This window comes from Trichosurus vulpecula, chromosome 5 (assembly GCF_011100635.1).
Source record: "Trichosurus vulpecula isolate mTriVul1 chromosome 5, mTriVul1.pri, whole genome shotgun sequence".
Lineage (NCBI taxonomy): Eukaryota > Metazoa > Chordata > Mammalia > Diprotodontia > Phalangeridae > Trichosurus > Trichosurus vulpecula.
Window position 1 is genome coordinate 4,992,276 of NC_050577.1, and position 243,793 is coordinate 5,236,068.

A 243,793-nucleotide genomic window follows, 5' to 3' on the forward strand; every position below is an offset into this window, starting at 1 on the left:
CAGGGAGGGGAAGGACCTGCAGGCCATCAGCTCAAGGTCTCGCCAACACACATTCTACGCTTTGTGTCAATTCCATGGCATTCTCAGGCAGCTGCTATAATGCCACCTGTCCTGCTGGCAGCTACAAGGGCCCAGAATGCCTAATCCTGATTCCTCCACCATTCAGGTGTGATTTCTCTGACACATCTATGAGATGCAGAATAGAAACAGGTGGCTGAAAGCAGCTGCTGCAGTATGTCACTACGGAGGAGAGGCTCCTGACAGAGAAGCCTGCCCATAGCCCCCAGCTGCCCTTCTTGGAATAGTTTTTCTTTCCCCTTTGCCCCTGTGAAATACACACAGTGCCTCAGGAGTGGGCATAGAGCCAGGGGACCAGACAGGCACAGTGGAAGCAGCCAACGGTCTGCATGTGGGCTTCCAGCAGATCTTCATCAGATCGGATTCTTGGCCCAGAATTGTGAAATGACAGAATTGTCTTGAACCACTTTCCTGGGCTTTGGAGAGCTTGGCTTTCTTGCTCCAATTCCCAGGCAGATTAATGTCAAACGTGAAAGTGTCTTGGCCATAGAGCACAGTGGAGATGCTCCACTGCATGCAGATTAATGTTCTGTGATGCAAAGATAGTATGTTCCAGCCTCCTCCTCTTCTGACCCTCAGCAAAAAGGTGGAAACGGGCAGAGTTGTGGAAGAGAAGGTAGCGGCTAAGTGGAAGGGGCACAGGTACTCAGTGGTAACCCTAAATGATGAGTCAGCTCATCATGATTAATGCCACACTGACATCACTGTAGGAGAAATGTCTAATTGAATTCTATTTGTCAACCAACATTTATTAAACATGAATTCTGTGTGTCTGACACTGTGCTCAGTACTAGTAATGAATGCACAGACAAAGATGAAACTGTCTCTGCTGTCAAAGAGCTTCCACTCTACCAATGAGATGCAATGTGTATGTGGATAAGGATCAAGTCAGAGGTTCCATCCTCTGCAAGGTCTCACCACTCTGTTTAATTGCCTCTACCCAAATGATTTCATTATATGACACTCTCCCAAGGCATCATCACCATGTCCCCTTACAAGCAAACAGATTTGCAAGGCTCAAAACAAGAATAATAAACAAAGTTCAAATCAGAGCTCATAGAAAGTAGTAACACCCACTCAAATCACCCTTCCCTATAAATATGCCTGCTCAATCTCAGGACTCAGAAGAGTGTCCTTGGTAGGTCTGGAGCAGCAGCACTTTGGGGCTGGTCCTCCATTTAGGGGTTGCCCACCATAGCTCTTCTGCTTCTTCCTGTAGCTCTCATGTCTGGCCTCCTTCAAGAGATGCCACCAATTGTTGCTTTACAATACGCTACTTCTCTGTGCTGTTCTCCTCAGCCTCCATCAGATAGTGCCAACCTCCACCTGCCAGAGAAGTGCTACTTGTTGGGGAAGAAAAGTTTGTCATTCCTGATCCACAAAGTACGCAAAGGAGAGGGCAGATTACTGTATAGACCTGAAAGTCAAGAGGGAAGAGAGCTACAGGAAGAGGATGGGTTCACCCTGAATACTGAGAAAAGACCAGGGGACTGAATGCTTAATAAACCCTTTTAACCTGGGAGAGGGTAGATTTAGTCAACTGCTGGGGTCAGAAGCAAGAATTCAAGGTGTTAAGGAGTAAATGGATGGTGAGGAAGTAGAAGGAACAAATGTAGATAATTCTTTTAAGGACTGCGGCAGTAAAATGGAGGAGAGACATGAGGCCATTGCTTGAGGGAGAGCCACAGACAGTTGTTTTTTAAAGATAAGTGAATTCTAAGAATTTTTGTAGGAAACAAGGAATGAAGCAGTACATAAGGTAAGACCGAAGATGAGAGAGAAAGGATGATTGATTGATGTGGCAAACTAACTAACTCCTTGAGGAACCAGAAAGGACGGAAGGGTATTAGTGATGAGGTCGACCTTTGCAAGAAAGAGCTTCTGAGATTGGATCTAAAGAAAAAATATTGAGGAAAGACCTAGAGATACTTCAAGGTATGGAATAAGTCAAGGTCCTCCTTACAAATGGTCTTGAGCGCAGGTCATTTGCTTAGGCATGGCAGGGGAGGAGGCATCTTTGGGAAGTTGAGAGAGAAGATGATTTATAATAAGTCCTATGGGGAGTATGATGGAACATCAATCAGAAAAAAAAAAAGGATTGCCATTTAGCAGTGAGGGCACAGATGAAATTAAGTAACATATTTCTAGTGAATCCATTTGTCATGGTCATATGATTTTCTTTAGCAACTTATGAATATATAGAAAGAAGACCAGCAGTAGAGAATGACCCAGGACTAAGGATTAGCAAGCATGAAGGACAATGGGGCATGGAATTCAAGAAGGGAGAACAATTGAATACACAGTATATGACTATAATATATAATTATATGTCTGTATTACATATGTATATGTATGTATTACACATGCATATATGTGTGTATCTTATCTTTATATACATAACCAAAACAGCAGGGATATTCTCAAAGTCATGGTGAAGAGATTTAGGAGAAGTGATGTGGAGGATAAGATAGAAATACAAAGGAGAGAGGGGTGGAGTGACCAGAGAAAGGCATGGCTAAGGTCTGCAGGCAGAACAGCTTTGAGTGATAACAAAGTCTAAGAGGTAGTTCCATTAGAGTTAATATGGAGATCATAGCAGTTGAGAAAGCTGATAACTTGGGAAGCCAGAGTATTGAAACCATGAAGAATGAAGCTGGGACTGGCCAGTGTGGGGGGCTGGGGGTGAAGATGATAACTGATCCAAACACTAAACTTCTTGAGGAAGAAGGGAAAATAGCTTAGTAGGTAATATTGAGAAGGATCTGAGCAGGGTGTGACGGGAGTGACACATTAAGGTCCCAGCCTCATAAAGTATCACTCAACTTCTCATTGTTCTTGGCAACTCTAAGACTGTCAGTGTCAGAGAGGGTGGTAGGCAGAGTTTCCTTATCTGGGAGTTCCCTATGCCAGTGAAATCAAGTCTGGTCTTCATGACTAATCCTCCTTAACATTTAGGTGTAAGGTACTGCCCCTGTGATGTGTAGCAGCTCCATTTCTGAAAGGGGCTGAAAATGAGCTGTTGGGTAAAAAGAAAGGATTAACTCAACCCATAAAGACTCTAAGTACTATCCCTTTTACATATGAACAGTTTGGTGGCTAAAGAAGGGAGGGGGCCAAAACTGCTAAAAAAAATACTTGTGTGGGGGATTATAAGCTTTTAAAGGGGATTTAAATCTACTCCTCTCAGAACAAGATACATTTAACCTAAATAAATAAGAATGAAGTCAAGTAAGTGAATAGAATTTTACACAAGCTAGATATGATAGATATCTGGAGTGAAGTGAAAGCAAATAGGAAAAAAATACCTTTTTCTCAGCAGTTCATGGTATCTTGAAAAGGCTGACCACGTGTTAGGATGTAAAAATTTTATAGTTAAAAGCAGAAAAGCAGAAATATTAAAAGTATCTTTTCAGATCACAAGCAATAAAAGTTATTTTTAATAAGGAACCATGGAAACATACATTAAAAACTAACTGGAGGTTAAACAACCTAATCCTGAAGACTGAGTGAGTTAAAGAACAAATCATGGAAATTATCAATAATTTCATTAAAGAGAACGACGATAATGAGACAACATCAAAAACTATGGGGAACAGCAAGAGCAGTAATCAGAGGACATTTTCTATCTCCAAACGCTCACTTCAATAAAACAGAGAAAGAAAAGACTAATGAATCAGGTATGCAATTTAAAAAAACTAGAAAAAGAACAAACTAAACATCCTCAACTAAACACTAAACTAAAAACTTCAAAATTAAAGGTGAGATTAATATAATTGTAAAATACCATTGAATTAATAAATAAAACTGGGAGTTGGTTTTGTGAAAAAAAAACAATAAAATAGATAAACCACTGGTTAATTTGATTTTTAAAAAGAAGAAAGCCAAATCACTCATATTAAAAATGAAAAGGGTGAATATACCACTAGCAAAGATGAAATTAAAGCAATTATAAGGAGTTATTTTGCCCAACTATATGCCAACAAATTTAACAACTTAAGTGAAATGGAAGAATATTTACAAATACAAATTGCCTAGATTAGCAAAAGGGGAAATGAATATCGAAACAGACCTATTTTAGAAAAAGAAATTGAGCAGGCCATAAATGAGCTTCCTAAATAAAAAGCACAAGGACCAGACAGATTTACAACTGAATTCTATCAAACATTTAAAAATCAACTAATTCCAAAATTAAACAAATTCTTTTCTTGTAGGGCAAGATAAATTTCTACGCCCCATTGCCTGTGTATCTTATTTTCTACTTGCATGCAAAAACTTTTTTTTTGTTTTTAAACATCTGTTTTTAAAACTTTGAGTTCCAAATTCTCTCCCCTCTTCCCTTCCCACCCACCCTCCCTTAGAAGTCAAGCAATTCAACATAGGCCACATGCGTATCATTATGTAAAACCATTCCACAATACTCATGTTGTGAAAGACTAACTATATTTTGCTCCTTCCTAACCTATCCCCCTTTATTCAATTTTCTCCCTTGACCCTGTCCCTTTCCGAAAGTGTTTGCTTTTGATTACCTTCTCCCCCATCTGTCCTCCCTTCTATCATCCCCCCTTTTTTTTTTATCTTCTTCCTCCTTCTTTCCTGTGAGGTAAGACACCCAATTGAGTGTGTATGGTATTCCCTCCTCAGGTCAAATCTGATGAGAGCAAGATTCACTCATTCCCCCTCACCTGCCTTCTCTTCTCTTCCTACAGAACTGCTTTTTCTTGCCACTTTTATGCAAGATAATTTACTCCATTCTATCTCTCTCTTTCTCCCTCTCAATATATTCCTCTCTCATCCCTTAATTTGATTTTATTTCTTTTAGATATCATCCCTTCATCTTCAACTCACTCTGTGTCCTCTCTCTATATATATCTATATCTATATCTATATATATATATATATACACATACATAAACACATACATCCATATATATATATATGTATACATACACACACACACACACACACATATATATATATATGCATATTCCCTTCAGCTACCCTAATACTGAGGTCTCATGAATCATACACATCATCTTTACATGTAGGAATGTAAACAAAACAGTTCAACTTTAGTAAGTCCCTTGCAATTTGTTTTTCTTGATTACCTTTTCATGCTTCTCTTGATTCTTGTGTTTGAAAATCAAATTTTCTATTCAGCTCTGGTCTTTTCACTGAGAAAGCTTGAAAGTCCTCTATTTTATTGAAAATCCATATTTTGCCTTGGAGTATGATACTCAGTTTTGCTGGGTAGGTGATTCTTGGTGTTAATCCTAGCTCCACTGACCTCTGGAATATCGTATTCCAAGCCCTTCGATCTCTTAATGTAGAAGCTGCTAGATCTTGAATTATTCTGATTATGTTTCCACAATACTCAAATTGTTTCTTTCTGGCTGCTTGTAGTATTTTCTCCTTCATCTGGGAGCTCTGGAATTTGATGACAATATTCCTAGGAGATTTCTTTTTGGGATCTATTTGAGGAGGCGATCTGTGGATTCTTTCAATTTCTATTTTGCCCTGTGGCTCTAGGATATCAGGGCAGTTCTCCTTGATAATTTCTTGATGGGAGGGGAGTGGGGTGACAGAAGGGAGGGCTGATTTGGGAACAGGGAGCATCCTGGCTCCAAGGTGTCACTTCACAGAATGGCTCCTTACTTACAGCCCACTCCTTCCTTGATTCCTGTGCATCCAAAGCTTGTATATCCACATGGACCAAATGCATGGCAATTTTGTGCTATGACCTCCAGGCCAGTCATTCCAGAGTCATGGCATTCATCTTGGTTAAAAAAAAAAAGTAGGAAAATTGGGATTTCTGAGAACAAAGAGTCAGGAAATAATAGTCAAGTTTGGACCTCATGTACCTCAATAATTGCACCAAATGCCTCTGCTAATTGCCTGACAGCTTCTATACCTCACCTTTTTCAACAGGAAATGAAGCTTATCAGTCCTGGCTGCTCCTCATGAAAGGAAGGAGGTAGAAGGACCTGCCAGGGAGGTGGAGCCAAGAGCAACATCCAATCAGGAGGCTGGGAAATGCATCAGTCTTTGCCACCCTTCATCTCCCTCATATTTTGGCTCTCGACTTCTTAAACATCATGATGAAGAAGGGGCTCCTTTTCTCAGGGAATAGGAACTTACTTTCCTAAATGTGCTACTCACACTTGATTCTCTTTAGCCCCTGAATCTCTGTAGTTGGAACTCCATCAAAAGATAAATGTGGCAAATTTCCTTCTGAAGAGATCAGACAAAAGAAGTGCTAACAGATACCAATATCCCCTGGGAAGGAGGTGAGGATGTCTGCAAATTCTTATTAAGACCCATCCCATATTGTGTCTGTCTTGGAAAACAGAACAGCTTGAAGAAAGAAGCCAGTCTCAAGAAGGAGGCCATTGGATGCTGTAGCAACAATGGATGCCAGCCTCAGCTGACATGAGGAGAACATGAGTCTCCCTTCTGGTTGCCACCATTTCACAGCTGTGAATTTTACTCTATTAAAGGCATCAAACACTAAACTTGTCTCAAACACCAGTTATATTAGATTCTCTCTCTCTGCTTCTCTGTCTCCATCTCTCTCCTCTCTCTGTGTTTCTCCATGGTCTCTTTTCCCTCTCTTCTCTCTCTGTCTCACTGTCTCCTTTCTTTCTGTCTGTGTTTCTTTCCCACCCCCCCTCTCTCCCCCTCTCTCTCTCTCCCCCCTCCCCTCAGTCTCTCTGTGTGTGTGTCGCTCTCTCATAGACAGATACATTGGAGGACAGAATGACACATGGGGGAAAAAGCACTAGACTTTAGGGTTGGATGAGCTGGTTCCAAACCCAAACTCTATGACTGTGTGACCTTGTACAAGTCTTTTCCCAGTTCCCTCATCTATAAGTTGAACCAGATGCACCTAAGATTCCTTCTAAGTCTGACATTGTTGGGGGAGGGGAAGGGAGAGGGTCATGTCTACGCCTAAGTATATTTCAAAAGTGTGGGGTTTTTTTTTTAATACGGCCATGAATTCTAAAATTTAATACAAACCCTGTGTTCTGAGGCTATTCACTTCCCTTTGGGGCCTCTGGCCATGAGGCCATTTTCCCTAATATCAGTCTCAGTTTGATTCTTTAAACTTCGATTGACTGCCCTAGCCGTACCCTCTGGAAGCCAAGAGAATATGTCAAGCCTTTCTCTGGTCAGTAAATATCAAGTGCCAGGCACTGTGCTAAGTGCTAGGAATACAAGGACAGGTGGACCCCTCCCCCCGCCATCCCTGCGCTCAGGCGCTCATGGTCTATTGAGGAAGACCCCAGGCAAACTGTACAGAGGAGCCACAAGCAGAGTAAACTGCCGATAATCACCAAAGAGAAGACGCCTCTTCAATATGACGACCCCTCAAGGCCTTTCGTCAACCTGGCTGCCCAACCCTGTGCCCATCTCAGTTTGTCGATGTCCTCCCAGACTGCTAACACAACACTCAGGCGGCTCTGACGCGGCACAGGGTCAAGGGTAGTCTTATTTCTGGGAGCCCAGAATTGCCTCAGGGGCTTTGGCTGCCAAATCTCGGAGGACTCATGCTGAGCTTTCAAACCACCAACACCCTTTTTCCCCCAAAACAGCATCGTAGACTGTATTTACAACCCCCGCAGCCTTTTCTTGTGAACAGAGTAATTACTGGGTCGGACGTCTTCATCCAGAGGCAAAGCGGGTACTCATCCCGGGCTCTCAACGTCCTGCTCCGCAAAACCAAGCAGCATCCTTAGGACCCCTCCCAAGCCTCGCACCGTACGCTCAGCGCTCTGGAAGGAGGAGCCTCCAGAGCCTCTCTAGACCTTCTGTGTGCTGTTGAGGCTTCCGCTCTAGCCCAAACCCAAACCTTAATAATCAGTTATAGTAACAAGAACAGCCCCATTTAGACAGTGCTTTACAAACAGAAGCTCATTTTACCCTGACAACAACCCCACCAGTCATTATCCCCATTCCGCAGATGAGGGCACTGAGTCAGACAGAGCGTAAGTAACTTGCTCAGAATCACACCGCCAAAAAGTGTCGGGAATAAGATTCAGGTTGATTGAATGCAAATGTAAAGAAACAACTAAACCATTATCCTTGATACGTAGCTGCTGAGGTTGGACTAAACTAGGAAGCTCTCAGACTGCCTTCTTACCGTGAGTAACGGGGAAGGAGGAGAGAGGGGGCCCGTCTTCCTCGCAGCCGCCCCGGCGGTTCCGGCGTCTCGGTGTTCCCTGATGGGACTACGGCCACTTCCCTCAGCCCGGCCTCTCACATGCCTCTTGTCACAAGCCTAGGCTGGGATGTTTTCCCCAGGTGCAACAATCCCCTGTTTGTCATCCACTTTGTGAAGTGGATTTCTGGAGCATCGTTGTACGACTTGACGTTCATCCCGGTGAACTTGACCTGAAACAGGTTCCCACCGCCGGCTTGGGAAGGTCTTCTTGGCCCCGAGTGTTAGCCAGTGTCTCAGCTGTGTCATTTGGAAATGGGACGAGCATGACATCTCGGCGTTTATTCGTGCCAGTGGTAGAACTCTCAAAGAGGACAGGCACCACCCAACCCCCGGGGGCGCCCCTCTCCAGACAAGCCGCTGTTGCACCCACTACTCTTTCTCTGCTCCGTGAAATGAGTTCCGACTCTCAAGTCCATTTTTCCATCTTTTTCACAATAGCGTGTGATACTTTATCCGACAGGTTGCTAAATATTAGGTAAAATACATCAACAATATTTCCCTGACCTACCAGACAATTCTCTGTCTAAAACAGAAATGGAGCCTTTCCACCCATTAGGAAGAGATGGCACTGTGGATAGAATGTTGAGCCAGGACTCAAGGAAGACCTTAATTCAAGTTCAACCTCAGACCCTTCCTAGCTGTGTGACCCTGGGTAAATCACTGAACCTCTTTTTGCCTCAGTTTCCTCTTCTATAAAATGGGAATGAGAATACACCCACTCCTCAAAGGAGATCCTAATTGTAAAGCACCTACTAGGTGGTATCTAAATGTTAGCTACTGAAGCCAAGTGAGATAATGGCTTCCATGTCTTCATTCCAACCTTAAGTTTCTTCCCTGCACTGAAGCCCTTGGCGCCTCATTTACAGATTCAGGCCCTGCTTCCATCGTGGCTCTGCTTGATCTTTCAGGTGCCCCTGCCTCTCACCCAGTAGGCCTATGCGCCTGCTCATGGCCACACCTGCTGGCTGGATTGTGAATGTGGCTCTTTCCCGCCTGCTTATTCTCAAGAGGTGCCCTTGAGGATGGAGTGGGGCCAGCTGGGGGAACCCCTCACATCAATGCACTGCCCAGGTGACTTCTGCTAGGGAAGGGAAGAATCAGGGGAATGTCCACAGGCTGGGATACATGCCCTTCTGACCCCCCTCACCTCCTCCACAGGATGGATGGGCTCCTCTGTCCCCTCTGGGAACCAACTCCCCCCCTCCCCCCCGCAAAAGGGTAGGGGTGGAAACCGCAACTACCTGTCAAATGTAGGTTTGAACTGAGGATGGCTGAGGCCTCCCACAGAGAGCTTTCTGCCGCTCCAAGGACTCACTGTGTGACGGTCATCAGAGCAGCAGTCACCATCCTGGCCTTTCCTATTCCCCACCCCCAGCCTGTCCAGCCTGGGCTCCAGGGGCTCAAGACTATGCAAGAGCAGCAGTCAGGAACCCCAGCCTCTGCATAGGGCAGCTTCAACAGGGGAAGGAAGAGACCAGCTTACTCCCTTCAAGGATCCAGGATGTTGTCCAGGTAGGTTCTCCCCCCATTGGCACCGATAGCAACCCCTCTACAATTTCGAAGAAATTCGGGAGGCTTCTGTGACTGCTGCATCTCCCACCCCCCACCCCGCCTTCTTGTCACGTGTAGCTAGGCTGGTCCTCTGACAGCTTGTCTGCCAGGGCCTTTTTCCAAGCTTTTCCAGCTTTCAGATACTGGAAGGACTTTTTCTCCACTGGTGCAGCCAATAAAAAGGCCTCTACCCACAGAGGAGGAAGGCATCAGAGAAAGACAAAGGGGTGGGACATCTTAGCTTCCAGTTTAACAAAAAAAAAATCACTGCAAATGTTTAGGAAAAAAACATCTAGACCACAGGATGTATTGGGGCCCAGGAGGAAAGGGATCTGGACATAATAGATTCAAAGGACTGGACAGAGCAGGGAGAATTGAGACAATTAGCTGGACTTGAAGCATTTTATTTGCCTCAATTAAATGGCTATTTCAGTTGAAGATGTATTTATTTTGTCTGAATTGTCCAGATAATCATCTCCAATTCCCCACTGAAGGCAAACATTTATTCCTAATTTGGAGAGAGCCCCATGCCCAGCTCTTTGAAGGGCCCTGGTGAAATCTCTGCTCCAAGTGTCCAGCAAAACTACATCTAACAGCAGTCCCAGGCAAGTGAGCAACATGAAATGTGGCAGCCACTCGATGTGGCTACGTCACGTGGGGGGCTCACAGTCCACTTGTGACACTAGTTTCATGGTATTAAACAGGCCCCCAGGAAATCGAAAACAGCCAACTCTTAGTCCTGGAAGATTGGCCTGCGATATGCCACCTGACCCAGCTTGCATCAAAGCCAGTTGTGTGACAGCCTGAGAACTAGGAGAAATGAGGCCAGTCTGTGAAGAAGTGCAACTATTATAAATAGAACAGATAGGGTCGATTTAAGGGCAGGGGACTCCCCAGACAAGGTTAACCCCAATTCAAAGTGCCCTTTGGGTCTGCGCCTTCTGCAAAGCCTGACTCCCAAGCCCCCACCAGTGTGTTTACCTTACTAATCAGCCAGACAGCCCACCTCATTAGAGGCAAAAGCATTTAAGCTGGAAACCATTCCCCCCATAAACCTGGTGCATCTTCTCCCACAAAAACATACTCTATTCAGCAGGAGAAAAAATAGACAATAGGAACATATGTGGAACATATGCACACATGGGAAACGTGTGGGCAGGACACAGGCATAGGAGACATGCATGTCCGAGATCCAGGGGGCCAGTGCTCTCCCACACCCAGGGAACACTTGTGGAGGGACAAAGCTGATGTCATGGGGTCCCCAGTGGCTCCTGATGGTGACAGCTTCCTCCTGCCCCTGCTCTCTGCTCTGGCGATGGGCCAGCCCCTCTCCCAGATATGCTGACTCTACCTTGTTGCTCCCAGCTCCCCTCACTGGCAGCTTGGCAAGCTTGCTCTGTGGTTCCATGGTCTCTGTGGGCCCACGTCAGGTGTGGTTCTTCTGAGGGCATGACTATGGAGGGTCTCTGCTTCTAGCTGGGACCTTTACTTGGCTTCCTTAATGGGGTACTCTCTCTCACTCAGTGACCCGGTTCTGCTATGGCATTTTGGTTTAAAGCCCAAGACTTCTCCTTAAGTTCTGCTTCCCATGAGGAAGGTCTGTCCCTCACAGATTTGGCTAGAAATGGAGTTTTCTTTTCCCAGCCACCAAGCTCCTCAGATCACAGAGCAGCCCAAACTTATTGTTTGTTATATAGCCCTCAAGCATAAATGTGCTTTTCTCAGTTGTATTTCCAGTTCCCTGAGGACTGCATCAGTGAGCTCTCTCTTGATTAGCATCAGAAGACCTATGTGCCTCACTCTCTACTTTCCTTGTACTGCACCACTCTCAGTCATCACCTGCTATGATGGTGGTCTCGCAGCAAACTGCTTAAGGACCTTGGTGTCTGGAGTTCTTAGATTCTTGGTTCACTTATTACCTGTGTGATTCGGGTGTATCTGAACCTCAGTTTGTCCATCTGCAAATTAAGGCACTGGACAAAATGGCTTTTAAGGCCCCTTCCTGCTCTGCATCCAGGTTCTAGCAAGATTTGTAGTAATCTATATACATGATCTAAGGAACTTGACTGATAAAGAGTTTATTAATGGGAAAAAAAGAAGTCTTTACAGTCTGAGAACAGCTCCCCCTCAGCTCATCTGGAGCCCTTCCTCAGAATACTAAACTCCCAGATTTCAGCTCATTCTCCATATCACTACTTTGTGGACACAAATTCTCCTCCTTATGAGCAGTGACTGAGGCATCTCCCATAAAAGGCAGAAGAAACACAGCTACTCACTTGCAATACAGGCAGGGGGTTGAGCCCCCGTCCTCAGAACACAGATCTCTCCATGGCCTGGGGTGGTCAAAGGCTTTCCCTACTGGGAACCTGTGCCATCAGTCAAGTGACTGCACAAAGGACCCCAAATAGCTGTTTTTGTTGATCCTTTCATCAAAACTTAAAGAATTTCCCAGCAAAAATTTGAATGAAAAATACCATATATTTGTGAGCCAGTCAGAAAGAGAAAATTAATCGGCCATGATGGTAGCCAGAGCCCAAAATACAAGGGGCTGGAATGCAGCAGATGTCAAAGTAAGATAATTCCAAGCAGATCTGGGCCAGAATGATCAAGCCTGTGGTGATACATTGTGGATCAAAATTCTCTCAATTTTGCTCAGCTCTGCCATACTCAGATTATTTATGCCTTGTGAATGAAAAGTTGGGCTTTCTGACAGTTTATAGCAATAATGAAAATTAGAATAGTTTGTCACCAAGTCCTCTGTCCCAAATCTCCAGTGCCCTCAGAACTGTCCAAGGTACTAAATGTCTGTGTGTGTTTTGAGGTCAGAGTGTCCCTTTCATTTTGTATCTGTACCCCCAGCACTTTGGCCTCTGGGATAAATGCCAACTGACTTGATTGTACCTATTTAGTCAGCTCACTCTTTGAAAGTGCCCAAGCAGGCAGAGACATGGGAGGCAACTGGGGGTGCTGGCTCCACAGAGATTGTTCCTCCCTCCCCCTTTTGTGATTTAATAGAAATGCGCTACCTGAGATAGAGTCCAGTGGAGTGGAGACACCTCGTGAGTCTCTTTCTAAATGTGAGAAAATATGAGAGCTGTTCCCTATACATTTTATGAGTTGCTTGCTCTTTAGTATTTGGCAAGACAAATAGAATTACATACTGTGAGTGACTCGGAACAGAACTTCTCTATCAATCATCTCGCAGGCCGCGCTAACTCTGGAGGGCATTCAGGACATTGGGCTGTCTATGAATATTTCAGACAAGAAGGATCCCTGAAAGCTTCCTGATGGATTAATGCGGGAAAGTGGGACTTTGTCTTCTTTTATGGCTGTTTGCGAACGCTCCAGGGCCAGCCCATCAAGGAGAGAAGGGCCCCGAGGAAGCTCAGCTCTCTTCATCCCCAGCTCATGGGAAAGTAATGACAGAGAATGGATTAATATTGCATGCGCTCCCCAGCAGAAAATGAAATGGGGCGTGAGTTCCTCCACCTTTAAACTAGACAATAATTGGGAGAGAAAAGAAAATGGATGGCGGCCACTTAAGGGGAAACCACGGTAATGTCATCTTTCGGCTTCCTCCAATAGATTGGAAACATTAGCTTATTTACAACACAATCATACTGTCGGCCTCTTCTCTAGGAACCTTTCACTTATGAGGGTCTTCTCTCTGTGGTCCCCACTTGTTTTTAAATGAAACAGAATTCTTTGTCCTGACTAACTAGTTATCTGAAGGGAGGAATGAGACACAATACATTTCAATCAGCACCTCTAAATCATAAAAGGAGGGGGAAAACCAGGGGCCACATCTATAGGTATGAGGAGGGAAAGCCACAAGTCTCCAACTATGAGACCATAGGAGGCTCTGGAGACATGGAAGGGTCACTTAGTCAATCATCATTTATTAAGCACCTACTATGTGCCAGAAACTGCACCAGGCACTGAGGTAAAAAAATACAGTGAATGAAGCTTCCTTTTTACAAAGAGAGGATCAGGCCAAAAGGGTTGTTCACTGGTCACCTCCAGCACATTCTCCATGACAGCTTCTGTTGATCTGATGCCAGTTTCTCAACTCTGTTCATTTTCAGCACCTCTGCTTTCAGCACAGAAAGCCAAACACTCAGGATATTTGCAGGGTGAATCTGCTGGGGGTGGGGGGGGGCATATGGCAAAGAAGGCTGGTCTTGGCATGAGAAGACCAGGATCTGATGGTGTAGGGGTCTGACTGTGGGCAAGTCATCTGCCCCTCTGGCATAAACACACTTAACCCCACTAGGGCTCTCTGATGTCTGTGCTTTGTGGACCTTCCATTCCCTATCCTCTTATGAGCATTAAGGTTCTGAATTCTAGTTAGCAATGAACAATGTTGGCTTTCTTTTTCTATACATTTGAGAACCATCTGACAACTAGGGAGATGCATAAGGAAAGCTGTGGCCACCTACGTGGGGGCAGGGGATGTCTATGACAAATGCTGCCATCTTGAATCTCGGTCACTTGAGAAATGTCTGATTCAATCCCAACGGGCTAACATAGCTCATCTGAGGAAACCAAGCCCTGAAAAATGTCATTACTGCTTTTGAAGCTGACTCTCTTCTAGAGGCCAGTCATCAATTTCATTAAGTAACTTAATTCTCCTTTTAAATAACCTAATTCCAAGTATGTATAAGGTCAATTCCAGGGACTGGCTGAGCAAAGAGATCTCTCTCTCGCTGACTGGCTCAGTCCCAGGCTGTCTTCTACCCTCACTGTGTTGATAACCTATATTAAACTAAATTATATGGCAAAGTCTGGTGGTGTACAGTCTCTGGAAAGCACCTTGTGTTTTAATGGGGAGCCCCTTCATGACACCTGCCCATCTCCTAGGAGGATGAAGAAGATGTTCTGCAATCTTTATAGCTCCATGGAGAAGAGTGACACTGGTGCAAATGTAGTAAGGGAGGTCATGACTTCTGTGATTCTTCCCAAAGGAAGCTTATGAACCACAGACCACACACATGGTTCTCCCTCCTTTCTCCCCCAAAAGAGCTGGCTGCCTGAGAGCCAAGCAAGGCAGCCCACAGACTGTGACTCCAGCTGGCCAGAGTCACTCTCAGAGAATCTTTAACCCAACTAGATGCAGGCTCATGTGATTTGTTTTGGACCAACCCTTTGATATCCTCAGCAGGGGGACCTCCAGGTGTGGAAACTTATTCCATGGATGCAGGCAAGATGCTCATCTCTAACTTAGTCTTAGAGTTGCCCAAAATGCTGAAAAACTGGCAAGAGCCCAGTGATCATGCAATGAATGTGTCTCTCTGAGAGAGAACTCACATTTGCCAGTTTCCAAATGGGTCTTCCATCCACTCCCCATGCTGCCTTCACTAGCCCACCCAGAAACCACAAAAGAAGTGCCAATGCCTTACGAGTACCAGAGAAAAACAAAGTGACCCTTGTTGGACTGAAGAGTTGGGCATCCCCAGCATGCTGGGGCTGGCTTTCCTCATGACTTTGAGGAAGATCTTTAGTCTTCTCATTTTTAAAGACATTAAGTTCCAAAGGCTTAACTGAGCCTCTGGATAAATCCTCCATGTGAATCAAAGGACAAATGACCACTGGACAAAGGATTTAATTCAGTTAGACAGATGCTCATCAAACACCTGCTCTGTGGGAGGTCCTGTGCTAGGCACAGTGAGGAACACAAAGATGAGTGAGACAAGGGATTATAATCTGTTGGACCAGGAATCAGACACTATCTGTGTGACCTTGGGCAAGTCACTTATCTCTGTGTCTCAGTTTCCTCATCTGTACTATTGATTCCTGTGGTGCTGCATTGCCCTGAAACCTTCAGCTTTTTCAAATAAACTTGTCATGCCTCTCCATCATATGCTAGCAATGTGGACTTTTTTTAAACCAAGGGTAGGACTTGACATTCATCTGGATCAACTTTAACTTGATTTGGTTCCGCCCAATATTTATCCTGCCGAGATCTTTTTGGATGCTGCCAGTGACATCCATTGTGTTAGTGATGGCTTCCAGTTTTCTGTCATCTACAAAATGGATAATCCTTCTGTCCATGCCCTTATTCAAGTCACTGACAAAAATGCTCAAAGTCATAGGCTCAGTCACAGATTCAGGCATGGATTCTTGCAGTACTCAGGTATCTCCTTTTACAGAGGGGAAAACCAAGGCACTAAGAAAGGAAGTACATTGCCCAAAGTTACACAGGTAGTAAGTATCGAAGGTAAGATTTGAACCTGGTTCCTCTGATGCAGAAAGAAGAAGCAGATAGTGGCTGCCGAAATATTGATCCAGATAGAGCAGAAGACTGCCTGCATGGGAACTTTGGAAAGCTGAAAGCCCTGAGTTGCCTTGGAGCTGACTTCGGAGAGAGGATCGAAGTGGTGGAGAATCGCTTACATTCCAGAAGAAGCCAGGTGAGGCCAGCTGGAGTTGGAACCCAGGAGCTTGGAATTCAGCCCTGGGGCAAGATGGAAACTTTGCAGCAAGGCACTGAGTCTGCCTTTTTGGTCCCTTCAGCTTGGGCTGCTTGGGATCCAGGATGGATTTGTTTTTGTTGGGGTGAGAGAAGTGCCTTGGACCCCCCAGGAACCCCACCCCATTGGCTTTTATCGTCTAGTCACCCCTCAGGACTTGTAACTGGGGACTGGAACATAATGGGGAGAACAGACCCTAAAATAACTTTGGACTCTTTATTTGAAATTGAGACTTTGGGTGCCACTTGGAAGCCTGCAACAGCAGTTTGGGGAGGAGACATCCTAAAGAGAACTCTATTTGTTGGTTTGTTTGCTTTAGGACTTTACTAACTAAAGCATGCCTGTGATGGCAGAGTGCTGCTGAAGAAGTACTTTATTTGGACACTTTGTATTAGCTAAAGAGATTAACTTGCTTTGACCTAGGGGTGGAGTTTGGATTGTTAACAAGTATTTTGGGAATGATTGATTGAAGAGATTATCTTGCTGGGACCTAGGGGTGGTCACATTTGAATTGTAAAACAATATTTGGGAATGTCACTGAATGATATGTTTTGCTTTATTGTGAATGATATGTTTTAGTTTCCTTCATAATTGGATCACAATGTATGTTTTAGGATACATTACTGATTAGATTATGTATCCTAGAACAAGGGGTGGAGTGTGTTGGTAAGCAAAATGGGCTCCTTAGCACTTAGTTCAACAAGTGCCCTTGAATACTTTGGCTTTTGTTCCCTTTGAGTAATTCATTGAGCCTTACTAGGTGCTAAGCCCCAGGCCCAAACCCCTATTAGGTGTAAAACCTATGTGGGTGTGGATTGGCAACTAAGGTGGGGCTCAAGGTGGGGCTAACTCCAGGGAGGGCCTAGTTTACATGTCTGGGACAGCAGAGGCTTTTAGACCACGTGGGTTTAAGTCCGCCTCTTTGTGATGATTCTAGGTCACATGGGTGAGTCGCGTGTGTGACTCACCCCTGACCCTGAAAAATATATAAAACCAGGTGTTGGCTGTCTTTTCTTTGGAGCTCTTTGCCACAGCGGTGGTGGCGTGCATGACTCTGGACCAGCCCTTGTTCTGAGCTCCTGGGCTGAACCTGGATGTTGGTAACTATGGATCTGTATTTGGTCTGTCTGTTGATGTTTGTAATTTGTTTGTATTTTATTCTGAAGTTCAGGATGCTGGTTTTTTCCCCTGAACTAAGTGAATGATATTTGTGTGCTGAATTAAAGTAAGTTTGTCAACCCCTTCACCTTGCTTTCCTCAGTTAAGCAGATCAAAAGAACCTGTGCTTTCCCAGCATGCCGGCAGCTTTCTGAGTGCTGGCTGTGGGTGGATCTTACACCCCCACAGAAGCTGCTAGCTGGATTGTGGAAACACATAGCCAACTATCTTTCCATTGTACCTCACCAATTCTCCAAAGGGAAATGGAAGCTAGTCATATGGTGCTAGCCAACACCAAACAAGAAACAAAGGGTGAAGGCTCAGAGGCAGCCTGTCTGAGAGGGCAGTGCTGAGTGAATGAACAGCTTCTGTCTATAGCATTTCTTTGGAGCTCAAAAAGAGACTCAAGCAAAGATTCTGACCTCAAAGGCTACTGGAAATAGCATCTTGGGCAAAGAACAGATAGATAGCTTCTTTCCACATTTCTTGGGAACAGAGGAAAGGAAACCAGCTGGGGAAGCAGTCTCCTCTGACTGCTCCAGGCTGGAAGGGTAGGCAAAGGGCTTTGTTTTCAGAAGTTACTTGGTGTGTTGCCCGGTTCCAGCAGCTCTCCAATGGGAGCAGGTGCCCTAGCAGCACTTCTGTTATTTAAATGGGCAGGAATTTCCCAGAATTTCCTTTCATTTAGAGAAGCCAAAGGAAAGTGAAGAGGCCCCAACCATTTACAAAAGAAAACAAGACTAAGGTGAAGTGACTTCACTCCATCACTGTGGACGGGGCTGGCAGGAGCTGAAAGTCCCATGGCAGAGGAACGAGGACCTGACATTGTTCACGTGTTTATCTCTCTGGGATGACAGGGAAGGGCGAGGGGACGCAGGCCTGGGAAGAGGTGACTTCACCCCCAAATGCTTGCTCTAGACCATCATGGAGCTGGACAGTGCCCCTTTGCCAAGAGCCCTCAGGCGCCAGATCCTTCCATCAACATGGGGGGTAGTTGTTTCCTCTGGAACAAAGTGGCTATTTTAAAAAATTCGTTCCAGAACTGCAGTTTTCCTCTCCCAATACATATCAATACCTGCTCTGCAACATACAGTCTTAGTAACCATTTAACTGAGCAGCCTGAAGTTAAATGACTTCTAGAGTCACACAGCCACCATATGCCAAGAGGCAGAATTTGAACCCAGGACTTCTTTATTCTGGGGGGCAGCTAGGTGGCACAGTGGATATAGTGACAGGCCCAGAAGTCAAGAAGACCTGAGTTCTAATCTGGCCTCAGATGCTTACTAGCTATGTGACCCTGAGCAAATCACTTAACCCTATTGGCCTCAGTTTCCTCATTTGTAAAATGAGCTGGAGAAGGAAATGGCAAACTGCTCCAGTGTCCTGGCCAAGAAAACCCCAAATGGGGTTACAAAGAGTCGGAAATGACTGAACAAAATGACTGTACAATTTGATTCTAAGACAAGTTCTCGATTCACTGCTCTCCAAAGAACAATGTTGTATGTATGGAAATGGCCTGCTGAGACCACAGTAATCTAATCAAAGCATGTAATCTAGATGATCCAAAAGCATCTAAATAGCCCGGGTAGGGTTTTTTTTTTTTAAGCTGGGTTATTCCGGTCAGATCTTAAAATAACTGCTGATACACAGAGACTCCGTAAGTGAATGACTTTCCACCAGGTTTTGAGGAGTAGAACAACCCACAGAGAGATAGGGCATCCAGACCAGAGAAGCAAGGCAGCTCTCTGGCAGTGTGGATGAGGCCTGGACAGGCCTAGGAGGCCCTGGGAAGCCAGGGAACTTGTGAAGTCTCAGGAGAACAGATTCACCCAAAGGCAGAGATGGCATGGACAGAAGGTTTCAGTCATTCAGCCTCCCTTCAAAGTGGAACCACGCCATTGGAGGGCCTTTGCAAAGGTGCTTCGGACTGGAACTCATGAAGAAGAAACTCAGAGCTCTCTGGAGGTCTTAAAGATGAGAGTAGAGTCCATTATGTCCTGTAAGTCTTCAACCCTCCTAGGGAGGACGATTGTTGTGTCCTGGTCCCAGATAGTGACATCAGACTACAAACTGCCAGACAGTCTCACATGCACCTGATCAAATACTGCTGAATTATTTCTTATGCCTCAGTGGGCCCGGAGGGATAGCACTACCCATGTTTTCTTGGAACAGGGATTTCACAAGGTCTGCCTGGGAAGAATCAATGCCTTTCCTAATTTCATTGGCTCAGATAAAGTTGACTTAAGCCAGCTGCACCCATTGATAAGGTAACAGGGGGGGCAGTCAGAAATGGACCTTCCCTCTAATGCAGGTGTGTGTGTGTGTGTGTGTGTGTGTGTGTGTGTGTGTGTGTGGTGGGAGGGGAGGGTAGTGATCGGTAGATTTTACATTTACACACTCATTGAGTAATAGTGGCAAAGACTTAGGAACTGGCTCATTCAGTCATCATGAGGATCTGTGACTCCTAAGACAAAAACATCCCCTAGAATTCACTACTCATCTTGAAACAGGGCTAATTCCTGAAAGGAAACCATCAGTACAGCTCAGAAGACTTCAATCAAAGTTAGTAGGATTCAGGATCAGAGAACCTGGGTTCAAATCCTGGCTCAGATTCTGACTATCTGCATGACCTTGGGATCATCACTTGACTCTGAGCTTCATTTCCTCATCTTTTAAAGATGAGGGTACACTAAATGACCTCGGAGGTCCCTTCCACCTCTGAATCTATGATAATAATTGAGAAATAAGAAAAACCCACTTGTTTATACCAACACTGAGCTACTCGGAGAATCACGATTTTTGACACATTGGTGCTACCTTTCCGGATGCAAGATGTTGGCTTCCAAGTGTAAATGGGAAACGCAGGCTTATTTCCATAAATCCCAGCCAGCCGATGTCCTAAAACAGATTGCTTGACAACATTATGTAAAAGAGACAAAAGAGCACAGGCTCCATCAGTCTTGTCATCCTAAAGGTGTGAAATTGCTTCTCTGCCACTGGAGTTTGGGATTGTTAGGGATTTAAAAGATTCCAAAGTGTGCCCAGCTGAGACCCACCTCCTCTACTCACTGAGCTGGAGATAAGCAGGATTCCCAAGGAGAAAAAAGGGAGCAAGGCATGAGTTGTGCAACATACCGGTGCTTGTTCTTTTCTTTTTAAAGTTTGTTTTTAAATCCTTCTCCCTGCTAAGTTTCCTTACCCAGTGGTCCTGGTCCTTGGGCTTACCAAATGGTGTTGCTACGCCTGCTGCATACTATACGTGGTGCACCTGATCTGTTCCAGTCATCGACTTTTCTCGTTTTAAGCCGGCGATAACTGCATTAAGTCTGGTTTCTAGCTTTATTTTTTTTCGCTGCATGCCCAATTCATTGCTATGTTCTTTTTCTTTTTTCTGGATGAAAATATTTAAAGATTTAATTTTCTCCTAAGAACTGCTTTGGTTATATCCCTAAAATTTGGGGGCTGGCCCGTTGCTGTCATTTTCTTTTATAAATGTTCTACTAATTCTACGATTTGTTCTTTGATCTATGGATTATTTAGGATTCAACGCAATTCAATTCAGTAAACATTGATTAAGTACCTCCCATATGCCAAGCACTGTGCCTTAGCACTATGTGCTAAGCACGAGGGATACAAGTAAGAAAAAAACGGTCCTTGTACTGAAGGAGCTTACAGTCTAATAGAGGCAGAGAACACACAAAAGGAAGCTGAAAAGTGGAGGCGGGGTGGAAGTGGGGGACATCACCAGGAAGAAGGCTTTGGGAGCCTTCCAATCAGAGGGCAAAGACATGAGAGAGCTAAGAAGGTGGTGGTTGTTGGCCTTTGTGCTCAAAGGGGACCAAAGTGACATCACTAAGTCGGGGTCAAGGTACAGTGTGTCCAACTGTGGCTGATCAGACCAATATGAGCTTGGAATGCTCTACCACAGGTCGGGCACAAATAATCCATATGAGCATTTGGGGTGGATTCTCTAAATTTGTACATCTTGCATTTCTTTTGGGCTATTTCAATTCTGCTTTGCTCATACAGTGCAGCACCTTCTCTGATGTGGGCACACCATGCTCAGTGGTCCTGTGCCAATGTCTCCCATATCTCACAATCAATTCCAAAGTTCTTCAGAGAGAATGGGTCTTGAGTGTCCTTGTATCACTTCTTCTGACCTCCATGTGAGTGCTTGCCTTGTGTAAGTTCTCCATAAAATAGTCTTCTAGGCAAATGTATGTTTGGCATTTCAACAATGTGGCCAGTCCATGGGAGTTGCACTGTTGGCTGTAGAGTTTAAATGCTTGGCGGTTCAGCTCAAGAAAGGATCTCCCAGTTGGTTCATATTAAAATAAGAAATAAATCTTTACCAAAAAATTATCAAAATACAAAGAAAAATAGACTGAAAAACTTTGTGGCAATTATGACAAGGAAACTCTGACAAGGAATGATCTCTAAAATATATATATATATATATATATATATATATATACATATATATATATAAATATATATATATATATATACATATATATATATAAATATATATATATATGTGTGTGTGTGGATCTGTTAAAAATTTGTAATTATCACTCTCAGTATTCAGTGAAATTAAAGACACAAACAAAATTGTCATAAGGAAATAATTGTTTGATAAAATGTTCAACTTTACTAATAATCATAAAATGCAATTTAAAATAAATTTGAGGGACTACCTCACACCCATCGATGCTGGTGGAATTGTGGAAAAAGGTAGGTACAACTCCTGCATTATTGGTGGAATTGCAAACTGCTCATATTGTTTGTGGGAGCATCCTGGCTGGACACAAAAAAAATTACAAAAATACTCATCCTCAATAATCCCATTAGTGGGAATATGCCCCAACAGTGTTATCAAACACAACCAAAAAAGAACTATCCACCTATGAAAAGATGCTCTTAGCTCCTTGAAAACAGGGACTATCTCACTCTTTTTACTTGTGTCCTGAGCACCTAGTACAGTGTCTGGCCCATAGTAGGCAATTAATAAATGCTTGTTGATTGATCGATTAACAATTGATTTTTCTTTACAAACTGGAAGCAAACTGAAGGTCCGATGATAGGGGAACAGTTAAATAAATTGTAGTACATTAATGTAATGGGAAGGGAACATGCTTTATTAAGCACCTATTATGTGCCCGGCACTGCGCTATAATGCAGTTAAAACCAACAGGAATGAGGAGTTAAGGAATTTGCAGAGAACTTTCTGAAATAATGGAAAGCCAAGAAAACAGAAAGAATCGCGCAATGCACGCTACAGCTACCTAAGGGTTCAGAGGTAATGTGAATAAATGCAGAAAGACTTGCCAGGAGGGAGGGGCTGAAAGGGGAGAACCTGTGGGCAAGGAAACCCTCTGACCCAAGCAGATTGTCACTTGCTCTATAATTTAGATTAGCAAGCAGCCTGGAGCATGTGTCAGGGGCAGAACTTGAACCCAGGACTTTTTGACTCCCAGGCTAATTTTCTAGCCCAACTATGCATTGTTGCATAAAAATGACTTTATATAGATTGAAAATAATTTATTTAAAATTAAAAAGCAGCAAAGCAGATCAGAGTGGCTGAATTGGGGGGTTGAAATGAAGTTTATAATGAATCATTTAATTAACCAAAAATAATTCACTAAAATGATTTGGTAATTTAGAAAAAACTATTTTGCTGTGGTGTTTACTCACAAAATCCTCCCCACCCTAACCCCATACACACACACACACACACACACACACACACACACACACCCCATAACATACAGACATATAGACACACATTTTTGGTAAATACTTTCTGTCTAAAATAGCTGGAGGGAAATCATAGTGAAATAAAACAGTGAAATCATAGAGAAGTAGCTGGGTCTGACCACAGGAAGGCTCAGTGGCTAGTGCATTGGAGCACAGTTTCCCATTTCTCAGGAGCCTCAGAAGGCAAGAGCAGATGCTCTCCAAGTGAGAAGGGCAGTCAAAGAGCAGAAAGAGGGGGCCAAGGACTCTGCTGCCCAATAACCAGGCTTAATAATCAGGGCAATGAGGAGATGAGGGCTCAGGCATTCCACTGCTCTGGATCCTTCCTGCTAGCCTGAGCCTGTCAGAGTGGCCAAGTCCTGGATGGGCATCAGAATTCTGAATTGCTGTCCAGACTCTAGCGCTTATTACCTGTGTGACCTTGGACAAGGCTGTCTGAGGCTCCCTTTGCCCACAAGTTGTTCTAGCCAGCCTGGGAAGGTCTGCCAAGAGGTGGGGATAAGAACTGGGGAAGGAGAAGCAGGGAGAATGGATCAGGGCTGAGCACAGAAGGAGAAGAAATACTTCACTAACTATGAAAGCCACTCAGCTGTGATGTCCTACCTGTCAGTTCCCATGACAATGTCCCAGAGGCAGATGGATGGCACAAATGTGTCATTGTTAAACATGGTTACAGACTAGAAGGATGGAGGGCAGAACTTGCGGGGAGAATTGCTAAGGCGAGATCATTTTTTTTTAGACAGACTCATAGACTCACAGAATCTCCAAGCCGGCATCTAGAATGCTGATCCAAGTTTCCCAACAAAGAGTTTTCCCAATTCTTTTATCAATCAATCAACAAACATTTATTAAGCATCTACTATGTACCAGACACTGTGCTGAGTGCTTTAGTGAGCTCTGAAAACAAAGTGAGCAGATCTTGGTCACTGATAAATGATAGACTCTTCTGTCCATGCAACCAACTAAATACAGAGCTCAGGATGATTGTGGCTATACAAAGCAAGTCAGCTCCAAGGTTTGTTGGCCAACCAGAGATGGAGGCAGCCCCTCTGATTGAAGGAAATGCAAGGATTTCTATGACAAAAGTAGCATATTCCTCAAGGCCACTTAATCCACTCCGCCTACGTTTTCCTCATTCTTCACTGGGGGAGAGAGGTGATTGTGGCAGAGGATAATAAGACTGCCAGGTTGTATTGAGATAAGAAAGCCTCCAGGATGAGCCTGGCACAGGTGAGCCTGGTCTGTTTGTCTGTCATGCTAGCCTAGCTGAGCTTGGGGAGGGCCATTGCTGGAGAGAGGGATAAATGCTGGTTGCACGGGGAGGAGTGCTTTTTTGGCCACAACAACTCACAAGACCCCAGACAACCTCATGAAGGATGTGAGATTGACTTACACCCATGAAACCAGGATGAAGCTGGGGCCAGTCAAAGATGCATGCCCTCATGTGTCTGCACACCCTCAAGTGTTTTTGAGAAGCGTCTCCTACAATGCATTGAACATCCATACCAACAAGCGTAGAAGACAGCTGCCATTGGGCAGTTACAGCCAGTTTTATGTTCCACATCGTTGGCCTCTGTTTCCCTGTAATGCCTTACCGGTGCTATCTGGATGTTCTTTACAAATCATGCAAGAACTCCATCTTTCAAATGCACACACAAAAATTGATTCATTTCATATGAGAACTACACAGTTTAGGTCTAAATAACAAAGATGTAAAAACATGTTGACTAGCCCATTAGAGCTTAAATTGTTTGGATTAATACCTCCCACAACTATTCCTCATGGAGGCTCTGGAACATAACCCCATTGAAGATACATTTCTCTCCACTGCCAGGATGTTTCTGTTACTGCCTTTTAAGTGAGTGATTCTGTTTCTAAAAAATATGGGATCATCATTTGAGATAGTCAAAAGCAATGAAAGTATAGTGCCATTAAGTCCTGGTAACAGCTGTTTGATTCCTCTGGGTAATGGTCAAAAGTTCAGGAGAACATCTGCAAAGCCGGGCCAAGTCCAGTCTCATTTGCAGGCGGCCATTATGGCAGCGATGCCTTGAGCCAACTGATGACTTGGGCGGATGTGTAAAGAGCTCATAAGTCCTATGGAAAGACAAGGCTGAAAATGAGACTGTTCAGAAGGAAGTGGCCCTCATAAATGGAAGGCAGCTCTCCACTGCTACAGGCTGACATTACATCCATCAGGAAAATGAAACCGCTGTCTCGGAGAACAAAGATAAAACGTGAGGGCCTCGGTAATGGAAAAGAAAACTCAGGGCCGCTCCAGAGACCTCAAAATGGGAGACAGAGAGAGGGCTATGATGAGAAAGGGGGGAGCATTCATGTTCCTAAGGGATGCCAAGGCCACAGTCTGGACACCCCCCTCCGTCTTGTGCGACCAGTGCACTTCCTCCCCTTCTGGGGATGTGCCCAATGAGACATCCTGGGAGCTGCACAGGAGGACAGAGGGACAGGTCGGGCCTCCCACCTCCCAGGATCCTTCATACCAACCCCAGTCCTGGATTGGAGTCAGACCTCTGAATTCCAGTCCGGATTCTATCCCTTGTTTCCCATGTGGGCTTGGACAAGTCACACTGAGTGAGCCTGAGTCCCCTCATTAGCCAACTGGGCATAACGATGGTCGCTCTACCTCAGTCCTTGAAACCAGGGGACAACATCTATGAAGCACTCAGTGGGGACTTTCCACAAAGCCCCAGCATCCCCTTCAGGAAAGACAAGCACTGTTTATAACAAACCTTTGTGACTTTCCACATCCTTCCAGAGCAGGAAGGCGACAGACGGACCACATTCCTTCATTTGCCAAGGTGGTATTGCAAAGATACATGTGCAGAAACATCCAGTTAAAGGAGAATTAGTGTTGGTTCCCAACACACAGGCCCGCGCACATGCGCGCGCGGACACACACACACACACACACGCACACACGCGCACACACACACACACACACACTCTCCTGGGAGTAAGCAAGTAAGTGGTAATTAAGGTGATTTCTCTTGAAAGGCAGCATCTGCACTGCCCCAAGGCTGAGCAGGGACAATCATCTTCACCTTGAGCTGATGAGGGAGTCAGGAAGGATGGATGGTTTGGATGGCCAAGCAATAATGCGGTTACAGATGTCAGCCTCGGAGAGGATCAGGGGTGTTTGGAGCCTGACCTAGACCTAAGGCTGAATCCCCTCTACAAGATTCCCTCCATCCAGCCTCTTCTTACAGACCTGCACAGTCCAGGAGCCCACTACCTCTCAAGGCAGGCCACTCAACTCTTGCATGACTGTAAGGGTTAAGAAATTTCTCTTTATATTAAACCCAAATTTTTCTCTTTGAGACTTTAGCACTGTGCCCGTTGGGACCAAACAGAAGCATAATGATATAGTAGAGAGAGCACTAACTCAAGAGCCAAGGGATCTGGGTTCAAATCCTCCCTTGGACACTTTCTTTGCTGTCTTGAACAAGTCGGTGTGGTTGATCAGAACATCATTAAAATCTTACTAACTCTCCCAAGAAGGGACTAACTCTGCAGTGCCCATAAGCCGATGGAAGTCCTGGGATGCTGGGACAGTCTGCAGAGCACAGCGGCTGTAGTACGGTCTCCCCTCTTTTCTGAGGTTTCCATGTCACCTTCTTCTTATGTCGACATCCTATCACTTGGAGGTTGTAGACCTGTTGGGTTTTGTCGGGGGCGGGGGGAGGGTCAGTGCTCCTGACACTTTCTTGTGCAGCTTCTCAGTAGGATGCTGGGGCCAGCTGTACTGGTCTTGAGAGATAATTGTTAAATTTTCCACCTGAGCATTTACACCTAGAAATCAGTAAATGCTACAAACCCAGGCTTGATTTATTGTTCTGTCTAGACTTAAGAAAATAATAAGAAAAATGTTAATAGTGCAGATTAAACTTAAAAATGGGTCATGTGGACATCTTTTTTCCAGAGAACTGGTTGTTAGACATCTGCCAGCACACCCCTGCCTTGGGATGAACTCTTTCCTAGTTTCTCTGCATTTTTATAGGATTAGGTGTACTTCTTGCTACTTACAAGTGATGGAAGGCAGCTGGGTGGACCATCTTATCAGAGAATTTCCAGGCTTTATTCCATTCCAGTCTTTCACGCTTGAGCCTTTCCTTCCAGTCCCTGGGATGATAAAGGAGCAGAAAAACAAACTGTCCCTGCCCCACCACCGCCCCAACTTCAAGGACAAGGTGTTGTCCCTTCTTTGGTGTTAGGCTGCCAAGATGCTTTTACATTCTGGTAACTTAAATACTCTCCTCAAAATTGCTATTGGAATTCTTACTTCTTGTGATCTGATAAAAGACTCTCTATTTCCCATAAAGCTGTTTGCTCAAAGTCTTCGGCATCCTGAAGGGCAATCCATTGTTCTAATGCCCTGCATCCAGTGATTCATCATGTGGAGTGCACACCACTAATCACCCCCTCTCGTTTGCATCTGCCATCACTCTTCCCTTTTATTCTATCGGAACCCATCACAGCTCATTTATATTAAGTGTGACTTGGTTATAGAGAAGCCAACCTCAGATAACAGACCATGCCCAGTGCCTCCAAGCACCCCAGCCAGGGTAAGCTTCCAAAGCATGGCCACCAAGACTGTTCTGCAGATTTCCCAGGGACTATGTACAGAGAGGACTGGTGCATACAAAACATCAAAGGTTCGGATACATCTGGTGTGGGAACAAAAATATTCTTAACCAGGGAATTGCTCCTCTTTTAAAACTCTACTCTCCATTTCTGTGCTGAGCTAAGGAAGCTCTTAGATCCAGTACAGATATTGTTTTTTGAAGTGTAACATACTTGAGGAGACAAAGCAGCCCTTTCCGAGGGCAAAATAAGTCCCTGATAGAAAAAAAATCTATTAAAAAACTTTCAGGGGACAACCATGCAGTACTTTGACCATCAGCTATCTCCCATGGGACCATATTTTCATTGATCTGATGCTAAATAAGATTTGGGGTATCATCTCCCCCCACTTGGGGCAAAAATAAAGTGTATATAAGAAAAAGCAATAGATAAGAATTTGATTTTGTCACTTACAAGCCTTATTCCATAAGCTCTAAACAGAATAGAGCCCTAGTATTAAAGAATTTAAAGGTTTTTTTGGTTTTGGTACAGCAAATAAAATTCTCCAGACAGAGGTCGACTTCTCTATTTTTAAACCAGCACTGAATAGTTTTGATGATTAAAAGAAATCTGATAGACAAAACCAAATAAATAAACAATTCTGAAGTCTCACCTTACACCCAGCAAATCTGCAAAGATGACAAAAGACAATATGGAAACTGCCAGTGTTGGTCCAACCATTCTGGAAAACAATTTAGAATTCAGGAAGGACTACACAACACATTACTGGGTTTATACCCTAAGGAGGTCAAAACAAGAAACAACCAAGCAAAATACCGAAACATTCAGGGCAGCCCTTTTTGTAATGACAAAGAACAAAAAGGATGCCCATTGATTTGGGAATGACTGAACTAAACCCTAGTATATGAATAGGATGGAATATTATTGTGCTGGGAGAAAAGACCTAAGTGAGAAATTCAAAGAAGCATAGGGAGAATTGCAAGCAATGATTAGAGAGAACAGAACCAGAAATATAAATATATATATATATATATATATATGTATATACATATAATGACTGTTTTGGGGATATTTCAGTCGTGTCTGATTCTTTGTGTCCCTATTTGGGGTTTTCTTGGCAGAGCTACTAGAGTGGTTTGCCATTTCATTCTCCAGCTCATTTTACAGATGAGGAAACTGAGGCAGACAGGGTTAAGTGACTCGCCCAGGGTGACAAAGGGAGGAAATGTCTGAGGCCAGATTTGAACTTACAAAAACAAGTCTTCCTGATTCATAATGACTACAATCATACTAATGGAAAACTTTCAGGAAAGGAAGTTGCATTCTTATTCGTTTTAATGAGTAACCTTGATCCTGAAAACAGATAATGAAATAGAGTTTCCTCCTTTTAGCAAAGAGGTGGAGGACTATGATGGCAGAATGTTATCTACTTTATCAGCTAGTTACTATATCACTGGCATCAGTGTCTCTCTTCTCTGCCATTGGTTAAAGCCCCCACCAATTTTGCCTCCCCCATTTTAGATTAGCACCCCAGTTTCATTTAACGTCAGGTTAGCTTTATACAAATGGGTATTTACTGCAGAGATGTAGCAAGACCAAACATACAAACAGTTCCCCCAACAATTCTAGGATTTAATATCCTGACCCCACACACACACATGCACACGCACACACACCTCTGTCTCTGGGGAGAGAAAGGAGATTAACTCCAAAGGTGAGCTCAAAACTTCCTACATAGCATTACTCATGCCAAATTCAAGTCTAAAGCCAGTAGTGCTTTTTAGCATCATGGAACTTTGCTTTGCTAGTGGCCACAACACTGGGTCTGGATTCCTGCAGTCCCATATCCCCTTGGTCCAAGCTCCCAAGCTGGAGATTTCCCTTTCTGTACATACAATGGAGAAGAATGAAGGAAAACTCCCAAACCCTAGGCCTATTTCTTGGGACCCCATAGTCGGGGCTGGGGAATGAGGTGGCCCTCATGTCCTCCACCATATCCACATCATCCTTTAGTTCTTTACGCTCAGACACCAATGCAGGTAAAAGTCAGGACATTTTAAAGACCCTATGTAGCTAATTACACAGTCCACAGAAAAGGCTACTCCCAACCACAAGGTAGACAAACAAAGAATGTCCATGCACAGGATGGTCCTCCAGTCTCCAGAAAGCAGAGGAGCAGATCTCCAGGACCTTCCCCATGGATGAGGGTTCCATTTTAGGTCTTCTAAGCATCGGCCAAACCCCCAAGGAGTGGGGAGAGACTGAAAGAGAAAGAGAAGAGGGGAGGGAGACACAGAGAGAGACACTGAGAGTCAGAGGGAGAGACAAAGAGACAGAGGCTCAGAGAGGGTGGAGGTAGGAGAGAGGGAGGGAGGGGAAGAGAAGGAGAGAGAGAAATGGATGGAAGAAGAGGGAGAAGCAGAGAAAAAAGAGACAGACAGGGAGGGAGGGAAGATAATGCATAAAGAGGAGCTGGAAAGTGGGATGGGGGCATCGAGGGGGAAGATCATCCCTAGGGGGCAAGATGGCAAGTAAGCATGTGGAGAAGCCAGGAGACAAAGGTGAGGAGGGGGTGAAGCGAGTGTGGCTGGAGCCCCTCGTGAAATGCCAGCCCAATAAAACCCTGGAGTGGAGGAAAGTTTTGGCCAAGATGACCACCTGAATTCAGGTAGACCACATAGAGCTTATTCCCCTATTTGAGCAAAAACCTTAAATTTGTACCTGACTGAATAACACTGAAGAAATCCAATAAGAAGTGAGAGGTAGGCAGAATACTACAGGCAATAGGAAAGGGGACTGCCAGCAAAGCTCACACCAGTGGAAGAAGAAACCCTTTGCATCCCTCCAGCAAGACCAGAGATCCATATAGTTCACAGGGCTAGCTCTGCATCTGCAGGCAGCAAAAGATAAGGTTTTTCCTGACCCTAGGCTGGATTGCCTACTACAAGGCAGCATCACTCAGACCAGGACATCCCAGGCACATAGGGTCTCAAGTCCCCAGCTTTCTGTCCTGAGATGCCAGAGAGGGCCCCGGAGATCCAGTGTTCAGAACCCCAAAGACCTGGTCAGAGCCTTAGATCCCACACGTGGAGATCAGTGTGGGAATCAAGGGCAAAACCCAGCAAGGGTCACCATCCCCCCACCAAAAAAGAGAAGAGAATAAGTAGTTATATAGCACCTACTATGTGCCAGGCACTGAGCTAAGTGCTTTACAAATTTTATCTCATTTAATCCTTTAATTTAATCATTTAATTAAAAACATAGAAGAGAATGAAGTTGTGTTCTAGAATAAAGCCCTAATCCAAGAACTGAAGCTGGAAAGATGAGAAATCAATGAAGATATCAAACAATATCAAAAATTGTTACAAATCTAGAAATCCCCCAAAGAAGGAGAAAATAACTCCATAAGAACTATAAGCGGATACTCAAAGGAGAAAAATAAATTTCCAGATGCTTTGTATGAATACCTAGGAGAAATTAAGCAAAAATATAAATATAATAAAAGTTCTTGAGCAACAAATTGGAAGGAGAATTAATAGCTAATAAGAGACAATGGTCAACCTTTCCCAAGCAATCAATTCCCTGAAAACTAGAATAGACCAAATAGAAATCACTGACTTTGTGGAGCAACAATAAATGTGAAAACAATTCAAAAGGCTGAAAAAAATAGAACAAAATATGATATATCTGACATAAAAAATAGGAGACCTGGTAAACCTGGTAAATTGTGAATCCATGGACTCTTTAAAATCTTGATAAAAAAGAAATTCTAGATACTATATTTTAAGAAGTCATAGGTGAAAACTCCCCAGATCTATTAGAACCAGATGGTAAACTGAAGATGGAATCCATCAACAATCTCCTGAAAAAAATCTCCAAAAAGGAAAAGTCCCAGAAATGTCAGAGCTAAAATATGGACCTCTTATGTCAAAGAAAAAAATACCACAAACATCCAGAAAGAAACAATTTAAATACCAAGGTGCCATCATCAGGATCACAGAAGCAAATTTTAGCAGCTTCCACAATAAGTGAAAAGTGATCATGGAAAACAATATTCTGAAAGGCAAAAGATAGAGACTTACCATCAAAAATAACTTAGTCTGCAAAACTGTGTTTAGTCAGTGGGGTGTGGGGTGAGGGGGAATGCAAAAAGAAAGGGGAAGACCTTTCATAGAAAGGTGTTAATAGAGGTGTTAATAGGGAAGATGATACTGGGGAGGAAATGGTTGAAAGTAAAACAAATTTCTTGAGATTGAAGCAGAAGTTGAAAAAAAGAAAAGAAAAGAACTAGGACCTAAGAGGATGCTCCTCATTTGAGAAATGGCTAAACAAATTGTGGTATATGAAGGCAATTGAATATTTATTGCTCTGCAAGAAATGGCACTTTCAGAGAATCCTGGGTGGTATGGACTGACACAAAGTGAAGTAAGCAGAACCAGAAAAATAAATCTATACAGACACCAAGACTGTAAAAACAAACAACTTTGAAAGACTTAAGAATTCTGAGCAATGTAATCACCAACCATGTCTCCAGAGGACCTATGGTGAAGCACATTATCTACATCATGATGGAGAGGGGATAGACTCAAAGTACAGAAAAAGACATAATGTTTTTAGACATGGCCACTGGATAGATTTGTTTTGGTTGATGTTACAAGCATTTTTTTTCCTTTTGGATTATTTAATGGGGAATGTGTGGGACAACAACTAAACCCAAAATTAAACTCAGAGGCTTCTCAAGTAGAAAGTAGAAAGTAATTTTATTACATTCCCAGGGGAAAGGTCAGTCTCTGAACAGATGGACAATTGGTAGGGAGAGGCGGAGCCCAGAGGGCAGAAATTTAGCTTTATACCCTAAGGTAAACAACCTCCCCCTCCCTTTTACTCTCATTGGTAGAGTTCAGACTTACAATCCAAACACGGAAATCTACTACCCCCAGTACAATTTAGCCAATGACAAACTCTTTTATCCTAATTTGGTGAGGTTCCTGCTGACTGGGTTCAGGTTGCTCTAAGTCTCGGATTCCTACGGGTCAGGTGATTGGAAACTTAGGCCTAGCTGACAATCAGAAGCCCTGAGCCATGCTGAAAAGTCCCCACCCCCATTGATTCCGCTTAACTCACAGAAAGGCTGAGATCCAGATTCCATGAGAGGGCTTCACCATCCCACTCAGGAAGGATTTGGAGGTGGGCAAGAAACAAAGATTTAGCAATAGAAATGCTGGCACCCACCCCCCCAAAAAAGAGGGCTATTGAAGTATTTTGTAAAGCACATAGAAAGAAGTTCAGAAGGAAGCACAGATAAGCAGGGAATCTTTGAAAGTCACATGTGAAATTTAGTATAGACTTCTTTTTTTTTCTTTCAGAAGCTGGGTCTCCCTACCTCATCCAGGCTAGACTCGGAGAGGCCACTCATGGACCCAGTCCTGCTGCAGATCAAATAGCAGCTTTGCCTTGCTCTGTTTCCGCACCCGGGCTATTCACAACAGGAAGGCCATTCCTTCCTCTTAAAGCCTGTTTCAGTGGCCTTGACTGAGGGCCTCCACACCTTCGGCCCTTCTGTAGCTCAGAACTTCTAAGCTAAAGCAGTTCATCAGTTCACTTAGACTCCCTTGGAAGCAGGTATGCACAACCATACCATGGGATTTTTTTTTTAAAGCGAACAGTATAAAATGAAAACTCACAGCTTCGTGTATAATCTGCTTTTTGTTTTCTGATGAGTACATGGAGATAATCTCTTTTGGGTATTTAAGTTCAAAATAAAAAATAAAATTAAGTTCAAAAAACTTCTGGAGTGGAGGGGAGGCCTTGGATGGGAAGACTATATCTAGAAATGACTGTGATATGAAACAAAAGGTATCCATAATTATTTTAAATAAATATTTGTTGGGCTAATAAGCCAGAGGAGTGATACTAGAAAAAGAAAGATGGAGAAATCAAGACATACTGAGAAAGAGAAAGAGAGAGAGAGAGAGAGAGAGAGAGAGAGAGAGAGAGAGAGAGAGAGACATTAGTTAAATCCTTAGAAAATCCTTAGGCATATATGCTACCAAGTTAGGGTTCCTAAGTGCTCTGGGGACTCCCTTTATAGGATATAATATGTTATTAAAAAACACCAAAGATATCAGCAAAAAGTCACCTATTAACCATTTTCGAACCTTAGGCAGCAGGATATTTGCCATACATAATGGGAAAACCTAAATTTCTGAAAAACATTTAGTTTTTTTGAAAAAAAAATGTAGATTCTCTCTATCCTCAATGAGTTACTACAGTATACCCTTGACCAGCACCCATGCCTGCTTGACTACCAAGGCCAGAGCTTTCTAGACTAGCAGAATTATTCATTACTTCTGCATACCTGGATGTGTATGATACCCAAGCTCCTCCTATACATGGGCCCTCGAGACTCAAGGCCATTTTGTGGGTTAGTGTTGGCACCAAACCAGAACTTTCAGGTCCCTACCAAGGCATTTCATAACCAACTAGGGAAAGTGTTATTTAAAGCAAAAGGCAATTAGTCAAAGAGCACCAGGATCACAGAAGTGCCCTCTGACCAGTGGGGGAGGGGAACATGCCTAGAAATTCATGACCAGAGGCCCTGGGGCAGAGCCCACACCAAGGGAATGAACGTAGCCAAGCTCATGTGGAAGAAACCAGTGTGAAGGGGGAGTCCGTGGGGACCTTGTGTGGCCCAGGGATGTGAACGGCAGGAGGTCTCCAGCGCCCTTTGGAGCTACTGGTCTTGTGCTTTCTGCCCCATGCATGGCAGAGATGCTCTCTGTGGCTTTCTCTGGGAGTTTCCATCTTTCTTTGGGTGTCTTGGTGTCTGGACTGGCCTGCTGTGGCTCTTGGGGTTCATCTGTTCGTTTTTGGCTGGTCTGCAGCTTTACCCCCACAGGTGACCTGTCTAGGGTAGAGTCCCAGGGGCCATCTTTGTGGTTTTGTGAGGCAGACCTCACAATCACCCAGGCAATGAACTTGAGAGGCCCTTAGGGCCTTTCAACTCAGTGTTTGAAATGTTTTCCCTGCCCCACACCCCAGGCTTTTCCTGTCTGAGTGAGGAGATCACTTTCATATCTTCTCCATTCACCAGATGCCAATTATGGTACAGGACAACCACCAAGCTGCGAGGCCAGGACTGAAAGGCACTGGTGACCTTTGCCCCAATTCCCGTTTGTTCTCATTCCTGCCAGGACAAAATCCCCTCATGTATCTGTTGTGGACTCATTGATTTAGCACCAGAAGGGATCTTGGAGGGCAAGTTCAAGACATCCCCCTCCCTTTACAGGTGAAAAAAGTGAGGCTCAGAGACACAAAGGTCAGAAAAGTAATAGTCAAGAACAAGAATTGAAGCCCCTCTGGCTCTGACCCAGAAGCAGACATCTAGTCCTCTGATGCCAACTCTTCCCACTGAGCCACACAGAGTTACAGTAGATGCTCTTCCACAAAGGCTTGTGGGAGTGGTGTGAATTCATCAGAACAGATGGATTTGCCTCAGAAAACTGGATTATTGCAGAGAATCAATGAGAAATGGAGGAAATGAGAGCATATAGTTTTCAGCCCTTTATTCTGGCCCCAAAATCAAATGCCTTGGCAAATCCAATTAAGTGATTGGAATGTCTGCCTCTCAGTCTAAGAACAATGAGAAATTGCATCTCTCTTTTCTTCCAACCTTGGCTTTTTGGCAGGTCAATCAAGAAAACAAAGAGATTATTCCAGATCAAAGAGAAAAGTCCTAATTCCTTATAAGTGGTCTTGGCTGTCCCTTCCAATCAGTTAGTGCAGCCCATGTGGCTGATGGGGGAAAAGGGATTGGCAGCTCCTAAGAAAGAGCAGGCCAAGATCATTGGTTCTGCCAATGGACAACCATCATTAGGCCTTCAGTCCTCTCTGTCCCTCGAAAGTGAGAGGGCAAAGGTTAAAGTGATTGGCTCATCTAGGGCATTGCCCCTCTCCAGTTATGGGATTTAGTCTTCTGAGTTCTTTTCAAGAATCACCTGGAGAAAGGGCAATCGAAGGGATGCCCATCAGTCGGGGAATGGCTGAACAAGTTGTGCTATATGAATATAATGGAATACTAGGGTTCCATAAGAAATGATGAGCAGGTGGACTTCAGAAAAACCTGGAAAGATTTGCATGAACTGATGCTGAGTGAGGCGAGCAGAACCAGTAGAACACTGTACAGAGTAACAGCAACATTGTGTGATGACCAGCTTTCATAGACTTGGCTCTTATCAGCAATGCAATGAACTAAGACAATTCCAAAAGACTCATGATAGAAAATGCTATGCATATCCATGGGGATCCAACTATGGAGTCTGGATGCAGACCAAAGCATACTCTTTTCTCTCTCTTTTTTTCTTTCTTTTTTTCTTTCTCGTGGTTTTTCCCTTTGGTTCCAATTCTTCTCTCAACGTGACTACTGCGGAAATATGTTTAATATAATTGTACATATATAGCCTATGCCAGATTACACACCATCTTGGGGAGAGGGAGGGGAGAAAATTTATAGAAGTAAACGTTGAAAGCTAAAAATAAATAAAAATAGATTTTTAAATTTAATTTTTTTTTAAAAAAGAATCAACTGGCAACAGAATTCAGCAGTAATTCTTCCCTTCTACTCTCTGGCCATCACCTCTTCCCCAATGCCTGGCCACCCTAGAGGACCTTTTGCCCTGGGGCCCACTGGCGACTGACTCTTCCCAACCACTATTTCAAAAATACCCTAGACACCATGCTTCACTCCACTTTCTCCTCTTCAGCCTTTTTCCCCCTTGCCAACCACCAGGATACCAAGTGCATAACCTTTCTTCCACCCCACTCCTGGCCCTCCTTTCTGGTTGACCCACCCTTCATCTCATTTCATATCACAAAACAAAATGGTAAAATCTGCCACATCATAAAATAGAATAGCAGAGTCAGAAGAAAACTCAGAGAACGGTCCCTCTCCTTAACTCTCCCCCCTCCCCCAACAAATTTTGGAACAATGAACCAAATCAATTTTCTAGGATGTCAATCTACTCCTTTAGGGCCCCACTGACCACTCTTGTGACTTTCCAGTGGTGATTCCCTTCATATGTCCCCCAATAGATGAAAGGGACTCCCTTTGGTGTGGTATCTCCCTAGCTTAGAAATTGGTAAACAAGAAGTATTTAATAGATAGTTTTTCATTCATTCATAAAGGATGAGAGATGAAAGGGACCCTAAAAACCATCTAATCTAACCTTTTCATTGAACATATGAGGAAGCTGAGGCCCAAAGAGGAAGAGAGCCTTGACAAAGGTTACACAAAATGATTTTTTTCATGATCAATATAAACTCGTTTATTTAAATTAACAATAAAATAATAGAGTTTCCATTAAAAATAAAAAAAGACCAAAAGTCCTTCCCTTTTGGAAACACAATATAATACCTAGCCTCACACATGAGACCAAAGGCACATAGCTGGACCAGTTCCTTCTTGGTGCCAGAGTTAGGCCCCTCTCTCGAATGTCAGACATCACAGCCTTGGGCAAGAATGGTACCACAGCCTCCATGGCACTGTCTAGATATCAATGGGTATTTAGAACAGAGTCTGCAAAAGGAACCCCTGGACATGATTCAAATCCGTGTCTTTTGATGTATAGGTTCTTTCCTACACTATCCTGCCATTTGCTGAGCCTTGCCATAACAAACAATTACCACCTGCAGCATGAACCCTTGGTCTTAGTAGAAGTGACAAATATCCATAGATCTATGGACTCTCTTTTCCCCAGGAAGATACATTGGTAAGAAGTCTCACTAGAGAGAGGAGGACCATCATTGGCCAAGCAACAAAGCAAGACCTGTGGCCTTTGAGGACTGAACCTCAGACCTTGTCCTCCTTGACATGAGCTCTTGTCATATGCAATTCCCAGCCAACTTGCTTTGGTCCACTCGTGTTTTCACTAAGAGCTCTCCCTTCTAGCCATGTCACAGAACAGAAGTGTAGACTCAGAAGGAGATGTAGACAACATCTTGTCTGAGAAGCTAATGGACAGCCCAGGTCATTGGCATCTTCTTGACATCCCAAAAAAATAGGAAGATTTCCCCTCTCCCAGAGCAACAAGAGACAGACAGGCAGGCAGGAGTGGATAGGTTGGATTCACATGGATAGAGGCAACGTCAAGATTGACAAGATCACAGATCCATCAGAGACCTGAAGTCATCTGAGAAACACATCCACAGAACCTTAACCTGGGAAGCCCAGAACCTAGAGGCAACTCATCCAACCTGCTATCCACAGCAGGAATTGCTTCTCCAGCATCGTTGACCACTGATCATCCAGCTCCTACTGACCACCCCTCCAATTACACTGTATTTATTGATTTGGTTCACAGTTGGGTCCCCCAGTACTTTGTATGATCCAGCAAGTCAAGGATGGCTTTTCATTTTCTCTTTGTCTCTCTCTAGAGCGCCTTTCACAGAGAAAATGCTTAATGCATGCTGAGTGGAACTGTCTTCCAGTGGTGGGGAACTCATTGCTGTGCCAGGGAACTTGCCACATTCCCTCACAACTCTCATCTCAATTTGCTTAAGAGGAACTTGGGGCCTGGAGACTTTGCACAACTTGTCCAAAGCCACACAACTGAGCCAGGACTAGATCGTGAGTCTCCAGATGACCAGGATTCCTTCCACCACTGCCTTGAGAGAGGAGAAAGGTGGGATGCCGTGCCACCCTTTACTTTGGCATTATGTGGGTCAGTGCCTGCTGGCAGGGCCCTATGATAGGAACAGAACATCAGCTCCCAGCTCATCTAGGGCTCACATTGTTGTTATTTTTTTATCTTGAATTTCCTGGAGGGCCCTAGGGACAGGATCACCACACATTACTGTTTGTAACCGGGCTCCCATATTTGGAAAAAGATCAAGCCCAGAGGAATTTTCACTGAATGAAACAATAGGAAAAGTAATAAATGTCAGAATTTGAACCCAAGCTTCTGTCACCTGGTGCTCTATCATCAGACAAACAATAAATCCAGGGAGAGTTTATGCTTTTGCCACTTGACTTCTTAGTTTCTAGTTACATGACCATAAAGATGTGACCTGATAGCTGATTTCCTCAAAGACACCCTTGATTTGGTCATGGTCAACACAAAGGAAGAGGTGACAAAAATGGAAAAGAAAGTGTGTGGATTGGGGGCCATCTGCATCTTTGTGAGTCCCTTTTGTTGGCAAAAATAAATGTCATTTGTGCTCTGTTCCCTTCTTTTGGAACCATCTCCTCTTGAAATTGGATCCCTCTTCAATTGAGTCCTATTCAAAACAAAATTTAAATTGGGGAGGAAGAAGAACAAAGAATCAAGGGCACTATCTTTCCAGTCTCTGGTCTGGCCAGGTCACCAGGAACACGTTTAATGAGCCTGACCCTTGGAGGAGCAGAGACTCTAGGGATGAGATGGGGAGGCGCTCCTCTCTTCTCCAGCTGACATCATTCTTCCTGCTCCTCAGTATTGCCCAGGGAGATTAACACAGAACAAGTCCATTGTATCAAACGGCCATCCTGAAGATCAGGGCTTTTCACAAGAAACCTCTAATGCTTTGTGCCTTCTGTAATGTGCACAGCGCTCCAGGATAGATTTCAAGTCATCCTCAATTATTTTCAAAGGGGAGAAAAATGAAAAAAAAAGAAACAAAAAAACAGGTATCCATGCAAACAAAACGGTGAGTAGATAATGAAAAATCACCAAGGGAAAAGTCACTTGCTAACCCAGAGACCTTTCCCTCTAATTTCCATTCTGTAATCAGTTGTTAAAGTAAGATATCACTGTCCCTAACACACCCTTACCTCTATCTCCGCAGAAATGCTGCAAACCTCTGCTATCATCGGAAAGCAGTGGCTTTGAATGAACAAAGTTAATTTTTAGGGGAAGCTCGAGTCACAGAGAGAAATGATATTATTTCAGCTTGAAATTGATTTTGTGGGATGACAGTCCATTTTTATTTGCACACATTTTTTTTTCCTCACTGATTAAATAATTCCCCAAATCAGCTTGATTCTGTCACTCCTGTTTATAGCTGAGGGTAACAACAAAATGGTTTTGGGGCCAATTTACATATTAAGTAGAATGAAACACCTCATTCTGCATAAAGAAACAAACACCCAGTGTCTTTGCACGCACACTGGCTTGCAGGAGTTCTGCTAGCTGAGATTCTGCACAGAATCTGAATGTGCATTTTCACAGTCAAACACTGCTCAGAGTAGAAGGGAGGAAGAATGGGAGAGGAAGGCAGGAGGTTGGGGTGGGGGTGGGGGGTGAAGAGCGAGCATTTGTGGACAAGGAGGGAGCAAGGGACAATAACCTTGATTCAGGTTTCAGAAGGTTTTCACACAGTTCCATCAGAGGCTATTTAAAGGACAAAAAAAGCCCCCAATTCCAGTTATCATGGGTGTGGCCACTGAAAATCAATACAGAGGCGACAGCTACACTCAGGCATTTAGGAGTAAAAGAAACCCGCTCCCCCTGGTTGGCCAAGGTCCAGAGTTCAAAACCTCCTCTGGCACTTAATAATCTGAGTCTTTGCTCTTGAAAATGAATAGGATAACCTTGACTCTGCCTGCTTTGAAAGTGCTTTGTAAAGCTTTCAACCATGACATATATGGAAGGAATTGAATTGATATTGTCAAAGGAAGTTAATGATAGTTGAGATAAATCCCCAACCGTTGGAGGCTGGAGTCTATCCGTGTGACCTTGGCCAAGTCATCGAACATCTCTTAACCTGAGTTTTCATTTCCACAAGACGAGAGAGTTGGACTGGAGATGGCTATTTGTGGTCTCTTCTGGTCTTTGATCTGAGTTCCTATTCCAAATACCAGATATCTTGCCTAGTGCTATCATCAGAACCAGAAACTAGGAATAGATGGGCCGTTAGTCCAATGAATCATAACAGAATTTTTGGTTGTGTCTTTATGAGCCACCCCACCCCGCCAATAGTTCAAATTAAAAACAAAGAATGCATTCTTTTCTGTCTGCCATGACCCATCATGCTGGGGCCAGTTCCAAGGCCAGCTTCTCTGGGCACAGCCTCATGCCCTATTGCTGAGGGGGACAACCCCAAGAGGGTGACTAGCGGCAGAACCCAAGGCTCTGTTGCTGCGCCATTGGTCCTTCCTTACTCCAAACTTCTAAACAAGCAGGGGCCATTCTGCAGAGCATCCAGTGCGCTGAAGCCTCCAAGCCCAAGCCCAACGACCCAGAGAAGGTCACCCCGGAAGGTCAGTGAAGGGCCTTAAGGTCTTGTCACAGCAGGGTCTGCTGAAGGAGCCGGGCACATTTAGTCCGAAGAGGCATGAGACAATGTGCCTGAGTATTTGAAGGGCTGCTGCCTGGAGCGGGGGTTATCCTGGAACCCGAGCAGTAGGTGAAGGTTGTTGTTGTTCAGTTGTGCCCGACTCTGTGACCCCAGCTGGGGATTTCTTGGCCAAGATGCTGGAGGGGTTTGCCATGTCCTTCTCCCTGTCATTTTACAGATGAGGAAACTGAGGCAAACAGGGTGAGGTGACTGGCCCAGGGTCACACCACTAGTGTCTGAGGCCAGATTTAAATTCAGGTTTTCCTTACTCCAGGCCAGGCACTCTGTGCACTCTGGTGTCACCTAGCTGTCCCAATAGGTAGAAGTCACAGAGAATCCAATTTAGGCTGGATGTCAGGAAGAATTTCATAACAATTAGAACTGTCTAAAAGTGAGCAGGGCTGCCTCTGGAAGGAATGAGTTCCCTGTCACGGAAGGCCTGCAAGAAAAGCCTGGATGAGCACTTGTCCAGCATATGATATAGGGATCTATGTTGGGCTTTCATTAGACTTGATGCCATGGAGGGCCCTTTCAACTCAGACTCTGTAATTCCACTCCCTGCATTGACCAGTGCCCCTAGGTGGATGGGTACAGTCACAAAACCACGCCTGGGCTGCATTAAACTGTTTGGTTTTTTGGGGGTTTTTTTGCTGCCATGTGTTTTTTATTGCCCTAATAGAACACAAATTCCTTAAGTTCAGGAATTGTGTATTAGCTAGTCAATCCGCCCATAAGCATATATCAGGCATTTCCCATATTCTAGGCACTGTGTTAGGCATTTAAGTATACAAAATTCCAAAGGGACACAATCTCTGCTATCAAGGAATGTATACTCTACAGGAGCATACATGATTACATGTAGACAAGTACAGGAAGCATGGTGTCATGGATGGAGAGTCAAGAAGACCCACATTCAAGCCATGCCTCCGCCATATCCTGGCTATTGACCTGAGGCAAGTCCCTGAGCTCTAAGCGGTCACTCTCTAAGACTCTTAGTCAAAGGGCAAGTGCTGATGTGCCTTGGTAGAGCATTTCTTCATGAGGAGTTAGCAATATTGGTGACGTCAGAGGACCATGCCAATATACCTAAATACCTATATGCCCACATACACATATGCGTGAATACATACACACTTGTTAGTAATCCCTCTGCCTGCTACTTGATTCATCATATTTATTCTTGTCATCTGAATTATATGGTAATCCAAGAATATATTTGAATATCTTTTCATCAATTAATAAAATTTCTAACTCTTCCTAGTCAATCAGTTAGTTTAAAGTCCCCACCCCAGTTTATTAAATGTCATTTAATAATAAACTGGAGAACCGCTTTCCTCATAAATAGTAACTCATATCTCTCTAAATTTCAAAGTCCTGAGTCTCTGAAGATTAACTGAGCAGTGGTTATACAATATATTTAATTATTTAGTGGTTATACAATATATTTAAAATTTAATAAATGATAATACAAAGACATAAAGAACTATTGGCAATAATTTACCTGTTAAAAATATTTATAGCAGCTCTTTTGTGGTGGCTAAGAATTGGAAATCAAAGGGATGCCTATCATCTGGGGAATGGCTAAATAAGCTGTGGTATATGATTATAATGGAATATTATTGTGTTGTAAGAAATGACAAGCAGGATGACTTCAGAAAAGCCTGGAAAGACTTACATGAACTGATGCAAAGTGAAATGAGCAGAAACAGGAGAATGTTGTACACAGTAACAGTAATATTGTTCAATGAAGAACTATGAATGACTTAGCTATTCTCAGCAATATAGTGATCCAAAACAATCCCAAAGGACTAATGATGAAGCAGACTACCTCCGAAGAAAGAATTGATATTGATTGAATACAGACTGAAGCGTGCTATTTTTTCACTTTCTTTCTTTCATTTTTTTCTTTTATTTAAGTCTTCTTATACAAAATGACTAATATGGAAATGTTTTACATAACTGCACATGTGTAACCTATATCTAATTGCTTATTGTCTCAGGGATGGAGGAGGGGTGGGAGGAAGGAAAGAATTTGGAACTCAAAAATTTTAAAATGTTAAAAATATTTAAAAAATAATTTACCTGTTAGATCACCTCCAACCATCAGTGTCACTGCAAAAGATTTTTTAGTTCTGGAAATACAATCTCGCCCTTCCATTTTCTCAAGATATTGAGCAAAATCTCTCCTCAAGAATTTTCTTTATCCTTTTCACAAGATAATAGTTAGAACACTTCCATTGAAAAAACTCTCCATCTTCTTTCTCTTTATCTTCTCTGATTTCTCTCAAACTCTCTCCATTAATTCTTACTTCTCAGCTTCTTAAAAACTTCTAGTTCCAATTGCCACATCTTAAATATTCCATTTGGCTCTTAAAGCTACAGTAAGAGTAATGATAACCTCTCTGGGAAAGGCTTTTGAAGCAGATGTGATCTGAAGGAGATGACTCTTGAGATGAACCAAGAGGAGAGGCAGAGGTGAAGGTGGAAAGCATCCTGGGCATGGGGAACAGACACTCCTGAGTGTGGCGCTTCACACACAGTAGGTGTTTCATGAACAGCTGTTGACATGAAATGAAAGGCCACCTACCCAAAACACATCATAGCACAAGGGGTCTCTTGATTGGCTGCGTCGAGACACGACCTAGACCTCAAACTCTTCCAAACCACACTCTACCTTCACTCTTCTTGGTTCTCCCTGTGCTAAGAAGCAGATGACTTCAAAGCTCTGAGTTGATTGATTTGGTGTTCAGGGACAGACCTACTAGCATAAAAAAAAAATTACTTTCAGGTCTAGCTCTTCAGTATCTCCAAACCAACATGCCTCAGATTTCCTAGAGTTCGAGACCTGGGTCAGAAAAGACTTTTGAGAGTCCTATGAAACTTCACCCTGGGCTGTTGAACTTCAGCCTGGGAGATCTTTCTAGATCTTATGGTTAAGTTGAATTGGGTCAGCCTTGCTTTTTCAACTACAATTTTCCCAAATGAGAATTAATTACATATTGAACTCAAAGGAAGCCTAATTTTTCCTTAGGCAGGTAACCATCTGTACTCATCAGGAAGGCTGAAAAGAAACAAGATCCACTTCAAGGAGTCAGTGTTGCCTCGTACTAGGGACAGAAGTTAATTTTCTTGGGTCACTAGTCCAGGCTTGGAGAACACATTATCACTCCAGGAGAGACAACAAGTGACCCCTTAGACACCTTGTCAAAGCTAAGTATCTTATAAATATGCATTTGACCTAGGGAATAATCAGATTCAGATAAAAGCTATGGTTAGCTTGTAGTATTTTCAGAATTTTCCTTAATTCATTTTCGAGAGAGAATTGCTGCATAGGTTTTTTCCAAACAGTGAATTCTGGATGCTGCAAACCAGGCAATATTAGAAAGCAGGTGGTTCCTCTTTGGATTGCTCCCCTCTGCTCTCCACTCTTCCTCTTTCTCTTTCCCACCTTCTACTTTCATTCCCCAAAGCTCTGTCTTCAGCCTTCTTCCCTTTTCTCTCTGTACTCTCTTTTAATACCCTCCTTCATTCCCATGACTGTGACTCCAACCTTCATGGATCCCAAAATCCCATCTCCAGACTGACTTCTCCCCTGAACGAGGAAGGGAGCTTGTCATAGGTGGATAGAATTCTGGACCCGGAGTCAGGAAGACCTGAACTTGGATCCATTCTCAGACACTTAATCTTAAAAAAAACCTTAAAAGTTTTAATATTTAATAAGTTTTAAAACTGAAAGCCTGAACAAATCAATTAACCTTTCCGTTTCCTCAGCTGAAAAATCAGGCTGCTCCCCAAGGCTGTTGTGAGGATCCAATAGGAGACCCAGAACCTGCATTAGCCAGTTTGCAAACCTTAAAGCGCCGTGGAAATCCGAGCTGATAAGCTATGATGCCACATCTCTGACTGCTTGAGGGGACTGCCCACTTATAGCGCAGACGTCAGCTTCCCACACCAACCTGTCCATCTTCTTGAGTTCTGATGGTGATGGTTCCAACATTCTCTGTCACCGGAGCATGAAAACTTCCAGAAGAATGAGAGTTTGTAGGAGATCTTACAACCCAGCATCCCCTTCACAACCATCAACACAAATGCCAAGGGTCATTTTGGGGGAGGGGGAGGCAGAGGGGCAGAAGCATCATTGAAAAGCCCTAAAAGAAAACTACCTTGAAGAAAAAGAAAAGGAACAATGAAGAGTGAGTGAGATGAGTGAGCAAACATGAAATCTCAGACACGAGGAATAAGTATTCTAGATCAAAAACCACCAAAAGAGAAGGAGAAAACTGGATCAGGGTCCACAAGCTGGAGGAAGGGGCTCTGGGGAACCTTCAAAGGGCTCCAGGCCCAGCCTCCCCTGCCAATCTCGGTGGTCTGCAGGCCCTCCGTGTACTCTTTGGTCAGGCCAGAGGGAGCTAGAGACTTCCTCCTAGACTTCTCTCCCATCTCTGTCCTTTGGGCTAGACATTTTCATCTCTCAGAATCCCTAATCCTCCTCCAGGCACCACCTAAAGCCTTTCCCAATTTCCACATTACCAATGCCCCTAAATTCTATTGTATCTCCTCTGTAAATAACATTATAGGTCCAGGAGGCCTCCCCCGGCTAGACTGGAACCTCCTCGAGGGAAGTATGCCCAGCACCCAACAGGTGCCTGGCTCATGAGAAGCATTTAAGAAATACTTGGTGACTGATGACCTTGCCCTTCAGGGCTCCCCTCCCAGGGGCCAGAGATAACCTCCTATGCAGCTGGGAGCCTCTGATGTTTTCCCAGGCCTCCTTCGATCCTGCTCCTGCTCTGTCCCAGGGAGTCAGAGCCAATGAAGGTGATGGGGCATGAGCCTGGTATCCCTGCAATGCCAGCTAGGCCACAGCATGGAAACAGGGTAAGCAGGTGCTCTGCCTCCACGTGCTGTATCTCCTCCCTTCATCCTGGGCTCCTTCCAGAGCCCAGCAGCTCTGCCGCTAGCCACATAGCTCTTAGACTATTTGGGAAGCTGGGTAAGGGGGCACCTGGGGAGGTAGAGGGAAGTTGCCAGATTTTTCACATCCACTAACTAAGGGTCCCATACGGCCTCAGTACCTGTCCTCTGTACCCTCTTGGGGCTTCTGTCCTTGGGAAGGGGAGGCCTGGATGTGGCTACTGACCACATAGCCTCTGTATGGCTTGGGATGGGAACAGAGCTCCTGCTACCTGGGAGTCCTCTAAGGGGAAGGGAGTTTGTTTGCAAGGAGGCCACAGTAGAGAGGGTGGAGTGAAGAGAAGCCACAGCTTGGAGTCAGAAGGACCTGGTTTCCAACCCTGCTCTAGACACACGAGTGTCAACTGTTTGACCTTGGTTAGGTCACTTCACTCTGTGTTCACTCCCAGGGCCTTGGTGGTTCCCTTTCAAGATGGGCCACATGGCCTTCATGGATGCAGTCTGGCCCACTACATTCTCTGATCTTTTAGGAAGTACCTGCGCAGTGCCTGGCACACAGTAGGCACTTAATAAACGCTTGCTAAAAACTTCACGAGTGTGGTCTGCGTTAGGAAAACTACCAAGTGCAGTGGAGAGAAGACTAGAGTCTGAGCCAGAGCCCAGCCACCCCCATATATCTTATCATCACTAGAAATATTTTTCATTTTCTGGTTAACAAAGGACGAGAGGATTTTTTTTTTCCCTTGGTGGGGGGGGGGGATTAAAAATTCCAGTCTATGTCCCTGATAGGAAGGAAAAGAGTCTTCCTCTCTCCTAGCTCTCCCTCTTGCTCGGTCACACCACTGCCTTGGGATTTCATAGTTGTCCCTTTCCTCCTCTTAGTCTTCCTCCCTCCTCCCCACCCTCCTCCTTCATCACAGTGTTTCTTTGGGTTGTCTTTTGACAAAAGCAATCAGCTGGAATGTTTCCCTTTCAGCTTTGCAGAGCAGTATCTAATTCTCACTGCATGCTGATGGAGGGAAGCTGGGAGCGGGTGGCCTGGGCTTCGGGATCGATACAGGATAGGTGAACACTACTGAACACGGCTAGTCTCTGGTCCACCCCACCCTGCCTTGTCCTGTAGCAGGTCTGTTGGGGACCACCACCAGGCTCCAGTGACAGACACTCCACAGAAGCCAAGTCTGAACCAGGTACCTGATCACAGACCAAGACAGATCGATAACCCAAACCATCCTGGCTTCTGGAGCTTCTGGGAGGTGAGAAGCAGGTCGCTCGTTTTCTCCTGCAGAGTAATTTATTCTCATTATCCCACGGGTCTTTTGTTTCATTTATGTGATGTAAGGAAATCAAAATGAGGACACATTTCGTGCTTGCAGTGATTTTGCTTCCAATATGAAAAACAAGTCCACGAATTAATCAGAGGTGGCGAGAGGCAGCCGATGCTGCTGGTCCAAGGCGGATCTTGACCCGAAAGCTTCAGCAGGCTGTCCAGGGTCTTTTCCCGGAGTGATTCCCATTAAGAAATCTCATAGAAGACGTCTCCGTGCTAAAGACTCGTCAGTGAGTAGGCCTTCCTTCCAAGAGTTGATAGACGCAATAGGTGGTAACACTTTACTGTACTTATTTTAACAAACTATGGAGACTTTACTTCCCAATGCAAGATATTCATTCAAAATTCAGAGCCATATAAAAATGAAATGGTAACAACGTAGAGGAGCCCTTGCAGGGTGCAAGCGCTACCAAGACCACTGGAACTGGGGGGACTATGGGATGGACTCACCTCAGCCCAGCCCTTGAGACTGGAAGTTCAGGATACACCTCAGAGTGGCCTGGCACCAGGGGCATCAGTGACATGGTTCTGCTTCCATTGCCCCACCCCCGCCCCAAACAGAGCCCTCCCTAGCAATCGCTGCACCCAGGACAAGCAGCACAAAATGCATCCTCCGGGCACCTGGGACAGGATGCTGGTGGTAGTGGCAGCAGACACGAGCGGCTTGGGAGAGAACATTGGCCCTGGGGTCAGGATGACCTGATTGACCCTCCCTCAGTTACTGGCTAGCTGTGTGACCCACATGAAGGCATGCCACCTCCCGGTGCCTCAGTCTCCCCATCAGTGAAATGAGGCGGTTAGGCTCAATGATCTCTGAGACCTAAGTGCAGGGTCCTGTAATGCGGGTTCATTCTTAGCTCTGCTCCTTCCCATCTGTGTGATCTTGTGTCACTCACTCTTTGGGCCATTTCTTCAATACTACTAGCAGCTGGCGAGCTAGCTAACATCTACAGAGTACTTGCAGTATTGCAGTAAGTGCAGAATGCTTTACATTTGTTATTTCATTCAACCCCCATAGCCCTGGAAAGCAGAGGATACCACTATGGCCACTCCGCAGATGACACTCCTGAGGCCTTCTTGATTTCAAATCCAGCTCTAAAAAGAGGGGGTTGGGTCATGTGGCTTCCTATGAACCCCTCCCCACTCACCAAGTGATGTCTGTGCTTATGTGTGTAAAAATGTGTGAAGGCTTCCCCATCCCCTTCCACCGTGTCTGATTTTCCTTACCTGGTCTGTGCAGATTCTATCCCTCATCAGTCTCCAACTCAAAGTATTTTAAGAAAATAAGCATGAGGAATGAGGAATGGTCAGTGCCAGGGGAAGATCTACCCATTAGTGCCAACAGGGCATCCTTTTGTGCCACCTAGAGGAGGAAACCTTCCCCCTTGAGATCCAGCCCAGCCACCAGCCCTTCCCATGCACTCTATAGGTCTGGAATGTTTTAATATCCATCTTTCTAGGAAAAGTGTTCTGTGATTTGAAATCTGAGTAAATGAGAAGTGTCCTAGCAAAGGTTGACCAATGAAAGCATCTCTGACTTCCCCAATGTCTTTAACCATGCCTAGTCTGCCCTCTTGCCTCCCAATTAAGGAGGAAGGCCATTAACATGTTTAGAACACCAAACAGGCTAGGTGATCATCTGGGCACAACCAAAGAGGGGTCTCCCCACCCCCCGCCACAGACCCCCAAGCTGCTGACTTTGAAGACACTGACAATTCTGGGAAACCTCTGGAAAGCAGACCCTTTCTATACCTAGAAACAGGTTCAATCTATTCCAGACTTCCCCCTGCAAGATGCCCTCCATGCAAGCTACAGTGATAACCAACCACCCTGTCACGCAGAAAAGGCCAGGTAGGCAAACTTCCCTCTTCATGCCTTGGAAGGAGATGCCGCTGCCACGTTCTCTCTGCCAGGTGGTACAGGTAGGCAGCTCAGTCACCTTGTCTGCTCAAGGAAATCAACCAGGCTTGAGATAAAAGGTCATCTGATTAATTTTCTGATAGCTTGATAAGCTTTCGTCAAGAAAAGAAAAAAAAGGAATGAAATGTTGAGTTTACTACACGGGTGTTTCACAAGGTAATTTTTTGTGGAGGGTGGGAGTGAAGGAGGTGGAGTTCAGGGGTGCCAAGGGAGCCCGAGAATGAGAGTGGGCTAGCAAGGCCCTGCAGACATCTCAGGAATGCCCAAGCCTGCTGCCTGTGCACAGTGGAGTCTAGGGAGACTGATACGTGTTGAGGATGTGTATCACGTGCAGGTCACAGGTCTGTCTTGGCGGAGGCCCCTCTCTGACTATATTCAGACCTTTCTCCCCTCAGATGAATCTGAATGAAGAGGCAATGAACCAGAGATCAAGCTGCTTATGGAGCAGCTGACAGAACGTGTGAAGAAAACAAGCATTCCTTAAACACCTACTGCGTGTCATTCATTCAGTGCATAATGATGAAGTAAGTGCCTACTGTGTGCCAGGCACTGTGCTAGGTGAGAGGAAGAGAAAGCCACAGTGGCTCTAAGGTGCCTGGGACCAGCAGGTGCCCTTCATTCCATGGGTCCACAGACCCACAAATACACAAACAAAGGTGCTTTCCGTAGAGAGACGCCAGTCACTCAGCATTTGTTTAGTGCCTACTATATGACTGGCACCTGGTAGGCAATATTTCAAATGGATCTGGATGCTCTTGTGAGAAAAGACACAGACATTTTAAAGCATGACAGAATTCTGAGGGCTTTCTGGTTAACTTACATATATTTTTTTCTTCAACTAGCAGATGCTAATCATGATTATTCAAGTAGAGGGTCAGCTCCTTGAGAGTATGCCTGCCTTTCATTTTGTCTTTGCCTCTCTGGGGACCACACTTAGTAGGTGCTTGCTGAACCGCCAGGAAGCTGTCCGCTAATTTGATTTTTAAACTGTTTAGAGGAGCCTCATCCTGGACAAAGCTGTTGCCCGACGCCGGGTCATGGACCAATAGGGAAAGCTTTCCCAGAGCTTCCCTGTTGGTCATTCAGGCCATCGTTCCTTGACAGAACTTGGAGGAAACATAACTCACACGGCTTCTGGGCCAGATGGCTCACTGTTGAAGGGGTCTGCCCACTACACTCTTGAGTGCTGCCTGAACAGGATTAAAACATAATAGGAAATATCTAACATCATAAATAAAACACAAGAAGACCCAGACAACATTACATTTCAAATGAGGTCAGCGCATGGTCTGCAGGGATTCTTATGTACCCCACTGGGTGCCCCCATTTCTATCTGGGTTTGTTCTCCCTGCTCTATAGGCATTAAAGCCCATAGCTGTACCATCCAGACAGCACGGGGTTAGTGCAGAAATCTGCATTAGTATCAAAACCACAGCTCAAGTTTCACATCTTTATTCATCTGTTAAACTCAACATGATTTCATGCAACATGAGGGAATAATCAAGCATTCCCTAACTGTATGCAGAATTGTGCGGACGGCTTGTGGAAGACCTTTATTTTCAGCAGCTGAAAAGCATCATTTTCACTTAGAATTCTGGGCCTTCTTTTTTCAGTTTGCTGTAATCCACATTCACTGAGTAGAACTTGGAAAACAAGAAATAAAAACATGGGTTACATAGCTCTCAAGTCTCTCCAAAAATGACACAAATTCTGTAACTCCAATGCTCTGGTTCTCAAAGTGCAGTGTGGTCCAGGAACCGCTAGGGTCCCTGGGACCCTTTCAAGGGATCCCCAAGGTCAAGACTATTTTCAAAATTATACTAAGATGTTCTAATTTCTAATATGGCAACTATTGATAGACACAACCTGCATAAACAAAAGCTCTTTTGGGGATGCTTCAAAACTGTTAAGAGTATAAAGGGCTCCTGAGACCAAAGAGTTTCAGAGCTGCTGGTCTCCCATAATAAACAGTGGAGGGTTAGAATTCACATTTTTTTTAGTATCACTGGAAACAAGCTAGATGCTAAAAAAAAAAAAATAAAGGACAATCGTCTCTCTCATACATTTGTATAAAATTCCACTAATTTGAACTGGCCAATCTGAATCTAAAGATGTGTACATTATTTTAATGTAGAGAGATAAATAAAATGCACCTCTTGAACTTCAGAAACACAAACATTATCAAGGCAACAAATTATTGACCCAAGTCTTCAGGACCTGCATTAATGTACTGAGCTCATCAATTTTACTAGAAACGATACTTCAGGTCCTTAGCCATTGTCTGCTTACTCAAAGCAATTTCCACAAGTCTCCTAAAATTGTGCTCCCCATATGGAGTAAAACAACAGCTCTGCAAACTGAAGCTAGGACACAGGTTCAAATCCTGCCTCCCCAATGCCAGATGCTTTGGTTTCATCAGTGACAGAGTGTGTGTGTGTGTGGCCAGATCATCAAATGCCCCTGCCGATCATGACCGATGTGGCAAGGTTGTGGCTGCAGCCAGGCTGCCAGGGTAAGGGCTGCCCTGTGCAAACCTTTGGCACCCCCTTTCCCTTGGTCACATCCTCCATCTACAATATGGCACCTCATATTGTAGATGCCCCACTGAGCTTATTGACTTCAGCTCTGGTTTTCAAGACCCCAGGCAGAATCTCAGTCTGACAAACCTGGAAGTGTGAGGAGTCCTGGGCACTGCCGGCCACCACCACCTACACCAAAAGGGCATAAGGGCCCCCGGCCATGGCCACAGGTGTCAGAAAGGGGACCCCCCCTCCCCATGCCACACACTCTTTGCACACAAACAGTAGCCATAGGTAGGGGCTGCAAGTAATTGAATAAATGCTGTGAGCCTGGACTGAAATGCAATGATCCTTGGTCAAACCTCGTAACCCTTTCAGAAGACTGAGCACTCACTAGGCCAGATAAAGGCTACTCAATGACAAAGCTCCAGCCGGCATGAAATGCTATTCCCTGCTTCGTGAACTGGACAAGGAGGGAGGGAGGGAGAGAGGGAGGGAGATAAGGAGGGAGGTGGGCGGGAGAAGGGAGGAGGAGATAGTGTGAGGGAGGGGGAGGGGGGAGAGAGAGGGAGAGAGAGAAAGAAAGAGGAGCGAGCATGCACAAGTGTGTGTGTGCACTAACTGGTGATTTAGACAGTTTGCCGCCCTGTCACATCTGACATTACTCACAAACAGTCCTGAGCCCTTCAGGCCATTTCCATGTCCAAGGTACAGCCAGAGTTACAGTCATACCCCTGTTCTCTCTCACTACTGTAGTGATATTTTCATTTATACTAGATGTGTATGCCCACAGCCACCTGTCTTGGGTAGAGGCCTGTGGAGTGGAGGTTGTGGGCCCCTGACATCAATTCCTCAGCCCCAAAGCCCCTCATTTTCACTAAGGACTGTGATGGAATGGACCAGGACCAGTGGAAAAATCCATTAAATGAGTGAGCGCAGCAAAGGCTGACAGAGCCAAGTCTAATGAAGAGCCTCCTGGGTGCTGAAGGAGTCCTGCTCTTCCTGCTCAGTGTTTGGTTTCTTTAAATCCATTTCTGGGAGATGGATCTCCAATAAAACACAGCAGAAATGCCACAAGCTAGCTCTCCACTTTCTCCTTCTGCTCAGATGTATTAACATTATGATCAAATCAATTGGTTATTTGAAAAAAATGCCTTGATAACTGGAGCACTGTTGTAAGCATTCACTCGCCCTTCAGACACCAGAAGCAGTGGCCTTTCCTCCGAGAGCTCACTCCTTCTGAAGCCCAGGGGCTCGTCTCTGTAATTCCTAACAGTGTAGGTGCTCTCCATTTTACAGGGAGACCTACTGGTCCAGGATACCACCTCTACCCAACTGTCACTGACCAGCTCCATGAATGCTTTGCCTTTTTGAACGTTCTTCAAGCTGCTTTCTAAAGCCAAGTGCCGTCTGATTTTCAATGGCCTTGTTTTTCCGAACGTTTTCCTTATTACCACTTTCACAGCCCATGAAGTTTTAGGGACCATCTCCAAGTCTCTGCTGCAGAAGCAGATGAGGTGACAACCTTGGGTTCATCACTGCTTGGGAACAGCACAGAAGGTGTCTCCACATCATTTGAAAACAATCTCATTCCTTCCCCCCAGTTTGGTAAATATCTCATTCACAAAAAGAAAAAACAGCCCTGCAGGTTGCAGTGTCTCCTGTGAAGCTCTTGAACCAAGTCTGGCGGTAAAAAGGTCACCACAAAATTCTCCTTCCTTCCTGTCTGCAAGTGAAAACATCCCCAGTAAAATGACTGGAAACCAGCACTCAAATGTGTCTTGGTTTTTTAAAAAAGCTCCATTTGGCACAAACAACCCTGGAGCCTGCGGCGCCAACAGGACACCCGACAGTGTTGGAGGAGGCACGTACTTTACTCAGACAATCAGCTGTGCTCTGCATACAGAACTAGCTTTCCACCTTAGCCATGACTCTCATAGGTCACAACATTAGCAACTTAAGGATCAGGTATCTTCCTGATACAAACCAGAAGGGAGGTATAGAAATAAAGTGCAAGATTTAGACACCGCTTTATAATTGATAAGAAACTAATATAATTGGGGAGTTTGGAATTAGATTATCAACACTAAAATATCATCAAATCGCATTAAAATGTACTCCAAGGGACAACCTAAATTGTTCTGTTTTAACTAAATGTGCTTCTATCAAAGACTAGAGGACCTCAGGCAGGAAGTTCAGGGATTTCATTTTAACGGTACCTGATCTCAATTACAAAACTCCTACTAAGAGCAGAAAATGAAATAGCCTCTATCTCCTATCACTAAAACAAAAACAGAACAGCGCTCCCTGCTGCTTCTATTCTCAAAGCAGCAACGAGCTCGAGGGTAACCTGCTTTTGGATGACCTCAGACCCAAATGACAAGGCTGTCTCCTTGACACTTTGCCTCTACTGGGCATGTCCTGTCTCCCTCTCTGATCCTGGGCAGTCACAGCTTCTCTGGTCTGTAGAACAAAGCGAGTAGGACCAGCTCGACTCGGAAGGTCCCTTCTGTTCCTGTTCCCTGGCCCAGGACCCTAACCCCTGGGGCAGGGCCCCAACTCGAGATCCCAGGGATTCCAGTCCATTTGGAGCCGGGCGCTGATCATTGCTTTGTGCCAGTGGAGAAACCAGGGGATGCACTTCCCAGATGAAGCGCTTTTGCCCAATTCTAATTAAAAATATTTTAAATCTTCTGGAACAAAACAGACATTTATCTCTATTTCTCACCTGCTTTTCTACAAAGAAATCAGTCAAAAGGGAAACCGTCCCCGGGTAACGGTGTTTCTCCTCCTCATATGTACACACACACACACACACATACACATCCACGCATCTCAAGTACAAACTTTCCAGGACCAAGAAGGCGGCCTGGCCAAGCCGCGGCTCATCTCCTCTAGACAGGACGGCCCTGGGGGCAGCGTTTGGCCTTGACCACTTCCTGTCAGCCGGGTCCTTCCAGCAGGTGTCCATAAAGAATAATGTTGAATAAAAGGAGCTGCTCCGCACCGGGCTGGCTTCACAGACAGTCCCTCCATCCGGGTGACTCCCCCGCCCCAGCCCCAGCATGTCCAAACCGGATCCCTAAGTGCCCCCGGGGAGCAGTGCATGCAAACCCTCCCCCACGTCACTTCGACAGAAGCACTGGCTCCAAACTGACGACAGGATTTCACACGGCAGCCTGGCCGTGCCAGGGAACCTTAGCACAGAGCCGCCCTGCCCGGCCCCAGGGAAGGAGATGCTACTGAAGGACGCGCCTTCCTCCCGCCGCACTCACCTTGTACTGGTCGGTGGGGTTCATCTTGTTCCAAGGCTCTGGGTTATTCTTTCTGTCCCAGCTAACAAGAAAAGCGCATTAAAACACAAGAACGTGGTTAAACCCCGCGGTGCCTAGGGAAGGGACCAGACCCGCCAGAGCTAAGCTTGCCCGGGGGTTTCTCACCTTGCGCTGGTGCTTGCTGGAGCTTAGCACCCCCCGCCCCCCACCGTGATACTGAATAAGGATACAGAGATACCGCCCCCAGGGACCAGGGACTGGAAGGAAAGTGACAGAAGGAGCGGCGCTGACGGCTCCCTCCCCTGCCCCCCCCCCCCCGTGCCTGGGGGAGGGGCGCTCCCCCCCCCACCCGGGGAATGTGCACAGACACTCGGGAGTGCGGCTGTGCGGGGGTGGGCACCCCGCAGCACCAGGGGAGGGCCGGGCGTGGGGGCCACCCTGGAGTCCCTGCGCCGGAGGCACCCACCTGACATCGGGGTTGAAGAGGGCCAAGCGCATCACGTACAGCGTGGCCCCGGTGCCGCCCGCGCCGATGAACACGAACAGGGGGATGAGCTGCGGACACCGAGGGGAGAGGAAGAAGAGCCTGAGACCCTGCAGGCCCCCGGACACGGACCCCCGCGGGGGCTCTGAGGGGCACTTCACCGGGTGACCAATGACTGCCGGGCACACAGGGGACCTCACGTCCGTGACTCCGAGATGGGGGATCCTGCCTCGGGCGTGGTCCCCTCGCCTCCCGGCCTCAGTTTCCCCCTCTGTCCATCCGGCTCAGGAAGCCCCAACATCAAGATCGTGCCCGGGTTGGCGGGGGGGGGGGGGGGGGGGGGGGGGGGGGCACTGGGGGAACGGCTGAGCCAGGGGAGGGGGCGGGGCCCTCCAGGGCGGGGGTCAGCTTGCCCCAACAGGACAGGAGGTCAGGGGACACGGGGTCATTCCTGTCCTGGGGTCTGACCTCAGCTGCCCGAGTATGGCCTGGAAGACAGGCTGGCCCTTCGCCGGGAGGAAACTGATGCACCCCCACCTTACACAGGGGGAAAGTGAGGCACCCCCGCCTTACACAGGGGGAAACTGAGGCACCCCCGCCTTACACAGGGGGAAACAGACACCTGTCGTCTTAAGGAAAGGGAAAACGGAAGCACCCTCATTTTACAGGGAGGGAAACTGAGGCACCTGTTCTCCCACCGAAAGGCGGAGGCACCCGTCCTCCTAAGAGAAGAACGGAGGCCGGGGGAGGGGACCGCAGGTGCTGGAGCTACGGCTAGAGGGAGTGACCCGGCCCCGGAGTCCAGTCTACAGAATCGGAAACTGAGCCCGAGGGCGGGGCGGCGGCTGCCCCAAGGTCACGCGGGCGCGCCCCTCCCCCTCGCCGCCCCCCAAGGTCACGGGCCGCGCCCCCGGGACGCTCACGCTCGGGTGCTTCTTGGCCTGGCTGAAGATCATGCGGAACATGGCGGCGGCTGCGGGACTCGGCGGCTATGTTCCCTCGTTCGCTCGCTCGCGGCCCAATGTCACCGCAGAGCAGGAGGAAGAAGAGGACACCGGACGATACAGCGGGACGCACGCACACGCGCACGCGCAGCTCAAGGACCCCGGCGCGAGGACCTCGGCTGGGGCTGACTTCACCACTGCCTGCGCGCCGTGCCTCGCTTCCGAGACGCGACCCCCATCCCCGCCGCCCTCCCCGCTCTGGGTCGGCTTCTGCGCTCCCCCGGGCCGCCCCCCGTCCCTGGAGCCTCAGGGGCGAGGACAAGACCCAAACAGGCGCATGGTGGGCACCCCAGGGCAGAAAGGAGGGAGGGGGAGGGCGAGGCTGGGGCGCATGCGCACTGAGGGTGGCTGACGGCCGAGCGCGCGCCTCTAGAGAGGCACGTGCCCGGCGCGCGCACAGGCTGGAGCCCAAGCCAAGGTCTTACCGCAAGGGAAAGCTAGGCCGCAGCTGCTCTGTCCCTGGGGGTCTAAGCCGCCTGGCTGCCGGGCTGCAGCACCCGGAGCGGCTGGGCTGAGGCGGAAATGAGCCCTCCCACCATCCGTGCCCCCATGCATCCACGTCCCCAGGCATCCGTGCCCCTGTGCATCCATGTCTGCACCCCCCCCCCATAGTTTCATGTCCCCCCCATCCACGCAGGCATCCATCTTTCGTCCGTGCCCCCATGCATCTAGCCATCCGTCCCATCTCCGCACGTCCCACTCTGCTCCCAAACCACCCATGCTTCAGTCCACACGTGACCTCCATCCATGCACCCATCCCTCCACTGATGGTCGCCGTATATATCCCCCAGACCCACCTTCCCTCTCCATCATCTATGTGCACCATCCCTTCCGACTACTGCTGCTCCATCCCTGCCCAGATCCACCCGTTATATGTCCCCCAAAACGCCCCCACGGAAGGAGGATGGGGACACCTCTCACAATCAGAAGGGTACAAACCAGACAGAATAGAGATCCCTGGGGGTCCCGCTGATAAGAGCCAGGAGCTAGGACCCCACAGGAAAGGATTGTTGTTCCAACTTCCAGTTGTATATCTGAATAAGCACCCCCCCATAATAATAATAACCAGTATTTATATATGCTTTAAGGTCTGCAAAGGACTTCTCACACATAACCTCATTTGGGTTGGAGGGGCTCTTCTTTAGCGAGTTTTCCTGCCTGAAGGTCCAGCATTGCACTCACTGCCCCACCTAGCTGCCTAGCATCATAGGTCTGAAAGCCAGAACACAAGCCATTATCTTGTCCCGGGTCCTTGCCTGGAGACGACCTAAGAAAACGAGGCCTGGCAAAACCAAAGAGCTTGTTGAAGTCAGTGGACGCAGAGCTCCAAGATCCTTTGACTTCAAGTGCGTTTTCACTCTGTGGGGTTTACTTAGCAGACTGCCCAGCCCCGCCCTGGCACTCAGAAAAGATGCCCATGTTGAGTGGTGAGAGCTGCGGCTGCCTTCACCTTCACTTCCATTGGTTCATAGTCCCCATGGGAAGGAGGTAGGGCACAGAGTATGGTCCCCACTCAATAGGTGGTACAAGGTTGGGTACCGGACCCAGGAACTTCCATCAGTGAAGCTCTCCCTCCCAATGCAACTCAGCACCTTCTCTGCAGCCTCCATTCTCAGAAGTGCCTGGGGACACTCAAAAGCCAAGGATCCTCCAGCCGGTATGTGTCTAAGATGGATGTGGACCTTGTCTTCCTGGCTCCCAGGCTAACTGTCTGTATTCTGCCACAACATTTTGTGGGAATATAAAGAATGACAGTCCCTGCCTTCCAGGAGTCTATTTGGGAAGATGCAGCAAGCACATATAGCCAGACCAGACCTCCCCACCCCCCACCCTTGTATACAGCATTCCATCATCTCCAGCCTCCTTGGCTTTATCTACGTGGTCCCAGCTTCTGGAAAACAATGTTTCCACACATTGGTCCTTGGAATCTTGTGCATCCGCCAATAGGAATCCTTTCCAGGCCTTCCTTCCAACCAGCAGGGATTAATAATGCTCTACCCCCTCTCAAAATCCCTTCGAATTATCGTGTTAAATGCTGTATTTCCTTCTCTTCTGACAGTGCCAGTCTGAGCCAGAGATCAGACAGGCCTGCTATAGGGGCCCCAAAGGGTCCCATTAAAGTGTTTGGGGAGATGCAGTGATTACATATTGTATTGACTTTTGACAGTAATTTGATAAGTGAGCCATGGCGCGCTCTTACATCAGTGGTAGCTGAAGACAGCATCTTGGATCTTTTACTGTGTTTACATTGAGTCGCATTAAAAATTCTGGGAGAAAAGCTGACAACTAAAGTTATTTTTTGGATAAAAATAAATTATACCTTTTCTTGTTAATTAAAAAAAGATCTCCAATCTCTTATCTAAAGTTTGTTCTCCAGTATTGTGGCATTTAGCTAACCTCCATGTGATTGCACAAGAATGGAGAAGGGCAGATCATCTTGTTTCCCCAGCCGTGTCCTCTGCAAACTGGCTGACCTCTACCTCCCACGGAGCCAGGCCTGTTGCCCCTGGCCCCTGGGCTCAGAGAGGCCAGCTTTCACCTCATTTTGTCATCAGGCCCTCTTCCCTCCCTCTCCCAGACCCCTTCACTGGTTTCAGCTCCGGCTCCCTGTTATCTGGCATCTTCCTTGGGAATGAAGGAAGCATAACTAAATGTTTACATGCTTTTTCATCTGTTGTTTTCCTTCTATTGAAAAAAGTGGAGAAGAGAAGGGGTTTTCAGACTCTAGGCCATCAAAGTTGACTTTATTTCCTGGCAAGATTCTAGCACATCGTATTCAAGATGGTCAAGGAAGAGCCAGAGCCAGACAGGTGATCCCAGAGGCTTTACCTCTCAAAAACAGGTCGTGTCAGAACACGCTTCTGTCCTTTTCTTGTTGCTTATTAAGTTGGCCCACTGGAGGAATGCTGCGGATCTCGTTGACCAAGATTTTAGCCAAAGATTGATAAAGCCTCTCCTGCCGTTTTCTGTGGAAACACGGAGAGGCGTGGTGTCCGCCATCAGACAGCAGCTGCTTCAGTGGATGGGCCTAGAAACGGGTTAAAAGTCAGTGCCACAGAAAGCCCGGATGGCCCTGTACTGCCGGCTCATGGCAGAAATGGGGAATTTATCGCAGAAGAATGGTGGGGAAGGAGGTTGTTTTTTTTTTAACAACATGACTAATATGGAAATATGTTTTGCATGATTGCACCTGTATAACCTATGTCGAATTGCTTGCCTTCTCAATGAGGTGGGAGGGGAAGGAGAGAAAGAATATGGAATTCAAAATTTTAAAAAACTAATGTAAAAATTGTTTTCATGTGTAATTAGGGAAAAAATAAAACATCAAATAATTTTTTAAAAAGAAATGACATTAAATAAAAGGCCTGACCACCAGCTTTGCCCCTTCCACCCGGAGATCATGGGACTTTTATTCATCCCTCTGTGTTGTCTCCCCCATTAGCCTGTGAGCTACCCGAGGGCAGGTGCTGTCTGACTGCATGGTGTGTAACATAGTTGTTACATAGTTCACATGGTTGGATGTGTCAGGATCACAAAAGATTTCAAAAGGCAATAGGCTGAATATAAGGAGTGTAAGAGAGAGGTGGTAAGCCTTACTCTGGGCTTCCCAGGAACATGCTGGGGGAGGAGCTCTTAGAAAAAGACCAGGGGGAGGGCTGGCACAAGACCAGCAACTATTAGCCCATATGCCTAGTTTTTCTTATAGAGTGGTGTGTGTGTGTGTGTGTGTGTGTGTGTGTGTGTGTGTGTTGTACAGCCCTCTCTCACTCAACTATGAGTTGTGTCATCATCTCCCTGATGTCAGGATTCTCTTTGAAAACAAAGGACAAACTCCCAAGGTGGTTGCAAGGATCCCATGAGATCACATTTGGGACATACCTGACAAACCTGAAAGCGCTACAGAAGCACCCGTGACTGTCCTACATTTCTGGCCAGGGAATGAAGGAGTGAATGAAAAAGCATCGATCAGAAGGCTTGCCCTGCCCACAGCATCATGCTAAGTGCTAGGGTTACGCAACGTGCAGTCAGACAGCACCTGCCCTCGGGTAGCTCACAGGCTAATGGGGGAGACAACACAGAGGGATGAATAAAGGTCCCATGATCCTCTGGGTGGAAGGGGCAAAGCAGGTGATCAGGCCTCTTATTTAATGTCATTTCTTTTTAAAAAATTATTTGATGTTTTATTTCTTTCCCTAATTACACACAAAAACAATTTTTACATTAGTTTTTTTAAAATTTTGAATTCCAAATTCTTACTCTCCCTCTCCTCCCACCTCACTGAGAAGGCAAGCAATTCAACATAGGTTATACAGGTACAATCATGCAAAACATATTTCCATATTAGTCACGTTGTAAAAAAAAAAACATAGAACCTCCCTCCCCACCAAAAAAACAACCAAGAAAAATAAAAAAATGTTTCAAAACATGTTTCAATTTGCATTCACCATCAGTTCTTTCTCTGCAGATGGATAGCATTTTTCATCATGAGCCCTTCAGAATTGTCTTGGAACATTGTATTGCTGAGAAGAGCTAAAGCATTCACAGTTAGTGTTTCCACAATCTGGTTAGCAGCTTCTGTGGGGGTGTAAGATCCACCCACAGCCCCACCCGGAAAGCTGCCAACAGCACAGGGTCTTTTGATCTGCTTAACTAAGGAAAGCAAGGTGAAGGGGTTGACAAGCTTACTTTAATGCAGCATACAGACAGCATTCACTTAGTTCAGGGGAGGAGACCAGCACACTGAACTTCAGAGCAAAGTACAAACAAATTACAAACATCAACAGACAGACCAAGTACAGATTCATAGTTACCAACATCTAGGTTCAGCCCAGGAGCTCTTCCCCACAGCAGTGGTGACGCGTGTGACTCTGGGCCAGCCCTTGTTCTGAGCAGATCAAAAGAACCTGCGCTGTTGGCAGCTTTCCGGGTGGAGCTGTGGGTGGATCTTACACCCCCACAGAAGCTGCTAGCCGGATTGTGGAAACAGTTGGTCACCGTACAATATCGTCATTACTGTGTATGAAGTTCTCCTGATTCTGGAGAACTTTCCTGATTTCTTTCTGTATCAGTTCATGTAAGTCTTTCCAGGTTTTTCTGAGAGCATCCTGCTCATGGTTTTTTTTAATAGTACAATAGTATTCCATCACAATCATATACCACAATGTTCAGCCATTCCCCAATTGACAGGCATCCTCTCAATTTCCAATTCTTTGCCACCATGAAAAAAGCTGCTGTAAATATTTTTGTACACATAAGTCTTTTTCCTTTTCCTTTTTTTATCTCTTTGACATATTGTCCTAGTAGTGGTATTGCTGGGTCAGAGTATGCACAGTTGTATAGCCCTTTGGGCACAGTTCCAAATCACTTCGCAGAATGGTTGAAGCAGCTCACAACTCCACCAACAATGCTTTAGTGTCTCAATTTTCCTGCATCCCTCCCCCCAACATTTGTCATTTTCCTTTTCTGTCAGATTAGTTAATCTGATAGGTGCGCAGTGATACCTCAGGGGTGTTTTAATTTGCATTTTTCTAATCAATAGCGATTTAGAGTATTTTTCACGACGATAGATAGCTTTGATTTCTTCATCTGAAAACTACCTGTTCATATCCCTTAACCATTTATCAATTGAGAGATGTCTCTTTTTATAAATTTGACTCAATTCTCCAGTTATGATTATTAACTTTGTATTTCCCTCCATACTATTTTCCCCATTTATCCTTTTCTCTCTCTCTCTCTCTCTCTCTCTCTCTCTCTCTCTCTCTCTCTCAACCATGGATTTCAAGTAGTCCAGTAATTCTTAAATTATCTCTCCTTGATCTATTTTCCAAGTCAGTTATTTTTCCAATCAGATAGTTCACATTTCCTTCTATTTTTTCATTCTTTTGATTTTATCTTGATGTCTCATGGAATCATTAGCTCCCACTTGCCCAATTCTATTTTGTTAGGAATTACTTTCTTCAGTGAACTTTTGTACCTCCTTTTCCATTTGACTAATTCTACTTTTTAAGGATTTTTTTTCTTCAGTGAATTTTTGTATATCTTTTTCCATTTGCCTAATTCTGCTTTTTCAGGTGTTCTTTTCTTCAGTGAATTTTTGTGCCTCTTCCACAATTTGGGCTATCCTGTTTTTTAAGGTATTATTTTCTTCAGTATTTTTTTTGTGCCTCCTTGCTTTTGACTTACTTTTGACTTGCTTTTCATGATTTTCATGATTTTCTAGCTTCATTATCATTTCTTTTCCCATTTTTCCTCCACTTCTCTTATTAATGCTTAAAATATTTTTTGAGTTCTTCCATGGCCTGAGACCAATTCACATATTTCTTTGTGGCTTTGGATGTAGCTGTTTTAATTTTGTTGTCTTCTTCTGAGTTTGTGTTTTGATCATCCCTGCCACCATAATAACTTTCTATGGTCATGCTCTTTTTTTGTCATTTGCTCATTTTTCCAGCCAATTTCTTGACTTTTAACTTTATATGTTAAAGTTGTGCTCTGCTCCCAGGGTGGAGGGGGCGCTCCCCCAAGCTTCAGGTTTTTTTGTGCAGCTATTTTCAGAGATAATTCTGGAGGTCAGTAAGTTTTCAAGTCTACCAAGGTGTTGTGATCTAAGGAGAGGTGTATTTACTACTCTGCTGGCCTGTGCTCTGGTTGTTTTGTGACCACAAGCACTCTTTTCCACTGTAGAACTGTGACTAGGGTCCCTGCTCCCCTGCGACCTCAAGCTCTGGTGTTCTAGTGCTCCTTCTCATCCTGGGACCGAGACCCAGGACTGTGACCTGAATCTGCACATGGGCAATGCAAAAGAGTCCTGCCCCCGGTGCTAGCAAAAGGTCCCCTATATTCTCCTTCTGAACAGTTGTCCAACCCCCTTCTATCTGTGGGCTGAGAGGTCCAGAAGCTGCCAGTGCTGCCACTGATTCAGTAACCGCCAGGCTTGCTCCTTGTTTTCTGAGGTGTGGCCTGAGCTGGCATGTCCTGAGCTGGCGTGTCCTGAACTGCCATGGCCTAAGCTGGCACGGCCTGAACTGGCACCACCTGCATGCCACTCTCACCCCAGCGTGGAAGACTTTTCTCGCAACCCTCCTGAGTTGTCCTGGGCTGGAAGATTGTTTCATTCTGTCCTTTTGTGGGTTCTGCTGCTCCAGAATTTATTTTGAGGCATTAATTAAAGTTGTTTGGAGGGGAATTTGGTCAGGCAAGTATCTGCCCTTTCTCTGCCATCTTGGCTCCCCCACCAATGTAATTTCTATTGATTTTTTTTAAATCAATACTATCTGTATCTGGTTTTGTATCACCGGCTAATAGGGCTAAGGACTCTGGTGGCCAGAACTTCCCTTCCTGGGTCTTCGGTAGCCGTGGCTGCAGCCTGCACAGGAGCTGCATCTCCATGGAGCGACTTCCCAGGAGGATGCTGAGGACGCTGGAAGAGAAGCCTGGCTCTTTAGGCTCTTGGGCTCAGGTCCTAGGCTACGTCCTTCAGGGTCTGAGGGGAAAAGGGTGTCAAAGTGGTCGTGATTGACTTGCCAGGTGCATGTTGCCTTCTGTCTCCTGCTCAGGGAGCCCCGCTCCTTCAGCTGGACTGGCTCGTCTGCCCTAGGGGTAGCAGCTGGTTGCAGGAGGCGAGGATAGCTGGCTCCAGATGATGGAGATGAGGGCTGGGCTGGAAGTAGACCTGCTTATCTTCAGGGGATGGTCCTCCCAAGGTACCTGTGCCCATCTCCCTGAAGGTGATTCCTGGGACAATGTCAGCTTTGGAGGTCAACCTGAAAGTCACTTTGAGTTAAAGAGTTCAGTGACCTGACCTTCTAGAAGGAGCTGGAAAGTTCCTGAGCAGTGGGCCTTTTGGAGAGAGAGGCCACTCCCTTTTATGGCCTCTATCACTGGAGGAGCAAAGAAGGAGCACAGGTTTGTCACGAGAAAGCCAAGGTCGGCACTTCTAAGAGCTTCTGGGGAAAGCCAGGGCACAAGATGAATCCAGGAGGCTTGGGGGGCCATTGAAGGACCCTGTGGCACCATCAGGCTGTGGTCTGGCTGGAAACCTCAAATTGAGAGTTCTTCTAAGAGCAGATCCAATATGGTGGGATGAAGTTGGAAGGACTTCAGGCTCCTCCCGGAAAGATGAGGCCCACGGGTGGTGCTGGAGAATCCTGATGGTTAATTATGGCCTACTCTGAGTGCCTGCATCTTCGATATTTTCTTGGGATGTCCTATTCCTGATATGCCTTCTTCTTATTTTAACCTTGAATATATATATGAGAGCTAGAGACCCTGTTGGTTACATTCATAGCATCATAGATACAGAGCTGGAAAGAACCTAATCCCTTCATTTTACAAATAAGGAGACTAAGGCACAGACAGGTTACGAGACTCACCAGGATCCCATATAGCTAATGAGTTCAGAAGGCAGGATTTGAACTCAGGTCTTGTGGACTCCAAGTCCAATGTCCTATCTAATATAACATTCTGCTTCTGGGAACCCACACACGATCCATAAATAGGCTCTACTTGGAGATTTCCCAGAGTTAACTCTCGGTGAGGGCACAACTGGCCAAAGTGATATGAATACCTTTCAGCTTAGCCCTCAAAATCAGCCCTTTTCCATAAGCTCAGAGCTCAGGAGGCTCTCTGCCCTGGGTCACATGACCATTCCACTTGATTCTGTAAAAGTGTTCACTTTCTATGTTTATTTTCTTTTAACTGTTTCCAGTAAAGGAAAATCTATCATGGACATTTTCCTGAAAATATTTAAGGTTTTACTTTGCTTAATATAAATTGACAAAAAATGGCAAGCTGAGTTTTTTTCTTCAGCAGAAGGCTTTACCACTTTCTAAAACGATGCAGCTTTGAGGCATCCTGAAAGTTGGCTCTGCACGGAGCCATGGTGAGGAGAAGGACCGGGAGCGTCAGCAGCTGGGAGGATGGATGTGTACCCGGCATCACTTTCTGCTCGGCAGTGGGGTTGTGATCACGTCTCAGTGAAGTGGGAAGGCAGTCTTGAAGGAGGCATCTCCAAAGGTGCCAAGTCCCAGGAAAGCATGGTAGACGGCCGAAGACAGCCCCTCGGAGCAGCCTCCTTTTGCTCTTGGGAGCAAAAGACAGGAAGACTCTTGTTACCAACTTTGAAGGTGAAAGAGGCTTTCAGACCCAGAACAAACACATGACGCCTTCTGTTCCTTTCACTTGTCTAGTCATTTTGGGTAACAAATCACAAATAAACCTCTTTGGGTACTTAAACACTATTTCACTTAGCCCCACGGTCCTGAGAGATCGGCGCTTCTTGGATCTGTGATGTCCGGGCTCCTAGCTTGCTCATGGTTGCGGTACTTCAATGATCTTTGTTATTGCTTCTTGATGTTTTTAATTTTTTTCTCTGGGTGTGTTGTTTTTTCTATATGATGGCTTACATTTTCTTCTCCACCCCCCCAAGTTTTTTTACTTTAATATTTCTTATTTCCTTGTGGAGTCATTAATTTCTGCTTAGATTATTCCAATTTTCCAGGAAGGAAGGAAACAAGGGTTTACTAGGCACCTTCTGTGTGCCTGGCACTATGCCAAGTGCTTTACAAACATGTCATTTGACCTTCACATCAACTTTAGGAGGTGGGAGCTATCATTATCCCTATTTTACAGTTGAAGAAACTGAGGCAGGCAGCAGTAAAGTGACTTGGCCAGGGCCACCCAGCTAGTTTATGTCTGAGACAGGATTTGAATTCAAGCTCTTCCTGGCTCCAGGGCCAGAGCTCTGTGGACGGTGGAGGCCTCAAAGCATCTGTTGCTCAGGTAGGGTATTTCATGTGCTTAGTGTATTTTCTGTTCAAGTGTTTCCTCCATAGCTCTTATCTCTTTTCCAAGCATTTTCCCTAGTATTCTCATTTAATTCATATGATTATCTTTTAGCCTTTTTCTTAAGCTTGTCTCCTTGCAGCTGGGAATTCCAGTTGAACTTGTGTCCCAGCTGGGTTTTTCTTTGAGGCTTTGCTTGAAAAGGCTTTGGGGCCACTCCCTTATTCTGGGTTGGTGGCTTGGCATCTCTGTCCCCACGATGGCCATTGGGGCAAGGTTCTTTTTCCTGTTGACTTCTTGTCATGCTCTTACTTACCAATGGGGACTCTGGTCCAGCCTGGCTGTGGGCCCTTCTGGACCTTTGTCTTTTCTGGACTGTGGCCTTTCTTGGTCCTGCTCTGGGTGCCTTCTGGGCCCTTCCCTTTTCAGCTCCATGGTGGTCTTTAGACTGTAAGCACCCTGAGGGCAGGGACTGTCTTTCTTTTCTTAGTTGTATCTGCAGTGCCTAGCACAGTGACTGGCACATAGTAGGCACTTAATAAATGTTTTTTAGTGGAATTGAATTCCTGCTGCTGCTTTCTGTGGGTATTGAGGGCTGGCTGCGCTCTTCAGGAATCCCAGGAGAGACCCAGGCTGGGGATCTGCCCGTGCTCACAGTGGTGCTGAGCTCAGCTTGTGCTGGCCCCAGCCTCTTGTTAGAGTGCTAGCAGGCTCTACAGGTTCAGAGCAGCTGAACCCCAGGCCCCCTTGGGTCAGAGCTTCCTGCTCTGGTCACTCACCTGGCAACTCAGACTGGGCTGGAGGCCGGAGCCCAGACACAGCTTCTACTAATTCCTGTGCTGGTCCATGGCCTCAGGCTGGGCCTGGAGTCTGGAAGCCCCAAGTTCAAAGCTGGCTCTTCGACCCCAGAGCAAGTAGCTGGGTTTCAGCCTCCTCATGCATAAAACAGGGATGATATTAGCTCATTCCTCCCAGAGGGGTTGTAAGGATCAAACGAGATAATACTTGAAAAAAGCATTTAACACAGCTCCTGGCACAGGGCAGGCACCAGATCAATGCTTATTTCCTCCCACCCCCCCAGGCACAGGTCCCCTCCTCACTCCAAGTAGCTACCCTGGAGCATAGCCCTCTGATGTCGGCGTTTATATTAGCCTGACTGTACAGGTGCCTACAGCAGGTCCCTGTACACTCTTCAGCTGGCATGCTCTCTATCCAGGAGGCCACAGCGCCTCACTGTCCTCTGTGAGCGCCTCAAATACAGTTACCCATCCATTCTAAGCCAACACTTTGCTAGCCTCCTGGAATGAGATAAGCAGGACATGAAAGACACGTTCCTGCTCTTTCTCTGGGACATCTTCTCCAGGCTGTGCTCCAGTCCTGATGATGCCCAAATGCACCAGCTGGCCCTGGGAGCAGACAGCCGGGGCTTGGGCCCTGGGAAAGGAGGAGTCCATCCAGCCAGCCATCCTGTGCATACTTCTTCTTGTCACAGCTCCTGGATGGAGGTTGGCAGGGTGGGGGCTCTCTTCTAGGCTCCTTAGGGGAGCCCTTTGTGTTCTGCAAAGGGAAGACTTCTTGTCTGTTCTTTGCCATCGCTGATCTCAGGTTTTTGGGGTGCTGAAGGAGGGGAGCAGGGCTGTCCCTCTTCTTGGTGTGTGCCCACTTGAAGAATCTCTGCCCAGCACCTGACCTTCACCCCTGAAGAACCACTGGTGCCTTATGTTTTGGACATTTGGGACTTGGATGACCAGGGTCCCTGGACCTTACTGAGCCATACCAGAGTCTCCCTGGTGTCTCCCCCTCCCCCCTTCTCAGATACTGTGGGGAGGAGGGTATTAGTTTGGGGTGTCCCCAAGCGGGCACCTAGACCACCTGTGGGCTGGATGGGTGCAGTGGAACTGGGAGGAAACTGCTGGGCTGCCAGTACTAGATAAAAGCCTGGAGATGGGAAACCTGGTGTTGAAGCAGAAGGACCACTCCCCCATCCTTTTATTTTTATTTTTCCCATAGTTCCCAAACTCTCCTCTCAGAGGCTCGTTTCTCGATCTCCGAGGGCCTCTCGGGGCTTCGCAGGCCCAATCTCCTCGGGTCGCCTGGATCCGCGGGCTCACCATCCCATCCCGCAAGTCCCGCAGCTGAGCCGGCAAAGGAGAACAAAGGCTGGAGGCGGAGCGGGCGCGCTCCCGCCCCTCCGACCCCGCCCCTCCTCTCTGGCTCCTCCCCTCGCTCGCACCTCTCTTCCATGCCTAGCCTAGCGCTTTCCCGGCGCAGGCGTTCTCCCGCCCCTTTCTTCGGCTCCTCCCCTGCCTTGTTTCCCCGAGCCTCTGGCCTCGCCCCAAGCACAGGCGCAGTGCGACCCCTGGGCTGCTTCAGCTCCGCTCTCCTTTCCTTGTCTCCGCAGCAAGTCTCTCTTGCTCCGCCCCCTCCCCTAACCCCGCCTCTGGCGCAGGCGCACTCCCTTCCTCCCGCTGGGCCCGCCTCCAGCGCAGGCGCGCTTCTCTCCCACCCCACCGGCCCCGCCCCCAGGCGCAGGCGCACCTTGCTCCCTCGGCTCCTCCGGTCCCGCCCCCTGCCGGCTCGCGCTCGGTTCCCCGTCCTCGCGGCCGCCGTTCCTCTCCTGGGCCCCGCGCGGCGCGTCCCGCTGCTCGAGCGGCGCTTTGTGTGCGGGCGTCGGGGCGGGCCCGTGCCCTCGTGGGCCTCTTGCGGGCGTCCTCCCCGGGCGCGGAGACGGGCGCGCGCTGCGGCGGGCGGGGGCGCGGCGCGGGGCGGCCCGGAGTGGGCCGCGCGTGGGGACGGCCGGGCCGCCAGGGCCGGGCCTCCGCCGCCTCCTCCAGGGCCGCCACCCCCGCAGGCCCCCCGCGCGCCCCCCGGCCCCGCGCCCCGGACGCCGGCCCTAGTGAGTGCGGGGAGGGGGAGGGGCAGGGGCGGGGCCGTGGGCTCCGTGTGCTCCCTCCGTCCCGCGTGACGCCCCCTGTGTCTCTCTCCTGCAGTGGATCGCAGCTCCAAGCGGAGGCCCGTGAAGCCCCTGGCCGCGTCCCTGCTCGAGGCGCTCGACTATGACAGCTCCGATGACAGCGACTTTAAAGTGGGCGATGCTTCAGGTAACCCCCGGAGGACTGCCCCCTCCCCCGGCCTTTGCCCCCTACCCTCACCCGGGCCCCCCGCCAGGCGCGCCCTCCCCCGGGACCCCAGGCTGGGGAGCTCCAGGGGCAGTCCCTGCCCAGGGCGGGGCATCTACGTGATTGACAGATGGAGGAGACCCTCCCGGCCAGTCCAGGCCCCCAGGCCCCTGGTTTAGGGGTGCAGGGGTCGGGGTCCAGCCCGATCTGGGTGCGAGGGAGAGTTGAGTGGTCACTGCGGGACATCCACGCCTGCCATGGCCGCCCCAGGCCACTGGTCACTAGCCAAAGCGGCCAGGGCTTGCTGGGTGGGAGAGGGGGTGGAATGCCCCGCTGGTCCGGGAAGGCGGGTCTGGACGGACCCTCCCCCCCTCAGCTCCCTGGGCCCCGCTGGCCTGGAGCAGAAGCGGAGAGTCGTGGGCACATGCATCACATGCCAGCTGGGGCCGTGGGTGTGCGTCCTCAGGCTAGGGGAGAGATTTGTGCGTGTGCAAGGGACCCGCGTGCCTAAACCCGCGTTTACACACGGTGTTTGTGCACACAGAGCTCCTGCATAAATAGCCCTGAAGTGTTTCTCGCCTGCAGAGGATAAGGCTTGAGGTGATGAAATAAATCATACGGCCAGTGCTCTGCCTTGATCTCCTTCTTCAAGCTGTCCCCGTGTTTGCCTTGCCTTCCTTTCCCCCATCTCCTAGGAAAAGCTGTCCCAGCTTGTCTCCCCCCCTCCCCGTTCCCCCAGCTTCCGCACCTCTACAGTCACCAATGGACAGAAACCCTTCCCCATGTCACCTGTGATCTCCTGACTAAATCCAGCGGCCTGTTATCTGGCTTCTTTATTCTTGACCCTTCTGCTGAGCCTGGGACGCTGTGGACCACCCCCTCCTTGTAGCGGCTGTCCTCCTTCTGGTCTTCTGGACGTCGCTGTGTTCTCCTCCTCCCTTACTGACTGCCCCTTCTCATTCTCCTGTGTAGGGTCATCATCCATGGCCAGCCTCCTCTGTTCTGGGCTCTCTTTTTTTTCCACATTTTTCAGTGATCTCATCGGTTTTCATGCACTATGACCTTTGTGCAGACGAGTCTTAAATCTGCCTATCCAGTCATTTTCTCTCAAATGATGGTTCCACATGGAACATTTACTGAACGTCTCCACCAGCCGCCCCATGGGCATCTCAGACTGTTAGCGGCCAATAAAACAGACTGTTTTCCCACCCACACCTGCCCCTTCCCACTCCCCAACTTGGCTGGTTCTTCATTCAGTGTATCACCATCCTTTTGGTCACCCAGGCTTGCCAGCTCAGAGGGAGCCCTCGTCAAGCTCTGGGGCTTGTTCATTCCAACTCTCTCCCTCCCACCCCCTTCAGTTCATCCTCCACACAGTGGCTGCCATAGTGACCTTCCCAAACTGTGGGCCTCACAAGGTCACTTACCAGCTCAGCGAGTTCCCGTGGCTCTCTATTGCCTCTAGGATCAAGTACAAACTCCGGTCCTTCATGATCTGCCTTTAGCTGACCTTCCCAGGGTTGTTTCACCTTCCTCTCCTTGACACCTTCTGGGCTCCAGCGACACTTGCCCTTACTGTGTCCAGATTCCCTCTGGCTGTGCCCCATGCCTGCAACCCTTTCCCTTCTCACCTCGGTCTCATGCCATCCCTGAATTCTTCCAAGCTTACCTCAGTGCCGTCTCTTATGTGAGGCTTCTGATCCTCCCACTTGATGCTCCCAATTGCCAGGACCCTTCTAGCTGAAATTACTTTGTATCCAGGTTGTATTTGATTCTACGTGCACATTCAGACAGTAAGCATTTCTTGAGCGCCTACTATGTGCCAGGAGATTGATTGCATGAGCCCCTGATGGGCAGAGACCATTTTATGCCATTGCATCCCCAGTGCCTGGAACTTAAGTCAATCTTTAGTAAATATCTTCCACCCTAGTTTAAATCCTACCCCAAAAGTTATCTTAGGGAACTATTGGCCCTCTTAAAATATACATGCAAAATCATTAGACTAGATTGTCTCTTTTTCCTTTTTCTGTGTTTTTATGGATCACTCACTTCTGGGTGAATGGCTTTACATTCCTAATGACTGACCAGGAAAGTAAATTACAAAATCTATTTCTGCCCCGTTTTGTGAGGAAAGTACTCATAACGCACAAAAGTTTAGCCTCTAACAAGCTTGCAGATAAATGTTACTATTTATTCTGCTAGCCTGATGTTCCCCGTAGACTTGCTGATGAATGTCCCAGAACGGTTGTGAGGATCCTAGTGAGGTCCCGTCTGTCAGGTGCTGAGCACAGTGCCAGGCACTCAGTAGGGGCTGTAGAAATGCTTCCATCATCATCACCATCGTGGTCATTAGTAGTAGTCATCTTAGTATTAAAGTAGATTTAGACAAACACATTGAGAAAACCTTTCTTTGTGGTTACCTAGGTGGAGAATGTTGGAGACATTTGTATTGCTTAGGTTGAAAGTCACTGTATTCAAAATCTGAAATGGAGAAGCATGACTGAGGACTTGCATCCCCTTTGGATATGCGTTTGGTTTATTTGCCCGTAAAATAATTTGAGGACAGTCAGTCTTATGCTTTAGTGAGCACCTAAAATGTGCAAGCCACGCTTCCAGGCACAGGCACTATGCCCAGGGTGGTCCCTCCCTGGAAGCTGCTGCTCGTTGTCTAGTTGGGGAGATGAGAAGGGGTCTTCGAACCACAGCATATATTGGTGCCACAGGCAGATGACAGAAAGAGCTGCCAGGCCATAGATGACCATCTAATGAACTCACCTGGCCAGAGCCCTGAGCTTTTCACTGTATTCCACTGGTGGGAAAAGTCTGGGAAAGCTTAATTAGTTGGTCCGTGGATGGACAGATAAAGGGGCTGGGCTTCTCCTCTGAGGATAGTTGTGAAGATGGTCTGTTCAAAGGAGCAGGGCAGGCAGAAGAGGACTTGGTCGTGTGGAGGAAGCTCTGGGGCCTGGCATCAGCCTCCACGGAGGGCAGCTGTGGGAGGGTTCACGAAAAGCCTTTAGTACTTAATCTCCTGGGGGCAGAGCCCTGATGCAAAAAGTGTGGTGCCCAAGGGCAGTGATCTCTAAGCTCGTCCCATCCTCCAAGTCAGAGAAGAGTATGTGGGCAAGAGGATCTTTTCTGAGGAACATTCTTTCATGGGGAGCCTCCACGCCTCCAGTGGTCTAGGCTGGAGGCCATTAGGACTTATTAGTGGCAGTAGAAAGGGGCACATCTGGGGCACTGGCTGAACTTGGGGGAGAGGGAGGGAGGCCCCAGAGATCCGGTGTGCGGGGAGAAGAAGGTGGAGATGTCACGAATGACAAAGGGCAGAGCCTTCAGATCCAACATGATCATTAATTATTTTCAGCTTGGGAGAAGTTCCTGTGGGGAAAAGGATTGATTTGAATGACACTGTTGGTCAGTGTTGGCTGAATTGGTTTATAGATGGAGAGGCAGCCAGGTGACTCAGTGGGTTGAGCTCTTAGCTATGTCACTTTACCTCATCAGCCTCAGTTTCCTCAGCTATAAAATGGGGAGAATTAGATCGCTAATAAACTCCCAGGGTTATTGAGGGGATAAAATGAAATAATGTATAAAGTGTGTTGCAAACCATTAACCTTGCTACATAAATGCTAGCTAGCCCTAACATGTTAGCCACTGCCTATAAACATATATACTTACATGGATATCTGTTTGCTATTGGTATTATTATCAGCACCTTGAAGGAGTGCTTGGTGGTAGTTGACTGACTCCTCAACTATATATTTTTTTCGTTATGGAAATAGCAGTTTTGGGGAGATTCTTATTACTGAGAAAATCAGAATTCTTAAATATTTTCATTGGTTTCAAAGATATATTTTCTTTTAAGTGTGCTGTTTTAATTTATTTTCACCTGTTTATCCTAGACTTGTAATTACTCGACCAGATAAGTTGGAGTCATGTATTTGAAAGAGTGAGTCAAGTCCAAGCTGTTGTTTTTTTTTTTTTCCTTTTTGGCCTTGAGAGGCAGAGGGGTCACAAACACCCAGTTCTCTGAATTTGAGAACCAAGAACCATAATTACATCCACACATTCTTAGAGTTGGTAGTGATACGGTGATTTTTTTGCTTTGTTCTCTTCAAACATAGACTCGTGGAAAGCCAGTGGCCCTGTGTGCCCACATTGCATCTGTTCCATGGGACTTGATGACTGTACACGGCAGTAGGCCTGTGACCTTACAGAGCTGACCTTTGTCCTGAAGAATTTCTGTTGGGGTGGGGGGAGTTGGGGGGAGATAAGCTATTGCTTCCTTCCTGCCCTGGCCAGCCCAGCCATATCACACACGGTGTGGCTCTCTTTTCACCAAAAATACCTTCTCATTTGCCAGTATTAGGCTGGATTGCTGAGTGGAATCCTGAGCTGTGTCATTGCAGTATGACTTAAATTTGGAGAGCAACAGGACAGTGGATTTGGCTTTATAGGCAAGCTCGGTCTGCTCACAGGAGAGTTATCCCCACATAGAAGCTTCTACCTGCTCAAAACCATTTGAACCCCTTTTATTGACCAGTAGTCAAACCCGGTAACAGCCATTACTTAACCATTTAGCATTTACAAATTACTGAATATTAGCAACAGTAGCAAACCACAGCAAAGAAAAAGTCAGCTCCTTAAGAACTGCAGAATCACCTCTCTAATCCCACAGATGAGTTGGTTATGTAACTGAGGACCAGTGCATCTGTCGGAAGGTCATTCTTAAAAGTTACCTTTTTAAAAGGAACTGTGAAGCTGGCGAGGCAGCTGGTTAAGGGGAAAAGCTTCCTTTCCCTTCATCTCTCTGAGTAACCCTCACCTCCCAGGCAAGGCCCAGAAGGCAGAGTACACAAGACAGTCTTAATTGTGAAGACCATAGTTTTGATACATTTGTTTGACCTTTTCAATGAAAGTGGCTAGAATGCAATTTGGATAAGATGGAGCACTGTCAGAGTCGGGCTTCAAAGTGATTGTTACCAGTTATTTTTACAGTATTCATTTCCAGGAGCGCAGCTCGGGGATGCTAAAGGTTCCCATTCATAAGGGAGATAGATAATGTGGCCCTCTTTATCTTTGGGAATGGTTATAGATTGACAACGTGGATCACCTTTGGCTCTTTGGTGTTTGAGGCTGGCCTTGTGAGACTCTAAGTGGGAGGCGGTGGCAGCCCAGCTGCTCGGTGCCTGCAGTCCCTGGCTTGTCCTGAAGCTGCTTTGCCATCCCCTGAACTCAGCAGCGTTCCCTCTTCCATGCCAGGTCTAAGTGTGGAAGTTTGATGTCATTTTTAATGCATAGCAGTTCTTCTCCCTCTTGCCGCCTGCTGGTGTCTGCAGACCCAGGGCGGGTGAATTTTGTGGCAGTGGCGTGCTGTGTGGGGAGGGCCATGCCAGCCCCCAGGGTGCCTGGGATCCCGTTCTAGAAACGTTCTAGAACATGCAGCAGCCCTATGGAACTTTGTGCTTCCAGAGCCGCAGGTGCCGGAGGTTTTGGTGGCCCTTCCCTCTCTCTGCTTCTTGTTCCGTGTGGACTTTGGATCCATCTTGGTTCAGGAGCCAGTCACAGAAAGTCCTTAGAGATCCTCGTGTTCAGTGTCTTTTTTTTTCTTTACAGATGAGGAGCCTGAAGTCCCGAGTGGTTTAGTGACTTGCCTGAGGTCGCACAATAAGATGGAGGCTGAGCCAGGTCTACAACCCAGGCTTCTGACTCCTAACTTCCAGGCTGGGTTCCTGTTCATGGCCAGGCTGCTTGCAAAGGCCTGGGCAGTGAACAGAATGGATGGTTAGGAGCAGGCGGGACCGCTGAGGACTGCCTCCAAACCCCAGCTCTCACCTGCTTTTCACCTCTGCAGGGGACACGATTTAAGGCCATTTGCCAATTCAGGGTGTCCCCCTCCAGAGCCCTATGCGAGGGCCTCATCATGTTGTGGGAAGTGACCTTGGCTCCTAGAGGGCTTGGCAGCAGAGTGCAGATTCTGGTGGGTGTGATGGATGGGGCTGGGGGGTGAGGGGCCTGTTGGCCAAGGAGCCCCGGCTCAGCTCAGGGGGAAGAGGCCTAAGGCCAGAAAGTTGACTTCCAAGGGGATAAGCTGTCCGGCCAAAGATGGTGCACCCATCTGGTGGGGTTGGCAACTGTATGTGCTGTGGGGAGTGTTCCCCCGATAAAATAATAGATCACCAGAGGACCACCCTCCAGTCCCACAGCTGTCCTGCTTGGATGTTTAGCCACTTAGTAGCCCCTGAAGGGAATGGACCGCAGCGTCATCGGTAAGGTAATCTGGAGCTCACGGGGCCTTGGTGGCAGGTCTGGACTCCCTGTGCTTTCTAAGGCATCCAGGAGGATACATATAATCAGTGTGGCGGGGGTGAGTCCGAAGTGTTCTTTGGCCCTTGGCTCTGACGGCTAGGGCCTGCTTTCCAACTGGTTGCCATGAGAGAGAGAGAGAGAGAGCAACATAAGGAAATGTACTTTTGTGGCTGTTCTTTCTCATGTCTCTTTGTTCTGTGTAGATATTTCATTCATTATAAAGGCACGGCAGTGTCTAGAAAGAAGATGCAAGAAACTATGTTCATACTTAAAATTTTTTGGAAGACTCCATATTTACATGTATTTTTTGGTGTTGATGACCTCGAAGGTGCCCATAAATGGGCCGGAACCGTTTGGCCTCTCGGCGCTGTCTTCAGTGCATGCCACTGGGCAGGTTTTCTCTCATGTAGGGTCTGACAGGTTGGGGGTGTTGGTCATTTTCTTTTTTACTTAAAATGTGTCTAAATATCATTTTGCAAGTGGCTCATTTGTGTCAGCGTTGTGTGTATGTGTGTGTGTGTGTGTGTATGTGTGTGTGTGTGTGTGTATGTATATACATATGTGTGGTTTTTTTTTCTCATATTTTCAACAGATTCTGAAGGGAGTGGGAATGGAAGTGAAGACCCTTCGAAGGACAGTGGAGAAGGGTCCTGTAGTGACTCGGAAGAAAACGTCCTGGAGGAAGATCTTGCCGAAGAAGCGAAAGTCGAGGCAGAATTGCTGAAGAGCACCACGGTGGAGGAAGATGTTCCTGTGGCTGAGAAAGCCCCGGGGAAGATGGAGAAGAAGGAGGAGGAGAGTGAAGAAAAACCCAGAAAGAGAAAGGAGAAGGACAGAGCCTCAGGGTCTGAGGGGACCGCACCCCCTGCCGCCCCCGAAGAGCAGGCCAGTGAGCCCAAGAAGTGGAACCTGCGCAGGAACCGGCCCCTCCTTGACTTTGTGTCCATGGAGGAGCTCAACGACATGGATGACTACGACAGCGAGGATGATAACGACTGGCGGCCGACCGTGGCGCGCAGGAAGGGCAAGGCTGCCTCGCAGAGGGAGGGCAGCGACGGCGACCTCGAGGACGATGAGGACGACGGCAGCGGCAGCGACGAGGAGGACGACGAAGGCAATGATGAAGGCCACGGCAGCCCCGCCAGCGACGGGCCGGGCAAGAAGAGGAAGGGCCAGGCTCTCAGCAGGCACAGTGCCGACGACGAGGAGCTGACCAATGATAGCTTGACCCTTTCTCAGAGCAAGAGCAATGAGGTAGAGCATCCCGATTTCTGTGCTATCTATCTGTGTGTCGGGGGGACTGGTCACAGGAAGAGGCTTTCCCGGACAGCCGTGGGAGCCCCGAACAGCTGCAGCCCCTTCCTTGCTCCTGGGGGTCAGCAGAGCGGCCTGTTGTTGGGGCCCCCACCTCCCTGAGGACCAAGTAAGTCCTCTTGATAACCTGCCTGGCATGGTGCTTGAGGATGCTCTCTCCCCAGCCGCCCAGGTACCATTACTTTAAGGCAGACTCAGTAGATTAATGACTGCCTCTTCACACCCCTTTCCCCCAGGCTCTTTTGTTTTTAATTTGTTGAGCTTTATTTACAATCTGAATTCCCCTCTCTTTTAGAGCACTTACCTCCTGATTTCAAGCTCAGGTTTATGTAAACTAAAGGACGTGTCCTTAAATGACTCAGCTGCTTAAGTCTGGTCCCTTATATTTAGATGCCTCATAACGTAGTCATTCTTGCAAAGAAATGCCAACACCAGACACTTCCCTTCTGAATATTGTTACCGATTGGACAGACCTCCACTAGTCACCCAGTTGTTTCACGGGAGGTCCTTCTTCTGAAAGTTAGGGCTGTGCCTTGGGGCCGGATGTGCGACGGTCAAGAAAACGTCCTTCCAGTGCCTTGGCATGCTCAGTATCGGTGTGTGTGTCCGTGTACATGTTTATTTTTCTCAACAGAAAGATTGAGCTCAATGTCATGCCACATGTGGGTGTGCTTGCAACATCCCACTTAACTACAGATCAGTTAATAATAATATTATTAGGAGCATTTAATAGTAATATTATTAAGTAACTACCGAGTAGTTAAGTCCGCCATTGCTTCTGTTCACAGGTTTTTCAGTCACTCGACTAAAACCTTGATGTTCTTTTGTTTCTATCATTTCATTAAATTGGGTTAAACAAGTACAAAGAAGCACCCCTCCCCCTTGCTACTTCTGATGTTAATGCAACTTGCTGAATGTTTTTGGTGATCTTTCTGTTAGAGTGTGGAACCTCCTTGCTGCCCTCTCTGTTGCTGAGGAGAGGGTCTTTACTGTCTGAGGTGACAGAGGCGCTTACACTTGGACTTGGGTGATCCCACTGGGTCCGTGTGTGTCTCAAGGTTGGCAGCTTTCCCACAGTGCCCTTCCGCTGTCTTCTTCTTGTTAAGGAGAACTAGTTTTTAGGGACAGAGTATGGATGGTGTGTAGAGGCGTGGTCAGTTGTCAGCGCATAGTGGGGATGGTGTATAGAGGTGTGGTCAGTTGTCAGTGCAGCTGTTAGTGGCATATGCACACAGCATGCAGGCCTGGGAAGATTGACCTTTCTTAGCCAGCGCTAATGTCCTTTCTGAGCACACAGATAGGTAGCATGGGAAGCAGGACAAAGATGTAGATGGAGCCCAGGGACTGGGATGAGACAAGCCTGGGATGGATATTTCCTGTGTATAGTTTACAGAGAGCTAGCCATTAGTGATATCTCAGCCATAAACTGATACTTGAGAATCAAATGCCCTTGGAAGTCTTAACTCTTTTACAGGTTTCATGGGTTTAGAAGGGACAGTGAGAAACGCTGTGGCCTTCAGAAGGCCCACCTCTTCTTAATGGGCTGCAGAGAAAATGATAGCTTGGCTGCAAAATGTGCTCTGGTCCTACAGCTTTTAATTAGGAAGTTTTATCTTAACATAACCATTTCATTTTGTTCTCCTGCATGTGGAAATACAGACTGGTGCTTAACACCTTCTCGTATCTTAGAGAAGCTCTAACCACCGCTAAGGATAATTTTGACTCAGAAGTCTGTAGGCCTATTCTTTCTTAGCCCTATTTTATAGACCTTCCTGCTGACCTCCTCAGTTAATTTCTTTTGAATGTACTCCAGGTCATATTCAGATCCTGAGACCCCAAGTATAATTCGATTAAAAGAGAGAGTCAGCTTGTTTGTGCCTTCCTTCCATTTGCTAATCTTCTGTTTTTGCTCTCCTGGCTGTATGGAGGCAATCCAAGGGTAACCCTCCTCACTTTGGGCCTGAAATCGGCAGCTTAAGTTTCTGGGTGTCTGAAGTGGCTGCAGTGATGATGATCTGGTCATTGCATAGGTTCTTCTGTCCTGCTTGGGTCTTCTATTTATTTTTTTGGAGGGGGAGAGGCAAGGCAATTGGGGATAAGTGACTTGCCCGAGGTCACACAGCTAGTAAGTGTCAAGAGTCTGAGGCCAGGTTTGAACTCAGGTTCTCCTGACTCCAGGGCTGGTGCTCTATTCACTGTACCATCTAGCTGCCCCTGCTTGGGTCTTCTGCTATACCCATTGGGGTGTGACCTCTCATACTGAGTTCATATGGGGGCTGCCCAGTAGTTTTATAATTTTGCAGTTTCTTGAGGGGATTTTCTCTTTCCTCTAAGGGCAGTATGAGATGGGTAGCAATCTTAGTAGGATTTATACGCATTCGTATTGGTTCTCAAGTACAGCATAATCAGATATGCTTTCAAAAGGGTACCTAACCTCTTCAGGTGCTCTCTTTGTTTTTGGGCTCCATAGAAATTGAGTGAGAGTTTTGGGTTAGATTTGTGATTTCCGTTTTGAAGCTTTGAAGGTTGTCCCCTGCAGTGAGCTTTTGGTGATAGCAGCTTGGTATCCATAGTGACTGCTTCCCAGTCAAAGGTTTTCTCCACTTGAAGAATTCTATAATCAGAGTTTTAGGCAAGAGTTAGGGGATGACAGAAATCATTTTAGTGGGAACTTGATAGATACTATGTAGAGAAGAAAGTCTATATTGTGTAGTTTGGGTTTTTGTATTGTATGATTATTTCAGATTCTTGAGAATTTAATCTTCTTAGGAGCCAAGAGGAAGAAATATTGGCTTTAACATTTCTTGGCATATTTCTTTCTCCTCTTCAGGGTAACAGGATTATTTTAATTGCATTTTGTATAAATTGGTCCCAGATTTTCTTCCCTTGAATACACACACATATGATCTTTTGCACAGCTTGGCCTCTTTTATAGGATTTGTAATCCTCTGAAGAGAAGTTCATTCGGTGAACAAATAATGTGCTCTGCGTAGCCCGTAGAGAGGGAGGAGGCTGGAAATGATGAGCAGAGTGTTATAGATCAGTCCGTCAGTCAGCAGGCTTTTATTAAGCGCCTGCTGTGTGCCAGACACAGAAACGAAGCAGACCTTCCAAGTGATGTGTCCAAATAGAGGAGTACACAAAATAGAACATAGAGGGAAGGCATTTGGGGGCCAGTCAGGGTGGCTTTCTGGTGAAGGGAGCACTAGACAGGGACTCTGAAGGGCCTAGAGGACCCTAGATCTAGCAGTGGAAGGACCTCCGAGGCCATTTCAGAGTCTGCCCTCTCATTTTACAAACAGGGAGACTGAGGTCCAGGGAGCGTATAACTCTCCTGAGGCCTCTTGAGTTGAGCCGAGCTTTTTGAGATGGAGACCATGCATTCAGCAGGTTTTCTTTGTCCCCACTGACGTGACACATGCTTCAGGTTTCAGCGCAGGAATGGTTTTGTTAGAGGGCTGCTGCACTTGCAGTCTGAGAGTTGCCATTCTGGTCTTCCCTGTAGCTGGTGATGGCCCCTGCTGAGGCAGCCCCTTTTGGAGGACTTGCTGGCTTCTCTCGGCTAGAAGGGGATGTGCTATGTGGGATGATGATGAATCCCACCTAACAACATGGCTTCTTTTTTTTTTTTCAGGAAAGAAAAGAAATGGAGAAACAGGAAAATGGGTTTGTGGGAATAAGGAAAATTGATCGCCCCATCCCTGCCCACCCCCTCCAGCAAGTTGCTTTCCCAGCTGTTTCCTCTCTCAAAGCTTTCACTCTTCCTCCTATCATTCTTCCCTGCTGCCCTCATACATGCCCATAGTTCCCTGTCCTTAAAAATCCTTCTTTAGATCTATCATCCCTCATCCTGTTCTTCCCTTTCTTGGCCAGACTCCTAGGAGAAAAACTATTTCTACTTGCTGCCTTGACTGTGTCTTGTCTTGCTCCATCTCTTCCCTTTGTGGCTTAGCTTCTGAGCTGCTTCATCACTCAGCTGAAACTCTTCTCACCAGAGTGACCTCTGACCTCTTGGGGACCACAGTGGATGGCATTTTCTTGGGCCTCCCCTTCTCTCTACCTGCTGCATTTGAGCTCGTTGACCACTTTCTCTTCCTGGGTTCTCTTTCCTCTCTAGGTTTTCTCCACATTTCTCTCCTGGTTCCCCTCTCTTTGTCACCTCCTGTCACTCAAGTACCTGCTGCCCTCTCTCTTTCACTCCCGTCTCCCACGATGAAGTATCCTTCCTCCTGGCCAAGGTCAAACCCTCTGCCTGCACAAGGGATCCCATTCCGTCCCATCTCTTCCAGTAGATATCCTTCTCTGTTGTCCCCTCTCTGTGGACTCCTTCCCTACAGTTTGCAAACATGCCCATGTCTTCCCCAATCCTAAACATCTCCACTTGGTCCCTCCATTCCTACTGACTATTGTCCTGTGTCTCCTCCGTCCTTTGTGACTAAGCCGCTTCAGTCAGTGCCTCCACTTTCTCTCCTCTTACCCCCTTATGATCCAGCTTCTGAACTTCTCACTGCAGCCAAGCTGTGCTCTCCAGATTTACTGCTGATTTCTTAGTGGCCAGATCTGATGACCTTTTCTCAGTCCTCATTCTCCTTGACCTCTGCAGCCTCTGACACTCTTGATCCTCCAGTACTGTCTTTCCTCTAGGTTTCTGGGACATTACTTTCTCTTGGTTCTCCAGTCTTACACCTTACTGTCCTCACATATTCTGATCCACACCAGCCTCCTGGCTGTTCCATGAACAAGACTCTCCTACCTCTGGGCATTCTGTCTGGCTGTCCCCCAGGCCTGGAACCCTCTCCCTCTGCAACTCTGACTGCTGACCTCCCTGGCTTCCTTTAAGTCCCAGCTAAAATCCCCCCTTCTACAGGAAGCCTTCCACAAGTCCCCTTCGTTCCAGGGCCTTCCCTCTAAATATTTCTTGTTCATCCTGTAGCTTGCGTTGTATATATCTGTATGACTGTTGTCTCCCCTGTTAGATGGTGAGCTCTTTGAGGGCAGAGATTGTCTTTTGCCTTGTTTGTATCCACAGTGCTTGGCACACAGTATGTGCTTAATAAATGTTTATTGGTTGATTGCAGAGGTTGTTAAAGGTGCCATTTTAATCTACTGATTCCTCGAAAATTCACTGGTTTTGATGGGATTCTGCTGGAGGCTGTTGGTGCTTCCCAGATTATGTTAAGGTATCCTCTGGCTTATGTTTAAATTGTGAGCCCCCAAACCTGGGGCAGCATTCACAGAGTCCCAGATATTGGAGAGGACAGTGATGGTAGATGAGTACTGTTGACACTATATGCACTTTGAATTGTTCAAGTGTCTGACATAATCCTGTTTCCTTTGATCCTCACAACAGTTGTGTGAGGTCGGTAACACCTGCAGCCATTTCACAGGTGATGAAACCGAGGCCCAGAGAAGGTAAGTGATTTGCCCATGGTCACCCTAACACTGTGCTGAGCTCTTTACAGTTCTTCTCTCATTGGATCCTTAGGACTACCCTGGGAGGGCAGGGCACAGGCGAGGAAACTGAGGCAAACAGGTTAAGTGACTTGCTTAGGGTTACCCAACTGGTACATGTTTGAGGCCAGGGTGAGACTGCTGAGCTTCTCTGTTCCCAGTGCCTCATTCAAAAAGCTATGGCTGATACCTCCTGTTTTTCAAAGCCTAATTTCCCCCTTTTCCCCTCCCCCTCCCCTTCCTGTATAACAGAGAATTTTTTAGAAAGAAAAAAAGTGGAAGAATAGAAGAAATCCCATCAGTCCAAGCCCTGTCAATTCCTTCTCAGGGCCTCATTTTAAAGACTGGGGCCCGAGGCCCAGGAGGAGAAGTGGCTTGCTAGGAAGGTCTCCAGATTGTTAGTGCCTGAGCCAAGGCTGGAAGCTGGCTGCTCTGCTGCTCATCTCCCCACTCAGTGGGGCCGGGAGCATCCCAACCTGTTGGGAGTACACCTTGTTTCTCCCCTTGGACTCTTTGCATGTCGTGGTGAAAGGCTTGATGGTAAAGATGTGTTGTAATGATTGATGGTGGTTGGGAAGGCCTGGCACCTTTTTTCCATCTTAGTTTCTAAGGCCTGACAGTTCTGCTTTCCTTGGAGCATTCCTTGGCTGCTTCCCTTTGGCCGCATTGTCACTTCTCTGCCCCTTGGCCCAAGGCCTGCCTGGTCTGTCTGCAGTCAGACATTGCCATGAGCCTTCTAACCCAGATTAGCTCTTAGTGACGTGGCCAGGTCACTTTGTCTCCTTCCCTCTCATCTTCAGAGATGACCCTGCTCCAAGCGTAAATCAAGGGTGTACACAAAAATCCCTGCTCTGGCTGACAGCAAGGGTTAGTATGAATCCTGCCTCTGATGACTGACTTTCTTTGTGAGCCTCAGTTTCCTCATCTATAAAATGCAAGATTTAGATGAGATGAATCCAGCTCCAAATTGATATTCCCAGTGGGACGTTTTGGGGCACAGACTTAGTGGCTTTTGAAAGGCTCCTTTGAAATGGCTTTACGGAATTTGGGGATATACCAAGTAGTATGTAGCATAAGATTTACTGGACATTTGACCAGGAAAAGTTTGCTCATTTTATTTAGTTTTTATATATTTTTTTAAAGGAAAAAAGTACTTTCAGCAAACATAGACAACATCTTAAAAATAACTTAAGCCACGTGAGCTCCAAATCTGTCCTGTTCCAGTGAAATGAATATTACTTTTAATCTGTCCTTGGAGGCCTTAAAGGGTTAAATCCTCTGCAGCTGACCTTCCCTCACCTTCCCACCATGGTGTCCTTAGTATAGTGGTTCTTTAGACCCTTCTCATTCATTCTTGGATGCTGTCTTGGAAAGAACACTGGATTTTGAGACAGGAGAGCTGGGTTTGCAGCCCATCTCTGCTGCTTGCCACCTTTGTGACTTGGCCCTAGTCACTTTCTCCTCTGGGCCCCAGATTGCTTATGCTTTATAAAATGAGACCATCTTGGAGGTTCTTTCTAGGCCTACGTCATAGTCAATGCAGAATGCATCACTTTCCCTTGATCAGCTAACAGGCATGAAATATACAGGGCCTCCTTTCTAGTAGAGATTGTTCTCTTCTTTGTACCTGTAACCCTGGTGCCTGGTGCCTCAGAGAGAAGGTACTTTGTGAGTGCTTGTTGATTGGAGATACAAAGTACACCGTCATCTGTGTTGTCTTGGAATCAGTCTTTGCTTCATGTATGTATATCTTGGTTTCTACGTAGCAAAAATTGTGTCCTGTATTTCTTCTCCACTCCAAACAAGCACACTGTCTCTTTTTCTCTTCCTGTTTGTCTCTCTTGTCTCCCTCTCTGTCTCCCTCTTTCTCCCCTTCCAGCCCTTCTTTTACCCTCTGGTGTTCTCTCTCTCTCTCTCCCTCCCTCTCCCTCTCTTCCTCTCTCACTTTCTCTCACAGACACACACACACACACAGACACACACACACACACACACACACACCACACAGACACACATACGCACACGCGCGCGCGCGTGCGCGCGCTCGCACACTTGTTCTTTTAGTGATGGTCAAAGGAAATCTTTACCTTTTCTTTCTAGGAAGTTTCCTGGGTGTGGTTTTTGAATAACAAAGGAAGGTACTCCTTATGTGACCATGGGCATATTCCTTCAGCCTTCTTGGTGGTCAGTTTCCTCATCAGTAATAGAAGAGGTTTGGACTTGAAATCAGTCACTCAGTAAACATTTATTAAGGGTCTCTGGAGTGCCAGGTACTGTACCAAGTGAGCTGTAAGGTTGCTTCCAGTTCAGTGCCAGGCCTTCCTGCCTGCTTGGCCCTGAGAAGAGGTGAGGGGGGACTTCAAGAGGGCTGGAGGTAACCAGAGTGCAATATAGAACAGAAGGGATGAATAGCCCTTAGGGGAGAAAGCAAACCTCAGTTGAGAACAAAGACTGTATCTTTCTTTTTAAGAGATATAATAATAAAAAAATGTTTGAATATTTCAATTCTTAGGACTCGCTGATTCTTGAGAAGAGTCAAAACTGGAGTGCCCAGAAGATGGATCATATTTTGATTTGCTGTGTTTGTCTTGGCGATAACAGCGAGGACGCTGACGAGATAATCCAGTGTGACAACTGCGGCATTACCGTCCATGAAGGTAACTTGGTCTTTCGTTGCTCCTGCTTCTAAGGGCTGACGGCAGCTCCATTGGTGGGGCTAGCCTAAGTTACATTGTTTTCCCTTCTTATTCTTGGGAGTTTGGATTTATGCAATACATATTAAATATGTAACTTGGTGAGGAAAATAATTTTCTAGGTTACCGATCTGGAGATAAATTTCAAACTTGAAAAGTGAGAAAAAATATGACCTATTCAAATCATTTTTTTAAGCATGATTTTTAATGGTGACTTCCTTCACTAGACTTCTGGCTTCCAAAATCAACTCATAGAAGAAAATCTCACTGAATACTTTATTCAGTTGTTTTCAAATTTTTGTGACTCCATTTGGGGTTTTCTTGGCAGAGATACTGGAGTGGTTTGCCCTTTCTTTCTCCAGCTTATTTTACAGATGAGGAAACTGAGGCAAACAGGGTGAAGCGACTTGCCCAGGGTCACACAGCTAGTGAGTGTCTGAATCTGGATTTGAACTCAGGTGTTCTTGACTCTAGACCTGGCGTTCTATCTACTGCACCACCCAGCTGCTCTGTTGAATTCTTTTTTTTTTTAATTATAAATTATTTTTTAGTTTTAGTTTACAGCACTCATTTCCACAAATTTTGGGGTTCCAAATTTTCTCTCCTTCCCTCTCCTCCCTCTCTCCCCCCCGATGGCATGTAATCCAATGTAGGTTCTACATTTATCTTCACGTTGAACTTATTTACATAATAGTTCAGTTGTTAAGAAGAATTATAACCAATGGAACGAATCATGAGAAAGAAGAAACGAAACCAACAAAGAAGGAAAAAAAGGAGAGCAAATAGTCTGCCTCCATCTGCACTCAGACTCCATGATTCTTTCTCTGGCTGTGCAGAGCTTTTGCCATCATGAGTCTTTTGGAGCTTTGAACGTTGCATTGATGAGAGGAGCCAACCAAGTCTATCAAAGTTAGTCGTTACAGATACCGTGTTTCTGTACTTGTGCATGATGTTTTCCTGGTTCTGCTCCCCTTACTCAGCATCAGTTCATATAAGTCTTTCCAGGTTATCATGAAATCCGTCTGCTCCTCATTTCTTATAGCATGATAGTATTCCATTATATTCACATACTATAACTTGTTTAGCCATTCTCCAATTGATGGGCGTCCCCTTGATGTCCAATTCTTTGCCACCACAAAAAGAGCTGCTATAAATATTTTTCTACATACGGGTCCCTTTCCCACTTGTGTGATCTCTTTGGGATACAGCCCTAGGAGTGGTATTGCTGGGTCAAAGGGTATGCACATTTTTATAGCCCTTAGGGCGTAGTTCCAAATTGCTCTCCAGAATGGCTGGATCAGTTCACAACTCCACCAACAATGTAGCAATGTTCCAATTTTTCCACATCTTCTCTAGCATTTATGATTTTCCTCTTTTTTCATGTTAGCCAGTCTGACAGGGGAGAGATGTGGTACCTAAGAGTTGCTTTGATTTGCATTTCTCTAATCAGTAGCGATTTAGAGCATTTTTTCATATGCCTATAGATATCTTTAATTTTTTACTCTGAAAACTGCTTGTTCATATCCTTTGACCATTTCTCAATTGGGGAATGAATTGTATTCCTATAAATTTGACTCAGTTCCCTGTATATTTTAGGTATGAGGCCTTTATCAGAGACATTGGTTATAAAGATTCCCAATTTTCTGCTTCCCTCCCAATCTATGTTGCGTTGGCTTTGTTTGTACAAAAACTTTTCAATTTAACGTAAATCAAAATTATCCATTTTGCATTTTGTAATGCTCTCTATCTCTTGTTGGGTCATGAATTCTTCCCTTTCCCATAAATCTGACAGGCAAACTATTCCTTGCTCTCCCAAATTACTTATAGTATCAGCCTTTATTCCTAAATCATGAACCCATTTGACTTTATTTTGGTTTACAGTGTAAAATATTGGTCTGTGCCCAGTTTCTGCCATTTTCCAATTTTCCCAGCAGTTTTTGTGAAATAGTGAATTCTCAGCCCAGAAGCTGGATTCTTTGGGTTTATCAAAGAGTAGATGGCTATAGTCGTTGACTTCTCCATCTTGTGTACCTAACCTATTCCACTGATTCACTACTCTGTTTCTTGGCCAGTACCAAATAGTTTCAATGACTGCTGCTTTATAATACAGTTTAATATCTGGTATGGCTAGGCTACCTTCCCTAGCATTTCTTTTCATTAATTCCCTGGATATTCTGGACCTCTTGTTCTTCTAGATGAATTTTATTATTTTATCCAGGTCTGTAAAATAATTTTTTGGTAGCTTGATTGGTATGGCACTGAGTAAGTAAATTAATTTAGGCTAAATTGTCATTTTTATTATATTAGCTCAGCTTATCCATGAGCAATTGATGGTTTTTTAAATTTTTTTTGTGGGGGGGAAGGCAGGGCAATTGGAGTTAAGTGACTTCCCCAATCACACAGCTAGTAAGTGTATCAAGTGTCTGAGGTCACATTTGAACTTAGACCCTCCTGACTTCAGAGCTGGTGCTCTACTCACTGCGCCACCTCACTGCCCCTGAAACTGATGTTTTTCTATTTATTTAGATCTGACTTTATTTATGTGAAAAGTGTTTGGTAATTGTGTTCATATAGGCCCTGGATTTGTCTTGGCAGATAAACTCCCAAATATTTATAGTGTCTACAGTAACTTTGAATGGAATTTCTCTTTCTATCTCTTGCTGTTGGGCTTTGTTAGTAATATATATAGTAATGCTGAGGATTTATGTGGGTTTATTTTATATCCTGCAACTTTGTTAAAGTTTTTTATTATTCCAAGTAGTTTTTTACTTGATTCTCTAGGATTCTCTAAGTAAATCATCGTATTATCTGCGAAGTGGTAACTTAATTTCTTCTTTGCCTATTCTAATTCCTTCAATTTCTTTTTCTTCTCTTATTGCTACAGCTAACATTGAATAGTAGGGGTGATAATGGACATCCTTATTTCACCCCTGATCTTATTGGAAATGCATCTAACTTATCCCCATTACAAATAATGCTTGCTGATGTTTTTCCTGCTGAATTCTTAACCTAGCTCCAAAATCGTCTGTCTCTCTGCGTTTCAAGTTCATCACTTCTCTGACAGGAGATGAATGGCTTGTTTCATCTTCAGTCTTCTGGACTTACCTCATAGGATTCTTTTGAGGGTCAAATGAGATGATGTGTGTAATGTGTTATGCAAATGGCACATCTCATCGTTAATATTATACATTCTTAGCACTATTATTGTTTGAGAAGAGTGGTGAAATGTGTTGGAAAAATAGCCTGAGGATGAAGAAAATAAAGAGATTGAAGACTGTAGACTACACAGAAAGCTCACACTTAGGATTATACTTTGAGAAAAGTCAGGAAGTGCTGGATTTGGTGAGTGCCACTGTGTGCTTCAGTTTCCCTTCTGTGAAATGGGGAGTAATCACAGCACCTCCCTCCCAGGGTTGTGCGAGGATCCAGTGAGATCCTGTTTCTAAAGCACTTAGCACAGTACTTAGTACATAGTAGGCATTGTAGAAATATTAGTTAGCATCATCATCATCGTCGTTGTCGTCATCATCATCGTCATCATCATTATTTTGGAAACTGGCCCAGAGCACAGAAGGTGTAAAGTGACAGTAGCTGCATTCAAGCATAGAAAAGGCTGTAAGTTAGTGAGAAGGACTAGATGTGATCTGGGGACCTTTACAGGATCAAACTAAGATCAGCGAGTACAAGTTGGAAAGATTAGGCTTGACACAAGGACAAACTTCTTCACAGTTTGATGGTTTCCAAAAGTTCCTTGGGATACCGGTGGAGGTAGCAGGTTAAAGAAAAGGTGGATGTTTACTTGTTGATCGATAAGGTAGATAAAATATTTACTTACTGTGGGCCAGGAATTATGCTAAGTACTAGGAATACAAATATATGCCCCCCCACCCCCAAAGACAGTTCTTACCTTCAAAGAGTTTCTGTTGTTTCTTTTTCTTTTCTATTTTTATACATTCCTCCCTCCCTCCTGCCTTTCCTTTACCCATTGATTAGGCAAGCAATATAATACTCATTATACACATGAAGTCATACAAAACACGTTTCCATATTAGTCACATCGCAAAAATAAAAAAACAACCTAAGAAAAATAAAGTAAAAAAAGTCTGCTTCAGTTGGCGCTCAGAGTTCATCCATTGACTTTCTAGAGGTGGAAAGCATTTTTCATCCTGTGTTTTTGGAATTGCCTTTATCATGGTAGCTAAGTCATTCACTGTTGGTCATCATTTAATATTGCTCTTACTATGTACAGTGTTCTCCTGGCTCTGCTCAGTTCACTTGGCATCAGTGCATGTACACTTCCCCAGTGTTTCTGAAATCATCACTGCATCATTTCTTTTAGCACAATAGTATTCCGTTACCTTTATATGCCATATCTTGTTGAGCCGTTCCCCAGTGGGTGGACATCCCCTCAATCCCCATTCTTTGCCACCACAAAAAGAGCTGCTATAAATATGTACATCTGGTTCCTCCTCCCTTTTCTTGAATCTCTTTGGGATCCAGCCCTGGTAGTGGTATTGCTGGACCTAAGGGTACGCACTGTTTGATATCTCTTTGGACACAGTTCTGTACTATTCTCCAGACCAGTTCACAGCTCCATCAGCAGTATGTTAGTGTTCCTCGTTTTCCACCTTCCCTCCCACAGCTGTCATTTTCCTTTTCAGTCAGAGTAGCCAATCTGATGGGTCGGAGGTGGTACCTCAGTGTTGTTTTATTGCATTTCTCTAATCAGTAATGATCTGTAGCATTTTTTATGTGACTATTGATCACTTTGCTTTCTTCTGAAAACTGCCTGTTCATATTGTTTGATCACTAATCAACTGGGGAATGGCTCTTTTACAAATTTGGCTCAGTTCTCTATATGTTTGAGAAATGAGGCCTTTATCAGAGAAACTTGCTGTAAAAATTTTTTGGTTTCTTTGTTTCCTTCTAATTTTAACTGCATTGGTTTTATTTATGCAAAAAAACCTTTTAGTTTCATGTAATTAAAATGATCCATTTTACTTCCTGCGATCCTCACTATCTCTTGTTTGCTCATAAACTCTTAAACTCATAAACTCATCCACAGATCCTCATCCAAGGTACATTTTCCCATACTTTCCCAATCTGCTTATGTGTCACCTTTTATATCTAAATCATGTACCCATTTTGACCTTATCTTGCTGTGAGATGTTGGTCTGTGCCTAAGCTCCTCCAAACTTCCAAAAAGCTAGAGACTTTTTCCCCTGAAGGTTTGTATCTTTGAGTTTATCAAACACTAGATTACTATGGTCATTTGCTACTGTATACTGTGTACTTAAACTATTCCACAGATCCACCTCTCTATCTCTTAGATAATACCAGATTCTTTTCACGATTACTGTTTTGTAACATAGTTTGAAATCTGGTACTGCTAGGCCACCTTCCTTTACATTTTTTTCACTGATTTCCTTTATATTCTTGACCTTTTGTTCTTCCAGATGAATTTTATCATTATATTTTCTAGCTCTATAAAATAGTTCTTTGATAGTTTAATTGCTATGGCACTGAATAAGTAAATTAATTTAAGTAGAATTGTCTTTTTTATTAAGTTGGCTCATCCTACCCATGAACAGTGAATATTTCTCCAATTCGTTAAATCAGTATTTGTTTGAAAAACATTTTGTAATTGTGTTCCTATAGTCCCTGGGTATGTCTTTGCATGTAGACTTCCAAGTATTTTATGCTGTCTGTAGTTATTTTAAATGGAATTTCTCTTTCTATCTCTTCCTGATGGGTTTTGTTAGTAATATGTAGAAGAGCCAATGATTTGTGTGGCCTTACTTTATATCCTGCAACTTTGCTGAAGTTGTTAATTGTTTTCACTAATTTTTTAGTTGATTCTCTAGAGTTCTCCAAGTACCATCATATTATTTGCAAAGAATGATTGTTTTATTTTCTCATTGTCTATTTTTATTCCTTCAATTTAATTTTCTTATCTTATTGCTATAGCTAGCATTTCTAGAACAATATTGAATAATAATGGTGATAATGGACATTCTTGGTTCACCTCTGATTTTACTAGGAAAGCTTCTAGTTTATCCCAATTATACAAATGTTTTGATTTTGGCTTTAGAGAGATACTACTTATTATTTTAAGAAAGACTTCATTTATTCCTATGCTGTCTAGTGTTTTTTTTAAATTAATTTTAGTTTTCAACATTCATTTCCATAAGCTTTTGAGTTTTAAGTTTTCTCCCACTCTCTCCCCTCACCCATTTCCAAGACAGCATACAATCTGATAAAGGCTCTACATGAACATCCTCATTAAATATTTTCACATTAGTCCTGTTGTAAAGAAGAATTAGAATGAATGGGAGAAACCACGAGAAAGAAAAAAACAAAAGAAAAAGAGAGACCAAATAGCATGCTTCGATCTGCATTCAGACTCCACAGTTCTTTCTCTGGATGTGGATAGCATTTTTTGTCATGAGTCCTTTGCAATTGTCCTTATACCTTGCATTGCTGAGAAGAGTCAAGTCTATCAAAGTTAGTCATAACAGAATCAATATGCTGTGGTTGTTTACAGTGTTCTCCTGGTTCTGCTCACTTTACTCAGCATCAGTTCATATAAGTCTTTCCAGGTTTTTCTGAAGTTTGCCTGTTCCTCATTTCTTATAGCACAATATTCCATTACATTCATATACCACAACTTGTTCAGCCATTCCCCAGTTGATGGGCATTCCCTTGATTTCCAGTTCTGCTATAAATTTTTTTGTACATACGGATCCCTTTCCCACTTGTGTGATCTTTTTGGGATACAGCCCTAGGGTATTACTGGGTCAAAGGCTGTGCACATTTTTATAGCCCTTTGGGCATAGTTCCAGATTGTTTTCCAAAATGGTTGGATCAGTTCACAACTTCACCAACAATGCATTAGTGTTCCAATTTTCCCACATCTTCTCCAGCATTTATCATTTTCCTGTTTTGTCATGTTGGCCAATCTGTTAAGTGTGATATGGCACCTAAGAGTTGTTTTGATTTGCATTTCTCTAATCAGTAGAGATTTAGAGCATTTTTTCATATGATTGTAGATATCTTTAATTTCTTCCTCTGAAAACTGCTTGTTCATATCCTTTGACCATTTATCAACTGGGGAGTGACTTGTATTTTTATAAATTTGACTCAGTTCTCTATATATTTTAGAAATAAGGTGTTTATCAGTGTCTGGTATTTTTGAATAGGAATGGATATTGTCTTTTGTCAGAAGTTTTTTCTGCAACTGTTGTTATAATCACATGATTTTTGTTGTTTTTGTTAACAGTATGGTCTTTTATGCTGATAGTTTTCTTAATGTTGACCCAGCCCTGCATTCCTGGTATAAATCCCATCTGGTCATAGTGTAAGATCTTTTGATATATTGCTGTAATCTCCTTGCTACTATTTATTTAGAATTTTTGCATCAATATTCATCAAGGAACTTGGCCTATAGTTTGCTTTGTCTGTAGTAGTTGAGGACCAGGAGACAGGGAGAGAGAGAAGACAAGAGAAAGAACAGTTAAATATTTAAGGTTAGTAGCTAATGACTTAATGTAACTACATACTGAACTGTTCTTTCTCCCTGTCTCCTGGTTCTTGACTGCACACATTCTCAGTTCTTTTTCCTCCTAGAAAACCTTCATTTGCCCCTACTGCCATATAGTTTTCCTTCTCCTCATAGCCAAACTCCTAGAGAAATAAAAGTTCAGTACTTTTTCCTTCCTTTTCTTCCTTCTTTCTTTCCCACTCCCTTCTCGTTGGAGCTTCTCACTTTGCCACAAAACTGAAATAGCTCTCTTAAAGGTTACCAGTGACCACTTAATCGCTAAGCCTGATAACCTTTACTTTGAATTCTTTTTGCCTTCTCTAGTATTTGACACAAGTGATTATTTCCATCTCGTCGGTGGTGTCTCTTCCTTGGGTTTTCGTGGAGCTGCTTTCTTCTTGTTAGCCTTCTATCTTTGTGACCCTGGTTCTCCCCCAGGGCTTGGTCTCAAGCTCTTTTCTCTCTCTGCATTTTCTTTCCCTGAACTCATAAGCTCTCACCGATAAATACTTATTTCTATGCAGATGACTCCCGTATTTATAGATATAGCTGAATTTCATTTTGAATCCTAAACTGCCTTTTGGATATCTTGCACTGAATGTCCCAAGTCTTCTTATAATCAACACATGTAAAATGTCACTCATAAACTTTTCCCCCAAAGCTGCCCCTAGCACCTTCTTCTGTATTTCTTTTAAGGATGCCATCATGTTTGCAAGAGTTAGAACCACCCAGTCATCCTCAGCGCTTTCCTTTGCCTCCTCTCCCATATCTGGTTAGTTTCCATGTTGAGTAGAGTCTGCATCCCCAGCATCTCTCACCTTCATCCCCTTCTCTGCCTTCACTACTGCCCTCTTCATTCAGGCCTTCACTATCTCTTGCCTGGGAGGTTGCAGCAGCCTGCTAAGTGGACTTCTCTGTAGTCTCTCTCTTCGCGGAGCCTTTTCCAAGTGGCTGCCGAAATAACCTTCCTATAGCCCATGTTGGATGATCCTATTTCTCTGATGCCCTTTGCCTTTAATTTAGAGCACAAACTCTTTAAGTGGCATTTAGAGCCCTTCACTATGTGGCCTCCACCTAACTTTTCAGACGTAGTCCTCTTCACTTGCCATCCATTCCAGCCACTTACTGGTTTTGCACAGGTTTTCTCCTGAGCTTCATTTAGGAGTGAATTCGTGTGTGAAGCCATTTCTGATCCCCTTTTGATCCCCCACATTGCTGCTGCTTCACCTTCTGCTTCCTTGTGATGGTAGCATAGAAGCCTCTTGAGGACAGGGCCTGTTTAATTTTGTCTTCTTATGCCATCATCTGGCGGAACACTTTGTGTGTTGTTTGATTAGATCTTAGTTTTCTCATTTGTTAAATGAAGAGTTTGGTCTGGATCGCTAAGGTCCCTTCTGTATCAGTAAACTTGGACCCTGACAGGTGCTCTGGCCTGTGTTTTGCCCAGGGGGTGGAGCAGGGGCCTTTGCTTGGACTCTGTGAACTTAGCTTTCAGAAAGGTTTTGATCATTGATTTCTGCTGTAGTCCTTTGTGTTTTTAAAAACATTATTTTGAGAAGAGGTCTGTGGACTTCTCCAGGCATCCAAAGGTCTCTGTGACCCACAGAAGGCTGTGAGAACCCACGGTTTAGAGGGAACCTGCTTTTGGAAACATGTTGGGAGTGGTGGCAGAATGCAGATAAGTGAGGGCTGTGGGCCAGCAGGAGGTGACACATGGCAGCAAGACTGCATCTTTAGCAGTGTTCTGTTATCAGTGGGTCTGTTTTTCCATCACTTTCACTTCCGATAGATACCTCTTCCCTTCCTTCCCCTACTCAGGGAGCCAGCACAGAGACTGACTTTGTGGCTTTCCTCTTCCCTGTCAGATAAGGTTGGACATGCATGTTTTTCCATCCTTCTTTGGGGTCAAGCTCTTACCATTTTTTAACAGTGCAGTAGTCTTCCATGACATTCAGATTCCATCTTTTGTGCAGATATCCCTCTGTGGATTTCCCACTTCCTCATACTCTGCAGTTCTTGACTACTCCAAAAAGAGCTGCGACACATATTTTTTGTACTTGTTGGTCATTTTCCTCTTTCTCTGATGTACTTGTGATATAGGCCTCATATTGGCATTTCTTGGTCACAGGGTAATAGAAGTTTTGGGGCAGAGTTCCTCCTTGTTTTCCAGAATGGCTGGACCGGTTCACAGCTCCACCAACAAGTCATTCATATGTCCCTGTAACCTTTGTCATTTTCCTAAATCTCAGATCTGGCTCCCTGCCCCCTCTGCTCCCCACCACACACACACACACACACACACACACACACACACACACAGATGGACACAGATACACACAAAGACAGACACACAGGTACACATAGACATACACACAGACACGTAGACACACACAGAGGCATACACATAGACACAGAGATGGACACACACACACAGACACACACGCAGACATACACACAGGCACATAGACACACATGCACATACAGACACACAGACACGCACACACACAGACATACACACAGACACAGACACATAGACACGCACATAGACATACACACAGATACATAGACACACACAGGGACACAGACGGACACAGACATATACAGACACATACGCACATGCACGCACATACCGACACACACACAGACACGTAGACACACATGCAGGCATACACACAGACACACACAGATATACACAGACACACACACGCGCATACAGACATGCACACACGTGCGCACACACATACACAAACACACATAGACACAGACACACACACACACACACAGCCTTAGCCTTCACTTACCTGTAGGCTCAAATATAATTGGCTCTATTTATAGGTCCTTACTTTCCAGCCCCTTGCTGCCTCTGCAGCTTCTTTTTCTCCCCCTTCCTCTTTTCCATGTACTTTCAGATGCACACGTACAGTTCTCACCACTTCTTGCACATGTCTCCGTGCCACAGTGGTGGTGGCTGCCCCACATCCCTGGCAGGCACTCCCTGCTCATCTTACTCTTGGGGTAACTCCGTGGTTACCTTCAGGCCTCAGCCCAGAGACTGCCTTCTGCTGGAGGCATTTTCTGATCCCCCAAGGTGTTGGTGTCTCCCTCTAAGCTTAGCTCGTATATATTTTATTTTAATGTAGGTTTGTGTGTATGTGTATGTAGACATTGATGATGTTGTCTCTTCCATTAGACTGAGCTCCTGCAGAGTAGGGACTATTTTATATTTGTCTTTGTAGCCTTTGTTTCTTTCTCTTTTTTGCAGACAGTTGGGATGAAGTAGCTTGCCCAGGGTCACATAGCTAGTACATGTCTGAGGCCTCCTGATTCCTGGGCTGATGCTCTGCCTGCTTTCAACCTAACTGCTCCTAGCCTCAGTTTCTTTTTAAAGAAATGGTTGTTTAATAGAATACATATTGATTCACTCTCCTAAGGACAGCACAGTTTTAGACCTTCAGTGGGTGATACCACATTTCTCTAAGACTCAGCTCCTGCCCTCTTGGAGTTTATGCTTTAACAGGATGTGGTGGTGCACAGAGAACAGTGATGAATGAGGAGGACATGGGCATTTGTTTGTGGCAGACTGTCCTGGCACAAGCTGTTTAACGACTGTAGGTTTAGTGATTATAGGTCAGTGGAGAATAGAGTCTTGAAAAGGAGTGAAAATTTTTTCCTGTGCATCCTGCGGAAATGCCTGCTAGTTCAGAGATGGTTCAAGATCCTTTACACCATGGGAAAGCAATTTGGCTTTTTATAGGTTAAAGTTGTTACCTAAAAATAAAGCCAGCAGCTCCCATCTTATTATGCTGATTTTTTTAGTAAACTTCAAATTTGGGTATTATTAACTCTTCATAGGATCTTTGTGGTTTATGCATTTTCTAATGGCACTATACATACGTATGTATATTTGGGGAGGTGTATGTATATATATTGTTTTTGCATAAAGGAAGATACTCAGTTAAGCTGTAGTTTTATTTTCTTCTTAAATATAATTTACCAATTTTGAATTGATAGGGAATTGTTTTATGACAGGGAATCTGTTTTCATGGCTGCTTGAATTTGACTGTTGTGCCAGTGGGACTTGGTTGACTCTGAGAATATAGATTATTGTGAATTGTAGTGTAATCTGCAGCATTTCAATCATTCTTTGGTGCATTCATTATGTTATTTAAGCATCGAGCCGTCGTACTGAGTATTGCCAAGCTAAACTTGAATAGCATCATCACTTTTGCCCCAGGGAGACTTGGGGGTAAATTCGTCCTTCCCTTGGGAGTTACTTCCTATTCTGACAAGGTTTTGTTTTAGCTTCATCTTTTCCCTAGTCATTCTCTTCACTCTAATGCAGATGTTCTTAACCTGGGATCTGTGAATGTGTTTCAAGAACTGTTTGATCACTGTATTTCAGTAGCATTGGTATCCTTTGTAATCCTGTGTATTTTATTTTATTCATCTTGAGAAACACTGTTCTTGAAAAGAGCTGCAGAACTTTCATAGGAAGCCAAAAGAATCATGAATTAGAAAATTTGCTTTTAAGAACCAAAATTGCTCTCTCCAAAGTTACGGATGATCTCTTAATTTCTAAGTGCAGTGGCCTTTTCTCAGTCTTCTTCCTCCTTGACCTGTCACTGACCCTCATCTCCTGGATTTTCTCTTTCCTCTAGGTTTTCATTGCATCCCCTCTCCAGGTTCTTATCCCACCTGTCTGACCCTCCTCAGTCTCCTTTTCTGAACCTTCATCAAGGTGATTCTTGCTCAACATGGGGGTCCCGTGGGCTCAGTGCTGCCCCATCTTCCCTTCTGTCTCTGGACTATTTTACTTGGTGATCTCTTAAGGTCCTGTGGGTTCAGGCATCATCTCGGTGCTGATGATTCTCAGATCCGACTTCTCCTAACCTTTCTCTGACTTCCAGGCTCACTTCTCCAGCTCCTGTTGGACATCCAGAACTGAACGCCTCGTAGTCCTCTGAAACTCAGTGTGTCCAAAAATGAACTCTGTACCTTACCTCTGTGCCTCCCTTTTTAACTAGCTTCTTTATTGAGGTGAAGGGCACTGCTGCTCTGCCATTGGCCCTGGCCCGCAGCCTGGCTTCATCCTCAGTTCCTCCCTCTCACCCCTTCCATCCACATCCAGTTTATTGTCACTTCTTGGCTGACAGTTCTCATCTACACCCCATTTTCCCACTCACACAGCTGCTCCCCTGTTAGAGGCCCTCGTCAGGGCCTGCTCGGACTGTTGCTGCCCTTTCCTGTCTGCCCTCCCTTTGTCAGAATGAACTTCCCCAAAGTGCTAGCCTGATTGCGTCATCCCCTGTGGATCCAGGGTCCTCTGTGCAGCCCAGCCCTTCACCACCTGGCCCCTCTCTGCCTCCCCTCATTATCTCCACCACCCTTCCCCCCCACTCCCCATCACGTACTGGGGAATTCAGGGACTTGAGCCTCCTTGCTGTTCCTCTCCCCTCCAGGCAGTTGTGCTGCTGTTCCCCAGGCCTGAAAGCGCTCTCGTCTCTCTTGACTCTTTAGTTCCCTTTAAGTTTCGGGTCTCCTTCACTGCTGGGGTTTTCTCTCTGAGATTTCCTTCAGCTTTCTTTTATTTGGTAGAATGCACAGTCTTTGAGGGCAGGCATGCTTTTGCCTTTCTCTGTACCTTCTACAGAATAAGTGCTCGTCGACTTTCTGAGAACTCTGGCTCTAACATCACCTTTGATAGCTGGTCGACCATGGATGGGTGGGCTCCTAGTCAGGTATGTTGGAGCTGCCCAGCATGCAGTGACACCTCCCACTCTGACTGGACTGTCAGGTCTCCAGTGAGGCCACAGATAACCGCCTGGTATCCTTCCCCTTCGGGCTGAGCAAAGGCTTCGTTTCCTTGGGGTTGGTCTTTGGAGTTTCATGTTGGTCTAGTGTGTCTCCAGCTTTATCTTGGCCCCCTCCCTGATCCTGATGAGGTCAGAGGGTCAGAAAAGTCTGTCTCCTCATAGACCCGTGCATCAAACACTTGGCAACTTTGTTCAGAATATTTCTTTTTGGTTGGATATATTGTAGGCGGAACCACATGCATCAAATAATACCTACTTTCTGTCTGAGTGAATTTACATTGTGTATAATGAGCAGCAGCTAGAACTCTTGTAGTTAGAGCATCATGCTTCAAGTCTCTCCTCGGAGAAGAAGAGGTAAAAATTGCTGGCGTTTAGATAGCACGGTAAGCTTTGCAGAGTGCTCCACATGTATTCTTTCTTGTGAGGTAGGTGCCTTTATTATCCCCAATTTACAGATGAGAAAGCTGAGGCAGGCAGTCAGCTCCGTGACTTGTCCAGGGTCATACAGATAGCAAGTTTCTGAAACCAGATTCTACCTCGAGTCTTCCTGACTCCAGGTCCAGCTGTCTCCATGGTACCACACTGTGGCGTCCGTGGACTCTGGGACACTGGGCAGGTCATGGAACTTCTTGGCGCCAGTGCCCTTTGCTGTAAGATTGCGGTGCCCAGGCAGGTTGTCTGTATAGACCAGCGAAGGGCTTCCCATTGATGACATCCCAGATGTGCCCACCCATGCATTCAGCTGATGGGCGATTCCTGGCGGGTGCCTTTCCCCTGCCGTCCCTGCTTTTGCTTGGTGCTGTGCTTCTTTCCTCTGGCCGTGTCCTCTCTCTGCCTCTCCTGGCGTCTGCCTGCCAATCACTGACACAGACACTTCAGGTCTTGGACTCTTAGTCTGTGTTTGTTGCCAGGGCATTTATCACACATTGGAGATCTCTCGGCTTTGGCTGGGTGTGATGGTGGTTAGTTTGCACCCTTGCTCTCCTGTGGGGTGTGAAGGGGCGAGGGGTCTTCATTGTTGACTCTTGCTTTTTTGACAGCTGTGGTTTTGTGAAAGTGTTTCTCAGAGGTCAAGCTTGGCCAATAAATTAGGATCAGTTTAATGAAGGTGTGAAAATGGAAGCCCCTCCCGGTGGCTCATGACCTTCTGGACTTTGCCTCCTCCTGAGCCCTGGCCCCATCTGCCTCATCCTAGGATCAGTCCGCAGCTAGTCAGCTTTTTAGGGGGAGGCATGCAGAGAGGAGCTTCCTTGTGTGCATTACCTTGTATCTCGTGTTGCTTGGTTCTAGGCTGCTACGGCGTGGATGGGGAAAGCGATTCCATCATGAGCTCAGCTTCTGAAAACTCCACGGAGCCGTGGTTCTGCGACGCCTGTAAATGTGGGGTGTCACCCAGTTGTGAGCTGTGCCCGAACCAGGATGGGATCTTCAAGGAGACAGACGCTGGCAGGTCGGTGTGAGCGCTTGCCCCTCCCTCGCCTGCCTTGGGTTCCCAGGGTGGGGCAGGTTTGACACTTAGATTCTGTAGGAGGCCAGAGTGGTTTGTATCCTCACTGGCCTGGACATGCGCGTGGTCCTTTCTCTGCTGTTGATCTGAAAGTGCCGACCCTGACTGGAAGTGTGAGCTTCTGTGTCTCAGTGAGCCACCTTGTATGGGCATCAGGTGTTCCCAGGGTCGGGAGCCTTCACAGGCCATGGATCCTGCCCTTCCTGTAAGGAGCATTTGTAGCTTAGCAGCCATTTTTCTCATCCTTTCATCTCCTTTTGAGATCCCATCACTGGATTTTAGACACTGCTTTGTCTAGGGGTGCCTTTGGTCGAGAGAGGCCAGGACTGATTGGACCTTGGGCCAAAGCTGCGTCCATTCCCTCAGGGTGTCTTCCAAGGCCTAGCTGTAGCTCTGCTGGCTTCATGTTCTGCATAAATAACTCCTGAAAATACAGAGGAAACAGGAGCTGCCTGGGAGAACCTGCCTTGTCATTTACCTGGCTGCAGGGAATGAGGCATTTCTCTTGAAATCCTCCATTTCTGCTCATGCTGTGAGGCTGCAGACCATGCTGATGGTCACGTAGCTGATGAGCTATGTTTGGATGGAATTGGCGTCCTACCTTCTAGACTCCAGGCTCTTTCTGTGATTGTATATCTTTTTGGGGAGTTGTGCTACTTTTGCCCATTCTAGCAGTGAGTCAGTCAGCAAGCATTTTATTAGGCGTTGATTCTATCCTGGGTGCTAGGATACAGAGAAAGGCAAAATCCCCACATGGTCTTTGCCTACAAAGAGCTTCTCTTCTGAGGGGTGGGATGGGGTGGGGGTTGGGGCATCAGGCAAACAGCTAGGTGCAGACAAGCTGTGTGCAGGAGGAAACAAAAAAATGGCAGAAGGGCCCTGGCCTTCATGGGGGTAGGGGAAGGTGGGATTTAAGCTGAGTCATGAAGGAAGCCTAGGAAGCCAGGAGGTGGAGATGAGGAGGGAACATATTCTAGACAAGAGATGGCAGCCAGAGCAAATGCCTGGAATTGAAAGACGGAGTGTGTGCAAGAGCGGCCAGGGGGTGGGGGGCACTGGGCTGAAGAAGCGGTGTCAGGGAGTGAGGTGTGAGAACACTGAGAAGGGAAGGAAGGTCTGGGGACAAAGGGCTTTAGTTGCCCTTTTTATATTTGCTCCTGAAGGTGATAGGGAGCCACAGGAGATTACTGAGGAGGGAGAAATGATCAGGTCCCCCACTTTAGTGACTAAATGGAGGGTGGACTGGAGCGGGGGGAGACTTGAGGCAGGCAGGACACCCCCCCCCCCCAAGCTATTGCCATGGTCCAGGTGTGAGCTGATGAGAGTCTGCACCAGGGTGGGGGCAAAGTCAGAGGAGAGGAGGGGACTATTTTGCAGTCAGAGTTGTTGGCCGAAGATCCTGCAGAAATCCCTGGTCGTGATGTCTTTCAAAATTCCCTGCCCTCGAGAACTGTGAAGCCTAAGATACTTTGCATCGTAGCTTGAAATAGCGGATGAGCTAGGTGGGTAGGATCTGCTTCCCGGCCAGCCCCCTGAGGATTGCTACCATCTCTCCTTCTGCCTCTGACTCACTCTTCCTCATGTGCTGGGCCCCTGCTCTCCCAATGGGAGAGTATTCACCTTCATGGATGGCCCTCCACTCTCCGGCTCTCTTCTGCGGTGCCACCCCTCTGAACTACAGTGGTGAAATTCTCAGTACTGTTCCTGGCTAGGCTGTGCTTCTGGTTTGCCTTGGGGCTTCCCTCACTAGTCCTGGCCTCCCCAGCCCCTTACAGGTTGTGTGGCCCTATAAGAACATAGGCCCTTCAGCCAGGGGATGAGACTTCTTCTCACAGCACCTGGATTAGAACAGGGGCTTAATCAGTGTTTTTTCATTCCATCAGTCATGTAGAAAACAGTTTTTATTGTCTAAGCTGACTAGATTTCCTTCCCTTTTATGTTCTTGATGAGAACATGAATAGTTCACAGAAAATCATTGGATTGAATGGAAGAAAAGCACCATTCTGCCTGTCTCATTCAACATTAGTTCAGTTACAGTGTTCAAAGCTGTAATCCGGTGTTTCTCTTTGCTAGCTGGCTGCATCTCCCCCTCTTAGAGCTGTAGATTCTTGTGACTGAGCAGCACCAGCAGCAGCTTGGGGCTCTCACAGGTGGATGCCCATGGGCAGGGGGCAGGGGGCAGTATTGCCTCTTATTCTTTTATCACTGTTCTGTAGCTGGGAACCATAGGTGACCTCAGTGGCTTAATTTTTTTTAGCACAGTGTCTGGCACAGAGTAGGAGCTTAATAAATGCTTGTTCAGATTTAAACTATTCTTGTATTTCCTATTGAAATAAAATGGTGATTTCCTATTTGAAACTTTGGGCTCCAGTTGAATTAAAATGCATATGGATTTTAAAATAAATCCCTTTGCTAAATGAGCCCCTTGCTAGAATGTAAATTCTATCTCCTCTTTTTTTGTTTTGTTTTATATGGTTTTTTCCTGTTCTTTTCCTTAATCAACATCTGTCACCATAGCTCGAAGCAGAATGGATGGTGGAGTAACAAGGAGGATTATTCTTCTTTGATTACCCAATTTGTCTCAATTACAAGGTTCTAGAGCCCGTATGGCTTAGTAGATGAACATGCAAACATTGAGGCCTGGTAGTAATGAGAGCTGACGTCCCCTCCCCTGGGACCTTCCCTGCCTTGGGTGAGTTCTTTAATCAAGAACCCAACGCTTGTGCGCCATCCATTACAGTGTTAGCTTCAGGCTGTTGTACTTGTGTGACGTGGACACCGACGTTTTATGAAGGTCAGGAGGAAGCGGGCAGCCAGTGGTTAGGTTGATACCAGATAAAGTCCAGCAGCACAGCTGCTGCTGTCGCTGCTGTGGCCTTTAAAACTGCAGGACGAAGCAGGCCAATTAAATGGAGAGGCAGCTGCTTGTCGGAGATGCGTATCTCTAAATTGAACTCAGCAGGATGCGTTTGGGAGGTTATATTAGAGCAGCTATCCAGAAATCTCAAAAATAGAACCTTGGATTTTCCCAAGAAAAGGTAATTGTAAAGATGGCGACTGTTTTCCCCACTCGCCCCTTTAGAATGGTTGATTCCTTTCAACCCAGCATGTGGCGCAGAAGGCCCCCCTATAGAATTTCTAGCATCGTTGCTGGGCTGCAATAGCTTTTTATTAATATGGTCACGAGGCTAAGGACGCTGGGCACATGATGAGTATGTTTAACTTTCATAGTTGGTGATCTGTGAATATCTTCTGGCTTGAATGTGATTGAAGGGTACAGTCCTCAAAAAGTTAAATTAGAAACCCGCATTCACAAACACTTAAGTGTATTGTCATTCAGATTCAGTTCTCTCCTCTGAACCAGTCAGCACTTTGCTGAACCACCCCCTCCCTGCCAACCTCCCAGGGCCAGGAATTGTATCAGCAGCTGGTGTGCTGAGCCTGTCTTTGCTTTCTCTGTCTCTGCTCCTATGCTTTCCCACAAACCCTCCCTGCTAGACCTTGCTTTGCCTGTTCTGATGGAGTCCCTCCTTCCTTGTCTGTCTTGGGCATGCCATCTACACGTCCTGCTTGCCTCTCCCTTTCTTGTTTCCCCTTCTCATGCCCTAGCCTTAACTGCACATGATCTCAACTTCAGGATTCCACCAGCCAGGCGCTCTGTGAGGTACACAAGCAAGCCTCCATTGGACCTCCCCTGTGTTTTTCCATTGCCCTTTGGGTTGGGGCCATTTTTAGGGGGACAATGCAGCGGATTAGTCATTGGAATTTCATGGTTTCATTGGTATACTTCTGTGCTGTCAGGCAGACAGGACTATCAGATGCTGCTCTACAGTTTCTTGAATGCGTTCATACACGGTCTCTTTGTCTTGTGGAATCCTGGGCCTTCTCATTACCCATCTCTACCACTTGTGCAGCCCAGTAGTGGTGGGATTGATAATACTGTTGGGGCTGCTGAAAGCTTTGCATTCCTCATAGTGGCTGGACTTGGACTCAGATCCTCCTATGGGCATTTAGTAATTGAACCTCTGGAAACCTCTATAGGTCTTGGTTATTGATTAAACTATAGATTGGCTTTGATTTGCCTTGGAGGATAGTGTTCCCATGGGGAGGATCCTCAGTGTATTACCAGGGTCCTCTCATTTGGTCTTCATAACAACCATGAGAAGTATTACTGTACAGATAAGGATATTGGGGAAGAGAAGGCTTGCTTGTGGTCAGAACCCTGAGATGTCAGAGATGGAATTGGAATCCCAGGTCCCCCCACTGGCCAGATTTCACCCTCTTGTCTCTGGACATGGCTGCTTCTCATGGCAAACTCTAGGTAGTCCCTCATTCTGGCAGTGCCATTCCATGGGCATGTGTTGCAGTCTAGGCAGTGGGTCATTTATGTTATTTATTCTCTTAGTTCTTCTTGGGCAGCAATGGATCAGACTGTCCTTTGGGATACTGTCATGGATTTCCCTGACTCAGCCTTGTCATGATCTGGGCCTCTGCAGTTTACACACGGTCGTCAAGGACGAAGAGCATTTGGCGAATCTGACTATAAAAGTGGGGCTGACTTGCTCCTTTTCCCATTGGTTGGTTTTGGCTCGGCGGGATCTCGTTCCGGCGTCTTTGGAGGCTTCTGAACAGAAGCCCATATTCCCAACTCATGTTGGCCTTGTTTCTTGTCTCTGTCCGCCTCAGAGCTTACCCATGTGCTGGTGGTAGCAGTTTCCGGGCTCTTTTGCTCTTTTCCTTGTGACAGCAGTTGAACGTTTGTTAAACATCTAGGAAACGGTGAAGTTCCCTGTTTATGGCTTTGTCCAGACCTCGTGTTTCTTGATTGACAACTTTTGTGAACATGTGTCAGCCAGTTTGGCTTCTGCCAAGCCAGAGGTCAGAGCTTTGTGACATGACTGCTCTGTCTGTGGGAACATTTGTCTCCTTTAGTTCATTTTTTGTTTTAATTTAGTTTTTGACATGTTTGGTGATCCCCTCACTCTCTTCTTGATTCAGGCAGTTGAAAACAATATGCTTTTGACATGTTCTAAGCCTCTGAATAGTCTGTGTGCCTTGGGGTCTTTCAGTTTTGACTTCTCTCCATCCTCTTCCACGAGCATTATCACATAGTAGTAACAGTCTCATTGTATGAGTAAAGTCTTTGAAGGGTCTGTCATGAGGAACAAAACCCAGCCTCCAGCATGATACACTGGAAGGTCAAGGTCAGGGCTGCTAGCGTCTTCCCCTTTCAAGTGACCTTCCCCCTACTCTGTGTATCTTGGGTGTACCTAATTATTGACAAGTTGTCCTCCTGTTTGGAATATCTACTCCTTCAGGCTGTGGTCTGTTTATTCCTTTCTTCTTACCCGCATCCATTAGCACAGTGCCTGGTACACAGCACATCCTTAATCGACACTTGTTGACTGGTCAACAGACTTATTCTGTTGGTTGGCCAGTACCGTCTCCTCTAGCGGGTTCCAGTTTGTATGTATCCAGATATATGCATATAGCACATATAGCATATGTAATACTAGGCATACATATCTAGAGTGTCATGAAGAATATAAAAATGAGGAGGTGAAAAGCACTGCTTTTTAAAGTTATGGGTCACAACTTCTTACAACCTGGTTAGTCACTCTAAGAAGGACGCTGGTGATAAGTCAACAAGCATTTATAAAGTACCTACTATGTACCAGACATAGCGCAAAGTACTGGATGTATTATGAGAAACTTTGGAGAGACTTTGGGATGAAGCTCAGCACCATCAGGGTCTCCCATCACAGGGAGGCAGATCTGACTGCTCAGGCTGCCCTGAAAAGGAGGCTTATTTGAAGATGGAGTCACTTGGGTCAAGAGAAAAAAGTCACAGGGCCCTTCCCCTGTGCACTTACCGCTCTTAAGAAAGTCTTTGTTCCTGGAGCAGATGTTAGCTCTTACAATGGTGTTTTCTTGCTCAGGTTCATTCTTTGTGAGCTTTATGAGGGAGAATGACCAGAGTCCTGGTGGAGCCTGTGGTAATTGTCCAAAGAGAATGGGGCAGACTTTTTTTCCATCAGACCTGCTCTTTGCATTCCAGTCTGGAGAGTAGATGAGCAGGTCTGGTTCATTTGTCTGGTACTTGATACAGATATTACAGGTTGCGGTTGTCCATAGCTTCCCAAGTTTGAGTCCTGATCCCCGTCCTTCTCTTGAGCTGCTCTCCCACTTGTGCTTTGGAAGCACAAGATCCCGAAGTCTTGAGGGATGTTTTGAGACTGCCATCACCTGGTGAAGAGCACCTCGCCTTGGAAATGAGCCTCTGCAGTCTGCTTGGCTGGTTGGTTCTTGGAGGACAGACACATCACACCGCTCAAGGAGATCACTGGGTCCAATGGGCTGTAGACTTTGGTGACTTGGGGGGCATAGTTTGAAACTGCTTTCCAGAGAAGTCTGCCCACCAAGTTTCAATGGGCCTGTTTTCCTGCGGCTCCTCCAATATTTATCATTTCTCTTTTTTGCCAACTTTGCCAATCCGATAGATATGAGGTGGGACCTCGGATTTGTCCTTCCAGTCCAGGGTTTCTTAGCTTTTTGTTGTGGGCCTCATTGGCAGTCTGGTAAAGTTTGTAGGCCAGCTCCTTAGAAAAAAGTTTTTAAACGCATAAAATTACCAAGGAAACTAATTCTGTTGGAATAGCTGTGAAGATATTTTTTAGAACTGGTTTATAAGATCCCCTTTCTAATTATTAGTGATTTGGAGCATTTTTTTCTGCGTGGTAATTGATAACAAGGAGATGCCCGGGTCATGGCTTTTCCCCCAGCTCTGCCTGGCCTGTCTTTGTGTTAACAGCTCAGTTTCTTGAGCCTATCATTAGTCTTGACCACCTCCTCCCACAGTGCTCTCACTTCCATCTTTCCCTCCATTGATCCCCCCGCCCCCCCACGCTCAGATTTCCTCTCAGGAGAACCTCATCTCCACGTCCCCTCATCCTTCCACGCCTGCCTGCCTGCCTGCCTCAGGAGGAGCACAGCCGTGAGAGCATTAGCTGGGCCTGACTTGTTGGGTGTGAGCATTTACAGATCACACAGGTAGCCGCCCTTGGGGACGGAGGAGCTGCAGCTCTGGCTTATGTAGGCTGTGTCCTTAGGAGTTGTTATGATGGTGTTTAAGTGACTTTTTCCTTTAGTTTCCCTAGATAGCATTAATAACATGTAGGCGAAGGGGAGATCAAGACCACATCTGGATAGACCATACGCTCCTGGAGGGAGCCCTAGGACACATAGTAGGCTTGCTGATAACCTCGTCAATAAATGCTGTCATGTCTTCCCTTGTAGGTGGGTCCACATTGTCTGTGCCCTCTATGTCCCAGGAGTGGCTTTTGGTGATATTGACAAGCTGCGGCCTGTGACCCTTACAGAGATGAATTACTCTAAGTACGGGGCCAAGGTAAGATCAGAGTCTTCTAATGCTTTTTGTGAGATTTTCTAGTGCCCTTTTTGGGTGTATTTTGCATTTTATAAGTTTATTAATCATTATATGATGTTCTCTGGGTTTCAGATACAAATAGTGGACCTTAGCTGTGGGTGGGTTTGTCCTCCGAAGAGCTTGGGGGGCAATTCACTGCTGTAGACTTCTATTAGGTATCTGTTATGTGCCCTGTTTCCTGTGATCAACAGCACATTCTCTGCCCTCAAGAATCTTCCTCTCAAACAGCAGTGGTACATGGGAAACATGGTCGCAAGCATCAGCATGGCTGGATGAGCCTTGTCTCAGGTGTGGTGTTTAAGTGGGGAGTCCCTAGGCTCCTAGAGGGGGACAGATCTCCCTGGACACACTGAGGGCACACACTGTCTGTTTGCTCGTCTGCAGTGAACAGTCTAGCTCTTTCTGCCCAGGGCACTGAGGCCCTCACATTGCTGGCCAGTGCAGTCTTTGGTGTGGTGGGGCTGGGGAGAGGGACAACAATGAGAAGGATTCTGGTGTGATCGGGCAGGAGTAGGGAGGCCTTCAGGATCACTGCCGTCCAGCCAGGCCAGTATCCACATTTTCCTACAGTGTGCCCTGTACCTGCCTGACCCCTCAGCTTTGGAGAAACACCCAGACCACTCTTTGCTTCCTTTCTTCAGAGTCCAAGCACTCCCTCTGTCTCTCTGAGCCTTTGGCACGTCATAGCCTCTCTGGGACTCAGTTTCCTCCTCTGAGGCCCCTCCAGCCCTGAAGCTGTGATCCCTCCATCCTCTCTAGTTACATTTAGAGGGATTCTTGTCAGGAGAGATTGGGGTGACCCCCTCATCTTCTCAGGAGCACTTTCTTCCCCAGCTTTCAGTATTTGGGGGAATATTCTTTGTGATTTTGGGTCTCGAGCAGAAGCTGCCTCCCTCTGGGAAGCTGGGCTCTTTGTGTAAACAGACTCCATCCCAAAGGACATTTTTAAGCCTAGTGTTTAGAACCTCAGTGAACTTTCCCCACAGAATCCACATGAGGTGTAGGAATTGTATTCTAAGGGAAGTGCCCCAGATTGACTTACCTCCTCATCGTTATCAGCTGTGTTTCTTAGAGGATGTCACAGCTGATAAGTGTTCATTAAGAGCCTCCTGTGTGCAGCCCTTTCTCCAGAAGAGTCTTGGGGGGGAGGAATGGAGGAGGGCAAGCATCCTTTGTGCTCATGGACATGACAGTAGATGTTGACCTAGTTTAGGTCTAATTCAGGAGTCCTTGAGGGGTAAAGACCCCTCCTGTGGAGGAGAAGCTTGGCAGGGTGGTTATTGTCAGCTGTAATAAATGGGGAGCCCTTGATGCTCTCCCTCTGCCTGTCTGCTTGCTCTCTCCCTAGGATTGCTATGGTGGGACTTCAGGCCTCCATTTCTTGCTGTGCCTTGGGGCAGCTTACCCCTGTGTCCTGAGAATCACACTCATCTCCTGTGTTACCTGCTCCAGGAGGCCCTTCCAGGTCTAGGGCTCCCCTCCTTGTCACAGTGATTGGCACTTAGGTGGAGAGCATGGTGCTTAACTTCTATAGTCCCGTGATGCGCTTACGCACGTATTGCCTTCAAGGAGGCTTGGACTGTGGAGAGTGATGCATTGGCACAAAACACTTCCACATAGCTGCCATTCACTCTTCAGGCAGCATGGCCCAGCAGGGAGAGAGCCAGCCTCGAGGCCAACTAGACCGGGGTTCAGGTCCCTCCCAGGTTAAAATGGCCTTGGGAAATGTTGGGCAAAATAGGTTAGGAGCTCGTTGGTGGTTCCCCGAGTTGGTACATACTCACGAGAATTTTGCAGCACAGCCCTGAGGCTCTGCTTCTGCGTGACTTCAGCACTGCCACTCGAGGCTGTCCCAGGACTACGTACTTCAGATAGTGTCCATTGCCCTGGTAAATGAGTATTTCCTCACCTGGGAGTTCTCGGCACCATTGAAAGCACAGTCCCAAGCTCATCCCATTCCTCCACCTCACGATGTTTTTGTTGTAAGACCACTTCTTCCCTGTCCTTGTTTTGTTCACTGCTGTATTATTATTCGCAGGTCTGACCATATCAGCCTCTATTCAGTAAACTGCAGTGGCTCCCTGTCTCTTCCAGGACCAAATAGAAACCTCCCCTCTTCTTACATCTAAACCTCTCTCCTTTCCCTAAACTGTATTGTGCTCCTGGGGTACTGGCCTCCTGGCTGATCCTTGAACAGAGTCTTCCCCACCAGTGGTGTGCATTTTCTCTGGCTGTCCTCCAAGCCTGTATTGCTTTTCTTTCCTCCTGCTGACCCCTGGCTTGCCTTGAGATAAAACCTTCCCTTCTGCCAGAAGCATTTCCTGGTCTTCCTTAATGTGGGTGCCTCTCCTCTTGACTCATTCCAGTTTATCCCCGTTAGACTGTGAGCTCCTTGAGATAGGGGCTGTTTGTGCACAGTGCCTGGTCCATAGCAGGTGCTTATTGACTGACTGAATGACCATGTAGGGCACATGCCCTCTTAACTTTTCCCAATGCCTGTCCCTCCTGTGGGCCTTCTTGTATGCCCTTCTGATCTCTGCATGGCGGCTCTTGCTCACCAATCAGGGAGGGCTTTCTTCCTTCTCCCATCTTCCTAGAGGAGACTGCTTTTCATTGGTTGCCTTCCATGGCTCCAGGCTTCCTCTGCCCACATTTTATTTGTTTGAGCATCAAGAGTAGACCCCACCCCCTGCCTCTCTGTGCTTCTGGAGACAGAGGAGGGCCTATTTCCCAGGGTACGAGTGGTGTCCTGGGCTGGGACGATGCTTTTTGGTTGTTGTGGAAGCTCCATCATCCTCATCTGAAAGGAAGCATTACCCATGCACATACATCTCCGTTTTGTTTAAGCCGGAAAGATGGTGGGGGTGGGGGGTGGTGGTGACAGTCCCAGGAATGTTGTAGAGTGAGCAGTTTTCTTTTGGTTCCGGGTAGGAATGCAGCTTCTGCGAAGACCCCCGTTTTGCTAGAACTGGAGTGTGCATCAGCTGTGATGCAGGAATGTGCCGAGCCTATTTCCATGTCACCTGCGCCCAAAAGGAGGGTCTACTTTCTGAGGCCGCTGCTGAGGAGGTAAGCTCAGTCTGGCCCAGGGGGTGGTGGGAGCAATTCAGGTCTTTCTCATCATATCTGTCCCCAGGCCTCCATTTCATATCCCTGAGGTTGACAGGTTGGACTTGCTATAAGATTGCCCCTGGCAGACTCTGGAGTAGTGTTCAATGCAGTTTAAAAATTTATTAATTCAGTTTTTCTCTTTTTGTATTATTTTTTCCAAGGCATTTACATAAAACTTTCATTTGATATGAGAAACAGTATGGCATAATGGATAGGGATCCAGCCCCCCAAAACCCCACAGCTTTAATGAATAAAAGGCATTTAACAAGTACACAAAAAATAAACAAGAGAATGAACAAATGAAGGGAAAGGAACTGACAGACCTAGTGACACAGCTCAGTCAAGGCTATGGCCTAGTGAATGGAGTGCTGGATTTTCATTCATAAGGATCTGGCTCTGAATCCTGCCCCTGATAACTTAGCAGCTTCATGACTGTGAGCAGGCCCCTTAAACATCCTGAACGGTGGGGACAAAAATACCACAGCATGTATCTCATAGGGTTGTTGCATTTCTCACATGACATAATGATTATAAATCACTTTGCAAACCTCAGGAGCATGCCTTCAAGTCAGTTATGAGGGTGTAACTTGTTTCATTAATAGTTGGAATAAAAATAGATAGTTAAGGTTGATTTCATTCTCTAGGCAACATCAAGAGTAAGAAGAACAATTATTAATTAAAATTATACATTTTAATGGTCTGAATTCTCCTATTAGAAGAGAAAAGGTTACAGAATGGATCAAGAACGAACACCGATAAATATGGGTGCTTAAAAGAAGCACGTTGAATAAAAAAATAATGCAGTTAAAATGAGAGATTATTTAATAGTGTTAAAGGAAAAATAAATAATAAATGTACGCCAGTTCTCAAGTTGTATGCACCAAGCAGTTTAACATTGAAATTTATAAAGGAATTGTTAATGGGATTAGAAGAAGAAACAGATAAACAATGTTACAATAATACAGTTGGAAACTTTAGTATTCCATTATGAAAATATAAAATTAAAATAAAATAGATCATTAACAAAGAACTCACAGATTGATTGCTTATTGTACAGTTGAGATTAACATGGAAGAATGAAATGGGAGAAACAGAATACGTGGTTTTCTCCTACATAGAAATGTTCAACATTGAACACCTGCGAGGTCATAGGGAGTCAATTCCTTTGTCACTTTCAGAGGACAGATGTTCTCTATGCTGTCTTTTCAGATTACAGTATGTTAACATTAGGATGAAATTACAGTAACCTGACAAAACTGATAAAACTGGGAAAACTTAAAAATAATATTTAAAAAAGAATACATTGTAAAAGAAATAAGAAAAATGATAGAAATATTTAAGATAGAAACAACAATACCACATGTACAAATTTGTGATTTGTAGCCATAGCACACTAGAGAGGCAAATTTATATTTCCAAGTACTTCCATTAATGAGAGCAAGCAGGAAAAAACATGAATTAGGCTTGCACCTAAAGTGCAAACCAATAGTCTGAAAGAATATGGAAAAGAGTAATTATAAAGTTAAGACTAAAAATAAATAGAATGTAAAATGAAAGAATATTTGAGTTGAATTGATAAACCCAGAAGCTCATTTGAAAAAATGAATCAATAATACTAAAGGAGGAATACTACCCACAGCTATGTTCTGACAAATTAGATAAATTAGAACAAATAGGTGCTTATCTACAAAAGCATAATTTACCAAAACTGACACAATGGGAAATAATAATTTCTTCTTGGAGGAAGAAAAGTGGGTCATCAGAGAATTATCCCACACAAAGACACATGCCCCAGATGGATTAACGGATTAATGCTTTTGACCCTTCTGCAAACAAATAATCCCTGTGCTATGTAGAACATTCATTAATATGGAGAAAAATGGAATGTAACCCAGTATCTTTTCTGAAGCTGATGCCTTATGGATTTTAAAACATGACAAGGGTGACACCACAAAGACAATTACAGCCTCTTTCCCCCAATTAGTGTAGAATGAAAACTAAAGAAATAGCAGAACATATCAAAGCATTAAACACATTATTTGCCATGAACAAACAGGGCTTGACTCCATGTGGTATATTGTGTAAGCAAAAAACTCAAACCTCCTATGATTGAATCATAAAGTACAGAAGACATTTTTTTGATGGTACTTAATATTCATTCGTATTAAAATACTAAAAGAAACAGGACTAAAGTGGCACCTTTTCATCCCTTTTTGTGTCCTGGATTCTTTTGGTGGTCATTTTGGTGAATCCTCTGGATCCCTGCTCAGAGGAGTGTTTTCAGAGGCATAGAATAATGTACACGAGATTACACTGTAAACCAGTTATACTGAATTATGGTTATCAAAGCATTACAAGTTCCAAGTTGGAGGACACCAGGTTCAGAACCTTTGGAATAGAGGGGCTCTTTACCATGATCACAGGTACCTACCTGAAGCCAAGGGCCGGCCAGCATGCTGGCAGTGCAGAAACCTTAGAGGCATTCTTGTTGGAGGTGAGCAGCACAAGAGTGCCCCAGTCATTATTTTTATTTAACACAGCGTTAGAAGGTTGTGGCATTGCAGAAAACTAGGATGTTAATGTTGGAAACATAGGTCAAAATATGCTTATTTGCTGCTGATGTGATAATAACGCATCTAGAAAAATTCATTTATCTTCACCAGAAAATCAGTTGTGACAATAAATAAGATCAAAGGTCCAGGATTCAAGCTTCATCCAGAGAAAGCATTCGTTTTCTTTTTTTTTTTAATTTTTATTTATTTATGTGTTTTTAGTAAGATTTTTTATTTTTAGTTTACAACACTGAGTTCCGCGTGATTTTGAGTTCCAGGTTTTCTTCCCCTTCCCCTCCCCCCGACGGCATGGAATCCGATATATCTTCTACATATAACTTCACATTGAACTTATTTACACAATAGTCAAGTTGTAAAGAAGAATTATGACCAGTGGAATGGATGAGGAGAAAGAAGAAACAAAACCAAAAAAACCAGAACAAAAAAGAGAAAAAACAAACAAAAGAAAAAAAAGAAGGAGAGCAAACAGTTTGCCTCAATCTGCATTCAGACTCCATAGTTCTCTCTCTGGATGTAGATAGCTCTCTCCATCATGAGTCCTTTGGAGCTGTCTTTGAGCCTTGTGTTGCTGAGGAGAGTCAAGTCTATCAAAGTTGGTCCTCACAGAATCCATATATTTGTGGTTGTGTATATTGTTCTCCTGGTTCTGCTCCGCTCACTCAGCATTATAGTGTGTAGGTTTTTCAGATTATTATGAAGTCTGTCTGTTCATCATTTCTTATACCACAATAGTATTCCATTACCTTCATATACCACAGCTTGTTCAGCCATTCCCCAATTGATGGGTATCCCCTTGATTTCCAATTCTTTGCGACTAGAAAAAGAGCCGCTATAAATATTTTTGTACATGAGTCCTTTTCCCATTTGTATGATCTCTTTGGGATACAGCCCTAGAAGTGGTATTGCTGGGTCAAAGGGTATGCACATTTTTATAGCTCTTTGGGCATAGTTCCAAATTGCTCTCCAGAAAGGCTGGATCAGTTCACAACTCCACCAGCAATGCAAGTGTTCCAATTTTCCCACATCCTCTCCAGGATTTATCATTTTCCTGTTTTGTCATTTTAGCCAACCTGACAGGAGAGTACCTAAGAATTGTTTTGATTTGCATTTCTCTAATCAGTAGTGATTTCGAGCATTTTTTCATATACCTGTAGATATCTTTAATTTCTTCCTCTGAAAACTGCCTGTTCATATCCTTTGACCATTTCTCAATTGGGGAATGACTTGTATTCCTATAAATTTGACTCAGTTCCCTGTATATTTTAGAGATGAGGCCTTTATCAGAGACACTAGTTGTAAAGATTTTCTCCCAATTTTCTGCTTCCCTCCTAATCTTTGTTGCATTGGGTTTTTTTATACAAAAACTTTTCAATTTAACATAATCAAAATTATCCATTTTGTATTTTGTAATGCTCTCCATCTTTTGTTGTGTCATGAATTCTTTTCTTTTCCATAAATCTGATAGGTAAACTGTTCCTTGCTCTCCCAAATTACTTATAGTATCAGCCTTTATTCCTAAATCATGAACCCATTTTGACTTTGTTTTGGTATATGGTGTAAGATACTGGTCTATGCCCGGTTTTTGCCCTACCATTTTCCAATTTTCCCAGCAGTTTTTGTGAAATAGTGAATTCTCAGCCCAGAAGCTGCATTCTTTGGGTTTATCAAAGAGTAGGTGGCTATAGTCGTTGACTAATGCGTCTTGTGTACCTAAAGTATTCCACTGATACACGACTGTTTCTTAGCCAGTACCAGGTAGTTTTGATGACTGCTGCTTTATAGTATAGTTTAATATCTGGTATGGCTAGGCCACCTTCCCTAGCATTTCTTATCATTAATTCCCTAGGTATCCTAGGCCTCTTGTTCTTCCAGATGAATTTTGTTACTATTTTATTCAGCTAAGCATTTTTAGTCTTACTGCCTAGAAATAGGGTTCGGGAGATACCACTTAAACAACCCCTTCTTAGTATGCAGATCATCCTATCTTCATGATCTGGTGCTTCCCAAGGGAAAAGAATGCTGCTTTTGCCACCACCTTTCTCTGCCCTTTTAGGAAGAGATTAGTCCTTTTCCCTCCTCTCTGACTTCCCCTTTTCCCTGTATATGAAATCCCAAGGCTTTTTTCCTTGTCCTGCTGGCATCTTTGTTATAGGGTGTTTCCACATGCATGTGCCTTTCTCTTGTAATAAATCTTGTTGCAATGCGTGTCTCATGGACTTGTGATATTGTTTTTGGTTAACAATCCAGTGGACCATACTGGTCCAGGTCATCATCGAGGATGACTTGTGTGAAGGTGGCCCCAAGATTCCATCTACCAAGTACACGTGCATCCCAGGGAGGGGGGCAGCATAGGGAGCCAAGCAGCTGGCAGCCTTTTTGCTGCTGTCACTGGCCCCAAGCTCTCAAAGCCCTAGAGGTGGGCTGGCTTTCAAAGGTTTGGCTGTGTTCCCCATGGTGGGTTTTGGGGAGTTTTTAGGTAAGATTTACCCTCAATGAGAAGGCATGGATTGCGTGGTAGTGAGCATCATTGAAGGGATCTCAGATCCCAGAGACTTTCAGTAAATGGTAACTAAATTGAAATCCCAGCAGGAATTTTTCATGGGAAGGTAATTAAAAAAAATCATCCTTTTTTCACACATGTCTACATATACATATACATATATATATATACATATATATATATATATATATGTATTTCTTTTTAATTCTGCATGCCCAATCTTGTGAAATGGCTAGTTCTACAAACTCTAATTCCAAGATAGGATTTTTGTTATGATAGGATTTTATACTCAGTATTTCTGGTAGTAATTGGGCCATTGGCTTAGAAATGGAAATCACCAGGTGTTGAGGTTGGTATATCTTACCCCTCCCTAAAATCTGCTTCACTCTCTGTTGACGTTGCTGTTCAGCCAGCCTCTTGAGAATATCCTGACTCACCTTCCTAGTTGTTGAATTCCTCCCTACCCTTTAAAAGCCAAGTCAGGTGCCACATTCTCCACAGTGCCTGCCTTGAGGCATCAGCCTTTCCTCCCCTCCCCACACATTAGCGCATCTCCTGCCTTCATCAAGGCATGATACCTCAGTTTCCAAGGTTCCCATCGAATCCCCTTAGCAGACTGTAAATACCTTGAGGGCTGGGACGGTCTCAGTACCTCACATAGCAGGTACCAAAGAGATGCTTGCTCCTCTGTATTGGACTGTGATGGTGTTGGCTTACAGCAGCATGGGGCTGTGCCCACTTTGGTGACAGTGATTTTCTCACATGTTGTATTCCCAGTTTTACACTGTTCTCTGTATATGCAAGATTATCCATGTACTTGCTAGTTTCTTGGTGCCTGGGGATGGGCAGAGCATGAGACCATGTGGGACTAGCCCAGGACACACCTTTGGGGCTCTCACTCTCCCTGGTGTGGAGCCTGTTCTCATGCCTTGACAGGATGATGTCTTTTCCAACCTCTTGGGATGTTTTGAATCTGTGTGTGAAAGTAAATCATCAGGCCAACTTTCAAAGCAAGTCGTAGACCTTGATGGAGTGGTTTTTTGATGTGTGTTTCAGTAATGTCCTCCCTCTTTAATAATATTTGTGAAGTGCTTATCACAGTGGCTGACACAGAGCGAGTGCCTAATAAATGCTTATTCTTTCCCCCCAGCCTCCATTCCATCTGGTGTCAGGGCCACAGGAGCAGAAGGGGCTTCTTGGAGTCAGGTTGGACCTCCTGTTTCCTATCTGCCACTGAGGTGTTTCTTCCCATCTTCCCCTCCACATGTCAGCAGAGCTGGCTGTGCCATCTTCCTCAACCTTGTACTTGGGCGCAGGTAGTCTGGGCTGTGTATTTAGGCAGGCTTGGGCAGGCTGTTGGATGGGAGCCTTCAATGACCAGCTTTCCTCCCTCCCCAGTTGTTAGTGCCTAGTCTTATCGACTTAGATGAATCAGTTGGTGAACATTTGAGAAGTGTACTGTGTGCCAGGCACTGTGCTAATGCTTTGGGTATAGAAGGAGGCAAAACAGTCCCTGCGCTCAAGGAGGTCACAATATTATAGGGATTGCGTGTCACATTCAGAGAGAATGTTATCTGTCTTACTGCATAGAGGCTCTTAGGCTTTTTTCTTTGCCTCTCCAGCCCTTGGCACAGAGTCGGCACACAGTAGGTGGTTGATCAATGCTTGTCGATTGATCAGGATTCTCCTTGTCCCGTTATCTCTCCTTTTTCCATGGTAATTGCTGGTTTTGTTTTTTTTTTTCTAAGCAATAACACATTGCATGCTTTAGTTGGGTAAAGTTAATGCTGCCTTCCCCTTCTTGGTTTGTTGGAACCTCAGGTCACATCTATGTGAGGCAGGATCTTGGGAAGAAATTCTCTGCCCATGTAGCCGGCTCTTCATCTGCAGCAGAAGCATCGGGTGTTACTGACACCAGTCGGCCTAGGTCTGCCTGACTCCCAGGCTGGCCCGCTCCTCCCCGTGCTGTGTAACTTCTCCTTGAGATAATGTTCTTGTAACAAAATAGTCCTAAAGAACACGAGTCCTTCCTAGGTGTATCTGATGACCTGATTGAACCCGATTCTTCCCTGTGATTCTCATGGAAAGGCAAATTATTAATCGAGAGCAGGGTTAAGGAACAGTCGTTTGCCATCTTTTGGTACGTGGCTCTGGGGCCGTTTACAGTTAGGATGATGGATCTGTTCTAGTCTGATGTTGACTGGGCTGGGAGAAGGCGTTCTGTGGGTCAGTGGGCTCCGCTCCTTCAGGGTCTGTCAGGGGCTCGGCAGGTGATGGACAGGACAGTGAGGGCCAGGTCACAGTACACAGTTTCTTGGACCACATCCAGACTTCCTGCCCTACTAAGCGCTCTTGAGACATGATTCTTGTTCCCCAGACGGATGAACTTGCAGGAGCTTGTGGATTGGGCACTTGGAAAGCTGGTCTCCAGGCCTCTTCTCTAGTAGGGCCTTCTCTGGAGACTGGGACTAAGGCCTGGCTCAGGTGACCGAGGGGACCCTGATGTGTTCTTGCTGCTGCTGCTTCTTTGTCTTCCTTTACTACAGTCTCTTTTTTTCAGGGGTGTCATAAAAATCGAGAGATTCTTTGCACATCTGTGCATGTTCTTATACAATAAGCATTTAGGGCTTTTGATAAATCACTTAGGTTACCTTTTGTAGTGTCAACAGGCAGTCACAGCGTCGCGAGACTTGTGAAAACCAGATTAATTACAAGAGAAATGAACCTGCATGTGGAGCCCAAAGGGTTCCCAGGCTTTAACAAAGTTTACACTTTTATAATAGCAGTTCAAAGGGAGCCTGCGATATCGGGAAGGAGCATGACTTGGGAAGGGGAATGTGCTCAAAAAGGTGGGAAAGAAGATAAGAGCCCTTCCTCCAAGGCAGTGGTAAAAGCTGCCTTCGTTTCCCTTGGGAACCGCTAGACTATGAAGATCGGAGGGTGTGCTTATATCTGCAAAGAGCCCCAGCTGCACAAGCATTGTCCCAGCCTAGCACAGACCCAAGGACACGGGGAGTCCAGCTTGGGGTGCAAACAACAGATTATGTCAGCTCAGTGGGGCTTCGTCCTGGGTACCTTCAGTGCCTCCTGCATGGTCTGGAGTCCAGTGTTTCTGGAAAATATGGTGACTGAAGAAGACAAGTTCAGGGGACCCTTAATAGTAGTACTAAGTATTAAAATGAGGTTCTGCTTTATTTCAACCTGGTTATGCTTTCAGCTTTTACCTAATTAGCATATTTAATTAAAGCTGTTCTTTAATTAAGGCAATTTCTTTGTTATATCCCTATCTTTCAGTTTTGGTAATGTGTGGCACCCTAAAAAGGCTATTCTCTATAGACTGATTTATTAAATTGACTTTGTTAAGTTTTCAGAGCTGTTTCCTGTAGACGGTAAAAGAAAGACGGGATTAAAAAAGTCTCAGGGCCTCAAGTCTGTTTGAGTGGCAGCTTCCCAATCATTTCAGCACTTTGTAGCATGAATGGGTATATGGGGCTGTGTGCATTATGTTAACATAATGGTTTTTGTAGCCATTTGAGTCTCCTGAAGTGTGTTAAAGAAGGCATGCTTTTCAGATCTGCCAAGTATGTCAGGATTGTAAAGTTAACCAGTGCACAGGAGGCAGATCTTCAACGCTCTCAGCAGGCCGGAGTCACAGCTGGAATCTAGCACAAAGAAACAGCTGGGGAAAGAGTAGAGTTCTGAAGCTGGATTAAAAAAATCACCTTTCCCAGCCTGGAATCGAGGGGTGAGGATGTAGCTAGGTCAGCAATTTGTAGGAAAATAAGACCTGGGGTCTTAGTGGGTAGTTACTAATATTTTTTAAATCAACTTTGTAATTGATGATTTACCAATAATGTAAGAAGTGTTTAAGACAATTTCAGCTCAGTGGAAAGAGTAATTAGTTGCTACAGCAGATCGCTGATGGGTGATAATGGCAGTGGGCACCATCTGGTAGCTTTCTGTTTTATTTTATTTTTCCTTTTTAAAAATTTTTATTTTGTTATATATTTTTTTCACAACATGACTAATATGGAAATATGTTTTGCATTACTGCACATGTATAACCTATATCAAGTTGCTTGTATTCTTATTGAGAGGGTATGGGAGTGGGGGAAGGGAGAGAACTCAGAACTCAAAATTAAAAAAAAAAGACAAAGATTTTTATATGTAGTTGGAAAAAAATATTAAAAAAAAAAAGGCAGTTACTGATCTGCATCGGTAGAGGGCATCTCCTCGCCAGGAGTTCTCTATATCGGTGAAATCACAGAACCAACATTTTTTTAATGCATTAGTTACTTACATAAAAACAAATTTTACATATTGGTCCTTTGGACGAAAGGCTAATGCATTATGGTACACAGACCCCAAAAGAGATAGATGGCATTATTACATGTTCTTCTGGACAACTGATGTTGCCTGTCCAGGTCAGAAACCAATCCTGGCTGAACTAGCATATCTGCATGCAGTTGATCACATATGTTTGAAGGCAGTATCTTTACCAGAGGCACTTCAGGCACTGTAATGCCCCATTGGAAATGAAGTGTTTGAAGAAGAAACATCAGTCAAACTTTTTAAAAAAGAAAGATGTTCCATGTAACTGAATTTTCTGAAATTTAGTTTTTTTGTTTCATTTTAAGTTCTGAACTACCTCCATCCCTCCCTACCCTGCACTAGAGAAGGCCACATTTGATATAGATTTATAAATACATGTAAAACCATGCCATGCATACTTCTTTTTATCAGTTCTTTCTCTGGAGGTGGACAGTGTCTTCATTCATAGATCCTTTGTGGTTGATTTGAGTATTTATAATGCTCAGAATGACTTGGTTGTTCACAAGTTTTTCTCAAACAGTACTGATGTTACTGTATGCTGTACTTCCCTTCCCATGCCCATTTCGCTCTGCATTATTTTCTGCAAGTCTTCCCAGGTTTTCCTAAAATCAGTCAGCTCATCCTTTCTTACAGCACGGCAGCATCCCATCACAGTCACACACCACAGCTTGTTCAGTCATTGCCCCGTTGAGGGGCATCCTCCCAATTTCCACTTCTTCGCCACCACAGAGAGAGCTGCTATAAGTATTTTAGAACATAAAGGTTCTTTTTCTTTTTCCTGATCACCTTTGGAGACATACTAATAGTTTTGCTGAGTCAAAGGGAATATGCAGTTTTATAACACTTTGGCATAATTCCAGACTACTCTCCAAAATGGTTGGAGGTTCAGAAAAACTGGCCAACTCATCAACCAAACCTGATGCTCTCTGTCATGTTCCATCCCCATATCCTTCTTCTCATTCCTTCAGAGAAGAGAGGTCGCCTTGTGTCTCTCTGGAGTGGTGTGTGCCTGGGCATCACCATTTTACAGCATTCCATTTGGACTTTGCTGTTCTTTCCATTCATCTTGTCGTCCCCATATTGTAGATTATCCCCTTTGTCGCGCTTACTTTATTCTGCATCAGCTCATGCAAGTCTTCCCATCCTTCTCTGAATCCTTCACATTGTATGGTAATGTTTCCTTACATTCATGTGCCATGCTTTGTTCGATCATGCCCGTGTCAGTGGGCATCTCTTTGTTTGCAGCTGAGAAAGGATTTAGCTGAGTGGTTCAAGTGAGTTTGCATTGGAGGAGAAAAATGCTGATGTGAATTCAGCTGCTGTCATTTGCGAAAATCTCTGCTGATGTGCAGGTGCCGGTTTGTGATGACACACACTGTTGTCCACACCAGTCAGTAGATTGGGAATGGGGCCTGTGCAGGGCAGTATACCTGGTATCATATAAGTCAGAGCTTACGGTGACCTGGTGCTTCCTGTTTAGGTGATTAAGTTGTAGGAATCCATTTGAATTGTGATATAGTGGTCAATTTTGCTACAGGATGCTGCCTAGGAATTGTTTTGCATGTTTTTACATTTTAAAAGGCATTTTTATTGATGTGTTTTTTATAGTAACATTGTTTTCCCTGGGTTCTCTCCTTGTTCTCCCTCCCAGGAGCCTATCTCACATAACAAATAGCATTTTTTTAAGACAAAAGAAAAAGAAGGGGAGAAATCAGCAAAACTGATGAATACATTGAAAAAGTCCGAAAACATAAGTGATGTATAACACTTAGGGACCTCTCGCCTTTGCAGAGGGCAGGGGTGGGGATTTTCTTCTCATATCTACTTTTGGGCTGTATGCAGTACGTTTAAATTCTGTGCTGCTTTTTTTTTTAAACACAAAGAACAATTCACCAACAAATACTGGCTCAAAGCCTAATGGCTCAAAACACCATGTGGAACACTAAATGCTGTGCAAGAGACTAGCTCCTAGACTGGAATGTGGCATTAAGAGGAAGCAAGGCCAGGGCTGCTGGGATATCCCCAGGTGGTGCAGGCCAGTAGCCAGATGAGGGGGATGAAGGGCCAAGTGACTGTGGCCCATGACGGTCTCGGCAAGGCTTCATGGAATTAGGCCTTCCCCTCTAGTGGTGAGCTTAGGACAGGCAAACTAATTAATTTTAGTTTTGTGCTAGGCAAAATGTAATTAGGAAGGTAAATCTGCCGCTAGAATACCTTAATGCCTCCCAAAGCCATGTGGAAATTAGAAGATGTACACAAAGCCTTCTAAAGGCATGTGTGTGTGTGTGTGTGTGTGTGTGTGTGTGTGTTTCCCCGCATCTCTTCAGTAAATAGAAGCATTGAAATGATCCCAGAAAAAAAGAAAAGTAAATTCTTACTCTTTTCCCCATGCATCTAGTCAGCCTCCTCTGTTTAGAGCTGGTACCTAAGGGTGGGCCAAGGAGGCAGCCATTCATCCTGGAGCCTGCGAAGAGGCCCATTCACGGACACTTCTTAGTGTCCCTCTGTCTGAACGTTTCCTTCCCCACGGTGTTTGGGTGTTTATTTGTCAGGCAGTTGGTCGGGGTGCTTGGGGGGCACCCTTGTGAAGTGGGGCTGGGGGCACAGGGGTTTTCAGACCTTGTCTGGGGCACTGTGGGCTTCTTTGTGATCCTGCCTTGACTCCAGACCCTGCTTTGGTGGAGGAATTGGAGCCTCAGTCATCAACATTTCCAAAAGGATCCTTTTTGAGGGAGCCAATGGCTTGTGACGCTTTTTAATGAACGTTTGTGTGAAATTTGGAAGGAGTTGAGCGAGGCAGCCTGGCTTCTGGTGGGCAGCTTCATCAACCCTGTTACATTCTGAGCTTCCATGTACAGAGGAGTCTTTCCAGAGAAGGACTCTTTATGAAAAAGAAATTGGTACTCCACATAGCGGCTCTCTGCTCTGCACTGTTTGCTTTCCATTTAAGTTCTACTGGCAGCTTTCAAAGCCATCCTTATGGGTGCTTATTTTTTCCTTCTGGAAAAGCTTGGGTTCGAATCCTCTCCCACTGACATTGACCAGTTCTGTGACTTTGGGCAAGTCAGTGGCCCACTCTGAATCTCAGTTTTATCCTCTGTATAATGGAGATGATTCTCTGAAGAGATGGTTTGGAGACCCCAGTGAGACTGGGTGTAAATGCATCAGTCAACCCTGATGAGGTATGTAAATGTTGGTGCTTGCTTCCTATGATTAAGGCATAGGCCGACAGAGGTTTGTCCGCCTGCTTCCCTTCCCATGCCAAAGAAGCCATAGCTTCAGAATGTGTTTATTAAATGGTAATTTACATGTATTTGCATTTTGTTTTATATTACAGAAACATTACTTTTATAGATGTAAAATTTTTTGCTTTTCTAAAAGAAAATCTTATTGATGGAATTCATTGAAAGTCCAGTTATAAAATTGTAAAATTTCATAACTTATGTACTTATAGAGAGATTGATTCTAAAAAACTTATAAATAGTTGGAAAGTAACTTTCATTTGTATGTCTCTTTGTGGTTTTCAGAACATCTTTATTGACTTTCCTAAATTCATCCCAGCACCCTTCCGGCCTGTAGGACGGTGATTCCTCTCCTGGTTTGAGAGGTGGTGGGTAGATGAGACCCCTGAAGACATTTATCACATACCTCTCACACCTGGGTCTGAGTTTGCTGGACTTGAAATAACCTTTTTTCCCCACAGTGCTACGTTGCCTTTCTTACCTTTTAAATTAGATTTTTTTGGGGAAGAAAATTAACAAAACTCTATCTTCTCTGCCTACCATCTTGCCAAAACTTTTCTTAAGTTTCATCTATTTAGAGCTTTAAGATTTCATGTTTGATTTTCCGATCAGTTAAAATAATTTTCATTCTAAGTATTAATGAATATATACTGACATAGTAAAATAAAATAAATAAAATAAAAAAAAACTTTTCAGACTGAAACAAGTTTTTATCATGTAACATATAGTTGCAGGAGCAGGCATTTACATGATTTTGAAGTGTTACTGCCTTAGTCATTCTAGAAATAATTATTATTCTATAATAATAATCAGCAGAAAAATAAATTTTGTGTTAGCACATATAATAAAAATAGCTAGCATTTAGATGGCACTTTAAGGTTCACCAAGCACTTTCTATACATCCTTTCGTTTGGTCTTTGTGTTATCGTTTTGAGATGAACACCGTTAATTGTCTTCCTTTCTTTTCTGATATCAGGACATAGCCGACCCATTTTTTGCTTATTGCAAACAGCACGCAGACAGACTAGACAGAAAGTGGAAGAGGAAAAACTACTTGGCTCTGCAGTCTTACTGTAAGATGTCTTTGCAAGAGAGGGAGAAGCAGCTGTCCCCGGAGGCCCAGGTACCCTCTTCCCATCCTTCCAGTGCTCGACTTGATGCTTTTGAGCTGTTCCTGAGAGTGGAGGAGTGGCAGGCCTACAGAAGCATTTGGGTGGGCTCTTAGAGCCTCAAGCAGAGCAAAGATTGGTGGGGAAAGAAGGGTGTTTGAAATCCTTTGGTGCCATTTACTGGCTCCTCTCGCTTTTGAGGTTTTCAGATTAAACTTTCAGGAGGTTTTTATTCTCCCAGAAGGAGTGAAGCAGCACATAGCTGCCACCAGGGGGTGGTGGGTGTCTTGGCTCATGGGGCCATTTTTATCTTGAAAATAGATGTCCTTAGAATAGGAAGTGAGAACGACGTGGGTTCGAACTTGCCTTTTGATCTTGCCAGGACAGCACTCACTTGGGGCAAGGGAGCTGACTTAGTCTCCTGGCAGGGGGAGACCTGCTCTCAGTCAGACCCTGCATCACTGACACTGAGGTTTAGTTCAGCCTGTGGTGCAAGGGGTGGGACTCCCCATCGAAGACCAAAAGCATTTTGGTTCAGTGGAATACCCTATTCATTCTTCTTTGAGCTCTCCCGTGGCACCGTGGAGAACTTTATCCACTCGAGAGCCAAGGGAAGCCCTTGGGGCCTGAAAGTTCTGTGTACACATGTCTCACACACATGCACACATGCACATATATACACACACACGAATATTCTTATTCCAGTTACATTACCGTGTGTGAGATGTATATAAAGTAGTCTGTCGTTTTGGCTCTTCACTCAGTGAGCCTCCCCCACTGGCCTCCAGGGTATGTGGGAGTCATCTCGGCTCAGGTATCCGCACCTTGGCAGCAGCCCCTCCCCCATGGTGCACCTGTTTCCTGAGGGCAGAGGATGTCCCACCTTTCTCTTTGAGTGGTTCCAACACACAGTAGGTCGTTAATCAGCGTTGGCTGAATTTAATGAATCTCTGGATTCCATTTTAACGTCTTTTAAATATATTGATTATTACTTAAAACGTAGACTGACTTGAATGCATTTCCTTCCCAGGCCAGAATCAATGCTCGATTGCAGCAGTATCGGGCCAAGGCAGAACTGGCTCGTTCCACCAGGCCTCAGGCCTGGGTGCCGAGAGAAAAGCTGCCCCGGCCTCTGACCAGCAGCGCTTCGGCCATTCGTAAACTGATGCGCAAAGCCGAGCTCATGGGCATCAGCACGGATATCTTCCCTGTGGACACATCGGATACTAGCTCCAGCGTGGATGGACGGCGGAAGCACAAACAGCCAGCTCTGACTGCGGATTTTGTGAATTACTATTTTGGTCAGTATGGACAAGTTGCAGACACAGTGAGGTCTGATGATTCTTTTTCTCTAGTATTTCTTACGTGCTCTTCCAGGTCCACTAACCAGGCCCAAAATGTTCACTGTTACTGGTCCTTCTGCCTCCTTCATTAGCCTTAGATTTCCACTGGTCTGTCGTTAACCAGGACCTCAAATAGCACTGGTGTAAATGTCAGTCTGCTCTCTCAGGCCAGGGGAGAGCAGCTGATTTTGCTTTCTGTACAAATGGTTGACTTTTACATTTTATGAAGTAATGTGGTCTCTTTGATTTAAATAGAGAGAAACATGCGCATGATTCAGATTCAGGAAAATATGGCTGAGCAAAAAAACATCAAGGATAAGCTGGAAAATGAACAGGAAAAGCTGCACGTGGAGTATAATAAGGTGAGTGAAAACTGACCCCATACATGGGCAGTGAGGGCCACCACGGGGCCTGGAGCACGAGGCCTCAGGTCAGCAGGAGCTGAGTTCAAAAGTAGCCTTAGAGCCATGCAAGCCTTGGGACCTCCAGGCTGGTCACTCCCTCATCTGTAAACTGAGGGTAGTAGCAGCACCTGCATCCTCTCACGCCACTTGTGAGGGTCATTGAGGTCGTCTGCAGGAAGGGTCTGGATCACACACACACATCTGTACAGCCATGTTTCTACGAGCCGCGGCTTTCAGCGTGCCCTGGGTATATGAGGACTTTGGTTTCGTTTCCGTTTTCTTCTGGATTTGGAGGGAGTTCACACTTTAAACTTTCATTAGGAAAATACAGAAACGAGACACAACAAGAAAACTTTTATCATATTTTAACAGCATTTTAGAATAAGAGTAGAGAATTTTCTCTTTGATTTTAAACTTCTTTTAAGCCTGCAGGCAGCTTCCTATAGAGGCCCATGGGCTGGCCAGCGGGTGAGGAGGACCTGAGTGAAAGTCTGCCACTGGCACAGCTCCACTGTGAGAGCCTGGGCAGGCTCCTCTTTCTGCCAGGACTGCTCGCCTTATGCCAGTCACTCAGGCCCATCACTCCACCTGCCTCCATGGCTCCTCCCTCTCACCCTGCATGTTTCATTAATCCTTGCAGCCTCTGGTGCGTCTCCTTATCTCCACTCGCCTGGATGACACCCTAGTGCCAGGCATTATTATTATTATTATTATTTTTTCTGATGAGAGTTCTGACAGGTGCTCTCTTAGGTCCTTGGATAGCTGTATTGGTCTGTTCTCAATCATCTGTCATCTGAGTAACTGAAACTTTTTTTAAATGCAGCAGTCTCTGAACACCTATGAAGAATGTTCTGGTGACCTGGGGGGGTCTGAGAGACCTTTGGATTGGAGTCCACCTTATGTTCTAGAGCAGTGTGAGGTCCAGTGACCAGAAAGTTGGCCTGGGAGCTAGCCTGGCCTAGGGTCAGGTGCCTCGTCTCATACATGTTGGCTGGCAGGCCTGGGTCACTTGCTGAATTTCTTAGGGCTGGCAGGCTGTTCTTTTAGAAACCTGTAGACTGTAGCCTGCCCTGGTAGCTTTCCCTCCGCACCCTGGGAGAGCTCCCTGGGCCAGACCAGAAAGTAAAATGGCCACCAGCATGGTGAGGGTTGTCTGAGACACTGTGTGGGCAGCCATCTGCGGGGTATGGTGGTGGGGGGGGGGCACCTTCCTGTCCTTTCCATGACTTTTTCTCCCTTTCCTTTCATAAGCTGTGTGAATCCTTAGAAGAACTCCAGAACCTGAATGGAAAGCTCAGAAATGAAGGACAGGGGATCTGGGCCTTGCTGGGCAGAATCACCGGACAGGTGGGTCTCTGCCCTGCCATCCCCCTCTGATGTGCCCTAGCCTTTGTATGACTGCAGATGATGCTCCAGGAACCATCTCTGGTCCATCTGTCAGTTTGTGTTTGGTTGGGTCCAAGGGATGCTTCGGGGATAATGATTTCTGACTGAAGCGTATCGAGAGCTTGATAAGCCACCTCCTGGAAACCTGCAGCTTAATTTTGTTGTTGTAATAGCTGTTTGGTTTGCAAAACTCTTCCATTTGCACTCACTGATTGCCCTGTCACTCGTGATGAAGCCAGACCCAAAGCACAAGTTAATCGTGGTAAATTCTCTTGAATTCTCTCCTGCCCCTTCGGCAAGGCCAGACCCAGTGCCGCATGCTCTTTGGGGCCCTGTGGACAGGCAGGCTTTTCTCTTCACATGTTAGGGATGGGAGGGCAAAGCAGAAGAAAAATAAGTTGACTGTGCTGAAGGACGAGGCTGCTTCTTGTTTCAGGAAGGCAGAGTGCTTGTAATCATTGGCGCAGACATGCCTGTCTGGCTTGGCATTAGGAGCCATCGTGCTGGGAGGAAGTCTTGCAGAAGCGCCTCTTCTCAACTAGGGTTAGTGATGATCATGGTGGCTTGCAGCCCTCTGTCCCTGATCATTGGGACCAGGGCAGTGGCAGGACTTCAGGGAGGGCAGAGTCCATTATATAACTGAGATCAGTTATTTTAGCAAAGCATGTATTCAAGTTCGCTGTCATCGGGGCGGGGAGGCGGGGGGGGCGGGGTGCCGAGTCACCAGGCCCAAGGAGCAGTGGGGAGTGTAAGATATGCTCTTCTTCCCCAGCTGGGCTAGTACGGTGGGATTCAGAGACCTTGGTGTCTTCCCGTTGTTCCTTCTCCCTCCCGAGCCCTCTCTTTGCAGGGTCTGTGGAGGTAAAGACGCCTGTCCGGATCCCTCTCCCTGGGTTCTCTCTGTGGGAGCGCAGGAACCATTGCCAAAGGGGCCTCCATTTGCACCCATGGCTGTGATCTGAGGGAAGTCCAGGGAGGGTCTGGCCACCCTTGGGCAGAGCTTGGGCCAGTAAGATGGTCCTTTGGATTCGCCTCTGGAGCACCAGCCTAGTGCAGACAAATGACTTCTCTCTTCTTTTGTCAAGCAAAGGCAGGCCTTTCTTTCCATTCTTCCTTCTCCACCTTCCCCCGGGGAGTGGCCTTATCTGCCAGGGGCTCATTACTCAGGTGGCAAGAGGCCACCCTGAGCCCCAGGGTCCTGTCAGCAAGTGGCAGAAAGAAGCCAGCGCTGGACATCCGGGGGACGCTCGTAGCTGGTAGGCCAGCTAGCTGAGCAGTCTGCCCCTGGTCAGCGGGGGCACAGTCAGTGGCCTGTCACATGGTCCAAACCCTAAAAACTTCGTTGTTCACATCAATAGAAGTTGAACATACCGGCCATCTTACGAGCGCCCAAGGAGAGAAAGCCCAGCAAAAAGGAAGGCGGTGCCCAAAAGACCTCGACCTTGCCAGCTGTCCTTTATAGGTGAGTATTGATGATTGGGCAGGGCCATGGAGACATCCTGGTCCTGGCCAGCAACAGGGGCTGTGGGAGCGGGGGGCTGCCGCCCAAAGCACCTTTCATCCTCATGCCACTTTTTTCTGCGTGCACAGTCAGTGTGACTCTGCTCGATAGGTTTTTGTTCTCTGCTTCTTTGTTTGGCTTGTTCTATCATTCACTGCAGTGTGGCATTTAGTGCAGCAGAAGCTGCTCCCTGGCCCAGGGGAGGGAGACCAGGCCATGTGTGGGGGAAGCTGAGTCCCTGCTGCCATGCTGGGAGATGGCAGGCAGGGAAAGTGGCCTTCCTTGGAAGCCCAGTAGGACTGGTCCTATAGGCTGGGCCTCCTCAGAACTGATGGAGAGCCCTGCAGCTTCTGTATGTGCGGGAGGACCTTCAGCCACCTCCCTTTTGGAGCTAAGATAGTTATTGGAGAAACCTCAGCCATTGAGATAAAATGCTTTTTTGTCCGTTACATACACATTACTTGTTTTTCTATGAGCTTGGGTTACCATATTGGCAGCATAGCAGCTCCCTAATAGCAATGTAGGTGGGCAGCTTCTCTGCACCTTAGATTCTTAGATCTGGGAAGCTGAGTCACCTGCCCAGGCCCAGCTTTCCTACCTCTCGACCACCCTGCTCACATGGCTGTAAGAGTCGAAAAAAATCCCAGCTTCCTTTCTGCACACACTCATACACACCCACCCACACCAGCTTCAGTGAGTAATACCTTTGGTCTGATGAACTGCAGGTAGGATCCCGTTAGATCTCTGTTTATAATCACTTCCCCTTAAGGAATGTTTTGCATCTGTTTTGCAGGAGGGCAGTTTTGATGTCTGAGAGTCTTTGAAAACTTTACTTTTGCAATTTGTAATGACTGATTTATTTTCTAAACCCCAAAGTTTAATTTGGAAATGCTTTGTTTTTTACCTAAGCTATCTTGGGAGGACTCGTTAAAGAATGTATTTACATTTCGGACATTTGTGTTAGAACATTAAGTGAATTTTGTTTATATTTTAAGTTCTTTTATGTCAGTTTTGATTATTGTCTTTAGTTATCTGTGAATTATTTTTAGCATAAATTCCAGATAGTAAGATATTTGGGGAAAATTGCCCTTGGACACGGAAGGATTTCCTGAATGTTGTCCGTAAGAGAATTGAGTAGACCTTTCCATACCTTCCAGATTTCTTTTTCTTTTTCCTATTCCACACTACGAAGCCAGTCTAAGGCAAGGATGCATTTCCAACTCTGTAAGCCAAGTGGGATGGCTATTTATGCCCTTCTCAGAAGGATTTGAATATGATAGTTCCTTAGTGAAGCTTTTGAAATGGTCCTTGAAGACCCCATTGGTATTGAGAATTTGATGGTAATCACTACCTCCTAACACAAACATGAAGGGAATGTTTGTTGATTGTTTAAAAAAAAGAAAGCAATAAAAGTTGATCATTAAGGAAATGGTCTATAGAGGATTCTTTGTAACACTTTCCACTTTAGCATATGTTGAGAAATGATTTAATATCTTTGAGGAGGTGATTATTTTCATGCTTTTTTTCCTGCCTTTCTTCACAGTTGTGGGATTTGTAAGAAGAACCATGACCAACATCTGCTTTTATTGTGTGACACCTGTAAGCTGCATTATCATCTGGGCTGTCTGGATCCCCCTCTGACAAGGATGCCAAGAAAGACCAAAAACAGTTACTGGTGAGGACGGTTCTGGGCTCATCGCTCTGACTGCTTGGTTTGTTGTTCACACACCGGGAACAGGAGATGGTGACTTATGTAGTATATTAGAGTAGGTGTTGTCAGTACCATCACAGATGTTTCCTCTGGACGCGTTTACTCTGGCTCTGCCGATATGCACCTTCTCTAAGTACAGACGGCTTTTTGTTGTGGTTGTTCACTCGTTGCCTGACTCTTCCTGACTCCATTTGGGGTTTTCTCAGCAAAGATACTGTAGCACTTTGCCATTTCCTTCTCCGGCTCATTTTACAGATGAGGAAACTGAGGCAAACAGGGTTCAGTGACTTGCCCAGGGTCACCCAGCTAGGAAGTGCCTGAAGCCAGATTTGAACTCAGTAAGATGAGTCTTCGTGATTTGAGGCCGGCACTTCATCCACTGTGCTACCTAGCCACCCATGTCTAACTCTTTGCGACCTTGTGGACCAACTGTCCATGGGGTTTTCTCAGCAAGGATACTGGAAAGGTTTGCCGTTTCTTTCTCCAGTTTTATGCGGGCAGGGCTTAAGTGACTTGCCCAAGGTCACACAATTAGGAAGTGTATGAGGCCGGATTTGAGGGCAGGTCTTCCTGACTCCAGGCCCAGTGAGGCAGGTGCCAGATGCCCACAGCCACATAGGTGACTCAGCAGAGAGAGCCACAGGGTCTGGGGGCAGGAAGACCTGAGTTCAGATTTGGCCTCAGACACCTTTAGTTGTGTGACTTTGGGTAAATCAGTTCACTGCTGTCTCCATCAGCTTCCTCCTCTGTAAAATGGGGATCCTAACCACACGTCTTTCCAGGGTTGTTTGGAGGACCAAGTGAATTAACGTGTAAAGGGTTCTGCAAACCCTTCAGTGTTCTGTGAATGTTGGTGGTGAGGAATGATTGTTTTCCGGTGTCTCTGCCTTAGCAGTGAGAGAAACCCTAGGCCACCCATGAGGCAGCTGCACTGCACGCTGCCCCCTGATGATCAGAGGGTTGCACCTTTGAGGACTGCACGCTTCTGACATGTCCAGAGTTCAGGGGGAAGAGCTGTCAGCGTGCATGAGGTGGGGCCAGGAGCGCTGCTGGAGCTGGTGAATGCCATGAGGGATGGCTCAGGTCTGGAGCCTCGTGTCTCAGTGGGAAAATTAGGACCGAGTTGTCAGGCTCAGGGCTTCTGGAGCCGGGGGGGGGGGGGCCAGCAGAAAAACACTGGTCTTTTTTGATGTGCTTTACTCTGTGGGCGATTGGGTGAGTGAGGGGGGAGCTGTTTCAAAACCAGTGATGTGTATGTGTACACACGCACACGCACACGCACACGCACACGCACAGCTTTCTCTCTTGCTTTTTAACTCACTTTAGAAATGGGCTTGTCCCTCCTTGTAACTGTCTTGGGAAGCTCCCCTTGCCCTTTCTTAGAGTGAGTGTCCTTTGAACCTTTCCACATAGCTTTTCCTTTATCCTAAATAATTTGGATCCATTATCTTAAGTCAGCTTAGTAGAATTTTTTAACCTAGTCAGCTTTGAGAACAGAGATTTATATTTCTTTGATTTTTTTTAAGCTCTTCCTTAAAAAGTCTCTGTTAAGAAACTGATCAGATCTCAGTTGACTCCTTTGCCCATCATGCTTTTTTCCTTAAAGATTTTATGTAGTTATTTATGTAGTAATAGATTTATTAAGTGCTATTTGTCAACCCTAATAAGTCAGTCAACATTTTATAAGTAGGGCTAGAGAACTACAGTTCCTTCTGATGCAGATGTATTTAAATAATCCACTGAACGTTCCTAAAGTGGTACATAATTATTGCAAGTAATCAATTTCATGGACGTTTGTTAAGCTAGGAATGGTGTGGCCCAAAGGCCTGAGGATACAGCAGGGAACCAGGACTGACTATAGCACGCCCAGATGCATCCAGGAAGGATGTGAAAGTGTACACACGCTTTATTCCACAAGAAAGTAAGTGTTCCCTGCTACCGAGGAACACGTGCAAGGCTAGTGGGTGTAGAAGGAGCTTAGAGAACAGAATCCCCATTCCGCTGTGGTCAGTGCTCTGGTGAGGGAGGTCCTGCCCAGCCTGGACATCAGGGAGGCAGCCGAGAGCATGGTCCAGCTCAAGGGCCACCTTGTTCCTGCGTGTGCTGGGTCATGCTGCCCAGCAGTCAGTTCTTTCTTTTGAATTCCCAGAACACTCTGGGCTTTTTTTGTCAGAAGACCCTTCTCTCTTACTACTCGTTAAGTACCTACTGTGTGTCAGCCACCATGCTAAACATTGAGGATACAAGGAAAGACAAAAGATGGCCTCTTCCCTCAAGGAGGTCACCGTCTAAGCAGAGAGACATGTAGGAGAAACTGGGAGAATCAGCAGAAGTGAGGCCCTGGCAGGAACAGGGAGGAGAGACAGCTTCTTGATGAAGATCAGATTGTAGCTGTTACTTGAAGGGAATGAGGAGGCGGAGAGGAGGAGGGAGGATATCCTGGGCATGAGGGAAGAGCCAGGGAAAATGCCCAGAATCTAGAGATTGCCAAGATGGGATCAGCAACAGTGTTCAGGGCTGCAGAGGAGTCAGAGAGGCTGATGACTGAGAAAAACCCGCTCGATTCAGCCGAAGAGAGACATTAATAACTTTGGAGAGGGGAAGTTGAGGCCCCAGCGTAGACGGCCTCCTCCATCAAGGGCAGCAGAGAGAGGACAGTGGTGAGCGTGGATGGAGCGCCCAAGTGAGGCTGGTCTGTGGATGGGAGAGACGTGGCTTGTTTGTGAGCAGTGGCAAATGAGCCGCTGGGGAGGGAGGTTGAAGGGACATGGGGGACAGAGGGGGCCATGGAGGGACAATCTGCATTTGCTCTCCTCTCCTTGGAGGCTGCCCCAGGGCTCACACCAAGGGGATTTGTGGACTGAACAAACCCTTGAGTAAAATGAAGCCCATTTGGTAATGAGCACAGCCACCACTTAGTGTATCTGTGTTTGTATGGAATGCTTTGTCTTTGCTCACAGCTGGGCCCTCCCACAGGGTGGGCAGACCTGACCGTGTGTTTGTGTGACCACCTGGATGAAGCTGAAGGTCCATCAGAGCATTGGCATTGCTTGAGTTAGGCATTGGCATGGAGTTGGGGGCAGGGGCATGTGTGGGGCTTTTGCATGATGAAGAAATGCTGTGGCACACTAAAACCCCGACCCTGGCTCGGGCAGGAAGGAGCTGTTTGCAGGGGAGTTTTGAGAGATCATTCTCTTTCAGCTGTTTGCTTTCTTCTTTTTTTGTTTGGATAATGTTTTGTTTTTGTTACAAATATTTCTAGATCACTTCCACCTCGTGAGAGCTCTCTATTAACAGTGAAGCAGAACTCAGACTTGTAGTGACCTTCTCCAAAAATGCATGCGACCTTCCACATCTTTTTTTAAAAAAATTAATGGTAATCTGCATCCTCGTTTCTTACAGCACCATGGCGCTCCCACACAGTCATACACCAAAGCTTTTTTAGGCACTCCTGAATTGTCGGACGCCGCTTTGAAGGAAATATGGGTCACTTCTTACTCTGGGCATTAGGAAGTAAAGCAGGGATGGCAGTCTTGGGCCTTGTTCCTGGGGAGAAACCTTGTTGGGGAGGCGCCAGGCAGCAGCGTCCCTTGGGGCCATGATGGCTAAGCGGGTGTTTAGCTAGTGCAGGCCCATTGGCTAGTCGTCATTCTTTAAGTGTACTAATCTCACGCTTCAGGTGCCTTTGTGATTGGAAACTTGACTTTCTCTTTTAATTAGTTCAAGACTTCTGGAGGATACAGTTTTACCAGAGAAATTGAACTGTATTGATTGTATTCTTTCCAGCTCTGGGTGTGCCTTTGTGACTTCTTTTCAAGATAGTAGAAGCTATATAAAACAGACCTTTCTTTTAAAGGCCAGGATTAGCTGCTCTTAGTTGGTCCTCTCCTTAAAATGCTTGTCTTTTCCCTCCATTAACTCTTGCTTGAGATTGCATCATGAAGCTTGAGTAGATTGGCCCCCAAGAACTGAATCCATGCATCTGTTTCTGTGCTACCTAGAGAGGCCACACAGAGCCTCAGCCTTCTGTCTGTGAAATGAACCCAGTCTTGGGAGCTTTGTCCCACTGTCCTCTCTTTTCTGAGCCCACTGTTAGCCATGGCCACCCTACTCATTCATTCCCTGCTCTTCCTTCCCTCTGCCTGGTGGGTGTAGCCCCCAGCTTGTCCCCTGTCTCCTCTTTAGCTCAGTCCCTTGCTTGTGGGTGTGCTTCTTTGGTACTCATGGGCCTCTGCAGTCCTCTCTTTACAGCCCAGGGCCTGTCTCTGGGTGAACTTGTCACTTCCAGTGAGTTTGGAAGTGATGCCAAAATCTGTCTGCTGACCTTTAGTCAGCCACAGCTGAATGTGCAACACCCACCTCCACTGGGGCTTTCCATCACTGGGTCAAACCAGATAGCTTGTTTTCCCACCCCTGCCCAGGTTATCCTTCTTCTAGATGTCACCCTCAGGGCCACCTCTTCCCCACCCTTGTTTATTCCCTTCACTCTGTCCCCTCTTCCCCTTCCTTAGCCTTGTGTGGTTCACTTCCATGTCTCCCACACACCTGGCATCCTGGTTTAGGCTCTGCTAGTCAGTACCTTCTTTGGTGCCATCTCAGAGCCCAGATCTCAGCACCCCTAATGCCTGTGGGGTCCTTGGCTTCTGCTGCCTCAACATGAGGGCTCAGCACCCACAGCACCCTGTGTGCTTTATCCTGGCTCTGCTCTTTGGTCTGCTAAGTCCCTAACATGATGTGACTCCTGGGAATGATTCAGCTCAGCCTTATTGGGACGTGGGGGTTGGGCCTCAGAGAGCTAGAGAAGATGCTGGCCCTCTGACTGCTGACGGAGGCAGTCAGTGCCTCCACCTTTGGTTTGTAGCATGTGCAGCAGCCACATCCTGGTAAACCTTCTTGGCAGATGAGGGTAACCAGCGGGCCTCAGACCTGTTGGTGAGTTATGTGAATGTGAAAATATCCCCCAGCAGAGTGGGCAGATGACGATGTAGGGGGAAGTGCTTGGAGCTCGTCAGATTGTAGGCTCGGCGGAATGAGGGCAAAGGCTTGGATGGTTTGCTTTTTAGTCATTTTGAGGAAGAGTCGTCAGAGTAGTGATCGGATGGAAATTCGGGAGGTATCGGTCATGGGGAAGCTCTCCTTTGGCCTCTGTTCTCTTGGCCACAGAGGGTGGTCTCCAGGCTGATGGACAGTACACAGCAGTGGTCGGCTAGCTGCTGCAAGTCTGCTTCATCTGGGGCAGCTGGGTGGGGTAGTGCACAGAGCGTTGAGTCTAGAGTCAGGAAAACTGGAGTTCAGGTCTGGTCTCAGACACTCCTGAGCTGAATGACCCTGGGCAAGTCACTTCACCCCATTTGCCTCAGTTTCCTCATCTGTGAAATGAGCTGGAGAAAGAAATGGCCAACCGCTCCCAAAGCTTTGCCAAGAAAAGCCTGGATGGGGCCGCAGAGTCGGGCACAGTGGAATAGGCACCAGCTCATCTGTGTCTCAGTGCCTGGAGATCACTGTCAGATCACTGTCAGCTATAACTTCTGAGTCTCTGTCCGGTGATCTTTGAAAGATCATAATAGAGCGAGAAAGGCCTCAAGCCTGGGCAGCCAGGTAAGGAGGAGGTACTGGAGGGGGTGTTTGACCTGAAGTTTGAATCCTGTTTTAGACACTCAGTAGCTGGGTGTTTGGGGAGAAGTCACTTCTCCTCTCTGTGCCTCAGTTCCCTTTTCTGTGAAGTGAAAGGGGTTGGCCTCGATGACCTCCAAGGTCCCTGCCAGCTCTCAATCTAGGATCTTATGGGCTTCTCACCTCAGAAGCGCTAGTGTCCACTTTCCCAGAATGGGAAGCAAATAGAGACTGAGTAAATGAGCACTGGACAACTAGTGAGGGAAACGGCGATCCCAGAGAGCCAGCGTGTCTGTTTGTCAAGATAAGAGTCTGCTAGACTTAGCTTGTGTCCTTTATTACTTTGGTAGAAGCATTTGGGCTGTTCTTGTAGATGTGTAGGCCAAAGAAGTGATACAATTAGGTGGCTGTGGAGCAAGTTAAATGGGGAGACTTTTGAGGATTCCTCAGTGGTTCTGTGTTGGGCCCAGTGTTGGTTAACTGTTTTTTTTTTTTTTAATCAGTGACTTAGATAAGTGGCATGCCTATCAAGATTAGAGATACCATAAAGTTAGGGTGGATAGCTAACATGTGGCCTGCCTTAGGTTCCAAAAAGCTATTGACAGGCTGGAAGATTGGGCCAGATCTAGTAAGATTTAATACAACTGGGATCAATTTTACACTAATATTCAAAAAAATCAACTTCTGAAGCACAAGCTCTTGAAGGAGGAGATGTGACTGGATGGTAGTTTATTGGAAAAAAAGACCAGGTGATTCTAGTGGACCCCTTAAGGGTCAGCATGATGCTGACCTGATGAGACCACCACTCTTGGCTTCAGTTTTGGTTGCTATATTTTAGGAAGGACATTGTTGGCCTGAAAGCATAAACAGGAGAACCACTTGCCTATTAAATGGCCTTAAGATAATGTCACCAGACGACCTCCTGGTTATTGTGCCTGAGGAAAAAGTGACAGTGGGATGGGGTCTGTGATAGCCATCTTCAAATATTTCCTTAGAAGAGAGGATGGAGTTGTTGGGCTTGGTCCCAAACTGGATCCAAATGAGATCTGCCTCCAAATGTGACGAGATGCTGTCAGGAGAGCCTGCCTTCCTCGGCAGTAGGAGGACTTCCGGTGGGGCATATCGTAGAGAACCTGGTTCTTCAGCTGGGTTTTGGGGTCAGGCCTTGGAGGTCCCTTCCAAGTCTGGAAACTGACCAGTGGAATTAGATTATGTGTCAAGCCCTCTATCAATGGCATCTATTTAGATAGTTAATTATTTAGCTGATTGGATTTCCTGATAAATAGGAAATTCCTTTGAATTTCAATCCATGCTAAATTATTTCTAAAATTTTCTTGCTTTATTACGGTGGTACCGTGATAAAAATAATTTAATTTTGCTTTTATGATGGAGATTTTTAAAAAGCCTGCAGTTAGAACTGAACAGTACTATGACTAACAGTAACACCAAGATCACCCTGATGCCCTAGTGGGTCCAGCTGTGGTCGGGCCCAGCTCTTCCTGACATCCCCAGCTAAGAAATCTTCCTGAGAAGAGCTTTCTTATGGCCCTTTGTTCCTTTCTTTCAAAAGCTCTCTACAGAAAAACCACTTTTCATTAACTGGGGTCCAGTCATTTGGATTCTGATTAATCGGGGTCTAGCTGTTGCTTCATGCTTAGCAGAGGAGGTTTAAGGAGCTCTTTGCAATCCAAGGCATGTGTCAGACTGGAATTGTGAGTCCTTCGAACAGAGGGTGTCCTGAGCACCTGCGCACTCCCGCTCCATCCTGGGCTGAGGTTTCATCCCCAGTCTGTCCTGTGACAGGGCAGGTCATTTGTGTTTTGTCTCTCAGTTTTCTCTGTTGTTTAATGAAGAGCTTAGGTGTTTCCCAAGGCTGTCTCCAGCACCCATGTCTTTGTGCCCTTGTATTCAGACTGCTTCCCAGAAAACACTCTGTTTAGCTCTGTGCTCACAAAGCCTCTTAAGGCAGACTCGAAGGTATCCTTCCTAGCCCTTAGAGGTCACCAGGATGATCTGACTCCTCACAAACAACCCTGATGCCCTTTACTGAGTTATTCCCTGGAGCCTTCTCATTAGTGGACATGGAAGGTGAAGAAGGTATTGGGGCCTGTATTTCCTGAAGCTCTTGTCCAAGGTACAGGCCCCGAGAGTTTGTGAATCCTTTGTAACTGTCCACTCTGGTTATATAGAAAGGAAGGACAGTCACAGTCCTGAAATTTGGATGGACAAATCCTGCGATTCCATGCAGGGCTGAGGACTGCTATGAGCAAGTGCCCCAGAGTAAGGCTCTTTATCTCCTAAAATTTGTCATTATTCAGGTAAGAGGTAAAGGAAGGTTAAAAAAAGTGAATGAGTAAATAGTGGTCTAGCAAGGAATGCCAGTTGAAAAAGAAGATAAGGTCCATTAAAAATTAGAAGGGAGAAAGGGAACAGTACAGGAGTAGGGAACCTGCAGGCTCAAGGCCACATGTGGCACTCTAGGTCCTCAAGCACAGCCCTTTGACTGAGTCCAAGTTTTACAGAACAAATACTTTTATTGAGGGGATTTGTTCTGTGAAGTTTGGATTCAGTCAGTGGGCCACACTTGAGGATCTAGAGAGCCACATATGGCCTTGAGGCTGCAGGGTCCTCACCCCTGGTCTAGAAAGAACAGTGGTTGTATTGCTATTAAAAAAGAGAATCGCTTGTTAATCCTGGTAATTACTGTGGTCATGAACTCTGCTTTCCCCACATAGCACCACACAGACCACCAGGCTGGTTTCTAGCCCAGCCCTCATAGCTATCATCTGCCCCTATCAAGAAGGGACCAGCTTTCCGCATTAAGTGTCAGACAGCTGCCACCCCCAGGGCCGGCCAGCCAGCCTGGCTATAGCATCGGGGTACCCTGTAGGAGACAGGAGGCAGCATGCATCTGGCAAGTCAAACCCTCCCCCACCACCCTGAACCCTATCTGTTCTCAGACCCTGATAGAGACAGCCCAGGGCCCTGAGCCCAAGAGCCTTGAGAAGAGCAATGCTTCCAGCCCGGGCCCTCAACCTCCTGGGAAATGGCCTCCTTGGAGACAGAGCCTGGAAATTCCTGCAGGGCCTACAGCCAAATTTAGTGAAAACCCAGGAAAGAAAGTTCTGGCCACCACTGTCCTTGTCCCTGTCAGATGGTGATACAAATACAGAAATAGATAAGATTTTGTCAGTGGGAATGACATTAAAGAAGAGACATTACCATCTCCTTTGCCCTCGTGCCCTGATGACCATGGGACCTTTCTTTCTGATTTGAAGCTAAAACTTGCCAAGTGTGTTGTCTCTCTCATCAGAATGGGAGCTCTTTGTGAGCAGGGACTCTCTGACTTTCTTGTTTGTATCCCAAGTATTTAGCGCAAGGCTTTATACATAGTAATGCTTAATAATTACTTCATATATTCATTCATTTATTTTTTTTTTTTGTAGTGGGGGAAGGCACTTGCCCAAGGTCACACAGCTAGCTAGTAAGTGTGTCAGTTTGAATTTGAACTGAGGTCCTTCCAACTCCAGGGCCAGTGCTCGACTCACTGCACTATCTAGCTGCCCTATTCATTCGTTTAATCCACAGTTGATCCTTTATATCCCTGGCAGTTGCTGTGGGGGTTGGCTGATGGCATTAGAGACACACTGCGCATATTTAGTGAGTTGGGCTGAGACTTGAGCAAGTTGAATGGATGGCCTTTGCAGAATACCTAGCTTCTGGCTTTTGAATCCCAGGATTCCACTGGTGTTTCTGCATGGCTGTAAGTCTTTGAAATCTCTGAAGGATTAAAGTGGAGCATCGCCCACGGGGCAATGAGAGGCACATGGTGGTTGATACGAGACATTCCTCATGTGGATGGGTGGAAAGGACTGTCATCAGAGACAATCATGAGCAGAAACATAGCTGGACTGGCTGAGAGTGGAGAGTGAAGGATGATAACCATTGGACATCCCCTGTTGTGCATTGGGATGCTTGTGTTAGCAAGAGACAGGAGGATGGTGACAAAAGCTGCACCAGATGAGCGGCATAGATAGGTTGTTGTGACATGAGTCTTTGATGGATTGCCCACCCTAATCCATTGGAGGCTTTGGGGATACTTCTAAGTGACAAATAGTACAAAATCCATTAGTTTTAGTATCATCTGTACTGGCCCAAGGCATCTTTCACTTCCTTTGGCTAGCCCAGTGTGACAACTGGGATGTGCAGAACCAGTGGGGCCAAGACTACTCTTCGATTTTGGGTCTCCCGGAGCAGTGCCCTCCACTCAGTGATGAACATTTTCACACTTGGTCGTACCCTTTACATCCTACTGAATCTGATGTTCTCTAGATCACCATCCAAACCCCATTCCCCCTCCACCCACCCACCCACCTGAAAGTTTCATCCTTACTCTACGTAGCCCTTCCACTGTGCCATCTGGAATGCCTGTTCCATAGGCAGCAAACTTCCCTTCATCTCACATCCATTCCTCTCTCACTCCTTCCATCTACTGGCTCTTACTGAACCCCAGCGTTCCTGAGGACATAGCCCCCTGGCCACCCTCCCCAGTACTGGCTGCCTCTTCACTCATTCTCCTCAACTCACTGGTTAGGGCAGGAGAATGGCATACTCCTTGCTTCCCATTGTTACTTCCAGGTTTTCCCCCTTCCTCTGTCACTCAATAACCTCTCCTCTTTGGAGGTTCATGCTTTTCATATCTATGATTTAATCAGAATCTTTTTAGCTGTTTTCTACAGAGACCTAAGATTATTCCCTTCCTCCTTCCATGAGTTTGATACCTGACTTATCTCCCCAAGTCCTGCCCTCATACTAGGAAACTTCAATATTCATATTAATTCTTCTTCAAATACCCTTCAAATACTCATTTCTTCAACCTCCTCTTGTCCCATGAGCTACTCCTCCACCCCACCCTAGCCATGCACAGAGATGGTCATACCTGTGATCTTGTCATCACCCACATGTAACACCTCCTTGTTGAAGAATTCTGAAATCCCCTTATCTGACCATAATCTATTGGCTTTCTACCTTTCTCTGTGCCTTCCCTTGTAAAACCCTGCTCTTCATCTGCACCATGACCTCAGGTCCCTCGACCAGGCCATCCCCCTGCACCAGCCACTCTCTTCTTCTGCCCATCTTGACTCCTTGGTAAACCAGTTGAACTCTACACTGTTCTCTCTTGAATCCCTCATGTCTTTATTATATCATCGATTATGCCATCTAAGCCTCAGCCTTGTATCATTCCCACCGTTTATCATCTTGACTCTTACACATGCCTGTGCCGTTGAATGAAGGTGGAGAAAATCACAGAACAAGTGTATGCCGTACAACCTCAACTAGGCCTTCACTGCCCATTGGCGATCCTACTGTACCTCCATTGTCCTCTCACTGTCCCACTCTCCATGGTGGCTCTTCCAGACCTTCTCAAGCCTTCTTCCCTTTTCTGCCCTCTTCCTTCTCTCTTACCACTCAGGTGCCTTCACCTTCTCCTCCTTCACCCCTGTCTCACAGGATGAAGTGGCCTTACTCTTGACCAAGGCCAATCTATCCCCTGCTCAAGTGATCCTGTTCTATCCCGTCTCTTCCAACAGATTGGCCCCTCTGCCATCCGCAATCTCCCTTATTTTCAGCGTCTCCCTGTCCACTGGTTCATTCTTTCTTGCCTACAAACATGCCCATGTCTCCCTCATCCTGAAAAAGCCCTCACTTGATCCTTCCATCCCTCCCATTTCCTCTGCCCTTTGTAGCTAAACTCCTTGAAAAGGTAATCTACAAAAGGTTCCTTTGCTTACTCTCTTCTTAATCCTTTATAATCCAGCTTCTGATTTTATCATTCTGCCAAAATCCCTTGTCCAAAGTTGCTGTTGATCTCTGAGTTGCTACATCCAGTGGCCTTTTCTTAATCCTCATTCTCCTTGACCTCTCTGCAGCTTTTGACACTTTTGGTACCGTATTCACTCTGGGTTGATGGGACACTCCACCCTCCCTCTCTGACTGCTCCTTCTCTGTCTCCTTTGCTGAATTCTTCTCCAGATTACACCCTCTGACAGTAGGTGTCCCTTAGGTTCTGTCCCGGGCCATCTCCTCCCTCTATACTATTGCAGTTGGTGATCTCATCAGCTCCCATGACCTTACTTACCATCTCTGTGGTTGATTTTTTTAACGGCAGAAAATATGAAGATTACTAATAGCTATATCAGCTACTCTTTCAGTTATATTTTAATGTCAGCTAGATTAAATTTCTTTTAATGACTACTGCTTTAATGAGTTCTTTTGGTCTTGGAGCATTGATATTTTCGTGGTCTAGTAGGAATGTCCGCCATGTTAGAAAATGAGCCATTGATTTCTCCCCCCACCCCCCCAGCCGAAGTGAGCTGTCTTGGGCACTTTTTGAACAGTACTTCCTTTGGAGGACAAATTCTGTCCAGTTTGTCATTGGTGGCTACAGTGGTGAATAATGCCTTTCAGAATGAAGACACCACAGTCTATAAGTCAGTAAAGACTTTCCAAAAAGAGGCCATCCTTATCTCCTCTTGTTACATTACTTAATCAGGGAAGTTTTCTTTAATTGAGTTCTTATTGTTTCTGTACATATAGATTTAATTGCTTTTTATGTTAATGAAAGGGTTTCCCAGTGGTTCAGATGTATCAGTTGCTGCATATTGTACGCATAGAGGCCCATTTATCTATAGAGCTAGACATTTTCCACCCTGGGATTTGAAGTTATAAAAATGGAACCATATCCACATAGAGGTTGAAGGTTCAGAGGTGAAAGTGAGTACTTAAACACATTGTTTGGTTTTGTTTCCCCCACAGGCAGTGCTCAGAATGTGACCAGGCAGGGAGCAGTGACATGGAAGCTGACATTGCCATGGAAACCTTGCCAGATGGGACCAAGCGATCACGGAGGCAGATTAAAGAACCAGTAAAATTTGTTCCACAAGATGTACCACCAGAACCTAAGAAGATGCCAATCAGAAACACGGTAACTATTGTGGTTTTTTTTTTAAATTATCATTACATAAACTTGGATGATATGTAAGAAACAAATTAGCCTCGGTCTCCGCTGACGGTTGGTCTATGCCCCACTTCTAGGAGTTTCTCACTCTAGGATTGGCTTCATCTGTCTGTGCTAAGTTGGTGTAGGTCAGGGGGCCTTGTGAGGGTCAGGGGTGAAAGATGCAAGCTGACTTCCTGCTTGTATTTCTTGAAACAACTTGGATGCATAACTTTCTCCTTCCTTATGACTTCATTCTCCTCTCAGAATAGCAATTGTGAATCTTGCTCATCCTCATCCTTGCCCACTACGTTTTAGACAGGTAAAGTAAATGTCTATCAGCTGGCACACTTAGGTCTATAGATAGCCTTAACATGGACACCTTTAGACAGTGGAGAAGAGAGACCTTGATGTTACCCTGATCCCTAAAGAAAGTGACAACCCGGCAGGCAAAGTCCAAAGGCTGTGTTTTGCTGTTTCTGAGTATGTTTCTTTTTTATACTTAATTTAAATACAAAAAAGAGCATTTCCATGTACCCAACTGAACACACAAAGAGAGTGTCATAGGAAATTGTGAACCTCCACTTCATGGTACTTACCTTGTTAAAGAGATAATAATTTCCACATTACTTTCAAAAATATACTCTGGTGCTTTCTTCTGTATATTTTAAAAACATTTCAGTACCTTGATTTTTTTCTTCTGCCTGTGTAACCCAGCTTCCCCCAATTAAAAACTGAGAGAAAGAAGGGAGAGGGGTCCTTGTCACATTGATCCCTCAGTGGCTGTGTCCAGAAATCTGTGGCAGTCGTGTCCCTATATATCCGTGTCACAATGTGTCCCACCATTCCACCAATGGATAGACATTCTCTTTGTTTCTGATTTTTTTGCTGTAACAAAAATGGCTTTGGTTAATGTTTCCAGATACGGGCATAACAGGGTAAAAATCCTATTGAGGGTGAGGCTTGGGCTACACGTACAGCAGTTTTTCTTTCCTCTTTTCTGATTTTTTGCTTCTAGTCTCTTTCAAATATTCTGCCTATTGCATCATTGATTTCTTTTTTGAAGAAACAACTCATACTTTTACAGCCTTTTTGACTAGCTCCCATTTTCCACCCCGTAATGAAAGAAGATGGCCCTTTCACATCAGTCGTCTTCTTCTCATGCTCTCCCCAGTGGCAGAGCTGTTGGATGCTGGCTGTCTGGCCTTCACTCTTCCCATCTGGCTGGCTGTCACCACTGCTTCCTTGGTCTCATATCCCCAGTGTTCCCCCAGCCAGGCCTCGCACATCCTTTTAAATGCTTTGTACCCATTCCTTTCTTCTTTTGATGTGTAGTGGATCTAGCTTCACATGTTTTATCTTGATGCCTATAATTCAGTTTCCCTCTCTTTAAACTGTGGTGGCAATACCTGTGTCCTTCCTGGGCTTAGGCCTAGGGTCCAGGCTCCAGGAGGCAATGCATCCTGGAGACTGGATAGGGAGGTTTGGGGAGAATCAGGGTCTTCTTTGCCTGACAGTGGTGGATGGAGGGCAGACGTCAGCAGTGGACACAGAAGCTCATGGGGAGGCTGCAGTCATCATCGAAGGAAGAGGGTCAGGGTTCAGACATCCTTAGCAGTGTCTGGGTGAGTGGAGAGAAGATTTGGCAATGGCCTAAAAGTGAGTGAAAGCTCGGATGGGGGGCCTTAGGAGGTGGAGAGTCAACCTCAGTGGCCAGCAAGGTTCCCTTTGCCTTGGGGATGCTGTGATTAGTTCATTGCATGAGGTGGGGAAACATGTTTTAGTTTTCAGCATGAAGGCTTTCATTGGGTCTACGGTTGACAAACACCGGCTTGTCACTAGGAGATTCTTTTCAGACGTCTGACCTCCCATCCTGTGGTGCAGCGTGCATTCGCAGTAGACGTCTAGGAGTTTGGTACCTGGACACTGTCCGACTCGGGGAGCATGCTTACTGTATCGGGAGGCTTTATGTTATTGGGTGATTTTATTTTTATAAAGGGAACTGACCCCAGTAAACGGGGCAAGTCTGGGGCTGTGCGCCGCTTCTCCGCGTGGCCTCGTCCACCTCAGTGCGCGCGCTTGTCTTGGGATGATTCGCTTCCATTGTAGTAGAGTGCGAACACCGTGAAGGAAGAGGCGGTTTGGCTCTCGGTGTGTACTTCCGTCCTCTCGCGAGGGAGCGCGCTGAAGCATCCCGTCGTCTTCTGCGATCGTGGGGACAAGCATTCTTGTTGTTTCTGTGAACTAGGGAGCGCACGTTCTTTCTTTGGAGTCAGCTTGGAGCATCACCAGCCAGGGCTGATTGACTGTTCTGTTAATTGTCTAGTCTTAAGAGATTGATGGAGAACGTGTGAATGTTGCAGATTCCACTTACCAATGTGTCCTAGGTACATTCCACCCCCACTCCCAGAAAGCTGATCGTTAAACGTTTGCCAGCACAGCCCTCTTTGGGCCCCGTAGGACTTGGTGGAGCCCCTTTTTATGTTCTGCCTCCTCTGGGGCTCGGCATGAAGCCGCAGCAACCCTTGCTGCTTCTGCTGGCTCTGCAGGTAGTGACACAGAGGAACATTTATAGACTTCTTTCCTGAAAGTGAGAAGAGGGAACAGAAGGGCGTGATCAAAAAAGAGGGACCCCTTGGTAAAGAGACTCAAGCTGCCACGTGGTGCCTTGGTATTTTCCTAAGTCTGGGAGATCCTGTGATAAAGGGTGCAGCAGATTGGAAGGATGGATGCGTGGGGCTCAGGGAAGGGGAGGGTCCCCTCGCTGTGGAAGTGTCCCTGTGTTGGAGATCTTTTTTCTCAGTGTGGTCCCCGTTGGGGATGGCAGCCCAGGGCATCCTCCTGCAGGCTCTTGTTTGGAAGTGTTCTTGTCCTGATTGCTTCAAGGAGCTGCGCGGTCCTGGGATGCGGCTGCATCACAATGGGTTCCTGTTTCATTGTGAGGGCATGCAGACTCCCCAACCCCACTGAGCCTGTCCAGTGGGGCATCTGTCCCAGATGTTTGCTCTCATCTGCTCCTCCATCCCTCCATTGTCTGCAGACTTAGAGGCCTCCCAACCAGGTATAATCAGTTATTCCTGCAGGCCCCTCGCTGCTGTGACCGTCATCATCGTGCACAACGTCTACCACTTCAGACGTGTGGTATTCAGAGGGCTGTAGGGTTGGTCCCATTCGCCTTCTTCGTTTGTCAGAAAGTAGTTTGTGTGCTGAATTCACCAGTCCTGGTTTGTTAGTATTACAGATTAGTATTAATGACAATTACTTGTGACCATCTGCCGAATGAACACAGTGATGATATTCGATCTGACTCCACAGCACAGCTCGTCAAAGGGAAAGCTGACTCTGGCTTTGGGGGATTCTCGGGGGCAGGATTTGACCAGCTGTCAGCTCCCCAAAATGCATTTACTTTTTGCTTAATTAATAAAATGATGCAATTTTTAAAAAAATAATCTTGGCCTGCAAATGTATTCACTCCCTGCCCTTGTCTGTCCCAGGGGCTCTGGAGTGGTTCACAAATGGGGGTTTTTTCTAAGCGCTCTCCCTCCTCCTCCTCGTGTCCCCCTCTTGCCTTCCCAGGCTTCTCTTGGTCGTCTTTCCTATTTCTCTTAGTCCTGGGCCCTCCCCTCTCTTCATTGGTTTTGGTTTCTGTGGCTTGTTTGGACCTAGCTGATGGCATGTTGTCTCCTTTCTTGGGATGTGAGTTCCTGGAGGGAGGACTTCCTTTGTATCCCCAGGGCTGGGCACTGTGCCTGGCACACTGGAAGCACGTGACAAAAACAAGAACAAGATATTTGTCTCAATGTAACCCTGGTTTGTTTTTATTTTTCTTTTTTCTTTCAAGTGGAAGGTATCCATTTTCCTAAGGAGGCACGCTTTGGAAAAAAAACATTTTTATTAGGCACAATGGTAGTAATTTGATGTGTGATTTTTGTGGACTAATGCTGCAAGGATTTGGCTGACAGGCTGGCTTCTTTTCTGCTGTTCCACCTGCCTCATTCAGGGGCTCAGTGGGGTTGGAACAGCTCGGCCTTGCTGGGTTTGTTGGCCTTTTCAAACTTTCACTGTTCTTTTGGGACATAAAAAGTCGATCTCAAAGCCCCTTTTGTGAGCAGTCTCTGTTTTGAAAAAATCAAGTGCCTCTTAAATGTTGACATACCTAACCCTGAATGCACACCTCCACACCTCCCCATCCTCTCATACTCCCTCCAGAGCTTCTCTGTCACAGGGGATTGGGAATACCTGTGTCAACTCCCAAAGTTAGCCTTCACACCTGAATGTCTCAGACTGCATTACCACTTGGTGCAGGGCGCGTGGCGAGTGGACTTGTGCAGATGTTTGGCTCTCTTCTCCACTTTGAATCCTTACCAGGTAGCTCTTGTTTCTTTCTCTTTTAGTATTTTTCTTGACATTGTTAGCATAAATGAAATTAGTTGACATAAACCCTATAGCAGTTGGCAGGCCTGGAATGGCTTTACTTTGGGTGCTAACCATCCCATCTGCTGGCTTTGAGTAGCCACCAGAAAGAAACAGATGGTATTTTATTCACACTCTATTTAAATGTGTTCCATTTTTCTTAAATGTTTGGAGAGCCTCATTTTGTGCTTTGCCTTCAGTACTTCCATAATTAACAAACAAATACCGGTGGCATTTTCTGTGAAAGCCAGTCCATGGGGACAGAAGTGCTGGGTAGCTCTGCCAAAGAGCATCTGGCCTGTCTCTGGACCCAGTGTCTTTTTCTACCCACATGAAACGAGCTCGCCTCTGGTCTGTAGGGTCTGCCTTAATTCTCATCATGAACATTGAGGGAGAAGCTTCTCTATGCTGAATCATTTCCCTTTCTTAAATGTCAGCTTGATAGAGAAGGCATTCCTGATGTTAGAGCTAGCACTTGAATGGTTTTCATTTGTTTATACACGATTGGCCAGGAAAAAACCAGTGCCCAGTGGACAGTGTAGTCAGCTGGACCTTCGTGGCTTTTGGGAGCATGAGAAGAATGCTTGGTCACTAACCCCTTGAATACTCATTTTTGCTCCTGTGAGTAGTTTTTCTCTAGCCTTGGGTAAATCAAGTTGTTACTCTTAAGTATGTAGTAAAATAATGTCTCTCTTGCCTCCTGTGATTGACTGTCTTCAGTGCATATGAAAAAGAAATTTCATAAATCCATAGTCTGTATTTTCTGGTGCCTGCCTTCTGGACCTGCAGTGCCAGCTCTGAGGTTCAGGAATGCAGAGATAAGAGCCCTTGGAATCATCCACCCGATGGGTTGGCCTTAAACTGGCATTCAGCTCAGAGAGGAGCCCTTCAGTCTGGTACAGAACTTTGATGTAGGAATGTTTTTGTCCTAGAATTGCAGGTGACATTTTCCTGTCTGAGGAGTGGACGCTTGGAAAGCGCCTGGGTTTTGGAGTCTGAAGCTCTGGGTTTATGCTGGTGTCTGAGAGTCAGTCAGTACTCACTGTGTGCTCATATGTGCTCAGCTCTGGGAATCCTGATACAAGTAGAAAGACAGTCCTTGCTCTCAAGAAACTTACATTCTAATGGAGGAAGACATTTCCTAAGAGGAAGCTGTCCAGGGAGGAGAAAGGTGAAGGATGAGATGCTGGTTAGAGGAAATCTAGTGCATGGCCCAGAGAGGAGTGACTGCCCGTGGCAGGTAGCTTCATCCCTGTGGGCCTCAGCTTCCTCTTCAGTAAACGTGAGGGTCACTGAAGACCCCTTTTCTCTGGCCATTCCTGGAGGATCTTCACATTTGTCTGTGGAGAATTTGTTGTTGTCTGACTCTTCACGACCCCATCTGGGATTTTCTCAGCAGAGATGCTGGAGTAGTTTGCCATTTCCTTATCTGGCTCACTTTATAGATGAGGAAGCCAAGGTAAGATAAGCAGGGTTAGGTGACTTGCCCAGGGTCACACAGCTAGTAAGTGTCTGGGGCCAGGTTTAATCTCACGGAGATGAGTCTGGGTGCTGTATCCATTGCACCACCTGGCTGCCCGTTCCACTTGTTCTGTGGAGAACAGCTCTCTGATACTTGACATTCGGAGACTATAAGGAAGCTGTGTTTTCCTTTCTTCCTGTGTATATCACTAGACCACTCCCTTAATCATCCTTAGCTCTTTGCCTTCTGGGAGAGCAAGTACAGAAACTATCTAACAGGTCCAAATGTAGATGCTTGGAAACAGTAACCACGGCAACCTGGAAAGTGTTGGCTGGGCTGGGGACCAAAAGAGTCCACAGATGTTAACATGTTTGATGGATTTGGCATTCTAGGGCGTGACATGGAGATCAGATACTAGGTCAGCATAGGGAAGGCCTTGCTAGTCAATGAATTGGCAGGTTATTGGAGCCATGATATCACTGGAAGAGGCAGCATCTAGTGCCTTCCTTGGAGCTCCGTTGGGCGGAATGTGGCCCTGTTCCAATCCAAGGAAGCCAAGAGGCAGAGATGGGGCAGCAGAACACCTGCAGAGGGTGCCCAGAGTCAGGAGAGGGAACGTGTTGTAGGAGGAAGGCCGAGGATGCCAGCATCGCCGCATCACAGAGTGTATGGGGGGATGTAATGTGCAAAGTACCTGTTACGTGCCCAGCACTGTGCTCAGGGCTGCTTATGGATGTTACCTCATTTAACCTTCACAGTGACTCTGCGTGCTAGTTGTTATTTTTGGTTTCTGCTTGTTTCTTTGGGTTTTTTGGAGGCAGTCGGTGTTAAGTGATTTGCCCAGGGTCACATAGCTAGTAAGGGTCTGAGGCAGCATTTGAACTCAGGCCCCCTGACTCTGTATCCTAGCTGCCCCATAATCCACCACATTTCACCAACAGAATAGAAATCCAGACCTGGAAGATCGCTCCTCAGATCCCCTCCCAGTTACGTCATTTTACAAAAAGAGACCTGAGACCCAGAGAGGGGATGCTTCTTGCCCAGAGTCACAGCTGCTAAGGGGTGCAGGCTGCAGCTGGCCCATCAGTGCTCACAGTGCCTGGCACACACGAGGCTGCTGGGCTGAGAGGGTCTCTCTGAAATCACGGTTAGTGCGTCCCTGGTGGCTCTGGGAGGCCTCACTTGTGTGTCCTGTACTTTTTCTGTTTTCAAGGTGACCTTTGCAGATGGAAAGTTTTGGAGGGTTAGGGATTGAAGTGCATGGTGGGAAGGGCGGTGCATGGCCTCTGTTCTTTCCTTTTCCCCGGTCCCATGGAAGTGATGCATCCATGGTACTTAGGAGACGGTTACAAAATACTGATGTGTTTATTTATTGATTTACTTTTAGAGAACCAGAGGCCGCAAAAGAAGCTTTGTTCCTGAAGAAGAAAAACCTGAGGTTGGGCAAAAAAAATACTCCTTTTTCCAACAAAATTCAACCTTTGTTGGCACACACCTTCCTGGCCTCCAATTAAACGCGTTCTCCCCTTTCTCCTCCTTCCCTCGTGCTAGGAAAGAGTTCCTCGGGAAAGGAGACAGAGACAGTCTGTGCTTCAGAAGAAGCCCAAGTCTGAGGACCTGCGGACTGAGTGTGTGACCTGCAAGGGGACTGGAGACAATGAGAACCTTGTGAGGTAGGCCTGGCCTTCTTTGGTGCTTGGGAGGGGTAGCGCTTCAGCGGGCTTTTGTCTCCTGGAGTCTGGGATGAGGAAGCAAAGGTAGGAGACCTTGAGACTGCCCCTCTGAGGAAGAGGGAACATCCCCAAACCAGGCGCTTTGGCATGGCCTTGCTGCCTGCTCTCCTCAGGCGGAGACGTCCATCTGGTCCATGGGCTGACCCCCAGAGAGCTCACTCTCTCTCTGCAGCGTGGTCTGCGCTGCTGAGGAACCACAGGGTTGTGTGCTGCCAGCGCTCTTGTACTTGAGTCTCCAAGGAGACGGTGAGGGGGTGTTGGGGCAGGCCAAGCCCAGCCCTGTCTCACTGCACATCACAAGACATGTGTTAATGCTTCTTTCTTCTGAAACAAAGAAAGCTGAAAAGGTGGCCTGGGAGGAGTTGTGTTTTTGTCCTCAGTTCCTTTTCCTCTTCCCCTTTCTGTCAGGGATCTGTCAGTTGAGTCCATGGTGCCGCTTCTGCCCTTCACCTCTTTGGCCAAGCCTAGAGGCCGTTTGGCATCATGGGGAGGACACTGGCCAGACTTGGGGTCAGGAAGCCTGGGGTTCTCAGCCATCCTTAAGCCTCACTGTCTGAGTGACCTGGAGAAAGTTGCTGAAGTATTCAGCCTTAGTTTCCTCCGCTATAAAATGGGGATGATGGTAGCGACAACCCGAAATGGTATTTGTGAGACCCAAATGGACTAGTTTATGTAAAGTGCTTTACCCATCCTAAAGCCTAAATCAGTGTTTGCTCTTAGTCATTTTAAGAAGAAGTAGATACCCTCCCTCCTGCCCCTAACTGACCAAAGTCATGTAAAGCCAGAGGGTCATCAAATTCTGGCCAGGAGGGCATTTTGGAGACCATCTGGCCCAGGACTGTCCTGCACCCCATTGGCTCAGAGTCGTGTCAAGCCCAGCTATGCCCCTCCCTCCTAAGCTGTGTGAGTCTGGGTAATTTTGCTCAATCTCCCTGAATCTCAGCCTTCTCTCCAAGATGGGATTAGTCCTTGCTCCCTCTGCCCAGCCACCTCACAGCATTGTGGTCAGGCCAGGTACTGATGCCCGTAACAAGAATCCACATCTTTCTGCTCGCTGTCTCCAGCAGCTAGCAAGATGAACAGCCCAGGCTTTGCCCTCAAGTAGCTTACGGTCTCATTTCCAAGTATGACTCTATGTCGTAAGTTATTCTAGTCACCACAAGAATAGAGTGATTGTGAGTTTAATGGCTGCATCCACCTAAAGCCGCAGCTAGGGGAAGCTCCGTGAGGCATCAGCTGGCATCATGTCTTAGGAGGCGATCAGACTGTGGTTGTGGTCAGTATTTATCCTGAGTTCATTCTCTACACATTCCTTGGACTAGCGGGTCTTGGGATGATGCAGAAAGTGAAAACTAAGGCAGGGTCCTTGTTGTCTGATCCCGGTTAACCTTGTCACCCTCGAGCGGGGTCCCTGGTGGGGATGCAGCAATAGCCGGGTACTGCAGACGTAGTTGGTGTGGCTTGGCATTCCCTCCTAACCGGGTTAGGGGCCTCTCTGGGTTTAAGAGCGAGACTGGACAGGGGTGGTGAGTGGTGAGGTTGTCCTAACTTGTGTGAAAATGAGAACATTAACATAATGGAATAAATGTCATCCTTTTAATGTTTCCAAAGGCTAATTGGGTTTAGGTTCTTGTCACTGATGTAGTTTCCCTTGGTAATTTCCAGTTGACAAAGTTAGTGTTGAATTCTATTGCTTTGAGTTTTCACTTTCCAGATGTAAATTTGAGGTTCGGTAATGCTTGTTCTTGTCCTCTATGTTAATTTTAAGGATTTTTGGGATATTTTAAGCAGATTGTCATTTTTTTTGATTGGAAGACATCATCGCTTGTTGTGGTAGAAAGAGGAGTGGCCTTGGGTCCAGGAAGGCAGATGTTTAAGTCGCAACTTGGCTCCTTAGTTGGCTCTGGGCAAGCTACTTTGCCTCTCTGGGCCTTACTTTCTCTGTCTGTGAAATGATTGGGTTGAACTAAAGGGTTCCTGAGCCCCTTTTAAGCTCAGAAATCCAATTTGGGTGGGAAGGTATCATACTGAAGCTGAAGGAGGCTGGGACAGGGCGGGCAGCCCACAGGTGGCCTGTGCCCGGGGTAACAGGGACCAGAAATGGGGCCCTCGCTGTGGCTGGGACGTTGGAGGGCCTCAACCTTTGGCCTCACCCCCATACAGGTGAGATCCAATGCAGGTTCAAGCCCCTTGCAGTGCTGCTCTGTGGTGACTGGATGAATCAAATTGCACTCTAATAATAATAACGAGCCAGCCTGGAGAGAATGATTTAAGGTTCTCAAAGCACTTTACAAGCATGACCTCATTGGATCCTCACAGTAACCCTGTGAAGCAGGTGCTGTAATTATCTTCATTTTATAGTTGAGGAAACAGGTTTAGTGACTTGCTCGAGGTCACACAGCTAGGAAATGTTTAAGGCTGGATTTGAACTCAGATCTTTGTGGTCTGGGCCCCACCAGGTGCCCCTGAGATATGTGTTCCACAGAGTAAAGGAAGTCCCAGATAGTTTGCAGAGGGATGGATCCCTCAGCGGGGGAGGTAAGTGTGAAGAAGCTTGCTGTTAGAAGGGGCTTTCCTTCTGCCCACCCTCCCCTCCTGTCTGGGATGTCTCCATCACAAGTCAGGTTCTAGAGCTGGGCAACTCCCCACAAGGCCTCCATCCGTTTTCCCCGAGTGTCTGTCGGCAGAAGAAATGGGCTTCTTGCTTGTCTCGGATTGTGTGTTGTGTGTGGTGGAAGGGGCCTGGCTCTGGCACGTCCTCCTCTCTTCAGTGCTGGGTCAGAGCCTGCAGTGGCCACCTTGTGCTGAATTCTGTGACCCTGCGGCACTGCCACGCTTCCTTCTCCCATTTGTAATGGTGCAGCCTCTGGGCTGAGGCCCTCCTCTGTGGAAGTGCCCCTGGCTTTCCTCTCCCTCCATTCTAAACTCTGTGCAGGCCAGCTGACGCTCAGCACAGCTTTCCTCTACTCAGAAATGCCAGTGGCTCCCTGTTGCTTCTGAGTACTTTGTTTAGCTTTGAAAGCCCTTCCAGACCTGGAAGCAGACTGGCCAACCCCGTGTCGTTCCCTGGTGCCTGCCCCATGCCTGCCCGCTGCTGCGTGATGCGATATCACTGATGGAGGCTGGTGTTCTCTCATCAGTCCGTACAAGTCTTCCCATTTGCCTCTGAATTTCTTATTTGTGTCATTTACCTAGTGCAGTCCTAGTCCTGGGCACTCTGGGGCCACAGGTTCTTGTGGGTTTTTTGTTTTATCTTGCTATGCATGTATTTTGACAATGGCCCCATGGTCAGTGCTGTCCCTGCTCCTCATGACTCATTGCTTGGTGGCTTGGCCTCATTTTCGATCTCTGCCTTGAAGGTTGTGTTACCTCCCTGTGGGCCCCATGTGGTGCGCTGCAGAATGTCCCCCATGACTGGCCGCTGGCATGGTAGGGAAGGGGCCCAGAGTCTGGATTGGGGGAACAAGGCCATGCAGATTTGCATCAGCAACTTCAGGAGCAGTTAAGCTACCTTGCAGAGTCTGTGGACATCCTCTTTCAATTAAAAAAAGAAAAAGCAGCCTTAGACTCCTTCTTTGTAAAATGGGCCTTCCGAGCCTGGTCTGTAGGCCCCATCATCAAAGTGCCATCTTTGCTCAGGAAGCACAAACATGTAAGGTGATGCTCCAGTGACACATACCTTCCAAAATGCATCCTTGTTTTGACTTTTGAAGGGTCTAGACCCATTATTTCATTTTCGAAGTAGTCAACTAGTAATGTAATAAAGTAATTATTTAGAATAATCAAAATAAAAATATTATGCACCCTCAATGCTCATATTATCATTTATTGCATAGTATGATAGTAATGTAATATTTTTCTTGACAGTCTAATATTGTAATTTTTATTTCCCTAGTCTAGTCTGAAATTTTCCCTGTACTAAATAAATAGCTGCTTAAATAAATTAATCTGGAATAGTTTCTTTTCTTTGTAGTTGTAGGTGAAGTCTTTTGTAACTGTAATTCATCTAGGCATTAATTATACTAAGGCACTATCATAATAGTCACCTGCCCCTCTTACGGGGAGACGACACTTTGCAGGGATAATTTTTCAAGAATTGTTTTTAGTTGTTCGCCCAGATCTGTGCCACAATCCACACATTTGTCAGTAATTTTAACGGTAACTCTCAGTCCATTCCTTGAGCACCAGCTGTTACTCGCCCATATTTGTGTGCTTTTTTCCTCTTCTTGCCCTAAGTGACCTCTGTCCTGATGGTCATTTCCGAGAGCCAATGGTAGGAGAGTGTCCTAGTTTTCTAGCTTAGTATTTTGAATTGACCAACAGTGGCTTTTCCAAGAGAAAACCTCCTTGACGACTAGCCTGTCGGTAATCAGTGAACCCAATTTCTCTGGCATTTAAATGAAAGAGCAATGCACGAGTCAAGGCAAATGGTTTCAATCATTGGAAATTCAGTGAGCTTTGCAAATAAGGCCCTTTTGTACTACAGTCTCTTCATAAAACAAATGTCAATTTCTTCATCAATTCCAAAGTTTTGCACCATTAAGTTGATCTCCTCTTTTTAGTGTCCGTGAAAATGAGAGCTATGTCCCAGAAACATATAACCTCCCAATTACAGAATCTCTGAGTGTTTTTGGTCAGGTATTAAAATAGTGTCATAGATCTTCCCCAGAAGGTGACATTCAGTAACTCTCAGGGATGCTACCAGGAGGCACTCTTGCCATTTACAATCACTCTGAGCTGCTGTGTTTTGGGGGAGATGTTTCTAGAATAAAACGTCTGGTTATGGAGGAAAAGAATGAGGTTAGGGATTGTCTCATTAGGAACCAGCCAGGGATCTTCTAATTTACTTTTATCATCTTAGGAAAAACCTTTGCTCTCCCCTGGGGCTGTTTCCCATTTGTTTCCTGGAGGGTGTTGGTAAGGGTTCCAGGGGAAGCACTTGTAGTGCTACTGAGTCCTGGTGTTTCTGGGCTACTAGCAGTTCTGTGCTATGTGCAGGAGGGTTGCCTGCACTATTGTCCTTGTGCCTTCAGAGAGTTAGTGTGCCTCACCACGGGGGGAGCAGTGCGGATCTGCTTGTCAAGAAGGTCTCTTGTCCCTGGGCTAGAGAAAAGAGGAGCAGGAAAGGCACCAGGGACATACCTGGGAGGAGGTAGGTAGCCTCCCTGACTGTGGTGTCTCTGCAGAATGCCTTCATTTTTCCTCAGTAACACCACATTCTTCTGGTGTGATTCTGGTTCATGCTTTAATTTGGAGAGGCAGCATTGGTCTGAGAGCCAGGAAGATCTGGGTTCCAGGCCTGCCCTGGATTTGTACTAGCTGTGTGGCCCTGGGCAAGTCACAGTCCCCTCTGAGTGCTCTGGCCCACTCTCTGGCACTTGTGAATTATAGAACAGGTGATGGTGGGCATTGATGGAGGGCATTTTCTTGCTGGAGATTCCTAATAATGGGCACCTCACATGTCTTGCCTCTTTCCCTCCCCCTTTCAAAAAAGGGGGGGATGGTTTTATGTTTTTTGTAAAAATATTTCACATTATTTTTAAGTGGGTACCCTGCTTAAACAGAAAAGGCTAAGCAAAAGATAATTGAATTTTTAGATGGTGTTAAGTTGAACAATGATAGAAAGTTAAACTTGTGAATCTTATGATCTCTTTGACCATTCATTTGTCAAATGCACATGGATCGCCGACTCTTTCCAAGATACTGAGAGATATAAAAACGATTAAGATATGATAGAGTGTCTCTACTCAAAGTGCCTCAAGGTGCAGCCTAGTAGGAAGAAGGATGGGTGAGCAGATGAGGAGAGACAACAGGAAGCCTAGGCATCCCTTCGGCATTGGTGCAGGTTACAGCCCAATCCAGAGTGACTCTTGTCGGCACCTAGCCCTGTACCAGTTGGCTGCCCAGATGATTGCAGCCTTCATTGATGCTTTCTCCATACTCTCCATGACCAAACTTCATCCTTTCCTGGTTGTTCATCAGGTTGGTGAGATTTTTTCATGCTCCGTTTTCACATTTGTCTTCGGCCTTAAAGCCTTGAGACCTCTCCAGTATTCCTCCATTGCCCTTCGGGTGAGTCGCCGTTCGAATTGGGATGGGCCATGTTTGGCCGCCATACGACATTGCTGGAAGGTGGAAGAAAGTTGAGCCAGTCGGCATTTCGCAGATGTAATCCACTCTGCTCTCTTCCTTCCTTAGGAGTAATCAGTCATGTTGGTGGCGAGGTCAGAAAAGTCAGTTCTGCTGTGTCCCGTCCCCACCCCGCCCAGTCTTTTCAGTGGGTGTTGGGCTTGTCTCATCGCTTTGCTATACCTCCCACCTCCATTCTTGTTGCTTGCACAATCTCTGTTCCTTAGGCCATCCCCTCTTTGGGCCTAAGCAGTAGCCTTCTAATCGGCCTTGTTGCTTGCAGGCTTCTCTCCTCTTTAATTTGTCCTCTCCACAAGTGCTAAAATGGTTTTTGAATCTTCTCTCTGCCCTCAGGATAAATTAGAAAGTCTTGAATGTGGCATTACAAGCCCTGGAGCAGAAGGGGGCTTTTGGGCTGGACCTTGGTAGGACGGGTGCCTCTCGTTTTCTGGTTAAGGGAAACCAGAGTCATGTTAGGGATGTAGGGGAAGAGTTCCCAAGCATCTGACACATGGCCATGTCTGTTTCCAGAATCAGTAATATCTTCATGAAATGATCTGGGAGTTTTTCCTCATTATATGTTTCTGAAACATACACATTGTCTCTCACAAGCATGCAGTGTTCCTATTAGGGCTATTGATTGCCCTTTAAAATTAATTTGTGCTTTATATAATTGACAAGTATTGTAAATCAGGAGATTATTATTCCTGTTAAGAACCACATAACGCTTGCCTGTTGGATGTGCTGCCTAAAGGGCTCCATTTCTCATCACTTCAGATGCCTGTTACTAGAAATGGGGAGAGGGGAAGTAAAGTAGGCTCCAAGCCCTGAAAGATTGCTGCCTGCACATTAACACAGAACTGAGCTTACCTGCATCTCAAGTGCCTAGACATGAGGTTTGGCAAAATGGAATGTTAATTTTAACAGCTGAAGAGTTGAGAAAATGTACCTCCTTCCCTTCTTTGTAGATTCAGGGAACTTGTTATATCAGACAGGAGAGACATGGTAGTTGCTTTTGCCAAAATATTTTTTTTATTACAAGGAACGGCTGACAGGAGTGGGGAAGAGTATGTTTCAAAAAATAAAATTATTTTTTAGAATACTAGATAAAAAGATTATTACCAAAATTATGGTTTCTGCATCCTCTTGTGGCATTAGATTTTCCTTTTCAGTTCTAAAATGGGCCCTCAAGTGGTAGAGGCAGATGTTATAAAAATATCTTTTTAAAATGCTGTTCATTTTTTAAAAAGAAAATGCTTGGACATCTTTGTATCCTGTTCATTGTTTTGAAGGTGTCACACAGTGTTTAGCTTAGAAAAACACTGATATTTCCAGAGAGTTGTAGAGATCATAGAATCTTGGAGTGGAAAGAGATTTCGGGAACATTTACAAATATCTTATATTTCAGTCAGAAAGCATACCAAAGGAGTTAACTCACCCTTAAAACAAGTTGATAGCAGAATGGATTAGAAACGGGAAACCAACAGTATTTCGTTTATAAGAAACACCCTTGGAACACCAAGACACAGTTAAAATAAAGGGCTAGAGCAGAAACTCTTGTGCTTCAGTTGAGGTTAAAAAGGCATGTCATGATCTCAGAGAAAACAAGAGCCAAACTAGACCTCTTCAAAAGAAGTAGCCAAGGACATTACTTGGCTGAAATGCAGCGCGGACGGTGAAATAATAGCAGTACTAAGCATATATGCACTAAATGTCATAGCAGCCACATTCGTAAAGGAAAAATTAAAGGAGTTAACAGGAAAAAGTAGATGGTAAAACTGTGCTAGTGGGGGACCTCAGCTTCTCCCTCTCAGACCTAGATGGGTTTAACCTTAAATGTGAAAGAAGTTAAGGAGGTGAATAGAATTTTAGAAAAGTTAAATTTGATAGATCCCTGGAGAAAATTGAATGGGAAAAGAAAGGAGTGTTCCTTTTTCTCAAATGTAAATGTTCAAAAATTACCCACATAAAAATTTCACAACCAGATGCAAAAGAGCAGAAATATTAAATGTCCCCCTTTGGGGACAGTAAGGCAATAAAAATTCCATTCAATAAAGGGCCATGGAAGCATGGATTAAAAATTAACTGGAAACTAAGTGATCTACTCCTAAAGAACAAATCATAGAAATAGTCAATAACTTCATTAAAGAGGACGACAGTGAGGTAGTCTACCAAAATCCGTGGAGTGCAGCCAAAGAGATACTGAGGGGGAGGCATGCATCAGTAAAAGGGAGAAGGAGCAAATTAATGAACTGGGCATGCAGCTGAAACACTAGAAAACGAGCAAATTTAAAATTCCCGATTAAATATGAAAATAGAAATCCTGAAAATCAAAGGAGAGATTAATAAAATTGAAAGTAAAAGATCCACTGAAGTAATAAATAAAACTAGGTGCTGGTTTTATGGAAAAAGCCGATAAAATCGATAAACTATTGGTTAATTTGATTTTTTTAAAAAGAACGAAAACTGAATTATCAGGATCAAAAGTGAAAAGACTAAATGCACCATTAATGAAGATGAAATTAAAACAGTTAGGAGCCATTTTGCCCAATTGTATGCCAATAAAACCAATAATCTAAGTGCAATGGCTGCATATTTACAAAAATATAAATTGTCTAGATTAAGGAGGAGGAAAGAGAGTATCTTTGAAAAAAGAAATCGAATAAACCATACATAAGCTCCCTAAAAAACATCCCCTGGAACAGGTGGATTTCGAGTCTATTCTTCTGAATATTTAAAGAACAATTAATTCTAATACTATATAAAGTATTTGAAAAAATAGGTAAAGGAGTCCTACCGCATTCTTTCTTTGACACAAATATGGTTTTCACACCTAAACCAGGAAAGTAACAACATAGAAAAAAAAAACTATAAACTAATTTCCCTAATAAATATTGATGCATAAATTTTAAATAAAATACCAGCAAGGAGATTACAGCAGTGTATCACAAAAATCCTACACTGTGATGAGGTGGGATTTGTATTTGAATGCTGGGCTGATTCACCATTAGGAAAACTTTAAACATAATTGAGCATATCAATAACAAAAACAAAACAAATCATGTGATAGTAGCAATAGTTGGAGAAAAAACTTTTGACAAAAAACAACATCGGTAGATATTAAAACACTGGAAAGCACAAGAATAAATTGCTCCTTTAATAAAATGTTAAATTACACACACATATGCATATACACACATAGGCATATATATGATATATATGCACACACACACGCCCACCCACCCACCCACCCACCCCCAAGAGTTGGCATTATCTGTAATGGAAATTAGCTGGAAGCCTTCCTGATAAGATCAAGGATGAAGCAAAAGTGCCCATCATCACCACTACTTTTTAATATTGTATCAGAAATACTGTCTATTGCAATAAGACAAGAAAAAGAAATTGAACGAATAAAGAATAGGAAACAAGGAATGATCACCCATTTCAGATGATGTAGTGGTTCACTTAGAGAACCCTTGGGGAACAACTAAAAAACTAGTTGAAACAATGAACAATTTTAGCAGAGTCACAGGATATACAATAAATACACATAAACCATCAACATTTCTATGGATTGTCAGCAATACCTAGCAGGATGAGATAGAGAACTTCTGTTTAGAATAACTAAAGTATAAAATACTTGGGGAGTCTGCCTGCCAAAACAAGCCAGGGACACTTTTATCCGACTGTTTAGATGCATCTTTAAAAGCATTTTGTAATCCTGTTCCTGCAGTCCCTGAGTTTGTTTTGGCAGGTGGACTCCCAAGTAGGCTGAGCCAATCTAATAAAGACCTAAATTCTACCTAAATTAATTTACTTATTAAGTACCATGGCAATCAGATTACCAAAGAATTATTTTGTAGAGCTAGAAAAAATAATAACAAAATTCACCTGAAAGAACAAAAGGTTAAGAATATCAAAGGAATAAATGAAAAAAATGTGAAGGCACCATAGAAGTGCCAGATTTCAAACTATATTACAAAGCAGTAATTATGAAAACAAGGTGGTACTGTCTAAGAAATGGGGGAGGGGGTGGATCTGTGGAATAGATTCAATACATAGTACACAGTAGGAAATAACTAGGGTGATGTAGTGTTTGATAAACCCAACAATCCAAGCTTTGGGGGCATGACTCAGTATTTGACCATAATTGCTGGGAAAACTGCAAAGCTGTGTGACAGAAAGTAAGCATAGACCAACATCCTATACCACCATAAGGCCAAAATGGATAACTGATTTAGACATAAAGAGTGATATCTTAAGTAAGTTTAGGGGAGTAAGGAAAAATGTACATGTTAGGTCTATGGATAAGAGAAGAGTTTATGACCAAATGAGAGGTAGAGAGGATCACAGGAAGTAAAATGGATAATTTTAATTTCATGAAATTTAAAAGTTGGTTTTTTTTTTTGCACAAACAAAACCAGTGTAGTCAAAATTAGAAGGAAAGCAGGAAACTGGAAAAAAAAAAAAACTATTACAGCAAGTTTCTATGATGAAGGTCTCATTTCTCAGATATATAAGGAACTGAACCAAATTAAAAAAAAGAGCCTTTTCCCATTTGATAAATGATCAAACAGTATGAATAGGCAGTTTTCAGAAGGAATCAAAGCTATCCATAGGCACATGAAAAGTACTCTAAATAAATATTGATTAGAGAACTGCAAATTGAAACAACTCTTAGGTACCACCTCACACCTATCGTATCAGCTAAAATTACAGAAAAGAAAAATGATAAATGGTAGAGATGTGGAAAAATAGGTACACTAATGCATAGTTGGTGGAGCTGTGAACTAGGCCAGCCATTCTGGAGGAGTGTTATAAAACTGTGACTGTATATGCCTTTGGACTGAGGAATGTGTACACACACACACACACACACACACACACATGCTCTTTTTGTAGTGGCAAAGAATTAGAAATGGAGGGGATGTCTATCAGTTGGGAATGGCTGAACAAATTGTGGTGTATGATTTTAATATAATACTATATAAGAAATCATGAGCCAAATGGGTTCGTAAAAATCTGGGCAGATGCATGAATGATGCACGGTGAAGTGAGCAGAACCAGGAGAACGTCATATACGGTAAAAGCAGTAGTGTGACTTAGCTATGCCGATCAATACGGTGATCCCAGAAGTCTCACAATGAAAAGTTAATTATGCATATGTTTTGCATGGTTTCACATGTATTTTTGATGTCATATCACTTGCTTTCTCAGTGGTTGGGGAAGGGGCTTGAAGAGGGAAGGAATTTGGAACTTAAAATTAAAATTTAAAAAACACCTTCCATAAATGAATAAATGAACAAACATAAATAAAAAGTAAACCAAATGAGAAACTACAGATGCTTTTTATGACTCAAGAGTAACTAGACCAGAAGCCAGAAATATTTCAAGGTAAAAGAACCATTTTTAGCAATCCTCTTATGGTCATTTTTTTGGAAATAAATGAATAAACAAACCCAGAGATATGTATGTATTTATATGCATGCCTATATATACACATATGCACACATACACATACGCACAGTTAGATTTAGACAGTAGGTTGAAGATATATTAGGTTATAGGTTCATGCTAGAGAGATTTAACATCAGTCTCATCTGCAGTGATTTACGCGTTTGCAGAGTGCACGTCGACGCGGACCCTTGTCTTCATCTCCCTAATCACAGCGTCGGGTGCACGGCGAGCGCTTAGTAAATGTCTGTTGAATTGAATTTGGTAAATTTTTGCAAATTAATATAGTGCCATAAAATAAATAATTGTTTGTTTTCTTCCAAAACACCTCATTGAAAAATGTTAATGACCTGAGAACAGAGAGTAGTACATGATGTACCTAGAGTCATATGCCATTAGCGCGTTAATATATTAAGTTTCTTCGAGGAAGGAATGGAAGAAATATGACAGAAAGACCCATGGTAGGGCAAGTTGGCGCGATGGGACATACAACTTAAACGCCTTAATAGATTCTTCGGACATTTGGAGAGTCAGTGGAAGGTCTATTGTTTGATTGAGCCTAGCAGCCCTGAAAGAGCCACGTGCCTCTCCTGAGCCTTCACTCAGCCACCCCGGCCATCGTTGACTCTCAGGAGCTCATCTGCTGTCCGGTGAGATGTCGTCCGCGTCCGTGACCCGCGTGTTACGCGCCATCAGAAGTCCAGCGTCACACCTTCATACTTGAGGTTAAGTTCATGTATTCTCAACTAAAAATAGGGGGTGAGCCTCGCTAACCAGCGTGGCTCCTGCTGGCCGCCCGGGAACTTGAGAGCCTATTACTCCTCTCCGCTATTTGTGCGCTGCGTACCCGATTCCCTGATTCACCTCTTTGTTTTTTAATCAATGCAAAATTGTTTGGATGTTTATGCTTTGAAATCCGGCCCTCGGAGTTTGCCTTCCCCTCCCCCAACTCCCGTCTTTTTATCTTCATCTCCCTCGAAGTTCTTGACCTTCTTTCCTTCCAGAACTATTTTTCTAATTCTCTGATATAATTCTTTTGGAATTTGATTGGCTCTGCGTGAGTAAATTAATTTGGGTGAGATCGTGACTTTAATTTTCCTGACCCTTTTTACGCATGAGCATTAGTTTGTTTTTTTCCAGTATACTTAGACATTATATTTTTGTGAAGTATGTTTTGTATTTTACCAACCTTAGTTATTTTGCAATGGAAGTTCTTTATCTCTGACTGTTGGGTTTTGTTGTTATTAAACAGAAATGCTGATGATTTATGTGTATTTATTTTATATCCTACTTCAATCAGTTCATATTTAGTTGACTCCTAAGGGTTCTCTAAGTAAACCATCATTATTTGCAAAAAGCCGTAATTTTGTTTATTTGTTGCCCGTGTGAATTCTCTCAGTTACTTTTGTGTCTTATTACAGCGTCTAAGCATTTATTATACTTTATCAAACAGTAGTGATGACAACGGGCATTCTTCCTTTACTTCTGCTCTTATTGAAAAGACCTCTCTGTAAACAGGAAGCAATGACCTTAGGAGGAGAGGAAGGTCTTGTTCTAGCTTCCAGCCCTGTCTGAATTCTTTAGCGGAATCAACAGGGAGTCTTCGGTTCTATTACTTAGGGAACTAGATCTTAATAGCTAGCTAGTAATGGCCAAGCCTAGCAGCAGTTTGCTAAAACCCCAAATGGAGCAAACCCACAGGTGTCTTGGTTAGACCAAAACCCAGGTCAGGAACTTTCAGACCTCAGGATCTTCTGTACTGCTTTGGTAGAACTGAAAACTTGCACATTCCCACCCTGAACTGTATCTTGGATTAACACACAATACTCAGTACGCCAAGAAAGCAGAAATAGGACCGGCAGACGTTCCCTCCAAAAAAGGCCAAGCCTAAAGTCCAAAGGTAGGAAGTGGGCTGGGAAAAATGAGTAAGCAAACAAACAGAAATCCCACTCTAAAAAACACTGTCATAGTGTCAGGGACACTCAAAACACAAACCCAAGAAGAGAATGACTTGAAAACATTTGCAAACAGAGATGAACAAAGAAGAAGATGCCTTAGACACAAAGTTCTGTGAGAATACATGAAAAAAAGAAGCAAAAGTGTTTTTGAAAAGTAAAAAAAAAATGTTAAAGAAATGAACTGAGAGCCCAAGAGGAAAAAATTTGAAAAATAAGTAGAATTGTAGAAGAAAAAACTGGGAAGTGAATTGGCACAATAAGTATGAAACTTTGAACAAGCATCAAGCTTCCTGAAAATGAGAATGAACCAAATATAATCTAATGACTTTATGAGACAGCAAGAAATATTTAAAACAAAGTCAAAAGACTGAAAAAAAGAGAAGAAAATATGAGGAATGCAAAGCAAAAACAACAGGGAAACAGATTAAGGAGAGCTCATTTAAGGATCACTGGAGTACTTGAAAGCCAGCCCTCCTCTCCCCCACCATAAGCAACCAACCTCTTATTTCAAGAACTCCTCAAAGAAAACTGCCCACAGTCCTTTAGAATCAGAAGGTAAAGTAGAAATAAAATCATATCAGTTACTTCCTGAAAGAAACTCACAAATGATTACTTCTAGGAACATCATAGCCCAAGTTCAGAGTTTGCAAGTCACAGAAAAAATACCACGAATAAATAGCCGGAGAAAAAGAATCCGAACATAAAGAAACCAGTGTCAGGATCACAGGAAATTTAGCAACCAGCGCTAGAAAGGAGAAGAGTGCTGGGAACAGGATGTTCCGGGAATCAAGTGGCCTAGGCGTAGAACCAAGAATCAACTGAATGTGACCCTCCCAGGTGCGGAATGGGCCTTGTATAAATGGAATACTTTGGGATATCCAAATTTGATTTACAAACACAGGAGATGAGTCACTCCATCCAAAGTCCGGTTTAGACCCTGTCTCCTCCGGATCCCAGTCAGAGTTTGGCGCTCACAACCTTCTCGCCCCTTTCCAGTCTCCTTATACCCCAGCGCTTACTCTTCCATCCAGTGACCCTGGCCTCTTGGCTGTTCCATGAAGAAGACACCGCCTTTCTGGGCCCCAGGCATTTTCTCCCTCTGTCCCCTGTGCCTGGAATGCTCTCCCAGCTCCACTTTGACTACTGACCCCTTTGGCTTCCTTCAGGTCCCAAGTAAAATTCTACCTTTTAGGGGAGTTGAGGTTGCTAGGTGGTGCAGTGGGTAGGAAGTACTGGGTCTAGAGTCAGGAAGACCTGAGTTCAGATCCCAAACCAGACACTTAATAGCTGTGTGACCTTGGACAAGTCACTTAACCTTGGTTTCCTCAACTGAAAAAATGGGGTGGTATCAGCCCCTCCCTCTCAGTGTTGTTGTGAGGATAACATGGTACGATATTGGTGAAGCTCTTAGTGCAGTGTCTGGCTCATAGTCACACTAGATAAATCCCCTTCCCCTGGTCTTAATTCTGGCGTCTTCTCCCTGTTAACATTCCCCCTTTATCCTGTCTGTCACTTGTTTGTACAGATACATTTGCTTGTTGTCGCCCCGGTTAGATGGAGCTCCTTGAGGGCAGGGGTTGTCTTTGGCCTCTCCCACGTCAAGCACAATGCCGGGCTTAAGCAGCTGAGCATGAGTGAATGACCATGAGGGCCTAAACATGGGAGCTGGGCGATGTGTCCCCGTTCTCAGCAGTCACAGGGAGTGTGTGGGGGTGCTTCTGTTAGGTGTTGGTGGTTTTAAAAGAAGAGTCAAAGGGGACAGGTAAAAATCCTGGAGTGACCCAACCCTGGGAGGGCAGGAGGAGGAGAGAGGAAGGATGGGGAAATCACCCCAGAATTAAAAGACTTAGGAACTCGGATCCACCCTGGTTCCAGAGGACTCCGAGTACAGAAGAAGACACTTTTTATTTTAGCTAGTAAACATTTATCAAGTGCTTTCTCTTTGCCAGGCACTGTGTTAAGTACTGAGGATACAAAGAAAAGTAAGACAGACCCTGCCTTTCTAATTGGAGAGAGAGCAAGCAAATGACTGTGTACGAACAAGCCAGATTTGGGATAAGTAAGAAGGAATCAGGAAAGGGAAACTCTAGAAGTAGGAGTGATCATGAAAGGTTTCCTGTAGAAGGTAGTATTGTAGCTGAGGCTTAAAGCTAGTGAGGCCAGGAGGCCGAGAGGAGGAAGAACATTCCAGGCGTGGAGAACAGCCTGGGAAAGTGCCCTGAGTCAGGAGATGGAGGATCTGTGGGAGGAACAGCCAGGAGGGCGAGGAGGCCAGCAAAGTAGGGTTACAGAGTGTGTGGAGGCAGAGGGGTATAAGGTGCCAAAAGCTTGGATGGGGATTGGAAAGCCAGAGGATTTTAGATCGTTATCGCAGAAAGCTCCCCCTTGGGAACAAAACTTGCCACTTTGGGCCCAATAAAATGGGGTGTTTCTGACAAGGGTCTGGTGTGCAGAGCTCTGATCCCTTTATGGTCACCATTTGGTCACGAGTGAAAATTCTGAGCAGCAAAGTTTCTGGGTATTAATAATCAATTTATTAACTAGGCTGGTAAATAATAAATTGATGATCAGTGGTTTCTTTCATTAACCAAAGACAAAGACGCAGGGTCCTGTATCGGCTTGAGTGCCCTGCTGTTTTCCCATCAGCACATTCCCCTGACCAGTAATCGGCTACCCTAATTGGTGGACACTTGATAAGAAGGTGGTCCCAGGATTCTCAATGCATCCTGCTGAGAATGTGGCTTCACCACGAGACTCAGTAACCCCAGCAATCTGGAAGGGAAGCCATTCCGATTCAGACCACTCTGCCTTAGTTTCCTCCTTCATTAGGCATATTACTCCAAACCCTAATGAAGGGACCAGGGTTACACGAGTGCCTCTTGGGAACTCTTGGTAGTGTGAGCCAGCGCAGTCTAGCTTTTGCCTTTCAGGTAAAGAAAAGCCAGGCTCTTATTTGGGTGGGGCCCAGCCCAGCCTAGTTCAGGAACATTTTCAAGAGCGGGGTCTTAACAAAATAGGAGGAAAAGGATGGATCACAAATGAACAGTTAGTTTTTTTTTTAGTTAGTTCTTAATGTAATAGTATAATATTAATTTCTCTCATGGTGATAGGTAGGCCTTGCCTGGAGTTAATGAATAAGTGGAGGATGAGTAACATGAGTACTTTAGAAAGGCCACTTTGACATCTGGGTGGAAGATGGAGTGCAGAAGCTCCATTTATAATCCAGGAATGACATGATGTAGGCCTGCGTCAGGATGGCTGCCAAGTCAGAAGAGGGAAGGGAGTGTGGATGTGGCCGGTTTGGGAATTTATTGTATTTAACTATATATGTTGAACAGGGAAGTGCAGTAGAGGGATTTGGGAGGGAAGAGAAGGTAGATTTTTATTGATGGGGAAAAAAAAAAAAAACTTTCTGAATAGAAGACCTCAACTTTATCCCCATTATGTGTAATGTTGGCTCTTGGTTTTAGATGGACGTTTTTCAGTTGGGTTTTTTCCCCCAGTTGCGTCCAGCTCTTTGAGAGCCCATTTGGGTTTTCTTGGTGAAGATGCTAGAGTAGTTTGCCATTTTCTTCTCCAGTTCCTTTTACAGATGAGGAAAATGAAGCCAACGAAGTTAAATGACTTGCTCAGGGTCACACAGCTAGGAAGTGTCTGAGGCCAGATTTGATCCCGGGCAGATGAGTCTTCCTGACTCCATGCCCAGCGCTCTTGTCGCTAGTCACTTAGCCACCTGGCTGTCCTAGATAGTTGCTACTTAACATATTAAGGGACCTTTCATTTATTCCTATATTTTCTCATGTTTTTAACAAAATTGATGTTGTCTTTTGTCAAAAGCTTTTCCTGTATCTTGATATGATCATAAGATTTATGTCCTTGTTATTAACAATCTGTTGTAGTTTTGCTAATGTTGAACCAATCGTGTATTTCTGGTTTAAATTCACAATGGCCATAGAGTATAGTTTTTTTAAAAAAATATTGCTGTAATGCTTTATTAGTACTTTAATTTTTTTCATCAGTATTCATTAGGGTTAATGGTCTATAGATTTCTCTGTTAGATTCTCTGGTTTAGGTCTTAAAAGTGTATTCAAATCATAGAAGGAATTTGATGGGAGGCCATCTTTTCCTATTTTTGCAATCCATTCGTGTAGTATTATTATTGATCTTTGGATGTTTGACAGAATTCTCTGGTCATCTATCTGGTTCTGTTTTGGTTTTTAGCCTTTGGTAGTTCATTTATGGCTTGCTGTTTCTTTTTCTGAGATTGGATTATTTAAATTATCTATTTCTTATACCTTTCATCTGGGCATTTCCCATTTTAAAAAAATTCATCCATTTCATTTGTCAGTTTTATAACATTGATTCAGGATAGTTTTCATAGGCATTATGCTAGGTGTAGGAATACAAAGCACAAATGAAAAATTCCTTGCCTTCGAGATTATGTTCTATTGGGGGAAAAATGTATATAAACGAGTTTGCATAAATCAATACAAGGAAATTAGGGATTCCAAGAGCCATTTGTGAGTTGGAAGTACATTCAAGGCACATGGCACCCTGGGACAGAAGGGCAGAGAGATTGGACTGGACTGTATAGCGAAGGACGTTCGATAATATATATAGTAAGTGGGAAGAGGTTTTCCTGGCTGGGTGTGGTGGTAAGGTCCTGCATTAAGATGGTGAGCCCCTGGGAGCAGAGGGCTGCCTGGATGCAAGGGGTAGAGTGTCACCAACTGGAAAAAAAGAGTGGTTGCTGATCATTTTGGGGTTGGGGCCAGCGCGTGGCTACTGTGCTTCCCAGCCTGAGTGAGGAGAGTAGGCCGCAGAAAGAGGGGAGGGGTGTGATTCACCTTATATTCAGATGACAGAGTAGGGAGGACCTATTAAAAGACTGAACAGTAGAGTCATGATTTGAAACCATCTCCAGCATCCAGAAGGATGGGCCACGACTCTTAGACCAAACTTTGCTTTAATCTTTTCTGGGTCTGACTTGGTTGATGTGGATATTCCCTCCCAACGCGTGGCTCTCACCCAGTTCATGTCTGTCCAACCCTGTGACCTCCCAAAAGTCTGCCAGGGGCTCCTCACGGTGTGCTGGGGTCCTTTCCCACGTCGTCTGGACATAGTGGAGATAGCGCTCCATCTCCCAGCACATATTCGTTGCCTGTCCCCTCGGTATGGCCTTGTCTCCCTCCTCATCTCTGCCTCAGGGGCTTCCTTGGCTTCTCACATAGCCCACCTTGTACAAGAGGCCTGTCCTGAGCCATTCCCTCTTTCAGTTATTTCCATTTTGGCCTCTGCACCCCTGGTTTGGACACAGTTGTTTTCATGTTGTCTCTCCCTGCTCCGCAAGGCTGGCCACCCCATAGTGTGTCGGAGAGAGCCCTGGGCCAGGAGTCAGGAAGACCTGAGTTCGAGTGTAGCCTCGAGACACTGTGTGACTCTGGGCAAGTCACGTCACCTGTTTGCCTCAGTTTACTCCTCTGTAAAATGGGGGTAGTAATGCCAGCACTTAGCTCCCAGGGTTGTAAAGGAAGGTAGATTATGATGGTAGAGCACTTAGCACAGGGCAAGGCCATAGCAGCGTGCGCTGTCACCAGGGGGAGATGGAGCTCAGTTCGGTAGCTCCTTTGGGAATGGGCTGTGCGTGGATCTCTCACACTCTGGCGTCAACGCCTTTAGTGACGTTCGTGCCTCCCTCAGGTCAGTGTAGGAGGAAGGAAGCAGGCGCCACCCTCCCTGGGGCTCTGGCCACCCTCAAGCTCGGAGGCCTTTGGGTGCTTGCTCTCGCTTCCAGATCAACATAAAGTCTCAGCCTCGGTGTGCCCGGAATGAAGCTGATCATTTTGGGCTTGGGGCCTCTCATCCCTCTTCCAGACTTCCTGGGGACCATTTCTGGTCGCCTCTCTTCTATGCCCACAGCCTCCCTCAGTTTTGGCCCTCCTCAGGAAGCCTCCTGCTTGGCCTCCCCCCACTCTAACCTGCCCTCTCCCCAGGCCAGCCGACCTCGCTCCCTTACTCACAAGTGTGCAGTGCCAGCCTGTACGCAGCCTCACTTTCCAGACTTACTGAATTCTGTTCTCCCTCATGACCTGAATGCGTCCTTCTCTCTCCTGCCTCCAGGCCTTTGCAGAGGCCAGTCCTCAGCCCTGGAATGGCTTCTCACCCCCCGCCATCTTGGTCAGTCTTGAGCCCCTCTCTGAGGAGCCCTTCCTGGTCCCGTCAGTGTCAGCGCTCTTCCTTCTCCGCTTATTTTGTGTGGACGTGTCTGTCCATGCTGCCTGCGCTCCAGCCCCCAGCCCGGGAGAAGGGCCGCTTCCTGAGGGCAGGCATCCCTTTTTTGGTGTTTGAACCGTAGCCCTTGCCGATTGAATTAAACTTCTCGTGTGGTGACTCCGTGTGATTGCCTTTCGTCTGAGTTACGCAGATGTACCGATCGGCCCCTTACTACTGCTTGTGTGACCTCGGACAAGTGTCATCCTGCCTGGGGCCCAGTTTCTGCCTCTTCAGTACAAGGAGTTCTGGTCTCCTTTCCAGTTCTCAGCTTAGGCCCGAGCATGGAGATTGTTCTGTCATTTTTATTTGTATCTACAGTTCTTGGCACGCAGTAGGTGCTTAATAAATGCCCGTTGATTGATGATCCAGTGGAGAGAGTAGCTCAGTAACGTAGGGGATGCTTGAGTGGTATCCAGGCCTTCAAGGAAAGGGCAGCCTTTTCCTTGGGGTTTCTCTGAAGTGGCTGTCATACAACAACAATGAATTATTACAGCTCTTTTAAGGTTTACAAAGATATAGATTGTGTGTGTGTGTGTGAGATTTAATGGCTCTCCAGAGTTACTGACCATCTCTTAATTGCCTCATCCCATGGTCTTTTCCCTGACCCCTCTACTGCACTGGACACTGCTGGCCTTCTTCTCCTCTGGGATTTTCTTCTGTCTGTGTTCTAATGACACTGCTCTTTCCTGGTTCTCCCGCCTGCCCAGCCATCTCCCCTCCCTGTCCATCTTCCCTCGCATGGCCGCTCACTGTGGATGTTTCCCAAGAGTGTCCCTGGCCGCCTCTGCTTCTCCAGCAGCTGCCATGATGAGATGAACTATCATCTCTGGGTCACAAAGCCGCATTTCCAGAGCCAGCCTGTCCCCTGGGCTTTGAGCTAACGGTCTCAGAGACATCTCAAAACTTCATGTGTCTTTTCCCTCTTCTGTTGAAGGCAGCAGTATCCTACCAGTCTCCAGGCTTCCAGACTCCTCATTTCCAGCAGCTTAGTGCCAGATCTCACCACAACATCTCTCACATGTAAACCTGGCCTAGGCTACTGCCACAGCCTTCTTGGCTTCCCTGCCTTAGGCCTGTCCGCTGTTGAGTCCGTCCTGCGTCCTGCTGCCTAAGGAGTTTGGGCCTTGGAGCTCCCCTGGCTCTCTCTGTATGGCCTTTGGGAGCAAACAGAAGCCCCCTGTTTGGCTCTGAAAGCATTTTGCTGCCTGACGCTCGCTGTCTCTCCAGCCTCATTGGATAGCGCTGCCCCTCCTGCCCAACAAGCCGCCTCTCTCACGCGCACGGAGGACGCGCTTCTCCCCACTTTACCTCAGCGCAGGCCGTCCCTCACCCCCGGAGTGCCCGCCCTCCTGACCTCGCTGTCTTCCTGGAAGATGCTGCCCGAGCACCGTGCTCTGCATGAAATCTTTCTTGCGGTCCTCCCCTCCCTCCCCAAATAGCTGCTGTTGAGACTCTTCATTTCCATCGTGTTTCTCCTTCTGTGTGTGTACAAGGCGTCTCCGCATTAGAACGTCAGCTCCTTGAGAGCAAGGCCTGTCCTTTGCCTCTTCCTGTTTCCCCAGTGCTCAGCACGGTGCCAGGCAGTTAGTAGGTGCTTCATAAATGCTTATCGACAAATTGAATGGAGTGAATGGAAGTTCCTTCTTTGTCCTTGTCATCCTGTTACCTAGTACTATGCCTGGTACTTAGGAGGTGCTTAATAAATGCCTATTGATTGATTGATACTTTTGATCTTTACAACCCCCTGTGCCCTAGGGTTTTATGAATAACTTTTTAGGGGGATTTTAAACAGTTAATTTAATTGGTATAGGACAGGGGTGTCAAAGTGCAACAGAACCAGATTAAAATGTCATTGGGCAGAGCTTAACACAATAAATAAAAATACAGTACAACATGGATGTTGTGAATTTATGGTTTTCTAAGTCACTGTGTAGTCTGCAGGGAGGGTTGCTGTTTGAGTTTGACACCACTGATGGTTTGACACCACTGATGTAGGAAATGGGTGTGAAGGATGCTCCTTATGCCCAAACCTGGAGGCATCTCCCTGAGTGGGCAGAGGAAGGACAGGCCTAGGCCTAGGTTTGCTCTCTCCCCCCAGGCTGCCCTTCCTGCGTGACTCATTGGTCCTCTTTTAACCACAGACGTTCTTTTATTTGTGGCTCTTGGAACTGCTGCCTCACTGTAGAAAGGTTCTGCTCTGGGGGGCTCTGCTCAGTGTTCTCTGGGCACAAAACAATCACTTTCTCCATTTGTTAAAAGCAAAAACCCTCTTAAGCCATAGCTTTCTGTTGCCCCATTTTGTCGTTATTATATACAGGGAGAAGGTATTTTAAGGTGTGTGCAAAAGATGGGTGCCAATGTCCTTTTACCTCCTTTTAGACTGAATTAGAGGAATTTGAGGAGTTTAACCCAGACTTTTTGGACTCGCTTCTCAAGATGTCCTCACCATTTTCAGTAATTCACGGACAGGATGTGTGGTTGTGGGTGTGGGTGTACATACATATGAACACAAATATGCTTATATACCTGCATTCGTTCTTTTATTTATTGGGGGAAAAAAGAAAACATTGATCTCTGTCAAGGCCGAATTAATGCCAAAGTCACTAGAGGTTTATGGCACCTGGCTTAAGTCCTCAGCTGTGATTTCTATGAGTAAGACCATACATCAGAACTTCAATTAGGACAGCATTTCATGGTGCTCTTTCAATAGGCACATACACATATCCATCCATACATCCTTCCATTGAGACATTTCTTCATTCTTAATGGTGTTGCAAAGATTCCACAAGCTGAATGCATCCGTGTACCAGCACATTGCAACACCAAGAGCTAATTGGGAAGGCTGGAGCTCCAGAGTGGTCATGGATGCTGGATGCACCGTTAGCCAGCATCGAGCAGGCCAGTGAGCCGATGAAGACTTCCCGTGACCTCATGGGCTTTCATGTCCCTGATGATGCGATGTGACTGCCGAGCCCGAAGCACATCCAGAAAACAGAAGATGCTCCTGATACAGGAGGGCCTGAACAGAAAACTTTGGCTGAGACTTAAGGCACCTAGGGCTCTCAGGCGATGGCAGCAGCCTACTGTCACTTACCTTGCTTTGTCTTTCATGGTCATGTCTCCATTATAGAGAACTCTTTTAATTAGGGTATTCATACTTGACTTAAAAGGGCACAGTGTGGTGGTCAGTAATTGTCACTCCTGTAATTGGAGGCATACAGGTTCACGTTTTTGAGCAGTGAGAGACTTTTCCCAAAAATCTGATCTGCAAGCCTGTGAAATGCAAGTGAAATTCTGTCTTCTAGAGGACACTCAGAAATGTTGATTCTGGGCATTTTTGAGCTTCTAATGTCTTAACAAGAGCTAGCCTGAAGGGCTGGCCTTGAGGCAGTAGGCTAAGTTAATTTTGCCCACAATGTTAGGGTGAGTTTGGGCTAGGGCTTTACCAAGAACAGAATCTTATAGATTGTAGCACATCATGCTTTTGCATCTTCTTTTCCAATGGAGATGCTAACACTGTGTTCATGGGCCTAAAGAAATGCTGTGGCAGCATTAGCAGTCTCCATTCACTGTTAGAGGGGGCCTCCAGCCAGCTGTGGTAAGTTTGCTGGCATCCTCCACAGGCCCAGCATGTTAATGTGTCAGTAGAGCTGGAGACCAGGGACTGGTCATTTTTTTAAAATAAAGGTTTGTATACTTATCACCCGGAACAGTGTGTTAACCAGAGAAGGCTCTTAATATTCTTAATTGAAGCACATTTCAAAGCATATTAATCTTTGTCAAATCATCCCAGTTAAGAGAATTTCTCTGTAGGGTCTCTAGAGTTCTTAGTAGTTAGATCATAGGTGAGATTCTTTTTCACATCTAGGTTGGACTAGAAGGCTGCTGGGCTCTCTTCCAACTCTGAGATTCTGTAAACACCGCTTCCTCTGCTTGGTTTTTAATCTGTCTTTGAGGGCCAGAGAACTTCACTTGTCCTCCTCTCTGACCTTCATCCTCTTGTGACCTAGGGTTGTCCATCAAAACTCTGATCTCCCTCTTTATAAATAATCCCTAGGGTTTGTGGCTTAGTTAAACATCAGGATGAATGATTGATTGATGGATGGATGAATGGATGAAGCCTTTATTAAGCCTTCACTAAGTGCAGAACACTGGGGACATAACAGAAAAGTGTATCAGTCCCAGTTCTTCAGGGGCTCACATTCTCATGAGGGAGACGACACATAAGGAAGATTTCAGCTCCAAATTAGATGGAAAGGGCCTGTGGTCCTGAGAGTGCAGCAGCAAAGCAGATGGCTACGCCTCTTCTCTGATGCCATTTTCAACCTGGCCAAGGACTCTGGTGGCTGGAACTTTCCCCCCCTGCAGGAGCCGTGGGCCCCAGGCTTCCATCTCCATGGAGCGACCTCCCAGGAGGATGCTGAGGACCCTGGCTGGAAGCATTTTGTTCTTCATGAGGTTCTTTGGCTCCGGGTCCTGGGCTATCTCCATCAGGCTCTGAGGGAGTAGAGATGGTTTGACTTGTCTGGCCAATGCCACCTCCTGTCTCCACATGGAGGTGGGGTTTGGGGGTAGTGCCTTGCTTTAACTAGGTTAGCCTACCTGGGACAGTGACATTTTACTCTGACGGGATCCTTGCTTGATCATAGCCATAGAGGTCACCCAATCACATCCCTCATTTTATGAGGAAATTGAAACCCAGAGATGAAGACAGGAGCTTGAACTCTAAACCCTGGGCTCTGGTCATACAGGCCCTCGCTTCTAGGCTGCTGTCACCCTGAAGCAAAGTGTGCCTGTGGGGCAAACAGGAATGAAAGGCTCTCAGAGAATCTTGACTCTCAGTGGGTAGTGATGGAGGAGCATATCTATTTGACAGAAAAGCACCTGAGTCAGAGTAATATTCACTTGGAGGAGGAGATAGAGTTTTGTCCAAGGTGATCACTACGATCGACTTAAAAAAGAACCCACCAGGAATGTGCTTGTTGGCATCCTAGGGCTGCAGCCATCCCTTCCACCCCTTATGCAGGTGAAGAAACTGAGGCTTGGGCAGGTTGGGATTTGCCCAGCATCACACAGTTGTAATTGTCCTAAGCAGTTACATAAATAGTCCCAGAACTCTCTTGTAAAATTGGCACCTGATCCCTTCTCTCCAGTCCTGCTGTAGTGCTTTATCGTGTCTGACTGTTGACAGTGCCCTCCCCGGGCTCTGGGGAGGAAATGCAATGTCTGGCCTGCTCCTCTTCCAAGCTAGAAGGTTTACTGTGGTGGACCTAGTGCAGTTTGATGATGCCCATCACCAGAAGGCGGACGATAAGCTGCCTTAGCAACCCACAAAATAGTAGAAGGTAGAATTGGGGCAGAAGAGTCTCTATAGTACCCACACCATGAAATGATGAAGAAAGAAAATAATTATGTTAAGTGTTTTTCAGTAGATTTCTTTCAAAATGTATTTTGCAAACTTAGGGTGTTCAGTCAGCTACAACTTGTGGGTTTTAGGACAGAAAGGATGCTTATTTTAAGGTACTTTTAGGGATGACTTGAATGTTTTACTATTTTGATCTGGGACCATGACAGTACCAACCAAAATGAGATCTGACATTTGTCTCAAGTCATAGATGTGTAGAAATAACATCATCCTACTAAAAAGCAATGTGATCTGCAAACTGCTCTCTGTAGTGTTTGCACACCCTTGATCCATAGTGCCACATAAGGGACACTGGATTTCTTAAATCTTTGGTTGCAGATCTCATCTTAAGGAGACGTTTTGTCTTATTGACTTAATCACATTGTAAATCTTGGCTTAATTATACTTCTGTTCTAGTGAGAAATCTTTGCTGTTATTTCAGTAAATTAAAAGTAAATCATTAATGATTTATCAAAGAAGAGATTAAAGAAATTATGTTGTCAGATCCAAGTATTGTTTTAAAAGCTTTTCATAATAAAATTCGATCTATCTTAGCTTCATTTCATTTGAGAGCAGTTTTAAAAGGGTATTTCTTTTTGTTATTAAGAAGTAGCTCTGTAAAACAGCAGCAAGCCGGTCGTGTTAGCCTATTACTGTCTAAGTTGTCTCTAAGACCCTGAGCGCCATTAAATAAAGGGCCATTGTTCTTCCAGGGATGCCTTATGACTGTGTGAGATGGCTGTCTCACAGCTTATGGCCAGTTCTGTGGCAAGAGGGATGGCGTGTGCTCAGGATGTGGAGAGAACTCCAGGCATGAAGGTCTCCAGCATTTTGGGTGGACTCCCTGTGCTGGGACCTCTCACAAAGACTCAGGTCAGGGCCTTCCCCATGCCTAGTAGCTCCACAAAAGTGGGCCTCAGTGCGTCCAGGAGGTCCTCTGCTGGACTAGCATGTCAACACTGAAATCTCCAAAGAGCAACCAATTTTGTAACATATGTGTTAGAGATTTTTTTTCATATCTACATTGTCCCCAAACTGCACCAAACTTCTGAGATGCCCCATATATCATCATGTATACATACATACATGTGTGTACATGTACGTATGTATACATGTGTCTGTATTCTGTATTACATATGAATATATTATATCTCTATGACATACACAAATACTTTTGGATAACAGTCAGTTGGGAGTATTTATGGAAAAGAACTTAATCTCAGTCCCCGTGTCAATTGGTGACCTTTTTGGCTTCTGATGTGAAAAGATTGCTTGAAATATATGACGGCAGAGATGAGTCTTTGGCTCTTCAGTCAAGCAAAGAATAAAACGGGAAGGTCTCATGCTCCCCGGAGTTGTTTGCCTTCTCATGGAGGATGTCCATTCCAGAACGAAAGTGGAAGAGGCCTTCCCCAGACTAGGTGCTGCGTGTCCTCCCCCTGCCCTTGTTTGTGGATGATTTGGCACTGACTGCCTCTAGCTGTCTAAATGACACCCACGATTGAGCCACAGAGGCCACTCTAACTCTCCAAGTGCAGGAATCATACTTATTTTCCTGAGCAGGAATTGCACACCACAAAGCTCATCTATTAAAGTTTAGATCTTGGGTGGTCACCTGAGTCCTGAATTGAACAGGAGGAAGAAAGGGGGCTCAGTGGCCTTTGGAAATTATTTGGTCCTTGGGATGACACCCTTGCGCCCCTCCTCTTCTTCCCCACCCCCAACTCCTGCCTGAACAGAGTCCCTTCTTTTTCACTTCTTCTGCTGGTGAGGCTGGATGGCCATGCCTCATGATGCAACACCACCATTTCTAGAGGAGTCAGGTTGCAGTTTGACTGAGGGACCTTTGGTGGTTTATAAGTGGTCTGTGGTGGGCACGAACGGCTACTACCACCTGTTGCCCTCAAAGGTTTGAGTAGGAAATGCAAAGGAGGCAGTGACCAGAAGAGGTTCTGCTGATTTCCAGATATAGTCAGGAAGTGCAGAGGAAAGTCTCCGCCATGGAAGCTGAGGATTTATGGCAGAAGATGGGAAGTTATGTGAGATACATCCTCTGTGCTGAGAGAGGGGGACCCACCTAGATGAAGTGACTTCCCAGCATGGATGGAAGGAGGTTTAAATGATTTTAAAACAAATCTGCAAGCATTTTCCCCTTACAGTTCACTCATTGCCAGCAGCTGTTGTCTTATTTGATTTCTGTTTGTTTGGATGGATTATTTTCTCGCTCTTTCGAACATACTGACTTTCCACTCTGTCTTTCCCACATCTTCCCTTGATCATTCATTTACTTTTAGAATGGGCTGTTTTGATTGTTCTTTCTGGCTGCATACTAACACGCTCCCTTCGTTTCTTTTCTTTTCTGAGAGTCTGGGCTCCGCTTCACTTTCCTTTGTGTGCCTGTGTGGGACTCCCACAGTAAAACATCAGCTTCTTAAGGATGAGGCCTTGTATCTTCTTGTCTCTGTGTTGCCTTGCACACAGTAAGTGAATCACACCTGCACTGGAATCCTAGGCTCTGCAGATGGCCATACCATGGTGTCCGTACATCTGGTGGTTGTGACTTGACTGACTTGATGGAAGCTGTCTTTGGGATGATCATCTTGGTCTGTCCTTCTTAGGCAGAGTGCTCTGGCCTTCCAGACAGGGAAAGGGGCAAAGGGAATTCAGTAAAGTTCTTCAAGCTTCCCTACAGTTTGGGAATCGAAGGTGCTCAGTAGCCACCTGGGTCGCCCCTGCGAGCCTCCCCAGTCCTGGAAGAAGGCTGTGATTGATGGGACTGTGCCATCAATTGTGGGATCCTCCCCTGGAGCTGCCTGCTCCTTATCCGTGCCTCTGTTCATCTCTGCTGCTGCTCTTCAGTCAGTAAGTCTGCTGCCTGCACTGAGAAACAGGAGAAATCATTTGTCCGGGTGAGGCGTCCACTTATTCCAGGTCATGTGGAGAGGAACTTCATGGAGATGGCTTTCACCCCTGACTTTTGCCCTTTTCTAGGCTTTACTTCTCCTACTCTCATCAGACATCTTTCTTCAGAATCTGAAGTCATGATTTCTTTCCTACAACAGTCTGTCTTCTGAATTTTCCCATCGTTAACTATAACGCCATCAAATTACTTTCAGTGGTTCACACCGAGGGTGGGGGAGGGTTCAGAGGGGAAAAATTACGGACAGTGGCCAAGCAGAAAGGCTGGTTGTCATTGCTGCTGGTCTTGAGACGGCAAGGACTTTGCCTGGGCAAGCTGCCCACGTGTTCTCCTTTTCTTCCTATAGTGAATGCAGCTGAGGCCACATGGCATGGCCCACCCTTACACAGGCATGCTGCTGCGTACCGGGAGTGCCTGCTACATTGGACTGTCAGTGGAGGAAGGCTTAGCTTTTGTGGCCCATGGTTAGGCCCCCCCTTGCCCATGCCCACCCACTCACCGTAATACAGACAGGCTCACACACTGCATAAGGCAGATAGGCTGGGAGAGAACCTGATCGATTGGATTCAGCCACATTCAAATGAAATTACATCTATCAATAACTTTCTTTTCAAGTCACTGAAATCTTCCAGGTCGAAATTTCTCTTGTCATATTATTCAGTTGTGCCAGTGATTTAAGCATTTCAAAATTACCTTGATAACATCAAGGACCTTGTTGTGACAAGGTCTATAAATGCCACCTCTTTAAAGAAAAAAAGAAGCAGCATTTCGAGCAAAAGATTCAGTATATTGACTAAGATTTTCTTCTTGGGTCTTCTGAAGCTCAGATTTGCAAAGAAATTGAAAAATGAAGAAAAGCTACCTCTTTTTTTTTTAGTAAAACTTTCTTTTACTAAAAAAATTCACCATCCATTGTTTGATTTTCATATTTTATAACATCTCTTACAGATACATTTAGGATTCCTAGTTTCTCTTTTTACATAGTTTATTTTCTCAGGCTATCACATCTTATTGAGTGTCCAAGTGTAAAATAAAAATAAAGTCTGTATAGTCAAGTTTGATGGGATTTATAGTGAGTGGTTCGCTGCTATATATCTTAATATTTAAGTATATGAGAAAGTATTAGTAAACTTCATTAGATGTTCACATTTTCAACAAGTAGAAAAGTCATACTAAAACTTTTTTTTCCAGAAAAAAGCATTTTAGACCTTTGCTAATGAATCGAATAAATGAACAAATGCTTAAATCTGTCAGGTCCTTTTCTGATTACTAAGATGATCCTGCCTTCAAAGAACTTACCCTCTCCTGAAAGAGAGGGAAATGCTGAGCTACAGAGTTTGTCCATGGGGCAGTCAGTCAGTGGATTGACCTTTCCAGGGTCAGTGGGAGTATGGCAGTCTTGACTGGGGGTAAGGTGTAGCTATGAGGCATGGGCCAGTCAGTGCTCTGGGGCTAGCTGCCTTTAGGACACATTTGTTTTCACTCGCCCACCAAGGCTGTTGAGCTGGGGTGGGGAGGTACAATGTTCTCAAGCGAAGTGATAGGGAGTGGGACATTTCCTGGCGTTCCAGTTTGGGGGCGTTTTTTGAGGCAGAGGAAATGGGGCAGCAGCAGGGTGGGTTGGCAAGATACTTAATAAATGAGTAGATGTAGGACTTACCACTGCTATGCACATCTTCCTGTAAATGAGTTTGCAGACTGTCCAGCTCCAGGTCTGCCAGGATGTAGGCCCTCAGTTGGACTTCTGCTCTGACTGAAGGGTCTGTATACAAGCAGTTGTGTTCAGTGTGGGCCCCTGAGTTCCCCTTAGTCCTTAGCTAGACCAGGGCTGGTGGCTCTTCTGTCTGGCCTGTGTCTTTTGTTGAGCTCCCTCTCACCCCTGAGCCGGCGTCTGGCTGGCTCCCGGGCCCTGGGAGGGGAAGGCTGAGGTAGCAGCAGGGATGCTGGCTGTCCCAAGTGTGAGGGCAGCTGTCACTGCATTGGGACTTTGGGGCCATGCCGTGCGGACAGCGGCAGAGATGTCTTTACTTGTACCTAGCCTTACACATGTCGTCCTGTTTCTTCCTTCCTACACTCGTGTAGGGCGTGTGCTACTGTTGTCCTTGCTTTCCAGGTGAGGACATTGAGGCTTAGACAGGCTCAGGGGTTTTCCCAGGGTCCTGTAGTGAATGCTTAGACAGGCTCTGAGCCCAGGGCTTCCTTAGTCCATGTCTGCTAGGCCGCATTGCCAGGGAGCATCACTCAGCGCAGCCTGGCCTTCTTCGCTGCATCCTTCCTTCCCTCTGCCATAGGGAACTTCCCTCATAAGCCAGACACTTTGCTCGTTCTTCAGTCTGGCTCTTTATCTCTCATACCTCATCCTCACCTCACTGTCTTTCTTTCCCTTTGGATTTCTCCCATACTCCTTCACCTCACCAGGAGGACCTTGGGGACACCTGCAGTTTCCATTTTTCTGAGGCTGACATACATGATTCACAGCTGTAGGGATCACCAGGCGTAGCACATAACCAATGTTAATTTTGAAAAGATGGGCTCTTTGTTGGATCCTGGCCAGGGCTGCACAGACCCCACCCCTGTCCCCTCCAGTTCACTGCCCCCTGCCCCCTGTTCTGCTCTGGGCCCAGGTTGTCACTCATCTGCAGGGTGATGATGAGGGTCTTTGGATGGGCCTCCCGCCTCCCATGGGTCATAGGGCAGTCTTCCCTTCTCCAGCTTTTTCCTATGTGGATTATTAAACTGATCTCTTGAATGGCAGTGCAGCTTTGCAGGATCCTGGTGCTTGGTCTAATTGGCATGAAGTCATTAAAGTACCTGGAAGACCCCCCTCCACCATTTATGCTGTGTGTTGTACTGCTGTGTCCAGCAGGGGCAAACAGCCTCCTCTGCAAGCAGAAATTTTGGTTTTATAGTCCGCTTAATTTTGGTCATCTCTCCCGGGAATCTGTTATTTCTGTGGTTGCATCTGTTGAGGAGTCCTTTGAAATGTCAGCCTGTGCCGGAGGAGAGGGCCTTGGACTGCATTCTGTAATCAGGAGACACACACAGGAAGACCGCACAGTCTCATTGGAATGTTGTAAAGATGTAGCTTGCTTTAGGAAATTATTTGCTGAATCCTGCCACTTCCTCATATTTTCTGAAAAGCATTTTTGCCTACAATGTTCACATACTTTTTTTCATAAAGGTTTTATAGAGACTTGCAGACAAGTACATGATCTTGTTATTGCTGGTATTGTCCCCCCTCAATCAGGCTTGTCCGTAGTTTTTCAAACATCTGGTATCTTTCCTTTCCTGAGATATCTTGAAAATTGATCCCATAGTACTCTTAAAAAAATTTATTTCACTTTGAATTTAAGAAATAAAACAAGCATTTCCATAATAAAGTAAGATAGAAAAACAAACTCGCACCTGCAACTGCAGATCCGTTATAGACAACTTGCTATTCCTTTCAAATATACAACAAAGTTATCATGTGACTTTCTTTTCCTTATTTTCCTTCCCCTCATATTCCCCCAGCCCACCCCAAACTTTGCTATGGCTACCATTAGACACAAATCTGTGTGTGTATACATACATATACCTACATATGTACATGCATACACACACACACACACGCACACACATACACACGCACACATATATATGTCAGTTCTTTTTCTGGATTCAAACAGCATCTTCATAGCATCTTTGCTGTTGGGTATTTATAATGATCAGAATGACTTGGCTGCTCAAAGTTGTTAAAGCAATGTGTGTGCTACTGTATACAGTGTTCTCTTGGTTCTGTTCATTTCGCTCTTTGTTATTTCCTGGAGGTCTCTCCATGCTTTTCTAACATCATTGAGCTCATCATTTCTTATAGCAGAGTAATATTCCATCATGAACATGTATTACAGTTTGTTTAGCCATTCCCCAGTGGATGGGCATCTCCACAATTTCCAGTTCGTTGCCACCCTCAGTGCTTTCAAAATGATGCTGCTTTCATCATAGACCTCCTCTGTGCAATTGGTTTGCTCTGACTGCCTTTCCTGAATATATCTTCTTTTTTTTTTTTTAATTAAAACTTTTTTCTTGGGGCAGCTAAGTGGCACATTGAGTAGAGCACCGGCCCTGGAGTCAGGAGGACCTGAGTTCAAATCTGGCCTCAGATACTTGACACACTTACTAGCTGTGTGACCTTGGGCAAGTCACTTAACACCAATTGCCCTGCCTTGCCCCCTCCAAAAAAAAAAGTGCTAATTTTTTTTTCTTTTTGTTATGAAATCTGTCAAGAACCATGGATATTTCCCTCTATAAAGAACAGGAAGAAAAAAAAAGGGCTAGGTATGAAATATTGCATCTTTAATATCTACAGTTTGTTTTCGTATGCCTCAAATTCAGCGTGACAGCTCCAACACTGCCTTGCTCGTCTGTTCCTTTCTGAACTTCCTTTTAATTCTCCTCTTCTGCAGACGTGGTCAAGATGTTGATCGGAGGGCTTTAAGTTTTGCAACCATTGTATAAGTTGTTCTCGTTTCATGCTGAATCCATTCGTTGTAAGTCCTTCCAATCTCCCCTGAATTTGTTACTTTTTGTCATTTTGTGTAGTGCAGTAATAGTCCATTTGTACACAGTGTGTTTAGCCGCTGACTACATCTGAAGTAAAGGCTGGTTCACAAATCTCTCTCTCTCTCAGGGACTGAGGTAGTCCATTACCAATGTGATGGTTCTGTTTCCATCTGGGAAGAGAATTGATGACTAGAAAGAATAACAAATGTGACCTTGTTTTCTTATGTTCCTTATGCTTGACTTGATTCAAGCTCATGTTTGACTTTGTGGATATTTATTTTCCCCTTTGCTGTTTTTCACCCTTGGTGAGGTGACATTATGGGCTCAAATGTTTTTAGGGCCTTATGGGCCTCTTTGTTGTGGTGACGGCTTCATAGTGGTTGAGGCGGTCATGATAATTACTTACGTTTGTCCTCTCCCAACTTGTTTGAATCTTGGTTTGAGTACTTGAGGTTGCCGCTGTGGCCATCATATGCAGCATGGTCTTTGCCTCTCTGTCCTTTTTTCTGATTTGGTGTGGACTTTTACTTAGCCCTGACTCGTCCACACTGGACAGGATTGGCTTGTAGATCAACAGGCAGGCCGTTTGTTAGCCGATTGGTCACTGTGGGCATCACTCTCTGCGGAGGCTTTGATTTCAGATTCCTGAGTACTCGGACATCAAACAGCTGGCCACAGCAGAACGGCAGCCTCATTGGACGGCTCGACTTTTGACTGGCTGGGGGATGATGGCAGCTAACTCCGCCCCCTGCGCCTCGGTTTTCTGAGCTTTAAAATGAGGATATGAACAGCTTTCAACGCTGGCTCTTGGGATTGTCATCAGGACCGGGCTGTGTAAATAAAGGGTCAAACACTGCCAAAATGTGAGCCCTTCCTCGTCCTGTTCTTGAATTCTTCCCCCTTCCATGTGTGGCCATGCAAGGACCTTTTGATTTAAAGAAAACCCAGAAGTCTGAGTCATATCACAGATCTAAGTGTGTTCTTCCTTGGGGGCAGGGAGTGAAGGGTGCTAGCTCAACGTGGCAGATGGTAGGAGAGTGCAAAGAGCGGTGAAATTGAATTCACATTTTTTGAAATTAATTTTGTCTTTCCACAGTGAAGTTTGTTTATTCCATTTGCCTCTCATTTTCTCTCTGAGTGGATTATCCTTCCTTCTTCTGAAGTTTTCACATGTAACATTTAGGGCACCCTGGTGGGGCAGTAGAGAGAAAGTCAAGCCTGGAGTCAGGGAGACCCAGGTTCAAAAATGGCCTCAGACAAAACAGGTGATAGCTGGCTGAGTCTGGGCAAGTCACTTAACCTGCTCGCCTCAGTTTCTCCATCTGTAGAATGGGGATAATCATAGCCCCTGCCTCCCAGGGCTGTTGTGTGCAAGCATAGTGCCCAACACATAGTAGGTGCTATAGAAATGTTAGCTGTCATCATTATACTTGCTGTCAGTATTACTATCACTTATTATTATTATCGGCAATCTGCAGTAATATTATCCCTTGAGAAACAGGCCCAGATCTGCTACTGGCCCTTGGCTTCTCATTCCTTTTCCTTCCCAGAGTCTTACAAGCTGAGTCATTTAACCTCATGAGTAAATTGATGCCTTTAGTTTTCTTAAATAACACAGGGCATTAATTTCAAATAAATGTGATGTAGGTTTTGTGACAAGAACTTAAATGCCTGAGAAAAGAAATCATCCTAAGTCGTGTGCTCATTTTCCCTTTGATTACAAGGTGCATTCTTGTTTCCTAGTGTTGAATTCATTTGGTTAATCAGTCATTTCAGATGCTCAGAAACAAGTATGAAATACCGAACACTTTGCAAGCATTTTTCCCTAATAGTGCATATGAACAAAGCTATCACTTTTTTCACAGATGGCACAGATTTTACATTTTAAAGGGTTATTTTTAATCAGTTATTTCTGTTGTTTGCAACTTAACTCTTTTTCAAAACCAAAAACTTTATAAATTTCAGTTGATATGTGAATTTGACAAGGCTCCAAGTTTATTAGCCTTTTCATCTAAAAGCCAATTCACATTTGTTAATGTAGTATACCATATGTTAAAACTGAATATTTAAGAGTGAAAGTAAGCATGAAGTTATAAACTAAAGTCAAAGATTTCTCATTTCTTAGTATTAGGGGAACATTTCCTAGAAGTCAAGAGCTAATTAAAGAAGTGATTTCTAATCTAGAAATAGCCAAGATGATATTTCTTAATGTCATTTTTTGAAACTGGACTAGATGTGAGGTTCCTTCCAACTTAGAGATTCTCTGAAATGTACAATCTGTATGCCGGCCTCCTTGAGAAATAAAAACACTAAAGCTGACATTAACATAACTGACCAAAATAGATGTTTCTTAATTCCTTTGCTACAGTAATTTCTAATATTATTTATAGGAAAAAAATGCAATTTGCCCTTCTTTGTAAAATTAATACAACTCAGAAACAGTAAAATCGGTAAATAAAACTATCCACTTGGATCAGAGATGCCTGAGATGGGGCACAAGCATCTGTAGAAGTCATTTCAGGGAATCATGAAATTAGTAATTATTGGGTGTCTTCCACGTACCTAGCACTGTGCTAGGTGGCTACTGAGATAAAATAGTGCCAGCTAAAGATTTTCTGTTCTAACTTTTGTGTCTGATGTGCAGGTAACTATAAATTAGGGAATCTTAATTCTGGAAAGTCTTCATTTTCTAAATTGAGCCCTAAAAATACCATTTAAAAAATAGTGTGTTGTTTTGAAGTATGACTTTGATTCAGTAAACCCTCTTGGGAAGATAATCTTCATTGCAACTTTACTTCAGAAAATCTAGGTTTGTAGTTTGCCCCCACAATGGACTTTATTGCTATGCTTCCTTAAGGCAGGGGAGTCAGGCCTAGCTTTCTTGTGATAAATTAATCCCTGTTCAATGACTGTGTGAAGGTTGGCTTGTAGCAGAGAGCCATCAGAGAGGGCAGGGACTCTCCTCCATCTGATATGGGAGATCAGGGACCGTGGATCAAGGTCCTGAGAGGCCCACTTACTGCTGGCTGACATCATGGTCTCCTGATTAGACCAAGGCCTTGACTCACTATGACCTTGGGAGGCTGGTTGTACTGGGAAGTGCACTCCCACAATACCAGGCTTTTCAGGTTCAACCACAAGCACAGCCCAACATTTTGAAGCCAAATATCAATGTTTTTGCCAAGAATACGGTTAAGTAAGAATTGACCATATGTTCCTTGTTAATATTTTGGCCCTTTCCCCCTGTCATGTGTCATTTCTTTCTTGGCCTGCACATGCCTCCCCTGCCTTCACAATGTACAAATCAGTACTTGCTGCCACTCAGGATGCTTTGGGTGGGAGAAAGGGAAGGAAGATAGCAAAGAAATTCACTTTGTTTTTCACATTCACATTAACAGCAGCAATCGTATCTCTGAAAATAAGAGTTAATGTGACATCTATTTCCCTCCCCCTTTCCCCTCCTCACCCCCATTCCCGGTAAGTTTCTACATTTTTTTTTTTCATGGTGGTTTTTCTTGGGTTCTGGCAAAGCATCTCTTCTCTGGAAAACCTTCTCTGTGATTGTGCCACTTTTCACTTTCTTTCTCTCAATGGAAATTAGAAGCATTAAACACATCTCAAATCCTTGAAAATAAAGATATTTTGAAGTGATGTTAGTAATACCACCGCAGTGCTAACAATCTTTTTGTGTGTCTGATATTGGGACTGTTTTGTAGTTTTTTTGGTGAGCTTACTGCCACCTATAACCAAATTTATTGAGCACCCAAAATTTCATTCCTGAAAATAAAAAGCAGAAACAGTAAGTGAATACTTGTTTTATGGACCTAAGTACAAGAAGCATTGGAGAAAGCGGACAGAATTAAGTGTGAGTTACCTCGTTTTGAATAGTTGACTGAAAGTTTAGATGTATAATCAATGAAAAAACTCTCTGCTTTAGATAAGAAAGATATTTTTAATTGGGATAATGTTTTTATGTGGCTTTTTCATGCATGCTGCATGTCCCATGGTGTACTTCTAAGGATATCCACAATTACCTAATTGTTAAGGAAATTAACTATTTGGAGTATACTTGGGTTTTTTGCAATTTTTTTTTTTTAATGAGGCAGTAAAGGGGTACATGCCAGCGTGGCAGAAATCAAAAAGAAATGTTTCCGAAAGCTTTTGATGAAGATGCTTGAACCTTCCTCAAAGGTTGACTCCAGCCAGCCCTAATGCTTACTGCCCAGAGTAGGGGTTCTCGGCTCCAGCTCAGCTGCCTTCTTTATCATTCTATTAAATTGCTGTGTTGGTTCAGATAGCGAAATGCCGTCTGCAAGCATGTATTGATTGACCATTCTTTGCTCATGTGATGAGAAGAGCACTGTTCTCTTAGGAGGCGTTCCCCCCTTTTTGGTAAAGCAGTCGACTTAGGACTTGGAAGTGCCCGAAGCCTCCCCTAGAGATGAGTGCCCCACACCCTGCTGCTCCTCCCAGGAGGGCGGCGTCAGGTGGAGCGTGGCTCTTGGCACCTGACGGTGGGGGCTGATGTTAGAATGTTTCATAAGACGACGTCGTGCAGAGCTGTTATGATCTCTGAATGTTAATGTTCTTTTCTTATCACTTTACTGTGTAGATACCCTTCATGAGACACATCTCTGCCACAGCTCATCCTCGGAGGCAGTCCTGGAGCCCTCTTTGTAAGGGTGATTTAAAATGTGGATAAAACTCTCAATAGAGTACCTAAAGTAAAGGAGAACAGCTATCTTGACTTATCTTTCTATAAGCTTATCACGACCAAAAGTTGAGTTTGCATAGAATGGAATTGATCGGTTTGTCACTCACACTGACAAGGCAGTTAATTTGCCTGCTTTTTTTTTTTTGCACTAATCAGAAACACTTGGTATGTGCATTGTTGGAAAATACTGGATAAATGTCTTGTCAGAATTGTCCTGTTAAGTAATGTCTTTCTCCCCTGTGCTTCCGTGGCAAATGGTGATATACAGTGCTGGGACTCAGTGAAGAGGGACAGAATCTATGGGACTTAATGCCGTGGGCTGCTCCTCCGCGGTGGTACGGAACAAAGAAAGCCATGCCCTTCCTCTAGTCTGCTTCCTGTTCTATGCCGCCTAAGCCGTACGTTCCGATTCCAAACAACGTATTGTGGAATTCCTATAGAAGCCTGTTCTGTGAAAGGATTGTTTTCTTAACCATGCTCTTGCAGTGCCGGGAAGGGCTTTGCCTCTGGCAGCGCTGGGCTTCTCATTCTGAAGTCGTTATCTTGTGCTGGAAGCCAGATCCTGTGCCTCTTAGCATGAATTACTCAGTGTTTACACTTCTGATTTAACCATGTGAACAAAAGGATCTTCGTGTTGCTTTCTGCATCTTTGTTGAGCAATACTTGAAATTTGCAGTCTTTGAGGTCTTTTCTGAGCTCACTGTGTTCAGGCTGAATTCGTTTTCCCCAAACATACATAGTGAAAGTATGAGATCACCAAAAGGGTACTGAGTGGTCTGGCTGCACCGTGTGCTCGCCCAGATATCTTCATCAGCATCTGTATCTTTCCAGGGAGATACAGGAATTATATTTTCCATCTGCAGCTTTTTGATCCAAATTTAAAATCAACAGCAGAAATGATTTGAATTTACTCTAGCCTGAATTGACTTGGAAGAGACTTTTTGCTGAAATACTTGTAAATGACAACATAATTCCCTGTGGAAACTCCTGATTTATAGTGGTGGTTTGGGTTGAAAAGAAATTAAACTTAGAAAAAAACCAATGAAAATGTTATAGGTTATTGAGGAGAAAACACAAATAAAAAGATACTGTATTCTCTATATTATAGCTATATCATAGTAGAAGACCATATGTTTGGCTAAGATGTTCAATAAAAATAACATGGTGTGTGTAAAATGGTGTATAAATTGAGATAATTAAATTATCAAAAGATATTTTACAGCATATCCGGAAAAGATTAATATTCTGTAGCAAAGCATTAAATAGTTCTGTTACATTGCATTAGAAATCCGACTCCAGATTGTTGTCATAATGGAGGAATAAAAAAAATTATCCTTTCTAGAATCTAACCAACTTGAGAAAAAATGACAACCGTTTTACTGATGGAAAAATGCTAATGTGCTAGCAGCCTTGGCCTTCGGTAATGTCTGATTAGAAATTACTTATGGTCACTTTTTTCCTTGCTTGAAATCATTATGCCAAGTGACTTTTTGTGCCTCTGTTAATCAAAACTGTTAGCACGCTTCCATGAGAACACCTTGTAATCCTGAAGACTGAGAGGTGATCATCTTTTTGTGGGCAGATTTAAGTATCTTTTGTCTCACAGCATAAAATCTCAACTCCATAATTCATGAGCTGGTTTTTGCAAAGGTGAGCTTAGCAGGGGGAGTACCATAGAGGTGGTGAGATCAAACACTGCCTGTCCTTCCTAATGGCCTCTCCTCAAAACTCTCCAATTTTCCACACTATAAAATTGACCTTGTCCATAATTGGCCCAACTGCTATTCTGAGGTGATATTAATTTGTGCTTAAACAATCTGTACTGCCAGCACTTCAGAGCTCCGGGGTCTGGATGTGGAGTGATGTGTGCATATTCATCACACCCAAGAGGGAGAAGGGAAAACTGAAGATGAACTTAGTCATTTTAAGACAGGAGAGAGAGAAAACCAATGGCATAAAAATAGCTCGTTTTGTCCTGCCCCAATGAGGACACCAGATGATCCCTCACTCGGTCATTTTTGCTGCGGTCTCTACCAGACCGGTCACAACCTTTCTGTGACTTAGGAGCTGACAGGCAGGTACCACAGGGCCCCCACAATCCAGTACCTTGTGGATTTTCTGGGAGTGAGCCTCCTGTTCCATTTGTACTTAGACTGGTCCTTTAACAGCTTGGAGGCATGGCCTTTAAGGACCCAGGCATTTTCCATGCCCTGAGGAGGGAAGTGGCCAACCAGTAACCATTATCCATAGATGGAAGAGTGGGGGTGGATGGACAGGCCGATGAGGATGGGCTCAATTCCTTTAGAAGGAAGCACCTAGAATAAAAATTCTGGTTATGTTTCTAGAAGGAAGAATTTATTTCATTTTCACGAACATGAAATTCACTCCTCTTCCATAAACGTGGAACTCCCCCTTCAAAGCAGACCCATGACAGCTCCTGTTACTGAAGCTTCTCCAGTGACTCTTCATTGTCATGCATTTGTAATCTAGAACCTCGCAGATAACCAAGCTGGCTACTTCATTCATTGATTACTTATTTTATGTCTTGTGTTTGAATGCATTTCTTATTACAGTCATAACATGTGCTATGTCCATTTACATCGGTCACCCCCACCAATAGTCACCCTTTGAACCCACTTTCCCAGCATGATGTGCTGAATACTTATTGTCCTTATCAAATAAAAAAAAGTTACTGGTTTAACATTATTGGTCTAGTTTTTATTTGGACCATATTTTGAGAATATTATTATCACAGACCCATTCAAATATGTTCATAATTGCAGTTTCGCAATTGTTTAAAAAACCAGTATAATCATCTTGAAATGAAATGGTGTTTTCTATTGGAGAGATTTTTGTTTCCAGTTTCTGAAGCTGCGTCTGTAAGCTGTTATCTAAAGATTAGATTATTAATGTTGTGTTTCAGCGACTCCAAGGTAATTACTTTCACAGCTTTAGACTGCTACTTCCTCCTATAAACATAGAATTATTGAGGGGGAGGGAGTTGTTTGATTTGTGTGTGTGTGTGTGTGTGTGTGTTTTTTTTCAATTTGGTGTTTGCTATCTGTTTTTTGTTTATTTTTAAAAAATGTTCTGCCTGAGTCAGCCCTCTGTGAACTAATATGTGTGGTATTAACTATGGTGACTAAGGATGTTTCTGTGGTGGGCATGCTTTGCATCTCTTATTCCTTTATGAAAATGCAGGCCTTTCCCCTGCTCTCACTCCTAAGACTTTCTGGAGGCTGGCTGATAAGGCTGCCTGCTGTGCCAATGGAGGAGATATCCTGAAATCGGACTCTGGCACTGGGCTTTGTAAATAAAATGAGATTGACCTCCCCCAGCCATTATCTCATTTATCTGATTTACATGGTAAAATCAGGAGCTACACTATTGATTAGAACATAATTAGATAATTATGAAGAGAGAAATACAAAGTTCTGTGGGGTGTGAGCCCAGCAGGACATTCTGCCCACACATTTCCAAGGGCATGAGCAGATGGAGATGAGTTTGTTAAAGAACAAAGCAGCCGAGCTTCAGGTATGGAGCTAGCTAATCAGCCTCTCTCCCTGGCTGCACGGAGGTACTTGACCTTAGTCCCTGGATTTTTACATCACTGTATGCATTTGTATGGTTTTTCTTTTACCATATAACCTGAGTCCTGCGTATGTCATGTCATCATCGTATCTTTTTATTCAGGAACTCCAAAGAAAATTTGTAGATGAGATAATTTATTTCCAATTAACATACTTTTATGCAAAATTATTTTTTATTTTCCTTCCAAAAAGTCATTATTTTCATTCAAAATTGTTTTGATCAAAGTATATGCTGGATTTAATGGAAACACTTAACACTTTAATTGATAAAGATTTTCTATCTCGACATGTATAGAAAGAAAAAAGATGTATTAATCTTAACATTAAATGCTATTTAAATTTTGGCAGGATGAAGAATTGTGTTCATCTACTATGATTTGGAAATATTTTAACACATGGGACACATCTTTAGATGTTTGATTGGAATGATTGGCAATTCTACAGGGATGGAACCCATCACCCTGCATTTTGAGAGGGTTTTTTTTTGTTTGTTTGTTTACTTCTGTCTGGATTCCTTTTGAAACATTGATTGAACTTTTTTTTTCCTCTATAAAAACATATGATGGAATAGGCAAATCTGACCCATCAGTTCTGCTGTCAAAAAGAAAATAAAGGAAAAGAAAAAACAAATGTAATGTTTAAGATTAAAAGCCAGGCTGACAGTTTTGCTCGAAGCCAGCTTCTCATTCTATGTCATTATAGACTTGGAATGTGAGCCCAGTGGGACATTGACTTCCTGTAAAGGGGACCAGACTGGCCTAAACTGTGCACCCCTTTGGAAGCGAGGTCATTTGCCTGTGGCAAGCTTCGTTTTCCTCTAATACCGACATTATTTCTTGAATGTCCTATGTGCTAAAACATTTCAGGCCAAATGGATAGCAAAAATGCCACAGAATGGGAACTGAAAGAGTTAATGCCATGCATGGAGTCTTACCTCCTGTATCAGCCAAGCCCCAAACAGAGCCACCATGTATTTATTACTGTGAGGGGGTGATGAGGGCATTTTGGGATCCTCCTGCTACTTTTTTTTGAAAGGAATTCAATGGAAATTTACTACACAGCTTTATCATATGCCATCCAAAAGATGTCGTTCTCTTTTACATTTTAATTCTGTTCTTTATCTTTTTTGTGGACTAGTAGTCTTATTTGGTGATTATCTTTTGATAAATGAAGGCCTGCAATGTTAGACATGAGGCCACTCCACGGTTGTTTTTGAAACCCAAGAAGCTAAACTTACCTTTATCCCCCTTAAGGAATCATATCTTGATGTGTGCATTTAGTAGGAATTTAATTAAATAATCAGGTTCCCTCTGTAATTAGACGAAGAAGTAGAATTCAGATCTCATTTTGCAAATTAAAAACAATATACTCTATTAATCTGTGTAGTCACAGTTTGATGCTGTAAGAACACTTCCTTAAAAATATAATAAACCTTTCACTTCCCAAATATTGTTTTATTCTAGTCTTTAAAAAAAGCAACTTCTTAATTTTGATACTTGATATTTTTACCCTTGAATCACCAAAAAAGAATTGGATTATGAGATATCACATGCCACTATCAACATATGGCTATTAATGGGCATATTTGTCTTTAATACATTTTTTCCAATCAGCATAATAATCATTATTAGACACAGTTTCTAAAGTACACATTTCAAAATTTAATCCAGTTGTTTTTAAACATAATAGAGAAGAAATGGAAGAAATTTTTCATTTTGTGTGATGAGATTATTTCAGCAACATGTGAAGTAAATGCCTCGTTTGAAAAAAACCCACCCCAAATCACAGCAGATCACTGCCCTTTTTCTCATTCTCCTTTTACCTGGTAGCTTTGTGCTAGGTGATTAAGTTACGGAGAAGTGCTTATTACATGCCTTCTGGAAGACTATCTTTATTCATGGTACAGCTAATGGAATTTTATAACCAAAATAAAACCTTTTTTTGTGGGTAGCCATGAGGGCGTTAATACAGACTGTTGGGCTTCCCTGTTGGTAAGTAGAGTGATGGGTGTGCAGGGCTGCTAATGGTGTCTCTGTTTTGTGTCTTTGGTGTTCCTTTTTTCACACTTGGGCACAGTCATGGCCTTCCACATTGGGTATTTCTGTTACTGGCATACAGAGCAGTGTTTTTTTAGTATTTGTTGCCCAGTTTCCCAGAATAGGCTGCCCTAACCCTTCCACATGTAACTAGAGGTTGGTTAAAACACGGTCTAAGAAGCCCATAATTCCAACATTAGAAGGTACCTTAGAGGCGTCCTCGAGCAGCCGATACCTGACCAAGAATCACCTCGACAGTGTTCCCAACCAGCAGGTCCAACCTTTGCTGAAAGACATCGAGTGAGGGAAGACCCGCCATTCTTTGAGGTAATCCATTCCACTATCTTGACAGCTCTGATGGGGAGGACATTGTTCCCTACTGGAAGCCTCCAGTCTTCCTCTGTGGAATTTCTGCCCACTGCTCCTAGTTCTGTCTCTGGGGTCAAGCAGGTCCAGTTCGTGTTAGTCTTTCACCTACTTGAAGCCTTCTGTTCTATATCCTGAATCTTCTCCTCAGTCTCGGTAGCCCTGTTCCTCCAGGTGGTCCTCAGGTGCCCTCCTGGATATTCTCCCCTCAGTCTTACTAATTGTGGTGCCCAGAGCGAGATACAGTGCTCCAGAAGTAGTCTGACTGGAGGCAGAAGCAGTCCATAGTCACCTTCCTTTTTCTGGAGATCACACTTCTCCTTGGGAGAAAGCTTAAGGACTGCCTCTGCTTTAGGGACTGCCATGTTCCGCTGTGTTCTCCTCTTGAACTTATTGGACATTGAAATCTATCGATTACACCAAATTGTTCATATTGTCTACATAGATTAAAAGATAACTGTATAGAAATATTTATCTCTTTACATACAGATACATCCAACTACATCTGCACGTCTGCTGATCATTTGTCTGTCCTTCATCCATCTGTCTCTCATCCATCTATCCATTCATTTGTCATCTCTAATTTGTCCGTCTATAATCATCTTTCTCTCTGTCTATATCCATCCATTAATCTATCATTATCTATCCCTCCTATCTATCCATCATCCATCCATCTTTCTATCCATCTGTCTATCCATCCCTCCATCTTTCTGTCTGTCCCTATCCAACCATCCATCTACCTATCCTATCTTTCTCTCTCTCTTTCAGGAAGAGGCAGTGGGGATCATGGGGGAAAACCCTTAACTTAGCAGAGATATGAATTTGGGAGCTGTCTCTGGTACTTGGTGCCTGTTGGTGTAAACCACGACCTCCCTGAAAGTATCCCACTTGGTGTACCTGCCTCTGAGAGTTTCTGTGACGATAGTTTGAGCTAATGTCATGGATGCACTTTGTCAGCCTCAAAGTATCCTATAAACACCAGCCGCCATTGTCATCTGCATTACATGACTCTGTGTGTGTGTTTATGTTAAAGTTGGATTCATCTGAATTTTAAATGGCCAAGAATATAAAGGCAATCCCTCTCTTGGGGAAAAATTTGGTCTTTGTAGGTTTTGGTGGATCCTTTAATCACTATTTGTCTTTGCCATTTAATCCCCAAGCTCCAGCTAACCAGTTTATTAACTAGAATTGTAGAGGGAATGAAGAGATGAGAGACTCTGGAGTCTTTTAAGTCTTCTCCGGTCCGTGCTCATCATCTCTGACATAACTAATGTTATGTTCTCCCTGAACCCAAAATCTTTACATAAAAGGAGCATTTGGAGGAACTGAGGCTATTTAGCCTGGAGAAGAAAAGGTTTAGGAGGGGATCTCACAGCTCCCTTTAAAATATTTGAAAAGCTGCCATGGGAGAGAGGAATTGGCCAAACAGGGGGAGTGGGGAGCAGCGAAGAAGCAGAATCAGACTTGATGTCAGAACAAACTTCCTAGCCCTAAATAATGTTGTGGACTATGGGGTCCCCTTCCCCCAAGTGGGACAGTCATTTGTTAGCTGCTTCTCAGGGGGCCTTGTTCCTAAGGCCTCTGGGGCCTTCCAGCTCTGAGATTGTAGGATTCAGCAATCCGCATCAATAAAATGTCCCACCAGTTGAGCATTTCCAGCTAGCATTAGAAAAACTCGCCCCTAAAAGGGTTCCTAAAACCCCTCCTCAGAGTTCAGAACTTCAAGGGCTCCCCCATAGTCCAGTACTCGTTCAGCTCTGGGGCTGGAAGGGACCTCAGTCACCTGGCATACTGTCATTTGACTTCCTGGGAAGGATGCAAATCTGTCTGGAGCTCGGGCCCAAAGGGATAGGTTATTGGAGGTGCTGCCACCCTTCCATTGTCTGCAGGTCAGATGCTTCAGGGTCTAGTGACTGGGCTCTGAGGTGTCATTCGGTTAAATGTGCTGCCGTTTCAGATGAATGGCTGTGTCACTGACAATTACAGGCAGGAACACAGGGAGGGGCTCTAAAAGTGTCCAAATGCTCACATTGGAGCCTCACAAAACACCTGTGAGTCAGGGCCTGTGGGCTTCCTTGACCCCATTTGGCAGATCAGAAAATAAAAGCTCAGAGACGTCCAGTATCAGAGGTTCAGTGTTTCAGGGCACAGTCCTTTAGTATTCCCATACTAAATGGGCACATGGCACAAGGCATACCCGCCCTTCTGACCTAGTCTGCATTGGCCCGGGGGACCAAGAGGAAGAAGACCAGAAAACAGTGCTGATCACTCTCCCAGCTCTCAAAATGCTGGCATCTAAGGACATTCCAGGTCCCAAGAAGTAGCTGAGCCCCGAGCTTCTCAGCTTGGAAGGCCAGTTCTTTGTTGGCTCTAGGGGCAGAAGTGAGAGCAGTGGGTAGAAATTGCAGAGAGACAAAAGTAGGCCCAGGTCAATTATGGGGTCTTTAGTGAGGACCTTGGGTCACTGAAAAAGGATCAGGCGATAGTCAGAATACTCCAAAAATGCAGGAGCATATTCTTGAAGCATTTCTGTCTGAAAACATTTCTAAACGTTTGGTGCTGAACTAGCGGAGTCCCTCAAGAGCTGTCTGGAAAGTTGAGCAATCCAGAAACATTCATTCTTCACGTGTCTAGGTAACAGAGATTTAAACCTCTAAAGGAAATTAAGTCTCTGACAGATGAACTGCTTGTGGGTCTGAGGTTCTGGGACCACTGTAACCTAGGCATTTTAGAGGTAAGGAGTTGAGGCCCAGGGGGACGGGCTTGGCCCAAGGCCATGCACCAGCTAAGGAGCCAGGCTGGGAGTCAAACCAAAGTCCTGGGCATTGTCTTGTACTGCCTCAGATAGAGGAATGACCAGAACTTTGAAAGCCAATTCTGTCAGGGCCCAGTCCACCCAGGGAAGCAGCATCTGGTTTGTTCTTCCAGATCTTTCTTATGGGGAGGGGAGGGGGACTGCTGATATTTTTTTTGTTTGTTTTATGAAACTTACAAAGATTTAAAGATCATATTTATATTAATCTTAGCCTGATAGTGACTAGCTGTTATTCCAGAGTATCTCATTGTTCTTGTATTGTGATAGGAAGCTTTAGAAAACAAATGTTTTCAGAGTGATAAGTTCTCTCCTTTTCTAAGTGCTGGAGAAAAGAATGCCCTGACCTCAGTCCAGGGTTAGTGTCTGTGAAGCAATCAGCTTTCATTCAGGTGCCTGGGCTTGAGGCTTGGAACATTCCCCACACCTCTGACTAGCTCTGTGCTCCTGCCAATCCGTTTTGAGGTGACGGGGTATTTATTAGGGCACTTTTTAATGTGGAAGTTGAGGTATTGAAAGTTGGAAATCTTTCTTTTCCATAGTTAGTTTTTTCCTAAGTATTATTTGCGAGAGTGGATAGTGGCCTTCTTTGCTAAGAAAGGTAACTCAATTTACTGTCCAATAGCAATTGCGATTTTCTTCTCCCCAGTCCTTATTCTTCTAACAAGTTTGGTGTAGTTGATTTTTTCCTCCCCTAGTTTTTTTAGTTTACAAAGCTTAAATTTAAACAGTCAAGAGACCCCAATAAATAGACTCAGACAGAATGCATTTTGAGAAATTGTTCCTTTAATGAAAAAGAACCCCGGGAATATGCAAATAAAGTGAGGAATATTACCCTTCTCCATAAGATGGATGAATTTCCATTCTTCGGTGTAACACTTTTCCCTTGTTACTCCATCTGATATAAAATTATTTTTGTGCAAAGCATAACAAGGCAGTTATTTGCTAGGAGACTAAGGTTGTCAGCAGCAGAGAGATGAAATAGATAGTTTAAATTTTGTGAACTGTAGGTGGTAAACACTATCAAAAGGAATGTTAATAAGCTTACAGTAGTTTTATAGAGAGAGACTGGAACTTTTGAAATCTAATACAGCAGGAGCCAGCAAGGTTTTTATAAGTCAATAATAATACCAAATTTTCACCTTTCTTATTAAAATTGTCTTGGATTTATTTCTTTTTAAAATGAGACACTGACAAATAGTATTATGTAGTATTAGTATGTTGTCTATGTTAGAACAAAAGTAAAATTAAGAGCATGCAAAACAGATCCTGTGAAGTTTGCCTTGGGAATAAAGAGAGAAATGTTAGTTGTAAAGCCCTGGTTTCGGGTCCACATAGAAGAGACTGGGCCCAGAGTTCTACAGATCCTGGAGAGGCCACGTTTGGTTTGTTGGAATGTTCTCAGCAATAGAAACGGACTCTTCCTGCCTCCTGGAGGTTTTTCACTGTCCTTATTCACTTATGGGGAAACACCTAACTTTGTCCTTCGTAACTGAAAGTGTTGTGGCTGACCGTGGCCGCCATGCATGTGGCCCTCCACTGGGCGCCAACCTTTCTGTTATTGCAGTTTTCGAAATGATTTCAGTTTGTTAGTATTTATTGTGGCTGTCGCACTTTGTTTTGCTTGACACGTCTGCTTGAGGTTGAGGGTCTCTGCATTGTCTGTGTTGTTTTGGCCACCCTGTCGTGAGCGGAGGAAGGAGTGCTTCAGGGGGTCGAGGAGGCCCGGCCTGCCCACCTGCCGGCCGCCTCAGACATGCCACTTCACTCGATGCAGAAATACAGTCTCCCTGTTTCCCCCGCAGGTGTGATGGATGCGGACTCTGCTACCATTTGGGCTGTTTGGACCCCCCCCTGAAAAAGTCTCCTAAGCAAACAGGCTATGGATGGATATGCCAGGAGTGTGACTCCACGTCTTCCAAAGTAAGTGAGAAAGGCCCCCGGCTGGCCCTCCTGGGGCGGCAGCTTGGCCTGCTTGCTCCTGCCCTTGGCTCTGGGCACATGGGGTGCATATGCACCTTTGGGACAGACAGACCCTGAAAGAGTGTGCTGCCAGGTAGGAGGGAGGAAAAGTGTTCATTCACCCAGACTGGGTTCTCTTTGTGTTTGTTGTTGAGGAAATGGCTGGCTGTGTGCACATACGTGTGTGTGCATGTACATGTGTGTGTGCGTGTGTGCAGGGAAGGCACTGGGGCCCTAGGCCGGGAGGAGATTGCTCAGGCACCCTCCCAAGCATGTACTTGTTACTTGTGGTCCTTCCCCTCCCAGGCGTTCCAGGGCAAGAATATGCCACCCCGAGTGTCCAGGAAGGAGCACAAAGGTCATGCTCCCTGTTCTCCTGACAGTTCTTCAGAACACGCTGGCCCTGTGGCCTTTTCATCCCAGTCCCTTAATGGCCCTGCTTAACAAAAGCTTCGATGTGTTTTTCTACAGTGTCGCTGTAACTAATTCCAGCACAAATAAACTTGCACTGAGCTTATGTGTTTCTAATTTTAAACAAATCGTAGAAATCACTCCTTTTGGACTTGAAATCCTGAAGCCCTCTTCATATTCACCCATACCAGCCACTTTCTTAAGTACTTCCTAAGCCTCACCGTGTACTGTAAAGCGAGCCTGTGGGGAGGCTTTGTGGCCTCCGGGCTGCCCATGGGCTCTGAAAATCTTCCTTCCACAGGACAGAGGAAGGACAGGGCAGGCACTGGGCGTGGGCTGTTGGCCCTCCCTGGGATGGCCCTTCTTGGGGGACTCCAAATGGGCCTTGAAGGTCTGGCCTCCTCAGCAGCTGGTCAGTGTGAGGCTTCAGCCGCAGGCTCTCGTGGGAAGGAAGTAGGGGCACACAGGGAGAGACATTGGGGCTTGAGCCTCTTCGCAGGCAGGGTCTGGCCATGGTCATCTTCAGCTTCACTGCCTGATGAATGCTACAGAAGGGATGAGGGGAATCTTGTTCCTTTGGTGATGCTGGAGATGTACTATTTGGGAGGGGACTGGAGGGATGCTGTGTGTGGGCTTGGGCTGCCTCCTAGTGGTCAGCAGCTGCTACTTCAGTTGGCTTTCTAAGCAGCCAGGGACTCAGAGAGGGCCAAGAGCCGTTTGCTCTCTCACCCCTGGTCCCATATGCCCTTCCTGGCATAAAGCCTAAGGAAATATGCTTTTGTGACCATCTATTTCCCAAAATTGAGAAGCAACCCTTCACACTTCATTTCAGATTTGTGTTCTGCAAGGCAAACAGTATTGTCTATGTGCTTGTATAGTCAAAAACTGATTGTATTGACTCAGAAAAAACACAGAAAACTCCTTGCCTTCCACCAAAAGAGGCTTCTTGGAGCTGAGGGATGTGCAGTAGGAAGGAATGTTTGGTTGTTTGGTTTGGTCTTTTTTTTACTTCTCTCCGTTTGAAATGCTCAGCTTTTGGTCTTTCTTCCAAATCCAAAATCCAGGGTGGGTGAATGTCGTCACATTCTTCTGCAAGAACAGAGAGACTTGGAATCACATTTTCAGTTTCTGTAAGGAAGACTACTGTGTCTTTTTTCCATGGAAAAATTTTATAAACTATAATTTTTAAATATGAAACTTAATGTTTTTTAAATTTGAAATTATTCCTTCCTTTATGGTCTTATTATGTTTATTGCTCAGATGGTCATTTTCATAGTAGTGATGCTGACCAGAAAATAATAAAATTGATTTTGTCAGTGGTAACCTCTGAGGTATTTGGGAATAAAAGATTTTAAGCATCATAGTGGGCGAGATCCATAACTTTCTTGCTGATCTTATAAAGAGAAAATATGTTGTCGCTGTTTAAAGAATTGGTGCAAACGTTTTAGGGAAGGGAAGCAGCAGCATGTATCAGTTGACAGAAGGCATGTGGGGCTTGGAGACAGGAGGACCACAATCAAGTCATTTAACCTCAGTGAGGGAGCCTCAGTTTCACAAGCTTGTGAAGTGTGAATGAGGGAATGTGGGATAAAAGACTTTGCAGAGTCTAAAGTGCTGGGGAAACACTAGTTACCTCTTTTTTTTTCCTTAACTTAGGCAAACTAAATCCTGAATTGATCCTAAATTGGATTTCCATAAAGGAAATCAGGTATTCTCCTTGAAGGAAATTTAATAAAGCTTCTTTTATTTTTTTTTTTCCTTTTTTTCTGAGTAGAAATTGTGACTCATTAAGAAATTCTTTGAGGGGATGAGATTTCTCCCGCTTAGTGAAGAGTATGGGGGAGATGGCCGACTGGAAGGAAGTGGGCCAGTGGATGGGCCAGTGATCTGGGGAGGGAGGGCCAGGCAGAGCAGGGGAGCTGGTCAGTTGGCTGCACAGTGGATTACTTTTTGAAAAAATGGCATCCTTTTCTTCTTCTTCGAGGCTCCACATTCCATATGTAAGAGGAAGCCAGTGGACAATGGGAGGGAAGAGGACGTAGATTGGGGGTCACCGTCATTTTGTTAACTGGCTGATCTCAAGCAAGCCACTGTGCAGCTGATGTGGATGGAAGCATTTAGGGCTTACAGAAGCCTTTATTTACATCAGTTCATTGGATCCCACAAGCAGCCCTGTGAGGCAGGAGTTACAGGGGCCCAGGAGACACAGCACTGGGCCTGCAGTCAGGAAGTCTTGGGCTCAAATCCAGCCTCAGACATTTCCTAGTAAGTCACTGAAGTGCTGGCTGCCTCAGTTTACTTAGCTGTCAGTGGGGATAACAACAGCACGTGCTTCCCGCGGCTGTTGTTAGGACCCAGTGAGAACATATTTTTAGAACCTTCACTGAATGCTGCTATCCTTACCATCCTCCTTTTACCAAAGACCTGGGAGCCTGAACCATGGAGGCTCTGGGTGTGCCCCTCATCTCCTGGAGCTTGCCCCTTTGGCTACCTTTCCCTCCCTCCCCTCAACATCACCCTTCAGACGAGCCTCTACCTCTGCTGAGCCAGTGGCATGTCAGGTGCTTCCAGGCCACATGGCCTAAAACCGACAGCTGCTTTACAGATGCCTGCCTTTTCTTGGGGTGCCCCATGACACCCAGACTCTGAGCAGCCTGTTCCTGTCTCCTTTTGTCTGTCAGAGAATGGACTGATGAGGACTTGGCTGCTGGGCACAAGGGCAGCAGCTTCTCTGCCAGTCCGTCTTCCTATCACTTGTGTGTGATGAGGTGCTCAACACCAAGGGCTGAGGGGAATTCTCATCTCACAGAACCTGGGCCTTCAGGGCAGATTCGGAGAAACAAACTTAGGAGTCCTTCCTTCTAATCCCATCACCTTTTTCCCTGGCAGAGGAGCCTCCCCAAGCCCCAGGGATGCTGTGACCTAACGGGACAGTTTCTCGGATAAGCAGTTTAGTCAGCGTGCGAGCAAGCACTTGACATCACACCCACAGTCACACAAGTGTGGGCTGAGTCTTTTTTCACTTACTGCCTGTCGTCCTCCAGAGCTGCCAGGGAAAAGTTTGTGGCTTAGTTTCTGTTGGTTGCATCCAGTCTGTCACCACTCAGAGAAGTTCGGCCCAGCTATCCATACCAGAGAGACCCATTTGCACGAGCCCTAGAGAATTCTTCCTCAGTGGGGATGGTGATGTATGACTTCCCAGGGGACCTGGGAAGAAGCACAGCAACCACAGGCATCTGGGCAACTTATGGTGAAAGAGAAGATTCTCTGGTCTTGTGTGGAGGTTAAGTGATGGCCGATGGGCAGTCAGAATAGAGCATGGGGTGTTATGGATGGACTGCAACCTGCAGCCGTGAAGGGAGCTTCCAGTTTAGTGAGATCCCAGACCTCCTGGGATGCTGGAGTTCTACTTTCCTCATCAGACTTGACTCTCTGTCTGAGATGGGTGCTTGTGGTCTCCATGCTTCCTAGCCCTTGCTCTTGCCTCTTACTTTGCTAGAACAGGACCTGGTCTTGTGCTCGCACTCTCCTCGCCCCCTTTCTTGTCCTTTTGTCTTCTGGGGGTTCCATGCATTCCAGCCACTTCCTGGACGCTTGCTTTTCTCTGCCCTCTGAGGTTTCTCTTTGTCTTTGCAGATTTCATCCTCAGTACCTCCCCTTTGCCTTTATTTCCTCAGTTGAATTTTAGGTCATTAGCATTTGTTTAAGCTTTCATTATAGGCCAAGAGAATCCCCCACCTATTTGGATGTTGCACCACGAGGACATTTAAAAATCAGATTCTGCATTTATTCAGCAGATAGGAAAGGAAAGCGTGATTTTTTTTTCATTGCGTTCCTGTAGCATTTATTTCTTAGATGACAATGTTTTCCAGTGTGAGTGTATGCCATGGATGGTCCGACAGCATCTCCCTATCTTGAAAATGAAGACAAAGGACTTGTTTCGATATGTTTAAATGAACACATATGTATATTTGCTTTAAAATTGCTTTCCCCAATTTACAGCTCTGCTTTTCCAGCCGGGGAGGGTAAGGGTGTAACCATCCATCATGTTCGTGGTGTGCCTGGGCTATGGTATTTTCCTCCAGTCTTTCATCTTGGTTTAAGATCTGTTTTGTGAAGAGCTGTGGAGTATACATGACAGGTCATTATCCTCCTGCTCTGAGATGAGCCGCCTTAGCCCAGAGACTTTATGCAGTCACTCTCATGTGATCTTTCTGCTGGGTTGCGCTCCTTTAGTGGTGATAAATTGTGAGTGCGTGCGTGTAGAATGCTCATTCAAGTCCTCTACAGAAAATGTCTCTGACCCTTCCCCCCACCCCCACAATGCCTGGCGTACCAGCTGGGAGGAAGAATGGGGGAGGGGGATGTTGTTCGTCATTTGGGTTGCAAAGCATTCGTTGAGCATTCTGCCTCTCTCTTGAGAAGAGGTCAGGGCAATTTCTCAAAGGTATAACTTGCTGCAATACATTAAACAAGCAAGTTTAATTGAGCTAGGTAATGTTGGAAATTGAATGTCTGGGTTTTATTCATTATTAAGATTTATTAAAAATATGAAATAAAAATGAATTATCTTTCAAATGCCCTTTAAAACTTAAAGCATTTAACTTGCTCATAAAATAAGATTTTATATGTATAATTTAAATGTTCATTTGGCCCTGGGCATTTTATTTGATGTTAGGTTGAAATTTGTTTCTCAGTTTGATCATGTATATAAAGAAAGCACTTTGTAAAACTTAACAGTGTTGGCTGCTGTTATCGCCACAGACCTGGGATCCTAGCTGGAGAGCTCTGTGATGTAGGTGCCTGAATTCACACCTCATGGTAGAGTTGCCAGGAAGGAGCTGCCTTGGATTTCTTTTCTGCACTCACTACATTCACTGCTGGAGCTCCCTTTGGGGTAGAGAGGTCTGGTGCTGCACCTGTGGGGTAGGGTCGGAAGCGCCAGGGTGAGCGGGATGGTGGCAGCAGAAACAGCCTGAGTGTCGGAAGTGGAGTGCATGGGGGATAAGAGGATGGGGAGACAGCTGGGTTGGGAGCAGGTTTGGGGGGTGGCCTGTTTTTAGTATAATACGGGACCTGCACATGTTTGTAGAAGAAAGGGCAGTGTCCAAAACAGAGAGAGAAAGGGAGACGGAAGTAGAGAGAGGGTACCAGCACTGGATCATGATAGAACACATTGTGTGGAGATGGGTCTGCAGTACAGCCTGGGAAAGGAGGGGATGTCTTTGGCCAAGGCCTCTGGGAAGAAGCAGCCAACCGAAGGTCCAGGAGGCCTCAGGTGCTAAGTGCTCTGGGCGCTTCAAAGGCTTGTTGGAGAAAGTGCTGTGGAAAGGACTGTGTCACCAGGACAGCCTGGACAGAGGAAATCTCAAATTTGGTTCTGACCTGAAGGCTTTCTTTTTACAAACAGCATCAGTAGCATTCTTATTAGAATGTCAATTAGCAAGCATCTGCTAAGTGTGTGCTCTTTTCCTGGCGCTGTGGTAGACCTTAGGATGCAGAGGCAAAAATCAAACAGTCCCTGCCCTCAAGAAGCTTCCGTTCTATAGGGTGCAACCACAGATACATAGCTGTATGCAAGATAGGTACAGGCCCTGGCACCAAGGGCCATCAGGATGGGGCTTGGGTAGGAGATGGCCCTTGTACACAGTCTTACAGGATACCAGGGGCTATGCAGGTAGAATTGAAGGTCGAGTACATTTCAGACAGGGAGTCCTGGGAGACTGGCCATTCGAGGGCATGCTGTGCTGTGTGTGTATGAGGAAGACCCACAAGGAGGCCAGTTGGACTGGACGGTTGCGTGCAGGAAGGGGAGCAATGGGGACGGTTGGAGGGGGCCAGGTTGTGGCCTCTTTCACCGCCAGAGGAGTTCGTGTTTGATACTGGCGGGAATAAGTAGAGCCAGGAATTGATTGAGTGGAGGGGTGATGAGGTCACTCGTGTCCTTTACAGAAATCTCTTTGACAGTTGGGTGAAAGAAGGATCAGAAAGGGAAGACTTGATCAAGGAAGAGAGACCGTTCCAGAAGCGTAGGCTAGTGGTAACTGAGGTCCTGTACGGGGCTGGGGAGGATGCCTCTGAGTGGAAAGAAGGGAGATGGGATGAGAAATGTGCTAGTAGAAAATGTGTTCTGTTCACTCTCCTGCTACCAAAGAGGGCGTGGAGAAAGAATTCACTGGTCAAGCATTGAACTGATTAAGGTCACTTGTGCCCTGAAGGTGATGGGGTGATTTCTCAAGGCTCCTTTCTGCCCTCAAGTTTTGTGATTCTCTTAAAGAAAGCCCTGTCTTAAAGGAATTGCCACTTTTTAGTATGAGTTATTTAGGCAGCCCTAGCAAAATCGAGTCTATTGAACCTGCATGGGGACAGTGGGAAAGGGATCAGGTTATGTCCCTTTATCGACCTCACCATGGTAGGCCTTGGAGTGTCTGAGTTGAGTCCAGTCCTACCTTTTCATGCTTGACGCTGGCAGTAAAGTTTGAAATTCCCTATTTCAGAACAGACAGTAGAGGCTTGCCGGCCACGTTGGCTCTCCCTTGGCCAGGACGGTTCAGGCCTGCTTTGGTCTAGGCAGTGTGAGAACACAGTGTTTACAAGCGGACTTGAATAATTAAATCCACAGCGATCTACTCAGAGAACAAACTGCTTAGGGCTACTTCCCCCATTCATTCTTAGGCTGTTAAGGAGTTAATGGACTTTGGAAGGGAGCCCTTGATTTCCATGGTGATGTGTCCGTCTTCAGTCCCAACTTTGGCCAACTCCTTCTTGAGTATCTGGACCCTTGGTGCTACTGGCTTCAGTATGCTACTCCTGATTTCTTTTACACCAGATTAACATGTTGTAATCTAAAGTCTGGTCACCCAAGTTGCAGGAATTCTTAATGTTTTCTCTGAAGGTTTCTTAAAGGTTTATGTTACACTGTTATGTTCTGATGGGAATTAAGTTGGGTTTTTTGCTAAATGTACCTTTTGATAATGGTTACAAATGATTATTTGCTTCAATGATTTGAAACTCTTTAGTGTATGCTTATAGAGGTTACATTTTTTTATAGTCACTTTGAAAAGTTCAGGCAGTATCAGTGCATTTTATGCTGTGAATCTTTAAAGTGTGAAATGATGAGATCTTCAGGGATGTCCTCCCATCATCTGAAGCCATATGAATTCAGTAATTTTCTAGAAAATCTCCCTTTATATCTAGTAAAAATTAAGATGCTTAAGTAATATTTGAACATTTACTTCTTACCACATAGGATTGTTGTGAAGAAGATATTTTAGGACCTTGATCCTGAACTTAGTAAATGTGTGTTGTTGTTATTAATCTGCCTACACCAGCGTCCTTCATATTCCTCATCACCTGATGGTGGGAAGGGACCTGGGCTTTTTGAACAGATTCTTTCAGGCCCTCAATGAGCTTGGACCATCCTCAGTAGCGTAAGGGGGCTAATTAATCTGGTGTTGAGGTATGGCAGTTCACAAAGATAGTCTTCAGAGGCACAGAGGCATCCTGCGTCAGCTGATGAAGGGAGTCTGCCCTAGTGAAATCACAGGTGTTTGGAGTCTTTGTAACTCACATCAAACAACTTTGTGAATCATGTCAATCCGTGGTTTCTACGTGGTTTGGGTTCAGTGACAAGACAACTCAAGTAAACCCCCTTATCTGTCAGCACATTGAGTCTTTGCTTTTAATCAAAGTGACAGAGATCCTTAATTTGAACCATCCTGGAATGAGAAGGAAGTCATATGCACGAGGTGCCAGATGATCTCTAGGATCTGTGGAGCGGCACCTTGTTTTCCCTCTGCCATTTGGTATAAGATTTTCTTCATTTTAACCACAGAAATGTCTAGCTTTCTCCAGGGAAATTTTCTTAACAGAGCCAATGCCTCCCCTCGCTTTCCACCTCCCACCCCATGTATTCATGCATTTTGAGCATGAAATGAAGTATTTGCAAGATTTTAGGATCCCAGGATAGAGCTTGTAAGTTGGCACCCATGATACCCATCTGACTCTGAAGGCTCTCCATTGTTCGGGTTGCACCCACATCACACCAGCAGGTGGTACCAGGAGCCTGGGTCATCAGTGGTGGGATGTGCTGATGGTCCCTAGGGAGAAAACCAGGCTGTGGACTCCAGTCCTGAGCAAGAACAAGGTCTGAGGCAGGAGCTCTAGCCAAGTCTCAGCATCTTCACACAATGTTATTTCGACTCCTGTGGGGTAGGGGCATTCTAGGCCACACTAAGTCTGCGATCAGGTCTCTTTGTAAACAAAAAACATAACTGATAACAGGAGCAAATAAGCTGGACCAAATTAGGCCACTTCATTTTGGCCTTATAGAAAATAGGGCTTTCAGATTTTCTGTTAAAAGACATTTGGAAGTTGACTCTAAGCCATTGGCATTCTAAGCAGAAAGTAGTAAACATTTATTAAGTGCCTACTGTGTGCCATATACTGTCCTAACTGCTTCTAGGGATGTGGAGAAGGGCAAAAGATCTCTGCCCTTGAGGAGCCCACAGTCTAATGAGGGAAGGTAATAGAACATAAAAGGAACCTGGAGGGAGTGGGGTGAGGGAGAGAGAAGAAGCGTATCCAGCAGTGGTGGCCTAAGGAAATCCTGCAGCCAGTTGGGACGTGATGAGGTAACTGCCCTGGCTGCCCTCCTTAAGTGGAGGATCTGGGAAGTGCTCTGATGTCAGAGGGAGGGAGATGCTCTAGGCACAGGGCGAAAGACAGGCCCTGCCCTTGAGGCAGTCTAAAGGGGGTAGACAACAAGCCAACAATTGATTACAAACAAGATATAGACTGGATATTTTGGAGATGGAATCTGAAGGAAGCCAGAGAAGCCTGGAGGGCTTGGGGCCAGGAGCAGAAGGGTAGTGTTCGGGGACAGGATCAAAGAGTAGGGGGTGGGGAAGCGGAGGGCTGAATGAGAGTGGGAAGGTGTGGGGTGGAGGGCGATCATGAAGGGCTTTGAACACCAAACCGTGACCTGGATTGTACCTACTTGGATATATTGCTCATTGACTACCACTAGAAGGTGGTTTATAATACCAGTGTTGTCAAATTCAAATAGAAACTGATCCCTGTGCCACATGTTGACTCAGAAAACCATTAACATTATCTGTTTTATTGTATTTTTACTTTTTTTGTTAAACATTTCCCAGCTACATTTCAGTCCGATTTGGGCTAACACCTCTGGCTTATACCATGATTTTTACACTTGTATTTTTGGACTGTATCTATGGCCAGAGCCACCTTGAGGGATGTTCCTGTAGCCTGGCCAAGAACAGAGGAGAGAGATGACCGGTTAGGACACTTTAGGAGGCTATTCTTAGTAGCTGCACTGAAAATGCAAAGGTGGAGATAAATGGAGAGATGTAAGAAGGAAAAGCTATAGGATTGAGTGACTAAATGGATGTGCAGAGAGATAAGAGAGTCAGTCTCCCTGGACGCTTCAAACCTGAGTCACTGGTGCCAGTGAATGAATGAATAATGAATGAATGGATGGCAAAGGAAGGGGAGGAAGGTGCACATGCTAGGCATGAAATGAAGAGGGGCTTGCTAAGGATGAAAAAACATTCAGTAAATGCTTACTCCGCGTTAAGAACTTGGGACACTGAAAATGAAGACAGGCCCTGAGATCGAGGAGCTTCCGAGGCAGGCACTGGACTTCCTGCAGGACCTTAGCATTAGGATGCTTTTCCTCACGCCCAGTCCAAAGTTAGCTTTTTTTTTCCAACCCCCTGCTCCAAGCTCTGTCCTCTGGACTCAAGTCAAACAAGTTGTACCCTCTTCCATGTGACTACCCTCCAGATACTCCCAGAGATGCTGCTGCTTTTCTTCTGTTAAGAGATTCCCAGTTCTCTCAGCCAGTCCTTAGAGCCAGGAAGATGAGCATTGCATTCTTTACCCAGACGGTCTTTGTAATCTTTCTAGGTTTCTTTTTGTAGTATCTCTCTTGTCCATAGGAATCAGGATGGGGAGGGTAGTCATCAGGTGGGACTCATTTGGGGAGGTTTTCTGTTACTTTCCAGATACTTGGCCTGTCAGTATAGTAGACATCTCCCGTTGGTATCTGGTTGGCCAGTGCCTGATTCAATATGCCTCAGAGGGAATCCTTAACAACTATGACCAGAACTCATTGAGTGAAGCACTACCCTAAGCATTGTATGGAAGAGTCCTATCACCATTGGCACCACCACCATTGCTGCTTTTGCCACTGCCACCACCGCCACTGAGACCCATTCCCGTGGGAGTTGGCCAGCGAATGCACTTTCTCCACAGGAGCCTATGGAGTGAGGCAGATCATTAGCACCAGTTTGTGGACATGAAGATATGTCCGGGATCAACACAGCCAGTAAGTGTCTAGAGGCAACATTCAAACCCAGGCCTTGACTCGGTTTCCAACATTGGCTCAGGGCATTGCCCTCGAGGAGCTCATAGGCTAGTCCAGGCACTTTTGGAAAGTATGGACAATGAATCCCAAGATCAGGATCTTCAATATTAAGTTAGGAGTGACTGAAGCATTTCCTTCAAGTAGCCCCCCACCCTCACCCTGCTTTTGGCCCTCTCCATACTAGAAGCCCCGAATGTTCTGGAAGCTGTTTCAGCCCAAACACCTCCATTTTGCATGCAGCAGCGAGTGGGCCTTGGAGGCTCTCAGCTCCAAAACCTTCCTTCCTTTTAGCTTCCTAGAAACAAGCTTATTTGGGTCCATCATTTTCAGTGTTCTTCCAAAGCCTAATTATGAGTTATGGAGGGAAAATGCCATTGCTCAGCACATGAGACTCAGCACATGAGGCAGAGGCTTTGGGTTTTATTTTTTAAAGTGTTTTTTAATGATTTCTTTATGAGAGAAGTGACAATAATTAAAGGGTGAAAAATAGGGCTTATTAGGAGAGGATTATTTAGCCCAAAGAATAGAAGCAATGAGGAGTGATAGAGTAGCTCTCCGCCGTCTTGAAGACCAGAAAGCAGAACTTGTGGTGAGGTGGAGTAAGGATTTGAGCAAGGTTCTCCACCCCTGGGCTCGGGAATCGGCTTTGGATTGTTTGTCATTTGGAGGGTCAGAGTTCGGTATCATTTCCTTTATAATCATATTTTATTTTATGCATTTGAAAAGTTGTTCAGAAAAGAGGTCCATGGACTTCAGCACACTGACCAAAGGTTAAGAACTCTGGGTTTAGGTATGAGAAACAGCATTTAAAATCCTAGGCTTCAAACTTGAAGCCATCCTAGCAAGCTTCCAAACCTGAGCGCTTGTGAGTGTTTCCAAGAAAAGACTGAGCACCATCTCTCTGGAGGCCTCCCCTCCCCTGAAGCCTCCCTGATGGCTGACTCACAGATCATTCTAAATGAGGAAAGCCAGGCATCTTCATTTTCCAAGATACCTTTGGGCATTATTATAATCCAGAAAACTGAAAGGAAGGAAGGAAGGAAGGGAGGGAGGGGGAGAGAGAGAGAGAGAGAGAAAGAAGAGGATTCTGCTCAATATTATGTTTCTCATCCTGCTAAAATGTGCCTCTGGCCTGAAAATCAGGGACCAGAGCATAAAGTCTTGGAGCCTCCCCTTTATTCAGTCGCCCACCAGACTTTGTCGATACTTCACGGGGCGTCTGCCACCCTGCCCCTTCTTCTTCATCCCATCTCCTGACCTCTTCCTGCTGGCTCTGGCTCTCCTGCTTCTGGATGAACCTTCTCATGGCTTTAAACCTCTCAACATCTGTAAAGGAAACCTTTAGTGGCTGCCAGTGAAAGCCAAGCTCCTTCTGCTTCTGCTCTCGCTGCCCCAGCTCCCAAACTCCATTCCCAAGGGAGTGTCCCCTTTATTGTCTTTCCCCATCATGGTGTAGCTTAGCCTTTTGTGAGTCATGAGTTGCTTGAAGAGTCTGGGTTTTAAATGCATGAAATAGCATACATTGGATTATGAAGGAAACCAGTTATATCGAAGTAGTTATTTAAATTCAGAACAAAAAATAAATTCACAGACTCCAGGTTAAGAACCCTTGTGATGGACATTCCCAACTCCTTCTTCTCCCCTTCGGGCCCCCCACCCCGACTCACCCTCTCATTGGCCTGTGCCGTGCCTCTGACGCTTTGCTTGCACTGCTCTGGTGTTATCCTCATCCTTCTCTGTCTTCCAAACCACATGGATGGTGTTAGACCTTTGGGCATCTCCACTGGCTGGTGAGTAGGTAGTGAGTTCAGTCTGCAGGCTTCCATTCCATACCCGTGTACATGTATGTGTGTGTGTAGAAAGATGTGTGTATACACGTGTGTGTATGCATATGGACACAGACAGATGTGTTCGATAGCCCTGCCCCCTTGATAGTTTAAACTTCTGTTTTGCTGAGTGGCAATTAAGTAATGCAAGGCCTTTTTGGGGGAAGTGGGGGCCGTGTTTGTTGGTTTGGTTCACCTTAAGCGTGCCTGAGGCCGTTTGTCGATGCAGCATAGTGCATCTGAAATATTTTTTCTGCCTAGTAGGACCAAATGTACAAAATGAATAAATAAAAATCTCTGAAAGACGACAAAAGAAGATATTCATTCAGCAAGTTTTAAATCACTTCTTCACTCAGAATAGGGCATTTTCAATACCAAGTTGATTCAGCATTTCTGTTGTCAACATTGTACAGTAACTATGAGGAAACCAGATGGTTGTTGAGAGGAAATTTTTTTTTCTCGGCTTTAGCAGACATTCTCTTGGAGAGTGTGAAGGGCCCCTGGGAAGTCACCCAGCCTAAAGAAAGCACAAAGATGCACAGTATATGTCTGTTTGTCTGTCTCTCTGTGGGCACGCAGTCTCTGGCTATGGGCAGGCTGAAGCCTTGACTGCCCCCAGAAGCCTCCTCCCATATACTCCCTGCTGGCACTGGCCAAGCCTGGGGGGCACAGGAGAGAAAGACTCTGCCACTTGGTGGTCCTGTGGCCTTGCCTAAGCCCAGCGACCTCTGAGTCCAGAATTCTCCTCTGTAAAACGGGTATTTGGGGTGTTGATAGGAGGAAAGCACTTTGTGATCTATAAGCCCTCCCTAAGTGCAAACTATTTATTTTAAAATGCAAATAACTTTGGTAGGATTTAGAGCCTGGCATCCAGTGACACGATGTGAATTAGGACCGAATCTACGCACAGACCTGAGGAAATGGTTCCTGGCTTTGTGTCAGAGTGCTTGGCTCCTAGGGCTGGACTGGGAATGGGGGGGGGGGGGCGGCAGCAGGCTGGTTGTTGGAGGCGTGAAGGGAACAGAGCGGGTAGTGTAGGGCCTCCACCAAAGCCCCCCAAGAGGTGGCAGTGTAACAGCCTCTGGTTTCATTTTCTCCTAAATGTCATGACTGCCAGCCTCTGGCATTTACAAATCTCTCCTATGTGGCCCCAGTGCCCAGGACACAGAACCAGGGTTGATATGACCACTATGACAGCTCATGAGCTGTCTAGGAGGAGCTATTCTAGGAGGAAAGTGCATCCTGAGGCCCAGAGAAGCACCAGTCAGTGTTTGAGTGTGTGCTTGTGTGTGTTTCAGGCAAGGCACAGTTGGAGGATAACTCCTGGTCACTCTGCAAAGAGGATTCCTTATGTGTCTGAGTAGCACAAAGATGCCCCTGCAGCCCCTGCAGGTTCATCATTGTGGTGTCTCTGTGAAAGAGCTGACCACCAGCTTGGGTTGGGAGTATCCCCCAGTGGCTGAGCTAGGGCCTAGCCCAGGGCCCTCACCTGGCAGAGGACATGGACCCCTGAAGCACAGTCATTCAAGGGGCGAGCAGCAGAACCCATGAGATGAGGAGGTCCCCCAAATGCAGGGGGCTTAGCCATGGCCTACTCCAGGGCTCTGCTGGGATAGCCCTTGCCTGGAAGGGGAGGAATGATCAGTGATTCAGAGACAGAATCAAAGATTGGTTGGGATGGGGTAGGGAAGACTGAAGCCACTGATGTTTTCAGCCTTGGAAATCTGACAAATTGTCTCTTCAAGTCAGGAGGAGGTGCAGATTTGAGGGGAAATTGGCTTGGGCTAATGTGTTCTCCCCAAGGCATTTGTCTTTACGGGGAGATGCCTAGAGGCAGAAATGAACTGTCCATGTTTGGTGTGATCTTTTTGGGGCAGGGTATAGAGGAGAAGGGATATACTGCTTGGCATTAATACAGATCTTGCTCCACCTCCCCATTAACTTATACAGCAGCCTTGCTCCATATTAGGCAACCTCACTACAGAACTGTGGGGCCCAAATAAAGGAGGGGCCCTCTCAGCCACTTTCTAATGCACACAGAAGAAAGTGGCTGGGTCACCAGAGATGGTACTTACTCTGGGTGCTTTTAGTAGATGCCCTTGCTTGCCAGCCTGGCTTTTTGTAGCTGAATAAAGCCGCCTAAACATTGGCTTCGAAGATAGGAGATCCAAGTTCACGATTATAGTCCAGTGCCTGGACAGCCTTCATAATTAGTTGTTTATTAAGATCTTGATATTTCTGGCTTTTGTGTCCATGGAACTTTTATTTATTTTTAAAGAACCAAGGTGGTTTTTAAAAAATAGTTGCATTTATGCTGTAGAGAAAGAAAACCACAGTGACCTGATGGGATTCCTTTGTATCTCCACTGGCCTCCCCGTCCTCGGTGTCTGTGTTGTAGCTCTGCTTGCTGATGAGGAATTTTTACACCAGTGACAAAGACCTTGTTTTCAATGATTTTGCTTCCCCGGGGTTCGGCCTGTACCCCAGATGACAAGGCCGAGCAGCTTCCCTGTTAGGCAGCCTTGTCTGACCTTGAGTGGACAGCAGAGATGGTGCTGCTGAGTGGGACTAGAGCTTCATTTATTGGAGATACTTAAGCTTGCTTATTGCCAGAAGAGGGTGACTGCCACGCGTGGCAAACTAAATTATTTTTACTAGTAGTGGAAAAATACCGTTTTTACCTGCTGATTTTGATGGAAAAGTGACCTCATGTTTGAACCTTCTTTCCCGAGGGCTATGATATTGACTTTGAGGTTGAAGCCACTTCCCTCGTGATTGTCCAGAAGGCAGAGGCGACTGGCCCATGGGCTTGCTTCCTCACCTTCCCATCTTCTCCATGTTAAAAGTGACTTCCATATCTCCACAGAAAAGAGCACAGCCTTCCACGTTCTGCCACTTTCCGGTCCCAGAGGAGCTTAGCTCTGGATGCATTAGGCCAGGCCAAACCAGAAGGGCTTCCATGGCCACTGTTGCAGGAGATCAGCTCAGGATGTGGCCAGTAAAGAGAGCTTCTCCTACCTGAACCACACCAAATCGATCAGGGTGGTGAACTGACAGCTCTTTTGTTTGAAATTCAGTTTTAGCCTGTTAAAAATGAATGTAGAGCTTGTGTAATGCCCAGCCAGACCAGGGCAAAGGGGTAGCATTTAAGCTTGATGTGAGAAGGAAAGGGAGGGATGATGAAGGACGGAAAAGGATGGGATGAGCTGTTGCTCCTCCTGGACACCATACTTTGTGTTCTCTGGGTAACTTCCCAGGCTCTGTCTGGACGATTTCTGGACGATTTGTTGAGGTTTTCAAGTTTGTGTCGTTTCCCTTGTTTCAATTTAGGTGCATCTGAGGCTGTTCCTTGGGGCGGGGCACAAGTAGCTTCTGGTGCCCACAGGGGTGGCGGGCTGGGGCAGAGGTGGGGTGGCTGGAATCCAGCCAGCAAAGCCATCACAAAGACCTTTTGTTAGGTAAGCACCAAAAGGAACCAGATTTTCTCATTTCTCTTGAAAATGAAAGTCAACATTTTTGGGTTTGTTTTGGGAAACTAGTTCTTCCTCACTATTTGAGGCTGAGTCCTTCCAGCCCTAGATTCTGCTCCGCTTGCCAGAATGCTGCGCATTGAGGGAAAGAAGCCCCATGCCAGCACTCGTCCTCACAAGGAGGCTTTTGGTGACCCATGACACCATCTGCCAGCTCATCTCAGGGAGCACATTAGTTTCTATAAATGTTGCTCTGGGAATTCGAGAGACGCCTGGCCCCCCAACACCTGGTGCCTTTTACCAACCAACCTTTGGCCAAAGAGCTGCTATTCTGAGTTTCCAGGGGAAGAAAAGCCCTAGGAATGAGGAAGAGCCTTCCCAGCTGTACTGGCCTGCTGTACACTGGATCACTAGCACACATGGAAGATAAGTCCAGCTGTGTTTGGGAGGGGAGAAGTGATCCTATGCCAGCCTTCACACCTACCTTGCTACATGTTTACCTGCATACAAACATTTTAACATGCATGGAATAGAAGAATTCTGAGTGAAGGTAGAAAAGAGAGTTTTGTCAAAATCTCTAGACAGGCCCACTTACTCCAAAGACCATTTCAGGCACTTTCCTCAGAGCCCAGGCTCTAAATAGAGAGGGGGTCTTGATTGTAGAGAAGTTTTACTTGTTAACCTCCTTTTATGTGTAGTTTTAAACTCCCTTGATGTAAAAATAAATAGTAAGCCCTTTGCTGGACGCTCAGTAAATGCCCCAGCCTCTCGGCTGGGGTCCTTGAGTGAAACAAGTTTGTGCTGGCAGTGTCAGCTGCCATGACGGATTTGCCCAGACTCACCCTTTTCTTGTGTAGCCCTGGCCCTTTGGGAGTGGCCGGAATCTGGGAACTAGAACCATGAACAGAGAGAAGGGAATAGTGATACTTTTGCTTAAGGCAGATTCCCTCCTTTTCTCCTTCCTGTCTGCAGAAGGCATTTCATGGAATGGATCGATTAAGGTCTTTAGGACAAATTGTCTCTTCAGCATAGCCCTGGTGGGGGATTTTGAGCATCTGCTACAAAGCCCGGTTGTTCTATGGCCATGTGACTCTCCCCACTAACAAGCTGGTATTTGGGGGGCCTCGAGGGCTACGGGCACTGAGGAACCAGTCAGAAGCCATTGTATGCAAATAATTCTTGGTTCCTATTTATTTTGAATCAGTTCTACTAGGAGAGTCTTGGGCTGCTACAAAAACAATAGGACCTTCTGACGTCAGTTGGAGGGGCTCGAGGGAGGTATTTTTCTCATTTGCCAATTAGTTATGTTTTCCTTTTGGTTTTTTTTGTTTTTTTCTCGCTTACTGCTTTGTTCAACTTTGGCTATTTTTTTTTTATTCCTTATCAGCCATATTCTGAATCATGATTTCAAGGGAAGTTTGTTCCTTGGCTTCTAGTGAACTGTCATACAGACACATGGGCATTCCAAGACTTTTTATTTGCACAGAAGGATAACTTCAGTTGGGGTGATGATAAATGTAGGTGAGATCTTTCAGGTTGAGGTAGTGTCAGACCCTGGAAGATTTCTTACCTCTCTCTAGCCCTCGGCCCTAAAGGTTTCAAGGAGGAGATGAGATTTCAGGATAAATCAGGGAAGGGGTCAGAAGTACAACCAGTCGCCCCATTGAATTAGACCGGGAAAGCTCTAGAAATAAGCGAGGCTGGCTCTTTTCATTGAACTCTCTTGTAAATGTAATTTAAAGACCACTATTTTTCCAACATACCTGTGCCTTTTTATTTTTTTTTTAATTTTGTTCTCAGTAGCTGTAAATTAAACTCCTTTAATTGAACCATTTGAATATTTTATTTTTTCATGATTGAGTTCTTGTTCATTCTTTAGTGAATTTAATTTAGAATCAAATTAAAATATTAACCTAACAACGTGTGAACACCTAATGGTTATAGGGTTTTTTTCGTTCTGTTATTCACTTTTTAGAGTTGATACTGCTGTTGGGAAGCCCAGGTTTTCTTTGTAATGCAGTTTGTCAGGCAGATGTCTGATGCACTTCACTTTTTAGGGAACAGTTGAGAGCTTCTGAAAGTAAAGTACTCTTGCCAGGGTTCTGTTCTAGAGATCCCCTTGGGTTGGGAGATTGAGGAATGTAACAAATGAAAACTTCAAGAGACAGAGTTGCTGGGTAATTAATAATCAATTTATTAGTTAGGCTAGCCAGCAAACAATAAATTAATGGTCATTGGTTTTCTCAGTAACCAAAGGTGCCAAGGGAGACCCTGAGACACCCTTAATACCTTTTGAAAGGGAGTTCCCCTGATCAGTGAAAATCAACCATGATTGGTGGACATTTAATGAGGAGGTGGGCTAACAATCTTCAGAACCTCCTGCTGAGAACATGGCTTGATCATGAGACTCAGCCACCTCCAGCAGTCCAGACAGGGGAATCTATCTCCATTTAGACCTCTCTGACTGGATCTCTTCTTCATAAGCTGGGTCACACTAAACTGTAATGGAGAAGTTCAAGGACAGGGGTTCCTTCCCTCAAGGTAGGGCCTAGCCCAGACTGGACTCTATTTATACTAAACAGAAATTAGGCCTTCTATTGGATGGGGCCTTGAGAACTAGGAGCTATGCCCTTTGGAGACAGATTGATCTTAACAGGAGCTGGGCCTTTACAGAAAATGAAGGAAAAGGGTGGATCACAATTAATAATTAGATATTAATATAATAGCATTAATATCTCTCAGGAATGTTTTGCTGTGAATGACTGGAACTAAAGCACAGAGTCCAGCATTTCTTCCTGATTCAGAGAACTGCTAGACAGACAAATGCCTTGCTCCAAACCCACTTTCTGTTGCGTTATGGAGAAAACCTCGCGTGGGCATCCTTCTTGGTTATTCCAAACCTGTGAGTTTCTTAGCACATGGAACACCTCGACATCTCCCTCCTCCCTCCCCCAGGGTTCCCAAGCCCTGTCCTGAGTGTTCCCCTGCTTCACCCGCTAAGGGCCTGCAGCAGTGGGTGAGGTGAGCCGCCAAAGCTGGCCCTCCACATTCATTTTCCTCTCCCTTTCCCTCCCCTTCACAGAGAGTGTTTCTGGAATCATTTTAACCATCTACTTCACTATTGAATCATATTTTGGGAACTGTGCCAAGTTATGTTTAGTTTACAGATTAGTGATTTGGGCTGTGAGTCCCATGATTTATTAAATAGAGTAATTCCTTTGTCAAATCAAAGGCATTGGAGTCAAGAGCCAACATCGAAGGGCATGGAGAAGCCTGGAAGGGCTTTCTTTGACACCAAGCTTTGCTTCAGAAGCAGCCATTACTGAAGTCAAATCTCTGGATGTGCTCACATAATTTTCCCAAAAGGGGAAGTTTCCGCCAGTCTGGAGACCCCGAGAGCAGAGATGAACAGAGTTCAGAAGGACTTTTCCCCAAACTATCTGTTGGAGGCCATTGACAGGCAGCCATCCTTTTAAAGTGTCATGGTTGTAATTCGGCACCACTTCCAGCGCTTGTCTGGACTTTACCTTTCCGCCATCCCTGCCCTTCAGGACACATGGCCACTAGCTGTTGGTTGGAAGGTATTTAATACATGACTTGGCATCATTTGCATTATGCAAGAAGATTAACTTTACACGCTCTGCTATTATCTGAGTAGCTCTACATGTTGACCTATGAAAGAGCATAATTAAGTTAGCCTAATTAAGTTAATTAATTGTCACACTCTGATGAATTTAGTATTGAGAGGAAATTAAATGCAAATAGAAATGTGGAGCCATTGGTTGGAAATCATATTTAAAGGACTTTACAAAGATATGTCCTGTTTGGATGAAGACTGTATCTACGTATTATATAGTAACCAAAGTGGAGTCACTCAAATGTATTCATAACGAAAGGGACCTGGCAGAGTCAGCCCTGTGGCTAGGAATCCAGATTTGATTCTGAACAGAGAGACAAATAGGTTACCACACAGGGAAAGTATTTAGTGACAAATTGCATTTTTCAACATATTCCATATAGAAATGTTCATTTTTGAGTCTGCCATAATGTGAGAGAGTTTGTCTCATTGCCAGATAATACTGAGAAATAACAGATGCCTCAGGGAATAAACTTGACAGTAAGGAGATGATCAAAAAACAGGCAAAGCTGACTGGCTGCCTCTTCTTTGGCTTCTGTGCCTGCTGCCAGGGTGGCTTTGATGTGGCTCCTGGAGAAGTGGGGAGATAGTAAGAGAGCCCCCAGCTGCCCTTGACCCCTGGCCAGGGGTCAGTTGAATATTGAGCAGGGAGCTGTTCTCGGTGATCATTGAAAGACGTAGAGAATGTGAATGGTAAGTGTGGAGTCTGAAAGCTATAGCCTCATTTCAATTCCTGCCAGACTCAAAAACATGCTAAGCCTGGGAGGGTCAGTATACATTTCAGAAAGGATAGACTCGCTAAGCAGATGCATCATCTAGCAGCCAGAACCCTCACCAGGCCTCCACACTGGGAAGACTTGGGATTAGCATCTCCTAAGAACAAGTCACCTAGACTCCCCCGTTGGAGGCAATTGTTTTAGCATGGGGATGTTTGAGAGAACTGCCAGCCGGGACTGGCAGAAGATGTTTCCTCCTCTGGAGAGTCTCTGGTGCTGTTTATGTGGAAAGAGATCTATGTGAACTGCGAGGGGTTTGAAAGAATCTGGGAGACACCAGCCTGAAGCGTCTGTCTCTTCTTGCCTGGATCATCACTGCAGCGAGGGCATCTTCCTCCTCCCTAAAGAGCTATGTCGAACCTCTTCTTTACTCCAGCCTCCTGGAGCACCCCTTTGGAAAAACTCTCCCTGCCCTCCTGCTTTCTGTTGCATGTACCACCATCCTTTGGATTGAGGCCACTGGCATCCTCAGGTCTTCACTCTTAGTGACAGATCCAGGCATTTTCAAGGTCTTGTCTTCTTTTCTGCTACAAATCTCTTGGCTAGACCCCTGCTCCCCCTCCCATAGTTCCCACTCTATTTGAGGCCCTCCCCCTGTTACTTTAGCCATCCTGATCTGCTCTCTGCTGCCAGCATGGGTCCCATCACATCACTTCTCTTCAGTGCTAGGAGCTCCATCAACCCTTTGGCCTTTAATGCTTTTCCCAAGCTGGCCTCAGTCTCCCTTTTCTGTATTATTACTCATTCCTGCACTCTTTCTTCAGTCCCCATTGGCCTGCTTACACAAAACCCTTTGGCTCCTCAGGTCTTTACCTCAAATGACCTGTCTCTTCACTTCCTCTTGGAATTCTTGATTTCCTTCAAGCCTCATCTCTGCAGTCCTGCTGGGTCCTGCATGCCATTGGTGCCTATGCTGGCATGAAGTGTACCTGGTATCTGTTGCACTTATTTACACATCTCACCCGTTAGAATGTAAGCTCTTTGTGGTTAGAGACTGTTGCTTTTGTCCTCAATGTCTGGCACATAGTGTGAGCTTAATGAATGCTGACTGATGGGTTGAGAATCTTCTAGAGCTGTGCCCTGGGAGTCTGTGGTTGGCCTTGGCCCTTGGACATTTTTATCAGTGACCTTGATAAAAACATAGATGGCATTTGGCTTTGACATTCAGTGCCCCAGAACTGGGGAATGAGAGCTAGCTAGCCATGGAATGGAGGAGTCAGGATTGCAAATCTTTGTAGCATTCCCGAACATTTCCTAAATCTACTAAAACAACTGGAAGAAGGGTCAGTGCAGAGTCTTCATCTGGGTTTGAAGGATAATTTTCCCAAGTCCTGCTGTGAGCTTCGTTTGAGCCACTGGTAGGATCTGGAGGCCAAGAAAGCTGTTCTTGGCTTGGGCTGGAGTATAAATGAGGAGGCGGTCATCTCGTCCTCCCTGCCCTGCTCAGACCATCTGCACTCTTGCATTCAGTTCTGACTGGTCACCACCATTGGGTAAGGTTGTTGACCACCTGGAGAATGTGCAGAAGAAGGCAGTCAGCCTGATGAAGGACCTGGGGTTCATGCCCTAAGAGGGTGGAGGGAGCTTGGAGCATTCATGCTATAGAGGACTTGTCACTCTCTTCAATGACTAGAAGGGACATCAGAGAGAATAGTTACTGACTTGTAACATGCAAGGCCACAAAACAAGAGAACAAGTAAAGGCTGCTTTGAGAGACCAGGTTTCCCTTCACTTGAGGTCTTAAAATGGGCATCTATGTATGTTCCGTTGTGGGGGTGCAAAGACAAAGAGAGAAACAATCCCTGCATTCAAGTACCTTCTGTTCCTATTGAGGAGAGAGATAAGTGTGTGTGTGTGTGTGTGTGTGTGTGCACAGCAGACAGTATACAGAAAAAGCACAGCACAGTTGAATCCAAGATTACGGTGATGGCCGGTAAAGTTGGGGGATCTGGGAGAGCATCTTGTAGAAGAAGATAATCTTGAGCTGTGGTCTGCCATGTTCTGAGTCTGCTGCACAAAGAGGGCCTCATTCAGGTTTGGCTTAGAGTAAATTATAAACGAGATTGCTTCCAGTGCTGAATTTCTGTGGTAGTTTTTCTTTTGAAGTTTTGTTTACTTGAAAGATTCAGGGGTAAAGATAAATACTAGCAGAATTAATTTTGTTTAGTAGACTAGTAGTAGACTAAATTTGTGTTTACATGAGAGAAGTGAAGAGGAATTATCCAAAGCATTTAATCCATGTAAATGTCAAGTTTGAATAAAAGTGGTTCTCTCTTAAGCCCAGTTTTGTCGTAGTTACTCTAGTGTCCATGCAGCCTTCCTTAGCACAGACTCGATGGGGGAGAAAAGTTAGGTTTTTAAAAAACAAAACTTTCCACTTCCTGACTGCCCCTCCCAGTTTTCTGAAGGAAAGGAAGCGTATCCAAGTCATGGAGAGAAACAGGAGCCGCAGAATAGAGACTCCCCATAGTGAAGTGGTGGGAGGTATTCTCTCATCGGGATGCCTCTCAACAGTGGAGCCATCCGTTGCGAATACCTATATTTTTGTACCATTCTTAAATCTCCACATTGTTTATGCCCCCAGCGTCTCGTAAAGCTGAAATTCATGGCTCTTAGGAGAATCAGCAATGTTAAAAAACAAAACAGAACAACATAAGAGCAGCCACAAAAGTCATGAATGTTGTTGAGCAGTGATCCCCCCTCTGGGACCCCCATGGGACTGATCAGTGTTGTCCAGACCTGGTTGTGAATGCCAAAAGTGAGTCCTCCCATCATGAGACGCTCTCTGGTTGACACTGGCGCAGTGCACTGGTTCTCCAGCTTTTCCTCTAAATTTGGTAAGTAGGACGTTAGATGTTTCAGCCCCTTAGCTTTAGAGAATCAACCACTGTTGGTGAAGAGCCTCCGGAGAAGGCCCTGAAGCAGATACAGGGCTAAGATAAGGGAAAGCTCACTTTGACAACACTCGGTGCCCTTACTGAGCTAACCAACGGTGACTTGGGCTCCAGCAGACCCTCCATCTCCCTGACCTCATGGCCTCAGCTTCTGCCCCCTGTGCCCTCCAGCCACACCTTCCCTCTCCATGTGATTCTTGTCCAGGGCCTTCTGTCAATCCTCTGGGGAAGAAGCAAGCATGGAAGCCTTTGCTCTGGGTTTTCCCATTTCTTGTGGGTCTGCCTGTATATTCCTGCTCTAGCTCCCTGCAGAAGTCTGGGCTCCTTCTTCCTAGAGGATGGATGCCTTATACAATACTTCATGTGGGTAATGTCTATCAACTCAGCCTATTTATACCTACTGGACCTCTTTCTCTCCATTGGGTCACCTGCAGCTTGAGTTCTGTGGCCATTGTGGGCTTCCATGATTCACAGCCATGAAACGTCACTGGGAGACTGTTCAACAGATAGTGTTTTATGTTGGGCTGCAGTTATGGAGAGCACTGTGACCTCTCTCAGTGTTCTCCTCCTGTCCAATTCTGGACCCAGGTCCACGTCTATCTGTGTGTAGTGTCTCTCCTCTGGAACTACCTAGACAGTTGCCCAGCATTGACTTGGTCATGGGTATTTTGCATCTATTGGTTTTGTTTTGTTTTACTGTGTGAATGCTCAGCCTTTGGTGCATCTGCTTCCTTTACTTGGCTGATAATGTCACACATGGTGACCCTTTTTCTCTTCCAGTAGGATACTTCTAGTCTTAGGAAGAAAGTTGATGGGCAAATAATGCAGGGCCTCAATATTTCCATTTCATTAAGGGAGAGATGCCTGTATCCAACATTCCTTGTTAAATTATGAGATTCTAATTGCCTTAGTCATAATAATAAAAGTTAACAAATCTGGTTTTAGATTTTGATTTTTCTTCCCCTGGACTTACCAAGTACATTCTGAGTGGTAAGCGATTCAATTCATCAGTTGCTAAACACTTGCTGCGGGCAGAACTTAGTGCTAACCCTGGGCGGGGGATGTATAGAGTTTGGGTAAAATCTGGTCATATTGAAAGGGCATCTCTCTTTCTTATTCCTTCTTTACTGTTTTCTGATCTTTAAATAGCCTGCTGACATGGGCAAATGGTTACTGTTATATTTTCTACATGTATTTTGTGATTATGCATTAAGATTAGAAACATTAGGAAAAGTGAATTAAATCATTTCCTTAAACAAATAGCACTGGTTAATAAGAAAGAAACGTATATAGAAGCTTACATGCATGGAAAAAAAGCTGCATGACAAAGTTTGCTACCATCAACACTCATTCAAATAAGAGTTACTGAGTCCTTTTTCCTTTGACATGTTGAATTTATTGTTAGCACCTACCACTGAGCCAAAAATACACTTCATCTCAAAGATCTGACGTTCCTGAATTTGTATTTACTCACTAACCTCAAGTATCTTCGAATACAAAATGGACAGAAACCCTGGGTGTCCTTTACTGTTAGAACTTTAAGTACCAGCGTGCTTAAGAATTATTCATCCTCCCGTAGTGGGTCGTTTTTATCTGTGTCCTGTGTCCTCTATATTTAGAATAAATATTTATGTTTTCTCATTTTTCTGAACTTGGAGATATAGGAGAATAGGTTTGAGGTGTCAACTGTAATTCATTGCTTAGGAAGAAAGACCTTACACTGTTATTGTGTGGGAGAAAAAACTACCTAAATCATTTCAGCAGTAAGCTTATAACCCAGATACCATCAGCATTTTACTTCTTGAAAATATATCTGTCATGAATTACAGGAGGGCATGAGTATTTTATTTAAATATTTGTGGCAAGTTTAACTCTCTCCTCACCAAAAACCTGGCAAGGCAAAGATCACATTTCAAAAGCCCCAGGTAAACTGCTGTGTTGAGCACCTGATTGCTCCATAAAGCCTGAATAGGACCAAGTGCACATCACCAAAGCTGTGCAGTCCATCTCCAGTTTCTGGTGGTGTCAATCAATTGTGATCTTAGACCAAGAAGAGGGAACCTACCTCCGAGTGCTTTTGGTCCGGACCGCCCATTTTACAAAAATGAGTGACCCAGGGAGTGAGATTTGAACTTGGCCCTCTGACCCCAGAGCCAGGGAGCTTTCCACTCCACAAACACTAGGAGCCAGGGGAGTACTTGCTCCAAGCGAATCTGTCAGAGATCACAAGTGAGGGCTCCTGCAATAGAGTGATGCTTTCAGCTGAATTTCTGGTCTAGAACCAAGCACCAACTCATAAGGAACAAATAAAATGAGACAAAATTGAACACACAATAAACTGCAAATAGGAGTGAATCGTGGGCACATGAATAGACCTGTGTGCCAGGTATTTCTCTTCTCCCATGTCCTGTGAATTGTGAGTGTGAATCATGGGGACTTTCCTGGGAGTCCTGGTGAAGTGGGCTCATGTTTGTAGGTGTCATCACCAAGATTAGAAGACTGTCCTGGCTTCCTTTTTAACTTTTACTTGAAAGCCCCTGTTGTCCAGGGACCAAACTGGGGCACTAACATCATCACAGCTAGAGGGCGCCACAGCGGGTGGAGCACACAGCCCGGAGTCAGGAAGACTCATCTGCTTGAGTTCCATTCTAACCTCAGACACTCACTAGCTGTATGGTCCTGGGCAAGTCACTTCGACCTGTTTGCCTCAGGTTCCTCATCTTTAAAATGAGCTGGAGAAGGAAATGGCAAACCGCTCTAGGATCTCTGGCAAGAAAACTCCAGATGGGTCAAGGAGAGTCAGACGTGGCTGAACAACAAAAAGATTGCCACCATGTTGGTGCCAAGCAGTGAGTCTGTTAGCCACAGCCCCTCTGAAAAGCTGCCAGGACATCTAGGAAGGCGCGTGATTAGTCTCTACCACTCCCATTATGGGTTCCTGAATGACTGAGGTTTGCCTCCTACTCAGTCTGCAGTAGGAAGACCTTCCATTCCATGTTATTTTAGCTGCCATTAAACTAGTGACTGCTGGCTCTTAGTCTTGGTGAAGCCCATAGATGGCCCTCTCTGCGTGGTCCTTGCAAGCGGCTACGTCTCACTAAATGCCTGTCAGCTTCCCGTAGCCACTCTTTGGGACATCGGAGCTCCTGCTGATGGTTGCCAGCCTGAAAGTCAAGATGCTCTCTTCATGGTATTGTGACCACAGAGACTTGCCCAGGGCACAACACTGCCTATGGTCCCCAGGTACTTGAATGAGATGGATGTTACATGGCAGCTGAGCTCTCTATCCAGAAACGTTCTGATACCCGGTCGGACCTTCACGATCATCTCACCCAGGCGCACTCTCGTGTTACAGCTGAAGAAACTGAGTCCCAGAGAGGTTAGCAATTTACTCCAGCTCATATCACTAGTTAGCAGCAGAACCAATCATAATAAAGTAATGAGCCTTTCTATAATTTTAGAGCATTTTTCTCCCAAAATGATATTCTGCATGGATATACATTTTGCCAAACTTCTTATTATAAGAACCACTTTTCTAATCAAATAAATATAGTTAAATGTACCATTTTAGGAAGTATTTGATAATGAAATATGCTAATGCAAAGGCAGTTACATTTACCAAAGATATTGCTAATGCTAAATGACTCTTATTGCATTTGCTGTCATCAGATTAATGACTTCATTAATAGAGCTATAATACATGCTTTAAAGATTTTTTCTAATAATTCTTTTTTCCTTGCATAATAAATAGTATCATTTTATTAGTATAGGAAAGCGAACTGAGATCTTTAGGATAGTTTTCATATTCAGATGACTATGATACAAATGACAACTGAATTCTTGTGCCTTTTGTTCCTCAGTCCCACTTAGGACTTCCTTTGAGGGAAGCTGGATATTCTTTTTGATAACCTACTTTATGACACAATGTGTAGGAACATTTTGTGGAGGAAAGTGGGACTGCCTAGTAGGGGGAAGGGAATGAACATTTGCTGAACAGGCACTGTGTTAAGTTCTTTACTAATATATCTCATTGGATCTCCACAACAACTTTGTGAGCTAGGCACCGTTTTCATCCCCATGTTACAGTCGAGGACACTGAGGCAAGGTAGCAGTTAAGTGATTTGCCCAGGGTCACATCCACTGCGTCAGAGAGACTATTGTCAGCATGTTTAATGATGACTTAGATGGCACCTTTCAAATTTGCTACAAAGAAAGCGAGGTACAGAAAGCAGCCAGGAAAATCTTTTCTTGTCCTAATGATGTATCTTAATTAGTTGGATTCATCTCTGAAAATTATAATCATAACAACCTGGGCATCAGCATTTAGTTCCTTTTAAGTTAACTCATGAATTATTCTTTTGTTGATAGTCTAAATAGGTGGAAAAGGGAAGAATGGTTATTTTTTTGTTTTTGCTTGTCAAAATACTTGTTTGCCCTGTGTTTTCATCTTTTACAAACCAATTTCAGACCATGTGGCAATTTTCTGAATCATCTGCTCACCCAGAATTTTCTCCGGTGCTTTGTCCTCCCTGACGTGCCCGTGGAGCTCATCCTCCACTGTGTTCCACCAAGCCAGAAGGCCTCAGGCATGAGCCAGTGTCTGACTGTGCCTCGTACCCAAGGGCAGCAGGTTCCTGACATGGCAGGGCAGTATATCCTCAAGCTGGTAAAGAATAGGTACTGACAGTTTCCCACTTCTGTGGAAAAACATTGTCATTTGAGTGCCTGGGGCCTCGCTCCGTCTCCTGGATTTAATCTTTCTCTTTTTCACACAATTTTTAAATCCATCTGCTCTGCAACCCTGTGAACCCTGGGTGTTCTGTGCCCATGGAAAGGAACCCCCACACAGAAGGTGCAAAATATCATGTCATCTCAAAGTCCACAGAATTAGTTGTCAAATGCATCTTCTTTTTATGTCAAGAATTTTGGTATTTGTGCGTTTGTTTACTTAGCCAGCTCTTGATGACTGTACCTTGCCCCGATGGTGAGACAGAGTAGTGTGCTGGGCAGTAGGTGAAGCTGACCCGGGATTTTTAACTTGTCGTGCGTGCCCTGTTGATAATTAAGGACTGCTTGATCACCTGGGTTTTTTCCCACGTGATTCATGGTCAAAAGAAATATTCCTCTTTCATCACTTCTAATTCAGTTCCTTAAAAATTAACCAAACAGCAGAATCTGTTTTCATGCAGATGATCATATATCAAAGGAAATCTTGCTTTCAAGCTAGCTCTAAAATCAATGCTGATTTCAGATTGAATCTAGCCAGGCATTCCATCACAGTTGGCTGTTCTGCAATGTCCCCTGTCCTCTGTCCCAGCCCCAGGAGTAGCCCGCTGCTCCTGGTGCGATGTCGATTGTCAATACTTTCTGTGGATGCTTGGTAGTCTTGGCTGTAGCCCGGAGGCTCCAGGATCATCAGCTCGGGCCTGGCCAGAGGCTCTGGTGAGCACAGAAGACCTAGCCTGTGTACGGGGAGACATAAGTATGCCGCGGGAGAGAAGCCTGCAAAGTTGGCACGAGCTATCGATTCACCCTTAGATTTGGGGCAAGGCTGTAAAAAGATACCTACCACGTGGGAAACGTGGGGATTGAGGTCTGGGAGACACCCCAGAGTTCATCTTGTCTGATCCCCAGAGCTGCCTTAAAAAGAAACATTCTGTAAGATTTCAAAAGTGGAACTGTTCTATTTCTGGAAGTAACTGATAGGTTACAAAATAATTGTGTGACACGCAGCCAATTTCCTGAGTGTCCCAAATCTTCTAATTGGTCACTTGGTGGTTTCAGCTTTCAAACTGCATTAGCGCATTACTGATGATAAGAATGCCATTAATGCGATAGAAGAAATTAATTATTCTGCGATAAGGCAGTGAAACTTATTTAATAAAGCGCGTTAGTTACTTCACACTGAATTCACAAGTTAGGACACAGTTAAAACTCATGATATTAAAGGACTTGGTTTTGCTTTGAATCCAAGGAGGGTCTAAGTGGCTCCTTCTCCTTGGTGAGCTTCCTCCTAAATGAATCTGGGAGCTTTGGGGGTTCTAGAGGAACATAGATGGAGATGACCTGGCTTCAGATCTGGCCTCTTCCTGCTCTGTATGTGCCACCCTGGACATGCCGGTTAGACGCTCCTTGCCTCGGGCAGTTCCCTGAGACATTGATGGCAGAGCAGTTTGCAGTGTTCCAGGGAGTGGAGTTCCAGAGGAATAATGGGGCTGGACTATAACCAAACATGATGGGATTTTTACCTCTCTGGTTTCAGACCCATTGTACTAGTCCTGCAATTCAGTGGCCTGGAGGGCTGGGTTCTAAAAGCCAGTATTCTTTTAAAAGTAGATTTTCATCGATACTTTCTGCTTTTACATCATCTGCATTTCTCCCTGTTTCCACCTCCCCGAGAGCCATGCCTAATGACAAAAAAAAAGAAAAAAAGTAAAAGGAGGAAAAAAGAAAAAAGTGTTCGTCACCATCAAGCACACATGGAAAGGGCTTCCCTCTCAAGGGAGGTATCCCTTCTCAGAGATGCTAAGATCCTGAAAAGAACTTTTTGCCAACTTCTCATCTTGCCAAGCCTCGCTCTCCAGAGCAATCAATGGCCTTGGCCAGTGGATTCCAAACTCTGATTGGGCACCCTAGTGTCCCCAATAGAAGTATAGCTGAGTTAGATTAAGACTGACATACATTGTTAAACTTAGCCCAAAAATCAATGGAGAAAGGGTGTGAGAGGTGATTTTAGGGTGGGGGGGGGTGTTGACAGACCTCTGTTGAATGAAAGTGGGATCAGATTGGGGGGTGGTACAAACTAGAGGCAGGCGGACCAGACAGGAGACCATTGCCAGAGTCTGGGCAGGAGGAGGTGACCTATGAGTGGAGAATACGGAAGGCTGGGAAGGTAGAAACAGGGCTTGCCACAGGACAGTAAGAAGGCACAGATGGCGCTTGAGTTGTGAACCTGGGAGATGAACCTTCACAGTAGTAGATTTTGGAAATGGAGAAGATGATGTAATGAGATCAGGGACATAGATGGCAGCCTTCCTGTTCTGTCCCACCCGTATCCTGGGTGATGCTTGTGCATGTCTTCCCATCCCCCCCAACAGGCATGCAGGAATCTTGTCTCACTTTCATGGAATCCCAGACTCCAAATCATACAGCTTAAGCTGGAAAGGTCTTTGATGGTCTTGTCACCCGGCCCATGCCCCAAAGGAATCCCTCCAGTAGCATTTCCCACAGGGGACGATCTAGCATCTGCTTAGAGGCTTCCAACGTACGGTCCGATTACCTCCCAAGGCCGCCCCTGCCGTTTAGAGACAGCTCTTGTGGTTAGGAAGTTTTGTCTGACATCAAGGCTTGATTTTTCTTGCTGCAGCTTCTCCCTGGTGCTCCTAATTGAGCCTTTTGGGGTCAGCCAAGACCCATCTCGTCCCTCTCCTGCAGGCCTTCACATGCCTAGTAACCTGCAGGTTCTTGGTCCCGACATCTGAGCATGCCGGCTGAGCTCTCACCATGTGGAGGACTCCTCCTCTTCCATTAGGATGACATCTTTTCCTCCTGTTCTTCTTCAGAGGACCTGCTCACATCCTCCCTGGGCCTTTCTCTTGCTCTCAAACATGTTCACATTCAGTGCTGTTAGTGTGTTGGTATTAAAAGGATCAGTCTTTATTTCCAGGGGGTGCTGGAGGCCATCGGAGGGAGTTCTTCATTTCCTGAAGGTAATCCAACACATTTTCCTTCACCTATTAAACTCTGGGTTCAACTATTGTTTTTGTTAAAAAACTAAAACAAGATGAAATGTAGGACACTCTCTGCCTGCTTAAGTGATATGTTGAAGGAATACTTACATATCATGCGTATGTGTGTTCTTTACATCAAAACCTGAAGCTTCTTAGCTATTTAAATTTAGAATACTCTCTGGTTTTATTAGGTTGGAAGCCAGCATACTGTGTGATTTGGGGTGTTTTCCTTTAAGACTGTTGGGTTTGAACTCTGGGAAAATCCTCAAGAGCTTCTCGAGTCATTCTCAACTTTGGCTCAGTCCTGCTTTTTATAGAGAGTGGGTTCTCTTGCTTCCCTTGGAATGGAAGGTTTTGCATTTGGAGCTGTCAAAGAAATGAAAAAGCTGTGGACTTTAATCATAAATCCTCTTTACACAAGCATTTTGGGGAATAAAAGAACATCCCAGAGTCACATCAGAATTTTATTTCTAAAGAGCCATCAACATCTGATCCATTGCAGATTTACAGATCCTGGGAGGCGGCCAGGGTGGGGATCTTCAGGGCATAGGTTTGTTTTAGATATTCCTAGAAGTATACACCCATCAACTTCCCCAACAATTGCATTGAAATCCTTTATCTCCAATAAGAATGCCACATAGCTATTTCACGTGAATGGGCTCAGTTATATAACAATATTTCAGAAATAATTTTGTGTTTTCCCATGATGATACTCCCAACATAACCAAAGTGCAGTGGGATATATTCCATTCTCACAAGCTAAATTTTTCTTTTTGCCACTAAGTTCTAGATCAAACTCCTCTTTCAATGGTGAATGAATGATTTTGTGATTCTTAATATTGTTTCATCGCTTTTCTTCTCTTCAGTTCTTTCAGTTATGTAGTAATACGGGATTGTAATTAAGTGGTGTTTGTTCTAGGCAGCTAGCTGTCATTGAGAGCCTTGGCAGGGTCGTGGATGGCCTCACCTCTCTGCCAGTCAGCCCTTCCCTCCCTACTGATCTCTGACTCTGTGTTTAAGCCTTCCCCTTTCTCCATGCCCAGCCTCAAAGCGGGCGATCTGCTGGAGAAGTTGTTAGAGCCTTTCTTGGAGATTCTGTCTCTGGGAGCTCATTTAGGCCAGTTTGCTCAGGGCATGTGGGGGAAAAGGTACTGAGGGCAGTTTCTAGTTCCAAGGGGAGTGTATGGGGCTGTACAGGCTTGGTTTCCCTTGTGTCCCTGGTGTCCTCTTGGCATTGTTCTGGCTCACCTCTCCCTACCAAGAAAAGGAAGGCTGAGGGTTCTTCAGGGCCCTGCTCCAATGCTGCCTCCTCTGGGAAGCCTTCCCTTATGTCCCCAGCTTTTTGAGCTCCCTTTACCTTGTTTGCTCACCTGTGTTACAGGTCGTTCTTACCATTGTAATATAAGGAAACTACTTGGGGCTGAGGGCTGTCTCATTTTTGCCCTTTTTATGCCAAGGCACAAAAATGTCAGGCAATTAAAAAAGACCTTCACCCCCAGCGCAGTGCATTACACAGAATGTTTTCTGGATTGAATTTAATGAACTCCTGTTAGGGTGGGGAGAGAAGCCTATGCAATTGTCTGAATACCCCATGTCACCTTCTACCCCCACCCCACCTTGGACTGCTTTCAGAGATTTCTCAAAATTCCAGACTGGTCTTAGAAATCTTTCTGCAAGATTTAGAGACTGATGTATACTCCGACATGTACTAACTGTGGGGTTGTCCTAAATGACAGGATTGATTGCTTTGACCCCAGGTGGAGGCCACACGGCGGGGAGCAGACTCAGGAGACCTGAGTTCAGATCTCAGTTCTGACCCTCACTTGTGTGACCATCACCAGCAAGCCATTAGTAAAATGGGGTTGTTCCCGTTGAGTGCTTGGCTGGTTGGTCTCATTGATTAGTTCTGTTCTGTCCCTCTTAGGCAGAGGCTGGGTGTTTGGCATGGCACCATCTTGTTGCCATCAGGTTGCTTGTTCACAAGGGTTAGGACATGGGGATAAGGCTGAGTTTGCCATATTTGTGGAGTTTTGTTGAGGTTGCAGGTTCAATACTCCTATTTATCTTATGAAATTTCCTAAAATTTTTAATGGCTTAAATTTTCTTAAAGCAGAATGAACTTTCTTGGTTCTAACCGTGAAAAACTAATGTGCTGTAGGAGTGGCGTCACTTGAGTATCTAATGAGCTATTAATTTCCAGAGGAAGTATGAAGATTAATGGCTCACTCTAGGGAAAAGAGCATCTAGCTTGAAATGGAGACATTTGCAGATTCTGGTTCTCTGAGGATACACTAAAAAGATTGGCTTTTGAAAGTTTTAGCCCTTTAAAGTATGTTTCTTATTAGTAAGTACAAATAATTACAAAGCATATTTTGGTATAACATCTTCACCTGTTGAATTCCTTCTCTTCCTTCAGGGTCAGGTCAGGTGCTGCTTCTTCCTGGAAGCCTTCTATCATCCTTCCAGATGAGAGGGTGGGTATTCCCTCCAGTGGTGCAGATCATCAACCACCCTATGCAATCCTTGACCTCCCATAAGTTCTCTACAAGGGATCCCTCCAAAATGCCGGAGGCCTTTCCCAATCCATGTTTCATGCTCACTGGCTCTTCCTGAGGCCCTCGTGCCAGTAAGCCAGCCATGGGTACACAATGAGCCAGCACCTCTGCTGGCCAACGGGCAGCCCTTTCTGCCAAGTACAGGACAACAGCACGGACTTCCCTAATGGAGTAGAATGAGCCCCCGTGCAGCCTCATTGGCCACATGGGTATCGTGGTGAGAGTGGGAAGTGGTGCTCACTCCATGGTCCTCCTGATGACTGGAGCCTAGCCTTCAGAACCCTGCCTCTGGGCAGGTGGCTTCACTGTCTGGTGAGGAACATTCCTGAGTCCTTCGGGCTTCTGGCACCATTTTTGTATTTCCTTGGTGGATTATTTTGGTCCTTTTTCTCTTTAGAACATTGGACACTTTGAATCTAAGGATCTTGGGAATTAGTTGAATCAAGAGTAAAGAAGTCTGATTTAGCTTTTGTGAGAAACAACTTGATATCTCCTGATGAACTAGAATAAAATACCCAAACAATGTGAAAAAAATAACCACTTGTTATACATAAGCAATCACATTGGAAAATTGAGTCATAATTGTCCATTTGAAAATTATTGGTCTGTTTTTATATTAAACATTGCTTATCAGATATATAGCAATCATTTTTTGCTATTTGGAAGGAATCTTAGATGCTGTCTGGTCCAACCAATACTTACCAAATATAAAAGGTCAGATTTAAATATGATTTACACCTGAGTTTAAAAAAAAAATCAGCTTCACAAGTAAAGATGGCACTGTTATGATGAGCACTTTTTATAGAGAGCTGAGAGAATCTAATATTATTTAATTATAATGACCAAACTTGACCCCAGCGAAAGATGAAGAAAAGCATCTTCAGCCTTCTGTTGGAAAAATGGGGAGCCCTGGGTGTGGCATGCGTACACTGCCAAAGGGAGCAGACGTGTCACTTGGCTTTACTTAAGGTTTGGTTTGGTTTTTTTCGTTGTTACAAAAAGAGACTTGATGGGGTTGGAAATGGAGAAGGGGCTACATTTGAAAGTGAATGGTGTTAAAAGAGCTTCCATAAAATTTTAAACCATTTTTTAAAATAATTGTTTTCAAAGATTGTAGTTGTAATAAATTTCAAGCTCAGTACATTAACTGTGAGATACGGCAGCCAGAAAGAGCAGTGCCCTCTTGGGCAGCATGATGTGAGGTGTGGCATCCAGCCCACCTTGGTCACCCAGCACTTGGGGTCTGGTGCTCCCTCCTGTGCACCACATCTTCAGGACACTCATGAGCTCAGGGTCCCAGAGGTGTCTGTGCCATTTGAGGATTCTTTGGAGGACAATGAGACTCTCCAGGCAAGAGAGGGGAAGATTGGGGTGGAATATCCTAGGTGCCATCTGGTGTTGAGCTGTCCAGTGGTCTGGGGAGTGGACTTGTTTTGTTTGGCTACCTGGGCAGGCTCCTCCTTCCTCCCAGGTGTTCCAGGAGGGGCTAGATGTTGACAAGGGGATTAGAGCTCTTGAGTTTGGACTAGGTGGCCCCTTCCAACTCCGAAGTCCAGAGAGTCCATCATCATCAATAGTAAGGCTAAGAGCTAGCATTTATGTAGCACTTCAAAGTTTGCAACCCCCTTCACTAGCATCTCATTTGATCCCCACAATAGCCCCGGGAGGGAGATCCTGTTAGTACCCCATATACAGTTGAGGAAACTGAGTCAGGCAGAGGTTAGGTAACCTAACCTAGGTTACAAGGCTAGTGTTTGTCTGAGGCTAGATTTGAACTTGGGTCTTCCTGACTCTAGACCCAGCACTCTGTGCCCAGTGACTCCCCCAGGGGCATCCCCAGTAACAAAAAGCAGCTTCTGACACTCTCCGCTGCTGAGCCAAAAATGGAATGCAGCCCTGCAACCTGACCGGATAGTTGGTGGATCTTGGACCTCATCGATTTGGGCGTACCCTCTGGTCAAGCAGTCCCCTGCCTGTCTCTGAATCTCTTGTCTGTCTCCTATAAATTCATTCCATGTAGCATGCCAAAGGCCATCCCAAATAAGCCGGTGGAACCCTCAGCAGCCCCCATTACCTCTCACCTTGCTTGGCAAGGGAAGCCCTTGCCTACATTCCCTGGGTAATGTCCTTAGAGGCCTTCCTCGAGTGTATGTTGTCACTGGCCTGTGCTCCCCAGTACCATTTTTTATTGGTCAGAAGCCGCTTTCTTCCGGTCTTGGCATACAGCAACATCAGTGACACATTGGCATTAAAAAGGCAGGCCCTCATTTCCAGAGGAGGCTTGAGGTCATTAAAGGAACCCTGCAGTTTCCCCAAAGCAAACCAGCCCAGTCTCCTGTTCATGGTCAGCTCTGGGTTCAACTCACTGCACATCCATATGACCTGTTCCAGATGTACATGCGAGTGGTCACATCCTGGATACATCGTAATCAATGCACTAGGCTCCTTGGAGTGGCACAGATCCCAAACAAGAGGCCCCTTGGTGTCTTAGGCCCACCTTCTTTCTCAACAAGGCCAGTGTCCTCTGTGAAGAGGAGTGTCTTGAGGGCCTCCTCATCCACCTGGGCGCCTCATTGGATCTTCTCCTGCCCACTGGTCAGCAGAATTATTAGCAGACATATGTCTGTCCCAATGTCAGTGATCAGAGGGTCATTTCTGGGTTTTATCTTTCGAGGAATCTGGAATGATCTTTACTGTATGGATGAGGGCACCTTGGTGAGGAAGTGCCCTTAAGGCAGCAGTTTGCTCTCTATTAAATTTTTTTTTCAAAATAAAAGAAGAATTAATCACCATGGTGTCTTGTCTTCTCTGTATCCTTCAGTTAGTTGGAGAATAATAAAGACATGGTCCATGGCTCAATATTGCTTGCAGGAGCTACTGGTTCACTAACGTCCTCCTCAAGGATGCCCTTGGTGTGGAAATAGATGATTCTCTGTAAGTGGGGAATTTACCATTTAAATTGGTGTTTGTTGCTCTGGTCACAGTAGCCTTATTTAGATAGCAATACGGTCTGAAATTCTTTTCTGTGACCTCTATAAATCTTCAGATACCTTGGCAATTCATTCATCAGTCTCCTCCCAACTGTGTCTCCTCTAGCATATATTTCCTTTATGTACATGTCCACTGGGGCTGCTTTTTCAGTCTTTACGACATTTAGTGCCATTTCTTTGGGAGTTGGGGGGTAGGTGGATGAAATAGAAATTTTGTTTTTATTTCAGTTACAAATCCTCTCCCTCCTTCCCCTTCCCCCAATATTGAGATGATGAGAAATATGATATCCATCATACATAAAGCTGTGTAAAACATATTCTACACACAACCCTTACCAAAAAAAAATACTAGAAAGGAAAAAAATATGCTTCAGCCTACATTAAGAGTCTACTGGTTTTCTATCTGGAGGTTAAGAGCATTTTTTTAAATCATAACTCCTTTGGAATTCTGGTGGCTCATTGTGTTGAACAGTTAGCAAATCGGTCACAGTTGATCATTGCACAATGTTGCTGTTACTGTGTATAGTGTTCCCCTGGTTCTACTCACTTCACTCTGTATCGGGTTATCTAAGTCTTTCCAAATTTTTCTGAAATCATCCTGCTTGTCATTTCTTATGGCACAATAATATTACAGTCATATGCCACAACTTGTTCAGCCATTCCCCAGCTGATGGGCACCCCCTCAATTTCCAATTCTTTGCCACCACAAAAAGAGTTGCTAAAATGTTTTTGTACATGTGGGTCCTTTTCCCTTTTCTTTGATTTCTTTTGGTATAGGCCTAGTAGTGATGTTCCTGGGTCAAAGGGTATGCATAGTTGTATAGTCCTTCGGGTGGAGTTCTGATTTTTTCTTCAGAAGGGCCAGTTCACAGCTTCACCATCAATGTAATACCATCTCTGTATATGTATAAGTACATATGGTGTTTAGAACACGACTAAGAAAGTTCTGCTGTCCATCCTGGGGAAGGTGGTTTAGGAAAGCAATCTGCAGAGCTTTTCTGTTTTTCTTCTTGCCTTCTCATTTTCATCCATAAATGAAATGAGATCCTTGAGATGTCTTTGGATCTCTTGCCAAGCTTTCTTTAAATTCATTAAACTGCTTCTTTTGCCTGTTCACAGTTATCCATCCTTCTTCATGAAGCTTTACAGATGAGTCTATAGTCTCACCTGGTGTAGCGTTTGGCTGCTGTCTCTTTCTGTGTCAAATGTGGGCTAAGTCAGGTATTTTCTGTGCTTGATCCCCTTGTTGTGACCATTAATTTGCATCCCTCAGATTTCTGTATAGTGAGTTTATAATCAGTGGCAGGGTCATTGCCATGGCCAAAGAGTCACACCTTCATCAAAAGGTTCCTGGTGACCGGCAAGTCAGCGTTCTGTGTGGATTTCTTGTGGATGGAGCTGTGGCAGCCTTGTTGCTAAGCTGAGTGTTCAGGGCTCTCCCAGTTAGCATGTCAGATAAAAGGTGTTCGGGGGCCTGTGGTTGAAAATGCTCCCCAAGGGATTCTAGACTTTTGAGACATCTTTTGGCAGATGAGCGGCAAAGTATAGACATATGTATGTACTGAATTGCTTCTTGATCATGGAATCATGGATTCTGAGTTGTCAAGGACCCCAGAGTGGTCATTAGTCCAACTGTAGCTAAGTCATTAGTCTCATCTGCAACAGCCCCAGCAGTGACTGGGACCTCACTAGCCCTTAGGTGTGACCTGTGACATTTCCAGGCAGTTTCTGGGTGACCAAGACCAAAGGCAGGTCCTATACACCAAGTATCTCAGAAATGGACCTTCTGGAATTGGAATCTAGCCTCAGCCACTTACTGTGTCACAACCCTCTCTCAACTAGTTTCCTCATTTGTAAAATTTTGAAATGTTAACTTACAATGATGATATTGATGATGGGAGTTGGGTTTAGCTAGTTGCCTTTGATGGCTATGATCACACTGGAAGAAACGGCTTTTTTATTTTTCCTTTTAAACTTCCCATTGCTCCTGAGGGTGTGCTGAGTCCCACAAGGGGCCAGTTTCAGCAGGCTCAAGGAAGCCCATCATTCCCTCTTCCCTACTCCCCAAGAATAGAGATGTTCCCTGAGCACATGGACTAGAAAGTACCAGTACTGGTACCACTGAGGACCAAAAAGTGGAAAGGGGAAGGGGCAAACAGAGAATGTGGGCTTGACCACATGCATAAATGGCCAGTAAAACTCAAAAGACATCCATAAAACTGACTTTAAAAAATCAGAATTGTCAACCCCAAAATAAGAATTGGAAGTTGATTACATCTGTGAATAAAATGCTAATTTCTTCATTGTCTTCCCACCAGTTATATTTGCAGCCTGCCAAAGGGACTTGGGCAATTAACACCAACACTAAATAAAAACTAGCCTTTTTAATGAACTCTCTTTTAAGTCACCAGGAAGAGGAAAAATAAGTTTGAAAATTATTTCAAATGCTTATTATATTTAAAAGCACACATATTTTAGCTGAGGTTATTAAGAATTTCCAAGTCTGATTTCATATTGTAGCTTTATATTTTCTAGTTAAATGTGCAACTTCTTCTGTCATAAGAAAAGACTTCACTGGAGCTTTTTACAGTAAATTTAATTAAGCGTTTCCTGTAAGTTCATTTCAGTATCTCTCACGGCCCACTAGAGTTGGAATCCAGTTATAAAATAGTAGATTAATTGCTCTTTGTATTAAATGAAATAAGAATGCTACATCTGCGAACTCAGCAAATTTAACTGTGGTCTTCAATTGCTCATTCAGGGCCTTGCAGAACTGTCCCAGAGAACAGAACAATGGCTGGCAGCCTCTGTGTAGCATGTCACACACGTGCACTTGACTTAATGAACCAAGTGTTTATTACTATGAAATAAATGCTCCGTTTAAAGAATTATGGTGAACTTGTAGAACATTACAAACTCTAATTAATTTTGGTCAGAAGCGTGCAGTGGGCTTATTTGGCCTAAAACATGTTCATTAGGGTCAATATTTTTTTCATGTATTGAGATAAATTTTCTCCCATTGGGCAGCGCCAGCAGATTCCTATAGGTGCTGGAAGGGAGGGAGGCTCTTTCTCCCTGGGTCTTGTCTCTTCGAACTGGCTGAAAGGGCCGAGGCTTCCGCAGCCCGGTGAGCTGTCTCTTTATTGCTTTTCCACATGTGCCTTTCAGTTAAGAGACATTAAATACCCCAAGCTGTGTAGCATTAGCAAGATCTCATGCATCTCACTGAAAGGCCTCACATCTGCTGAGTTTGGTGGTGGTTTTTGGCTTGTTTTGTGTTTAACATTCTTAAAGTGGGAGCCCCTCTTTGGCTATCCATCTGGACTGTTGCAGGGTTTGTCTGCCTTCCATTCCTCAGAGGAGACTTTAAAGCACAAACAGTATTTACACTTGGAGATTGAGCTTCCACAGCCTTTGATCACCAGGCATTTGTGCTGGGGAGTGGGGGAGGGGGAGGGAGATAGGCTGGCCGTCAGACAGGTGCTGTTCTCCCTTCTTGCTGAGTTAGAACAGCATAAACGAACAGGACGGATGTTTTAATTTTATAGTAGATGAACACTGGCCAACTTGCTTGAGAGGTATGCCTGAGAGAGAGTAGAGGCCTCACCTATGCACCCAGGTAAATTTTCCTAGGGCTTCCTGTGTCCACCACCTGGGTTGTTTGCAAATAGGAAGCTGCCCCATGCACTGCCCCTCTAGTGTTGGTCAATGGAAACGTTAGAAAAAGGTTTCACTGTCACTTTGTTCCTAAAGAAATGAAGGACGTGGCGTCCAGTTGCCGGTGAGCTCGACGGCCAGGTGTGCCTCTGCCTGCACGCTGGGAGCCTCCAGGTGAAGGGAATTGTTATCTCCGAGAGAAGTTAGAAGCCGACAGGCTCCAGCATGTCACGGTGGAGCTTGGCTTCGCCTCCTGGGGCTGTGATGAGTACTGGGGGAATTCTGACAGTTTGGAAGCAGCTAACTTTGTCTTCAGCCCACTGAGATAAGGGGAGAAGGCTGAACAAGGGTGAAGAATAGCCCTGTAAGCTCTGGTCCCCAGTTGAAGGCAATTCCAAGCAGATTAATACCGTCTTTGTCCAAAGGGCTGTTTTTTTCTGGTTGCCGCATAGAGCAAGACCCCGTGACTGTGCTTCTTTGGGTCCTCCCTCCAGAGTTTCTGTGGCTCAGACGTGGAGAGAGGTGCAGAAACCACTGGACTAATTGGGAATGTGCCACCGTGAGCATGTTCAGCCTTTTTGGACCACAAAAACGGAGCTCTGCGAATATAAGGAGTGAAAGTATTTCCACAGCATAAATTAATGAGATCCGCCATTCAGGGGGAAAACTCGGCTCCATCTCTGGTCGTCCCTGTGGCTTCCTGCTTTTGATGCCACTTACAAGCATCCACAAAGCAAATGTCCCACTTGTCAGGGCAGTCACTGGGAAGATGATCCTTGGAACCAAGCCCTGCCCTCTAAAGAATAGACATCTGGCACTTCCTGGTCAGAGGAGCAACTTCCAGCAGTCTAATGCAGGAAGTTTGTGACCCTCTCAAATGCCCAGCAATAAGTGGCAGTTGGGCTCCTTGGATCACTGGCCTTTCATTGTCCAGGGGTCTTATTTCATAGGACCCCAGGTCCAGAGCTAGGAAGCACCCAAGTGATAATCTAAGCCAATCTCTGTCGTACACCTGAGGAGGAAAAGGTCACAGAGGACTGAGATCCAGAGCCTTGGTGTGTTTGTAAAAGATGATGGGGCTTGGGGAGCCTCAGAGTCTGGGGTAGATAGACCATGTCCTTTGTGTTGTGACCCTCCTGATGCCATCATCAGTATTTCTGCTTGTTTCCTCCCAGGCTTCACATAAGCTGACCATTTGTTGTTTTGGGGGGGGTTATCTGGGTCTGTGCCCATCACCCTACCAGCCAGGAAACTCCATGAGGGCAGACACAATGTTTTATCTGAACATTAGACTTCCCTCAGCACAGTGCACTGCTCAAAGTAGGTGTTTAAAATAAACGGCCATCTACTTTAATTAAATCGCTGAAACCAGATGTGTCCATCTATGGGCACAGTGGAAGGAGCCATGGACCCAGAGTCAGGAAGACCTCTGAGCAGCTGACGGGACCTCACTCAAGTCCTTACCTGTAAAGTGGGAGCACTACTGGTACCTTCCTCCCCGCTAGGCCTGCAGTAGGCCAGAGAGCCAGGCTTGCAGTCACGAAGCCCTGAGATCAAGCCCTGCCTCAGACACCCACCAGCTGGGCGACCCTGGGCAAGTCACTTAGCCTCTCCTGGCCTCAAAGTCCTTATCTGTGAAATAGCAATAATAAAAGTACTGAGGGGCAGCTGGGTGGTGCAGTGAGTGGAGCACCGGGCCTGGAGTCAAGACGACCTGAGTTCAAATCCAGCCTCAGACACTTGATACTTACTAGCTGTGTGACCGTGGGCAAGCCACTTAAACCCAGTTGCCCTGCCTTCTCCCCTCCTAAAAAAAAAGTACCTGTGTTATGAGGATCAAATGAAATAATATTTGTAAACCATATCACCAACCTTAAGGTGCTAAATCAGTGCCAACAATTATTAAGCAAAATAATATAATAAACTTGAAGGTACTTTATGATAATTGTCATTATTATTCATGGTAAAGAAAAGTTCTCTTTGTGGAGCCCTCCTTTGATAGAGTTTCTGTTGGTGCCTGATCCTGCACCCGGAAGTGCTTCTAAAGATGAAGGTGCCAACAATGCCCTGGCACCATAGCCATGGTGGCACACCGGTGGGGCCTATCGCATGCCAGCCTCGCTCCCTCTTCCTCCAGGCACTGGAGAAAACTGCCAATAGCCAGTCAACACCGACATACCAAGTTTACAGCCACCAGGAGGTGCTCCGATACATGTCGGTCTTTGACCAGAAACTTTGGGAAGCCCTTGGGACTTTAGAAGCATCCCCCAGGAGGGCTGACCCCTCCATGCAACACACTGACAGTGCGGTCATGGTTAGGGTTAGATCTGGAGGTAGTCTTCCCTATAATGCTCTTCACCATAGCGCCAACATTAGAACTGTCTGGCAGCTGAAACCCCACATTAGAATGTGGCTTCCAGGAGAGCCGGACCTGTCTGCCTGTTCTGTGTTCCCAGGGCTGTGCTTGTAATAAAGGCTTCATTTATTTCATGCCAAGGATAGATGCTTCTGAGGCTCCTGGAGACACCCAGACAGGTCTCATCCTAAAAGCATCTGCTCTGCTAACATGGTCCCGTGACTTTGGCCCTGTGCGTGACGTGAGGTGTGAGGTGTGCAGAAACCCAGAGGGTGTAGGGTACATCATTTGTGCAGGAGACCTTGGGTTGTTCTGAGTTGGAGAATAGGGGGTGGTCATGGAATTATCCTGCTAACTGTCACTCTTATGGAGAGACATGACATGTAAAAATAACCTGAAAAGAGAGGAGAGCCTGGCAGGGCGGGGGCAGGAAATGAGCCAAAGAGGTGAGAGTTTGGTAGGATGGTGAAGTCCAGGAAGGCAGCTGGGGAGGGAAGGATGAGGAGAATGCCCCTGCAGGAGGATCAGAGAAGAGCTCCCAGACGTCCACCCTCTCCAGCCAGAGGGACCATGAAGCCTGGGCTGCAGATGTGCTTAAAGCAGACACCCTCATGCTAGCCTCTGTGTTCCATGCCATGTTTGTGAAAGTCTTGGATCATGTCACTGGGGCTGAGGGTGAGGAGTTTGGTAGGTGATGTGGGTGCTTCACTTAACTTGAGAGTTAAACGTTTTTGTCTTCGGATCTTAATTAAAAACACAGAAGTCCTGTGAAGGCAGGATTGCCATCTAGCTCAAGCGCTGCTGAAAGAGCCCATAGACTCGGCTGGGTGATGCATGCCCTGTGCGTCCTCTCCGGATTTATTCTCTGGAGGTCACCGTTCCCTGTTAGGCACAGGATGCTTGGCCATCCCTAGGGAAACAGGTGCCATGACATCACTCCCTTTCTTCCGAGAGAGGGAGGGAGGGAAGGAAGGAGCCCAGGGTGAATTATGCTCCCTCCTCCTGGAGCTGAAGGTGTGGAAGATTGTAAACCCACGCCTGCCTGACATGCTCATGTTTCCTATTTTAGACCTGACTGATCTTCAGATAACAGATGGTGGTACAAGTAATTGGGAAATGGGCAGACCTGTCAAGAAAATATGCTAGATGGGACCAGACGGCGATGCCGTAGCACATAAAGTGTCTCTGAAGTTAGATTTATTAGCTTTCATCAAATAGCAAAGTAAAAGTGTCTGCTTTCCAAAAAAGAGAGTGAGAACACTTTTCACTGGCACATCTTTTCAGAAGTCCTCTTGAGGACAGTGATGAAATATGTTCATTTTAAAAGCAGAACATGGTCAAAGAGTCGTATAAAAATAACACCCGCCAAAAAGCTGGGAAGACCATCCAATTGTACCCTCCAGATTTTCAGAGTTGCTTGGAAGTGAGTAAATGGATGTCAGAGCAGCTGTGTTCACAGGGAGAGTGAAGGATTTCTAGTATTCTAAGTAGAATTGTTAAGTTCTTGCTAAAATGTTCACAAATACAGACAGCCATTTAATTTATTTTAATTCCATTCCACAGGAGGATGAAAATGAAGCAGAAAGAAAAGAGGCCCCCCAGGATCTTAGCCTAGAGCACAAACCCTCCAAGAAGTAGTGGATTCCTGCTCGGCCGGGAACGTTAGCGGTGCACGTTGTAGCGAATAGAGTCCTTGGTGTACAATTTTCTGAACACTCTCAATAAAGCTGTCGAGAATGGGCTCTTGTGCCTTGTCTGGATTTCTTTTCGTGATTCTTGCAGGTACTTCATCTTTTTACGGTCACATTTCCATTACAGAGTTGGCCATTCCCCACTTTTTTGGCATTTTCATCATAATCCAAAGAGCCAGTTGTCCCCTGGAACTGAGAAGCCCTCAGTTAAGCTGTCATTCTGGGGCCAGAGGCCTTCAGTGGCCCAGGCCAA

General features: G+C 45.3%; 2 protein-coding genes across 5 annotated transcripts; one reads left to right on the forward strand and one right to left on the reverse strand.

Moving 5' to 3' along the window:
* Window positions 1–50,745: 50,745 nt before the first annotated feature.
* Window positions 50,746–56,676, reverse strand: NDUFA4 (NDUFA4 mitochondrial complex associated). Its single transcript, XM_036761711.1, has 4 exons — window positions 56,511–56,676; window positions 55,570–55,658; window positions 55,104–55,164; window positions 50,746–50,952 (listed from the first exon to the last, which is right to left on the reverse strand). Exons 1-4 carry the CDS (start codon window positions 56,550–56,552, stop codon window positions 50,896–50,898), a joined length of 249 nt encoding a protein of 82 aa, XP_036617606.1. The 5' UTR covers window positions 56,553–56,676; the 3' UTR covers window positions 50,746–50,895.
* A 12,566-nt stretch (window positions 56,677–69,242) lies between these two features.
* PHF14 (PHD finger protein 14) lies at window positions 69,243–243,590 on the forward strand. 4 transcript variants are annotated; one of them, XM_036759514.1, is made up of 18 exons: window positions 69,243–69,267; window positions 69,362–69,472; window positions 76,395–77,056; window positions 85,080–85,224; window positions 99,904–100,063; window positions 107,417–107,528; window positions 110,499–110,636; window positions 124,302–124,448; window positions 125,465–125,735; window positions 126,033–126,139; window positions 127,433–127,528; window positions 128,926–129,029; window positions 130,612–130,743; window positions 143,209–143,377; window positions 150,652–150,702; window positions 150,816–150,937; window positions 199,001–199,118; window positions 243,413–243,590. In XM_036759514.1, coding segments are annotated over exons 1-18 (2,721 nt in total). In that variant the 5' UTR covers window positions 69,243–69,266; the 3' UTR covers window positions 243,488–243,590. The 4 variants fall into 4 exon arrangements, with proteins under 4 accessions (XP_036615409.1, XP_036615410.1, XP_036615408.1 ...); XM_036759515.1 differs by lacking the exon at window positions 243,413–243,590 and adding an exon at window positions 232,708–232,773; XM_036759513.1 differs by lacking the exon at window positions 243,413–243,590 and adding an exon at window positions 199,464–199,616.
* The last annotated feature ends 203 nt before the right edge of the window (window positions 243,591–243,793 follow it).

Bases quoted from the DNA above. Each gene is read 5' to 3' on its own strand.
- NDUFA4 (XM_036761711.1), bottom strand. From the start codon at position 56,552: ATGTTCCGCATGATCTTCAGCCAGGCCAAGAAGCACCCGAGC. The intron at 55,659-56,510 runs GTGAGCGTCCCG...CGGTGTCCGCAG, and splicing joins AGGCCAAGAAGCACCCGAGC to CTCATCCCCCTGTTCGTGTT. The intron at 50,953-55,103 runs GTGAGTGCGGCG...TTGTTTTCCAAG, and splicing joins ACCCCACCGACCAGTACAAG to TTCTACTCAGTGAATGTGGA.
- PHF14 (XM_036759513.1), top strand. The intron at 127,529-128,925 runs GTGGGTCTCTGC...TCACATCAATAG, and splicing joins TGGGCAGAATCACCGGACAG to AAGTTGAACATACCGGCCAT. The intron at 129,030-130,611 runs GTGAGTATTGAT...CTTTCTTCACAG, and splicing joins TTGCCAGCTGTCCTTTATAG to TTGTGGGATTTGTAAGAAGA.